The sequence below is a fragment of the Solanum verrucosum genome, unplaced genomic scaffold, assembly GCF_900185275.1.
Source record: "Solanum verrucosum unplaced genomic scaffold, falcon-dt-bn FXZP01000137.1, whole genome shotgun sequence".
Taxonomy (NCBI): Eukaryota; Viridiplantae; Streptophyta; class Magnoliopsida; order Solanales; family Solanaceae; genus Solanum; species Solanum verrucosum.
In genome coordinates, this window is record NW_026020405.1 from 589,356 (window position 1) to 824,030 (window position 234,675).

At 31.2% G+C, this 234,675-nt stretch overlaps 29 protein-coding genes, 2 long non-coding RNA genes and 2 other non-coding genes across 38 annotated transcripts; 19 read left to right on the forward strand and 14 right to left on the reverse strand.

Annotated features, from left to right (window-relative positions):
- Nucleotides 1–7,241: 7,241 nt before the first annotated feature.
- LOC125840390 (protein NRT1/ PTR FAMILY 5.7-like) lies at nucleotides 7,242–10,851 on the reverse strand. The gene is made up of 4 exons (XM_049519363.1): nucleotides 10,676–10,851; nucleotides 9,418–9,635; nucleotides 8,446–8,987; nucleotides 7,242–8,228 (listed from the first exon to the last, which is right to left on the reverse strand). The coding sequence occupies exons 1-4, from the start codon at nucleotides 10,821–10,823 to the stop codon at nucleotides 7,364–7,366; spliced, it is 1,773 nt and encodes a 590-aa protein (XP_049375320.1). The 5' UTR covers nucleotides 10,824–10,851; the 3' UTR covers nucleotides 7,242–7,363.
- A 2,332-nt stretch (nucleotides 10,852–13,183) lies between these two features.
- Nucleotides 13,184–56,832, forward strand: LOC125840458 (uncharacterized). The gene is made up of 7 exons (XM_049519452.1): nucleotides 13,184–13,192; nucleotides 53,199–53,321; nucleotides 53,822–53,900; nucleotides 54,677–54,855; nucleotides 55,492–55,552; nucleotides 56,252–56,309; nucleotides 56,612–56,832. The coding sequence occupies exons 2-6, from the start codon at nucleotides 53,202–53,204 to the stop codon at nucleotides 56,266–56,268; spliced, it is 456 nt and encodes a 151-aa protein (XP_049375409.1). The 5' UTR covers nucleotides 13,184–13,192; nucleotides 53,199–53,201; the 3' UTR covers nucleotides 56,269–56,309; nucleotides 56,612–56,832.
- LOC125840415 (putative DEAD-box ATP-dependent RNA helicase 33) lies at nucleotides 22,935–24,117 on the reverse strand. The gene has a single exon (XM_049519394.1). The coding sequence runs from the start codon at nucleotides 24,078–24,080 to the stop codon at nucleotides 23,031–23,033; it is 1,050 nt and encodes a 349-aa protein (XP_049375351.1). The 5' UTR covers nucleotides 24,081–24,117; the 3' UTR covers nucleotides 22,935–23,030.
- Nucleotides 24,934–25,004, forward strand: TRNAG-GCC (transfer RNA glycine (anticodon GCC)). Its single transcript has one exon. It is a non-coding gene; the product is annotated as a tRNA-Gly (tRNA).
- LOC125840464 (uncharacterized) lies at nucleotides 27,125–29,814 on the forward strand. The gene is made up of 5 exons (XM_049519459.1): nucleotides 27,125–27,237; nucleotides 27,377–27,497; nucleotides 28,161–28,264; nucleotides 29,278–29,409; nucleotides 29,499–29,814. Exons 1-5 carry the CDS (start codon nucleotides 27,235–27,237, stop codon nucleotides 29,523–29,525), a joined length of 387 nt encoding a protein of 128 aa, XP_049375416.1. The 5' UTR covers nucleotides 27,125–27,234; the 3' UTR covers nucleotides 29,526–29,814.
- LOC125840421 (probable proteasome inhibitor) lies at nucleotides 34,174–40,047 on the forward strand. 2 transcript variants are annotated; one of them, XM_049519400.1, is made up of 9 exons: nucleotides 34,174–34,438; nucleotides 36,534–36,708; nucleotides 36,873–37,019; nucleotides 37,102–37,188; nucleotides 38,908–38,985; nucleotides 39,110–39,144; nucleotides 39,230–39,293; nucleotides 39,366–39,443; nucleotides 39,735–40,047. In XM_049519400.1, exons 1-9 carry the CDS (start codon nucleotides 34,264–34,266, stop codon nucleotides 39,811–39,813), a joined length of 918 nt encoding a protein of 305 aa, XP_049375357.1. In that variant the 5' UTR covers nucleotides 34,174–34,263; the 3' UTR covers nucleotides 39,814–40,047. The 2 variants fall into 2 exon arrangements, with proteins under 2 accessions (XP_049375357.1, XP_049375358.1); XM_049519401.1 differs by having other exon boundaries at nucleotides 34,178–34,438; nucleotides 36,537–36,708.
- A 3,335-nt stretch (nucleotides 56,833–60,167) lies between the features above and the next one.
- TRNAP-AGG (transfer RNA proline (anticodon AGG)) lies at nucleotides 60,168–60,239 on the forward strand. Its single transcript has one exon. It is a non-coding gene; the product is annotated as a tRNA-Pro (tRNA).
- Nucleotides 60,240–60,466: 227 nt separating this feature from the next.
- LOC125840471 (rop guanine nucleotide exchange factor 7-like) lies at nucleotides 60,467–63,917 on the reverse strand. Its single transcript, XM_049519466.1, has 7 exons — nucleotides 63,215–63,917; nucleotides 62,744–62,864; nucleotides 62,480–62,633; nucleotides 62,230–62,304; nucleotides 61,858–62,148; nucleotides 61,415–61,765; nucleotides 60,467–61,277 (listed from the first exon to the last, which is right to left on the reverse strand). The coding sequence occupies exons 1-7, from the start codon at nucleotides 63,726–63,728 to the stop codon at nucleotides 60,801–60,803; spliced, it is 1,983 nt and encodes a 660-aa protein (XP_049375423.1). The 5' UTR covers nucleotides 63,729–63,917; the 3' UTR covers nucleotides 60,467–60,800.
- A 5,724-nt stretch (nucleotides 63,918–69,641) lies between these two features.
- On the reverse strand, nucleotides 69,642–70,445 carry LOC125840451 (probable glutathione S-transferase). Its single transcript, XM_049519445.1, has 2 exons — nucleotides 70,125–70,445; nucleotides 69,642–69,980 (listed from the first exon to the last, which is right to left on the reverse strand). The coding sequence occupies exons 1-2, from the start codon at nucleotides 70,431–70,433 to the stop codon at nucleotides 69,642–69,644; spliced, it is 648 nt and encodes a 215-aa protein (XP_049375402.1). The 5' UTR covers nucleotides 70,434–70,445.
- A 2,032-nt stretch (nucleotides 70,446–72,477) lies between these two features.
- On the reverse strand, nucleotides 72,478–73,931 carry LOC125840439 (probable glutathione S-transferase). The gene is made up of 2 exons (XM_049519428.1): nucleotides 73,507–73,931; nucleotides 72,478–72,846 (listed from the first exon to the last, which is right to left on the reverse strand). The coding sequence occupies exons 1-2, from the start codon at nucleotides 73,813–73,815 to the stop codon at nucleotides 72,478–72,480; spliced, it is 678 nt and encodes a 225-aa protein (XP_049375385.1). The 5' UTR covers nucleotides 73,816–73,931.
- A 588-nt stretch (nucleotides 73,932–74,519) lies between these two features.
- Nucleotides 74,520–75,362, reverse strand: LOC125840452 (probable glutathione S-transferase). The gene is made up of 2 exons (XM_049519446.1): nucleotides 75,023–75,362; nucleotides 74,520–74,873 (listed from the first exon to the last, which is right to left on the reverse strand). The coding sequence occupies exons 1-2, from the start codon at nucleotides 75,329–75,331 to the stop codon at nucleotides 74,520–74,522; spliced, it is 663 nt and encodes a 220-aa protein (XP_049375403.1). The 5' UTR covers nucleotides 75,332–75,362.
- Nucleotides 75,363–76,961: 1,599 nt separating this feature from the next.
- LOC125840440 (probable glutathione S-transferase) lies at nucleotides 76,962–78,084 on the reverse strand. The gene is made up of 2 exons (XM_049519430.1): nucleotides 77,727–78,084; nucleotides 76,962–77,541 (listed from the first exon to the last, which is right to left on the reverse strand). Exons 1-2 carry the CDS (start codon nucleotides 78,033–78,035, stop codon nucleotides 77,176–77,178), a joined length of 675 nt encoding a protein of 224 aa, XP_049375387.1. The 5' UTR covers nucleotides 78,036–78,084; the 3' UTR covers nucleotides 76,962–77,175.
- Nucleotides 78,085–81,009: 2,925 nt separating this feature from the next.
- Nucleotides 81,010–81,789, reverse strand: LOC125840438 (probable glutathione S-transferase). Its single transcript, XM_049519427.1, has 2 exons — nucleotides 81,476–81,789; nucleotides 81,010–81,378 (listed from the first exon to the last, which is right to left on the reverse strand). The coding sequence occupies exons 1-2, from the start codon at nucleotides 81,782–81,784 to the stop codon at nucleotides 81,010–81,012; spliced, it is 678 nt and encodes a 225-aa protein (XP_049375384.1). The 5' UTR covers nucleotides 81,785–81,789.
- A 5,842-nt stretch (nucleotides 81,790–87,631) lies between these two features.
- LOC125840441 (probable glutathione S-transferase) lies at nucleotides 87,632–88,458 on the reverse strand. Its single transcript, XM_049519431.1, has 2 exons — nucleotides 88,096–88,458; nucleotides 87,632–87,994 (listed from the first exon to the last, which is right to left on the reverse strand). Exons 1-2 carry the CDS (start codon nucleotides 88,402–88,404, stop codon nucleotides 87,632–87,634), a joined length of 672 nt encoding a protein of 223 aa, XP_049375388.1. The 5' UTR covers nucleotides 88,405–88,458.
- A 972-nt stretch (nucleotides 88,459–89,430) lies between these two features.
- LOC125840446 (probable glutathione S-transferase) lies at nucleotides 89,431–90,480 on the forward strand. The gene is made up of 2 exons (XM_049519439.1): nucleotides 89,431–89,742; nucleotides 89,852–90,480. The coding sequence occupies exons 1-2, from the start codon at nucleotides 89,431–89,433 to the stop codon at nucleotides 90,194–90,196; spliced, it is 657 nt and encodes a 218-aa protein (XP_049375396.1). The 3' UTR covers nucleotides 90,197–90,480.
- Nucleotides 90,481–91,732: 1,252 nt separating this feature from the next.
- LOC125840300 (probable glutathione S-transferase) lies at nucleotides 91,733–92,898 on the forward strand. Its single transcript, XM_049519264.1, has 2 exons — nucleotides 91,733–92,041; nucleotides 92,554–92,898. Exons 1-2 carry the CDS (start codon nucleotides 91,733–91,735, stop codon nucleotides 92,896–92,898), a joined length of 654 nt encoding a protein of 217 aa, XP_049375221.1.
- A 1,068-nt stretch (nucleotides 92,899–93,966) lies between these two features.
- LOC125840468 (probable glutathione S-transferase) lies at nucleotides 93,967–95,182 on the forward strand. Its single transcript, XM_049519462.1, has 2 exons — nucleotides 93,967–94,339; nucleotides 94,590–95,182. The coding sequence occupies exons 1-2, from the start codon at nucleotides 94,031–94,033 to the stop codon at nucleotides 94,767–94,769; spliced, it is 489 nt and encodes a 162-aa protein (XP_049375419.1). The 5' UTR covers nucleotides 93,967–94,030; the 3' UTR covers nucleotides 94,770–95,182.
- A 5,899-nt stretch (nucleotides 95,183–101,081) lies between these two features.
- LOC125840450 (probable glutathione S-transferase) lies at nucleotides 101,082–102,361 on the forward strand. Its single transcript, XM_049519444.1, has 2 exons — nucleotides 101,082–101,445; nucleotides 101,916–102,361. The coding sequence occupies exons 1-2, from the start codon at nucleotides 101,137–101,139 to the stop codon at nucleotides 102,258–102,260; spliced, it is 654 nt and encodes a 217-aa protein (XP_049375401.1). The 5' UTR covers nucleotides 101,082–101,136; the 3' UTR covers nucleotides 102,261–102,361.
- Nucleotides 102,362–103,127: 766 nt separating this feature from the next.
- LOC125840447 (probable glutathione S-transferase) lies at nucleotides 103,128–104,264 on the forward strand. The gene is made up of 2 exons (XM_049519440.1): nucleotides 103,128–103,502; nucleotides 103,901–104,264. Exons 1-2 carry the CDS (start codon nucleotides 103,194–103,196, stop codon nucleotides 104,243–104,245), a joined length of 654 nt encoding a protein of 217 aa, XP_049375397.1. The 5' UTR covers nucleotides 103,128–103,193; the 3' UTR covers nucleotides 104,246–104,264.
- A 1,907-nt stretch (nucleotides 104,265–106,171) lies between these two features.
- On the forward strand, nucleotides 106,172–107,477 carry LOC125840449 (probable glutathione S-transferase). Its single transcript, XM_049519443.1, has 2 exons — nucleotides 106,172–106,536; nucleotides 106,970–107,477. The coding sequence occupies exons 1-2, from the start codon at nucleotides 106,228–106,230 to the stop codon at nucleotides 107,312–107,314; spliced, it is 654 nt and encodes a 217-aa protein (XP_049375400.1). The 5' UTR covers nucleotides 106,172–106,227; the 3' UTR covers nucleotides 107,315–107,477.
- LOC125840479 (uncharacterized) lies at nucleotides 106,279–158,937 on the reverse strand. Its single transcript, XR_007443735.1, has 2 exons — nucleotides 158,878–158,937; nucleotides 106,279–106,477 (listed from the first exon to the last, which is right to left on the reverse strand). It is a non-coding gene; the product is annotated as an uncharacterized LOC125840479 (long non-coding RNA).
- On the forward strand, nucleotides 111,309–171,960 carry LOC125840442 (probable glutathione S-transferase). 5 transcript variants are annotated; one of them, XM_049519434.1, is made up of 3 exons: nucleotides 111,309–111,422; nucleotides 168,054–168,286; nucleotides 168,644–169,015. In XM_049519434.1, exons 1-3 carry the CDS (start codon nucleotides 111,347–111,349, stop codon nucleotides 168,998–169,000), a joined length of 666 nt encoding a protein of 221 aa, XP_049375391.1. In that variant the 5' UTR covers nucleotides 111,309–111,346; the 3' UTR covers nucleotides 169,001–169,015. The 5 variants fall into 5 exon arrangements, with proteins under 5 accessions (XP_049375391.1, XP_049375390.1, XP_049375393.1 ...); XM_049519433.1 differs by lacking the exon at nucleotides 111,309–111,422 and adding an exon at nucleotides 154,894–154,957 and having other exon boundaries at nucleotides 168,000–168,286; XM_049519436.1 differs by lacking the exon at nucleotides 111,309–111,422 and adding an exon at nucleotides 162,093–162,129.
- On the reverse strand, nucleotides 111,354–155,232 carry LOC125840478 (uncharacterized). Its single transcript, XR_007443734.1, has 2 exons — nucleotides 155,174–155,232; nucleotides 111,354–111,584 (listed from the first exon to the last, which is right to left on the reverse strand). It is a non-coding gene; the product is annotated as an uncharacterized LOC125840478 (long non-coding RNA).
- On the forward strand, nucleotides 158,498–159,761 carry LOC125840444 (probable glutathione S-transferase). The gene is made up of 2 exons (XM_049519438.1): nucleotides 158,498–158,936; nucleotides 159,242–159,761. Exons 1-2 carry the CDS (start codon nucleotides 158,628–158,630, stop codon nucleotides 159,587–159,589), a joined length of 657 nt encoding a protein of 218 aa, XP_049375395.1. The 5' UTR covers nucleotides 158,498–158,627; the 3' UTR covers nucleotides 159,590–159,761.
- On the forward strand, nucleotides 161,978–163,265 carry LOC125840448 (probable glutathione S-transferase). The gene is made up of 2 exons (XM_049519441.1): nucleotides 161,978–162,362; nucleotides 162,732–163,265. Exons 1-2 carry the CDS (start codon nucleotides 162,054–162,056, stop codon nucleotides 163,074–163,076), a joined length of 654 nt encoding a protein of 217 aa, XP_049375398.1. The 5' UTR covers nucleotides 161,978–162,053; the 3' UTR covers nucleotides 163,077–163,265.
- LOC125840476 (probable glutathione S-transferase) lies at nucleotides 164,481–165,303 on the forward strand. Its single transcript, XM_049519470.1, has 2 exons — nucleotides 164,481–164,815; nucleotides 164,965–165,303. Exons 1-2 carry the CDS (start codon nucleotides 164,507–164,509, stop codon nucleotides 165,301–165,303), a joined length of 648 nt encoding a protein of 215 aa, XP_049375427.1. The 5' UTR covers nucleotides 164,481–164,506.
- Nucleotides 171,961–172,761: 801 nt separating the features above from the next.
- On the forward strand, nucleotides 172,762–173,770 carry LOC125840453 (probable glutathione S-transferase). Its single transcript, XM_049519447.1, has 2 exons — nucleotides 172,762–173,070; nucleotides 173,426–173,770. Exons 1-2 carry the CDS (start codon nucleotides 172,762–172,764, stop codon nucleotides 173,768–173,770), a joined length of 654 nt encoding a protein of 217 aa, XP_049375404.1.
- Nucleotides 173,771–174,363: 593 nt separating this feature from the next.
- LOC125840443 (probable glutathione S-transferase) lies at nucleotides 174,364–175,799 on the forward strand. Its single transcript, XM_049519437.1, has 2 exons — nucleotides 174,364–174,735; nucleotides 175,397–175,799. The coding sequence occupies exons 1-2, from the start codon at nucleotides 174,427–174,429 to the stop codon at nucleotides 175,751–175,753; spliced, it is 666 nt and encodes a 221-aa protein (XP_049375394.1). The 5' UTR covers nucleotides 174,364–174,426; the 3' UTR covers nucleotides 175,754–175,799.
- A 3,089-nt stretch (nucleotides 175,800–178,888) lies between these two features.
- Nucleotides 178,889–180,636, forward strand: LOC125840435 (glutathione S-transferase U8-like). Its single transcript, XM_049519424.1, has 2 exons — nucleotides 178,889–179,248; nucleotides 180,088–180,636. The coding sequence occupies exons 1-2, from the start codon at nucleotides 178,934–178,936 to the stop codon at nucleotides 180,469–180,471; spliced, it is 699 nt and encodes a 232-aa protein (XP_049375381.1). The 5' UTR covers nucleotides 178,889–178,933; the 3' UTR covers nucleotides 180,472–180,636.
- Nucleotides 180,637–184,332: 3,696 nt separating this feature from the next.
- On the reverse strand, nucleotides 184,333–185,513 carry LOC125840301 (universal stress protein PHOS32-like). Its single transcript, XM_049519265.1, has 4 exons — nucleotides 185,360–185,513; nucleotides 184,764–184,873; nucleotides 184,551–184,669; nucleotides 184,333–184,441 (listed from the first exon to the last, which is right to left on the reverse strand). Exons 1-4 carry the CDS (start codon nucleotides 185,511–185,513, stop codon nucleotides 184,333–184,335), a joined length of 492 nt encoding a protein of 163 aa, XP_049375222.1.
- A 4,263-nt stretch (nucleotides 185,514–189,776) lies between these two features.
- LOC125840460 (universal stress protein PHOS32-like) lies at nucleotides 189,777–191,335 on the reverse strand. Its single transcript, XM_049519455.1, has 4 exons — nucleotides 191,041–191,335; nucleotides 190,461–190,570; nucleotides 190,244–190,362; nucleotides 189,777–190,022 (listed from the first exon to the last, which is right to left on the reverse strand). The coding sequence occupies exons 1-4, from the start codon at nucleotides 191,213–191,215 to the stop codon at nucleotides 189,932–189,934; spliced, it is 495 nt and encodes a 164-aa protein (XP_049375412.1). The 5' UTR covers nucleotides 191,216–191,335; the 3' UTR covers nucleotides 189,777–189,931.
- A 1,086-nt stretch (nucleotides 191,336–192,421) lies between these two features.
- On the reverse strand, nucleotides 192,422–194,022 carry LOC125840459 (universal stress protein PHOS32-like). The gene is made up of 4 exons (XM_049519454.1): nucleotides 193,724–194,022; nucleotides 193,517–193,626; nucleotides 193,288–193,406; nucleotides 192,422–192,739 (listed from the first exon to the last, which is right to left on the reverse strand). Exons 1-4 carry the CDS (start codon nucleotides 193,896–193,898, stop codon nucleotides 192,649–192,651), a joined length of 495 nt encoding a protein of 164 aa, XP_049375411.1. The 5' UTR covers nucleotides 193,899–194,022; the 3' UTR covers nucleotides 192,422–192,648.
- Nucleotides 194,023–224,199: 30,177 nt separating this feature from the next.
- LOC125840403 (uncharacterized) lies at nucleotides 224,200–226,430 on the forward strand. Its single transcript, XM_049519382.1, has 4 exons — nucleotides 224,200–224,685; nucleotides 224,794–225,144; nucleotides 225,232–225,562; nucleotides 225,701–226,430. Exons 1-4 carry the CDS (start codon nucleotides 224,386–224,388, stop codon nucleotides 225,949–225,951), a joined length of 1,233 nt encoding a protein of 410 aa, XP_049375339.1. The 5' UTR covers nucleotides 224,200–224,385; the 3' UTR covers nucleotides 225,952–226,430.
- Nucleotides 226,431–234,675: the final 8,245 nt, after the last annotated feature.

Sequence of the window (234,675 nt, forward strand, 5' to 3'; positions counted from 1 at the left end):
TGAATCTCATGTAACATATTATCGGCTTAGAACTAATTTTAGTTGTCAAGTTACTGATTTATAGGGTTAATTGTATGAGTCGGGCTACACACCTCTCGTTGCCTACTCCAGTTAGCTATCTAACTACATCGTTGAGTGAGATTAAATAGACTAATTGGCGAACATTTATATTTAATCATATTTCGTAACCAAACAAGTTGTTCGTCCGGGCGTCACTCCTGAACACTAATCACCTCAATCAAATGGGTCGACCGAGCTCTCTATATTCTATGGTCTATCTAACCCCTCCTCTCTCGATATTAGGATTAGACAATAGATTGATTTTATAGTGCGCAAGCAGAAAATACTAAAACAAGAATATAGAAGTAACTTATAATGACAACAAAAAATTAATTCATAAGGCCTTTAAATAATCAACAATCGATTCGTAGCTACAGCTTCAGAATAAGGGCGTTTAGTCACTAATCTCTAAGAAAAGAAAAAGAAGAAAATAATCCTAAAAAGTTTTAACGACTATCTACTTGATGTCATATGATTGATCTCCCTCTATAATTGATGTCCTCTAATAATTATTTCTATGGACTATTTATTAATGTAAAAAATCCTAAATAAAATAATTGAATTCAAAACAAATTGAAAAATCAAAACCAAAAAGGAATTGAATTTGTAGGCATGAACAGTAACCGCCTTGCGCTTTAACTTCCGCCTCATTCAATAGTTGGAGATGCCTTCACATGATGCCACGTGGCAAGGCAATATCAATTGGTGTTCTTTAGCTATCTGCACAATTTGTATAAATATGAATATAATATTTAATTTAATCAATTAAGCTGCTCCTTAATTTTCTTCTATAATTTTTTATTTTTAATTCGTTTTAACTCTAAATTTTTTAAACTTTACACCAGTTTATTCCTACAAATAAAATACATTATTTAACATAATCCATAAAATTAATGCTCAAAAAGGACAAATATAAATAATAAATGTGAGGTAAATAATGACAAAAATATATATTTTTAGCCTCACATCCATAGATAATCACATTAAATTCATTTAATTGATTTTAACTAAAATCAAATCAAATAAGAATCTTTGGTGTAATTTTATCAAATTCATTCGTTTTGATATTCATTTTTCACTAGATCTTTCACGTAAATTCTAAACTCTAAATCTGAAAAATGATGAATTTTAGAATTTTAGATATTTATAATAATTATTACTCATGAACTTGGTGATATGGTTTACTTCTTAAATAGTGATATCACTGTAAATATTTTTAAAGCCTATAGCGGTCTTGAATTCAATAACAATTAATTAATACAAATAAAAAGTTTTATCACTCTTTGTTACTCTCTTTGCCCGAATTTATATGACACATTTCGCTTTATGAGAGTCAAACAATTTAAGTTTGATCGATAATTTACTCATGAAATCTTCAATTTTTTAAAAATGAAATTTATATATTTGTAAACTACATAAAAAGTACTATAAGTCTCAATAATTGATAATTCAAAATATAGGAGAAATTTACGGTGAAAAATAGATTTATTTGAATCTCGAAATCCGAAATATGTCGCATAAATTGAAATAGAGGAAGTAATATATATAAAATATTTCTATTGTATATGAATACCCTTGTCCTTTTCTAAATTTATCCGTGAATAGATATATAATTTCTCTAATACATCCTATCAAATGACCGTCAATAATCTTTTCGAAACATATGAAATTATTATTTCACATGTCAAGTTACCTATTTAATACCATGAATCTTTCTTACCCCCTTCTTTAATCGTCAAACAAATGCATGAATTCAAAGTACAAAAGTCACATTATATGTTCTATTTCTTTTGACTTTATTTAAGAGAAAAAAGACGAAAATTTTTATTCTGGGCGAGGCACACATACGGTCAGTTGTGTGAGGCCTCTTTTGGCTGCCACGTGTATACTGTGGGACCCATAATGTGCTTATTTTCTTACTTTTTTCTTTCTATTTTTAATCTTTTCTATTACTTTTTCTTTCTTACCTGCATTTTCTTTTTTGCTTGTTAATTTTTAGTGTAAATTTTATTTTTTTATTTTTTGTTTTAATAAAAGAACTTTGAAACTCACCCACGGTATCTATTATATATTTTATAAATCTATTACTATTTATTTAAGGGGAAATTAAAGTTATATGTCGAAAAAAATTAAATTTATTTATTTTTGGATGAATTCAAGAAAATTGAGGATAATGAAATGAAAAAAAAATGAAATTTCTTCAATAAAGTAAAAATTCAGTAATCAACCAATTGAACTACTAAAATTCAATCGGTATTATTTATTACACTTAAATATATAATTTAATTTTACTTATTTAAATTTTAATCATTAATTTTATTTTTTGAGATTTCAATTTTAATCACTCAATTCTTAGTTATCAAATATGTTTTTTTTGTTTATGCTTAATATTAATAATAATGTATTAATGATATCAAACACTCAATTATCTTTTCTTTTCCAGATTTGTTAAATTTTCAAATTCTATGGCATGTATCCAATAAATATTGCCAATATTGATTTTGTGTTTCTCGTTAAAGATTTTCTTTATGTTTAGTATCTTAAAATGTGAAATGAAACTTTTATAGATTCATTTTTTTCTTGTGGGTTACGAAAATTAATAGAAAAAAAATCCAACCAAATGAATTTGTGAAAGCACAAAACAAATAATTGTATGAATATATATTTTTTCACTAAAGGTAGCACTACAAAAAAAAAAGGGGGTAAAAATATTGATAAAAAAAAGGGTAAAATTTGAAAAAATGGAAGTGAGAGAGAGAAAGTGTGACAATAAGAGGGACCCACACAAAACACTTGTCAAAAAAAAATGATACCCTTACACAACTATTGTTGGTTGTGCCTCAACCACCATAATTTTTTTCGAAAAAAGATATATTGATTAATAGAAATATCATGGCATGGTAATCGACATCATTCGTTCTGACATTATTACATGAGAATGGGACCTCATAGAAGCGGGCGGATTCCGGACCCGAGATGTTCACCTAAATTCCATCGATAAAAAATTATATTATATATATAAGACAATTGTTTTTAATGTTTATTCCAACACAAGAGTAATAGCTTGCTTCATAATTCATTTCGACGTTCTAAGTTTAAATATCAAGTGTTATATTTTTATTTTTCGAATCTCTTGAATAAAAATCTTAGATTCGTTATTGCCTCTTCGGACAATAAAATATTGATCATAAGTCAAGGCAACACGTTAAAATTGTGATTGGGACAGGTCTATGGATCCATAAGAAGCCCAAATGAGTGTAATAGCTGGATTGTGGCCCACAAGAAGACTAATTGTAGGCCCAAATTTGTGTTTTTCTTACTCAGCATCTATCTTGTCCTATTCCTAGGTTTGTTATATTTTTTGAATTTTCCACTACCTAACCTAACAATTGACCATCTTCAATGAACATTTACTACTATAAAGTTTTTTGTCATGCTATTGATAGATTAGTGTACTATTCTATCATATAGTTAATCACATTGAATAGACTTTGATAGATACAAGGTATGGGAAGGAGATGAGCGGGAAACATATCTCTGATAATATTGGTCTAATTTAAACTTTTATTAGATTTTTTAATTATAGATTCTGTTCCACGAAGTGTTTTAAATTAATTTATTGAAATTAAAAAAACAACAAAGAAAAGAAATATTACACAAGAGATTTATACGAGGAAAACCAAATTTTTTATTATGTATGAGGCATTGTTTGATTGACAAATGGACATGGATGGGACCCATTTGCCAAGCTAATTAATAAAGGGACATCTTTAAGTCCCTTTGTCATTTTTGGGATAAGGGTCTAAAAAATATCTCAACTTTGATTGAGTTTGCTGTTGCGATACTAAACTTTCAAGAAGACCTATTATCTCCCTAGACTATTTAATATCGTATTTTAAACATATATTTTTGCCCACGTGGACATAAAAAATAATGCAAAATTATAAATAGTAATGTGTCTACGTGAGCACATAAATACCTTTAAAATATACTATTAAATAGTTCATGGAGTAAAAAATACACTATTAAATAGTCTAGGTAGGTAATAGGTCCACATGAAAGTTTAGTATCGCAACAACAGATTTTACCAAAGTTGAGATATTTTTCAGTCCCTTATCCCGTCAGTTTTTTGGTTTTATGCCCCTTGTTCAATATATTTTGTGTTTTAATCTTTTTAATAATTTTTTCTTCTTTAAGATTAAGTTGGTCAAATCTTTTAAGAATTTTATTTGCTGATCTTATTAGTTTATGCTTTTCTTTTTTTACGTAGTGAATTTTAATTTAAATTTTACGATCATTATATAAGTTTTTAGTTTATTATTTTAATATTAGTTTTTCTATTCTATGTTATTTATTCTATTATAATAATAGTTGTTCGAAATTTATTTTTTAGTTTATAAAATCAAGATATAAGTAATTTTTTTAATCCTAACAATTATTTTTTTTGAAATTATAAATAAATTTTGTAAAATTGCAAAAATTCTATCAAGGAATAAATTATTAAAATTATTATTTATAATTATAATTTCTTAAGAAACGTATAAGAAAAGTAGATAAACAATATTTATTAAATTTCACCTTGCTTGAATTTTAAGAATAAAAATATTGTATAAATTGACGGAAATAATATGTATTTATGTTGATGTTTATGGATGTTTTTTGTTTTTGAATTTCACGACAACAGTATCAAAACTTATGCAATTGTTTGTCAAGATCATTGATGTTCTTTCCGTTATATTTACTTATTGAAGTGTTTTTGAATTATGAAATTGTTCAGAGAAAAATAAAATAACTTATTAAATTTGTACCTTCTTTGTTTTTCATATTAATAATCTACTTTTTCTTTTACAAATTTCTTAAGAAATCATAAATAGAATAATAGTTTTACTAATTTATACCTTATTTTTTTTTGGTAAATTTATAAATTTTATTTGTACTTTCAAAAATAATTAATTGTTATAATAAAATAAAAAAATTGAAATTAATTATATCTTTGTAAATAAACAAATAATTTTATATAACTATTTTTAATAATATAAATAATCAATATTGAGATAAAAAAATAATATCAAAATGTTAGAAATAGTATGAGTCCGACAAGATTTTTTGGATTTCATATTTTTCATGAATAAAGTTATTTAAGTGGAAGTATAAAATTTGGAAGAATTGTTAGAAAAGAAACTAAAGTAAAAAAAGTAAGAAAGATAAAAAGAAAACGTTAAAAGGTAGAGAGAGAAAGATGAGTTTGGCCATTTTTCTGAAATGGATCCACTTGGTGAAATACAATTTTTGTCTGCCACATCATACTTGTGCCTCATGCATGGTAAAATTTTTCGAGGAAAACCATCTAAGCTTGTTGTTGTCTATTTGGACATATATTTCGTTACACTTTAGATATTTCAACATGAAGTTCAGATGAATAGATTTTTGTTTAGAAATAACTTGTTCTTGAAATTTCAAACATATGATTTATCATTCAAATTTACTTCAAATGAGCTCAAATTTAAAACATATGTTTTATGTTAGGCCAAACACATATGCAAACCCTTAAACTTGTCCCTAAATTTCATTTTGACACTCTAACTTAACCTTGTTCCATTTTAACCCTTCAATTCTAATTTTTATGTTCCATTTTGACACTTCTAAGTGATGTGGCAGAGAGTGTGTAACACACATTCTCTAAGAGAGTAAAAGACAAAAAGAAAATATTTTTTAAAAAAATAATAAAAGATTACCCTTCAACTCTTTTTCTTTTATGTACCATTTAACACAAAATACTAACTTTATGATTTCTTTATTTCTATATATGTTACTCAACTGCAATTTTGCATTTTAAAAATCGACGATCATCTATTAATTATTGTAAAAAATTAAAACTGACGAATTATCTTTCTTTTTTATAAAAAAAGTAACAATTTCTTTTTAAATGTTTTCCTATATTTTTGCGTATAACCGACGAAAGTGCGTCGATTTTCTTTCTTAAAAAAATCAATGACAACCCAACGAAGTCTATCGAGTTTCAACATTTTTTTGTAGTGTTATTAATTAGCAATGAACATGAGTTTTTTTTTACTCGTATTTAGTTGAATGAAAAATTAGAAAGCTGATATTTGAGTTATTCCAAGTAGACTAGATATGAAAAAAAATATATGTGATGTTATTTAAATTAACTAATTATTTTAAAAAAGAAACCAACACACTTTCACCGATTATTTTTTCACACAATAATGTACAAAAACTCTAAAAAAAAAATATTTTTAAAAAAAATGATGTTCATCCATTATTTTTTAACACAATAATGGCATGTGAAGTACACACATCCCACTTTGTTGATTCTTTGGAAAGAAGTGCCAAAATGGAACATAAAAATTGGAGTTAAAGGGTTAAAATGAAACAAGATTGAGTTGAAGTGCCAAAATGAAATTTAGGGACAAACTTCAATAATCAATTTGTCAGAGTAAGAACAACTCATTTTACAAGAATGATGGTTTGCCATTGATTTCAAACTTTTCTAATAATACCACTTGATTTAGACTTACTTTTCATATTCGAAATTCAAGACTCACTTTTTAAAAATATCATACTTCAATTGTTAATTCAAGACTTACCTACATTTGCATACTAATTTTTTTTTTTTAAAAGTAAGGTACAAGTTAATTGGGGGCGACTAATTAGAATGTTTGATGAAATTTATCGCTTCGAAGTTGTATATAGATATCAAAATCCCAAGATCTAAGTCCTTTTACTTGGTCCATTCTATTGAGAAACTAGCCCATAATAAGGTGAGGGTCAATTAGAAAAATAATTGGATAAATTACATAAATATATAACCTAAAATATCATAATCTCTAAAATACTTTACCATTTCAAAAAATTACAAAAATCCCCTCTCAAATACATTTCTATCCCCTCTTAGATACATCCATATCTCCTCTCAGATATATCCCTCCCATTACTTAATGTATCATTTACAATGTATCGGACAATCAAGGAATGTATCCGAGATTTTTGTAATTGAAGAAACTTCCGGAATAGGATGAAATTGGCCCAGATGTCTGGGATTTCTGTGAGTTATATAAAGAATAATTCAGCCCATATTGTCTGGGCCTTAGCCAGAGTGAGTGAGTGGCAAATCTCAGCCTACCAAAGAGAAGTGATTTTGCTCCTAACATAACAAAATATGAGTAGAACTATATATATTAGGAACAAAAATATATCAAATATGATTACAGAGTAAATTTGCTTTTCTTAGCTTGATGACTATACTAATTCAATAATTTACTAGAGATCATTGATCAATCTTCTAAGCCATCGCTTCGCGATCATCGCCATCGTAGCAGTTAGCCACATCTGCTGTTCTTCTACTATGCACATTCTTGTAAGAATAGCTCCTTGCAACAACAACATAGATGAACAAGTTCACTGCTGTTATTGTAGCTAACAAGTAGTAGAAATAATCCAATCTGCTGCTATTTAGATCCTTTCCGAACCAACTCTTACCGCCTTTTTCTGTTACATGATCCACAATTGTGATCAATAAACTGCTTAAGAAATTTGCAGCACCGAGGACACTTAGGTAAAATGCAATGCCTAAACTTCTCATTGTATCAGGTACTTGATCATAGAAGTATTCTTGTAATCCTACTAGCGCGAATCCATCTCCAATACCAACGATAAGAAATTGAGGGGCTAGCCAGAACACACTCATTGACATTGAACCCTTAAGTAGATTTTCTTGAACAATGTTAAGTCTTTTTCTTTCAACTAATGCTGCAACAATCATAGATGCAACTGAGAGTATCATTCCAATACCGATCCTTTGAAGAATGCTAATGCCTCTCTCGTTTCCTGTTGCTCGTCTTAGGAGAGGTACAAGGATTTTGTCGTAGATAATGACAGTTGCTATCATGCCTATAGCTCCAAGGGCATACATTGAAGCCGGTGGGATCTGAAAATCATGAGTGATCTTCCTGTTAAGTGTCGCGCCTTGTTTGATGAAAAATGTTGAAGATTGTGCTATGCAAATGCCAAATGGTAAAGTGGTTAGCCAAATGGGGATCATGTTGATAAGTAACTTCAATTCTTCCACCTTTGTCACAGTTGCAAGGTTCCACGGATTCTGTTTCGCGTCTATTGCCTCATCAAAGATTGCAGCTTTATCAAGAGACCTACAAGTAGAGTTGCAAAAGATGTTTTCATTACGACAACAACAACAAATCTAGTGAAATCCCACAAATGGGGGTTTGAGAGGGTAACACAGACCTTACCCCTACCTTGTAAAGGTAGAGAGACTGTATCCTAACGACCCTCAACTCAAGTGCATCAAGTAAACATAGCAACTAATAAGGAAAGCAGTGCAGGACATTCATAAGGTCGAAATCTTACTTAAGCCCTTTGGTATGACATAGCCTCCTTCGATTAGTTTCTGACTCTTGAGTTTCATGTAGATAAGCAGGACTAGAAGGATATGCAAGATTTCTTTTCTTGATTGCAGCAACAAGAACTTGTATCATTGTTGTTAAAGGACTTTCAGTAACTTTTCGATAACGATAGAATCGTCTACCAACACAAAAAATGACTAAACTAGCAGCCATAACTAGTGTAAGAATCACATCTGCCACAGCCCAACTAACATGATCTTGTACATAAACAATCAGAGTGACACCAAGTAGTACACCAGCACAAAGTCCAAAACTCCACCAATTGAAAAAAGACATTTTCTTCCTTTTTTCTTGAGGATGATCATCATCAAATTGATCAGCTCCAAAACTCTCTAAAGAAGGCTTGTGTCCACCAGTTCCAATTGAGATTAAGTAGATAGCAAAGAAAAAGACTACCACATGAACCTTTCTAGGTTCTTGACAAAGGTCATTACCACAAGGCTTCAAGCTTGGTACCACACTAGACATTGTCAAAAGAACCAAGCCCTGTTTAACAAAATAACATATAAATGAGATTACTTTAGTTGTTTCATATAGGTAAATGATGATTTGGTTAACCAATTATTATGAAGAACTTAATGATTCTTGGATCAAAATTTGTGTCTATAGTAAAGTGATAACTTAAAATGTGTTCTTTTTGTTTCATTTTATAACTTAGTATTTGACTGAACACGAAATTTTAGAAAGAAAGACTGACATATGATAGATATCAAAAGCACCAAACACTTGTTGTCTATTTGGTGTGAACTAAGTTGCACGGACTCTTCAGTTTCGATGTTGCACCAGTGTTGGATTCACTAAAAATACACTACTTTTTTAGAATCCGATGCGCACCGATTGACTTTTTTGAAGAGTCAGAGCAACATAGTCTATGAATAGCTCAAAATGTGAATACTATAAAAACAGTGATAATTACCAGTAGGTAGACAACAGTTGAAGCAAGAACTGTGTAAAATCTGCCTAAATATGCATCAGAAACAAACCCTCCTAGCAGTGGCATCAAAGTAGTAACTCCTGTCCAATAATTAACACTTTTTGCTGCAGTTTTAAGGTCTTGATGAATGACCTTTGTTAGGTATATGATCAAACTTGTGGCTATTCCAAAGTAACTCAACCTCTCACTGAATTCAATTGCTGTTACATTCAAAATTAACACAACTCATAAGTTTCTCCAATTACATAAAATAATGCAACTTGTTTACACATGCCCATTTTATCAGATTTATAGTCACATAAATATCTATAACTTAAATTATTTTTTAGATCATAAGTTTCAAAAGTCTTTATTTCTTTCTCAAAATTTGAGTCAAGTCAAACTACATCAGATAATCAAGTCAAATCACATTTAATTGTGGTGGTAAACTTTGTCATAAAGCTATACTTAGTGGCAATTAGTTTTGCTTTTTCATTTATAAGATGTATAAGAACAAAATAGTTGCTTCTTATTTACTCCTCACTTAGGTTTTAGTCCAGTTGGGGATGGAATCTAGGACAATTACAGTGCCCAAAAAGTGATCATACAACTTTTTAGTGGTTCTCATTAAATAGTGACTTTTTTAAAAAGGGTATTATTCTTTTTATGGACAGAGGAACCACTGACTAATCAAGTCTTGGGGTGGAGGCTAATTCTTCTTATGCTAATTTTTTGTTTCGATGTATTCGAAGTGTGACTAGATTTGAATTCGCATCAGGAAGTCTCACAGTAGGGGTAAAACACTCTCTAACAAAGATGACTTTGTACCCATGGAGACTCCAACCGAAGATCTTTGGTTAAAGATGAAGATGTACTTACCACACCTTTTTATGCTAATCTTAATATAATTTAACTTAGTAGAAGTGTCAAATCAGATAAAAGGTAACTATCATAATAAGAGAAATAGTAACCTCACAAATAAGACAAAAAATGTCAAATTCCACCGTTTACATAAAAATAATCATCTATATTGTCGGTGAATACAAGATAAATCCATATATAATAAGTAACTTGATTACTTCGACTAGTATTTTCAATATTCACCAACATCAGAAAAATCATTTAGGACTTAAAAACTTTGTACAATAATAAAACAGAATTTGTATACATTTTGTTCATGATCATTGAGATTTAAAGCCAAAAAATGAAACTTTTATGTTCTAAACTTCTAATGACATTTATTAGATGAATTTTTTCTTACCAATAATCAAGAAAGAGGCCTTCCAGCCACCAGTTGAAGCTCTAAGAGGAACTCTGCCTTTGTAATCAACAGAAGAATCATACACCCATTTTTGCTCATCAATTTCTGTTGTTTTTTTCATCTTTATCTCATCCATCTCAATATTCATCTTTTCAATTTCTCTTAAGATAATATAAAAGAAGATATATTGTTGTTTGTTAAGTTGGCAGCTTTTATTCTCCTTATATAGAGAGGAGAAATCCCCTGTAGACTTTTAAGGTTAGTAGAGCCAAAAAGAATATAACAAAAAGAACAGTCAGGTGCACAAAATATTTCGTGTTAGTAGGGTTCGAGAAAGTCCGCCCTCTAATGATGTGAGATAGTCAGACTATCATATAATAGCGGTTGATTTTACTGCTCAAACTTGTGATGCATAAGTTATTAAGAGATAACTTTATTGTTGCTTCCAGACTCCTGTTATGCGAAAAGAATATATTGTTAAAGTAAAAAAATAAAATTTCTTGTCAATAATTGAGATTAAGCAAATTAAAAGTTTTAAGAAAAGGAAACAGTTCATTTCCACTAAATTAAAGTTGTATCATTAGCCTATAATATAGTAGGAATAGCATCCATATTGTTGTCAATCAATTAGATTCTCCTTTTAGGAATTCATTTCACAAAAAAATTGTCATGATAGACATTGTTCAAGCTTACTTGTTTTTTATCTGTATTGGAGTCTGATTAATTCAAATTCATGCTATGTAGAGTCTTATTCGAAGGAAAATGCTTTTCTATCAAGGATTTTTTCATATTCAAGACTCGAAATTAAACTCTCTGATTAAGGAAGGAGCAGTTGATCCAATGCACCACATCCTTTGATGGTGACATTGTTGAAACTTGATGTAGCCTATAACTATTATGACCAAATTACTAGAGATAAGTTATCAGTCTACATGCATTTTCACATATTTAATCCCCAAATTCAGAGGAACTAAAAAATCAATATTAGTTGAGTTGTAGCAATCCATCTTTCATTTGGTTGACGTAATTAATTAAGTAATAATGGGAATTAAATGCTTTACTTTGACAAAACAAGCTTCAAGATCATTTTTCACATGTTTAATTAGGTGTAGAAATTGTTTATATATAGACTTATAGTAATCGTACAAGGTGAAGAACACATTGTGAAGATAGTATTTTTAGCAATATATGTGGGATGTTTGAACAAAATTTCGTAATGAATTGAAAAAATAATAAAATTACATATAAATTATAGGTATAGTACTCTTAAACGATTAGAGGAACTGCATCACACTATATTAAAGATAATTTTAGGCTAAGCTCGTCCAACAACATGTATAAATATGACTCAATTTTACTTTTACTTATGTCAAAAGGTAGATTGAAGATGCACCCATCCAAGAAGAAGCTAACTTTGAGTTTCAAAAATCAATTGTGTCTGACACATAGTGAATCTCAAAAATTGGCATGTGAATCTGAGTAACGTCACTCAATCTAGATTGTTAGAATTAGGGTGTGTCAACAAAATCTCACATTGATAATTAATTTTATCAAAGAAATAATTAATATATATATATATAAGTTGTATAAAGTGGACCTGCATGGATATGTTTGACTTATCCTTTTTAATAAAGTGAAACATGCCTCTATATGGACAGTATTCATATGCAAGTAGGTTTACATATATTGACAAAGAGTACAATTATGGGTTGGCAACTTGAGATATATTGTCAAAGATTTTCATATAATAATTGATGATATAATTTCATTGAATCATATTTCTTCTTTGTCGTCTAAATGTACATAATTAATGCGTGTTTAATAATCACATCATCAAGGTTATGTCTCATTTTTTAATTATCCGTTATGGTAGGAGGAAGAAGAAGATGATGGATAGCAGCAGATTCAGAATTCTTATTTCAAATTTATGATTTCATAAGAATTTAAAAGGATTTGTTTAAATTATGTATTCTCTCTGTTTTAGTTTATGTGGCATTGTTTGATTAACACAAAATATATGAAATAAGGAAATTTTTTGTTATGTTTATTAAATTTATTTTATTAAATTCATCTTGATGCTTATTTATAATTGATTTTTCTTCACAATAGAATGTTAAGTGAAACCCAACAAAGGTAAAATGGAATGATGTTATTAAATAGTTGTTAAATAAGGAAATGTGACATTCTTTTTTGAATGAAAATATTCACTAAATATTTGATTATAAACTCAGTTATTATTGCATATTAATTAATTTGAAAATATTAGAGATCATAAATTTTAAATTCTTAATCCGCCGATAATAATGAATTAACGCTATTAATCAATCTTATACACCAACTAGATCACTAACATTTAATTAATCAAGAATAAATAGCCACTTCTTGAATTTGTCTACTTATTACTGGTCGTAGCAGCTACATATAATAGTGTAGTAGCTTAAATAAATAGATTAGATTTGCTTTTCAAAAGACACCACTAGCTAATTAATTACACTTGTTACCAAAAAAAAAAGAAAAAAAGAGAAGCTAATTAATTACTTCACATTTAAATAAGGTGAACTAAATATCTATTTTGTGAAGAAGAAAAAATACTCAACGTTTGTTTGTTACTGCTCAAATTTATAGCTTAAGATTTTCTTAAAAAACCAGAATTTTGATTAATCATTGTTTTATATGGTGCTAGTATATATTAAAATAAGATATCTGAAGGTCAATGCTAAGTGAAGAAATAATTAATTAATTAATTTAGTAGTTTAGCTTGCATAAGACAAGAACTCGTGTGGTCTTAATGGAGTAGATTATTACTTTTGAAGGATTGAGGTTTCATAAAAACACTTTACTAATATAATATTATGTGTCATAAAATGATAAAGATTTTCTTAATAAGATTAAAAATTTCTGATTCGAAATATAAAAATAAAATATTTCTTGATAAGAATATAAATCCTTCATTAGTAAGTTTTTTTCTCCGTAATATCATCAATTAATTGCCTAAGATCCTTTGTAATAGTCTTCAAATACATATTTATATATAATAGTAAAAGAATATCTTAAAATCGCAAATAGTTAAATTAAAGAATAAAAGTGATGAGTTGAAATCCTTTAAGACGAAAACCTCATGTACTCACAAGTACTATAATAGATTCTGAATTAGATTTTGGATAAATTTATATGCTCCATTATGTTGTTACTTGTAAATAATTTTTTTTTATCAAAAATATAATTTTAAAAAACAAATGTCATGTATGCATTATTTTTATTCCATATTTAGTACTCTCACAAATGGCCAAATTGTGCTCTCAACGGATCAAATAACAACCTTACAAATTATGTCGGTAGGTAGGGACGATGGATAATTTTTAAAAATTTACTAGCAACTTTTATTTATAAATTCAATTTATCTTTTGTTCTAAATTGAGTGTCTGAACATAAGATAAAGTATTCATATTACATAATTTATGTTCAAATCTTGTAAAAATTTTTGTGTGTAATCTCAAATGTTTATCACTTAGATAACTTGACCACTTCAAAGACATCATTAATACATAAATTGGACCTTTAACTTGGCTTCAAATTATAACTTTGACCTTTAACTTTGTGAGTGTTCAAATAGGCACTTTAACTATCCAAAACTTAAACAAAAAAACACTCGGATCCTACCTGGCAAAATGCGTGAAATACACTCAAATTAGGCGCGTCAGATGTAAAAATCGAGGGGCCCAACAGTAAAAAAAACATTGAAAGGACAATTAAACCCTCTTTCTATTTTTTTCAACAATTTTCCCCTCTTTTTTGCATTATTTGTTGTTCACTGCAAAAAGCAAGTGACATTTAATTAATTTTTTGTTATTGCGAAAAAAAATTATAATGAAGTTTTTTTTTTTGGCAAGATGGGTGAGTATACACTTTAACTATCCAACCTTTTAATAAAGGGAAAAAGGACAAATATACCTCCGAATTATCATAAATGGTATCTAAATATCCTCCGTTATACTTTTAGGACACTAATGCCCTTACTGTCTAATTTTTGGTATGTATATATCCTTTAGACTAACGGAGGGACACGTGTCTCAATCTTAAAGACCTACCCGAATTTTATTTGATTTTTACCCATAATTAAAATACCCACCCAAATAACTTGAAACCCACACTCAAATTATAATCCAAAAATATCCCCAATAATCTTCACTTCTGTTACCCATTCAATTTTCCAAATCAGACCTTATATCAAATTTCAAGAGAAATTTTAGTCTGAACGAAATTGCACAGAAAGGGCAAAAAAAATTCCGCTGTTGGCAACGGTAAAAGAGAAGAACCCCATCTGGGTATTGTAGGAAAACCCATTTCCTTGATTTAAAATGATTTGTTGTTGTTGTTGAGTGAAGTGTCTTGCTTCAACTGCCATGGAAATAGACCTAGGCAAAGATTAAAGCGTTCAAGGTGACTGAGATTTCCGACAAAATTTGAATCTGCTCATCAATCTAGACCTCAAAGTGCTCAATTTAATTTTTTATGAAGCATTTTGATCTTGGAATTTGTCTTCTAATGTAGTGATAGGTTTTAGATTTGACCTTTCTGATAAAATTTTGATATTTTCATCAATTTAGTCTTCAAAGTATTCCATTACTTCTTTAAGCATAATAGGACTTATAATTTATTGATTGAAGTAGAGAGAGTTCTTACCCCAAGATTGATTTTTTTTCCTTTGGAATTTGAAAGTTTATTTATGTTAATTTTGTTTCTGATTTGATTCTTTGATATGCTTCAGTGTGTTGCTTTTCATTTGAGATGTATGTTGTGGCCTGTGGTATCAAGATTTGAGTTCTTTTAGGAATGGAAATTATTTTTATTTTTGAAATGTGCATATGAAGATTTCGGGTTATAATTTGGGTTGGGTCTTAGTTATTTGGGTGGATTTTTGGGTTGGGTCTTAGTTCTAAAATGGACGTGTAAAGTATTTAATTAGTTGGCAGCCACTGATTGGCTCACTAATACACGTGGGAGCATTTGCATTTCACGCTCTTTGCCTCCAAAAATCGCGTGTTTATTTATTAAAAGGTTGGATAGTTAAAGTGCATGTTTGTGCACTATGAAAGTTGGAGGTCAAAGTTGAAATTTGAAGCCAAGTTTAGGGTCCAATATATGTATTATGCCTCTCCTTTAATTATACCCATCATCCTTAATTGAGATATGCTTAGGGTTTTGCGACTTATTTAAGTTAATTCATATGATTAAAAAAAGTGACATATTTTTAAATTAATTTATAAGTTCAGTGATCATTATTTGAGAACACGTGCAAAAAAAAAAACTCAAATTTGAATTGAAAATATCTAATAGGATGATCTGATCATTTTATAATGTGTTCAAATGTTTAATTAGAACTCGTAGTTCGAATGTCTAATTCCCCCATCCCACAAGTATCCATCCTTTCTTTTGCTCTTCTTTGGTTTACCTTCATGAATGCGTCAAAGTCCTATTTTAATGAGTTCATTATTCAAAAGATCACCCTGTCCTCCCTGACAAGTTTTTTTATTCTCCGATTAAGAGAAATTACCCTCCCCCTTCCTCTTTGTTTCAACTTATTTAATTTGATTCAAAATATAACGATTAAATTAACTAATATTTGGTGTAAATTCAAATATAAAATTAAGAGTGAATAAGGTTAATTAAGAGTCAAAGTTGAGGAGTGTGAATTCCCACCACAAAGGTGGCTAATACAATCTTCATCCATTGTACAAAAGTCAATAGAATGTGATTCATGAGTGCAAGAATTTGATTCCCTCTTAACAAGTGATATATCCCTAAATAGTTTACTTATATTATATCGATATCACATCCAAATATGATATGTTTTTATTATATTCCATCCATGTATCTAGCCAATAACGAATTTGTGTGAATTTATAAATTAAATTCACAAATTATTTTTAAATATTGATTGTGAAGATTAATTAGCTATAGAAATTTCAAACTTTAAATCTTGAATGTTTTCACATCTGGTTACCGTCCAAAGAAGACCTTACTAGCTAGCTACAAAACCAATAATTTCTAGTTGTGAATGCATATTCATGATAATCGATGTCAATTAATTCTCCTACATCTCCTTACTGAGCCAACAAACAATTATTTATATTCGATATTTATAAAATTAAATTTAAAAAATACCTTTAACAATTGTAAATTTAAATATAAAATTCATCACTTAAATATAGTAGTTAATAATAATTAAATGGGCATAATAAAATATTTTGTATTTATTAACTAATTTAATATAAATATTGATCACGCAAATAAATATTATTTGTCATATAAGTACATTTACATCTAGTGGACGGTGAGATTGACAGAGATAAGTTTAAGGTAATGTTCGTACAATATGTATTTTGCCAAACTAGCTACATTAAAATATATCGTGATATAAATTGTAAAAACAATTTAGATTAAGAAGATATTTGAAACATAAAAAGAATACTGAAATTGATATGTATAATTAAAGAAGATGAAATGTTTTATTAGGTTAACTTATCTACGTAATGGATATTTATAGTAGCTGAGTAAAGAATTTCATGAAGGATGTCCAAAAAATAGGGGGAAAAAATTGTTGCTAGTGAGATTCAACCACATGAGCACTTAGGGCACTTTCAGGGCATCTAAAATCACTGGGCTACAACACTTTGTTTTATGTTATTTAATCACTTCGTATATCATTTGACTTATATATACAATATTATTTTTCGATAAAATGAAGTCTTCACTATTCAGCTTTATACCCTATCTAAAGTGATATTATGCTTCAGCCAACTAACATTTTTGTTAGTTCAAATCCAGCGTTATTCTCATTGTCATTCAATGGAATCTTATCTCATAAACTTCTTGGAACAAATCCTAGGAAAAAAATAAAATTAATAACTAAACAATCAAAATAGTTTTGAAAATCTAAGGATTGAAACTCGTTGAAGTGTGAAACCATCTTATCTAAAAATTTAACACATTTCAATATGATATTAGAGCAGACAGAAATTCAGGGATGAAATCTCACTGTCATTCATATAAATTTATTTTTCACATATTTGACCCATGAAAAGACACGTAAGGAGGTGTGTTGAGAGGATTATTTAAGATTCTTTCCCTTAAGGCTTAAACTACCGACATGAGACTCCTCCACGCTTTAAAACACCCATGAAAAGACACGTAAGGAGGTGTGTTGAGAGGATTATTTAAGATTCTTTCCCTTAAGGCTTAAACTACCGACATGAGACTCCTCCACGCTTTAAAACACCATAGCATTCTATGACTACTTAATTCAGAAAGTGATTAAGGTGTGTGGTACCTAAATCATACTATCTCCGTCGACTTTTCATTGTCATAGTTTCTTTTTTTATAGTCAAACTATAAAAACTTTGACTAATATTTTATGATGTATTTTTTCATCATATTGATATGCAAAAGAATTACAATTTATAGTACATTTCGTATAGTATTTGAATATATAGATTTTTTGTTTAAAATATCAATCAGTGTAATCTAATTTAACTTTGAAAATTAGTCAAATTGACTTTTAAAAAGTGCAATATGACAAATAAAAGCGGACGGAAGAAGTATGTTCGAAAAATCGTATGGTATTTACTAAAAGTAGGCTGACAAGTGGATTTGACTAATGATTATAGTTGTTGAATGCTATTAATTATTGTATTTTAATAATTGAAAAAATTTCGAGTGCTAATGATATAAAAGTTCAAAATTAAGTAGATAATGATTTTTTCTTACCTTTCTTTACTTAAAAATATTGTATCTAGAATTCAAATTCGTGACATGGGCTTAGTTTCAACACAAAACCGGACTGTATTAAATATATATATAATTATAAGCAAAGTTCACTTTGTTTAGAAGTCATAAGAACATTGTTGTAATTTGTGGTAAGGGCTTTGAAGAACATTGATGTTGTAAAAGTTATTCTTTACTGGCAAAGTTTGATTAATTGATTTAATCAGACTTTATCAAACTGACTGCTGTTTTAATATAAAAAGCTTTTCGAAAAGATTTTTCAGCCAGAAAACTAAATCGAACATGATTGTAAGATTTCTCATCATAAAAATTAGATGTTAGGACCTGTTGTTGGTGGAAGGTGACATATATCTCCTGGAAATAATAGAGGCGCGCGAAAGCTGGTCCAAACACCACGATTATAAAAATAAATAAACTAGATGTCAATATAACTCTATAACTAATCATAGTGGATAGGAATAATTTTGTAATGTTAAATAAAAATTAAGAAGATACTAAATGCAAGTACTACACTTATAATTTTTTGTGCCTTTAAACTAGATTTTTGTGTATCATTATCACCAGCATTTTAAAATTAATGGAATCATGACTAACTTTAATTTACTAAAATTAGAAAATGTCTTAAGTTGCTTATCACCGTATAGTGGGAATATTTTAGGTTCCCCTTAATAACTTACTTTGATGAAATCCACTGCTATCACTAGATAAGAAACCCAATCTTTAATTTTTGGAAAGTTTACGAACATGTATAGTTCGATCAACTAGTTTGTTAATATGATCGAAATATATATAACATCTAACAATTGGTTGAAAACTTTATACTTCTAAAGTATACATCTTTATAACTTTGTTTTAAATAATCACAATTTTGAAGGTTAATGCGGTTGATTTGGTCGATTAACTGTTTGCTTTTTAGGTGCAAATGTTAATGACTAGTGAGCAAAAAGGATATAAATTAGATTAATTATTGAGTGGAAATCTTCAAGATCTTATTGTAAAGATGAAGCTTTCGAAAAATAAGATAATATTTTCTCATTTATCTTATGTGATAATTCAATTTGCTTGATCCACTGAAAACACTCTTCCACTTGACTAACTCAATTTAAATACACCAGATACTTCTATATGTGTGTCACTTTATTTTTGATTCATCATTGGTGATAGATGAATCAAAAAAGATCATTCAACTTATTCTTTCAATTGAAATTTGTCTTTTAAAGTAATTTAATTAAAATACTTTTAAAACATAGGTATAAAAAGAACATATTTCATTTAATTTAGCTATGATATGCTTACATAACTAGCTATTTCAATTTTCTTTGCTTTTTTATTGTTCTAAGCAAGATTCGACTTCTAGTAATCTTTCTTTGTCATATCAAGAATCAAATCGCAGTCAATCCATATTCATGTCTAGTACATGAGTTGTTTGGTAATTGATTATAAGCTAAATTATTAGCAATATATTAAATTTTGGATATGTAATATCATATTTGACTGCATTCTTTTGTTATATATATATATACTAGTTACAGTAGCCCGTGCTAGCACGGGCCCAACATATATTTTTATTTTTTATTTTAATTTATGTGACATTAATAAAATTTTAACGGTCAAACAAATTTTTTGTATGTTCTTTAAATTTTAAGTTGTTGATTATTGTGGTTAATAATACTTTATATGTAATTTTCAATATTCTCTTTGTCCCAATTTATGTGTCATTGATAGAATTTCGAAAGTCAAGCAAATTTTGTATATGTCTTTTAGATTTTGAAGTTATTTAATTATTATGAGTTATAGTACATTTTACGTATATGTTACTTTTTCTATCCCAAACTATGTGACATTAGTAGAATTTTGAGAGTTGATCAAATTTTTTGTATGTCCTTTAAATTTTGAAGTTGCTAATTATTGTGTGATTTGTAGTACGCTTCATGTTATTTCAAATAATATATGTTATTTCCTCTATCCTAATTTATATGGCACTAATAAATTTTGAGCTTCAACCAAATTTTATAGATGTCTTTATAATATTTTAGGGTTTAATTACCTCTTTTTGATTTTTAATCCATTAATATGCTTTCTTCACAATTATCAGTAGAGCTACCTTTCAGTGTTGATGACTTAGCAACATACCCTTAAAAGAACAAACCAACGAAAGCTTCCTCTTATTGCTTATTGTGAGTTAATTTAAGTAAAAAGTATTCTAATTAATTCTACTAAAGATCCAGTAATTGAATGCTGAGAGAAATTAATTAATGTGAGAAAAGTACTTAAAGAAAGACTTAATCCTACTCCATCCGTCCAATAATTATTGTCTATTATACTATTTTGGAATGTCCTACAATACTTGTCCACTTTATGAAATCAATGGATAGTTTACCCCTTATCATTAATTATAGTCATTTTTCAATTATATTTTTTAATACATTATATTTATTATATTTAAAGAATGATATAGCAATATTACTCTTTTATTTATAATTTCTTTAAAAATGTATAAAGTAAATACTGGAGAAATATTATTGGAGAGAGAATAGTTGATATCAGTCACCAAAGCAATACAACTAAGTAGTAATAAGTGGGGCCCATGTTTTCAAAAAGTTGTGCGAATTATTTGTAGTTTTAAGGGGACAAATTAGTCCAATAGATACAAAAAATGAAATGCAGCTGCACTACTCCTTTAACTAACCAATTGAATTACATTTTTCATGTGAAATTACAAAAGTAACATCTGAGGATTTTTTTGTCAATTCTCATAAACGGAAAGCTCCTCACATTCACTCTTATTAATAGTAGTAATATAATAATTTTCAAAGTTAAATTAGATTGTATTAATTTGATATTTTAAACAAAAAATTTAAATATGCAAAATCTATACAAAAAGTACTATAAATTGTAATTTTTTTGCATATGAATATGATGAAAAAACACATTGTAAAATATTAGTTAAAATTCTTATAGTTTGACTCTAAAAAGGAAATCATAACAATTAAAAGTGTATAGAGAGAGTAATAAATAGGTAATTAAATTTCAAGAAGTTTAAAATAAAAGGTTGAAAAAAAGAATAAGATAGACAACATATATTAAAAATTGAAAACATATAAATAATAAATGGGTCCAAATGAACACTTGTCATGTGGTAAGTAGTAGATATTCCCACTTATTATATATAGTAAAATATATATGAAATTCAACATACGTAATACTTTGTCTGATTTGCAATTTAGAAACTTATGTAATTAGTTTGTATAAGTTATGAGGAAATGTATATTGTTATTATACATGATAGAAGATGGAACAAATTTGGTTGGGAACAAGTTATCCTGGACAAGTATAGTTTGACACTGGACAATGAATATCCTGGGAGTACCTTTTGAGTAGTAAAAGAATATTCATTGTCCAGTGTCAACCTATACTTGAGAAAATGGTTGGAAGAATCAACTCCTGGACTGCAAAGCACCTATCCTATGCTAGAAGGTTATATCTGCTCAAGTGGTAAGCACCCTCCACCTCAAACCGAATCACCAAGGGAGGAAAAAGGTGGAAGCTTATAGGGAGGGGTTAAAGAAAAAAAACAAAGTGTGATGAACTATCAATAAGATGATACTGAAATTGATAGAAACAACGTACCTAGAGAGGTGTTGAGATATCAAGAAAGGCTTTGTTAGCATAGGGCAAAATTTGGTTGTCCCAGGATTACAAGAGGGTTCAATGTGTTGGATCCATAGACAGGCTGTTATGGAACCTATGCAGGGAGGAGGATGAACGCGAGTATAGTGGGTACATGAGTGCTATGGGAAGGAAGAGGGGCCTAATAACTGAAGCTAAAGCAATGCAAGCATCTTGGATGGTTCAGAAGATCATCAAAACAAAGATTATAATCTTTGTTTTGATGATCTTTGTTCACAGTATGTGGACGCGGAAGAAGTATGCTAAATGCAGTGCTATATTACCAGTCAACAAATCACCAATGAGTTATGCAACTCAGTATTCAGTTGGTTTTGAACTAAACAACCTCGACATTAAACAATAAAAATTGAAATAATCATTTCAGTACTCAAACAATCAAATTGAAGAACTTCCTAGTCAACAAACAACATATAAACATCAAGCAGAGAATAACATGAAGTCATCTGGAAGCAAACTGTTATATATTGCTACTGACTTAGGTCCCAAATCTCAAATCTTTATCTCTATTCCACACAGGAAAGCCTGAATGTGGGATACCATTCACTGAATGGAAGGTGCACAACAAGCTCAAATTACTGGAAATAATAGTAGAAGATATGAAAGTAGCAAATTATTATCGTCCCTCCTCACACCCTTGAGGGAGAGGCGAGGATAGTAATATTCTGCGGGCAATCATAAGCAATTGTAAGATCAAACTCATAATAAGTTGTATATCATTTTGAATCCTAAAAAAGCTTCACATCACTTCACGTATAGTTCTCAATAGTTTCCGATGTTGATTTAATCAGTAAATAGTTAAAGATGCAAAAATATACACCTATGAACAAGGATGATTTATATATTCTCTCAACCAAACCTGAGCTTGTCTACATCAGAACTCTTAATTGTCTGGTTGAAGCTCATAACTCCCATCGTTTTGCAAACTCAATTCAAACACTGGAGAATCTGAATCATCAAACATGTCTACCAGATTAAACCTTCCATGCTCTCCATCACTATCAACTGGGATATGACTCTTATTCTTTACTCTAGACATCCCAGCTTCCGCTGAATTAAATTTTTCAGCATGTACAGACAACTTGCTCTGATTTGTGCTCTTCCTGAACTTATTCTGCATGCCCGTGCGATTGTTGCCATCTCTTGACACTTTATTAGAAACTAAACCCTCATTTCCTTCTCTATTGGATCCACTTCTTAGTTTTGTTGAATTTTTCTGCTCATTTCTATTACTCTTCATTCTCACCTTCTTATCTCTTTGTACCTCTTTCTTTGCTAACTCCGCCTGTATTTGAGCATGAACTAATCTATCACTTCCACTTTCAGGATCTGAACCCAAATTTGAGGACCCATCAGAACCACGATCAGCATTCTCAACGTTTCCATAGGGTTTAATGCTATGAACAACCCCCTTAGGGAAAAATCTTGCTGAGGGTAATCCATCTTCAGGCTTGAACAATTCTGGCCCATCTTTGTCAGACCACATATCAAACCCTCCAGGCTTTTGAAAACGATCTGCCAAGACTCTCAAATGCTCATCAGCACTCACAGAGAATAAAGTAGGTGCCTTTTCAACCACTTCCCAAGGCCTCTCAAGCTCAGAGACAGCAGCTTTCAGCTCAGCCCGCTTCCTCATCTCATAAATTTGGCGTTCCCGAGCCAATCGGGCCTTAAGGAGCTGCTTAGACTTCTTAGCTTGCATACGCTTCCACTGCCACTTTGAGACACCTCCCGGATACGTTCTTGGACCACCACCCATCCTAATTATTAACTTTCTGTAAGGAACATTGGTTATTGTGGTGGTGGTGGTGGTTAGATTAAGGGAAGAGAACTTGGTGGAGAGGAAGAGTTGGGATTCCCCTGAAATTGTCTTGGACGAAGATACACTCTTATGAGGTGCTGAAACTAAGAATGATGAGCTGAGGAGAGACATTTTCTTCCTGTAAACACAAGATCCAAAACTTCATAACGGAACACAATTTAGAACGTCGATAATGATACACATTGTATCATTTGTTTAGGATTCTAAACTAATTTCTCCACCTTACTTTGGCTCAAATGAACTGGAATTCATAGTAAGCAACATTTATCTCTTTATCATTAACTTCTTCTCCCAGTAATTACATAAGTAACACATTTTTCCATCGCCAAGATCAGTTCACCCCACTTAGGATATTATCGTCAACAGGTGAACTAGCCTAAGTTGAGTAACTATCTGAGATATTATTGTAACCGGATGAACTACCCTAAGTTGATTAATCATCTGACATATTATCTCCATCTATGTATTAACATCCAACAAACAACTATAAGTTTCAATCTCAGATTATTTGCATCAGTTATGTAAATTGTACCAATTAACACAAAGCAAAAGTTTTTTTCTTTTAATCTTAATTTTGTTTTTTCTCATATCTTCATTGTTTTTTAAAACTAGGACACTAATTAAACAGGAAAAAAAGAGAAACATTCCAGATATCAAAAAGTAAACAGATTTCGACAGAGAAAAAAATCGAAAATTCACAAAGTAGCTGTCAAAGGAGCAGAGACAAAAGGGAGGACGAAGCGAATGAAGAAAGAGAGAAATAAAGCTCACCTGACCTGGAAGAAGAAGTTATGTGAACCGAATAGAGCTTCAAAGCAATCGATTCGCCGTTCAACTTGAAATTATTCCGGCGTCTTCTGTACACTCATCTATCTCTTTTCATATGGCAATATGTGCATTTTGCGAATATGCAGATTTGTATTAATATATAAAAAATGAATTAATAAGATCACATCAACAAGGAGCACCAGTGGTCTAGTGGTAGAATAGTACCCTGCCACGGTACAGACCCGGGTTCGATTCCCGGCTGGTGCAACACTCTTTTTTTCTTCTTTACTCGCATATTTTTAGTATTTGGGTAAAGTTGCGCGATATTTTTAGTATTTGGTCCAATGGGACCTTACACGGGCGATATTTTTAGTATTTGAGTCAAGTTACCTGTGGGACCTTACGCGATGCAATATTATTAGTATTTGGGTCAAGTTTCACATGCTCCTCGAGCGCTTTAGTATTTGGGTCAAGTTTTACATGCTCCTCGATCGCTTTCTCCATATGCGATGTGATATTGTGATATTTTTATATTTGGGTCAACTTTCACACGTTTTGACTAATTTAACGGAATGTTTATCATCTACTACTTGTAAAATATCAAATAACTATATCCATCAAGATTATAACAAATGTAAAGATTCACCTACTTCCCAAGTAGAGCCGTCAATAAGGGCTACACCTGTTGGGCCAGCCTAGCCTACCCCGAATTTAATAGGGTTGGGCTAAAAATTTTGGAGCCCATTTTTTAAAAAAAGATTTTTAGCCCGGCCTGAATAAGCTTGCTGATTTGTGAGGCTTGAGAAATATAGGTAGGGCCGGCCCATGGGCTAATACAGATTAATTAAAAAATATAATATAAATATTAAAATTTAAAATAAGAGAGATCCAAACTCAAAATCTATTTAAAGTTTTTTAGAAAATCACTTGTTGCTACTCGAAACTGGTTACATGGTTTTTCTCAAACTGGTAATATATTTTTGTGTACATTTAAATATTATAATTCTCAATTTAGTTATTTTTTAATATTTAACTAATTGAAACCGCATTAAATTGCATATGAAAATGAAGATGTTAAGACAACCTTCCCACAAGTTGATTCAGATATGCTTGATGAAGATGATCATGAAGTGTTAGATACGCCATATGTTTCATGAAGTGTTAAATATGCCATAAGTTTCATGATTTTTAAGTAGTTTATTTTTACATTTTTATGGTTGGAATATTGTCATATTTTTTGTGTTTTATTGTGATCATTGCAAAACAGTTAGGTTAATATTTTTATTTAGATATTTATACTTTTACTTGAAAAAAAACTTAATAAATATTATAATGATAATTTTATTTGTGGATTTGATTAACAAGTAGTAACATTAACACCATGTAATATTGTTTTGACGATATTTATGATATTATTTTTAAATTATAATTTATAATTTAATTTAATAATTATAAAAAAATATATAACTTTTAAAAAAGTGGAATAGCCCGGCAAGCATGTAGTCCACGTACTTGTGGGTTGGGCTGATCGTTTTCTAGCTCACACCAAAAATGGGCTAGCCTGGCCTAGCCCGTAAAATGTCAAAGACTGTATGGGTTAGCCCGGATGGGATGGGCTAGCCATATTGACAACTCTATTCCCAAGTAAATATCTTTAATCATAATAAATACTGAAAATATTATGAATATCAAATAAACACATAAGTAAAAATAAAAAAAGTGATTGATGATTTGAATATTTTTAAAAGGATCAAAAGTGTCCCTTGGAGCACTAATTATAGAGTCTCTTTTGTTTTTTGCTAAACTAGTATACTTTAGGTCATAGGTTCTAACAACGTCAAATCTTAACGAAATTCACAAATATATATATATATCCAATTTTTTCAAGATGTTTTTTTCCCAATCAATGAAAGTCTTTTTTTTTTCGTTCAACACCTGATCATCAATAATTTTAATCATAACTTTGTCAATAAAAAATAATTGTTATCAACGATTACTCATTATTTATCAATGAATGTCAAAGACAGCAAAAAGTGATACAAATGCTAAAAAAAAAAAGACAATTTCTTTGATACTATTATAAAGAAAAAACATAAAAGATTTGATACTTTTCTCATAAAGTTTCATGAGTAATTTGCGGATAAACATTATCAGTTATTAAGTTATAATTAAAAAATATTGTAAATTTTATTTTAGTTAAAATTGACGATTTCTTATAAAAAGTCAATACTAATAAGATCTAAACTAAAACACACATAATTAATCGAGATGACCACAATTGACATGGTACACCAAGAAATATGTCTAAAACTAAATAAGTTGTCACATTTGGAAAAAAAAATTGAAATGAAATAAATAAATAAAAAATATTGGGACATTTTTGTATTTGTGCAAAATATTCCTATTTATAGTCAAAACTTTTCCTTTAAACCCTAGCATCTTCTTCTCCTAAACCCTAAACTTCTTCTTCTCACAGTTCTCTCAAGTCGCGGCTGCCATGGTACTTTCTCTCTCTCTAATAATTTTGCTTTCGAAGTTCATACTTTTGCTTAATTTTATTGAAATTTGTCATCTTTTTGCTTGATTTTTCTGTTCTAATATACAATTAATTTTGATTGTTTTGCTTTATGTAATGGCAGGCAACAGAAACTGTGAACCCAAAAGCATACCCACTTGCTGATTCACAGCTTACAACGACTATAATGGATTTGGTTCAACAAGCTGCTAATTATAAGCAGCTTAAAAAGGGTGCTAATGAAGGTTATTGACTTTTTTACACCTTTTTATTATCATGCTGCCAATCATTTTTGTATCTACTGCTTAATTGAGATTTAGAAAACTGAGTTAGTTTCGTTTTAGCCTCAAAGATTTTTATTTTTTATTTTTTGGTGGTGGTGGTGGGGAATAAGAGCTAGAAAGATTGTTACTTGTGTTGTTTTGAAACTTTATTATATGGTCTTTTGGTGAATAAGTTACTCATGTGTAATGCTTAACTAAAGATAAAGATAGAGAAAACTGGGTTTGTTTTGTTTAAACCCCAAAATAAGCTTTTTTTCATTTTTCTTGGGGATAAGAGCCAGAAAGATTGTTACAGTAGTATTTTGAAGGGTTATTATATGATCTTTTGGTTAATACTAAGTTACTTTTATGTGTAGTGCTTAACTAAAGATACAGAAAACTGGGTTAGTTTTGTTTCACCCCCAAAGGAACTTTTTTTTTTTTTTTTTCATTTTTCATGGAGATAAGAGTCATAAAGATTGTTACAGTAGTATTTTGAACTGGGTTTGGTTTCATTTCTCCCATGGAAAAGGAAATAGGCATCAAGATTTGATTTTCCTACCCTTTAGTGATAAATCGGTAATGTGTTGCTCCTATTTGTTCTGCTTAACTGAAAGAGAAAACTGTATCTTTGTTCTGTTTCAGCTACGAAAACACTTAACAGAGGAATTTCAGAATTTGTTGTCATGGCCGCAGATACTGAGCCCCTTGAAATCCTTCTTCACCTTCCACTCCTTGCCGAAGATAAGGTGATTTATTTTTCCTTTTTCTTTTAAAAGTTATATTCTTTCACCCTTGTTGGTGTTGTTCCTTTTTTAATTGAGTAATGGACTAAACAGCTCCAAGTAGAGGTAGTGAATATTGAGAATATACATGAGGGACTCTGGCTAGGTCAAGATTAATACATGTCTCTTCTTTTTCTGGTGTAGTTATTTTCATTTTAAAGAGTTGTGTTTGTTACTCTCTTGTGTTATATTGTGTGAGGTTACATTGTTCTGATTTCAGACTATGGAATTCGGAAATCATATGTATATTATGCACTTTCCCCTCTATAAACTCTATCATTTTGAAGAGCTGTGTTAAATGAGAGTATTGTAGCTATTTGCTGTTTCATTCTATGATTTGGCATGTAATATTTCTGTTCCTCTTGAAAATACATCTAAAGCAGCAAGACCAAGCCTGACTAAGCATATTCTTCCAATGTCTTGCCATTTTCTATTAATTTTATTGCATGGTGTCAAATGTTGCGAGTTTCCAATTGTGTCAAATCCCGCTTAAAGGGAAAAATCCTACCTAGGGCTAGGAAGCGAGATCTCTAGTTAAGAGTGGAGCATCGTATACATTCTACCATAACCCTGGGTGGTAAACAAAGGAGAGATCTTGTTTGAACAATACAGTTGCAAGGATGCCATTATCAGTATAAGGGCTATACAGACCTCTTTTACTCAAAGTTGTTTATTTGCTGCTTTATTCAGTTTTTTATTATTTCGAATTGTTTCCTAGTTGCTTATGCATGGTCTTAGTTATAGTTATAATAGAATTTTGTTGTCCTTGAACAACAATGTGAGAATTCATTCATGTCTTCCAACTTTCGGTACACTTTTCTTACACCAACCTTGCTCTCTTCTGGAACTGTATCATCCTTTGTTTGGTGCTCAATTAGCGTCTACAGCCTACTGTGTTCAAATAATCTTTGAATATAACAAGGGATTTTGGTTTCAAGTAATGAGTTCTAACTATTTCCTTTCATCAATTCTTTCAGAATGTGCCCTATGTCTTTGTCCCTTCAAAGCAAGCTCTTGGCCGAGCATGTGGTGTTACCCGCCCCGTCATTGCTTGTTCAGTGACAAGCAATGAGGGAAGCCAGTTGAAATCTCAAATACAGCAACTAAAGGTAACATTCCAAATCTTATATTCTTCGTCATATCAACAACCGTTTTCCCTCATGTAAACACTCAAATTGTTGTTTCTCTTCTTGTGCAGGATGCCATTGAGAAGCTCCTCATCTAAATGTTGAGCCTTTTGCAGCATGATGGGCCTCAACTTCACTTTTGAGGCTTGGACTGAAGTAGTTGCCGTCTTGTTGGCACTTTTTTTTTAATCCTTGTTTCCTTTTTGTTCTTGGATTTTACGATTAATGTTCTAAGAGTACCGATAGAAGCATGAAAATTTAATATCAGGTTTACGTTATAGTTAATCCTGAGTTTTATTATATCGTGCATCTATGTTTAATGTAATTCTAGTTTTGCTCTTATCATTTGGTTGGTGCAATGAAGGATCCTCTTTGCTTCCTCTTCTATATAATTTGTCAGCTGGTAGCTTATAAGTTATTAGTTCAACCTATTAATCATGAATTAATCATCTAATTCTAATTTTAGGCTCCGTTCATTTCACCAAATTTTGGTATGCTTGGTCTTGGTCTCTATGATTTTCTATTCAAAAGGTGAATTATAAGATGCATTATATATGTTTCTTTTGCTCCACATTTCTAGGATCATGTGGTCTTTTGTCTCATTGCTCCCTAATTTAAAATATCATCCTGCACTGAATAGGATTTGAAGTTTACGGATTTTGAATTTTGGACCAAAAGCTATTGAATTTTGTCGAATGTGTCGATAGGTGTGCGTGCACGTGCAACTAACAAACGCATCGTGCTGGTTTTAAAAATTGCAGGATCTTCAGCTGTTCATCTCTGCTTAAAAATATATGCAATAAGTTTTATATGAAATAATGATGGTATCTTCAGTCTATTCTTTTATTAATACATAAAATGTTTCCCATTTAATGGACATCTTAGTTAGTCAAATCCATAAACAAAGGGTTTATTTCCTAGACTAAAATGTTATAAATTGTTTGTTATTATCCACACCTTAGATTTCTTTGATACACTGTTTCAACACTAACAAAACAACAATCAAATTTGTGAAATGTTTTGATAAGGGATGAATCTTCTCTTTGGAGTCTATGTTCAACAAAATTTAATAATTTAAATCTAAATTATATATTAATCTTGAGAAATTACATTCAATTAATATGTCTTGATTAATTCTGAATTCATAAATTTCAAATCTTAAATCTGCTTCTACGGCATCATATGGGATAGTAGTACATTGATAATGAGACATGAGAAATCATTAATCAATTAGATTAGATTGTCATTTGGTCCATGTTTGGATATTCGTTTAGTGTTTGCAATGTTTTTCACTAACATGATGTCTATCAATTTATGTTTTTGGTCGTGGAAATGAACAATTTGCAAATATTCTTGGATTCTTGGTTCAATTATTATTGCTACTAATGTTGGATGTTTCCATTCTTAGATTATAAGTAACTCAACTTTTGTAATTTCATATTGGAAATTTGTTGAGAAAAAAAGTTTTTAAACCTCTAAAAATTTTTCCGTATTCAAATGTTTACACTAAATTAATAGATAATCCCTATGGGCAAATCTTACTGCATTTTGCTAGATTACAACTGTCAAAATTATTAATTTTAACTATTAAACACAGCTGTTAGGACATCAATTGAAAAAACCAACTAGGGAAGGCCACATCTCCCAACAAAAGATTCAAACTTTACTTTTATTGAGGTTTGTACCTTAGCTTCCATTAAACTAATCATACCTTTGAGTAATATTTCAAAGTAAAAACACTTAGGAGTATGGTCTAATAGTCAATTAAGCATATGAAATTTAAGAAGATGATTCAAATTTCAAAAGGCAAAAAAAGGTGAAGTGATTTTTCTAATTTGTTTAAGTTTTAGCAAATAGAATTACTTGACATCTATTTTAATAGAACGAAACAAATATCAATCAAATAATTGAGACATTATCGATAGTTACGTTCTTATATTTCTTTACTGCAACATACTAATTTTTTTGTTCATCAATCGAAGAACCAATTAATTATAATAACACCTATGAAATCAACCAAGCATCATATTATAAAAATTGAATAGATTCGATCTACCGTAATTAAGCTTTCTAACATAAAAAATGTTTCAAAATAAATACATCACAAACGTTACAAAGAAACATCATGTTCCCTTTATTAATTAAATCCAGTTGGTATTTCAAATATTCTATAGGTTCCACGTGCATCTTCTTTGATTTCCCCTACTTTGCAGACAATTTCATAACAACAATTAAATTGTACTTTAAAAAATATATAATCAAAGACAAATGGAACTTTCCATCCAACCACATGCTAATTATGAGATCTCTATATATAACTCATTAACACATTAAGTCCTAATCAACATTACCTCAAAGATCAACAAGCAAAAAGATCATCAAGATTTCAAGAATATATATACACAAATATGGCTAAGTTTATTGTTATTTTCTTGATCTTAACACAATCAATTGTGTCATTAGTCTTGGCTAATGAAAATGCAATAAATTTTACAAATTCCCCTTCTTCTAGTCCATCACCTTCAATTAGAAAAATTGGAAAACACAATCAAGAAGAAGAGAAGGGTATTAATAATAATAATAATATTATTCCCAAAGAAGTGTTAATTGGTTCTCCCCATCAACAAGAGAGTATTAATGAAGTTGATCAAGCTGATCATGGTGATGAAATCATGATTAATAAACATCATCATGATTCAATTGATAAGTCAATTTATGGAGGTGGAGTTATTCTTGGAGGATTAGCAACAACTTTCTTTGTGGCAATATTTTGTTACATAAGAGTAACTAGAAGGAAGAGTAATGTGGAGCCTAGTTCCCCTAGTACCACATCATCAGCAGTATGATGGGTTCAAATTTTCGATATGAAAAAAATCTTGATAAGTAGTGTGTCCTTCTGAATGGAGCCTTACGCGGCATGAATTTGAAATTGTTGAATTTCAATGCGGATATCAGACACCGGATGGAAACTAGAAAATTATTTCAACCCCATTTTGGTAGAAAATTGTAAAGATACCATTAGTCGAATCTGATTTTTGGAATTTTTGTTGTATAAAAATTAGATAAAAATACTTATATTTTACACATAGACTATTTACTTGATGATATCAATTAGTTGAATTTTTTTAGTCATGTTAGTGTGCTATTTTGCGTCCCATAGTTTCTTATAATCTTATCGGAGATTTGTGTGTGTTTTTGGTATTTTTATTTGTATAGTGTTAGGTTGATGAGATGTACTTAAATGAAATGATCAATGATAAAAATCATATAATTAATTATGATTCGATCTGTTAGAATAAAGAAATAGTTATTACTGTTGTTTATCTCATATTTATTTAAAACCACCAAAACAAAATAGATTCTTTTTAAAAATTAGAAACAAACTTAAGACCATCAGCCTTCAACTCCTATAACTTCACCTAGACAATCACAATATTACTACTATAACTTCATCTTGACAATCACAATATTATTGTAAATGATTTAGAGTTTAAGTAACATAATGTGCAATTATTCATTGTCAAGTTTTATTTGGGATAATTTAAAGCTTGAAAGTGGTGGATTTAGGCTTGGCTGTTGGAGGCACTATCATTGGAGGTTTTGAGTATTGAAGAAGATATTAACACTATTGAAATATTAACCTTTCTTTAAAAAATTAGAAACAAATCTAACCATTTCACATCATTCAAGAATAAATTTGATCGTTTTTCCTTAAAAGAATAATTCATATATTGAAAAGTTTGCACTAATAGCAAATAAGAGAAATTTGAACTATTTCACAAAATTTAAGAGCTAAATTAAACCTTTTACTTTTTTCAAAAATGTATACATAAACCAACAAGATTAATGCTCTCGTCTTGATTTTTTTTCTTTCTTCCATAATTAAATTATAAATATTTGATGAAAAACATAAATAAAATAGTACATAATATAATAAAAAGTGTATATAATTTATCAATTGAGTTGTTTATTTCTTCAGTTTTTTTTAAAAATAAAATCAAAATCAAATTAAATAATATTAATTCTAAACATATTGATTTTTACAGTATCATTATCAGTCTTTTTTTTATGGGAAAATTATATGAAATAACAAACTATTAATTCAAATTAAATGTTATAGCCATAGTTTATTTTAATTGTAATTCACAACAAGCATCCCTTTTTTTTGCCATCTGATTCGGTAAACAATTAGCTATTTTCGGTATACAATTAGTCATTTTATACATTTCAGTATAAAATGTATAAAATACATTTTTGTTTGTATAAAGTGAGAGAAAAATGTATATACAAATACAAATACATATATTTTCGTCATATACACTTATAATTATACAAATACAGATCTTATTATACAAATTATAATGTATAAATGAATTTACACAAAACTTAACAATTTATATAAAATTGAATGTTTGTAGCGAATTATACAAATCAAAAGCTCCATAGCAAACATAAAATTTGTTAGGGAGCGCAATTATGCAAACTATAGTTATAACATACAAATATGATTTTTATGTTTGCTATATGTGAAAGTTGCTCTTTTTTTATTTCTCGGTGTCGGAAGTCGACATTAAGGTCCGACTAAATCCGGATCCCTATGCAAAATCCATTCGAAAATAGTGCTTCCGTTAAAATTTTCTCCATTTACAAGGCTCGAATTAAGAGTGAAACCCACGCGTAAAACGCCCCGTCTGCGATGTTAAAAGAAGATACGCGAACTCGGTGCGGTAAATATAGATATTGCCTTTTCTTCTTCCACAAGCAGTTCATTTTCTAGGAAGAGACCAAAAAAACACAATCAGAGTTAGTGTTCTTCTCATCATCGATTCTATAACAATGGCTACGGAGCAATCTGTTATGGCGGTGATACGGGCAGCAAGACCCACTTTCCGTAATCCCCACGACAAGGTAGCGTTTGCTGTTCACGCTGCCTTCCTTGCTTCTGGCTTTGTTCTCCATGCCACTGGCCCTGCCGCTTCCACGGACGATGCTCTTTCTTCCTCCTCAACTGGTACGTTTATTTGCCCTATTATTGACTTTGAAGTTTCCCCTTTATTATGGAGTTTTTGGGGGTAGGGGTTTACCTGAGTACTGGGTTTTTGAAATTGTTGTGATTGGTGATGATTATGTCTTTATTTTTTCTTTTGATTAGTTCAATGCAGCTCCAAAATTTTGTGTCTTGTTTTTGTTTTGGGAATTTCTTGAGTTTATAGGATCAAACTTGGAAAGCTGAGTGCTTACTGATTGTTCTTATTTAAAAAAGCTCAAGGCTTTGGTTCAATGATTAGTATTCTTAAAGAGATGTTATTTCCTGTTGCTAAAGACTGGAATCGATTACTTTTTTAATTTGTAAAGATGAATAGAGGAACTTTATAGGGAAACTAGCACCATAAGAAATCTTAAGTTGCCTTCTGTTTTAAAATGGAAAAGCTGCTTTCGGGGATGTTTTGATTGGAAGTGGTGCTGGTAATTGGAAATAGGAAGTATTGAAGCTCTTTTTTGTGCCTGGATAAGGAATGTGGAAGCTCAATTTAAGAGCTTACAAACTGAAGATCATGAGTAAGGTTGTTTATTTTGAGGGTTCTTCGATGAAATTTTCTATGAAGCTCTAAATGGTGACATAACTTTGATTTTGATCCTCTTCATCCATGTTATCATGTTTTCTGTATTGAATTTGGTCTAGTAGGTTATCTTTCTTGTGGTTTGTATTGACCCATCAAAAGGTATAGTATAGTTGGTCACCTTTCTCCTAACAAGTCCAGGAAATCCATAAAACTGATGCAGATCTAGTAGAACTGCTTTTACACCAATAATATAGATTATGAATACATCTATTCTTAATTCTTGAGATGTGATCTCTATGCCCTATGAAGCAAGCTTTGTTCTTTCCCAACCATTAGGTTGAAAATATGCACAATCGGATGGTCCTCCAAATCTGCTTCAGCTTTTTAGATACCCTTTGGGACAGCCACTCTACCAACAAACTCTTTATAGTCTGTGGTGTCGACCTAGAAATGCCGCACATATTTAAGAATAAATACCAGCATTGTCTAGATACTCCGCAAGGAGGAAAATATGATTCACTGTTTTCAGATTTCCTTCACAAAGTTAGCATCGGTTACATAACTTAAATCCTTTTTTTGGCAAATTATCTTGAGTCAAACAAGCCTCCCAAGTTGCTGTCTAACCGAAGCATGCTACCTTTACCGGAGCTTTTGTCTTTGAAATCATTTTCCTGCGCTAATTAACTTCACGGCTTGACTTCTTGGGGTTTATCATTCTTGATGAGATTATTTATTTATTATATAATCAGCTTAATTATCAATTTTTACATGCATTTTTTTTTTTTTGACGTGGGAGGTACTCTTGCTAGTTTGTTCAACGTCAAACTTGAACTGTCAACCATGAGTATTTTTCTCAAAAGCCATGTAAGTATCAGCTCCGGTGTACTTCATGGATTGCTACTCAAGTCCTTCAGCTTCTTCTATGTATTCCGAATCACAGTGGGGTTTCCTTTTGCAACCAGTTGGGGCATGACTGAATTATTTGAAAGGATTATATGTCAACTTCCTTGATCAATTAATATAACAAAGGACTAGATGTCAACCTCATCTAATTTTCCCTTTATTTATCAACTTTGTTTTGGTCATTGGTTAGCACATCTTTGATATCTAGTAAGTATCTATATTGGTGGGATTGTTATCGTATTAAGTGGTACTGTAGCCATCACCATTGGGATTGACTGACAGGTTTACTAGGTTGCTATTTTTAGTGGAATGTCATCATTTTATGTTTCTTCTTCCCATTACAAAATTTGTCTCCTAGTTTAGGTTTTTAAGTTTTAGTCTGTGCTTGTCTAGTTAAAAGAGGGAGTACCTGCCTTGATTTAAGTCTGTTCATAGTACATCTTTGTGGGTGTCAAAGATTGATGGAAGCTACATTTTCTGTTAATATCCCTATAATCGCTTTTATTTTCCTTTTCCACTTTCTTCCTCTTTGCAGTTCTGTTTTTTGAGATTTTCAGGTTATTTGAAAGAAACTTCTCTGATTGGAATGCTTAGTACACATCATATATATTTGCAATGATTGTGTGTCTTCCTTTTTAGTAGATGAGGTGGGGATTGATCATTGGAATGAATTTGAGGATTGTTATGCATTTGTGTATTCAAAGCCTGAGAAGAGCTCCAAAAAAGTGTTGGTGAAGTGCCTTGTAATGAACAATAAGCTGCTTATAGATGCATTCAGGGATGGCGATAACGAGCCTTTACATCTTGAACTAAGGCAAGTAACTTCCTTCCTTTACATCAGCAACCCTCCCGGTCTTCCCTATGCCCCCCTACAAAGGATGGAACAGAAGGCATCTTTACCCCCTTCCATTGCTAGTTGCTAGTTAATCAGGGATTACATTCTGTATGTTCTAATGAGTCCATCTTGGTAATTTGCAGTGTTGAGGACTACATTGTCGAGGATGGGGGAACTAATTACAACACCCAGTTCAAGAATTTGGGAAAGCTGGTAGGAGAACTGAACAAAGCCATCCTGACTAAATATACTGGTTCTCCTACGTCAAATTCCTCTACTCAAACTTCACGGTACATGTAATTGGTTTGTTTTTCAATTTGTATTTTAGTGATGTGACCATTAAATTCATAAATTACACTTCCTTGTATGCAGTTCTGAGAAGGGAGGACTCAACGACCAGCCTAATGTTGAACGCCAACCTGACTACCCGTATCAGCCTGCAGGTTCTTTTCCCTCGGGGTAATGCTGGATAAAAGAGTTATTGTTATTCCTATCAGTAATTATTGATATATATATTGATATGTTGCTCATTGGTTGTTCATACCTACAGGCTGTAGGTTCACAATTCTTAAGAAAACAAATTCTTTGAATTTTCACTTTCTATAAATTACATCATCATAATCTGTGCGATATGAGTGTATACTGCTCTACCTTGAAAAAGTTAAGAACTGCACGGAAGGATCCCAAGCTGTTAAAGATAAAAGATGTAAATGAAAGCAGTTAGTCTCCTCTTGAATCCCTACGACTTCTTCTTCTTCAATCCATGTGTCCTTGATTTTTATACTTCCTTTCTCTTCCCTGAGGCCTCAAAAGGGGTGAACTGATTGGTAGTAGACAACGTAGCCCCAGATGCTATTCACCTCGAAGTACACATTTAAAGGGTCCATATATATCGGCAGCCACTTGCCTTGGAGAAGACATCTGGACCCCTAGATGGCCATGCCTCTTCTTCAATTACTCCAAATAGTTGCTTCTTTAGCAATTTGAGCTACATTGATACTAGCATGCACTGTTAGGCTTCCTTGTTTATGCACTTTGTGATGTGAAAAGGCTGGACTTTTTTTACATCTCCCTGGCTTCCTTGCTACTTACTATATTTTCTGCACTATCTCGTTCTTCTTCACTTGAGTTAATGGTCTTTCGGAGAAAACCTCTCTACCTCCACAAGGTAGTGATAAGGACTGCGTACATTCTACCCTCCCCGATCCCACTTGTGGGATTTCACTGGGCATGCCATTCCTAACTTTTTATGCTCAAAATAGAAAAAAAATGACTTTGCAAATTGAAGAAATACTTCACATATAGAACTTTGTACAGCCTTATCCTGGAAAGCATGGAAAGCACAACAACCTGAAGATAGGAGATTTCTTGACCATAACCACCTAGAGGAAAGCACAACACCTAGGAATGGCAAAAGATTCTGCAAGCCAAAGAAAACCAAGTCAGAGCTAGTCTGCTCTTTGATATTTCGATGCTATTTGTGCCACTGGGATTCCAAATTTCCAATAAACTTTAACTGGTTTACCAGTAATGACCATTATAGTGTTGGAAATATGCACAATGGAAGCATTACATAATCATACTTCTTACATGAATAATAGCCAACACATATGATCACGTAGAACATACAAACATGCTTGAATATAACTTGACAAATACCTCTCGAAGAGTGAACAAATATCTTCCAGCAAGTTGAATATAACACATATGATCACGTAGAACATACAAAAATGAGTTTCTTTCCTTCTTTACCAAGAAATAAGATTTCTAATCTTTGTTAAATTTGAGATTGCTATAGAAGGCTGGAGTCCGACTTGCGAGAAGATAGTTGTTCACATCTCGAGAAGTATTGTATGTTCTACATGATCATATGTGTTGTCTATTATTCATGTAAATGATTGTGGAATGCTTCTACGGTGCATATTTTCCAACAATGTCCCACTTAGACTATTAACCATGATAATTGTTAGAATATACTATGTCTCAAAGTATGGCCAGCATTTTTATTAGTCAGCAGAAATACCAAACCCACCCACACCCACCACAAAAAAAAAAAAAAATCCCGAAGGCATTAAACTTACCCCATCAGGGATTTTTTTTCTCAATTTTCGAGTTTGATATCTTGTTTTATTAGAGGTGGTGCATAATTTTTACTTCTTAAGTTGCCTGGATTTACAGGTATGTGGTTCCTCCCATTCCTGGTATTGGAGGCAGTGATCTTTTCCCCGGGCCTGGTGCTGGAGTATACCCAACCAGGTTTGTTATCTTTTTCGTAGTTTGATATGTCATGGTGAATGGCACTTGCCAGTCCGTGTGTTCTGAATTTTATATATGCCAACTAATCTCGTCCCCCCCTAACCAACCCGATCTGTCATTGTAGAGGCGAACCAGGAGCTGGTGGGAGCATGCTTGTAGGTGTGTGACTAGCCTTGTCCAGTTCATGTATGGAATTCCAAATTGTGCCTTTTGCAAACTCAGCTATTTATGTTTTATGATGCAGGGCCTAATGACCCTCGGTTTTTTGGTGGAATGGGTGGGGATCCTCGTTTACCTGGAGGACTGCCGTAAGTCTCTTCCCCCCGTCCCCCTCTCTTCCGTTTCACAGATAGGATTGATTTTATTTCGTCTGCATACAGGGGTGTTCCACCTGGTGCCCGTTTTGATCCGTATGGTCCACCAGATGTTCCTGGCTTTGAACCAGGTCGCTTTATCAGGTAATTTGTTGAAAAAACATTTTTACCTATTAGTTTTTGGTGAAATTCTGCATTTCCCATCTAGTTTTTACTTGTTAGATGTGAACTCAAAACTGCTATAGCAAGTATAACTTGCAAGAGGAAAACCTCAAAAACTCTACTTTGGGTGCCTTTGGTGTTCCTCCTCGAAAAAGAATATACATATATGTGTGCTTCTATTTATTAGTTTACAAGACGATTACAATCTGAACACTGACAAATAATCTAGCTTGCAAGTTGCTTCTGCCTAATGTCATCTGAAATCGCATGCAGGAACCCAAGGAGGCCTGGAGGTGGAGGGAGGCCTCATCCAGATCTCCCGCATTTTGGTGGCGATTCCGACTTCATATAGAGTATTATGAAAGACAACTCAGATACACTTGTCTTGTTTTTTTCTGTTTTTGTTAGTCTTGTAAACTGCAGATCTGAGTATTTCGAGTTAGGCAACGGTGTATATAAGTTTTTCTAAACTTCAATTTTACGTCTTTGAGCATTTTCCAGTGGTTGGAACATGACAGGATAATTTGTGAAGCAACTTGTAATGTAACAACAAAATCAAAATAAACAGGAGGAGTATTTGGTGCAACTAATACACCCCAACTGCATACACCACGAGTATCTAGGAACCTACCTCCAGAATAATTAGCATACTTTGTTAATTTGGATTTAATAATAGGTACTGTCTTGTTCCTAATAATTCTTAGTGCTTTTAGGACAACAACTTATCTTCTAGACAAGCTAATTAATTGTTTTTTCTATAAAAATGTTATTCCCTCCGTCATAATTTATATGACTCATTTTTCTTTTTAGTTTATCTAAAAAACAACATATTTTTAAATTTAATAACAAATTAACTTTAAATGTCAATGAAATGATTTATAGTCACACGATTATTCATGACTTATTTCAGATCACAAATTTTAAAATTTTGTGTCAAATCAAACTATACCTTACAGATGAATAATTTAGTTGTTGTTATGTGTATTATTAGTACAAGCAATTGGATCTAGAAGGGCGGTATAATAGAGAAAAATAAGTAAAATAAACAAAAGGAAACTTCCTACACATGTTAAACAAAAAACATAGTAATTTAGTAGGTATGAAAATTGGACCTTTAAGAAACGTGTGGAGCCCTGGATTTTCTGTCTTATTATCCAAAAATCTGTCAAATCTCATCTCTAGAAGCTCAACTTTATTATGCCTTTCATGTATCTTTCAAAGTTGATTATAAAAAACAGCCAAATTTTGTAGATTTTCCATTAGTGTTCAGTATCCGTTTTGAGGCCTGATTAATTCAGTTCACACTAAAAATATTTCACTTTAAAAGGTTAAACGTTCCCTCATAGAGAACCAAGACTCAAATTCGATGTTTCCAATCAATATAAAAAATATTAATCTCGTATATATAATGTAATTTTTTGTCGAAGTCCACTTGCCTCTTATTAATGACAGAGGAGCACTAGGGTGGTCACCATTCTAGATTTAAATATGACTTTATATCTAACTTTTAAAAGAAATTAAATACTGTCACTTTCCTCTAAAGTCTTCACAAGGAACATCTAAGAACATGCATCTTGTATTATATAAATACTATTTGTCTTCTGGTTTTTATAATCATTAGCACCATATAAATAGATTGTTTTCCCCTTAGGTCTGAACCAAGATTTTTTTTTTTTTACATAACATGTCATCATTTAAGGTTCATTTTCTATTGCTATCTCTTTTGCTTATCAATTTTTCAGAATCAAGATCTGCAAGACCAATTTCTTTACAACAACATAGTACTAATAAGTTATCTTCATATTTGAAGATGTTTGAGACACTTGGAATGGTTTGCAAGTGTTGTGATGGTGTTGTGTGTAGTGCTACTTGGGATGGTTCTTGTTCTAATCTTAAGTGTTTTCCATGGAAATCTCAATGATTTTTTTTTTTCAATTTTGGTTTTTTTTGTATGAAAGGGTTTTACCCTTTTTTTTGTTGTTGTATATATAAGTATCAAGTACTAAGTAATATTTATAGAGAATATTTAGTACTACTACCCTGCCTATTCTCTCTGTTTTTTTTTTTTTTTGGTTTAACCATATTCTTTAGCTTTTAACTCACCAAGCCGATTAATTTGAATTCGCGTAATTCCACCAAAGGATTGGAGTAACCCAAACTCTTAAAGGAAGAAGTTTTTAATTTTCATGAGTTGAATTCGAAAACTTTGATGAAGGACGAAAAAATATTATCATTTCATCACATTCCTCGGCAATGACATGACCTATTCTTTTAGTTTTTCACAGTGTGGCATATGAGAATCTCTTTGAATTGCCCTATTGAAAAAAGAGTCGATATTGTAAAATGTTGAGCATATGGATTCAAATATCAATAGTAATAATAGCAAGTCGAATCGTACATTAATATTTTTTACCAAAGTAATTACAAGATGGGAATTTCAGTCATTTCCTACTTTCAGTTAGTAACTAACAAAATCTGTTAGAAGTTGTTAGGAGTAAGTTGATAGGTGGTTAGTGGAACTGTGGATGGTTTAGCATATAAACATACCTTGGGCTCGTGTTGGGTAATGTCAACATCCTGCCTATGGCATGGTCCACGAGGCACTTGCTTGGTGGACTTGGTTAAGAAATAAAGTTGTGCCGTTACTATCCATTGGCTCTTTAACCACATAGCTATGTTGTATTGCAGCCTGAAGCTGTGTTAGAAAGAAATAAAGTCCTATTGTATGGTACTGTGAATTCAGGGTACTGTTACTTTACTTACACTCTGTTTGTTTGGATGGTTGTTACATAATGTATCCTATTGTATGGTATTGTGAATACAACGTTTGGATAGATTATATCATTTTCTATTATTACGTAATGTCACAACATCAACATTTGAATGATAAACCTACAAGAAAATAGGATACATGGTAGACCTACTATGAAAAGGTAAGGTATGGTAAGGCCAAAATGAGACTTCCCATCGATATGATAGTAATAAAATTTAAGTAACAATCAAACTATATATTGCATTTAAGCTAACAATACAATAAAATACATCGGGTATATATATGTGTGTGTGCCTGAAAGATTTAACATCTTCAACAAAAGAACTACTAAAACACTCTACTTGTCCTATCTAGGTCATGGGTATTCACTTCCCAGAGGAAATAATGATGGAGATCATCAATAGGTTACCTATGTGGTCTCTTCTTCAGTTTAAATGTGTTTCAAAAATTTGGAAGGCATTGATGGTTGATCGTCACTTTAAGGTGAAACATGACATTCATACCAAGCATGACCAAAATTCCCAAAAATTTCTTATGACCCAAATATGTACTCATAAGAAAGATGATGTCACTTCTATTGTTCTTCTTTATCGAGGGTTCAAGTGGTTCACTCGATAAACACATTTTGCTATGGAACCCTTCCACAAGAGAATCAATATTACTTCCGCATCCAAAATTTCCTTTGTTATATTATCTAAACGGATTGGGGTATGATGCAACTAGTGATGACTATAAGATCCTTGCAGTTAACCTGAATGCAGGTGATGGTCACTATATTTCGTAACAATATTTCAATTGAAATTCTCGCGCTAAAAAGTGGATCCTGAAGAAGAATTGGCTATCCTACTGGTTTTGGAGATTGTGGTATGAATTATTTGGCATTTGTACATGGTGCATTTCATTGGCTTAAGTAAATGGAGCATTTCAGGAGATTATACTATCATTTCATTCAATATTTCAAATGAGATGTGTGGAAAGATATCATTGTTGCAACAAATGGTTAATAGATACTCCACCTCCCTCTTCATAGACCATAGTGTTTCAGTATTGAAAGGAATGCTTTACTTTTATTGTACATGTAATAATATTCTAGAGCCGGAGCACAAGAGCACTTTTAAATTGTGGGTAATGAAAGAGTATGATATCAAAGAATCTTGGACTTAATTGATTACAATACAAGATACTAAACTTTTTCTTTCTTGTAGGTTTATTATTCAAATTATTGATGTGTAATATTATGTAAAGACAACAATACAATCTATTCAAACAGTATATAATTTATATTTATTAAAATAATACAATATAATACAATACAATACAATATAATATAAATATATTGTGAAACAATATGTAATAACCATCCGGACATAGTGGTAGTGTGAATGATTTGAATTTAGTGGCTTTCTGTCCGTTAACTCACTCCTTTATCCTCTATTAACAGAAGTACAAAAGTAAATTAGAAGGAAAATTAACACTCTAAACAAAATTATGTATGTGTAGGGTCTTCTAGTTATATGCACGGGCGAGAGCCAGCCGGTAGTTAGGGGTTCATCTGAACTTTCTTTTAATGAAAAATTATATTATTTATATATGATTAAAATTACTTTTATATATATATAGTAGATGTTAAATTCCTTCGACTAGTTTATGTGTTTGCTTCTCCATATTTTGAGTTCCCTTAATAAAAATTCGGACTTTGTCACCGTTCATATGAACATAAGAAAGTATTGAAACGTGTGGGGTTGGCTTAACTGTCGTGTTGTACACTTTATCTCTAAGAAGTTCACATTACACTTTTCAAAGTAAAGGAAAATTGCCAAACATTCTAGATTTTAAAATGATTTTTGGCCAGAAAATTTGACCAGAATTTGATCAGAAGGGTAAAATAACATATTTCACACTATGTTATTTTACATTTTTGAATATTTTTACCTTTTTAACTTTAATATCTTTTAATTAAAAAATAAAAAACATATCAATTTATTTTTAAATAAAAAGGATATTATAGGCAATTTAAATTTCTGGCCAAATTTTCTGACCATTTAGCGTTACCCCACGTATATAAATATATCCTTCTACTTTTACAATCATTACCATATAATAGGTTGTGTTTCCCAAGAAAAAAAACACAAATGTCATCAATTAAGGTTTACTTACTCTTGCTATCTCTTATTGTTATCAATTTTTCATTCCATGAAGAATCAAGATTTGGGCTTGCACATGTTGCAAGACCAATTTATGTGCAACAACATAGTAATAAGTTATCTTCATCATCAGTAGAGCATTTGAAGATGTTTGAGACACTTGGAATGGTTTGCAAGTGTTGTGATGGTGCTAATTTTGGACAAGATTTGTGTAGTGCTACTTGGGATGGTTCTTGTTCCAATCTTAAGTGCTTTCCATGGAAATTCCAATGATTCTTTTGGATTACAATTTGGGTATGAAATATCATTCAATAGCCAAATAATTTATTCATTTGATAGGATCTCTGTTAGCTACGAGCAAATCAACGACTGAATAATTAACTAGCATGTATGTCTATGAATGCAAAATTAATTATGAAAAAGCTTTTCATTTTGTGGCCATGTACATGATATTTGACAACACGTATTAATTAGAATTGTATCAACTTATTATAAGTGGAGTACATGTTCTTTAACTACACAAGCTCAATTCCTTCTTATCAAGGTACCTTCGGAGGGCCTATGAATGTACTAAAAACTAAATATATTATTGAGGAGATACAATATCTAAAGAAACTTGCTAATATTACTGTGGAACACTATTTCAGGGAGGTTAATAGAGTCGCAGACTGTTTAGCCAAATTAGTTGTGAACAATTAGAATGAGTCCTTTTACAACTCGTATCAACAACTTCCTGTGGAGGTTAAAGGTCCATTCCAATGACAAGAGCCAAATGCTTCAATAAGGTTCAAATATGACAAGACGAAATTTTTTGTTAGTTAGTTATATATGTGTGAAGAAGGTGGACAAATTTACTTTGTCAGAAATTCAGGCCAAGGGGGAGATTTGTTGGGGTTTATTTGCCCTGATTTCTTACCATAAATAAGTTTTTCTTTTAGGAAAAGGTTTTAATATTTTGAGTAGTCCTTTTCTTGTAGGAAAGGTTTTAGGACTTTATAAATATAGGCTTGTTCCTTCCAACTTAATTAACATTCACAATGTAGTCTTTAAGGGCTTTGAGAGTTTTGGTTAAGGGGGAGAATTTGTAGGTCACAAGCTTGATACGTTATCACTTGTGTGAACCTCCCATGTATTCCGAGTGAATTGGTTGAGGTTATTTCTCTCTATATTTTGTACTCTCATGTTTATATAGTGGATTGCTCATCTCCTATGTGGACGTAGGTCGATTGACCGAACCACGTTAAATCTTTGTGTCTTTGTATATTTCTCGTTTGTCTTCTTACTCATGGTCTTTAGAGGTTTGCTTTGTTAACTTCCGCGTTACACCTGCTTATTTTGATCCTAACACCTTTTGCGAGGGTTGGATTGTCTATACGTTAGCTTCTCTTTTCCTCTTTTTGTGAAGGATGTAAGTCTTTATCCTTGTGTTATATTTGAAAGTAAGGTCAAACTTTTTTTTTATATTTAACTCATGATATATAACACCCCACCCAGATAACCTAAGATAAATTTAACCAAAAAAAATAATTAAAATGCAGTTTTACTTTCAAATAGAAATTCAGTTAAAAGGATGGTAGAGTCTCATTATAAGATATGTCCTATTTATTGCTGATGAAAGAGTATACACCACCTAAATTTAAAGTTACTCCAAGATAATAAATTAACTGATTCTTAGCTAGGAAATTTGAAAATTTCAAAATATTTTGGACTGCATCTTACTTAAATTTTGACCTATTTTAGTAAAATTCTCGATTTCACTAATACTTTACGTATATATAGTCATACATTTTTAGAACAGACATCATGTATAACATCATTTCATTATAAGATTTTTTGCTATCATTTTTTTATGTTATATTATATATAATATTGTCATAATAATAAAAAAATATTCAAACAAACAATGTTGTATATAGTTTTTCAATTTTTATTTAAATATAAATAAGTCAACAGGGAGTAACTTACAAAATTAATGGATCCGAAAAGGTCACGTAATACCTAATAATAATTGGTCCGAAATGAATATGTCATATTGAATATGTCTCCAACTAATTTCATTAAAGTTTTGGAATAAAATTCCTTCTGAATTTTGTTTTATTTCATAAAAAAAATACTCTATATCGTAAAAAGTATGCAAATTATGAAATTTATTACTTACTCCAGTCCAAAATAATTGATGTTTTAGTCTCTAAAAGTTAATCCAAATTAAAATAAATTAACGTTTCATAAAATCAAGAAGGTATTATTCATTTTTGTAAATTTTCACTTGACACATCTAATTTAATGTACAAATTTATGATGATTATGTCGACCTAAAAAGAAAAAAAAGTCATAGTACTCTTTATACTGCCTCCGTCTTATATCATTTGTTCATATTACTAAAAATATTTGCTTCAGATACTTGTCAATTTGCAAAATCAAGATAGAATTAATTAAAATTATACCATTTTATCTTTAAAATTAAATTTTAAAAAAGTATAATATTGTAAAGTTTCAAAAAAGCTCCTCTGTTATAAATAAGACAAATAAATAGTGTACTAAAAAGAATTAAAGGGGTAAATTAATAATTAAAAACATCCTATTTATTTATGATTTCCAAGGAACATATAAAAAGGAAAAATTGAAAAATAATATAGGACAAAAGGAGTAATTTTTAGGAATAAATGATTCTTTAATTTCATGCATGCAAGCCTAAATCATCAATTATTTTAGACAGGAGAAAGTAGAAAAACTCTCCAACATAATTAATTATGTATTGTAGTAGTTGTATTTTTTTATGAAATAAAGGAAAATTTCAACATGTACACTCTGTCTAGAAGCCCACATTTATACCTTGCACCCATTCAACTTCAAGAGTAATTAAAAGTTGACTTTAATCTATTTTTTTTTAAGAACTTGCATATATATACATATAAATGTGTCTTCTGCTTCTATAATCACAAAGTTTGAAAACAAGAAAAAAATATAACATGTCTACATTTAAGGTTTATATGTTCTTGTTATCTCTTATGTTTATCAATTTTTCATTTCAAGAAGAATCAAGATTTGGTTTTGCATATGCTGCAAGACCAATTTCTATACAACAACAACATAGTAATAAGTTATCTTCATCAATAGAGTACTTGAAAATGTTTGAGACACTTGGAATGGTTTGCAAGTGTTGTGATGATGTAGATTTTGGACAAGGAATAAATCAAGATTTGTGTAGTGCTACTTGGGATGGTTCTTGCTCTAATCTTCATTGTTTTCCTTGGAAATTTCAATGATTTTTTTTTATTTTGTGCATGTCAAATTGTCAATTGTACCATATTGGTAGAAGGAACGGATCGTTGTCTCCTTATATGGTCTTTGACAATCTTTTCCTTATAAATTAAATTTTGTTGTTAAATTAGGCGCAAGGCTCAAGGTTCATTACTTTACTTGTTATATTGAGTCAGAACTATTTAAAGTCTTTGTTTACTTAATTTTGGACCGAAGCTTCAAATAGCTAGGGTTTGAATACATAAGAGGTATTAAGAGTTCATATTGGCTGAGGAGATGAATTATTATTTTCTTATATGATTTTGAACCGTTCTTACTTCATAAGCTAACCTTTAAAGTTGAATTAGGTGCGAGATTCATTTTTCTTTCGAAGTGTACAAGAGGTTTTTGCTTAAGAGTATATATTAATTGGCTAAATTGACTGTTCTTTTTTGTTTTACACGAGCCTTTCTTCTTCCATTCTTCATTCTTGCAACTTATTTATGTGGAAAGAATAGTAGAACTTATGTTTATTTATTTATATAATTTGAAAATAACATAATAAGCCTAAGTTATAATTTTCGTCTGGTATACAACATTGTACAAAACTCCAAAAAAAAAATCGCAATGTTTAAAAAACTCAATATACAATAGTATATATCCATATACAAATATTATATGAAATTATAAGAGGTGTTTATACACAAATATACATTACTATACAATATTTACAAATACTAACTTCGTCTTCTTGTTTGAATTCAAACATCATATTCATCCAAAACATCTTTTAAGAAACTACATCAAATCATCCTAAATTTCAGATCTAAGCTCACCAGTACATACCCGATTTGTTGCAATAATAATTTTATATTTAATTATGTAACTTGACAAATACTTTTGAACGATCATTTTTAATAATGTTAACAACTAATATAAAATGGAGCTAGAGTGCTTATCGCACTGAGCTTTTGACCTGATTTAACTTTCTATAAACTCATTATCATACGCAAGATTAGATAGCACAAGTTTGTTTGTTTTTTCCTCAAATAAATAAGAAATTAATTACGTAATAGAGTAACAAATTGTACTGGATTTGAATTATTCTCAACTGCTACAAAGCATGAAATAGTCCTTTTCTCCATAATAAATTAATGACAACAACTTATTGTTATATAGTTATAGACCACTAATAATTTTCTTCTATACGTATTATTAATGAGGAGTTTAGTGGTTCAATTTTTTTAAAAAGACAAGTCAACAGGATGTGTCATTTTCCAAATTAATGGTTTCTAAATGTTCGATTAAAATTTCTGTTAAAGATATTTTAAACTACTTATAAGTTATTTGCTTGATTGCAAATTGTCTGATTATTAACGATAAGAGTGTATATTATACTTGGATGGTGTTTTGGATTAAAAAAAGGAAAAAATTACTTAAATACACAATACTTCTTTATCTATTCTCAATATTTCCCTACTCTTTTACTAAAATACAAAAATCCCTTATTTTCCCCCAATTCAACTTAACCGGATACTTTATTAGTTTAAGTATCCGCCCGTTATTAATTAAAGTATCCGCGCTGCTATATTATGCATCCGCCCGTTAATTAAGTATCCGTGCTGCTAACAACTTAATAATTTAAGTATCCGCCCGTTATTAATTAAAGTATCCGCTCTGCTATATTAAGTATCCACACTGCTATATTATGTATCCGAAAAACACTAAAAAAAGGGATTTTTGATAATTAATGAAAGAGTAGGGAAATGAAGTAATTTCTTTCTTATACTATGTCATTTGCCTAATTTTTACTTAAAAAAACACTTTGGGCCGGATGTATAGACTGGCCCAAGTGAGTTTAGATAATTGGGCCAGACTTGTTATGGTCCATTTAAACGAACGCAAAGACTTGGCCTTTTTCTTTGGATCTCAAAGACTTCTCGCTCGTCTCTCTTCCTAATCTCTTTCTTCGGTAGAATAATGAGAATGATTTGTTGTCGAATAGAAGAGTTCATTGGCAGTAATAATTAGAACGATTTATTATCGAATATAAAAGTTACTTGATACTTGTTGTTCATGAAAAATAATAGAAATTTCATAAAATTAATCGACGTGTACGAAAGTTGATCCAAACATCTTAGTCGATAGGGGGTGGGGGATGGTAAATTAAAAGGATAGTGATTTAACATGTGGCAAAATCTTGGACACATGTAGATCATGCGGGGATCCTTGGTTGTTGTGCTTTTATTCAATCAAAATACTATAAAATAATACAAAAACATTTTGCCAATGTAACGTAATCTTCAAATGTAGGATCCACTTTGTCATCTTCAAGCTTCTTGTCGGCTTATCCATTTAGTAGGACCCTTCATATTATCTCAAAATCTTTGACCCTTTTTCCTGTCATAAATATATAAAGAGACCATAAAAAAACACCCCTTTAGAGTAAATTATTAATTTTATTTTCTAACACTATTGATAGTCTTAAAAATATCCATCTACTTTAGATATAATTTTGATATGCAACATGACATAGCAAATAATTTCAAACTCTTGTAAGAGTATGAGGTTCTTCATAAAAATCGAAAGAATATTTAAAACACCCGTAAATTTAACGAGAATTTAGTGGTATTTCAGTTAGTAAATTTAGGAATGTTTTTGATACTTCGTATAAATAAATAAATATATAAAGGTATCATTTATTATACTTTCTATTTTGAGTACGTAAATTTTGTTTTCATTGTCAAGTTTGTATTCAAATTTGCATTCTCTACTGACTTTTGGAAGTATTTGTTTGTGTAACGTATCAAAAATCCTCATAAACAGATGAATCGTTACGTTGTCAATTTTGTTGGATGTTGGAGCGGTTATATATGTTTACCGGTAAAATGGTATAGTTAAATTTATAGAAGTGATTTAAGGAAGGATGAGCTATTTATAGAGAAAAAAAAATAAATTGGAAATAACTTGTGTTGGGGTTTGTCTCGCTATTAGTTTTTGAGAGAAGTATTGAACAGACTCATAAATTTGATGTAAATTATTAGTTTTATTCTTAAACTATTGATAGTTTTAAAGACACTTATCTATAATGGAATGTAAATACACTTTCGATCTTACAATATGAGTGAAATACATCCCTAAATTCTCATCAAGTTTAGGGGAATTCTATTAATTTTTTTATTAGGTCATTAACTCTTTAATTGCGTATTTACTCATTTTAATTTTCAGCTTTAATTACATTTTCACTAACGCCTTAATTTTACTATTAAAAAATTGGGGGAGAATAAGCACTCTCAGTCAACTCAAAATTTTATTCTCGAAAATAAGAGGAATGCTTATTTATGATAACTGGACAAAATTTCTTTAACTTTAAATTATGATTGTAATTTCAAATTTCTAAAAAATTAGAACTTGAAATTTCAATGTTGTGATTCTAATTTTTTAAAAATATATACTTTGACTCATAAGCTTATAATTTTTTTCAAAAGGAAGACTCGTAATTTTTCTTTCTAAAAAACTTATATATGCTCAATGCAAAAAAATTGTTCATATCACATTAGAAAATTTTATTAAAGAAAGTTATTATTAATGTTGATTTATTAGATCTCAGCGATCTTTTAGAAAGTTATGTGTATTTAAATATTTGTAATGACGTGTGTTGGTGTAATATATCATAAATATATTAAAATACAGTTGAAAATGAAATAAACAAAAAATGAATAAACTATCATTCAAGCTGAGACGTAGATATCTCGCTCTCTTTATCAAGATTCAAGTCCAATGCGGTATAATTTACACCAATCTGACAGTATCACTCTTGACTTGTCTCCTCCATGATACAATAACCCAACAACCTCGTACAATTCAAGTAAATCTGAATTAGTTGAAGAGTCCAAATATTTACATAAGAGCATCTTTCTTCAACATATATATAATTACTCTTTTTTATATTGTAAATTAGTTGAAGACTTAAAATATTATTATTCGTCTTAATTCTCTCTTTCACTACATTAACTTTAATATAAACACAATATAACACTTCTCATCTTTTCTTACACGCTTTCTCTTGTCTATCTCTTATGTACACAACACAAAGTAATTCACCCATTTTTTAAAATGATTTTCTCAAATTATAAAATCTTCATATTTGTTAAAAAAAATACTACCTTAAAAAATCTTAATTACATATCCACACAACTTCTAAGAAAAAAAAACAATATCCAAATCTAAGAAAAGATAATCCAATTTCAGATTTTTTTACTGTTTAAATCTAAATGGGGCAATTCTATTTTGTTTCATATATAAGTTGTACATTACATAACGACCGATCATATCAACATGCGAACAAATATGATTATATATCAATCAAATATGGTGTAGTCAATAAGATTGTTTTTATCTTAATAAAAATTTCAAGTTTGAATTTTAAATATGAAAAGATTTTTCATATAAAAGTTAAAACACGTAATAAAGTCCTGCTCGAAACATTTTGAGAGAAAAATAAAAATTAAACTGTTATATATCAAGGATTAAACCTCTGCATCTTGAGAAGAATTTACAATAAAATCAGATGAATAGACCATTGTACTTAATCTTGGAGTTTACCTCATTCACCGACAAAAAGCAAAATTGTTTTTTTTTAATCATATTTTAGAAACTCTAAGCTAGTAAGATTATCCTGAATAAGTATTAATATTTTTTTTTGGTTGTTCTTTTTAATATGATACATGTCTCACGTCTTTTTCCCACCAACTAAATAATAGAACAATCAATTAATTAAAGTCAGTCATAACTTCCATACACTGTACGTATACACAATTTTTATTTTATTTTTGTAATTTTGCTAAGAGCACAAGATGGATAATGAAGAAGAAGACTCACTTTTTGTTGCTTGGTCCGATAATATAAAATGATAAATCGAGTGTGATGATTTGTCATGCCATTTATTTAAGTACTATATTATTTCGTTTATTTTGATTTTTCTATTATTTTTAATAATTGATATTAATATTTTATTAATTATCGTATTCATATTAATTGATACATGAAGAAAAAAATTATTCATTTATTAAAATTGACAAATAAAAATGAAAATTTATTTCTAAAAATATAAACAAATAGTAATAATTAGTAAAAGAAAGTATTTGACATATATTTTATCATGTAGAGGTTTTATATAAATAATTTTTACATAATAAACAGTCATTATAATATATGTCTATAACATAAAACTCTTTCATTCTTTTATATTTCGTGTCACCCAAATTATATTACATAAATTATAATATATAGATTATTTAATTACTTTTTCTTTTCTTATTACTACAATTAAAATTTAAAATTAAAATTGCGTCACCGATCTTTTCACGTGTCTCACTCTCTCTTCCTTTATTCTTTCCCTTTTTCCTCTGTTTTTTTTTCTGGAGAAATTAAAAAGCTGTGGGCCTTTTACGTTTTATCTGATCCTTTTTTTTGTGCTTTTCCTATAAAAACTCACTTGAATCTCCTCAAATTTCAACCAAAGTTTTTTATTTTATTTTATTTTGTTGTTGATAGAAGAAAAAAAAAAATTTAAAAAATAAAATGGAAGGAACAAAAAAAACTAGCAGTTGTTCATTTACTTCTGATCTTTTTGGTTCTAAAGAAACTTCTGCTTCTTCATCTTCTTCAATTTTTGGTTCCATTTTCCCTCCTCCTTCCAAGGTATCATTCTTTTTTTTCTCATGAAATTTTATAAATTTTGTAATGAATAATGGTATTTTATGATTTTTTTTGTTCTTTTCATATATTTGTAACATTTGATTGTTGTTTAAGGAGAAAAAAAAAGGATTTTTTCCTTCAAGTTTATATTTTTCTTGATATTTTGTTGTTTTAGGTTAAAAAAATTGGGGAAAAAAATATAATAAAAAAGGTGAAAAGAGTGGGGCGTTGAGAATATTGTTTTCTTGATTCCCTTTAAGAATTGTGGAATTTTAGCTTAAATTTTGAATTTTGAGTTTTTTTTTTTTTTTGTGATAGAATCTTTTTTAGACAAGAATAGAATAGGAAAAGCAGAAGTTGCTATATTCTGTTTGGATTGTACTATTAATTTTAGTGATGATGCCTTTTTGACAAAAGGTAATGCTAAACTTAAATAGAATGTTCTTTCCTAGTATTTTGGATGTTATAATGGCTATGATCTCATAATTCTTTTCGTGTTTAAGGGACATGGATCGATGAATTCGGAGCAATTGAAGCATGATCCTGTGATTCAGGATAGAAATGCTAAAGGTGGAGACTCAGGTTAGTGAAGTTAATAGCTTTGGACCTGATAGAACGTGACTTTCTGAGATAATAACTATAAGTTGAGTGATCATATGAGTAATTAGCCTCGATCGCTTGTATATTGTAGTATGTAATGGAAATGATTAAAGTATGTATATTGAAGAAACATGACTTTCTGAGATAATAACTATTAGTTGAGTGATCATATGAGTAATTAGCCTCAATCGCTTGTATATTGTAGTATATAATGGAAATGATTAAAGTAGGTATATTTTTTCACGATTCGTAAAATATTCAGCCAGAGCTCCTCGTGTATTAAGAGTAAGGTATTGTAATGTAGCAGGGGAACCCTCATTAGGGTAATTCCTTAAGAACACAACAAAAATGTTACCAGATTTTGTATTGTGGTTAGTCTATAGTAGAATTGAAGAAGATCAACTCTTATTCCTAATCACAATCTAATAATCTATGGTGCTCGGACTCGCCAATAGTGTTGTTGCATACTCCACAAAGGCACTATTTCTGGAGTTGCCGACATGCGAAATTTTTGAAGAGTCCGAGCAAGATTAGATTTAATTTATGTAAATTGCATAAATATAAGCTTTCCACTTGTGGTGAGAGTAGTCTCTTTGAAATTATGCTTTAATGGCTAGTTCCATTTCTTTTAGTGAAGGATATATACAATGAATTCCTCTGAATATCAACATATTTGTTTATTTGACATTTTTCTTGTATATTTCATACCGATAAAAACGTGAATTTCAACCTGCTTTATTTCCACTTCCGTTTTGCAGGAAGTACTCCTACTAGCAATGAAGCTTCCAGCCAGCAGGCTGGACAAAACAAGCAGCCGAGTTCATTTTATCAGAACGAAAAAGTACAGCCATGCCATCTTAGCTCATCGTTATACTACGGGGGCCAAGATGTCTATTCATTTCCCCAAAATAATAATCAGAGCTCTACATACACAACTGTGAGTACATATTCTCGCGTATTAAAAGTAAAAGACAAAATTGCATGGTATTGAGATCTATTGGTGCAACGCTTCTATGTTTACTAATGGTTCCTTTGTTAATGATCTTTTGCTCCTTGCAAGATGATGTAGTTTTTATTAGAACATTTAAGTGTTTGTATATTGTTAAATTGCATGGTAGAAGTATCTGAATTCGGAATTTAGAGTCGTGGGTTCATAGTGATTATGTTAAATTATGTACATGTATATGTACTACATATTCACTATCTTTAATTTTGTATATATGCACGAACACATGGTTCAAACCAAAAGAACGTCAAGGAGGCCTGGATTTTAGTTTGTTTGATCTGCCAGTGGAAGTATTTGAGACAGATATTGATTGGATTATTTTTTCAAGAACGTCGAGGAAGCCTGGATTTTAGATGCGGAAGCTGTCATTGAAGAAATAGATGATCGGTTTTTGCTCCCTACCGATATGAGGGAGACTTGTAATTCATTGTTTATATCCCATTTTAATTAGAGTTATAAGGCAGAGTCAATTAGGCAAGGGTTAGAACCATCACCTGTGTTCTTATGGTCATTTGCTTATTCTTATGTTTCTAATTTTCTTCTTCTTTGATTTCGAATTGAGCGCAGTTCAACAAAGATAATGGAGAAGATGATTCTGGCAGTGCGTCTCGAGGAAACTGGTGGCAAGGTGTGTAGTTTTGATTCTTCTTTTTTTATAACAGAGAAATTTCAAAGGGTGTTTTGACGCACAGTTCGAAACTCAATGGATAATAGGCGCGTTTGTCGGCCTTTTTTCACTCAAACATAACTTTTGTCCGTGTAGAGTTAGAACTCATGACGCACGCCTAATGTTCTTATCCGCGTATGATGAATCTTGTAAAGATGGATCTTGGGCCTAACTCAACCTCAAATTTTTTACTCAAACATAACTTTTGTCCGTGTAGAGTTCGAACTCATGACGCACGCCTAATGTTCTTATCCGCGTATGATGAATCTTGTAAAGATGGATCTTGGGCTTAACTCAACCTCAAAAGCTAGCTTATGAAGGGAGGATTGTCCAAGTCCATATAAGGAGACCAAATTTCCATCCCTTTTTCGATGTGGGAATTCTTAACACTCCCCGCACGCCCAGACCTTGTTAACTGGAACATGGACACTATAATATGGGGGCCAACATCGGTGAACAAAGAAATTAGGATGGGCCTGGCTCTGATACCATGTAAAGATGGATTTTGGGCCTAACTCAACCTCAAAAGCTAGCTTATGAAGGGAGGATTGTCCAAGTCCATATAAGAAGACAAAATTCTCATCCCTTTTCCGATGCGGGAATTCTTAACAAATCTCATTCTTATTATTTATTAACAATACATGGTTTTTTATTTTGCAGGGTCTCTTTACTACTAGAGCTCACCACCAATGACATGGATGTTACATATTCTCAAAAGGTATAATACAAAAGACTTGGTTATGTTTATCTTATTCTTGATAAAAGTTCCTTTGGTTTTTGCTATCTCTGGTTAATAAAAGACCAGTCTGGTGCACAAAGTATCTGCGTTCGCAATTGCTTACCTAATTTTTATGTCTTGTAGGCATTTGCTTGTTGATTCTAATCTTACCTTAAATTCCATGCAACTTTTATTTTATTTATGCTTGAAACATACTACTAATATTGATTTATCTTCTTTTCATTTTGCACCTATTATGTTATATGTTCTTTTGGTTGAATTTTTTCTGTGTCTTGTGGCAGGAAGTTAAATATATAGAGAAGCAGTTATCTACCTCAATATTAAAGATGGATGATTACTAGTAATTAGCCAAAGAGACCAGTAGTTGGTTGAACACTACAGATTATAATTATAATAATATTAGTATATGTAATTGGTAGTTAATTAGTCTTTTTCTGTTACATGTAAAGGATTATAGACCTTATGCACTTCGCTTTATAATGTAAAGACAATGTTTAGGAACTAGCTTACAACTTTTGTGCCTATGGACTTTTTTTGTTTGGGTAAAAGAGTTTCTTTACTCCTTTAAATTTGCCTCAAGGTTAATTGCAAACAACAACAATATGTTCAGTGTAATTTCACAAGTGAAATTTAGGTGTAATTGACTTGGAGCGCATCGATGTATCTTCACTTGTATGGCTGTATTGTCTCACCCCGTTTCCCTTATCTTGTCCACAATGGAGGTTGTCACCTTCATGTCCTAAGTAGCTTCATTCTTAACCCTAACACTTTTAGTATGCCTACATAATCATCTCATTCTTAATTTTGTTACTCTTTATCTTCTAGACGTGTACGTAGTTCTTGAACATACGTGGTTTGATCACAATTTATAAAATTCACCTTTAAGGTTTGGTGGCACATTCTTAAGACACAAGACACTAACTTGAAGTTTTTATTTCAACCACTCATTTTACGCCGTACAATAGCATCATTAATCTCCACCACTCACTTTACGCCGTACAATAGCATCATTAATCTCCACCACTCATTTTATGCCGTACAAAAGCATCATTAATCTCCACCACTCATTTTACGTCGTACAATAGCATCATTAATCTCCACCACTCATTTTACGCCGTACAATAGCATCATTAATCTCCATCACTCATTTTACGCCGTATAATAGCATCATTAATTTCCTCATTTTCTTGAATTATTGACCCCACATATTTATAGTTTTCTTTTTAAGATGACTTGTGTATCATCCTTATGTCAACATTTGTCACGTGAGTTACATCACTGAACTTGCACTCCATGTATTCTATCTTAATCTAACTCAATTTGTACCCTTTAGACTCAAAGGTCTGTTTCCAAGTTTTTAGCATATCATTAACTCTGTTGTGTCTCATCTCAAAACTATTTGATGCACCTCAATACAATTAAAAATAGGCTAAGAGTGATTTCTAATACAACCCTATCATTACTGAAAAGTGACCAGAATCTTCTTCCACTGTCCTCACTAAGATCTTGACTAATGACGAGGAATACTTCCTACCCGAACAAGTTTTGTGGGGACAATGAGAGGGAGTGTTTGAATTCATTCCAAGGACTTGAATCAGATAGCTTTTGCCAAAAATGGAGAGGTATATTGTACTTTTTCATGATATTCGCTTTCGTTAAAGACGACTTCATTTTCAAGGCTTGAAACAGAGACTTCTATTTAAAAATGAATGTACACTTATCATCAAGAACAATATTTGTAGTGACGATAAAAAAGACTGTTCCTTACTAAAAACGACTTCATTATCAGAAATGAAAATTGAGATTCATAAATATAATACTTATCATCCCATTATTACTATTTAAAAAAGACACATTATTAACCAAAGACAATTTCTTTTCCTGAATTTAAAGACCTCTTATATGAATATAAAAGAATATTACAATGAAAATGACTTGGTTAATTAGAACATTTGGATGTAACTATTTGTCCTCCTTCTATGGTTATTATTCAAGTCAACATTATCTCTAGATATTTTATTCTAGAAGTTGTCTTTTGATAATACCAATGTTTATTTCTTTTTTTTGGTTCATTGTCCAATCAAAACTTAAACTAGTTGTGTAGATAAAGAACTCTTGGTTGTCAAATACACACAATTAATATTTCTGTTGGAATCATATGCTTTCAATAATTTTCTTATCCATTTTATTTTTGTCCACCGACTAACCGTCTAGAACTGACTTATCTTTAAATAACTTTGACTGAATTGTTCCATATCCCAACTATTTTTATTTTGTTTTTGGACAAAGACAGGTTAATATGAGGATGAAAATGAAGTTCAATCAATGCTACTTATTATAATTGATAAAAATATATGTATATGTGTCGATATACTAACATACTACCTCCGTCCACAATTGTTTGGCAGGTATACTAAAAATAGATGTCCAAAATTAATTGTCAATTTAAACAATCAAGAAATAATTAGTCACTTTTTTCCAATTCTGTCCTTAATGATTGTGTAGTTCAATTGAAAAGTTATGTGGACTTTTGATATTCTTGATATAGTAGGGTTATATTAGTCAAATTACACTTTGTATTAAATTTTCCTTGAGGGATGTGCATGACCGTACCCTGACAAATAATTGTGGACGGAGGGAATAGTAACATGTCTTTTTTTTTTTATTGTGATATGATATAATAATTTTTTATACTTTTTTTTTTCAAAGACAGGTTAATATGAGGATGAAAATGAAGTTCAATCATGCTACTTATTATAATTGATAAAGATATATGTATATGTGTCGATATACTAACATAGTAACATGTCTCTTTTTTTTTTTTATTGTGATAAGATATAATAATTTTTATTTTATTTTTTTGGACAAAGACAGGTTAATATGAGGATGAAAATGAAGTTCTATCAATGGTACTTATTATAATTGATAAAAATATATGTATATGTGTCGATATACTAACATAGTAACATGTCTCTTTTTTTTTTTATTGTGATGTGATATAATAATTTTTTATACTTTTTTTTTCTTTTTATAAGAGATTTTTATTTTTACAGATAAAAATCTGAAAAAGGTCATTTGATTCAATATCGATAAAATGACAAAAATAAATATGCCGTTTCCGGGGATCAAACTCTAAAATGAAAAAAATAAATATGTCGTTGCCGGGGATCAAACCCGGGTCACCCGGGTGACAGGCGGGAATACTTAATACTGTACTACAACGATTTATTGGTTTAATGGCTCCGTGATTTGAGTATATAATAACAATTAAAGAACACGAACATAAAATCACACTCGAGCACCTTAAAGATTCAGCGCTTCAAGTTATAAAAATCAAATCTTTAAAGAAAGAAAATCAGAAACAGTCTCTTTATCTTTTTAAAATAATGATAAAATTGCGTACACATTAATCTTTGCAGATCCCAAATACAAAATTATACAGGTATATTGTTGTTGTTAAATCTAAGTACAGCTAAAAGGACTAATGCCATTGCGTTTTGAAGCCGTTGGGTGAGAAAAAAACATCTTATTTCCAAATTCCTAGCACATGCAACAGCCAAGGCCAAGATGAACGTTTTTTTTAGTGTAAGTACTCCGGTCGTTTCATATTACTTAACTCATGTTGACTTGACACATCTGTTAAGAAAATTTTAATTAAAGGTGTACTTACTAAACTAACTTTATTAATTATGTTTTGAAAGTATAAATTTAACTATTACTACTTTATGTAGTTATTTCATACTAAGGGTATAATGAAAAAAAATATATACTAAAATTCTATCGATTTCATAAATTAGACAATTAAACATAATACTAAATTTAGTTTATAACCAAACTGGGCATTTGGTCTAGTGGTATGATTCTCGCTTAGGGTGCGAGAGGTCCCGAGTTCAATTCTCGGAATGCCCCAACTAATAATTTGTAGCATTTTTTTTGCTTCACAGCAAACTATTCATTTAGGTAGCACACTAATAATTTGTAACACACACAATGTGTCATGCTAGCAAAAAATGACACAGCGGAACATGACATGAGGTGTCTAAAATGAACATCGGTTGGCTAAGTGAAACTTGATGCCAACTTTAGGAGGCCACCGATTGGTTTGACCAACTTTTTTTGTACAAAATGCTGAAACAGAAGCAATCTTTAGTACTAGCATTACTGGAAATAAAAATACATTTAGGTAGCAGTAGCACTGGCTGATAAATATACATGGTAACGAGGACGATCAATATAGTTTTATACATTGTAATGTTCATCACTGCCATCACATTTTAAGCCTGTAAGAAAGATAACAAAACTGCACAACAGAAGAAATGTTGCCAGGATAGAGAATATGTTGAATCATAAAGAAATCGCTCAATGAACGTTTTAAATAATGTAATATTGAACCTATATCACACTAGAGGTACCCTTTCCTATATCATCAGTGACAATATGTTCGAAGGAGCTAACTTTATCCATAAAAACTTATGCTTCTCTGAGTAAATCATGTGTGGATGGACTTACAATTTCTCTTGAACATTCAGAGGAGGAGCCTACCGATGCTGTTGCTGAATCTGATCTCTTAAGCTTATTGCTGATGTCCTTCCCATTCGAATCAACGCTCCAATAATCAGTTAACATCCTTTTCACGCCAAAACCAAACTGAGAAGTCTTGTTGTTGTCAAGGAATTGTGATCTGTCTCCTTTTGCTGGACTAATATGCTGGGAAGATGAGATTGGTGTCGTGAAAGGAGCTTTGATCTGACTACCCGAGACGTGTACTGAGATTGGAGTTCCAATGGTTTTATGAGAAATGATGCCTACTTTGGAGATTGGAACAAATTGGTCTGAGAGCTTTGTTAAGTTATCCACGTAAATAAGATCATCGATACGAGCAACAATATTGAATGCCAGGCTCTCAAGAACTCTTGAGTAGCTCTCCAGGATTGATTTTCCAACATCCTAAGAACATCATTGAACAACAGTTGTCAAACTTGAGTTTGCTAAACAAGACAATAGTAGTAGTACTGATGTATTATAACGATAATTGGTCGAGAGAGAAAAATGACAGTAAACGTTGAGTTGATTCAAGTGAAAACCTTGTTATGTTGGATCTTGCTCATGTCTAAGGTGGTCTGAGGAAGACCAGGAAACCGTTGTCTTAAGCAAAGCAAAAGGCTTTCAGCTCTATCTGCAAGCAGGTCCCTCTTATCAACATCAATCATTAAATCTTTAACCATTTCCCATGAGGACTTTGAATTGGATCGGAGGAGACTGGATTTTGCCTGAGTTCTTCTGCGCCACACGTAAATTGAGGCCTCTACTCGGTTTGCTATTTCTAATGCTTGATGCTCAGACGACAAATCAAGGCAGTCGAGCAAACATTCAGGTGAAAATTGATCTGTGGTGATATATCGGTGGATAAGATCACCTAAGCTAGCTTTTCCGTTCTGCAGGGGGATAAAATCCAATGCCAAATCAGCAACAATCTGATGGTTTTAGTTGCATAAGCATAAGAGTCAATATCTCAAGGAAATGGTACCTTAGGAAGATTCTCAACATATGATTCAGGCACATCCATATCAGCTAAGGTGTTGCTGTTAATTGCCATTACAGCTTTCAAGATTTGGTTAGTGCAGTCGCGTTTGTGGTGCAACTGCTTTTTTGCATTTTCGCTAAGACCATCGATGGGAACTCTAGGAACAGGAAGCCACCACTTCTCCTCTTGACGAGGGAGAGGATTCCGAAATGAGGACGATCCATCAGCTTCTTCAGCTAAGTGCCCCTGATCGACATACCAGAATTCTGTTTTACTAAAACTGTCCAAAATCTCCTGTAAAAGAGGCAGAATATTCAGCTTATATCATTCAGCAGTTACGATTGAAATCTCGAGGAAAATGGACGTGTATCTTACAAGAAGCATATTATCTAGTTTTCGCAGTGCTGGAAGGTTGGCATAAAGATCCAACCGCGGCCTAGAAGTCATTACCTATAACAAAACATAGAAAGAACAAATGAACACAAATGTAACATTGAAAGAATTGTCACTCATACCTAAATATATACACAGGCTTTCTCAGCTTTTACCTTAATGCCCAAATCACATTTACTCGCAACAAATCAAGTGTTTTTCCAAGTTCCAAATGTTCGATAAACATATTTACCTCAAGCTTAGTGCCATCAGGAAATGTCTGCCAAGAGGGTGTCAATTCTACAATGTAATCACTAACACAAAGAAGCCACTCCATTTCTCTCCTCCACATTAACCTCTTCTCTGTAGGTAAAGGTTCCAATCTCCAAATTTGTCCAAAAGTGTAGCTAAGGGCATAAAAGAAAAAAATAGGAGACACAAAGCACATCTTTACAATTAGTAAAACAAAAACACCAAAACAAACCAACCCCATCAATCATCAAATAACTAGCAAAACATACCACATAAATTAGTTATAGCATTTGAAATTACAAGTGCTGTGCAAACCCCATTTCCACAACCAGACATGTCTTCACCTAGCAGCAACTTTGAAAATCTTTCCTTCATCATCTCAACCTCTACAGAAACCGCAAAAGTTCAAACCAAACAATCTAATTTTCCAACGATAGAACAACAACAACATACACAGTCTAGTCCCACAAAGTGGTATCTGAGGAGGATAGAACGTACGCAGAACTTACCTTTACCTCAAAGATAGAGAGACTGTTTTCAATAAACCTTTGGCTCAAGGAGAAACAGTCCAAGAAGTACACGAAATACAATAAACAACATATAGTAGCAGAACAGTATTACAACGAATAATACTGTAGTCAAAGTACACGAAACAACAGATAGTAACATAAATCGAAGGACAAGTAATACTGTGACTACTAATGTGGATGAACAGCAATACAATTCTGCAACATACCTGATAAACAAGACCCTTGTTTCTCCAACTTCCTTTTATCCACATGGGGTTTCTCCACTCCTTCAGAACTGGCATTCTTCTGAACATGCCAAACAATTGAAGGGGGTGAATATGAATCCTCAGAGCTACTATGTTCTTCATCATTCACAGTTCCTTCAGAAACCAAGAAATCAGAACTTAAACTACTCTCTATACCCTCCTCCTCATACACAAAAGACTCAATTTTTATGTCATTCTCCTCACAAAACTCAACTTTCCCTTCTGCCCCATCACTCTTCTCAGTCAAAACCTCCATTTTATCATCAAGAAAAGCTGAGTTTTCCACTACAACCCCATCAAAATCAAATCTTTTACTACCAAACCCTTTTGATTTTTGATACAGATTCTTGATAGAGTTGCAGACCTGGAATTTGAATACAGAAAAAAAGGTACAATTCTTGGAATTTGTACAAGTGTTTATAGGAATAAAATGCTTGAGCTGTGGCTGAAATTGTAAAGGAACCCCTTTTTCCATAAGATTTCAATTTGAAACATTCTTAAAATTGAAAAAAATTCATACAAAAAATCAAGAAAAAATTATAACAATGATGCAAATTATATAAGAGGCGCCTCTGTCACACTCGGTAGGCGTTTGCTTAAACAAGAGCTCTTAAATAATTATTGCTTACTACATTGGTGTAATACAAAAATACATTCAATATTTTGAGCTCCTTTTATGTGACATTATTAAAGGGATTGTTGGAATCGTGTACTTGACGGATCAATTTATAATTTGTACGATATGTTTTTTTTTTCTTTATAATTTTTTTTATATATATGATAAAGAATAAGTTGATTTTAAATATAAGAGAAAGGAATAACTTTTACTAAGATTCGAACTTATTTTGTTTTGGTAGATATTAAGATGATTTTTTGTGTGTGTTAAAGTTACAATTGTTTTAATAGGAGTAATTGTATTAGATAGGTTGTCTCTATGTGTCGAAATGAGAGAACTTAAATAATCGGTAAAGAAAGAGTTTCAGTTAAGATTCTGACTTGTTTGAAAATTAGATTTTTTGTTTCTGCATGCAGACGTTAAGATACGTATTTTTTTTAGATTATTTACGTCTTCAAATGGAAAGGAAATAGCTTACATAAGAGATATATTTGTTTAAGTGGGAGCATTGGTATTGAAAAGACGGTCTCTCTGTATCAAAATGAGAGAACTTAAATAGCGAGTAAAGGAAGAACTTTTGCTAAGATTGTGACTAATTTGAAAACTAAATTTATTGCTTCTGAACACGTTTAAATAATTTCATAGACTATTTATATCTTCAAGTGCAAAAGAAATAATTTGCGTAAGAACTACAATTGTTTCAGTGGGAGCATTTATATTGCAAAGGTCACCTCTATGTCTCAAAATAGGAGAACTTAAATAGTTGGTAAAGTAAAAGCTTCTGTTAAGATTAACTTATTTGAGAACTAGATATGTTGCTCCTAAGACGTGAAGATTAGATTTTAAAACTATTTTGATATCTTAAAGTACAAAAGAAATAGCTTAGGTAAGACTATAATTGTTTCACGGAGAGCATTGATATTGAAAAGATTATCTCTATATATCAAAGTAAGATAACTTAAATAGCTTACAAGGGAAAAGTGTTTGCCAAAATTTCGACTTATTTGAAAATTAGATTTCATATTTTTGCATGCAAGCATTTAGTTAATTCATTTCACCGGTATATAAATTTGATATATTTTTCAAATTCATTTCACCTATTTATGTAAATAGTTTAAATTATATATGTTAGTGTTTGATTACGCAAGGATTAATTATTATTATTTTGAAAATGACATATTTTTTAAGATTAAACATCTTCATCAACAACTATAGTTGACTATTAATATGGATCATTTTAATATATTATAAATCCTTCAGCTGCTTTTAGCTAATTCAAAATCTTATTTGGGCAGTTTCGTTTTATATTAAATAAAAAGATTAAAGTGTAATTTTGTCATTATTATATAGTATTTTTTTGGTTAATAAGGTTTAAACTTGGCTTACACTGAATCTACTAATGTCATTCTTTTTTTCACTTTTCTTTTAATTTTTGTTACAAATTAAAGGTCTGTCAGTGATGGATATTATTTAGAATCTATGTACCTGTATTTTGTTTTTTTCTGCAGGTAGGACAAAAATATTGAAACTGACAGATTATGTCATATACAGTAATAGTACTAGTTTGTATTCAATACAAAAGAAATTTAAAGTTGTAATCTAAAATTAAAATATACCTAAAATTTGGATCCACCATTTACAACTTGTTTGGATGGTTGTTACCTATTTTGTTGTTAATTTAAATATATTATTTACATAAATTTATTGTAATATCATTAAATCATTGCTATATAACGATGAAAAGTTTCATTTTTATGTAGCGATCCATTTAGTATGATTGTGTTGTCATATTTAGTATTATTTTCTCATTTTGTCTTTACTTATTATCTAATAATTCTATGTTATCCTTTACCTTACCCCTTTTATAGTAGTTCGACTCTGAATCCTATTTTTCTTGTAAAATTATCCTTCAAATTATGTGACAACAAAAAATGATACAACATATTCAAACGTTATATTCATCAAAACAATATAATATGATACAATACAAACAATAAAATATACCAATATGTAACGACCATCCATTAAGCAAATAACTAATTGTTTAGAGTTAATTGCTTTGAGATTTACTATACAATACATGGTGATTAATGAAATGGTTAGTTACTAATAAATTTTATATAAATTCAACCAAGTACATAAACTTCGTGAAATTATTGAAATAAAAAGAATTTTTTTTTTGATAATCTCTTTTGCCTCTATTAGATTAGGTTTAAAACTTGATTTAAACTTAACATAAATCAAGCTATAATTTCCCTTTAAAAAAGCTCCTTTTTTCATAATTCTTTGTAAGAACATTTCATTGTCGTCCTCGTCATTAAATAACAAGGGAAAAATTAATTATAAGATACAATTTTGTTTGTTTATTAATCCATATGCCCGTATTTTGCTTGTTTTAGATGGTAGGGCAAAAACTTTGAAGTTGAAAGCTATTATTACTCTTTTCATTTTATTTTATTTGATTGAACACTTCGTTTTAAGAAATATATATTTTTAGCACAATAATTAAAATTAAATTACTTCAGATATTTTTTAACAAGTAAAAAAGAGTGTAATAAAATAAAATAAGAAACATACCATGTTAATAAGAAACAAATATTTTTGTCTTTCACAAAAAAATATAACTGAAATTAGCTACGGAACTTCATTGCTAATTTATTACTGAATCACTCGTAGCTAATAATTTATCGCTAAACATGATTAGCGACAGATTTTTTTTTTAGGTAAACTAATTTGTCCATAGCTAATTTCTATTTTTTAGAATTGTTTATTTACTGTTTAATTGGTTCTTTTAAAAAAAAATAAAGTACTTCTCTCATTTTTAGAAGAGTTTATTTACAATTTAATTGGTTCTTTTAAAAAATAAACAATTTAAGTACTTATCTTTAGACTCCATAATAAATAAGATAAATAAGTACTTTATTAGGATTTGGTAAGGTAAGACTTAGCCCTCCTTCCTTGTACTTATCCGTGAGTTTTTATTTTTTATTTTAAATAAAATGCCACAAGACACTGTTTAGTGGTATAAATTTGCGGAAAAAAAAGAAAGAAAAAGGAATCAACTATTCCCTAATAGCATATGGTTAGAGTTAGAATTATTACCTTTTCACCAATGTGTTATTTTGGAAAAAATAATTATATCTAAATTTGAGACCATCATTCAAGATCTATATAGATGCCAATTTAAATTATTGAGGTTAATAAAATACAACTACAGATGCCATTATTGAAAATGATGCAATTTACGATTTGGGCCACATATAATCATAGTATATAAGAAATATATATTTCTTAACATCATATATCTAATTTTTCCATTTAATTTGTATTTAGTTTTTGCATAACTTTATTTTGTAGCTTTACTTGTAAGGATTTAAAGTTCTCCATGCCAATGAATACTTATTTGATGATAGTGCTAGTTGTTCCAACAGAAAATAACAAAAGATTAAGTTATATAAAAAAGAATAATCGATCTACTCGTCTTTATTAGAGAACGTTTTATCCTATCAATATAGGATTTTCTGGCATGAATTCAAATTTAATCGGATCATAATATGAATATCGAACCACAAGCAAAAATCAATACTCCTCTCAACGGCTATAGATATACATGGTATATCATTATATTGTTTGTTATTCATATGAATGGAAAAGTTGATAGTTGAATTTGAACTACTACAATTCATACTTCTGACCGTTAAGTAAAGTTATGACCTACCATAGGTTAAAGACAATTTATTTTATGTAAAGGTAAAGATACTCATCACTTTATAACGTACCTTTGTATTCGAATAGGATCCCTCCAAAATTTTACCAATGTAGAATGTAATAAATATGCACTTCTTTTTTCTTGTAGAACATTCAAAATTCAAATCATTTAATTTTTTTTTCTACAAAAATACTTGGTAAAACATTTGGCATAGATATATGTTTTTGTTGGAAAACTAACATTTGCGTTCACACTCAATAGCAAGTGTAATTATTCCATCCAAGTGAAGATTTAGATAAAAATAGTTTATTATTAGTACTTTTTATTAGACTTAAATGTGACTAAACATCAAATTGAATCTAGAATGAATTTTAAGTCAATAGCATTAAAGATTTGACATTATGTAACTTGGACCACATAGGTCAATTTGGGCTTTGTCCATTTAGAACTCTTAACAAGATAAGAGGCCCAACTGAAATCTATTGCAAGTCTAGCTAATCCTCAAGTGAAAGATTCTCTCTCATGACTTGCACAATTTCATTTATCCATGTATAGCTTGTATGTCATGCATATGTCAATGTATATAATTGACATACATATGATGTGGAGTCGTATACATTGATATACACGAAAGATACACACAATATATACTAATATACATAATTGTATGTTGTTGTATGTATACACATGTGATGTATATGTCACTATATGTATAGTGCAATATATAAGACATATATGTATTTGCAGCACAAGTTGCATAGTCCGTCCTACAACCATAAGCTTGGAATGTTATATTAACTAGAAAATACATTATAGTCGGTACTCAGTACTATATATCCTTAATACTCCCTCCGTTTCATATTAAACTAATTTTTGAGGCATTTCTCATTTTTTAAATTAACTTAATTGTTCAGTTTTCAAGACTACTTTTAGAGTGTTCTTCCAATTTTATCCTTCATTCGTTAGTATTGGAATTAATGATTAATTAATATTTAGTTATTTTAATCATAAATTTGACAATAATTAATAAGGGTAAAAATAGAAAACTAGGTTCAATTTAAGTTTTAATCTACTTTTCTTAAATGGTGTGAAACACCTTAAAAATTAACTTAATATGGAATGGAGGGAGTACACTCTTTCAAACGAATCCCAAAGTACTCCTTCTGTCCCTATTTAATTGTCTATTTTTCTTTTTTTAGTTGTCCCTAATTACTTATTTATTTTGACAAATCAAGAAATGACAACAAAAATTTCTCTATTATACCCTCAATTTATTACTTTGAAAAATGTAAAACTTTTTGAAAAACTTAAGTTTTTAATTCATCCACTTCATAATTTATAGGGGTAAAATGGTAAATTTACTATATCAATTTTTTTTTTTAATAGGTCTGCCACCTCAAAAGTGATGGACAAGTAATTACGTACGGAGGGAGTAATATATAGTCAAATTACTGTTTCCTGCTTTCATCCATCTTTGTCAGATCATTTATTGGAATTTATGAGATTATTTAATTTCCAACCATGTAAGTAAGCACTTGGCTATCTTTAATACTAGTCAAAGTAGAAAAGTAGACAAACTTGATTAATGGCATAATACCCTTTAAATGTACACAAACAAGAACTTAAAAACTTGTTTAAAGTTGAACAATTATACACAACGTCTTATATCTTATAATACAGGTAGAACGTCACATAGAATGTGCATAATGTGTTAATTGCCATGCAGGACGTCGAAGTAGAATGTGTGTGCCTACTTGTTAAACTCTATACAAGATCATGTGTCTACTTGTGTACACACAAAATTAGAGGACATAAATATCAAATAAGGCCAAATGAAAAAACATATTTGTATTACACATTCATTAATAAAGGCTTACCAATAGATATGCAATATTTGATAGTTTAAATATATATATAGTTCTATATAGTAACAATGAATGCAATTTAATCTTGAGAACAATAAGATACTTAGTGATATATCATTCGTTACAAAAGTGACACATATGCTTATAAATTTATTCCGTTACATAATTCGAGACTTCATAAGATGAATGAGGACGTGTTTATGTTTTAGAAGCATGAGCTTGTATAAAAGCAAGCAAATCATTTCTTAGAGGCATATATTCCTTGACTTGACTGCAATTAACATACCCATCTCTCCAAGCACAAAAATTTGGAAAATTTTCACTTGTTACTAATTCAACTCCAGAGGCTTCTTGAAAAACTCCTAGCCAATATCCCACAAAATTTGCAGCAATATCAGCATAACCAAATTTGTCACCCACAAAGAACTTTTTATCCTTTAACTCATTATCAAGAATTTTCAACATCTCACAAACTTCCTCTTTACCTTTCTCTTGCTCCACTCCTTTGTGGAGAAAAGTATTCACCACTGCTCCCATCTACAACAATCATGATAAATACTACGTGTCAATTTCAAGCAAGTCAGAATCGACCATATATATATTATTCAAGTAAATATATTATAACATGCATGACAAAATTATGCAAATAAGTGTGTATATATAGCATGAAGACGAAGTTACCTTATCATCAAGGAACTTATCCCAAAAACGAGCTAAAGCTCGATCATAAGGGTCTTTAGGTAAGATGGAAGGGCCTTCAAATGTCTCATCAATGTATTCAACAATCACACTTGACTCACAAATGGGCTTGCCATTGTGAATGAGAACAGGAATTTTTTTGTGAACAGGATTGAATTCAAGAAGTAGAGGGCTCTTGTTTTGTAGATTTTCTCCTATAAATTCATACTTCACTCCCTTTAATTTGAGAGCCCACTCAACTTTGTGACTAGCAGGGCTATACCATAGACCAAGCAACTTTACATCTACCATCGCTCAACTTTCCTAATTGAGGGAATTTTATGTGGTTGTTCTCTCTTGAAGTCTAATCTTCTTTTATAGATGAAGTTTCTTAGTAATACACCAAATACATTAATGTTTCTTGTTTGACTATTTTGTTTTGTAATTTAAAATGGAAAAATCCTTTTGGCCAGATAATTTGGCCAGAATGGTAAACTAACATATTTCACACTATTTTATTTTATTTTTTTGAACATTTTTACCCTTTTAACTTTAATATATTTTAATTTAAAAAAGAAAAAAAGATCAATTTATTTTAAAATAAAAAGGATAGTATAGACTTTTTAATTTTCTGACCATTTAGCATAACCCATTTAAAATAATGAAAAATCTTTTGGCCAGAAAATTTTGGCCATAATTTGGTCAGAATGGTAAAAGGATCTATCCACACTACAAACTAGTTTCTTTTTAAACATTTTTACCCTTTTAACTTAAAAATTGAGAATATATTCTTGGGAACTCTATATTCTTCCATCATGTTTTCAATATATTGAAAATAAGTAATGACATTAATTATTGATGATTTTGTAGTCAATTATGAAAAAAGACTACAAATTCCACCAAAGAGAGCATTAAGTGAAAAAAATTGTGACATCAGTAGTAAATATTTTTTTTAACTTTAATTATATACATCTTGGTGTTGTTTAGCCATAAATATTCCCAAATATATTTGACAAAAAAGTAGAAAATAGTGTTTGACCAGGTCTAATATGTTTTGAGTTATTATTTTTTAAATGTTTCTACAAATTATGTCATATAGTTTGAATTCAATACAAATTATATAAAAGAAATTAAAAGCTGTAATTTATAATTAAAATATACCTAAATTAGTACCAACGATTTACGTTTGTTCACATCTGTTATCTTTCAATTTTGATTGCTATACTAATTGAGGGAATTTTCTGTGGTTATTCTCCCTTGTGGTCTAGTCTTCTTTTATAGAGGGAAAAAACAGGGAAGTTTCTTAGCAATAATATACCAAATACATTATTGTTTCTTGTTTGACTATTTAGTTTTGTAAATACTATTGGTACTCCCACTCCTATCATAACAAGTGGTGTTTTTCTTTCTTTCGAAATAAGTGGTGCTTCACAGAATAAGATAAATAGTTGAGAGAGTGTACACTATGGTAATTTAGGTATAAAACTAGCTCATTGAAAAATCTTTAGATGTGTTTTTGATCATTATAATTTATATATCTCTATTTCATTATTTCATTAAATTACTTGGATTACTCTTTTTTTTTCAATACAATTGTCAGGATCGAAATAACACGATATTGCGCGAAACTAACAATTGCAAGTCATGAAGATGATATAAAAAAGGCATAATATATAAATATACTATTTAACTTGACTTCAACTGACATCTATGCACTCTAACTTTGAATATGTATAAGTAGACACTCAAACTTTTATTAGGCACAAAATGCAGAATCCTAGAATCACTAATTCTAAAAAAAATGAATATGCCATTAAATAGTGTAACAACTCTAATATCATAATAGAAACGTTCAAATATTATAATTACTAAACTCGAAGTTACAGCGGAAAATTGAATTAACAAAGAGAACTATTGTAGAAGATAACTAGAAGGGAGATGAGAAGCATAGACTCAACAAAAGGGATGAGAAGACTAGGCATTTTTATCAACAATTTGCATAAATCGCTTTCTCATCCGTCATCCTTTTAATTAGTTGTTAATTGGGCCTGGATCCCAAATCAGGCTTTCCAGTTTTGTTACTTTTTCTTGGTCGAATAACTAATTGTGTGACATTCCTATGGATATTGACATTGGACAAGGCTAGTTCATAACAAGTAGTGTGCTTATTAGTAGCAATTTTTTTATTAATTGTAATAAATAAAATCCTCATTGGTGAGAAGCACAAATAAGTAGGACAATATTTTAATTATTCTTTCGCATACAAATACATAATTGAATCTATTGAATTCGTTCTAGATTCGCAATTTTATTTCGATACATAATTCGAAACTTCATAAGATGAATACGAATATGTTTATTTTTGAGTAGAAGAAGAAGTTGTAGCATGAGCGCGAGCACAATCTTGGAAAAAAGCAAGCAACTCATCATGTCTTGGAGGTAGATATTCCTTAACTTGACTGCAATTGATATATTCATCTCTCCAAGCACAAAAATTTGGAAATTTTTCACTTGTTACTAGTTCAACTCCAGAGGCTTCTTGACAAATTCCTAGCCAATATCCCACCAAATTTGCAGCAATATCAGCAAATCCAAATTTGTCACCCACAAAAAACTTCTTGTCTTTGAGCTCATTATCAAGAACTTTCAACATCTCACAAGCTTCCTCTTTACCTTTCTCTTGCTCCTCTCCTTTACGTATGAAAGTACTTACCACCGCTCCCACCTACAAAGTACAGTTACTACGTCTCAATCTCCAGCAAGTCAGAATCGATTATTTATATATTCTTCAATTTATTCATATTTCACTCCCTTAATTAATCTTTAAAGCCGCCCACTCTAACTTTGAGACTAAATGGGCTATACTAATAACCTAGCAACTTCACTTGTGCCATATTACAACTTTGGTTATAATTGTTTGCTAATTTACTATGTTAAAGGATATTTTAGTGGTGACAAATTAAAGTACTAAATGAGAGAGTAGTTGAAGGTACCTAATTTTTTATAATTTTTTTATTTTTAAAATTCTTCTTGTAGTTTATTTGCCTTTACATGGGACCAAATGTTGCGCAAGTCTTGATAAGGCAAATGCTTATTAAATTTGTTCAAATGCATTAAATGACATACGTAAGCACTTAGCTAACTCTATTTTGAGACACAAAACCCAAGGATTTAAATAGTACTCTTTAACATATTAAAAATGATTCAAGAACACTCTCAACTGGATCGATCATATTTTCATGAGCTAATTTTATCATCACTAACCTCCTACATAGATCTTGTTTTTCACTATATATGTCATATAGTGACATCGAAAATTACATTAGTCTCAAAAAGGTTTACTAAATTATGGAGATAGCAATATATAACATGAAGACGAATTTACCTTATCATCAAGGAATTTAGCCCAAAAACGAGCTAAAGCACGATCGTAAGGATCTTTAGGCAAGATGGAAGGGCCTTCAAATGTCTCATCGATGTATTCAACAATGACCATAGACTCACAAATGGACTTGCCATTGTGAATTAACACTGGGATTTTCTTGTGTATTGGATTAGATTGAAGAAGTAAAGGGCTCTTATTTTGTAAATCTTCTTCTATAAATGCATATTTGACTCCCTTAATCTTTAGAGCCCATTCAACTCTATGACTAAAAAAGCTATACCATAGACCAAGCAACTTAACATCTGCCATCTCTCAACTTTTCTTAACTTTTTTTTGCTTTACTAATTGAGGGAATTTTATTTGGTTGTTGATTCTCTCTTGAGGTCTAGTCTTCTTTTATATAGAGAAAAAACATTAATGTTTCTCGTTTTACTATTTAGTTTTGTAATTTAATAATGCTTTCAGTTTGGCCGATGACTTGAAATAAATACTATATATTGGTACTTGACAAGTGGCGTTTTTATATTTTTTATTTTGGTTAAAAATAAGCGGTGTTTCACGAAATAAGATAAAGAGTTGAGAGTGTACACTATGGAACATCAAATGCTAGTTGAGATGTGTTTTGATAAATAGTTAGTGATATTTCAGATAGAATATACAAACATAAGATAATTCAGATATAAACTCACAAATAATGACACTTTAGATATGTTTTGAACCATTAACTATCCATTTCTTTATATTGATAGTAAATAAAATTTAATCCCGAGAATAATAAGATGACTTTTATATGTCACTCCCTAATTCATCAAATAATTATATGGCTTACTTCTCTTGTTCTTTTTTTTTACAATACAATTGTTGGGATCAAAATAATATAATATGAGGAAGCTAATATTTTAATTCTTTTCTTTTGCATACAAATACATAATTGGATCTATTAAAATCGTTATAGATTCACTATTTTATTTAGACATATAATTTGAAATTTCAAAAGATAACTCATGATGTATTTATTTTAGAGTAGAAGCAGAAGCTGCAGCATAAGTGCGAACTTGACCTTGAAAAAAAGCAAGTAACTCATCATTTCTTGGAGGTAAATATTCCTTGACTTGACTGCAATTAACATACTCATCTCTCCAAGCACAAAAATTTGAAAATTTTTCACTTGTTACTAATACAATTCCAGAGGCTTCTTGAAAAATTCCTAGCCAAAGTCCCACAAAATTTGCAGCCATATCAGCAAACCCAAATTTGTCACCAACAAACAACTTCTTATCCTTGAGCTCATTATCAAGAACTTTCAACATCTCACAAACTTCCTTTTCCTCTCCTTTGCGTAAGAAAGTATTCACCATTGTTACCACCTACAACAATCACGATAATACTACGACTCAATTTCAAGCAAGTCAGAATCAACACTCCCTATATTTTTTTGTATAATAAGATCTAAAGTAAATGTACTAACATGACTAAATTATGCAAATAGGTATATATAGCATGAAGATAAATTTACCTTATCGTCAAGGAACTTAGCCCAAAAACGAGCTAAAGCTCGATCATAAGGGTCTTTAGGTAAGATGGAAGGGCCTTCAAATGTCTCGTCAATGTATTCAACAATCACCATAGATTCACAAATTGGCTTCCCATTGTGAATTAGCACTGGAATTTTCTTGTGAATTGGATTGGATTGAAGAAGCAAAGAGCTTTTGTTATTTCGATCTTCTTCAATATATTCATATTTTACACCCTTAATCTTTAGAGCCCACTCAACTCTATGACTAAATGGGCTATACCAAAAACCTAGCAACTTCACTTGTTCCATATCACAACTTTGGCTATAATTGTTTGCTAATTTACTATATTAAATGAAAATTTAGTGGTGGTTATAATTAATCTCTTTTGAATTATGGTCTTCTTTTATAGAAAGAAAATTTGAGGGAGTGGTTGAAGGTTCTTATAATATTTTATTATTTACCTGACATCTATGTAAGCACTTAGCCAACAAACATAAAGACGTGTATGCATTCATCACGTTCATGAGGTAAATTTATTCAAAAAGGAATAATTTTACTTTTGAAGTTGTAATTCAAATTTGGAAAACTGATTTAAATTTAACTCACTTTCATTTTTAAAGTCGTATTAATTAAGTACATTTTCACTTTTATATTCTTGTATTACGTAAATATCTTTATTTGTGATATCATCATATTTAGATAATATATTTTAAGTTTTGTAATAATTATAGAATACCTTTTTCAAGTTTTTATTTTCTTCATGCTTGTTAATTAGTAAAGATTTGTTACCTCATTAAGATTAGTAAGATAAGATCTAGCCCTCTCTCTATTTGAGGTTTCCGTTTCTATTTATTAATTTTAAAAAATTAACCATAGGCACCTTAAATAAAGGATTAGTTTTTTTTTTTTGCAAAAAGTACAATCAAACATAACTCCATCTTGAACTTTAACTCTATAAATTTTAAATAAAATAAAAAATATTTGAAATATATGGCCCAAATGTCTACTTAGTTGCTCATATTAATTTCAAATAAAATTGTCGGGTGAAACCATCGTAATTTTGGGGGATTTTCCTCACTGATTTACGAAAGCCATGGGATGATCTTACTTTTCTGCATTCCTCCCTTGCGAGTAGAACACTAGAGATGCCCAACGTAATGAGTTACGGGATCGATCAGTACGTATAATCTCACAATGATTCACGTTATTTTTGGGCATTTAGGAGCCATATTATTGGAATGAGGCGATTTTTTCAATTTTTCGTGTGTGTTAGTCTATGAATATTTGGTAAAATAACATACGATCGATTTTTTCGAAAAACATTATCAGACCTTCCGTAATAAGTTGGGGGAGCAATACACATAGCCTCACCATGATCTATGGAATTTTTACGCATTTAGAAGCCATTTTATAGGAATTAGGCGATATTTCAATTTTTCGTGTGAGTTAGCCCATGAATAGTTGGTGAAATGACTTCTAGTCGATTTTTAATTATTTTTTTTTACAAGATGCACTGTAAGAAATTGTGGGAGAAGTAAGTATAGCCTCATCATGATCCACTATATGTTTAGACATTTAAGCGCCATTTTACAAGAATTATGTGTGCCACTAAATAGTATGCCCAGTGGCAATTTTTTTAATAAGTACTTCCTTCATTCCATATTAATTGAATTTTTGAGGTGTTTCACACTCTTTAAGAAAAGTAGATTAAGACATAAATTGAACATAGTTTTCCATTTTTACCCTTATTCATTATTATCAAATTTATTGAAGTCATCACATTGAAAACTCAAATGAAGGGTAAAATTGGAAGAACAGTCTAAAAGTAGTCTTGAAAACTGAACAATTAAGTTAATTTGAAAAAATGAAAAATGTCTTAAAAATTCAATTAATATGGAATGAAAGGAGTTATAAATCTAGATCCACACCGGTGAGAAGTACAAGCAAGTGGGGCAATATTTTATTTTTTTCTTTTGCATACCAATACATAATTGAATCTATTGAAATCAATGGAGATTCACAATTTTATTCAGACACATAATTTGGAATTTCAAAAGATGAACACTTACAAGGAAGTGGGGGCAACATTAATGAAGTACAAATATGTTTAAAACACATAATTTGAAACTTTAAAAGATGAATCGGAATGTATTTATTTTTGAGTAGAAGCAGAAGCTGCAGCTTGAGCACGAACGAAAACTTGAAAAAACGCAAGCAAATCATTTCTCGAAGGTAGATATTCCTTGACTTGACTGCAATTAACGTACTCATCTCTCCAACCACAAAAATTTGGAAATTTTTCACTTGTTACTAATTCAATTCCAGAGCCTTCTTGAAATAATCCAAGCCAAAGTCCAACCAAATTTGCAACAATATCAGCATATCCAAATTTGTTAGCCACAAAGAAAGTTTTGTCTTTGAGCTCATTATCAAGAATTTTCAACATCTCACAAACTTCCTCTTTAGCTTTCTCTTGCTCCTCTCCTTTGCCTAAGAATGCATTTACCACCGTTACCACCTACACAAAGTACAATGATACTAGGCCTCAATCTCAAATAAGTCAGAGTCGACTATCTATATAAATTCTCATTAACAATGTTATTTTATATACAAAATTATGAAAAGTGTGTAAAGCTTTCTATATTTTCTATATAATAAGATCTAAAGTAAATGTACTAATATATTGAATGAAGACGAATTTACCTTATCATCAAGGAACTTAGCCCAAAAACGAGCTAAAGCACGGTCATGAGAGTCTTTAGGTAAGATGGAAGGGCCTTCAAATATCTCGTCGATGTACTCAAGAATGACCATAGAATCACAAATGGGCTTGCCATTGTGAATGAGCACTGGGACTTTCTTGTAAATAGGGTTGGATTCAAGAAGTAAAGGGCTCTTGTTATATCGATCTTCTTCTATATATTCATATTTAATGCCTTTAAGCTTTAGAGCCCACTCAACCCTATGAGTAAATGGACTATACCAAAAACCTAGCAACTTCACTTGTGCCATATCACAACTTTGGTTATTATGCTAATTTACTATGTCAAAGGATATTTTAGTGGTGGTTATGTCTTGAATCATGATCTTCTTTCTTCTTTTATAGAAGGGAAAATTGAGGGAGTGGTTGAAGGTTCCTATTTTATTTATTTTAAAAAAATAATCTTGTAATATTTTATTCTTTACCTAGAACCAAACGTTGTGTAAGACTTGGAAAGACAAATAATTATTAAATTAGTCCATGTTTGTTTAAAGACATGGAAAGACCAACGTAAGCGCTTAGCTAACAAACAAAAAGTCGTATTATTATTGATAATATAATTAAATAATAAAAGTGTGTTCTCTCTAATAGCTTAAACTTTTAAATAAGATGGTCATACACTTTAACATAATATCAGAGCAGGCAAAGGTATCGATCGCCGCCCATATTTAAAAAATAGTGCTGAATTAAAAAAAAATAAAAAATTCATGTAGGTCAAAACAAACTACTTTTAATTTATAGTACATATTGTATTAGGGAGTATATGTCTTGTGGTACAAGATAATTTCGTCACTGCAAACGATTACTGAATTTTTAGTCACTAGAAAAATTAAGTCACAAAGCTACTGTTTTTTAACATATTAAAGTAATTAGATTTTTTTTTTTCTAAAATAGAAATGATTGAAAACTCAAACCTATGAAACCAGGATAATCATTTTCTCTTTAAATTTTTGTTGATTGATGTCTTTTATTTATAAAATGTGGGTAGTCAAAATATTAAAAGAATTGATTCTCTTTTTACTTTATTTTTTGCCAATTATTTGAAGGGTTCATTGAATTTTCCAATTGACACACTTGTGAGTTGTGACTTATTGGTAGGCCAGTGGCGGATCCAGGATTTTTGTTGAGGGGGTGCGAAGTATAAAGAAGTAAACACGTAAAAATTACAAGATGAAAAACCGAATGACATGGGAGGAAAATATTAATTTTAATCCGCTAAATTTAACTTATATTGTCATGTTGTGTTTAGGTTCTTCCTACTTTTACCCTAGTCCATTGAGCTTTTCCTTTTATTTTGCAGTATTCTACTTTATAGAATTTTTAAAAAAATTTAGAATTAGTGCACATTCAATCATATGTTAGTTTAAAAACCATCAAGATTTTTTAGAAAGATGTAAAGTTCGAGTAACTAATATTATAGTGCATATTCAAAAGATAAATAAATGATCGTCGACTTTTTTAGTTAATTTAATTCAATTTACTAGGTTAATTATTTGTTAAAAAAACAAATTATGAACCAATCAAATAAGTTTAGTTTAGTTTTAATCTCTTTAGAACCGACTTGAAAATGGTAAGAAAGAGATACAATAAAATTAAGAAAAAAAATTCAATTAAATAGATCTTATTAAAAAAATATTCCCAAGTTTTAAATTGTTTCATTCGTTTAATCTTAATTTACTTTATTTTATATAATAGTTTTCTAATTCAATTTTAAATTTAATAACAATTCATCATTTTCTCAAAGAGTTTTTTTAAGTTAGTACATGAGAAGAGAGTTATGTAGAAATAAAATGAGCAATATAAATAAGAAGAATTAAAGACAAAAATATAAAAAATGTGGCTAATAAATTTAAACAAAGATAAATTAAGAAAAAGATATAACATAAAAAGAAAAATAATATAGTTTTAGATTGAATCCAAAAATAATGAAGCCTTTTATTGAGTATTCTAAGCCCAAAACCTGAGCCCATCTCAACCTTTTCAAAGCAGGAAAAAAGTATAAACCTGTTGCACTCAATGAGAATCGAACCTGGAACTTGCAGCTCAACAATGAACCCCCTTGCCAGTGAGCCACGCTCCTCTTTTGGTTGTTGAAGGGGTTCATTTTACTATATATACGCTTAACATCAAAAGTTTACCTTATATATACAGTGTAATTTTTCGATGAGAGGGTTCGGATGAACCCCTAAGGGACACGTAGGTCCGCCCCTGGGTAGGCCCTTAATAACTCTACTTAGCCTCCATATATATTTTTTCAATTGTATTATCTACACCCAGGTTTAGATTTCAAATTGTTTAAATTTAACATAGTTAAATAATTTAATAAAATTTTATTATTTAGCCTTTCATATTCAAAATAATTTATTTTTTAAATAAATCAATAGAAATTTATTATTTTTATAATGTTATATTCATCATTAAATAACTCTATAAGATATTAATAGAATTATTTATATTTTTAAAGCATAATTAAAAATAATAATTTAATAAAATAAACTCGTTATAAATAATTTATTAAGAAAAATATCAAATTAATATAAATCAACTAAAAATAACCTAAAAATATATTCATTGACTCTACGTAGGCATTCAAATAAGATTTTACATTTATGATGAGTAAATACAATTTACCAAGATATATCATTTTTTTTTTTTAATTTTTATTATATTGGACTCGTATTAATACGGACCATTTCCCCGAACTTGTACTACAATTATATGAGTTATATTTATATTTTTATAGAGGCTTACACATATAAGTCATGATTTGATCGTTTAAATATTTCTTTACATATGCCACGCACTGTCTATTTCATCAAACAGTTCTTACTTTTTTTGTAATTATAATTAATCGTATCTTACTTTTTTTGCTTTTTTCTATTTCTTTTCCAATTGATATGATTTTTTTTATAAAAAGCGCTCTGCTTAGTGGTAAATTTTGCTTAAAAAGAGAATAAGATACGATTAATTATTGTAGAATCACTGACCAATCAACATATTAAGAACAGTAACACAACACAGTTAATTATTGGTTTGTTACTAGTTGGCAAAGCTAGCTTTTTCTAACAAATAATTTTATTAGGACTTTCTTTATCTTATACAAACACTCATTTTAATTCTTTTCTTTATTTGCACACTTATTATACATAATTGAAATCTACGAGATTCGTACTAGAATCACAATCTTATTCCAATACATAATCCAAAACTTATATGAGTATTCATTTATTTTTGAGGAGTAGCAGAAGTTGGAGCTTGAGCGCGAACACGATCTTGATAAAAAGCAAGCAACTCATCAAATCTTGAAGGTAGATATTCCTTGACTTGACTGCAATTAATATACGCATCTTTCCAAGCACAAAAATTTGGAAATTTTTCATTTGTTGCTAATACAATTCCAGATGCTTCTTCGAAAAATCCCATCCAAAGTCCCACCAAATTTGCAGCCATATCAGCATAACCAAATTTGTTAGCCACAAAGAGCTTCTTGTCCTTGAGCTCATTATCAAGAATTTTCAACATCTCACAAATTTCCTCTTTAGCTTTCTCATGCTCTTCTCCCTTGCGTAAGAATGCATTTACCACCGCGGCCACCTACAAAATATAATAATACTACGCCTCAATCTCAAGTAAGTCAGATCGAGTCGGCTATTTATGCAAATAAGAATATATTGAATGAAGATGAATTTACCTTGTCATCAAGGAACTTAGCCCAAAAACGAGCTAAAGCTTGATCATAAGGGTCTTTAGGCAAGATGGAAGGGCCTTCAAATATCTCGTCGATATACTCAAGAATGACCATAGAATCACAAATGGGCTTGCCATTGTGAATGAGCACTGGGACTTTCTTGTAAATAGGGTTCGATTCAAGAAGTAAAGGGCTCTTGTTATATCGATCTTCTTCTATATATTCATATTCGATGCCCTTAATCTTTAGAGCCCACTCAACCCTGTGAGTAAATGGGCTATACCAAAAGCCTAGCAACTTAATTTGTGCCATATCACAACTTTACAATGTTAAAGGAAATTTTAGTGGTGGTTATGTCTTGTATCATGATCTTCTTTTATACAAGGAAAAATTGAGGGAGTGGTTGAAGGTTCAAACGTTGTACAAGACTTGGAAAGAGAAATAATGCTTATTAATATTAATTGTTCAAAGGCATTGATATGACCTACGTAAGCACTTAGCTAACAAATTAAAATTGTTCATAGTGTAATTGGAGTATATGTTTTGTGGTACAAGATAAGTCGTCACTCCAAACGATTACTAAGTTTTATTCACTAGAAAAATTAAGTCACAAAGCTATTGTTTTTTAACTAGATCTGAACTAAATCAAATAAAAAATCGCCTTAAATCGTGAATCGAGAAAAAAATATTTGATTAGTGATTTGATTTAGTATTGGAAAAGGATCCGACTATAACTGGGATGCTTTCACACCCCAAATCCGGATGTGATGGCACGTGTCCATTTCCCACCGGACACGTCAGCCTAACCCAACCACAACGATAGAGAAGTAGAAATACGAGAATAAAAGATAATAAATAAGCGGAAGACTTTAATTAAGACTCAACACTACCCAGAATTTGGTTGTCACATGTACAAACCTCTAAATACAGAATTCGAATAAAAATATACAAGTCTCAGAGTATAGTTCTCGAATAGAACAAAGCTGAAAGTAAAGATAACTCAAGGGCACGTCTGGAATGAACCGCTACCTCTCGAGTATGTCCCGAAGCTCAATCTGCTAAAGAAAATACTAAGCCGAATCTAAGAGAGCTGTCAACCTACACAATTGTGTAGAAGCAAGGGTGAGTACCGAAAACCACAGGTACTCGCAAGTAACTCTAAACTAAGCAAAACTAGCAGCTACAAACAACTCCTTTCAATCCCAACCGAACCACCGAAACTTCAATCTAGCAGCAAACCAACCAACCTATACTAAACAGACCATATTCAACAGCCAGAACCAACAGTATATCCTCATCAACCTCAGATCAACAAATAAGAGCAAGTAGATCAAATTCCACATAAGAAGGGTAAAGCGATACAATCCACACATCACAGACAAAGATAAGGCAAATGCGATGCAAAATGCAATAATGATGTCATGTAGTCGTGATGCATGTTTGTCCTACGATACACATCTGTTGACGTAATCAGTCCGCGCTTAATACTCAAATCAGAACCCATGGGGGCCACACATGGGCCATGTATCACAGTCGGAACCAGATCCCATCGGCATCCAAATTGCTAGCCGGAGCTAGTCCATCTCATATAGCTCTAGCCGGAGCTAGGCTCAACTGTGTCTCATATCCATCCATCCTCATATCAGTGTCTCAGAACTCATGCAACAGATAGTTCACACATGAGATGAATAATGAATATGCACATGTCATCAATCACAATCATATCACGATCACATCATAGTATTACACATCATCTGTCTCAATCACAACCATATCACGACCACATCATAGTATTACACATCACCTGTTTCAATCACAATCAGATCACGACCACATCATAGTATTACACATCACTTGTCTCAATCACAACCATATCACGACCACATCATAGTATTACACATCACCTGTTTCAATCACAATCAGATCACGACCACATCATAGTATTACACATCACTTGTCTCAATCACAACCATATCACGACCACATCATAGTATTACACATCACATGTCTCAATCACAACCATATCACGACCACATCATAGTATTACACATCACCTGTCTCAATCACAACCATGTCACGACCACATCATAGTATTACACATCATCTGTCTCAACATCAATGTCTGTATCAATCATAGCCTACTCATGCTCTTCTATCCCCTCAATATTAGTTATCACATGACTTATTCAACAAATTCAAGTCACGTATAACACATTTAGCTCGTTTTATTCCCCATCTTTCATTTACAACAATTTCAATCAACAAATAAAACTCATCCTCAATCCCCATTACTCCCCAACACAATTAGGAAAGTAGTCATGCGTAGTCTAAGAGTTTTACAAAGTTTGGAAGCCACTTGCCTTAAAACGAACTCCAAAAATTACTTGACTTGAGCCTTTCCTTTTCGAGTATAATCCGAATCACGATAATCTATTCAAACAATTTCACAATCACAATTCGAGTCCAATGACACCAAAATCAAGAAATTTAGGGAAAAGGGGCAAAACGGTCCAAAAGTCTCATACCGGAAAACGATACCCAAATCTGGAAATTTTTGATGTAAAATGATCCTTAAAGTATTTGGAAGCTAATGGTGAAAACCAATTTGAAAACGGAGTTGAAATCAATTCACAAACTCAATTTGAAGGAAAATCCATGTTCTTGAAGAAGCCTAAAATATTCGGATCCAAAACCCCGACTCGAAAATGAGATATCTCTTGAAAAACATCTTACCCATGCTTAGATAAGTTCAGATATGAAATTTCATCAGAAACAGAGTTAAGATCGACCTTGAAATTCTCAATTTATCAAACTTTAACTTTACCAGGAAAGTCCAAATTGTACGCGGCTAATATGATGAAAATAATCGATGAATCAATAGTTTTATGTTAAAATTAGTTTACCCATAACATAAGGATCGTAAATATACCTTTTTCATCAAAAAGGGAGTCCAAATCGATAAAACCCTAATTTTTCCCAAGAGGTTTACGGATAGGGAAAAAAAAACCAGATAAAGAAATTATGAGAAAATGTCGAATTGAAGATTGAATACTAACCCTCATATTAATTCAAGAAGAAACCCGTAAGAATCACTCCATTCCGATCTCTAGAACTCCCGATATGCTCAAAATACCAAATGAACACAGTCTGAGATTTTTATAACAATACATGGCTGTTATGCACCAGAAAAACAACAGTTAATCTTTCACTAAAAAGGCCGTAGTTTCCTCATACGATAGTGAAATGACCCGATTCTTTTTTGTAAATGTCTTAAATAATGATACGGACCTGCTCGTTCAATCGGAGCTCAATTTCATGCTCGTTTGCCCAGTCAAATATCATTTCTACTGGGTAAACAATTATTTCTTATTTGCGATAAAAGTCCAATCTCGGGTTAGTGTAAATGCACCAAAATTTGCAGATAAGTCCTATAATTAATGCTTAAAATTTCAGAACCTTCGAAAAAAAATTTCGACCTTTTAAAACTAATAATGAACCCTTTAGTTGTCATAATTTGCTGAAATAGTGTTAATGCATCCAAGAAGCTTAAAAGCTCACCCAAAACTCATTTGGCACTTCCCGAACACAAACCAAATATGCTACTAGCTTGAAAATGACATTTCGCACTCAATGAAATCGTCGGAATTTGAATTCGAGGTCTCCTTGACCCAATATCCGATAAGGCGTCAAGAAACTAACTTTAGACTCAAAAACTCGAAACGCACTCGGGGACTCTAAAAATTTAACCAAGACTTATTCTAGACTTAGAATCACCCCTGAATCCAACGGTAACCTCGGAATTCCATTTCGAACACCGGAACCTCGTTTGTTGACCAAAGTCAACTCTTGATCAAAATTTCACAATTTTAGCAACTTAGGACCTCAAATCTTTGTTTTAACTCCAAATTCGACTCCGTAAATTCTCATAGACCCGTTTCGACATTCTAAAACTTCTGGAATCGACGAAAATCCGATTCGAGTCTCGAAACTCCAAATGACTCGAAGTAGCACTTTTAACCAAACTTTAACTCTTAAAAACTCAACTTTCCAAAAATTCAACTTTTCATCAATTTTCCTTCAAACCAACTTCGAAAATCCAACAATTAGGACTCGGGGCAATTATCGAGAGGGGTAAAACGGTCATTTTATGAAAATTTTCAAAAATGACCTTTTGATTCATTACAAATGCTTTGATTTTAACTTTAAGACTATCGTCTCCAATCCACCTCTATTATACTCTCCATTCTCTATATTTGGAGAGTAAAATAGAGAATGGGCTCTCCATAATGATTCTTTAGGTGGATCTAGGTTTGGATTGAGATTTAATTAGTTTAGGTTAACTCTAGAACACAACAATAAAATCGTGTCACGCAATAAATGATACATTTAATAATATTTTAAAATGTGGCTGTCAAAAATAAGGACATTTCAGGGCCAGTACGTTGACGTCAAGGGTATTTTAGAGCCGAAAGGTGGACGAAGGGTATTTTTGTACTAAATTCGATAGTTCAAGGGTATTTTAGGCCATTTTTCGATTTAAAATAACTTAAAATAAATTTAAAATAACTTAATTATGACTCTCCCTACTTTTTATTTTTTTGACTTAAAAGTCTATTAAGAGCCCGTTTGGATTGACTTAAAAAAAGTAACTTTTAAAAAGTAACTTTTTAAAGTGCTGGAACTTATTTTTAAAATAAGTAGTTATGTGTTTGGATAAAAGTGTTGCAGTTGAAAAAAAAGTTGTTGATGTGTTTGGCAAATAAGTGCTAGTAAACACTTTTTTTTATCAAAATGTCTGAAATACCCTTTAAGCTGTTAACATGATAAAAAGTTGATTAATTTAAGGTTTTTATACTTAAAAAAAAATTAAAACAAAATTAATTTATGTTTTACATCCATAAGTAATAATATTTTTCTATCATTCACATATTTCTTTACCACCTTATAAGAGGAATATAAATTCATATTTCAGAAATAATAATAATAATAATAATAATAATAATAAAATAATAAAAAAATAATAATAATAATAATAAAATAATAAAATAATAATAATAATAATAATAATAAAATAATAATAATAATAGTAATAGTAATAGTAAAAATAATAATAAAATAATAATAATAATAGTAATAGTAATAGTAAAAATAATAATAATAATATAATAATAATAGTATAATAATAATAATAATAATAGTAATAATAATAATAATAATAATAATAATAATAATAATAATAATAATAATAATAATAGTAATAGTAATAATAATAATTATAATAATAATACACATAATAATAATATAATAATAATAATAATAATTATAATTATTATTATTATAATAATAATAAACATAATAATAATAATAATAATAATTTAATAATAATAAAAATAATAATAGTAATAGTAATAATAATAATAATAATAGTAATAGTAATAGTAATAGTAAAAGTAATAATAATAATAATAATAATAATAGTAATAGTAATAATAATAAGAATATAATAATAATAATAATAATATAATAATAATAATAATAATAGTAATAGTAATAATAATAATAATAATAATTATTATTATAATTAATTATAATTATAATAATTATAATAATAATAATAAGAATATAATAATAATAATAAAATAATAATAATAATAATAATAATAATATTTCAATATGGGCAATTTGGAAATTGTATAAAAGAATTAAGGGCAAAAAGGTAATATACTTGGTCAACATAAAAGTGCTTTTAAGTTAAAAAAAAAAAAGCTCCCCCCCCCCCTAGCTTTTAGCTTTTGGCTTAAAATAAGTCATTTTTGACTTAAAATAAGTCATTTTGATAATTGCCAAACACTCTAATAAGTCAAAAACTGGCTTTTAAGCCAGTTTGACCAGCTTAAAATCCCATCCAAACAGGCTCTAAGTTTAACCAAAACTACTTTTTTTTTAAGTCAATCCCAAATTTGTCACCCACAAACAATTCTTGGTATGTTACTAGTTGGCTAAACTAGCTTTTTCTAACAAATAATTTTATTAGGAATTTCTTAATCTTATACAAACACACATTTTAATTCTTTTCTTCATTTGCACACTTATACATAATTGAATCTACGAGATTCTTCCTAGAATCACAATCTTATTCCAATGCATATGAGTATTCATTTATTTTTGAGGAGTAGGAGCTTGAGCACGAACACGATCTTGATAAAAAGCAAGCAACTCATCAATTCTTGAAGGTAGATATTCCTTGACTTGACTGCGATTAATATATTCATCTCTCCAACCACAAAAAATTGGAAATTTTTCATTTGTTGCTAATACAACTCCAGATGCTTCTTGGAAAACTCCCATCCAAAGTCCCACCAAATTTGCAGCCATATCAGCATAACCAAATTTGTCACCAACAAAGTACTTTTTATTATCCTTGAACTCATTATCAAGAACTTTCAACATCTCACAAACTTCCTCTTTACCTTTCTCTTGCTCCTCTCCTTTGCGTAAAAAAGTATTTACCACCGCTCCAACCTACAAAGTACACACTCAAAACTTAACAACAATATACTACGTCTCAATTTCAAGCAAGTCAGAATCGACTACTTATATAAATTATGTGAATAGGAATATACCTTATTATCAAGGAACTTAGCCCAAAAACGAGCTAAAGCTCGGTCATAAGGGTCTTTAGGCAAGATGGAAGGGCCTTCAAATGTCTCGTCGATGTATTCAAGAATGATCATTGACTCACAAATGGTCTTGCCATTGTGAATTAGCACTGGGACTTTCTTGTGAATAGGGTTGGATTGAAGAAGTAAAAGACTTTTGTTATCTCGATCTTCTTCAATATATTCATATTTTACACCCTTAATCTTTAAAGCCCATTCAACTCTATGACTAAATGGACTATACCAAAAACCTAACAACTTTACTTGTGTCATATCACAACTTTGGTTATAATGCTAATTTACTATGTTAAAGAATATTTTAGTGGTGGTTGTCTCTTGAATTATGATCTTCTTTTATAAAAGGAAAAAATCGAGGTAGCTAGTCCTAAATTTCTTATTTTTTATTCAAGAAAATCTTCCTATATTTTATCTGCCTTTAATTTACATGGGACCAAACGTTGCGTAAGAATTAAACAAATGCTCATTTAATTAATTCATGTTTGTGGAAGATATTGAATGGCATACGTAAGCACTTAGCTAACAATTTACCAAATACTTTACTCATATATTTGCTTAGTTCTTACTAACAAGATCAATGGCCCTCCTCTTTTTGCAAAGTTAATGAGCATATATTTGCTCCCTTCCCCTTGTTTTACAATGAATAAAGTTCAATAATTACACCGGACATTAATCCTTCTTTACTCTATCTTGACCTTAATAGCCTGTTTGGATTGATTTGAAAGTTGGTTAAATTTATTTTTAAGTTTCTTTTAGCTTTTTGGGAGTGTGGAAAATTTAAAAATAACTTAATTACAACTCTCCCTACTTTTTATTTTTTTGACTTAAAAGTCAATTAAGTTTAACAAAAACAACTTTTTTTTACCAAAACAGACAAAAAATAAACTAAAAGTCATGAGTTAAAATTTCGAACTTATAACTTTTTGGACTATAATAAACAACCCCAAGTGGAAAGAAAGAAATATATAAGCATACACTTAAGCGTTACTTTTTGACTCGTCATTCACTCAAAGATGTCTTATGCGTGATGCCTACTTTAGAAACTTCCTTATATTTATACCAAAAATAAATATGACTTTTGACTTCCACATATATTGTAGTACACAAACACAAAGTTGCAAATGCAAAATCAACTACCAAATGTAATGAAATTAAAGAAGAAAAAATGCATATGCTTGGCCAACAAGAAATTTTCAAAATTTCTCAAGACTATAAGAAAAAGAACAAATCAGAAGACTAAACCAAACCATCATTAAAAAAAATATTCTTCAATACAAGAATATGGTAGATCAAGTTAAGTTGATTGGTGTTAGTGGTAGTTCTTATAGTCGTAGAGTTGAATGGGCTTTGAGAGTTAAAGGAGTGAAATATGAATTTATAGAAGAAGATCTACAAAACAAGAGTTCTCTACTTCTTGAATCAAATCCCGTCCTTAAGAAAATCCCAGTACTAATTCACAATGGAAAGCCCATTTGTGAGTCTATAGTAATTGTTGAATACATTGATGAGACATTTGAAGGTCCTTCTATCTTGCCTAAAGACCCTTATGATCGAGCTATCGCACGTTTTTGGGCTAAGTTCCTTGATGGAATGGTGAGTTGTTATACGTAGTAATCATACGTAGTAATTATTAGTATTACAAAGCATATGCTAGTTCAGTAATCATACGTGAAATTAATTAACGTTTCTTTGTGGTTTTAAGTGCTTGGATGCAGTGAGGAAAGCTCTATGGAGCAAAAGAGAGGAACAAGAGAAAAACATACAAGAAGAAGCTTATGAGATGCTGAAAATTGTTGACAATGAACTTAAGGACAAGAAGTTTTTTAGTGGAGATAAAATTGGATTTGTTGATGTTGCTGCAAATTACATCCCATTTTGGGTTGAAATTGTTGAAGAAGCTACTGGAAATGTGTTGATTACAAGTGAAAAGTTTCCTAATTTGTGTGCTTGGATAGATGAGTATCTTAAGTGTAGTGAAGTTCAAGAAAATCTTCCTGATAGAGACATGATGCTTAGTTTTTTCAAAGCTAAAGCACTAGCTAAATGAAGATTTGTCTAATTGATTGCGTAAAATTTTAAAATATCTTGTGTTTGGGATAAAACTCTTAAGTCAGAGGAACCTAGCTAGCTTAATTTTCTCAATTTAAGTGATTTTTTGTTTTATGTGTTTGAGCCAAGGAGACCTTATGTTTTCTAGCTTGTTTGTAATTGTTTACTAGAAAAAATGATATAGTTGAATTTGTTACGAGATTAAAGACATGTGTATCGATTTAACTCATTAATTAGTGTATTAGCAATTAAATTTATTAATAAATGAGCTTAATAAGAAAAGTAATGAAGCAAAGAAAAATAAATGAAATAATGGAGCTTGGTTGCTTGATGTTTCAGCCAAATAATTGTCTAGAATTCAATCCTTTACAACTGAATAAAAACTGCTATTTATAGATAAGGAGTATCAGTCAATAGAAAAACTCTACTCAGACCCTAAAGTATTATGTCCAGTAGAAACGCTCCACCTGAAAATATCGTTGCTTGTACTAGTGCCAGCTAATATTCCTTCGTAAGTTGCAAAATGTCGTCTAAATATATTTATGACTTATCTATCCTTTTTTCCCTTTATCCCGTCTTTGGGACATAGGTCCTTTTGTTGATTTCAAACTATGAGTTCCCATCTATCCTCGGTGCCACACCATCATTGAACCTCTGTGCCACACCATCATACAACCAAGCGCCTACCCAGTGTCGGCTCAATGCTTATAAAAATTAGGCATATGTAAATTGGGGGACTCTAATTTTTACCACAATAAATTATGTGTTAATTATTTTTATAGTAAAAATTTATTATCTAAAACAAATGTATTTTTCTTTTAAAAATATATATTATTTTATTCTCCTTAACCTCAATCAAATAGAAGAAATCAAGAAAAATGTTGTTTTGTCTTCTTACATTCTCCTCACTAACTCTCGCGTTGTAATTTTCTAGACCCCTTTTATACTATATGTAAGTTAGAGCTCTATTAAAAATATGAATCAATAGTAAAAATCATGTTTTGGATAAAGTGAATTACAAGCATGTATAAATTGACTTATTTCATGTGTTTTTAAACAAAAAAAAAGGTTTATAAACAGTTTTGTCAACTTCTTACTTATACAATAATGTTAACAATTTATATAATAGTTGCCTTAGTTAAAAGATTTTAGAGGCCTCCAAGTACGTTGAACCGCCCCTGCGCCTACCCTGTGCTTTTCTTAGCTTCCGGGCTTGAACGCGCCTTCAAGAAAGGAGCACTTCGACAACTTATATATATCATTGCATCCACATATTTGAGTGTGGTAGAACTTTATTAGTCGAATAGAACCTTCTACTCAAAATTTTACCAACAATACTTATTAGAAGTGAAACAATCAATATGGAAAATTGACTTGTCAAAGAAGAAAAGTACCATTTGCTTGGATACCAAGACACTTTTTTTTTTTTTTTTACCTTCTATAAAAAGAAGAACAAAATTTCATAAAATCAAAACCACAATATAAAATTCCTAAACATAGTAAAGCAAAAAAAACAGAGAACTAAAGTTGTGAGATGGCAAATGTTAAGTTGGTTGGTCTATGGTATAGCCCTTTTAGTCACAGAGTTGAATGGGCTCTCAAGATTAAGGGCGTCAAATATGAATTTATAGAAGAAGATCTACAAAACAAGAGCCCTCTGCTTCTTGAATTGAACCCTGTTTACAAGAAAATACCTGTTCTCATTCACAACGGCAAGTCCATTTGTGAGTCAATCGTAATTGTTGAATACATCGACGAGACATTTGAAGGCCCTTCCATCTTGCCTAAAGACCCTTATGATCGAGCTATAGCTCGTTTTTGGGCTAAGTTTTTTGCTGAAAAGGTATATTTTAGTCGTATTAGTATGTTTATACCTATGTTCTTTTTTTTTAAGGTAAAATTCTTGTGTTTTTTATTGAGAAAATGCATAAATAGCCCCAACCTATGCTAAAAATTCCAGAGACACACTTATGCTATACTAAGGTCCCATTACCTCTGAACTTACTTTATAAATAAGTTTCTACTCCTTTTCGGCCTACGTGGCACTGTCAATGAAAAAATTGTCAACACGCGCTAGGCCCAGAAAATAGTGCCACGTAGGCCCAAAAAGGGTAGAAAATTATTTATAAAATAAGTTTGGGGTAATAGAACCTTAGTATAATATAAGTGTGTCTGTGAGATTTCGAGCATAGATTGGGGCTACTTATACATTTTTCCTTTTTTATTTGTATAGTATTGGACTTAGAGTTTGACATGAGCATATAACTGATTCCAACTTGCTTAAACTTAATTCCGATATACAGAAATAAGTTAAATTGTTATTGATACTTAACTTTTGAGTGTTTTAATTAGTAGGGGCCAGCAGTGGGGAGAAGTTTCTTTCTCAAAGGAGAGGAGCAAGAGAAAGCTAAAGAGGAGGTTTATAAGATGTTGAAAGTTCTTGATAATGAGCTCAAGGACAATAAGAAGTACTTTGTTGGTGACAAATTTGGGTTTGCTGATATTGCTGCAAATGCTGCAGCACTTTGGCTTGGAGTTCTTGAAGAAGCATCTGGAGTTGTTTTAGTCACAAGTGAAAAATTTCCAAATTTTTGTGCTTGGAGAGATGAATACATTAATTGCAGCGAAAACAAGGAATATTTACCTTCAAGAGATGAGTTGCTTGCCAAATTGAAAGCTCGCTTTCAAGTTGCCGAATAAATTTAGGAGTTTAATTGAATTACTATACTGGTTCGAACTACGTATACAATAACAATAACATATATGTATTATCCCACGTTCGAACTATGTATATATTAAGATATATGTAGTTATAAAGCCAATCTTGTTTGAATGGTTGTTACTTATTGTATTCTATTGTATTATTAGTTTAAATTATTGTTTTGCTACTATTAGGGGTCATTTGTTACGCGAGATAAGAAAAATATTTCAGGATTAAGTTTGAGACTAATAATTTGTTTTATTGAAGATATAAATTTATGCAGGATGAGTTTATATCTTCAGTGATAAGTTTATATCATCATCCAGCCTTAATCCTGAATATTCCGTCATATTTTATCAAACATGGTAATTTTAAATTGTATTTTGTATCAATAAAATCATTCAACTTAACTCTAAAGTTTAATAACTTTGCTAGTTAAATTTTCATAATTCACCTTTTGAGATATTAACTCATATATCACTTCTTGTTGTTTTTATTTCCCGTTTTGAATAAAATTACTTGTCAAATGAAGCTAGCTTAGCCATCTGTTCACGCCTAACTGTTATGCTATATCACTGCAACAAAATATACTTTTAACTGTTATGTATATATATGGAGTAACTAATTCAACGATTGACTATAGTCCTCTCGACGTATGTATAACAATTGAGACACATTCGGTTAAATATTTATCCTTAATAAAATAATTTATGACCACACTAATATTTAATACTAATTATTTTAGATTATAAGTTTCAAAAGTTTTTTTTTTTAAACATCGTGTCAAATCAAACACAGCCTTCAGGCTTCAACTACTACGTGTCTAACCAAATCACTACAATTTATGCATTTATGAACTTATGCCTATATATCCACTTGCACCCATATCTACGTAAACATAACCTTCAGGCTTCAACCACTACCACTTATTTTTAGACTTAAAAGTCTTCGGTCAATATACATCATTAAATTAGAAAATTGACTTTGTCAAAATAAGAAAATTTGTCTTTGCATTGTTATTAAGAAACTTGTTCATTTTTCCCTCTATAAAAGAAGACCAAATCATTAGAACCAACATATAAAATTCATCAACATATTAAAAAAAATATATAGTAGAACAATAATTGTGTGATGGAAGAAGTGAAGTTGCTTGGTCTATGGTATAGTCCTTTTTGTCACAGAGTTGAGTGGGCTTTAAAAATTAAGGGTGTGAAATGTGAATTTATTGAAGAAAATTTACAAAATAAGAGTCCCCTACTTCTTGAATCAAACCCAATTCACAAGAAAATTCCAGTGTTAATTCACAATGGAAAGTCCATTTGTGAGTCAATGGTGATTGTTGAATACATTGATGAGACATTTGAAGGCCCTTCTATCTTGCCTAAAGACCCTTATGATCGTGCTATAGCTCGTTTTTGGGTTAAGTTTTTCGAAGATAAGGTATATTCTTTTTACTTCATCCATCCATCTTTACTTGTTCAGTGTACTATTTTAGAATGTCCAATAATATTTGTTCAGTTTATAAAATCAATGAATATTTTATCATGTTGTGTTTATTTTACCTTTATTGTATTTATTTTTAATGTTTAGATGACTTATATTTAATAAGGGTGCTACTTCTTAATTCATTTGCCAAGTCAATAATAGATAACTATCGTTAAACAGAGGAGTATTGAGTATTATTTTGCAGGGGTCAGCAGTGGGGACAAGTTTCTTTCACAAATCAGAGAAAGCTAAAGAGGAAGTTTGTGAGATGTTGAAAATTCTTGATAATGAGTTAAAGGATAAGAAGTTTTTTGTTGGTGACAAATTTGGATATGCTGATATTGCTGCTAATTTTCTTGCACTTTGGATGGGAATTCTTGAATAAGCAACTGGAATTATTTTGGTAACAAAAGAAAAATACCCAAATTTTTATGCTTGGAGAGATGAATACATTAATGGGAACAAAGAATATTTACCTTCAAGAGATGAGTTGCTTGCTTTTTTCAAAGCTCGCTTTCAAGCTGCTGCAACACCTCCTTATTCGAATTGATTTCTCGTATGATCACTTGATTAATCGTTATAACAAAGAAAGTTATTTTGCTTTATCCAAGAACATTGATTTTCTGGAATAATAACTAGTTAGTTAAGTATTTGAGAAATCAATCCTATTTATTCATCTTTGAAAATTCAAAATTTTGTGTGGCAATAAAAGTTGGGGTGAATTTAGAGAGTGTTTTGTGGGTTCAAATAGATTATAAGTATTAGTTCGAACTATGCATAAAAAAAAAAATCAAACTATTTGCATATCGATTTTATAATTTTAAACTCTATTACTCTAAATTTGACTAAAATTTACTTTGTCAAAAAAGGGCATCTTAGCTATTCACATTGTACCAGGAATTAGGATGAATATGATACGATAGATATTGGATAATATATTAATATTTGGAATTTTTTATATCACGACTTTGATATTATTGTATTTAGTAGACATTTTAAAAAAAATTGGTATTTGGTAGGGTGTTTGATATTATTTATAAAAGAAATTATCAAAATACTAAATATCATATCAAAGTGTATAATTATGTATATATATAATTCATATGTGTTATTATAATACTTCCTCCATTTCATAATAATTAAATTGTTGGGTGTTTTATACCCTTTTAAAAAAAGATTAAGACATAAATTAGACATTACTTTCCATTTTTGCTCTTATTAATTCTTGTCAAATTAATCTTTAGAATAATTTAAAAAACAATTAAAGTTTCCTGAACTTATCACATAGAATATTCAAATGAAATAATTAAATTAATTTAAAATATAAAAGATGTCTCAACAATTCATATTTTAAAACGAAAGCAATACTAAACAAATATATATTTAATACAAAATTTATTGTTTGGACATTTGAAAATTTGACTATTCTATTTCTATTCGAAAGTTTCAACTCTTTTACCGGTGGGTCAGTAATTGCATATTAATTAATCATAGCAAGCCACGAGATTTGACCAAAAAGTGGGTGACATTAGCACATAAGTCATCTTTGTTAGTATTGTATTGCTCACTCCTAAAAGAACTAGTGATAAAAAAAAAAGTTCAACCTAAGAACAACATGAAACACATGAAATGACGGATTTAAGATTTTCACTAATGGGTTTGAAAATCTGAACCCATCAATCATTAAGTTAGTCTCTAATCTTTTGTTTCAGGAGGTTCATATTCTACATATATATATATAACAAATTAAAGAATAACTTATTTATATATTGTATATATTTTTATGAAGTTCGAGTGAACCCCTCGCTACCCTCTAGATCCACCCCGAGAACATCATCAACACATTTCCACGTAATAAGGCACTTGTCACGCCCCGAGCCTACACCCTGGGCGGGACTGGCACCCGGAGACCATTTCTGTCCCCAAGCGAACCCTTGGCTTGGCTTTCTTAACTCAGAAACCTAACCCAACAGAATAACTTCATGCAATGCAATATTACGAAACAACTTAACTTATAAAATATGGCCATAAAGGCAACTCGAATCTCAAAATAGAATATTTACATATATACATAGATGAGAGACTCAAAACTAACTGACTGACTGTCTGTCTATGAAGCCTCTAAAATACTGAGATGGATGTTGGGACAGACCCCGCAACATCCTAATAAAACAAAAACTAAGAACATAAAATAATTAAGTCCTCCAGAATGCAAAGAGGCTCACCACTGACTCTGGAGTGCTCAGCTGGATCAACGACGTGTAGGATGCTGATCCGGGGTACCTGTATCTGCATCATAAGACGATGCAGGCCAACTGACATCAGTACATGGAATGTACGAGTATGCGAGCTGGAAAACTAAGCAACATAGGCTAGAAGGAAATTTGGACGAAACTAAAAAGTTTACCTTGCTCAATTCAACTCCACCTGACTGACTTCTTTTAATATAAGGCAATTTAAAACAAGTGCGATATAAAGAAAGACTGTTTAAAACATGCTATAAACTCTGTGTGTATATAAGGATACAACAAGCCTGAGATATATATAGAAATACAATTGAACTGATGTATATAAAATACAATACTTTCTGTGTATAAAAATACAATAACTGTTGTGGGAGTTTCTCTAATCGACAACCATCACATAAGAGCTATAGTGATGATACAACGATCGACCTCACGCTGCCAGAGCATCTTATACCCGGCTAAAGGTATAAGACCTGAACTGCCTAATGGATCCACTAGTCTAATATGAAAAAGATTCATCTAAAAAGTATGATTCTTTTCTACCCATGGTGCTGCCAGAGCATGTTATACCCGGCCAAAGGTATAAGACCTGAACTGCCTAATGGATCCACTAGTCTAATATGAAAAGGATTCATCTAAAAAGTATGATTTTTTTCTATCCATGGTGGCTAACATGGTTCTATGGGGGCTGTGGGTTCTTTGAACGCTCTCCCAATTCGGTGCTCGATACTACTCCCAAAAATGTACTGGCTCTTATGTTTTTAAAACATATGTCTTCCTGCTGATTGAGATAATTACTCAAAAAAAAACTATCCCGAAGGCTCTTTGGAAATCTCAGTTTCCAACCTTGTTTAAATGTAAAGACATTTCTTTAAAACTTCTTTGGGAATACATAGTTCCCTAATAACTTTGAGAAATGAACTCAACTTTAAACTCTTTACTTTACTTGAACTCTTGGCTTGATGTGAAACTCTTTAACTTAACATGAAACTCTTAACTTTTGACTTGACTTGAAACTCGAGTCTTAAGAAATGAAGCTAAAACATTCACTAAAGACTTTTGAACAACTTTGAAAACTTGCTTTGACTTACTTCATTTCTAAGCTTAACTCTTAACTTCACCTGACTTCTAACTTTACTTGACTTGGAACTAACTCTCCTTGAATTAGATTATGAATTCAAGGGTAATGATTTGTGTTTGGAAGGACCCCATGATGATTAGGAATAATTTAGGATAGCTAAACTTAAGAAGAATTTCAAAATTAAATTCTGAAAATAGAGCAGATATTGTTCACAGAGGGAACACAGCCGCGACGCAGACTTGTTTCCTGAAAGCAGCCTGACTTCTCTCCTTCATGTTGCCAACTCTAACCCTCTTAACTTCAAAGGTTCTTTTCCCAAACACTTGGGGTCATAAACCCCTCAACATACAATGGATTTCACTCAAAAACACAACCAAATCCTGTCCCAAATCAACAAGAACTTCAACAACTTCAACAACCAAAATAAATCTTTTCTTGGAATTAAAAACGAGTTGGTGTGTGGGGGTATGAACCAACCAACACTAAGGATCATAAAATCCCTCAACATACAAGAGATTCAACTCAAAAACACAACCAAATCATGTTCCAAATCAACAAGGGACTTCAACAACACAATTAACAATATCAACAACACAACCAACAACTCCAAACAACACAACCAATATTTTCTCAATAATAAAACGAGTTTGATGTGTGGGGGAAAGAATCAACCCATCACTATGAAGTCACATACCTATTAGGGATCACCCCCGACGATTTCCACGACGATCTTTGACGGAAACTCCTTGATCTCTTCTTCTTCTCTTCTTTCTCTCTTCTTCACTCAAGAACCCTAACTCTTACTTTTTTAAAATGGAACAAAAATGATCCACAATCAGCCTAACACAACAATATATCCTCAAAAGAAATGATTTGTGAATAGACCAAAATGCCCGTAAATTTCCGGACGGACTCCCTGCCAACTGTCCAACTTTCAAAGGGCATAACTCGCTCATACGAACTCAGAATCGATCAAACTCGGTGGCGTTGGAAAGATCGTTCCAAGGGCTTTCCAAAAATAATTGGAACTACTCCTGGCTCATTCTGAGCTAGGAGTTATGACTGCTCAAACTTGGCCAAAAACTCACTGATTTCCACACTTGGCCAAATTTCCAGATTTTGAATTTAGCCAAATTTCCAGATTCTGAACTTAGCCAAATTTCCAAAAATGACTACTTCCAATTTCAAGCTTCTTCATATTCATTTTAAATTGTCGGATGTTACAATATCTCCCCCTTGGGAACATTCGTCCTCGAATGAGGTTACTCTTACAAAACTAAGGGTGTAACATCAATTCAAACACCCAACAAGAAATCATGCAAATACAACAACAACAACATGCCCATTAAAATTTTAAAGAGCACTAAGAAGGAAATTAATACCTCAATCTGCATTTCCTCCGGATTCAAAGAGATGTGGATATTTTTTCTTCATGTCCTCTTCGGCTTCCCAAGTTGCTTTCTCAACAAATTGGTTCCTCCATAGGACCTTGACTGAGGCTACATCTTTCGTTCTCAACCTACGAACTTGACGATCCAAAATTTGAATAGGAACCTCCTCATAAGATAAGTTATCCTTGATCTTAATACTTGCAGTCGGTAGGATCAATGAAGGATCGCCTATGCACTTCTTCAACATGGAGATGTGAAATACCGGATGAACCGCTGCTAGTTCCTATGGTAACTCCAACTCATAAGCAACATTGCCAATCCTCTTGGCTATGCGGTAAGGTCCAATATACCGGGGACTAAGTTTCCCCTTCTTACCAAACCTCATAACGCCTTTCATGGGTGAAACCTTCAAATATACCCAATCGTTTATTTCAAATTCTAACGCCCTTCTCCTAACATTGGTGTAGGATTTCTGACGACTCTGTGCCGTTTTCAACCTCTCTTGAATCACTTTCACCTTCTCCATAGCTTGGTGAACTAAATCTAGTCCTATCAACTGTGCTTCACCAACTTCAAACCATCCAATAGGAGATCTACATCTTCTCCCATAAAGAGCTTCATATGGAGCCATCTGGATGCTAGCGTGATAACTATTGTTGTAGGCAAACTCAATGAGAGGTAGGTGATCATCCCAACTCCCTTTGAAATCGATTACACAAGCCCTCAACATATCCTCTAAGGTCTGAATAGTGCGCTCTGCTTGCCCATCAGTCTGAGGGTGAAATGCAGTACTTAAGTTCACCTTTGAACCCAAGCCTCTCTGAAAAGATTTCCAGAACTGTGCAATAAACTGTGCACCTCTATTTGAAATAATAGAGATTAGGACTCCATGAAGTCTCACTATCTCTTGAACATACAACTTGGCATAATCTTCTGCTGTATTGGTAGTCTTTACTGGTAGAAAATGCGCTGACTTTGTCATTCGGTCGACAATTACCCAAATAGAATCATGCTGCCTACGAAACCTTGGCAACCCTGTGATGAAGTTCGAGTGAACCCCTCGCTACCCTCTAGATCCACCTCGAGAACATCATCAACACATTTCCACGTAATAAGGCACTATAGACATCATTATACACAAAAAGCAACACACTACAATGTTCTTGAACCCCATAAACCATTATCTCCATCCAACACCCAAAAAAGAAAAGAAAAAAGTTTGCTTATGGTATTTTTTTACTTTACAGCCCAATGTTCTTCATTTCTTTTTTAAAATAAGAAATAAGCAGTGTGTTTATTAACTTATCTTAATTAATCTTTTAAGAAAGAATTAGCTTTTTAATAATTTTTTAGTTATATAAAACCTTATAACAATAATAACAACATATTTAGTCTACATAATTCTATAAAGTAATATCTGAAAGATAGGATGTACACGTACCTTTTCTTTACTTATAAGTTATATACGTATTAGAGTAAACAAATTGTTTCTAATAGACCATCGACTTAAAAAAAAAAATCAAACCAGATTGAATTTTTCTATATATAAAACTCTTATTTTTTCTAAATAAGAACAAAATTGAAAGAAGAAAATGTCTTCTTCATTGTGTGAAAGACCATATTAAACTAAAAACACAGTTGTAGATTATTTTTCTTAAAATTTAGTTTACTAACAAAAAAAGTAAATATGCACTATTGCATTAGATAACGAGAATATATATATATGCACCATTTGTTAAACGGATAGAATAAATATGATTACTCTTTTAACAAGTGGCATGCCATTCTAAATCGCAAGATTAAAGAGATATATTCTCTCTTTTTCTTCTTAATTTATTTCAAGTGCCATGAATGTGAAAGCATAATTAGATTACTAAACAAAATAGTCAAAAAGGAAACATTAATTTATTTGGTAGATTGCTAAGAACTTCCCTGTTTTTCCCTCTATAAAAGAATTTACCTCAAGGGAGAAGAAAACAACATAAAAATTCCTTCAATTAGTAAAGCAAAAGCATAGTTAACTAAAGTTGAGAGATGGCAGATGTTAAGTTGCTTGGTTTATGGTATAGCCCTTTTAGTCATAGAGTTGAATGGGCTCTAAAGATTAAGGGAGTGAAATATGAATTTATAGAAGAAGATTTACAAAATAAGAGTCCTCTACTTCTTGAATCCAATCCAATTCACAAGAAAATTCCTGTGCTTATTCATAATGGCAAGCCCATTTGTGAGTCAATTGTCATTCTTGAATACATTGATGAGGCATTTGAAGGTCCTTCCATCTTGCCTAAAGACCCTTATGATCGAGCTTTAGCTCGATTTTGGGTAAAGTTTTTTGAAGATAAGGTATATTTTTTTCTCATGGTATATAAGTCTATTAATTGGAAATACTTTTGAGTCACATAAGTGGAGACATTTACTTTAGGTATTAACTCGTCTTAATTGTGTCAATTGGATAGTACTCCAACCTATAATATGATCATCTAGATACCTTTAAAAATTATGTGTCAACGAGACATATTAGTGGGGAAGAGTTGGAGTGTTTAACTATCAGTTGAGACTAAATTAATATGTCTTGAGACTAAATTAAATAATTAATATGTCTGGATATATATTTTTCAAAGTTAAAGTGCTTACTTACCAGTCGAAACTAAATTTGAATGTTTTGTTTATGTATTATGCCCTATTATAAAATTGAACTAAATGAAGTAATATAACTTCATTTAGTCAACAACAACTAATGTACTTTTATTGTTATTGACTATTGTATATATTCCTATTTTTAAAATTGAGTGTACATTATTATTGTTATGTAGGGTCCAACAATGAGGAAAAGTATTTTTCTCAAAGGAGAGGAGCAAGAGAAAGCTAAAGAGGAAGTTTTTGAGATGTTGAGAATTCTTGATAATGAGCTCAAAGACAAGAAGTACTTTGTTGGTGACAAATTTGGATTTGTTGATATTGTTGCAAATGTTGGGGCACTTTGGCTGGGAGTTCTTGAAGAAGTATCTGGAGTTGTTTTAGTGACAAGTGAAAAATTTCCAAATTTTTGTGCTTGGAGAGATGAATATTGCACACAAAACAAGGAATATTTACCTTCAAGAGATGAATTACTTGTTCGTTACCAAGCCTATATTCAGCCTGTTATTGCTTCAAAATGAGTACAACTCAAGTGAATTTCAAGATTTTGTGTGACAATAAAAGTTAGATATGGATTTATGATCAGCTTTTGTTAATTTAATTGAAGGTTGATTTTGAATTGAACTAGTGGCATTTAACAAAAAAATGCATGTTATAAGATTTATCTTTATTTCATTTAATTAGTTAATTTAAATCTTGGATTCACTTATGAATAAAAGTATTTGTTTAAGTAAGTTAGCAAGAAATTTAAAAGAGTAAAATGTCAGCATCTAGACCCTATCCCAAATGTCAGCCTCGAATTTCCACGAAACACTACAGTCTACAAGGATGCAAGTTTGAAGTGTTTAGTTGTTTGTTAATACCAAGTTAAGATGTTTAGATATGCATTGTTAAAATTGAAGAATTTACTTGCCAGCTATGACCAAGTTTGAGTGTACATTTAAGTATCATCTCAACTGAAAAAATAATAATAATCTCAATCATAAAATGAATTTGGATCGTCGGGAGAGATTAAAATTAAAGATGGATAAGATATTTTTTTAAAACCACGTAGCATTTTTGAGATTAAACAAAATAGTTTTAGATTACTTTTTTGAAATTAAGTTTGTTAAGAAAAAATTCAATATGCATGATTTGTTAGATGACAAGGATATATATATATACACTATTTATTTATTGCGGAGGATTATGTGCTCACTAAATCGCAAGGTTAAAAAATATATTTGTCATTTTCCCCTTTTATTTAAGTGTCCATGTGGAGGTTGGAGGAATAATTAGATTACAAAATTAAATAGTCAAACAAGAAACATTAATGCATTTAATTTGGTGAATTGCTAAGAAACTTCCCTCTATAAAAGAAGACTACACCTCAAGCCTCAAGGAAGATCACATCCACATAAAATTAATTCCATCAATTTTAGTAAAGCAAAAACACAATTAACCAAAGTTGAGATATGGCAGATGTTAAGTTGCTTGGTTTATGGTATAGCCCTTTTAGTAAAAGAGTTGAATGGGCTCTAAAGATTAAGGGAATAGAATATGAATATATGGAAGATGATCTACAAAATAAGAGCCTTTTACTTCTTCAATCCAATCCAATTCACAAGAAAGTTCCTGTGCTCATTCATAATGACAAGTCCATTTGTGAGTCAAGTGTGATTGTTGAATACATTGATGAGACATTTGAAGGCCCTTCCATCTTGCCTAAAGACCCTTATGATCGAGCTTTAGCTCGTTTTTGGGCTAAATTCTTCGAAGATAAGGTATATTGCCTTCAACTTGTAAATAAGCACTTCAACTAAATATAGACACCTTAACTCGTCTCTATTATGTTAATTGAACTTGCTAACTTATAATATGATCATGATTAGACACCTTCAAAATTTATGTGTCATGTCAGTATAGGGTATAAGAGACGCATTAATGGGGAAGAGTTGAAGTATTTAGTTGTCTATACATTTCAAAGTTAAAGTGCTTATTATCAGATACAATAAAGTTTGAATGTATGTTTATGTATTACTTTTTAAAATCGGACTAAGATGAACATAAATTAAGTAATAAAATATCATATAGTCAACTAATGTACTTCTATTGTTGTATATTCCTATCTTTAATTATACAAAAAAATTTTGTTGAAATTTAAGTTCCAATTGTTATGTAGGGGCCATCAATGATGAAAAGTTTATTTCTCAAAGGAGAGGAGCAAGAGAAAGCTAAAGAGGAAGTTTATGAGATGTTGAAAATTCTTGATAATGAGTTAAAGGACAAGAAGTTCTTTGTTGGTGACAAATTTGGATTTGTTGATATTGTTGCAAATGCTGCAGCACTTTGGTTTGGAGTTCTTGAAGAAGTAACTGGGGTTGTTTTGGTGACAAAAGAAAAATTCCCAAATTTTTGTGCTTGGAGAGATGAATACTACATTCAAAACAAGGAATATTTACCTCCAAGAGATGAATTGTTTGCCCATTACCAAGCTTACATTCAACGTGTTGCTGCTTCAAAATAAGGGTCTTTACAAAATTTAAAAAATATAAAGAAGAATTTTGAATTTTATAATTAAAGCCGTCAGAAAGGACTTGACCTTTGAAGCCTGCCCAATTAAATATGAGAAAATTAAAAATTTTAGTGCACTCATTTGTAAAAAAAAAATAAAAAAATTACTTATGCAGTTTTTGAATATTCTTTGTGAAATTTTTGACTCCGCTACTGCACTTCTCCCCTGATCTTCCTCTTGTTTTCAATTATTAATTCTATATTCATGACACCATGTGATGTTTCTCTGGGTAGCCATATAAATAAAGATATTGAAAATCATGTTGTTTCTCTCTGGTCTATTTACTCTTCTTGTCTACTTTATTGTATTTCATATTGTTAATTTTTGGCTTCATTTTATAGCATACTATTAGCACGAAACTTTAAATTATATCGAGTTAAATTAATTTTGCTTATCCACGTAAAAGACAAGATATGTAATCGGCATGTACAATTATGTTTTAGTTAGGCATAATACATAAATATTTTCTTTAATTTGACCTCATTTTATATTGGCATAATACATAAATTGACCCTTCAACTAGGCTTCATCTGTCATATATGCCTTCAAACTTTGAATGTGCACAAGTAGACACTTAAACTTGTATAAAATTGAACAAATAGACATATTAGTTTAACGTGGTGTCCTACATGGCAATTTTGTCTTTTACGTGGTGTCCTACGTTTATTATGTTATGTAGAACGCATGTGTTTGCTTGTTCAATTTTATACAAGTTTAAGTGTCTACTTATACACACCCAAAGTTGGAGGATATTGATGCCAACTGAAATTAAGTTAAATGACATATTTATGTATTATACCTTTTATATTTATGTCCTTTTATTTTGGGTGCGTACAACGTGTAGGTTATCAAATCTGGCATGCTTAGTTTTACTTTTCAAATTGAAATTTGATATTAGAATTTAATTCAGGAAGAATTTTGGAGGTTCAACTAAATTATTTGTATTGGTTCGAAATTTACTTACTTTAAAATTTGAATTTCCGTTCGAATAAAATTATTTGTCAGAGAAAAGTATTTTAGCTATTCACATGCTAAGAAGTTTCACCTTTGGTGGGTCAGTGACTGTATATTATTTAATTAATATATATCAATTTTCTCATTAAATTGAAAATGAAAGCTAAAATTAATAGGTGACTCGGAATATTAAAAACTCCCTTCATTTTAATTTATTGTCATTTTTGGCTTATCCAAAATCTCACCATTTAAAAAGTTTTAAATTTTTGTGTTTTTTTAAAAATTAAAAATATGTCAAATATATTAAAATATATCCTTTAACTTTATACTAAAAAAACATGTCAAGTGAATATATGAACTAAAAAATTATCAAAAATACAAAGAAATATCTTTTTTAAAATAAATTAAAAATAAAAATAGGACAAATAAATTAAAATACAAGTATCATTGATTTTTCTAGCCACCAGATTTGACCAAAAGGTGGGTGACATGAGCACATCAGTCATCTTTAATATTTTAAATATTACTCACTCCTAAAAAATAGGGAAGATGTTGCTTTCCTCTTTTCTGTCCATTTTTTTTTTTATCCTTAATTACTTGTTTATTTTGATAAATAAAAAAAGAATAATTTTTTTCTCTATTATATCCTCAATTTATTATTTTAAAAATTTTAAAATTTTAATTCATTCACTTCATAATTAATAGAGGTAAAATAGTAAACTCGTTATATCAATTATTGTTTTCTTAATTGGTGTGCCACTTCAAAAGTGAATAAATAATTAGGGATAGATGGAATAGTAGTTTATTCAAACAAGTGTCTAGTTAGTCAAGTATAATTTTTAATATTAGAAAAATTGAATAGTCAAACAAGAAACTTTAATGTATCCTTATTTTTTCCTCTATAAAAAAAAGACTAGACACCAAGGGAGACCAACCACACATAATTAAGCAAAAAAAAAATTGAGAACCAAAGTTGTAAGATGGCAGAAGTGAAGTTGCTTGGTCTAAGGTATAGTCCTTTTAGCCATAGAGTTGAATGGGCTCTAAAAATTAAGGGAGTGAAATATGAATTTATAGAAGAAGATTTACAAAATAAGAGCCCTTTACTTCTTCAATCAAATCCAATTCACAAGAAAATTCCAGTGTTAATTCACAATGGCAAGTGCATTTGTGAGTCTATGGTCATTCTTGAATACATTGATGAGGCATTTGAAGGCCCTTCCATTTTGCCTAAAGACCCTTACGATCGCGCTTTAGCGCGATTTTGGGCTAAATACGTCGAAGATAAGGTATATTGCTTTTAAGTTATTTCGATCGATTGAAAATTTTGTTTTAGTTACATTATTACATATACTTTAGGTCTTATGCTTTTTAATAATCTTTTATAAAATTCGACTAAGACGAACTTCTCATATAGTCAACAATACTAGCATATTTGGGATTGACTAATGTACATGGGGTCGTCTAGTAGTTGGTTAGGAAACAAGTTACGTGGGTATTAAATTCTGGATAAGTAATGAATACCATATTTGATAGCTGATTTGGAGGTAAATTATTCATGTATAAAATTAATATGATATTTGATTTGCAATAACTAATACATAACTATTTTATATACATAGATTCCATCATAACTAATTGATATATTATTAATATATGTATAACTCTAACCAACTATCGAAACGAGTCAACGACCCTTATTAAGTTTTGTTTGTTGGGCAGGGGGCAGCAGTGTGGAAAAGTTTCTTTTCGAAAGGAGAGGAACAAGAGAAAGCTAAAGAGGAAGCTTATGAGATGTTGAAAATTCTTGATAATGAGTTCAAGGACAAGAAGTTTTTTGTTGGTGACAAATATGGATTTGCTGATATTGTTGCAAATGGTGCAGCACTTTATTTGGGAATTCTTGAAGAAGTATCTGGAGTTGTTTTGGTAACAAGTGAAAAATTTCCAAATTTTTGTGCTTGGAGAGATGAATATTGCACACAAAACAAGGAATATTTTCCTTTAAGAGATGAATTGCTTGTTCGTTACCGAGCCTACATTCAGCCTGTTGCTGCTTCAAAATGAGTACATCTCGAGTGAATTTCAAGATATTGTGTGGGAATAAAAACTGAGTTTTTGTGTGTTCAATTGAAATATATTAAAGTTGCATGTAATAAGATTTATCTTTATTTCACTAGTTAATATAAATTTTGGATTCACGTATGAGTAAAAAAATTGTCAAGAGAAAGTAAGCTTAATGCGCTATTTTGTCTGATTTAAATTATTTATCTTTATTTTAACTTCACACAAAAATTTGAAAAGATAATAATTTAATTTTATAATTAAAACCGTCGAAAAAAAAGACTAGATCCTTGAGGCTCTATCCACACCATTAATTGAGTAGAATTCGATCAAGATTTACCCAATCTATGATTATAAGCCCAGTCTTAGTTAACCTGCCACCCTTGTGGCTTGTGTGAGACTGGGTCGAGGCCGGCCGTGGGCCAAAAGAATTTAAAATGAGGGAAATTAAGTAAGTACTCAATAAAAAATAAAAAAATAAAAAAATAAAAAAATAAAAAAATAAAAAATCCATATATAGTGTGTGTATAATACAGGGATATATATATATATATATATATATGCATTAATTTTATGAAATGATAAATATTAAGAAGCTCATCTATTTTTAATAACAACGGCATATAAATAGGAATGACGGGAGTAATAAATAATGCATATTTATCATTTTCATCAAAAAACTGAATTAATAAAACTAATCTAAATTAATGATTACTTCATGTTTATTGGTCAATTAAATCAATCAAAATAAATTAATTTATGTTCATTTATTAAAAAATTGACTATAAGAGAACACTAAATAAGAATACATAATAAACTTAATTTCTTAAGAGATGTGAAAATTAAAATGGTGACATACAAATAACAACGGTGAGAGTAGATGACGAGTATTGTGTAAAATGGTGACTTATATATGTGCCATTTGTTAAACAAAACATATATATAAGTGTCAAAACAAAATACTTTGGAAACATCAATGCATTTGCTGGATTTTGCTAAGAAACTTCCTTGTTTCTTCCCTATATAAAAGAAGGCACTAGACCTCAAGGGGAGATCACAACCACATACAAATTCACTCAATTAGTAAAGCAAAAACATAGTTAGCCAAATTTGAGAGATGGCTAATGGCAAGCCCCTTTGTGAGTCAAGTGTGATTCTCGAATACATCGATGAGACATTTGAAGGCCCTTCCATCTTACCTAAAGACCCTTATGATCGAGCTTTAGCTCATTTCTAGGCTAAATTCTTCGAAGATAAGGTATATTGCCTTCATGATATATTAACTTTATTAGGTCTTGTATATGCTTTTTATAATTATATGTAACTAAACAGAGTACACACATCTAGACATCTTATCTCGTCTTTGTGTCAATTATATTGAACATTCCAACTTATAATATGATCATTTTGACAACTTCAAAATTTTGTGTGGCAATAAAAATTAGAGATGGATTTAGGGTGAGTTTTTGTTTAATTCAATTGAAAATGGTTTTCGGCTGAACAAGGGATAAGAAAAATAAAATGCATGTTATAATTAGATCTGTCTTTAATTATTTCGGTTAATATAAATAAATCTTGGGTTCACGTATGAATAAAAGTAGGGAAAATTACGCGGTTAAGCAAACTTATACTACTTAATTACTCATCATAGCTATAGTTTGTTATAATTACCACTCGCTACTAACATTATACATTAATTACGTGGGCTGACTTCGAGTTTTATAATTAGCCACGATTGTATACGTATAATTCGCTAGAATATACAAATACATATGTATTATATACAATTATCTAACCGATATACATACAATTCACCTATCTCCCACTCTTTGCCCTCTCTCGCTCGCCTCTCTCCTTTCTCTCCCAGTCAAGCTCGCCTCTCTTCTTCCTATGACATGTAGCTACGAATTGTAATTATCAAATTATAGATATGGAGAGTAATTAGGTTATTTTTAAGTGATTATGTGAAAGTTCCTCAAAAAAGTGTTGTTAGAAAATTTAGTAAGGTCATGAATTGTCTTTTATTGCTGATTTTTAAAAAAAAAAGAAAAAAATTGGAATAGGAATTAGAAAGTACGATAGAACCGTTACTAATAATATAAAATTTTAAATAGTTAATCAATTAAGCTAGTATTAAGATTTTTAATTCAATTTGGGTGGTTGGTACAGTAATTGTACAACAATTAATTAATTTTCTCATCGATTTGGAAAGAACAAGAACTGACTTGTGACTCATAATGGCTAATGTGAAAGCATTTTTATATTGGCCTTCTATATTTTTAGGTAGTTGAATATAATCATATATTACTTTGTCTTATTTTCATTTGATATAAGAATTTTAAAAGTAAAATATTTTTAAAAAAAATTGCAATTTTAAATTAAATTAAAAATATATCATCTATATCATAATATTTTAATTTTATAGACTTAAATATATTATGTAAAATTAGAATTAAAAAGTCCCCACAGGGGCATCGGCTAAAAAATTAGAACTAAAAAATTATTTTTTTTTAAAAAAAAGATAATTTTTTCTCGACGAATATTTTTAAAAATAAAAAATAAGTTGAAATGGAGTAAGACATTTTGAAGAAGAAGAAGGGGTGACCAGAGGTGAAGCGAGGATTAAGAGTTTGTGGGTTCTAAATTTCGTCAATCAACTTTGTTAGGGGTTCACAAATTAATATACATAAATATTTAATTAATTTTCTAGTACAAATATAGGATCTACAAAAAAGCTACTGGCTTCGTCTGAACCCATGAACCCCTACCTAGCTCCGCCTCTGGAGTGATGTGAGCACATATGTCACCTAGAGAAAAAGTAGATAATATTGATGTGGAGCAAACCAACATGAAGAAAAAGTTGAGGCAAAACTTAGAATCAAATTCAAGATTTAAATTATATAAATTTTTAATAATCTTAAATTTAAAATGAAAAACATTTTTATATTTATTCAAAAAAATCAAACTCCGATATAAAAAGACAACTAAGCAAAAATATATACTTGAGCTAAATGATGATTAAAATCATCCATTTTAATAAAAGACTATTTCGAGAGTTAAAAAGACACATTGGACCTTTTTCCTATATTAGAAATATTCCTCCACGGAAAAAGATATCCAAGAAATCAATAATTGAACCCCAAAATTTAATCCAAACTGACTATGGCACCAATTTAATGAATAGAACTTTAAATTACAACCTCATAAGTATTTAATATTTCCTCACCCTAGTAAATATCATATTCATTACGAAATTAATAAATATAATATCTATATTTTATTACATAATTTTTGAAAACACACTACTAACAAGATGAGTAGTTAGAAAAAACATAGAAGTAATAATTTTATGTCTTGAATGCTAAGATGACGTTTATTTCGAGATAATATTTTTTTTTTCCAAAGATATAGTAGCACTTATCTTCACATAGAGGAAATACCAATAATAATTTTCTAAGTCTTTAGTCAACATGGAAACATTACTAAATTACAAAACTAAGCTGTCAAAGAAAAATCAACATTATTACATTTGGTGTATTGCTAGAAATTCCCCGTTATCAACAGGGGTTTGTGGAGTTGTGGTGCAGTGATGGAACTGTTTCATCCTTAATCAAAAGTTTTGGGTTTGAGTTCTGGGTATGAAAAAAATTCTGAAATGGGTCTTGCACAGGGGCGGAGGCAGAATGTACGAACCCCCTCGGTGGAAAATATTACTATTTATATATGGTTAAAATTAATTTTTAGGTATGTAAAATAGATGTCGAACCCCCTTCCACTAGTTTGTGTGTTTACTTCTCAGATTTTGAACCCCCTTATTAGAAATCTTCGCTCCGCCACTGATTCTGCAGAGCTCAATCCAAATTTAGTCGGAGCTCCAATGTGGACTCCGGACACCGAGTGAAAAAAAAAAAAAAAAAAAAACTTCCCTGCTTTTACCTCTATAAAACAAGGATACACCTCAAGAGAGAACAACCACATAACAATTCCCTCAAATATTATAGTAAAGATAAAAAAAAAGTTAACCAAAGTTGAGAGATGGTAGATGTTAAGTTACTTGGTCTATGGTATAGCCCTTTTAGTCATAGAGTTGAATGGGCTCTCAAGATTAAGGGTGTGGAATATGAATATATAGAAGATGATCTACATAATAAGAGCTCTCTACTTCTTGAATCCAATCCAATTCACAAAAAAGTTCCAGTACTAATTCACAATGGCAAGCCACTTTGTGAGTCAATGGTAATTGTTGAATATATTGATGAGACATTTGAAGGCCCTTCCATCTTGCCTAAAGACCCTTATGATCGAGCTATTGCTCGTTTTTGGGTTAAGTTCCTTGAAGATCAGGTATGTTTACTTTATTTACGTGTCATATTTTACAAGAATACTTTTATCTTATCGTAAATGTGTATGCCAATAAAAAATATTGAGAATTACTAGTACTTTCAAGCATAAATATTTATATAACAGAGATTCATATAGTCGATCCTACTTTGTTGAACAGGTTGCAGCCGCGGGGAAAAGTATCTTTCTGAAAGGAGAGGAACAAGAGAAAGAAAAAAAGGAAGCTTGTGAGATGTTGAAAATTCTTGAAAATGAGCTCAAGGACAAGAAGTACTTTGTTGGTGACAAATTTGGATTTGCTGATATTGCTGCAAATGTATTGGCAATTTGGCTTGGAGTTTTTGAAGAAGCCTCTGGAGTGCCATTGGTTACAAGTGAAAATTTTCCAAATTTATATGCTTGGAGAAATGAATATTGCGATCAAAATAAGGAATATTTACCTTTCAGAGATGAATTGCTTGCCCATTACCAAGCTCTATTTCCAGCTAAAGCAAAATGAATACCTTTATAGTGAATTTCAAGATTAGTGTGGCAATAAAAATGTGAGATGGATTGAATAAAAGTGAGTTCAATTGGTATGGTGTAAAAAAATAATGTTGAATATGATGTGTTAATAATTTGATATTAGTAATGATGGTATTAGTGATGTTTGTGTTAGTTATATTAGGATTATGTTTTATCCAATGTTTGATTTGGTGTATTAAAAATAATATAAATTGCATAATTTTTAAAAATATTATTTGTTTACAAAAATAGCCTCCACAAATACAATGGAAAAGATGCAGAATAGGTTTTGATAAACAATTTTGTCTTTAATTAGCATGCATTACCTTTGTTAATACCATAATTCTCCATGTATTAATAAAGTGTGTGTATGTATATGTAGAGAGAAAGCGCACTAGAGAGAAAGAGAGAGATTGAAAAAGTGTACCAAATAGAATATTATTAATATATAAAGCTAATTCATGCATTATTTTTTCTAATATGTCCAATCAAACAATTCGAAGTGTCTTTTATTAGAGTAAACAACTCAAATTTCACTACTTTGGGAACTATTTACTTCCCTTCACGTTAGTTTTCAATACTATGTTTCTTACCATATTTCGTGGGTTGGATACATGTATCTAGCTCTTCGAGATACATAATTACGTGTATATAAATATGGAATGTAACTGAAACACATTAATTTTGGAGTAATTCATCCATTTTCCCCTGAAATTTCTTTTCAAAAATTACAAATTTCTCCTCCTCTCCCCTTTGTCTCTCTCTTCCTCCGCTAGAGACCGTCGTCTTCGATGAAAATTCCACCAAATATTGTCTATCCAACTTCAATTGGCCTCGTCATAGCCGCACATTCATTTTTGTTCGACTATGAGCACTATTCAAGTTTTCGGTATTGATCAAACCGATACTCAAATTTGCACAAGAGTAGCCACATTCAACACAAACAAGAGGTGGCAAAATTTTTCGGAAGGGTAAAAAATCATGTACAACTAAAAACACGGAGCCATAAGCTCAAACCTTCCACAAAAAGTAGTGTATAACACAAATTTAGCTCAAAGCCCAAATATATGAACAAAACAAGAATTACGAATGTCACACAAAAGGTGGGCCTCACCCCACCACAAATAAAAGCATTTGTCCTCAAATTGAAACAAGATTATCCAAAAGTCCACATGAAAGTAAGATCGAGAGGGAGGTAAATAGGGATCATGTCTACTTAGTCGCTCTGTCTGTCTGGGCATCAGTGCACGGGGTTACCTCATAAAGAATAGACCCACCAGGAGCTGCCACAGGTGTATCTGCCAAAAAGGTCTGCACAACTGCATAGAATCCCCGATCTCATGAAGGAATAGAGAGGCCTCTGGGGGTGGTCTTACTGTAAGGATTGAGCTTCTTGCCCTTACCTTTGTCTCCAGGTAGAGGTTTTTATATGTCCTTCTTGGGAGGATTTGACCTTCCTTCATTTATTTTGAAATTCCATGCTCTTATCTGTCGGAGTGGCATTTTTCTTCCAGCAACTTTTGTCCTAGCCATGTCTGCAAAATATTGAGAAGAAGTTAGAAAATATTCAAACAAAAACACAAAATATCAGTTGGAGACAGACCTGCAAACCGATCGGCGAGTCACCCAATCGCGTTGGCGAGCAAGGGTCAGATCGCCGAAAGTTATAGTGCACAAAGGGTTCAGGGGTGCATACAAAAGGCGATCGAGAAGTTCATCGTTGAGTCATCGAGCTCCTTCGGTGACCTCAGGCTTCAAGCCGAAAGTTACAAGACCCAACAACTCATAAAGCATGAAATTAAAGGCGAGATGGGGATATTAGGCGAACCGCCGAGTGGTTCGGTGAGCTTGACCCAACTCACCAAACGACCCAACGTGCCTATTTTCAACCCAACTTCTCGAATTCAACCCCGCAACTGCCGAAAACAAAATCAAACCATGCACAACTCACATTCAAACAAGACCCATAACATACAAGCATAACCTCACAATGTTTAATCTATTTCACTGCACCAAATTATGAGATTTCAACATTCAAAACAATACGAGCAAGATTTTTAAATTGAAATAGACATTCAAACATTTTAATCCTATCAGAGAAGCCCAACACATGACAACACGATAAAATCATTTGCATAAGAGTTCAAAATGTAAAAAATAAACTCGGGGTTTGGGAGACCAAATTTTGATGCTAATTACGATAAGATTGAATCACTAGGCGATAATGTAATCCAAATTTTGAGCACAGATCAACGACTAAAACACTTGGATAAAGCAACAATATATAGAATAACGTGCAGGTGCGAGTTTGTGAAGCTTTAAAGAGAGGGAAAGTGAAGGAATTTGAAAAGTATAACCTTTTGGCCTTAACAATCATCCAGTTTTCGCCCATTCGGCGACATTAGTCATGCTAGCCGAACCACTCGGTGACACGTCGAGTGGTCACTTATCTCACTGAGTTTTACAGGACCTCCAGTTATGGTGGGGGTCCAAACGGCGGAATAGATTGGGATCACCGACCTGGTTGGCGATTCGACAATAATTTCCTGGGCTTACCGAGTTTTACAGACTCTTATTTGAATTTGTCTTGAGTCCAACAGTGGTCTACATCGGGGATGCGCAGACTAGCCTTTTTCTCACCAATTTCCCTCTTTCTGAACACTTTCCACATGTTAACCTGCACAACCAACACACCATTATTCCAAACAAAGAAATAAAATAAATAAGAAGACTTGCGTTGCCTCCCAAGCACCGCCTTAGTTAATGTCGCGGCATGACGTAAGTCCACCTTCAAATCTGATTTTTAGGGTTAGCCATAATATCACTAGGCAAACCTCCCCTGCTGTCTCGGGCTGAGATGAGATGATATATGACCCATTTGGGTCTTCAACTGCTTGATCGACATTGAATGAGAGGTGACGGTCTGGCTAAGGGTAGACACATCTTCTTTCATTTCTTTTAAAATCTTGTCTGATCCTTCAACTTTGTTGAGGATATGAGAGAGCATATTCTCAGACCTACCACTTTCCGAATCCTTTGGCTTTTGGTGCTCGTAGGGAGACACATACCTATCCTTCTCCCCATCCTCCCAATTTGGATTACGGTCCCTCCATTCACGATCTCGATCCTTCCAACCTTTATCCCTACTCCAACCTTGGTTACCACCCTGCCTCGCGTAGTTTGAACGATAACCACCACCTTGGTTGGCTAGGAAATTTACCTCTTCATTATACAATGCCTCAAACTTTGACTCATCCGGATTAGCACACGACACCCACGACATTGACACTTCGAACACCAGCTCCCATGATATTTTTAGATAAAATGTTAAGTTGTGTCATTATTTTGTCCATGTTCTGGTCCCTCTCTTGGTCCTTCTCCATCTGTTCCTTAGTCAACTTGAACGTGAGAGGGGAGACCTGGTCTTCACGGGTATACCACGGCCTATTTATGGTGGTAATGACATCCAAGGGCTGAGCCGCTATTACATAAAGTTGCTGCATCAAACCTCCCGGAGAAAGTTGGTCATCAACACCCTTATTTACCGAGTCAAGACTTCGGTAAAAAATATTGCAGCAACACGTTATCAGGTAAGCCATGGGTTGGGCATTGAAGCACCAACTTTTTGAATCGCTACCAAGTTTCATGAATTGGCTCACCTACAAGACGCTTGAAGCTCTGAATGTTGTCCCGAAGAGTTATCATCTTCGAGGGAGGGAAAAACCGCACTTGAAATATGGTAACCAACTTCTCCCACAAAGTGATTGAATCACGTGGTAATTGAGCCAGCCACTTGCACGCTTCTCCCATCAAAGAGAACGGGAACAACCTCAACCAGACCAACTCTTGGGATATGTTTCGGAAGGAGAACGATCCATGTACATCTATGAAATTTCTAATATGCTCATGAGGATCCTCCTAAGCCAAACCACTAAAAAGTCCCTTTAGTTGCAAGAGTTGCAACATAGTACTCGTGATGTGAAACACCGCATTTCCTTCGGCCGGAGGCAAGCGAATGACACCAATACCGCCATGAGATGGGAGTCATTAGCATGAGGCTTGTTGATATCATTGTGGTTTCCGATGTCATCTTGATGGCCTACTTGGCTTCCATTCACGCTTATACTTCATGTTTTCAACACAAACAAGCAAAACAAAACTAAAAATTAAGTAAGTAGAACTATGACTAACAAGAACAAAATTTAACTTAACTAAAATTCTCAACTAACACCACTCCTCGGCAGCGGCGCCATTTTGATTTCACTTATTAGGACACTACTTCCAGTTCAAGTGCCAACGATCGTGAGTAGTAATATAACCCAACTAGTGAGTTAGGGTCGAGTCCCAATGGAGCGGTTCGTAATTGAGAATCAATAGACAAGTGTAAATGTGTTCAAGTTAATTATAGCTATAAACATTTACGAAGAAAAACATGATAAATTAAAGGGTGACACAAGTGTCAAGTATAAAATGGGGTTTGTAATCAATTATCAACTAAAAGAACAATTAATACGAAATACGAATATGGAGCGGGATTCTTGGGATTATGGGCTAAACTAAACAATCGGGTAAATGCTTTTGATAGTAAATCGCTATAAATTGGTAATTAAGCTAGACTTTAGTGGGGATAAATTTTCTCTCGAACAATTTATCCTGAATCAAATCGGTTTCTCTCGAACACCGATAAGCGGCAATGAAGCACAACATTCGACTTAGTTTATTCAGTCTCTCAAGCTGAATGTGTGGGAGAGGGTTTAGGATTCACTCCCTCTAGCTGAATCCAGGACAATCCAATAACCACAGACCATCGATTCAATGGTTTTGGTTTTACGACCTCTCTCTCGAGAAAGTCGAAAACACGAAGTTTAAATTGTATTTGCAACTACAACCCCATTGAATTTAAACACAACCACTGAATCAAATCACCTTTAAACAACTAATAAACAATCAATTAGCAATTCCCAGCAGTAAATTCACCCATATTCACATAATCACGCCCCAAGAATTGGGATTTTAGCTAGACATAGTAAACAAATATAAGTCGATACCGAAAAGTGTTTCCATCAAGTGGGTACGAATGATATTGTCATTAAACACGTCTAAGATGAAGAATCTTCAATACCCACTTCCAATTGCTTAGAAATGGAAATCTTCAAAGCTAAGGAACAGTGTCTCCAAAACGCTAAGTTCTAAAAACTGAAAATATTATGATTCCCTACAAATTCTGATACTAAGCTAAAAATTTAAACAAGTATTTATAGTTGTCAAAAAGTATTTAGTGATTCTTGATACCATTTATATTATTCATTTGGTTGGTGATCTTAAAGTAATGAGTTATTGTCAAGAGAGGTATAGAAAATTGGATATGTTTAGGTTTATTGGTATTTGATTGGTATTAATGCCAATTTGTATTTGATTGATGAACCTTCGAAAGAAAATTGAAATTTGATTTACATATGAAGGCTCTTTACTTGGATATACCTTATCTATTACTTGTAGAAAAGAGAAAATTATACTTGGGTTGTCTTTTCCTTAGAGTTCACAAATATCAAGTTATAAAAACAATCCTTTCATGGTAGTCACTGATGTCCATAAAGAGTAAGAAATGAAGATTACATGCTTGTTGCCTTAGGTTCATTGAAGAGCTAGCCGGTGCATGCAATATAAGAATGTTGTCTTAGATAAATATCCCAGTCCATATTATTCATGTAAAAATACTTTGTGACCTTCAAAAACTTACAAGTACATATTTTCTAAAAGAAAAAGGAATAATATATATGGACTTCATAATCATGGTGTGTTCTCGAAATCTAGATAGACTTTTGTGTGATGATAGTTGCAATTATAACCAATCATAGTTGTAATATTTCATTTCCCTTGAATAGATCCTTTTGAGAGTTTTCTACTTTGCAATGAAAATTCCTTTGTATTTTCTCCCCTTTCTTAATACAACAAGCAAGTCAACATCTTTTGAATATTTGAGACTTACAAGCTTAGGTGTCTTTGGTGTCCTCGTGAAGGTAATATGTCTACTGTATTTTCAGACATATTGCATTCACGAGGGCACCAATGACACCTAAGCTTGTAAGCCTCAAATATACGAAAGGTGTTGGTGTTGACTTGTTGTATTAAGAAAGGAGTACAAATACAAAGGAATATATTCTGCAAAGTAGAAAACTATCAAAGAGATTTATTCAAGGGAAACCAAATATCACAACTATGATGGATCACAGTTATGCTTAGCATCACACAAAAGTCTATCCAGGAGAACACATCATTGATTATTTGGTTTTTTTTTTTTTTATGAAAGATAACTGAGTAGTGTTTCAAGGTTACAAAGCATTTTTCATGAATAATATGGGGTTGGGATATAGTTATTTAAGACAACATTCTTGTGCTGCGTTAGTCAGCGCTTTAATGAACATAAGGCCACAAACATGTAATCTTCATTTCTTCCTCTTTATGGACATCAGTGACTGTCAAGGATGAACAGTCACTATTACTTGACAGTTGTAAATTCTGAGGAAAAGAAAACCCAAGTGTATAATTTTCATTTTTCTACAAGTAATGGATAAGATAAATCCAAGTACTATATCTTCATATCTAAATCAGATTCCAGTTCTCCTCAAAAGATTTATCAAACAAATGCAGAGTGCAATTCGCAAACCCAATCAAAGATCAAAACTTTGACAATCATCCACAATATATAAACATTAATCAAAACCATTAAATACCTCAAACAATGAATGCAAAATAGATATCGTTTCAAACCCAAAAGAGTAAAAGAAAATTAAATGCAAATCAAAACAATTTACAACGTCATATACTTGAAATTGCAGGAACAATTGGAGAAGAAGCGTGGAAAGTTAATGTGAAAAGAAAGCATTGAGAGAGTTCCTTTACACTAATGGCGTTAAAGCAATTTTGCTGCCTGCAATACAACGTATAAATGGGTGGGGGCAAGCTTTCAGAAAAAATTCTCGTCACCTGCACATTAGTGTACAATAAACGTGTTTATCAAATTTGTCTGAACTTCATAGCACGAGAATAAAAAATGAGAGGCATGGAATACCTTCTCATAGCCCCCAGTTGTGTTGTAGTTAGATTATAAAAACTTCTTTGTGCATTTCCTGATTGATTTGCATTTGAGAGAGGAATAAAATCTACAATTATAATGGAATACTTCTCAAAATACATGTAGACATGTAGTGATAGTATCAAATGAGTGCCTCAATAAGGAGGTCAATTCCTGGAAAAGTTCCCTCTTCAGGAAAAGGAAAACAAAGGCAATAAGTAATGATACTCAACCCTTATTGACTTTGTTTTCCTTTTTTCCAGAAGAGGGAACTTTTCCAAGAATTGGCTCCCTTATTATGGCACTCGTTTGGTACTATCACTGCATTCATACGGGTATTTTGAGAAGTGTTTCAGTATTATTCTAGAGTTTATTCGTCTCTCATATGCACATGATTACTAAGATATCACTCACCACTGCAATTCCAGTATTTCTTATGTCTGTTCAAACACACATTTCTTCAATGATTACTGATTACCCTTGCTTCACACTGCACCATTAAAAGCTAGGAATATAAGGAAGCATTTCTACCTTTTACGGCAAAGCCATTAAGGAAACATCTTAATGACGTATCAATTAGGGTTACTAAGGAATTCAAATGGTTAAAATTGAAAATGTCCTTTAGAGTCCTAATTTTATTCCGTTTCATCTTATAGAGTCTTAGGATGATATTTACGAGAAATTCAACAAATGTTGATATAAGAATAACTGATTTTAATAAGCAAAAACAACACAATGCAAAGTGTAAAAAGCAAAAACAAGGCAGTAGTACAAAGACCAAATAAACAAAGCGGAAATTGAGACAGCATAACTAAGAAAAGCCATAAAAGAGAGGAAAAGATAATGTAATAGCTCATATACCAAATCTCATAAAGAGGTGTGCACAACATTGTGTTGATTTTCCTTTCACAAAGCAGTTGCAGCTACTGTGTACATATAGGTATATATCTCTATATCTCTTGATTGTTATAGAAAATTGAAGAAATACCATGAGTGAAAAAAAAGAACTGGGTGGATAGATCCCTACATATTACAATAGAACTTAACAGTGCTAGTATGACCAAAAAAGAAAAGAGGAATTGAAGCCATGATCTTTTTTAATGCATGCAAAGGAAATATTGATTAATGAAGATGAGGGTTGAGAGAGAGAGAACACAACAATATCGCAAATCAACTTTTGTTACCCTACGATAGAAAAACAGGGATCAACGACATTTATTTAGAGATGAGTATTAGGAAAAGATGTAAAAAATTCCAAGGCCTTCTTGTCAATTCCCGTTAACGGGAAGATTTAGAGATGAGTATGCAATAAAAAATTCCAAGGGCCTTCCTGTCAATTCTCATTAACGAAAAGTTCCTCAAATTTCTTCTTATTCATAGTTATGTCGAGAGTAAAGTAATGTAATAAGTTTCACAAAAATATCACACAAATCAAGTCAAATTATGACATTCAAGAAGAAGTTCCAAAAATATTACAGTGCAAAACGGATATCTATAAGGAGCTATATCAAAATTTAAAATATTAACAACCAACATAAAATGTGTCATCATTAGCTAATATGAGAGATAAAAGTTACTTAGTATAAAACATTCAGTTGGTTTTAATTAATATTGTGTAGTAGTAAATTTAATATGCAATTATCCATCACATTGTTTCTTTTTTAGGAATAACTCACATTTTCGGTCCAAATTAACAACGTGTTAAAATTTATAAGAATGCATGAAAGAATTATCACAGACAAAGACTGTGAGAATATTTGTTAAATGGACAACATGCCTAAATTTCACATTTCTTTCAATCCCATTCAATATGAATTTTGATTTAAGTTTTCTTCTTACTGCTAGAAGGTCCTTTTTAGTGAGTCGATTTTGTTGGTTTCTTCCTTTTGAGCGAGATGTTGGTATCATCACTATAACATATATTGATGCTACTTCAACAGAAAGCCTAAATAAATCGAACTCTCTAATAGTCTCCTTCTACTATTCTTAATTTACCCATTAAGGAATTGAGCTCTACAATAATTTTATGACAACAAGAACAAAGATGATGAAGTGAAAATGACAAAATGAACTCATATATCCACCCAACAAAAGACTATCGGTACAAGATTTAGAATTGCCTTAACATGATATGACAACAAAGTAATAAAACTATTATTTTAGGTATATCATCTTCTCAGTGTTACCCCCTTATTTGATTTTAGTTGTAGCAAATTGATTTACATATTCACACATAAAACTAAAAAATAAAAAAATAAAAAAAAGATTAATTTTAGAAATTTAAATCAGTCCACGTCAACATCAGAAACCGAGATTGAGTTTCACAAAAAAAAGAAAAAAAATCAACTATCTTCTTTTTACCCCTTTGGTCACTCCAATTTGCAAACCCAATCAAAGATCGAAACTTTGAAAATCATCCACAACTCTATATATAAATCTTAATCAAAAGCTTTAAATACCGAAAAGGGTAAAAGAAAAAACTGAATGCAAATCAAAACAATTAACCAACATATATATGCCCGAATATTGCCGGAACAATTGAAGACGAAGCTTCGAAAGTTAGAGTGATAATTAAAGTTACACACCTTGTCTAAATAATTGCTCCTTTCCGAATACTTCCTCACCCCCTCTGATTTTGAGTCAAGATTCTTGGGACATGGAAGAATGAGAATGGAGAAATGGAAAGACCTAGAAGAGAGCAGAAAGAAAAAAGTAGTCAAGGACATGTGATTTAGTCGAGGACATGTGATTTGATGAAAACAAGAAATAGTGTACACATGAAAGACCTAGAAGATTTTAGAATGAAAAAAAGTAGTCAAGGACAGGTGATTTAGTCGAGGACAAGTGATTTGCTGAAAACAAGAAAGAGTGTACACATGTTGTGTGTTTTTAGAAACGTATTTTTTACTTGCAGCAGAACTTTTTTGAATAACATTTTTATTTTTTTTCTATTCTATATGTAAGTAGAAAAAAATCTAAAAATATATGTACATATATTTAACACAAAATGAGAAAAATATAAAAATAAATTATGAGCAGAGAGTTCGATGAGGTGGAGTAGATTTTTATTTTATTAAACCTTCATGATTTAATTCATTTGATTGATCTCTAGATTACCCCCTTAAATGCTAGAATCACTCTTATTCTTTATCAACATTTAATGGATAATTATATAATGATATTACATGTGCCATTTCACAAAAATAATTTATGACTCATGTGATTTACGAATCAGCTATATACACTACTAATATATCATTACACTTGAAGAATAATGCAAAGATTATAATATAATAAAATAATGACTAGTTTAAATTACCATACCTTTCCTTTGATTTCTCACATTTATATGCAAAGATGAGCCAACAATAATTGCATTTCTAATATAATCTCATAAGCTAGATTTGAGAAGAATAATAGGTAAATTTACTCTTATCATATTAAGATAGAGAGATTATTCCTATTAAATCTTCAACTCAAATAAAACATTTCAAAATAAAATGAAAAAGAAACATAGTAATTAAAAAAAAGAATCATAATGTCAATAATAGTCCAATTGAATAACCGAATATTATTATGCAAGACGTGATATTTAAAATTAAAACAATCATATTTATTAGTAACTAATATAAATTTGAGAGCCATCATAACATCAAGGACTTCATTAAACCGGGAAAATGGACACAATAAATTTAGTCATATTTCTAGAATTTATTGCCAATAAAATGAGAATCAGTTCACATTCATGTTGGATGACCGACTACAAAAGTCATCCATCTTGTCATAAGACAGGTAGAGAAATATTAGCAAAGAACAGGGACTTACATATGGTGTGCATTGACCTTGAAAACAATTACAACAAAGTCTTGATGGGAACTATAAAGATGCTTGAAGGCTAGAGGTGTACCTATCACTTACATTAGGGAGATAAATGACATGTATGATGGATCCAAACCTCGATTAGAACAATGGGAGGAGACTCAAATCACTTCATAGTTGAGATAAGGTTGAACAAGGGGTCGGTTCCTAGTCCATTCTTGTTTTCAATGGTGATTGATGAATTGACATTGCATATTTAAGACAAGATCTCTCGATGTATTTTATTTGTGGATGACATAATACTAATTAATGAGACACACAAGAAGAATCAATGCTAGGCTGGAGGTGTGGAGAAAAACTCTAGAGTACAAAGAGTTCAAGTTGAGTATGACTAAACCTCTTGGAGTGCAAATTCAGTGATGCAATGAATGAGAAAGGTGTGGAAGTGAGGATTGACCGATGAGCCTATCCCAATAACGATAATTTCAAGTATCTCATCTTTGTAATCTAGGGAATTGAGGAAGTCGACAATGATATTACACATCGTATTGGTGCGACGTGGACAAAGTGGAAGCTTTCCTTTTGAATTTTATATGATAAAATAGTATCACCAAAACTTAAAGATGAGTTCTATGGAGTGGTAATTAGACCGACGTTGTTGTATAGTAGGAGTGCAGACCAATCAAGAACTTCCATATTCATAAAATGCATATTGCGGTAAATGGTAATGATGATGATGAGATGGATGTGTGGGTATAGTTGGAGCGATAAAATTAGGTTTGTTAGTGTATGTCGTTGTACAAGTTGTTTTGTTGTAGTTTTTGCTATTGATATCAATCATAATCTATTTATTATGTTTAAGTTACCGCACTATTTTGTTGTGGTTTTTATTCCTTTCTTGTAGGCTCTGCAATGCTTCTATTATTAGTTGTTTTGTTTTGTTCTTCTTTACACCTTATACCTCAACTTGCTGTAGATGAGCGTCAAAGACCTTTCGAAAACAACCTCTTTGCCTCCACAAAATAGTGGTATGGCCTACGTACACTCTACCCTCTCCAAACAACATTTGTGAAATTTCACTTGGTATGTTGTTGTTGTTGTTATTTAATAACGAGGATCCATAACAGGAAGGCTTCAATCGCGTAATTCGAATTCAGTCGAGGCCCTAATATGGATACTGAACAAGTGGAAACCAAAAAAGAGAAAGCCTTACTAAAGGTCCAATAATATTCTTAATTTTTTAATAATAATCTTCATTGAAATTCATATAATGCACTTCATAAATAAATATGAGTGCACAAATGCATTCCAAAATATGCACCTTAAATACTCCAAGAAAAGTTCTTAAGCATGTATGTATAATAAGGAGTCATTAGAGACAATGTAAGAAGGAACTAGTAGCTGCGATGTATGGAAGATTAATTTACTATACCTGGCAGGCAAGGAATTGAAAGCAAATTCATATAAATACAGATTTCACCATCACACAAATATACAACACTACTATTCAAGTTCCAAGATGAGGCGAATCAGTACCTGGAGGAAAACGGCTGACCTAGGGTTTCTGTGCAGCTCTCATGGCTGCTACAGCCACTGGACGGCCTCCTTTCGAGGCTGTCCAGCTCGCCCCATCACCCCAAACCACCACATACGCCACCCTTTTCAATTTCAATACTATAAAACCTAAACAATCTACCCTAATTAACTAAAAACCAATCGCAAAATCAATCGAAATAATTCATGGAGAACTTACTATCACATTTTCAATGGAGGAAAGGCAAGACTTTATGATTGAAGAGGGATTGCATCAAGAAGTGGTGTTTAAATTATCCCATAGTGCACCTGATTTGAAGGTATTAAGGTCAATTTTACCGAAACAAGGGCAATTGTTTAATTGGCTTACTCGCTCCAAGATAAATTTTGTTGAGATTTGATCAATATGAAGATTATGTACTAGCTTTATCTCGCTCAGTTAATTATCTTCTCTACAATGGAGAGGAGCACCAATGTAGGGTTTTTCCATGGTCCATTGGATATAATCCTAAGGTGGAAACGACGTTAGCTATGGTTTGAATTTCTTTACCGAACTTATCCCCAGATTTGTTTGCAAAGAAGTCTCTACTGTCTATAGCATCGGCAGTTGGGAAACCAATAGCTATAGATAAAGCTACTCAAATCAAGTCAAGAGCTAGCACAACTAGGGTCAAGGTTATACTTGATCTAATGGAAAAGCTTCCAAATCGTATAAGATTGCAGTTTGTGGATGGAAAATCTGGTAAGTTGATCGAGGTTTTTTAGGAGATTGTATATGATAATCTACCTTTGTATTGCAATTATTGTAAGCACCAAGGTCATGATGAAGATAGTTGTTGTTTGATCTCGAAAAGAAATCAAAATAACAAACAAATTGATGATACCATTGAAGTTTCTTCAAAAGGTACTATCAATGGTGAAAAGTATCAAGGTGATGCGAGAGAAATACTAAATGAAAAAAGAAAGGTTATAGATGTCGATCAAAGTAAAGTTACTTCTTTAGATCGACAATTTGTTGCTGTCACTTCTGAGAAAAATCATGCACACTCAATGGATGTTGTTACAAGTAATATTGGTGTTCAAACAACTACCAAAAACAAAGGGGGAACACCAAGAGTTGTGGTTGATGCGCCCCAAGTTGGTTCAGGCCAAAAAATATTGGATTCAGGACACAAACTAATGGTTACATCTGATGTTGAAGATGCTGAAAATTCTGGGCAGAATGTTTTGCAAGTTGAAACCAAGAATGCAACTAAAAATTGGACACTGGTTGCACACAAAAATTCAACTAGTAATCGGAGTCTTTCCCCGATTAGTCAAAATAATTCTACATGTAGTGAAAAGGGTGCGGCTTGAAATTTCATGACAGTGAGAAGAGGCAAGTTATTAGTAATGCCTCAAGAGACCTATTATGCTCGAATAACTTTGATGCTTTATCGAAGATTACTTGAAAGCAAGTAAAGTTAACAGAGAATGACAGTTATTTGATCCGAGAAAAGAAGGTCTCACCATCTACTTTGAATAGCAAATTAAGTCCAGAAGCTCCCGTATTTGTGCCTAAATGTGTGATTGAAAAGAAGAATGAGTCAAGGGCCTTATTGTGAAATACAATTGATTTGGGTGAGGATTTTCTTGATGAAGATGAGGAAGACAATATGCTTGATTTGGGCGAGGATTCTCTTGATGAAGATGAGGAAGATATGCTTTGATAGAGTGTCTAGAGAGGGAGATTTATCACCTAGGCAACAAAGAAGTGGAAGCAACAAAAGCAAAAAGAAGACACATGGAAGGCAACATAGTTGGGACGGTAAAATGACTGAGGAGTTCGTTCCAAGGCACCTACCAATGCGCCAGGCAAAGCAGAACCATTTGACAGTATCATTAGGTTCAGCAAGATCCAATAAATCCATAAAGAAAGTATGAATTATCAAGTGTTGTTGGATAGGTTTGAAGAAGAAGACAAGATAAAATATTTCAAGTTGCTTTTGATGGGCAATCAATCTTTTTTAATTCATGTGTTTGTAATAGAATGTTTGAGGCTGAAACTCAACTTTCTTCTTGATTGACATATTTTTACATTATTTAAGCATCCTCATTTATAATATCATCATGGAGTGTATTACAAACTTTGTGGTGATCATAAAATACTTAGTTTTCTCTATCTCTTATTTTCTTCATGCTTGGTGATATTACATTTACCATTTCACAATGGATAATTATCAACATTTAATGGATAATTATATAATGATATTACATGTGCCATTTCACAAAAATAATTTATGACTTGTGTGATTTACGAATTAACTATATAAACTACTAATATATCATTACACTTGAAGAATAATGCAAGGATTATAATATAATAAAATAATGACAAGTTGAAGTTACCATACTTTTCATTTGCTTTCTCACTTTTCTATGCTAATAATTCCATATCTAATATAATCTCATTAGCCAGATTTGAGAAGAATCATGTGTAGGTAAATTTACTCTTACCTTATGAAGCTAAGAGATTATTCCTACTAAATCTTCGACTTAAATAAAACATTTCAAAATAAAATGAAAAAGAAACATAGTAATTAAAAAAATTAATGTCAAGAATAGTCCAATTGAATAACTGAATATTATTATGCAAGATGTGATATTTAAAATTTAAATAAATAGTTATATTTATTAGTAACTAATATAAATTTGAGCCATCATAACATGAAGGACTTCATTAAACCGGGAAATGGACACAATAAATTCAGTCATCTTTCTAGGATTTGTGAAATTTCTGTCTAGGGGGTGTGAGCTAGTCCAACATTGGCCCATGGGTTGCAAGTTGATTCCTATCACGCCCCGAGCCTACACCCTGAACGTGGCCGGCACTCGAAGACCATTTCTGGCCCCCAAGCGAACCCTTGGCCTGACTTTCTTAACTCAGCGGAATAACTCAATGCAATGCAAGGTTATAAAACAACCTAACTGATAAAATCTGTCCAAAAAGGCAACTCGAGTCTCAAAATAGAATATTTACATATATACATAGATGAGAGACTCCAAACTAACTGACTGACTGTCTAAGAAGCCTCTAAAATACTGAGATGGATGTTGAGACAGACCCCACAACATCCTAATAAAACAAAACTTAAGAGAACAAAATAACCGAGTCCTCCGGAATGCAAAGAGGCTCACCACTGAATCTGAAGTACTCAACTGGATCAACGTCGAACCGGATGCTGGCCCTGGGTACCTGTGTCTGCATCATAATAAGATGCAGGCCAACTAGCATCAGTACATTGAATGTACGAGTATGCGAGCTGGAAAGCTAAACCACAACTTAAGCTTGGAAGGAGTACAAATGAACTCTTACCTTGGCTATGTTCAACTCTTGAATAAATGAACTCAATATATAAAGCAATAAGACACATGCAATATATAAAGCTTGTAAAATAGTGTAAACAACTTAGTTCGTTAAGGATAAAACGATAACAAACTCAACTTTACTTATATAAAAGTAATATAACTTTTGTGGGAGATTCTTTAACCGACAACCACCACTATGAGCCCTAGTGATGATACAACGTTTTACCTCACGTTGCCCAAGGACCATCCTATACCTTACCGTGATATAGGAAGCTAACTTTACTAAGTGGATCCACTAGCTTAACTTGCGTGATCATCTAAAAAGTATGACCCGATAAATCCCATGTTGGCGTATGGTTCTTATGGAGAGTTAAGTTTATATGAACTTGTGTCCCCACTCGGTGCTCAAGCCTACTCCCAAAAATATACTTTAGCTCATAAGTATTTTAAACACATCTTTCTTTAGTTGAGATAATTACTCAAAACTTAGCCCAAAGGCTTTCTTGGAATCATAGTTCCTTTCTTACTCAAATGTAAAAACATTTAGTAATTCTTTGGGAATACATAGTTCCCTAATAACTTTTGAGAAATGAACTTAACTCTATACTCTTTACTCAACTTGAAAATCTTGACTCCTTCCTCTTTACTTGACTTGAAACTCTTGAGCCTTAAAATGAAGTTAAAACATTCAATAAGGACTCTTGAACAACTTTAAAGACTTACCTTGACTCAATTCTTTAACTTCTAGACTCAACTCTTAACTTCACTTGACTTGGAAACTAACTCTCCTTGAATTGGAATCACGGATTCAAGGTGTTTGATCACATGTTATTGACGAGTTCTTGACGTTTAAACGTACCTTGGAGTGTTGGAAACAACTATGAAACATAGGTACAATACCTAGGAACATATATGAAAAAGTGGGGAAGAAATGGGAAAACTTGGCGTCCTTGGCGCTCTGAGAGGCGCGGAGCGCCAGACCTCAAAGGTCAGAAGGGTCTGGTTGGGGCTCTGCTAGGGGCGCCTCCCCAAGGGCTGGACCTCAGAGTCCCATTTGGGGCGCGCTGGCTGGCGCGACGCCCCAGCCCTTTTCCCCGAAAACTTGACTTTTCTCCTTCATTTTTCCAACTCTAAACCTCCCTTACCTTCAATGGTTTCAACCCCAAACACTAAGGATCATAAAATCCCTCAACATGCAATAGATTCAACTCAAAAACTCCACCGGAAACATACACCAAACCAACAAGAACTTCAACACAACACAACCACAACTTCAACAAACATCACCACAAGATTTCAACAACCACAACTAAATCTTTTCTCGAAATTAAACGAGTTTGGTGTGTGGGGGAAAGAACCAACCCAACACTATGAACTCACATACCTAATAGGGATCACCCCCGACGATATCCACAACGATCTATGACGAAACCTTGCTTGATCTTCTCTTTTTCCTCTTCTTCTCCTCTTCACTCTTAAACCTTTACTTTCACTCTTTAAAAATGAGAAAAGCTGATCAAAATCAGTCTAACACACTCATATATTTCCAAAAGAAAAGGCTAGGGAAAAGACCAAAATACCCTTACAGATTTCCAGACAGACTTCCCTGCCGACTGCCCAACTTCCGAAGGGCATAACTCACTCATACGAACTCGAAATCGAGCAAAATCGCCGGCGTTGGAAAGACCATTCCACAAAATTTGCAAACATAACTGGAACTACACCTAAATAATCCTGAGCTAGGATTTATAGCTGTTCAAAGTTGGTCAAAAACTCACTTTTTCCCATAACCAAATTTCCAGATTTTTAATTCCTTCCAAAAATGACTATTTCCGATTTCCAGCTTCTCTATAGTTATTTCAAACTGTCGGATGTTACAATTCCCTTGTTGAAATTTGTACTCACCTCATTGTAAGTCTATTTTTTCAATAATGGAAACTAGACAATTTTTTTCATTTCATTGTATATCAAAGGCCAAAAGAAAAATGGAATAAAAAGATTTGGGGTGGAAAGAATATAAAGGGGAAGTCTTAAAATAGAATCATGATGTGCTTTTCTATAGTAGGGGTGTGTAGATTAAACAAATAGAAGCAAAACCCCACTTCGAGGAGACATTAACCCCCCACGCCCCCCCCCCCTCTCCCAAAAAAAAATCACCACTAAGAGAACAAACTATTATGTCATTCAAATCTAATTTCAAATTAATTATTTTTTTGCCTTGGTCCAACTTAGATGGTAAATAGAAGCTACTATAAAAAAGTGGTTGTATGCTTTATCAAAACCAAGGTTATTGGTTCTTTTGAAAGAACTCTTTCTATAATGCATGATAGAATTACCAGAGACAAAGACTGCGAGAATATTTGTTAAGAAGACAACAGGCGTAAATTTTACGTTCCTTTCAATCCCATTTAATAGAAATTTTGTTTGAAGTTTTCTTCTTACTGCCAGAAGGTCCTTTTTAGTGAGTCAATTTTGCAGGTTTCTTCCTTCTGTGCCAGATGTTGGTATGATCATTGTAACATATATTGGCGCTAATTCAACAGAAGGACTAAATAAATTGAACTCTCTAATAGTCTCCTTCTTCACATTCTTCTATTGTCATACTACTATTCTTGATTTACCCATTAAGAAATCGAGCTCTTCAATAATTTTATCGCAAAAAGAACACAAATCAAAATCATCAGCAAGAACAAATATAATGAAATGAAAATGACAAAATGAACTCATATATCCACCCAACTAAAAGATTCTCTCCCTACAAGATTTAGAATTGCCTTAACATGGTATGCCAACAAAGTAATAAATTAATAATTCGGGTTTATCATCTTCTCAGTAGTACCCCTGTAACACCTCGCAAATTGAAATAACTAGGAAGGAGTTAAAAGTTGGAGAAAGAATCATTTTTGGATAGTATATGAAAATCTGGAAAATTGTGAAGTATGTTAGTTGGGTTTCTGGCGACTTCAAACGGACATAACTCCTAGCTCAGGATGAGTTAGGTGTATTTCCAGGTATGGTTGGAAATATCTTGGAATAATATTTCCAACGCTGCCAAGTTTTTCCGATTCCGAGTTTGTATGAGTGAGATATGCCCTTTGGAAGTTGGGTTGTTCAAATAAGGAAATGTCCAATCCGGATTTTTAAAGGGTGTTTTGGTCTTTTCCATACCTTATCTTTTTAATTGGTTTTTGGTGAATTAATTAAGGGTCAAAACTGAATTGGTTCGTCGATTTCTTGGAGATTTTCGTGTGGATTTAGTCAAGGGGTGATCCCTACAAGGTATGTGAATCTTTCATAGCGTTGGGTTTGTTCACCCACATGCCAAGCATGTTTATTTCAGTGAAGTTTGTTCTAGAAAGTTGAAAGTTGATGAATCTTGAATGGTGTTCTTTAAATTGGCATTCATTCTTGAGTTAGGTTGAGATTGAGGAGTTCCTTGAGGTTAAAATGTTGTTTCCTTGAGTTGTTTGAGTTAGATTCTTGTGTATACATACTGGGTACCTGAATCTAAAGGGAATTTGAGAAAAAGAACCGAGATTAGGCGAATTGGGGTTAGAAAACGAAGAAGGAACAAGTCGGGCAGAAACTCGGTACCACGCGGACCTGTTCCTCAGAAGTGAAATTTTTCCCTTCGCGTCGTGGCGAGGACACAGACCTCTCTGCCTCAAAAATTATTTTCGCGACCAAAATTTTAATACACCTCCGCGTCGCGGACCCATCCTCAGACAGTGATTTTTTTTTTATCTTTTCTCATGTTTAGCTATCTAAAATCATTCCTAAACATCATGAGATCTTTCCTATCACAAAACACAATCCTTGAATCCATAATTCAATTCAAGGAAATTTAAGAGTCAATTCAAGAGAAGTTAAGATTCAAGTCAAGAGAAGTTAAGAGTCAAGTCAAGAGAAGTTAAGAGTCAAGTCAAGAGAAGTCAAGAGTCAAGTTAAGAGAAGTTCATAAAGTTTTCCAAAAGTTTTTTATAAATATTTTAACTTTGTTTTAAGACTTGAGTTTTGAGTTGTGTAAAGAGTAAAGTTTGAAGTGCATTTTCTTCAAAAGAGTATATCGGGACTATGTATTCCAAAGAGTAAATGTTTTCACATTTAAACAAGAAAGGAAACTAAGATTTCCAAAAGAGCCTTTGAGCTAGTTTTCAGTAAAGAGTCAGAGTAAAGTTCATTCTTCAAAGATTATTCGGGAGCTAAGTATTCCCAAGAGTTAAAATGTTTTCACATTTCAGCAAGAAAGGAAACTGAGATTTCCAAGAGAGCTTTTAAGCTATGTTTTTGAGTAATTAACTCAAACCAAAGAAAGAATTTTGTTTTTACAAACATATGAGCTAAAGTATATTTTGGAAGTAGTACTGAGCACTGATATGGGGACGAGCTTGAGTTCAGATAACTCACGTCTTCATAAACCATGTAGCCATCATGGGTAGTAAAGGATCATACTTTTTAGATGACTCCTTAAGATGCTTTTAGCATAAGCTAGTGGATCCACTAAGTTAAGCGTTCTATATGACGGCAAAGTATAGGACAGTTCTGGCAGCGTGGGCAAGATGTTGTATCACCACTTAGGCTCATAATGGTGGTTGTTGGTTAGAGAAACTCCCACAGAAACTATATTACTTTGTTATATGAGTAAAGTTGAGTTTGTCATTGCATTTTCTGTAACGAACTAAGTTGCTTTTACAGTTTTATAAAGCTTTTCATATATTGCATCTGCTTTATTGCTTTATTATGAGTTGAGTTATTTAGGAGTTGAGTAAAGCCAAGGTAAGTGTTTCTTTCAGATTCTTTTCAAGCTTATGTTATGTTTAGCATTCCAACTCGCATACTCGTACATTCAATATACTGATGCCAGTTAGCCTGCATCTTATTATGATGCAGACACAGGTAACAAGGATCAACATCCAGCGCCTCGTTGATCAGGTTTAGCATTCTGAGTTAGTTGGTGAGCCTCCTTGCTTTTCAGAGGGCTCCTTTTTGTCTTTTGCTTACTAATTTTCATTTATTAGGACTTGAGTTGCCATTTTGGCCAAGTTAAATGTTTGACTTTTAAACATTCTTAAGTTATCTTATTATTCAAGCGAGTATAGTAATTGATCATTATAAATATGCATATAGTCTTCCGCTGAGTAAGTAAGCCAGACCAAGGGTTCGCTTGGGGCCAGCAATGGTTCTCGAGTGCCGGCCACGTCTAGGATGTAGGCTCGGGGTGTGACAACCCCCTTATTTGATTTCAATGGTGCGTTAGCAGATTGATTTACATATCCACACATAAAACTAAAAAATAAAAGAAAATATTGATTTTAGAAATTTAAGTCAGTCCACTTTAACATCAAAAACCCAAAATCGGGTTTCACAAAGAAAGGGAAAAATCAACTATCTTCTTTGACCCCTCTGGTCACTGCAATTTGCAAATCCAATCAAAGATCAAAACTTTGACAATCATCCACAATATATAAGCCTTAATCAAAAGCTTTAAATACCTCAAATAATAAATGCAAAATAATATCGTTTCAAACCCAAAAGGGTAAAAGAAAATTGAATGCAAATCAAAACAATTAACCAAAATATACCTGAAAATTGCAGGAACAATCGGAGAAGAAGCATGGAAAGTTAATCTGGAAAGAAAGCATTGAGAGAGATCTTTTAGACTAATGGCGTTAAAAAAAAAAAATTTGGTCGAAACAATCAAATTGTATTGATACCAAAAAAGTGTAATTACAAAACCAAGTAGATGCTGACCATCTACTTCTCAAAAATCTTACCACAAAAAAACTTCCTAGCCTAAAAAAGACTACTAATATAACTAATTATTCACTTAAACAAAAAAACATGGAAAGAATCTAAAAAGAAAGACTCATGGCATATGATCTATCTTCTTCAATGCCTCCTTCCACTTCTTCAAGTCTTATCCTCTAATATGAGTGTATAAGCCAATCTCTTTGCACACTCTATCACATTGATATGGTGTATCATGAAATCTGGTAGTATTCCTTTCTCTCCATATGACATAGACCACCATTGCAAAAACACTACTGATTATAGCTCCATTTCCACTACTCTTTGCTGCCCATCCATTTTCCCATGTAAGCTCCTACTGCCAGCTACCTATATGCCTGTTTATGCCCATCCATTTCAGTAATCTAACCCATAAGGCTCTGTTTATAGGACACTCGAAGTAGAGATGATCAAATGTTTCTATGGCATCATCATAATAGTTGTATTCCAGGGGCACAGTTATGCAAAACTTCTGTAGCCTTTCTGCTGTAGCTAGTGAAGGAGAGAAAGAGAAGACAAATATGATAATTGAAAGATAATCTAGAGAAAGGGAGCAGATCTTTTCATTCAGCAAAAGCTTACACATATATAGATACATAAGGTGGTGAAAAATCCCTTAAATCCTGGAAACTTGACTCCCTATTTTGTGCTTAAATCAAGCTCCACCACATGTTACAATATCTTCTACATTCTAGAACTTTGTATTAAAATTAATTCAAAAGTTATACCAAAAATATCAAGACAAAAGTACTAACATGACAACACTTAGCATCACATACAAAAACAACCTTCATCACTCTTCCTTGATGCAAGTGCTGCTGGATACTCCAAGCTTAGCTCTAAGAAGCTCAAATCTTTGTTTCTGCAACGCCTTGGTAAAAATATCAGCTAGTTGATCTTCACCACAACAATACAAAATATGAACTTCATTTTCCCTTTCAGCTTCTCGAATGGAATGGTATTTGATTTTAATGTGTTTAGTCTTTCCATGAAAAACTGGATTCTTTACCATGGAAGCAACAAATTTGTTATCACAAAGGACTTCAGTTGCTTTGCTTGGATGAAACCCGAAGTCAATCAAGATTTTTCTCAACCATAAAGCTTGATTAACAGCACTGGAGGCAGCAACGTACTCTGCTTCAGCTGTTGATTGAGCCACGGACCCTCGCTTCTTTGTGCACCAGCAAATGACACCTGATCTGAGAGTGAAACAATATCCTGAAGTGCTTTTCATGTCGTCTTGTGACCCAGCCCAGTCACTATCAGTAAACCCCAACAATTTCATAGATGTGGTTCTTTTATAAAACACACCATAATCAATGGTGCCTCGAATGTACCTCAAAATTCTTTTGGCTGCTCTGAGGTGAGTTTCAGTTGGTAAATGCATAAACCTTGATAGCACACTTGTTGCGTACATAATATTAGGCCTCGTGGCTGATAAATACAACAGGGAACCAATCAAACTTCTATAAATTGAACCATCAACCAAACCAGACTCATCCTCCTTCATCAGTTTCTCTCCTTGAACTGCAGGCGTACTTACTAGTTTGCATTTGTCAAGACAAAACTTCTTCAATATTTCGGTAGCATATTTCTTCTGAGAAACAAAGATTCCTTGAGAAGATTGATTAACCTCCATTCTCAAGAAATAAGTCATTTTTCCCAGATCATTCATTTTAAAGACCTTCTTCATTTTCTCCCTGAAGTCTGTGATAGACTGTGTGCTGCTGCCAGTCACCAAGAGATCATCAACATAGAGAGAAACTAGGAGAAAATCATCATTTTGAAGTCTAATGTACAGGGTTGCTTCATTGCAACTTCTCTTAAACACAAAATTCAGTAAGTAGCTATCGATCCGTGCATGCCCTAGGTGCCTGTTTCAAGCCATAAAGAGCTTTTCTTAACAAATATACCTGGTCTCCTGCTCCTCTAAAACCTTCAGGCTGCTTTACATAAATTTTCTCTTCAAGGTACCCATTAAGGAAGGCTGACTTAACATCCAATTGAAATACTTGCCAACCTTGGTGTGCTGCAACTGCAAGTAGCAATCTAATGGTATCAAACCTTGCAACTGGTGCAAAGGTTTCATCAAAATCAATTCCATGTTGTTTCGCATACCCCTTTATAACCAGCCTTGCTTTGTACTTGTTGAGTGTGCCATCTGAATTCAGCTTAATCTTGAACACCCATTTAGTTCCAAGATCTTGCTTGTTAGGAGGTCTAGGTACAAGTACCCATGTATTATTCTTGTTAATCATATTGAGCTCCTCCTTCATGACAGCCCTCAATTTAGGAATTTGCAATGCATTGTCTACACTTGTTGGCTCCAACATAGCGACATTGCATCTGCTATATATATCTCCAATGGATTTGGTACCTCTTACTGCAAAATCATCGGAGTCCTCCTCTTCCTCTGGAATCAGCTCTTCTTCTTTGGCACTTTGTTCTTGATTAGTGATCTGGAAAGAAGAAACAACCATCTTCTTCCAGTCTCACGCAGCATCCTCATCAAATTTAACACTTCTACTTACATGGATTTGTTGTGAAATATGATTTAAAATCCTATATCCTTTAGAAGTGCTGCTGTATCCCACAAATATTCCAACTTCAGCTCTTTGATCAAGTTTATCCCTTTTAACGCCAGGAATATAAGAGTAACAGATACAACCAAATACTTTAAGATGAGAAACTGATGGCTTGGTTCCAATCCATGCTTCATATGGAGTCTTTCCTTCAACTGCTCTCGTCGGCAATCTATTTTGTAGATAGACAACGGTATTTACAGCTTCAGCCTATAGCACGTTAGGCAGACCTTTCTCAAACAAAAGACACCGAGCCATATTCATAATGGACCTATTTTTTCTTTCACTTACACCGTTTTGTTATGGTGTGTAAGTGACTGTAAGTTGATGATGAATTTCTGCTTTCTGAAGAAAATCCTTGAATTGATTAGAAGTAAACTCGGTCCCATTATTAGACCTTAAGATTTTTATCAAAGAGCCACATTGGTTTTCAACAGTTGTTTTAAACCTTTGAAACACAACAAATACTTCAGATTTATGTTTCAAAAAGTAACCCCAACAAAACCTCGTAAGGTCATCAATGAATAAAATAAAATATTTGCTACCGTTATAAGAAGGAGTGCTCATAGGTCCACAGACATCAATATGTATTAGTTGGAGATTTTCAGTAGCTCTCCAGGCTTGATTAATTGGAAATGGTGATTGACTTAGCTTCCCAATTTGACAAACCCCACATACATTAGAGGTTTCATTTATGGAAGGCATATCTGCCACAAGATCCTTATTTTGCATCAATTTTAAAGATTTAAAATTGATGTGACCAAGCCTCTTATGCCAGACATAAGTTTCATCTTGAATGCTGACATAAGCTCCAATGTCGGTATGTTTCCAATCAAGAGGGAAGCTTCTGTTGTTAATTTTTGATTGAGAGCAATTTTATACCAGTTGGATCCATGATTTCACATGTTTTATCTTTAAACAACAGGGCATAATTTTTATCAAGCAATTGGCCAACACTGAGAAGACTTTGGCTAATTTCAGGAACAAATAATAGATCAGATATAATCTTCATACCTGAGGGAGTTTGAACAGCAACTGCTCCTTTGCCCGTTGCATCTACAAGTCTGCCATCTCCAAGTCTGACTTTGGAGAAATAATTTTTGTCCAGCCATTCAAAAATGTTCAAGTTAGCTGTCATGTGATGCGTGCATCCACTATCAACAAGCCAAACATCATGATCTTGAGCTGTTACATTGCATTCTCCAGCAATAGAAGCAGCAAACAACTTCTCTTCAGGATCTTCAACATTTTCAGTAACTTGAGTTGGCTGGGCTTGAGCTTGAGCTGGCTGGTATTGATTTATTTTGCACACCTTATCCACATGACCAAACTGTTTGCACAACTTGCATTGAACTCCAGGTCTGTACCAACAAAACTTGTCTGTCTGATTCATTTTTTTACAATAGGGACAAGGTGGATACTTGGATCTTCTATATCTCCCTCGGTTGTTAGATTGCTCCTTCTTCTCCTTACCATATCTTCCATTTTGTTCCCTTTTTAGTTCACCATCCAACTGAGCTTTAGATCTTTAAGCAGCCACAAGAGCGATTTCACTTGTACTCTCTTCCTCTCTAAAAGCTTTCCTTTTTTCCACTGCTAGAAGAGCGTTGGATAGTTCATTCAATGTGACACGAGACATATCCCAAGTATCTTCAATTGAGGAAATTTTTGCTTCAAACTTTTCTGGAAGTGTCACCATCCCCTTCTCAACAATCCTCTGCTCTTCTACTTTTTCCCCTAACAATCTGATCTGATTGACGATTTTCATGATTCTATCAATATAATCTTTCACCTTTTCGGTCTCTTTCATTCTTAACATCTCAAATTCTTTTCTTAGATTCAATATTTGCATTTGCCTCGTCCTATCACTCCCTTGGAATTCTTGCTTCAGCATATCCCAAGCTTCTTTGGCAGATTCACATGTCATGATCCTGGTAAAAATTGAATCTGAGACAGCTGCGTGAATGAAAGACAGGGCTTTTGGACCTTTTGCGATCTCTTCTTCATGACTTCTGATCTGTTGAAGAGTTGGGTTTGCTCTCAAAGGTTCTGGAGCGTTGTCTTCCTCAACATACTTCCATAATCCAAGGCCCTTCAAGTATGTTTTCATCTTCACTGCCCAAACTTGGTAGTTCTCGCCATTAAAGATAGGAGGTGAAAGGGGAGAGCTGTTACAGGCCATGTGAAAGGAAACTGAACAAAAAAAAACTTGGACAAGTTAAACTTGGTAGGTGATCTTGCTATGTTTTTCTCTCTCAAAACAGTCCCTAAAAGATCAATTTAGCTCTGATGCCAATTGAAGGAGAGAAAGAGAAGACAAATATGATAGTTGAAAGATAATCTAGAGAAAGGGAGCAGATCTTTTCATTCAGCAAAATCTTACACATATATAGATACATAAGGTGGTGACAAATCCCTTAAATCCTGGAAACTTGACTCCCTATTTTGTGCTTAAATCAAGCTCCACCACATGTTACAATATCTTCTACATTCTAGAACTTTGTATTAAAATTAATACAAAAGTTATACCAAAAATATCAAGACAAAAGTACTAACATGACAACACTTAGCATCACATACAAAAACAACCTTCATCAGCTAGTCTTCTCCATACTGCTAACCAAAGTATAAACTGATGTCTAGGATGGACTGTTGGCTGCAAAACAATGCTCTTCCAACTTACTTTAGGATGTTGTGGTGTTAGTTTGATGTACATTTGATGGATGGAGAATTTATTAGCCTTTACCACTCCCTTCAACTTTGATCCTAAATCACTTGGATTCAATATAAGCCTGAGTATCTTCCTAGTCTCCAAGATCTTCCGTATCACCCATGTGGCACTTTTTGGTATAGGGCAGTGTTCCACCTCCTTACCCTTTATATAACATGTATGTACCCATTTGATCGAAAGACAATCCTTTTTCTCATGCACTGCCCATAACAACTTCAGGATGGCAGCAATATTCCAAACTTGTAAGTTAACTAGATTTTGACCCCTAGCTGATTTTGAAAGACAAAGCTTCTCCCATGAAACCAGTGCTTTCCTAGAACTTAGAGTTGAACCTGTCCATAGATAGGTTCTGCAGACCCCTTTAATTAATTTCATTATTCTTTTTGGCAATACAAAAATTTGTGCCCAATAAGTTTGCATCCCAAACACTATTGACTTCAATAACTGGATCCTTCCTGCATAAGAGAGTAATCTCACTATCCAACATCTTATTCTTTCAGTTATCTTCTCCACCAATGGCATACATTGAGCTACCGTGAGTTTCTTAGAGGATATAGGCACCCCTATATATTTGAAAGGCATCTCACTTTCAACATAGCCCAAAGTAGCTAATATTTTTTGCTTCAGATTAGGTTTCACTCCAGTAACATATATGGAACTTTTCTCTGTATTTGCCTGTAAACCAGAGACCACAAAAAATCTTTGGAAAGCATCTTGCATCAGTTGTATAGAATCAATATCTACCTTGCAAAACATCAAGAGATCATTTGCAAAACAGATATGCATTAGTCCAAACTGCTTACACCTAGGATGAAACTTGAATTGAGGAATCTTCTTTAGCACATTCAATTCTCTTTGAAGGTACTCCATTACTAGAATAAATAAGTAGGGTGACACTGGATCTCCTTGCCTGATCCCCCTTATTCCTTGGAATAGTGATGTTAACCCTCCATTGATGATTAGTGAGTATGAAACTGTAGATATGCACTCCATTACCCAATTCACAAACTTGAAAGGAAAACCCAGTCCAACAAGCAGCTTTGCTAAGAATTCCCATTCAATAGAATCATAAGCCTTTCTTAAGTCAACTTTCATAGTACACTTAGGAGATAAACCTTTCCTAGTGTACCACTTCAGCAATTCATGACTAAACAAAATATTATCAGTAATACTCCTTCCTTCTATAAAGGCAGTCTGAGAATGACTTACTAGTGTACCAATCACTGGTGTAATTCTGTTAGTGAGCACCTTTGTAATAAGTTTATATATGGTGGAACAACATGCAATAGGTCTAAAATCGTTTACCTGATTAGGTGTATTCACTTTAGGGATTAAAGTAATAGCTGTACAACTAACTTCCTTAAGCAGTTTAATAGTATTAAAGAACTCCATTATAGCACCCACTACATCCTCTTTGACAATCTCCCAATGCTTTTCAAAAAACTCCATTGGAAACTCATCTATTCCAGGTCTTTTATCCTTTGCCATTCCCCTTAGTGCATCACTTATTTCTTGCTCAGTTATTGGAGCAATTAAGCTGCACTTCTGGTCATATGTTAAACAAGGGTCTTTTCTAATAAGCTCTATCTATGGGCATGGTAACTTTTCTGTTGCTGTCCCAATAAGTTTAGTAAAGAAAGATATAAACTCATTTTCCACCAATGCAGGGCTTTGGACTCTGTTTCCTTGTGCATCCTGGATTGAAGTAATGGCATTTCTTCTTCTTCTCAGCTGCATATGCGCATGAAAATATTTCGTATTTGCATCACCATGTGTTATCCAGTTAACTTTAGACTTCTGTTTCTGTCATGCCCCAAGCCTACACTCTAGGCGGGACTGGCACTCGAAGACCATTGCTGGCCCCAAGCGAACCCTTGGCCTGATTTACTAACTCAGGAAGACTTAACTCATCGCATAAACATTTATGAAGAAACTAAAATGTTATAAAGGAACATTCAACTGACAATTTAGACAAACTCAAGTCTTTAACATAAGAAATGAAAAGTAAAGACAACTGAAATAACTAATTGACTGTATGTCTATGAAGCCTCTAAAACAACTGAGATGGATGTTAGGACAAACCCCACAACATCTTAATGAACTAAACTAGAAAGTAGTGAAAATAGATTCTTCGGAATGCAAGAAGGCTCACCGACTAACTCTGAACTGCTCACTGGATCAACGGTGCACTGAAATGCCGATCCTAATTACCTGTGTTAGCATCATAAGACGATGCAGGCGAACTGACATCAGTACATTGAATGTATGAGTATGCGAGTTGGAATGCTAAAACAACATAAACTTGGAAAGGAATCTGAAAGAAACTGAAGAACTTACCTGGCTCAACTCAACTCAACTCAACATAACTGAACTCATTTCAATATAAAGCAATTTAAAACAAGTGCAATATAAAGAAAAGATGTTTAAAAACACGATGTCAACTCTGTGTGTATGCAAAGAAACATATAACTCTGAGATGTATGTAAAAATACAATAAACTGATGTATATAAAAATACAATAACTTTTGTGGGAGATTCTCTAGCCAACAACTATCACATAAGAGCTATAGTGATGATACATCAATCTACCTCACGCTGCCAGCGCATTCTATACCCGGCCAAAGGTATAGGACCTGAACTACCTAATGTATCCACTAGTCTATTTCGAAAAGGATTCATCTAAAAAGTATGACCCTTTTCTACCCATGGTGGCTACATGGTTTTATGGTGATGTAAGTTTTCTGAACTCATGCTCGTCCCCAATTCGGTGCTCAATACTACTCCCAAAATATACTAGCTCTTATGTTTAAAAAAAACATACTTCTTCTGTGATTTGAGATTAGTGCTCAAAAACTTAGCTCAAATGTTATCTTGGAAATCTCAGTTTCCCTGCTTGCTTCATTTAGGAAGCTATTACTCTTTTCTGAAAACTAGCCCGTAGGCCCTTTGGAAATCTCAGTTTCCGCTCTTGTTTAAATGTGTAAAACATTTTAAATCTCTTTGGAAAATACTTAGTCTCCATATGTTTTTTTTGAAGAAAAGAACTTCAACATTACTCTTTACTGAGCTCAAAACTTAAGTCTTAAAACAAAGTTAAAACGTTTGTAAAAGACTTATGAAAACTTGAAATGAACTTCTCTTACTTGACTCTTGACTGCTCTGGACTTTGATCTTAACTGCTCTTGACTTGACTCTTAACTGAACCTTGAATTGAATTATGGATTCAAGGATTAAGATTTGTGATTGGAAAAGATCTCATGTTGTTTAGGAATGATTTTAGATCGCTAAACATGAGAAAAAACCGAAACTCAAGATTTGAAGGTGGGTCTGCGACGCGGAGGCATAATTACATTTTGGTTTTGAAAACATCTTTTGAGGCAGAACACCTCGTGTCAGCTCTACGATGCGAATCTGAAATGTTCAAATCTGGGCACTAGGCGTGCGACGCGCGGTCACCCCTTTATTTCGTCCGAAGAAATTTCTTCTTCGTTTTCCAACCCCAAAATCACCCAAACTTGGTTCCTTTTTTCTAGATTACTTTTAGATACAAATACCCAGTAAATGTACCTAAGAACCTAACTCGAAACGACCCTATAATGCGACGTAACGAGCTCAGAAACTTTCCAACTCAGTCAAATTCAAGAACAATATATGAATTCAAGAATAGGTATCAAGATCATCAATATTCATATGCTTTTAGGACGAATCCAAACTGAAATAAATATGCTTGGCACATGGGAGAACGATCCCAACATTATGAGAGCCTCACATACCTGATAGAAGCAAATCCTTGGCGAAACACCAACATCCTTGATCGATCTTGATGAATTTTCCCTTTTCACCTTCTTCTTTTCTCTTCTCCTTTCTCCTTAGCCCTAGCGTGAAATCCCAAATTCTAAAACTTACTAAAATCTAATTTGACCCATATTAAACTGCTAAAAACGGATTAAAATAATAGGGTAAATGAAAAGACTAAAATACCCTTTAAAATTCTGGATTGGACATTTCCTTAATCCAACAACCCAACTTCCAAAGAGCATAACTCACTCATACGAACTCGGAATCATGCAAACTTGGTGGCATTGGAAAGATTGTTCCAAGAGAATTCCAACCATATCTGGAACTATATCTAACTCATCCTGATCTAGGAGTTATGACCGATTGAATTTGACCAAAAACTAAATTTTAACTCTCTTGCAATTTTCCAGATTTCCTTGTACTTTCCAAAATAACTATTTTCAGATTTTAAACTCCCTTCTAGTTCTTTCTAGTTGCGGGATGTTACAGTTTCAATACTTGTTCCTCAACTTCACTCCACTTCCTGATTTCTGCTAGTTTATGTTGTTCCTCAGCTACTAGCACATGGTCAAGAGGCTGAAAGACCATTTGTCTCTGCACTATATCTAGATATTATCTGGCCTTTTGTAGCTTTTGACTATAGGTGGACATATAAGCATTCAGTCCCCTTGATCCACTTCTCATAGCCTTTAGTTTAGCCCATAATTGTTGCATTCTTGTTCCTTTAAATCTCCTTCCCCACATTTTTGTCACTATGCTCTCAAATTCAGGATGATTCATAACAATATGGAAAAGTTTGAATGGCCTTTGTCTAGTTGGTGGTCGAGGACAAACCTTAATAAGAATTGGAGAATGATTAGACACCCCTGGATTCTCATATATTGCCTCCACATGTCCATAGTCCTGAATCCATTTAATGTTGCCAAATTCCCTGTCAATTTTGGAGTAAACTCGGCTACTATCTTGATGCTTATTACAGAAAGTATATTTCCACCCTGCTTGTTTTAATGCACTTAGCTGTAGCCCATCTAAACAGTCCCTGGAATGCTGAGTCTTTTCTAATAAAACTGGGGAACGAATTTTGTCATCCGAGTCAAGCACATTATTCTCCTTTACTCTAGTTTCAAGTACTCCCATAATATCTACCTTATGTTTTTGCAAAAAGAGTCTCAACTCCTTTTGTTTTAGGGGATGATTCATCCCCCTAATATTCCAAATATAAATAATCATTGTATGGGGATACCCCCAGGGTCATCATTTTGTGCCTCTACAGCTTCATGAAAAGCACTATATTTATTGTGTACCTGAATGCTTGGTCCTGCTACATCATCCTGATTCTGGTCTTGAATCCCCTGTGGCTCCTATTGACCATCTATTCGTTTGCCCACTTCATGTAGTTTCAATACTCCTTTTGCCTTCCAGTCCATCCTTGGTTGCTTAGGTTTCATGTTCCTTCTCCTTTTGCACTTGAATGCTTGAAACATAGGGGCTGCACATCTTCCTTATCTTCTTCTTATTTGGCCCAACATTTCTCAACATTATGCCTAAACTTCATACAATCGGTGCAGAAACTAGGTCGCCATTCATACTCAACCGGCTGCTGGAATGTCCCTGAAGGAGTTACAATTTCTATAGAGTCAATCAGTGGTTGAGACACATCAGTTTCCACAAGGATTCTAGCATAAGATATTCTCTCAATAGATGCCGTGAAATTATCAGTGTATAATGGCTTCCCTATAGCAGTCGCCATTTTACTTAAAGCTTCCCCCGACCAGTAACCCACAGGTAGCCCTGTAGTGTTACCCACAATAGAATTATTGTGAGGTAGTTAGGATCAAAGTCAAAATCTATGTCCCATTTATGCAGTATCAGAGGTTTATTAAAGAACGTATAAGGCGCTGTTTGTAGTACACAATCTCCGTCTTCCTCCAATTCAAACCTAAAAATAAAATACCCGTCATCATGCATTAGGATTTGGGGCATTTTGACGAATCGCCAAGCACCTCATACAAAGCTCTCCAATGTTTTGACATACGGTAAATCCCCAATAGCATATCCTATTAGCGAATTTTTCCAGTATTTCTGTTGTTCCAGCAGCTCTTCCTTCTCTATGTTTACAATGATCTTCCCATCTTTTGAGCTCGGCGGAATGTACGCTAGTGGTTTGCCCATCTTCGCCTCTCGATTTCCTGCATACTCAGCTTGCTTCTGTGGATTTGGATGTTTTGACGATTCTGCATCAGAGAAATGGAGTCGTCAAGCTACAGTATCTTCTACCCCAAATGGTTTCAGCTTTGAGCTAGCAGCCATTTCTCTTCCTTTCACAGTTGGGCGTAATTGATTCGGATCAAAGCTGCCAAACTGAATAGCTCGCACTCGCCAGTTAATTCCGTCCTCGGCGTGTCCACCGGTATCTCTGTTGCCTTAATCTTCTCCGATCGATGTCGTTGGTGCATAGTAGAAATAACTACCTGTGTACTTTAGCAGTCCTTGCTAATGTGCACCGAGAGCATTCCTATAACAAATGCCTCCAATACCATGTATAAATGGCTGGTGGCTTTCAAAAAAAATATTTGTCACCTGCACATTAGTGTACAATAAACGTGTTTATCAAATTTATCTGAACTTCATATCATGAGAATAAAGAATGAGAGGAATGGAATACCTTTCCATAGCCCCCAGGCGTGTTGTAATTTAATTCAAAAACTTCTTTGTGCACTTCCTGATTGATTTTCATTTGAGAGAGGAATAAAATCTACAATTATAATGGAATACTTCTCAAAATACCTCTAGGCATGCAACGATAGAACCAAATGAGTTCCACAATAAAAGGGTCAAATCCTGGAAAAGTTCCCTCTTCTGGAAAAGAAAAACATAGGCAATAAGTAATGATACTCAACCCTTATTGACTTTGTTTTCCTTTTATCCAAAAGAGGGAACTTTTCCAGGAATTGGCTCCCTTATTATGACACTCATTTTGTACTATCGCTGCATTCGTACATGTATTTTGAGAAGTGGTTCAGTATTATTCTAGAGTTTATTTGTCTCTCAGATGTAAATGATTGCTAAGGTACCACTCCACACTGTAATTCCAGTATATCTTATGTCTGTTCAAACACACATTTCTTCGGTGATTACTGATTACCCTTGCTTCACACTGCACCATTAAAAACTAGGAATATAAGGAAACATTTCTACCTTTTACGACAAAACTATTAAGGAAACATCTTAATTGCATATCAATTAGGGTTACTAAGGAATTCAAATGGTTAAAATTGAAAATGTCCTGTAGAGTCCTAGATTTTTTCCGTTTCATCTTGTAGAGTCTTAGGATGATATTTACGAGAAATTCAACAAATGCTGATGAAAGAATAACTGATTTTAATAAGCAAAAACAACACAATGCAAAATGTAAAAAGCAAAAACAATGCAGTGCTAATTTTAATTAGTAGAAACAATACAATACTAATTTTAGTAAGCATAAACAATACAGTAGTACAAAGACCCAAAAAACAAAGAAGAAATTGAGACGGCATAACTAAGAAAAACCATAAAAGAGAGGAAAAGACAATGTAATAGCTCATATACCAAATCTCATAAAGAGGAAATTGTGTTGATTTTCTTTTCACAAAAGCAGTTGTAGTTATCGTGTACATATAGGTATATATCTCTTGATTGTTATAGAAAATTGAAGAAATACCATGAGTGAAAAAAAAAACTGCGCGGATAGAGCCCTATAGATTACAATAGAACTTAACAGTTCTAGTATGACCAAAAAAGAAAAGAGGAATAACCATAATCTTTTTTAATGCATGCAAATCAAATATTGATTAATGAGGATGAGAGTTGAGAAAGAGAACACAACAATATCGCAAATCAACTTTAGTTACCCTACGACAGAAAAACAAAGAGCGACAAGTATGCCAAAAAAAAATTCCAAGGGACTTCCTGTCAATTCTCATTAATGGAAAACTCCTCAAATTTCTTCTTATTCATAGCTGTGTCGAGTGTAATGTAATGTAATACGATTTACAAAAATATCACACAAATCAAGTCAAATTATGACATTCAAGAAGAAGTTCCAACAGTGTTACATTGCAAAACAGGTATATATAAGGAGCTATATCAAATGTAAAACATTAACAACCAACATAAAATGTGTCATCATTAGCTAATATGAGATATAAAAGTTACCTAGTGTAAAATATTCAATTGGTTTTAATTAATATTGTGTAGTAGTAAATTTAATATGCAATTGTCCATCACATTGTTTCTTTTTTAGGAATAACTCACATTTTCGGTCCAAATTAACAATGTATTAAAATTTATAAGAATGCATGAAAGAATTATCACACACAAAGACTGTGAGAATATTTGTTAAAATGACAACATGCCCAAATTTCACATTCTCTTCAATCCCATTTGATAGGAATTTTGATTTAAGTTTTCTTCATACTGCAAGAAGGTCCTTTTTAGTGAGTCATTTTGTTGGTTTCTTCCTTCTGAGCGAGATGTTGGTATCATCAGTATAACATATATTGACGTTGTTTCAACAGAAAGCCTAAATAAATCGACTCTCTAATAGTCTCCTTCTACTATTATTAATTTACCCATTAAGGAATCGAGCTCTTCAATAATTTTATGACAACAAGAACAAAGATGAAGTGAAAATGACAAAATGAACTCATATATCCACCCAACAAAAAGACTGTCGGTACAAGATTTAGAATTGCCTTAACATGATATGACAACAAAGTAATAAAATTAATGTTTTAGGTATATCATCTTCTCAGTGTTACCCCCTTATTTGATTTTAGTTGTAGCAGATTGATTTACATATTTACTCATAAAACTAAAAAATAAAAAAATAAAAAAAAGATTGATTTTAGAAATTTATATCAGTCCACTTCAACATCAAAAACCGAGAACGAGTTTCAAAAAAAAGGAAAAAAAATCAACTATCTTCTTTTTACCCCTTTGGTCATTGCAATTCGCAAACCCAATCAAAGATCAAAACTTTGAAAATCATCCACAACTCTATATATAAATCTTAATCAAAAGCTTTAAATATAGAAAGGGGTAAAAGAAAAAATTGACTGCAAATCAAAACAATTAACCAACATATATATGCCCGGAAATTGCAGGAACAATTGGAGAAGAAGCTTTGAAAGTTAGAGTGAGAATTAAAGTTACACACCTCGTCTAAAGAATTGCTCCTTTCCGAATACTTCCTCACCTCCTCTGATTTTAGTGAAGATTACTGGGACATGGAAGAATGAGAATGGAGAAATAGAAAGACCTAGAAGAGAATGGAAAGAAAAAAAGTAGTCAAGGACATGTGATTTAGTCGATGACATGTGATTTGCTGAAAAAAAGAAATAGTGTACACATGAAAGATCTAGAAGAGAGTAGAAAGAAAAAAAGTAGTCAAGGACAAGTGATTTAGTCGAGGACAGTTGATTTGTTGAAGATAAGAAATAGTGTACACATGTTGTGCATTTTTAAAAAAGTATTTTTTACTTGCAGCAAAACTTTTTTAAATAACATTTTTATTTCTTTTATATTCTCTACGCAAGTAGAAAAATATTCTAAAAATATATGTGCATATTTAACACAAAATAAGAAAAATATAAAAAAACAATTATGAGCATAGAGTTAGATGAGGTGGAGTAGATTTTTATTTTATTTTATTAAACCTTCATGATTTAATTCATTTGATTGATCACTAGATTACAACCTTAAATGCTAGATTCACTCTTCTTCTTTATCAACATTTAATGGATAATTATATAATGATATTACATGTGCCATTTCACAAAAATAATTTATGACTCGTGTGATTTATGAATCAACTATATAAACTACTAATATATCATTACATTTGAAGAATAATGCAATGATTATAATATAATATAATAAAATAATGACAGGTTGAAATTACCATACCTTTCCTTTGATTTCTCACATTTATATGTGAAGATGATCCAACAATAATTGCATATCTAATATAATCTCATAAGCTAGATTTGAGAAAAAGCGTAGGTAAATTTACTCTTATCTTATTAAGCTAGAGATTATTCCTATTAAATCTTCAACTCAAATAAAACATTTCAAAATAAAATGAAAAAGAAACATAGTAATTTAAAAAAAGAATCATAATGTCAATAATAGTCCAATTGAATAACTGAATATTATTATGCAAGATGTGATATTTAAAATTTAAAAAAATCATATTTATTAGTAATTAATATAAATTTGAGAGTCATCATTGTTGGGAAAGACAAGACACTAACAAGAATGTCAGACATGATAGCAGCGGAATAATACCCAAATCTAAACTTTCCTTTTCAATTTGAACCAAGAGAAGACAAACCAAATCAAGCAATATGAAGAATTGACAGCAAGTATATCAATCAAAATAAAGCAACAAGCTAAGAATAACCCAATCACACAAGACACAACGATTTACGTGGAAAACCCTTCGATGTGAAGAGTAAAAATCCACAGGACCAAAAGCTCCACTATAAACACCAAGATTTACAAAATTGTTCTCCAAAATTGGCCACAAAACAAGTGCCAAACAACGAGCAACAACTAATCAAGATTGCACCAAAACTAGAGAATTAAAGAAGAGATTTCACCCAAAAACGCGCTACTGTTCACGCCCCAAAATCAGAAGCTACAAACCTCCCAATCCGATCTTCACCGTTGAATTGAAGGAACCAGATTCTTAGAACTCCCAGTTCAAATTTGAGCACGATCCAACGGTTAACGAAGCGCAAAACTCTGTCTGAAGCGAACTGCCTGAGTAGAAAATTTGCAGAAGCAAAAACGGGATTTTTCTCTCTTGTGTTTCTGAAAATAAGACCAAATAAGCCTTATATATGCCACATAATATTTTGGGTTATGGGCTAAAGTGGGCTAGTCCTAATAAGACTTTTATTTATCCACATAGGAAGGGAAAAAAAGATCCTAAACCCAACAATTCTCCCCCTCACAACTATGTGGAGGAGACCGCCATCCCGGCGATCATACAACAATCCTCAAACTTCCCTCTTGGCAAAGCTTTAGTCATCATATCGGAACCATTATCATTGGTATGGATCTTTTCAAGTTCAAGCAACTTAGAATCCAACACATCTCGAATCCAATGATACCTCACATCAATGTGTTTAGACCGACCATGAAATGTAGAATTCTTGCCAAGATGAATAGCACTTTGACTGTCGCAATAAAGCACACACCTTTCTTGAGCACAACCAAGTTCCCCCAAAAATCTCTTCATCCAGATCAACTCTTTGCAAGCTTCAACAGCAGCAATAAACTCAGCCTCTGTAGTAGATAAAGCAACACATTTTTGCAAACTAGATTGCCAAGACACAGCTCCCCCTGCAAAAGTAATCAAGTAGCCTAAAGTAGACTTACGAGTATCAACATCACCAGCCATGTCTGAATCAGTGTAGCCACAAAGAATGGGATTCCCTGTACCAAAACACAAACTCAAACTAAAAGTGCCACAAAGATATCTCATAATCCACTTAACAGCATTCCAATGTTGTCACGCCCCGAGCCTACACCCTGGGCGGGACCGGCACCCGGAGACCATTTCTGGCCCCAAGCGAACCCTTGGCCTGGCTTTCTTAACTCAGCGGAAACCTAACCCAACAGAATAACTCAATGCAATGCAAGGTTAGAAAACAACTTAACTTATAAAGTCTGGCCACAAAGGCAACTCGAATCTTAAAATAGAATAATTACATATATACATAGATGAGAGACTCAAAACTAACTGACTGACTGTCTGTCTATGAAGCCTCTAAAATACTGAGATAGATGTTGGGACAGACCCCGCAACATCCTAATAAAACAAAAACTAAGAACACAAAATAATTGAGTCCTCTGGAATGCAAGGAGGCTCACCACTGACTCTGGAGTGCTCAGCTGGATCAACGATGTGCAGGATGCTGATTCGGGGTACCTGAATCTGCATCATCAAACGATGCAGGCCAATTGGCATCAGTACATGGAATGTACGAGTATGCGAGCTGGAAAACTAAGCAACAAAGGCTAGAAGGAAATCTGGAAGAAACTGAATAGCTTACCTGGCTCAACTCAACTCAACCTGACTGACTTCTTTCAATATAAGGCAATTTAAAACAAGTGCGATATAAAGAAAGACTGTTTAAAACATACTATAAACTCTGTGTGTATACAAAGATACAATAAGCCTGAAATGTATATAGAAATACAATGAACTGATGTATATAAAAATACAATAATCTCAGTGTATGAAAATACAATAACTGCTGTGGGAGTTTCTCTAACCGACAACCATCACATAAGAGCTATAGTGATGATACAGTGATCGACCTCACGCTGCCAGAGCATCTTATACCCGGCCAAAGGTATAAGACCTGAACTGCCTAATGGATCCACTAGCCTAATCTGAAAAGGATTCATCTAAAAAGTATGATCATTTTCTACCCATGATGGCTAACATGGTTCTATGGGGGCTGTGGGTTCTTTGAACGCTCCCCCAATTTGGTGCTCGATACTACTCCCAAAAATGTACTGGCTCTTATGTTTTTCAAAACATATTTATTCCTGCTGATATGAGATAATTACTCAAAAACTAGCCCGAAGGCTCTTTGGAAATCTCAGTTTCCAACCTTGTTTAGATGTAAAGACATTTCTTTAAAACTTCTTTGGGAATACATAGTTCCCTAATAACTTTGAGAAATGAACTCAACTTTAAACTCTTGACTCTTTACTCTTTACTTGACTTGCAACTTGAGCCTTAGAATGAAGTTAAAACGTTCAATAAAGACTCTTGAAAAGCTTAGAGGACTTGCTTGAACTAACTTCTTAACTTCTAAGCTTGACTTCTAATTTCACTTGACTTCTAACTCGACTTGACTTGGAAACTAACTTCACTTGAATTGGAAACTAACTTCACTTGAATTGGAAACTAACTTCACTTGACTTGGATTATGAATTCAAGGGTAATGATTTGTGTTTGGAAAGACCCCATGATGATTAGGAATAATTTAGGACAGCTAGACTTAAGAAAAATTTTGAAATTTAATTCTGAAAACAGATCAGATTCTGTTCACAGAGGGAACCCAGCTGTAACGCAGACTTGTTTCCCTGAAAGCAGCCTTCCTTTTCTCCTTCATGATGCCAACTCTAACCCTCTTAACTTCAAAGGTTCTTTTCCCAAACACTTGGGGTCATAAACCCCTCAACCTACAGTGGATTCCACTCAAAAACACAACTAAATCCTGTCCAAATCAGCAAGAACTTCCACAACACAACCAACAACTTCAACAACCAAAATAAATTTTTTCTTGGAATTAAAAACGAGTTGGTGTGTGGGGTATGAACCAACCAACACTAAGGATCATAAAATCCCTCAATATACAATAGATTTCAGCTCAAGAACACAACCAAATCATGTCCCACAACCAACAATAACTTCCACAACACAACTAACAACATCAACAACAACTAACAACTTCAACAACTTCAACAATAATTCCAATCTTTCCTCAAATCATAAAAATGAGCTTGGTGTGTGGGGGGGAAAGGATCAACCCACACTAAAGACTCACATACCTTGATAGGGATCACCCCCGACGAAAATCCACGATGATCTTGACGAATCTCCTTGATCTCCTCTTCTTCTTCTCTTCTTTCTCTCTTCTTCTCTTCTTCACTCAAGAACCCTAACTCTTACTCTCTTTTAAAATGGAACAAAAATGATCCACAAACAGCCTAACACAACAATATAACCTCAAAAGAAATGATTTGTGAAAAGACCAAAATGCCCTTAAATTTTCGGACTGACTCTCTGCCAACTGCCCCAACTTTCAAAGGGCATAACTCGCTCATACGAACTCGGAATCGAGCAAACTCGGTAGAGTTGGAAAGATCGTTCCACAAGCTTCACAACCATAACTGGAACTACTCCTAACTCATTCTGAGCTAGGAGTTACGACTACTCAAAGTTGGCCAAAAACTCACTGATTTCCACACTTAGCCAAATTTTCCAGATTCTGAATTTTTTCCTAAAATGACTACTTCCAATTTCAAGCTTCTTCAAAGCCACTTCAAATTGTCGGATGTTACAAATGCTCTCTTCCCGGATTAGAAAGAAAACGACTAACAATACTAACAGCATGAGCAATATCTGGTCTTGTACACACCATTGCATACATCAAACTACCAATAGCTGAAACATAAGGAACTTTCTTCATATCTTCCTTCTCACCATCACTGGAAGGACAATGTCTAGTACTCAATTTGAAGTGCATAGATAAAGGTGTATTGACAACCTTAGCTTTGTCCATGTTGAATCTACGAAGTACTTTCTGAATATACTTCTCTTGTGACAACCACAACTTCTTGGCATATCTATCACGGACAATCTACATGCCAAGAATCTGTCTTGCTGGTCCCAAGTCTTTCATAGCAAAAGACTTATTCAACTCTTGCTTCAACTCTTTAATCCTGCAATCATTATGACCAACAACAAGCATGTCATCAACATAAAGCAAAACGATAATTGTCACGACCCGAGAGCACCCCCAAGTCGTAACATGCGTATTCGACCCAACTAATTAAGTACTTTATTAAAAAAAATTCATTGAAGGAAAGAGCAAGAAATGACTTGTGACTCACAATTTGATTATATTGGTCTTTTATATTTGTGGGGACTAAAATAATATACGAGTTTGACTAAAAGGTGGTTGACATAAGCACATAGATCATATCTTTTTAATTTCTAGCTAGTTTAGATCGAAATGAAATCTCTCAAATATCGTAGGATGATTTTTAATTTTAGGTTAATGGAATTCCCCAAGTTTCAAACTTACTATATTCATATAAATTATGTCTCATATATTTAGAAATATCACATTCGTAAAATTCACTAAAATAAATTATATAATTGATAAAATAACAAGCAATGAAATCACAATTTTTTTAGTCTAAATACAAATAAAATAAATAGCTTCAAAGATAAATTTTTCAACAGAGATGAATTCTCTCCCACTTATATTATTCATGCTCAATAGAGAAAGCTAGTTTAGCCTAACTTCGTCTTGTGTAGTTTTTTTTTTTTTTTTTCTATTTGATATTCGATATTTACATTCAAATTTAATTAAATCAGAATTCGCATAAAAAAAATTCAACATTATCTCATGTAAATGTGTTACTATTTTGTTGCTTGGTTAGTGCTAGTTACAATAAAGAATCTATGAATTTTCCCATTGAATTGTGTGAAAGTACTTTTATATTTTAGGTAGCAGAAACACATTAATCAAGCTCAAGAATTTGAATATTAAGAAAATATCGTTCTAGAATGTACAGAGCAAATTGAAGTTAAGAGGGTTTTTGTCAAGGGTGATTTAAAGACAATATCTTATTATTTATATCTATCGCGTTTTTTTCTTTTTGGGAGTTGATGAAGATATATCGTGTAACTTGAATATGATATATCTTCCTTTAATTTGTTTGTTGTATTGACAGTAAATTTTATAAAAATGAATTTAATGATTTAGTAAAAAAAAAAAGAGTGGGTTACATAAGCACATAAGTCATCTTATTGTTCTCACCACCTATTAAGATATAGTCAAAACTATGGCGGTTTTTTATGAAGCATAACATGCACGGTTGATACATTTCTAAGCATAAAAAGTCTCACATTGGGGGATAATTTGATCCCTCAACATGGATAACTTCGTATTCAGCATACTTAAATCGAAAACTTCTAATTAAAGATATACATATCATTCTATCATGGCCTTCTATATTATTATATAATGAATATAACCTTCAACAACACATATTTATTGAATTATATGTAATTGAGACTAATTCGTCGGTCAGCATGGAAAACATAAAAATATTAGACAACTAAATTGTTGATCAAGTAACATTGTACTACTTTCTTGGTTGTATTTAATTTAATTATAAAATAAACATATATTATATTTTAAACAATTTCCCCATCTATAAAAGAAGACAAGAAATCAAGAACAAAAAATCCAACTCATACATAGAGGAAATATTAGTAAAAGCCAAAGAAACTTAATTAAGTTGTGAGATGGTAGGAGTGAAGTTGCTAGGTGTTTCATTGATCCCTTTTAGTCGTAGAGTTGAATGGGCTCTCAAGATTAAAGGTGTTGAATATGAATTTGTTGAAGAAGATTTACATAACAAAAGTCTTCTTCTTCTTGAATATAATCCAATTCACAAGAAAATCCCAGTGCTAATTCACAATGGCAAGCCAATTTGTGAGTCTATGGTGATTGTTGAATACATTGATGAAACATTTGAAGGACCTTCCATCTTGCCTAAAGACCCTTATGATCGAGCTATAGCTCGTTTTTGGGCTAAGTTCTTGAGCTATAGAAAGAAGAAGGCTTATTATGAGCCAATGATGCAAAGGATTGGAGCCAAGATGCATTCTTGGTAAGGAAAATTGCTATCTTATGGAGGGAGAGCCATTCTAATCAAGCATGTGCTTCAGAGTACACCGATTCATTGCTTATCGGTTATGAATCCTCCACACAATGTGCTAAATCAAGTCCAGAAAATGATGGCGCAATTTTTTTGGAGCAACTGCATTGGAGGAAGAGGAAGACACTGGACAAAGTGGAGTAACCTATGCCTACCGGAGAAGGAAGGGGGATTAGGATTTCGATTAATGCATGACCTATCAATAGCCTATTTTGTAACCTATGGTGGAACTTTCGGACCAAACCTTCTATATGGAGTGAATACATGAGAAATAAGTATTGCAAGAACACTCATGCTAATGTAATTATGTGGAAAGTTGGGGGAGGTGGATCACAAGTATGGAAAAAATGTTTCAAGAAAAGGACCTCATTGAGCATCAAATCTTATGGCGAATGAAGAAACGATCAGCCTCTGTATGGCATGATAATTGGACAGGATTGGGAGATCTGTATACCATCACGGGAGAAGATTTTGAATGGGATGATAGTTATACAAAGGTTGAAGAGCTGACTAATCAGGGAGAATGGAATGTCGAGGTGTTGCAGGATATTCTCTCTCTAGAGTTAGCAGAATACATTATACAACATATCCACCCTCCTACGGGTAAAGAGGAAAAAGACACACCCTGCTGGATGTTGGATTCAGGGGGATCTTTTACTGTTAAGGCAGCATGGGCAGTATATAAGGCACAAAGAGGAACCCAACAAAATCTATAAGTGGATTTGGACAAAAGGGGTTCCTTTTAAGGTGGCCTTCATGATGTGGAGATTTTGGAAATCCAAAATTCCTGTTGATGATAGACTGAGAAGATGGGGATTGGAAGGACCTTCTAAATGTTGGTGCTGTGAAAGACCTGATCAAGAAACACTAACTCATGTGTTTCTTCGATCCTTTACTGCTAACAGGACCTGGTCCTATTTTTGCTCTTTTGCAGGTCTAAGTATATTAGGACTCCAATTAAGAGAAGTTATAATGGTATAGTGGGGAGCAAATACAAAAAAGCATTGAGGCCTCTTTATAGGGCTCTACCTAGCTTTGTCATCTGGGAGCTCTGGAGAAGGAGAAATAGGATGAAACACGAGGGGAAGAAAACATCAGTGTCACGAATCATATATAATGTCACTAGGAACATGTACATGTTGTTACAGTTGAGACATCCAAGGAGGAAAGGACCTAGTAATTGGCCAGGTATGCTAAGCGAGTAGGAAAACTACAGGCCTAGGATGAAGGTAATAAAGGTATTGTGGGAATACCCACCAGAAGGTTGGCTAAAGTACAACACCGATGGAGCTTCACGTGGAAACCCAGGCCTAAGTTCCTATGCATTTTGCCTAAGAAATGATAGAGGAGACATCAAGTATGCAGAGGGAGGAAGTATGGAGAATACTAGTAACACAGTGGCGGAAGCGAAAGCTATCCTAGAAGCATGTAAACATTGCAAACAGTCACAGTATAATCAAATCATCATTCAGACTGACTCAATGCTTATGTGCAAGGTACTTAAAGAACAGTGGTTAGTCCCATGGATAATAGCAGATATGGTGGAGGAAATTAAAGCATGCATGAAAGATAAACAACATATTTTCCAACACACTCTCAGAGAAGGAAATAAGTTAGCAGACTACTTAGCCAATAGAGCTATCGATAAAGGAAATTGCAGATTTTCAGATTTCAATAGCATGGAAGTAACAAGAAAGGAGATTATCAACAGTGACAAATTAAAATGCCCCTATTTGAGGATAGTACCGGTAAGGAGATAAAGGGGTGGGGAAGGCTACAACATAAAAATAAAATAAAAAATGCACAAGCATCATATTTACACAAGCCTCGAGGGCAGCAAAAATAGTGAAATGCTACTTAGACTATTCTATTCCAGCCAGCAAAAAAGGACTCAGAGATCAGGAGTTATTGTTGAACTTTTAAACCTGGATGAAGCTTGTTACACTCGATGTATGAGGCTGATTGGAGCTCCCATACACTCCATACCATGACCACAATGACCCAAATAAGGAAGAAGCTGAGGCAATGGTTACTCCAAGGTTGAAGCATTTCTTCAGGAAAAAGAGGAGACAAGCAGACGAAGATAAAGCGATTTGATTTAGGATTCTAACACCCGGATAGGAATGGGTTGGGCCTTTGTCTAGATTGATTAGGATTCTAGCTTATTAGTAGTTTGTTTTTTAGTATTTGGGATTGGGTTTTTGCCCAAGGAGGTGTAAGGTGGTGTTTGTCCTTTGATGGACTGAGATTATTAATAAAATTCTCTAATTATTTTTTTAAAAAAAAAGGAAGAATTTTGTAGGTTCAACTTTGATCCTAGCTCGATTTGTATTGGTTCTATCTATATCAGAAAATAATACAAAATATTTGAATATTATTAGACGCTTCGACTATTTACTTGCTTTAAAATTTGAATTTTCGTTCGAATAAAATTATTTGTCAGAGAAAAGTCGTTTAGCTATTCACATGCTAGGAAGTTTCACCTGTGGTGGATCAGTGATTGTATATTATTTAATATATATCAATTTTTCTCATCAAATTGAAAATGAAAGATAATATTAATATTAAAAACTCCATTCATTTTAATTTATTGTCATGTTTTGACTTGATCCAAAATCTAACAATTTAATTTTTTTAAATATTTATTAATTAAAAATATGTCAAATATATTAAATAATATTTAAAATTTATACTAAAAAACATGTCACATGTATAATATATATTAATATATATATGCATTAATTTTATAAAATGATAAATATTAAGAAAGCTCGTCTATTTTTAATAACAACGTAACGGCATATAAATAGGAACGAGGGGAGTAATAAATAATGCATATTTATCATTTTCATCAACAAACTGAATTAATAAAACTAATCTAAATTAAATGATTACTTCATGTTTATTGGTCAATTTAATCAATCAAAATAAATTAATTTATGTTCATTTATTAAAAAATTAACTATAAAAGAATACTAAATAAGGATACATAATAAACTTACTTAATTTCTTAAGAGATGTGAAAACTAAAATGGTGACATACAAATAACAACGGTGAGAGTAGATGACAAGTATTGTGTAAAATAGTGACTTATATATGTGCCATTTGTTAAACAAAACATATATTTGAGTGTCAAAACAAAATACTTTGGAAACATCAATGCATTTGCTGGATTTTGCTATGAAACTTCCTTGTTTCTTCCCTATATAAAAGAAGGCACTAGACCTCAAGGGGTCAATTAGTAAAGCAAAAACATAGTTAGCCAAAGTTGAGAGATGGCTAATGTTAAGTTGATTGGTTTATGGTATAGCCCTTTTAGTAAAAGAGTTGAATGGGCTCTAAAGATTAAGGGAGTAGAATATGAATATATAGAAGATGATCTACAAAATAAGAGCTCTTTACTGCTTCAATCTAATCCAATTCACAAGGCAGTTCCTGTGCTCATTCACAATGGCAAGCCCCTTTGTGAGTCAAGTGTGATTCTCGAATACATCGATGAGACATTTGAAGGCCCTTCCATCTTACCTAAAGACCCTTATGATCGAGCTTTAGCTCGTTTTTGGGCTAAATTCTTCGAAGATAAGGTATATTGCCTTCATGATATATTAACTTTATTAGGTCTTATATATGCTTTTTTATAATTACATGTAACTAAACAGAGTACACACATCTAGATATCTTATCTCGTCTTTGTGTCAATTATATTGAACATTTCAACTTATAATATGATCATTTTGACCACTCCAAAATCTATTGATATGTGGATGAGTTGTAGTGTTTAATTGTCAGTTGAGATCAAATTGAATTGTCTAGATATGCACTTTTCAAAGTTAAATTGCTTACTTACCGATTGAGGCAGAATTTTAATGTTTGTTTATGTATTTTGTAGGGGCTAGCAATAAGGAAAAGTATATTTTTCAAAGGAGAGGAGCAAGAGAAAGGTAAAGAGGAAGTTAATGAGATGTTGAAAGTTCTTGATAATGAGCTAAAGGATAATAAAAAGTACTTTGTTGGTGACAAATTTGGATTTGTTGATATTGTTGCAAATGCTGCAGCACTTTGGCTAGGAGTTCTTGAAGAAGTATCTGGAGTTGTTTTGGTGACAAAAGAAAAATACCCAAATTTTTGTGGTTGGAGAGATGAATATTGCACACAAAACAAGGAATATTTACCTCCCAGAGATGAATTGCTTGCCCATTATCAAGTTTACATTCAACGTGTTGTTGCTTCAAAGTGAGAGAAAAAATTAGAGATGGATTTAGGATGAGTTTTTGTTTAATTCAATTGAAATTGATTTTCGGTTGAACTAGGGATTAGAAAAATAAAATGCATGTTATAATTAGATTTGTCTTTATTTCGGTTAATATAGGGTTCACGTATGAATAAAAAGTGTTGTAAGAAAATTTAGTAAGGTCATGAATTATCTTTTGTTGCTGATTCTTTTTTTAAAAAAAATTGGGTATAGGAATTAGGAAGTACGATCCAACCGTTACTAATAATAAAAAATTTAAATAGTTAATCAATTAGCTAGTATTAAGATTTTTAATTCAATTTGGGTGGTTGGTACAGTAATTGTACAACAAATAATTAATATTCTCATCGATTTGGAAAGAACAAGAACTGACTTGTGAGTTGTGACTCATAATGACTAATGTGAAAGCATTTTCATATTGGCCTTCTATATTTTTAGGGAGTTGAATATAATCATATATTACTTTGTCTTATTATCATTTGATATAAGAATTTTAAAAGTAAAATATTTTTAAAAAAAATTGCAAATTAAATTTAAATTAAAAATATATCATAATATTTTAATTTTATAGACTTAAATATATTATGTAAAATTAGAATTAAAAAGTCCCCACAGGGGCATCGGATAAAAAATTAGAACTAAAAATTCTTTTTTTTTAAAAAAAGATAACAATTTTTCTCGACGAATATTTTTAAAAATAAAAAATAAGTTGAAATGGAGTAAGACATTTTGAAGAAGAAGAAGGGGTGACCAGAGGCGAAGTGAGGATTAAGAGTTTGTGGGTTCTAAATTCCGTCAATCAATTTTGTTAGGGGTTCACAAATTAATATACATAAATATTTAATTAATTTTTTAGTACAAATATAGGATCTACAAAAAAGTTATTGGCTTCGTTCGAACCCATGAACCCCCACCTAGCTCCGCCTCTGGGGTGACGTAAGCACATATGTCACCTAGAGAAAAAGGAGATAATATTGATGTGGAACAAACCAACATGAAGAAAATGTTGAGGCAAAACTTAGAGTCAAATTCAAGATTTAAATTATATAAAATTTTAATAATCGTAAATTTAAAATGAAAACCATTTTTATATTTATTCAAAAAAATCAAACTCCGATATAGAAAGGCAACTAAGCAAAAATATATACTTGAGCTAAGTGATGATTAAAATCATCCATTTTAATAAAAGACTATTTCCAGAGTTAAAAAGACACATTGGACCTTTTTTCCTATATTAGAAATATTCCTCCACGGAAAAAGATATCCAAAAAATCAATAATTGAACCCCAAAATTTAATCCAAACTGACTATGGCACCAATTTAATGTATAGAACTTTAAATTACAACCTCCTAGGTATTTAATATTTCCTCACCCTAGTAAATATCATACTCCCTATGTCCCTAATTACTTATTCACTTTTTTTTTTATAGTTGTCCCTAATTACTTGTCCATTTTGACAAATTAAGAAATGACAAATTTTTTTTACCTGTTCTATCCTCAATTAAATGACTAATTACTTTGAAAAATGTAGAACTTTTCATCCACTTCATAATTAATAGGGGTAAAATGATAAACTCATTATGTCATTAATTATTTTCTTAATAGATGTGTCAATTCAAAACTGGACAAGTAACTAGAAACAGAGGAAGTATTCATTAAGAAATTAATAAATATAATATCCATAGTTTATTAAATAACTTTTGAAAACACAGTACTAACAAGATGAGTAGTTAAAAAAAACATAGTAGTAATAATTTTATGTCTTGAATCCTAAGATGACGTTTATTTTGAGATAATATTTTTTTTTGCAAAGATATAGCACTTATCTTCACATAGAGGAAATACCAATAAAAAATTTCTTAGTCTTTAGTCAACATGGAAACATTACTAAATTACAAAACTAAGCTATCAAAGAAAAATCAACATTATTGCATTTGGTGTATTGCTAGAAACTTCCCCGTTATCAACAGGGGTTTGATAACGTGGGTTGTGGTGCAGTGGTGGAATTGTTTTACCCTTAATCAAAGGTTTTGAGTTTGAGCTCTGGGTATGAAAAAAAATTTAAAATGGGTCTTGCACAGGGGCGGAGGCAGAATATATGAACCCCTTTGGTGAAAAATATTACTCCTATTTATATATGGTTAAAATTAATTTTTAGGTATGTAAAATAGATGTCGAACCCCCTTCCACTAGTTCGTGTGTTTACTTCTCAGATTTTGAATCCCCTTATTAGAAATCCTCGCTCTACCACTGATTCTGCAGAGTGCAATCCAAATTTAATCGGAGCTCCAATGTAGACTCCGGACACTGAGTGAGAAATAAAAAATAAAAAACTTCCCTGCTTTTACCTCTATAAAACAAGGATACACCTCAAGGGAGAACAACCACATAACAATTCCCTCAAATATTATAGTAAAGATAAAAAAAAAAGTTAACCAAAGTTGAGAAATGGTAGATGTTAAGTTACTTGGTTTATGGTATAGCCCTTTTAGTCATAGAGTTGAATGGGCTCTCAAGATTAAGGGTGTGGAATATGAATATATAGAAGATGATCTACATAATAAGAGCTCTCTACTTCTTGAATCCAATCCAATTCACAAAAAAGTTCCAGTACTAATTCACAATGGCAAGCCTATTTGTGAGTCCATGGTAATTGTTGAATACATTGATGAGACTTTTGAAGGCCCTTCCATCTTGCCTAAAGACCCTTATGATCGAGCTATTGCTCGTTTTTGGGCTAAGTTCCTTGATGATAAGGTATATTCGTTTTAGTACTTCCTTCGTTTCAATTTATTAGTGGCCATTACTATTAAGACGGTCAAAAAAAAAAATTCTCTCATTTTTTTTTATGTAGTTTCTGAATATATAATTTTTTTCAAGTCAAATAAACTGAAACAGATAATATGTTTCTTAATTTTTTTTTTATCCTGACATAGGTTTATATAAGAGTAGAAAATATAGACAAATTTTATAACTTTTATAGTAATATTAGACTGAGACAAGCTTAATTAAAGTATTGCAATCACTCAATCAGCAAAAATTCATATATTTAATTACAATATATTTAAGACTGATGCGTAGTTATTGTTATTATTTTATACAAATTAAATTTCGATTATTGTCCAGATGGCACCAGTAGGGAAAAGTTTCTTTTTGAAAGGAGAGGAACAAGAGAAGGCTAAAGAGGAAGCTTATGAGATATTGAAAATTCTTGATAATGAGTTAAAGGACAAGAAGTTGTTTGTTGGTGACAAATTTGGATTTGCTGATATTGCTGCTAATTTTATGGGAATTTGGGTTGGAGTTTTTGAAGAAGCCTCTGGAGTTGTTTTGGTTACAAGTGAAAAATTCCCAAATTTATGTGCTTGGAGAGATGAATACATTAATTGTAGCGAAAATAAAGAATATTTACCTCCAAGAAATGAATTACTTGCTCATTTCCAAGCTCGCTTTCAAGCTGCTCCGAAATGAACACTTCTACGTAGAATAATTAATAAATAGAATAATAATTTTACTGAAACATTTTATATTTGTAAGGAAGTAGAAACTATTACATTCTCGTATTTTGTTATATGACTGTACTAGATATATTATATATTATTGTTATGTCGCTTTCTTTTCTTCCTTTTTAAATAGAAGTGGTGTTATTATTGCTGGTTAGTCAAGCATTATACAATAATTATTTAGGTGATTTTTTTTTTTCATCGGATTGACTAAAGAAAAGAAGAATTGTTGGCTGGTTAGTCAAGAATTATACAATATATTTAGGAAAAAGAAAAAATTAATAGAAAAAGCAAACAGCAACATTTGACGAAAATGTGGGTGACATGAGCACATAAGTCATCTAATTGGGAGGCTTCTCATGTTAAGCATGGCCCCAAGCATCATCACTCTTTATTATTCAAATTATTTCCTTATTTTTTTACTTTTTCAAATTAATGAATGAATACCAGACAGAATTTTTAAATGAAAGAGAATGTACATTTATCATCAGAAATTAATCGAGATGGTTTGCTAATTATTGTGTGATACTCCTGGTATAGATAGAAAACTCACATTCTTAATAGTTCAAATTAGGGGTGGATATAAATACAGAAATATCAAAACTGGATTAAACCAAACTAATTCGGTTTTTCGATTTCGATTCTTTGGTATTTCAGTTTTGGTTCTTCGGTTGGTTTTTCGGTTCGATTTCGATGTTATTTTTTCAAAAGTTCAGTTCGAACCGAAGAACCAATCTTTTATTAAAAAAATTATATATATATATATATATATTTGCATTTCCTTAACCAAGAACAAAAGTTTAACTAGCAATTAAACCATTCATAAACAAATCAAAGCTTTTACGTATCACTTAACATGATTTTAAGTTTTTAAGTATTTTATACTTTGATTTGATCCTTATTTTGTTTTTTCATTTGCATCGAAAAATCATTTTAAAAACACCGAACCAAATCAAATCGAAGTTGAAAAATTCAAACCGAACCAAACTAATTTGATTCAACGTCCCGTGCCTATTTTTTCAAAACAGAACGCCTACCCCTTGTTCAAATATGAAACTCAATAACCTAAAATCATTTAATGTATTTTTTACTCTTTTTAACTCTAAATTTTATCTTAACACTCTTTTAAATAACTCTCAAAAGTTCTGTGATAATGTTAACAATATAAAATACAAACAATGACAACATTATTGGATGCATTCAATAAAGTTAATTTTCAACTATATATATCTGGTCAATGTAGAAACATTCTTAAATTACAAAAACTAAATTGTCAAAGAAGAAACCTTTATTACATTTTCTTGATTGCATCCTCTATAAAAGAAGACTAGACATCAAGGGTCATGAACAACACATAAAAATTAGTAAATATAACAAATAGTTAACCAAAGTTGAGAGATGGCAGATGTTAAGTTTCTTGGTCTATGGTATAGCCCTTTTAGTCATAGAGTTGAATGGGCTCTCAAGATTAAGGGTGTCCAATATGAATTTATAGAACAAGATTTACAAAATAAGAGCCCTTTGCTTCTTGAATCCAATCCAATTCACAAAAAAATCCCAGTGTTAATTCACAATGGCAAGTCCATTTGTGAGTCTATGGTAATTGTTGAATACATTGATGAGACATTTGAAGGCCCTTCCATCTTGCCTAAAGACCCTTATGACCGAGCTTTAGCTCGTTTTTGGGTTAAGTTCCTTGAAGATCAGGTATGTTTACTTTATTTATGTGTCATGTTATACAAGAATCCTTTTTATCTTATTGTAGATGTATATGCCAATAACAACACGATCAGTGAAGATTCATGTAGTTGATCTTAATAGAATTGCGAAATATAAATTTTTCGAGTGTTGAGCAGGTGGCAGCAGTGGGGAAAAGTAACTTTCTGAAAGGAGAGGAACAAGAGAAAGCAAAAAAGGAAGCTTGTGAGATGTTGAAAATTCTTGAAAATGAACTCAAGGACAAGAAGTACTTTGTTGGTGACAAATTTGGATTTGCTGATATTGCTGCTAATGTATTGGCAATTTGGCTTGGAGTTTTTGAAGAAGCCTCTGGAGTGCCATTGGTTACAAGTGAAAATTATCCAAATTTATATGCTTGGAGAAATGAATATTGCAATCAAAATAAGGAATATTTACCTTCCAGAGATGAATTGCTTGCCCATTTCCAAGCTCTATTTCCAGCTAAAGCAAAATGAATACCTTTATAGTGAATTTCAAGAATTGTGTGGCAATAAAAATGTGAGATGGATTGAAAGTGAGTTCAATTGGTATGGTGTAAAAAAATAATGTTGAATATGATGTGTTAATAATTTGATATTAGTAATGATGGTATTAGTGATGTTTGCGTTAGTTATATTAGGATGATGTTTTATCCAATGTTTGATTTGGTGTATTAAAAATAATATACATTGCATAATTTTTAAAATATTATTTGTTTACAAAAATAGCCTCAACAAATACAGTGGAAAAGATGTGGAAAAGGTTTTGATGAACAATTTTGTCTTTAATTAGCATGCATTACCTTTGTTAATACCATAATTCTCCATGTATTAATTATACGTAACATGATACCAAATAAAGTGTGTGTATGTCTATGTAGAGAGAAAGCGCGCGAGAGAGAAAGAGAGAGATTGAAAAAGTCTACCAAATAGAATATTATTAATATATAAAGCTAATTCATGCATTATTTTTTCTAATATGTCCAATCAAACAATTCGAAGTGTCTTTTATTAGAGTAAACAACACAAATTTCACTACTTTGGGAACTATTTACTTCCCTTCACGTTAGTTTTCAATACTATGTTTCTTACCATATTTCGTGGGTTGGATACATGTATCTAGCTCTTCGAGATACATAATTACGTGTATATAAATATGGAATATTGTAACTGAAATATATCAATTTTGGAGTAATTCATCCATTTTCCCCTGAAATTTCTTTTCAAAAATTACAAATTTCTCCTCCTCTCCCCTTTGTCTCTCTCTTCCTCCGCTAGAGACCGTCGTCTTCGATGAAAATTCCACCAAATATAAATATGGATGTATCTATCGATAATGATGTTCTTTCTCCCAGCCATGCATCTGTTGGCCATGGCGTTTTGGAGTTGATTATATATCAAATGTGAGAGGAGAGATAGTGAGCCTATTTGGAGTGAAAAGTAAATTCACAAGACGATTAAGTGGTTAAGACTCTATTTTAAATTTGATACATAATTAATAAATAAAGAGATTATAGATAATTATTTGAAAGTATAAATTGAATTAATTGATATGAGATGAATATATGCTTAATTAGGTATTTTACCCTTTTATTACTGTTTGGTTGGTTGGTTAGTGATTGTACACCAACTAATTAAGTACTTTATTATTTTTTTTCATTGAAGGAAAGAGCAAGAAATGACTTAGTGACTCACAATTTGATTATATTGGTCTTTTATATTTGTGGGGACTAAAATAATATACGAGTTTGACTAAAAGGTGGTTGACATAAGCACATAGATCATATTTTTTTTAATTTCTAACTAGTTTAGATCGAAATGAAATCCCTCAAATATCGTAGGATGATTTTTAATTTTATGGCTAGTGGTTAATGGAATTCCCCAAGTTTCAAACTTACTATATTCATATAAATTATGTCTCATATATTTATAAATATCAAATTCGTAAAATTCACTAAAATAAATTATATAATTGATTAAATAGCAAGCAATGAAATCACAATTTTTTAGTCTAAATACAAATAAAATATATAGCTTCAAAGATAAATTTTTCAACAGAGATGAATTCTCTCCCACTTATATTATTCATGCTCAATAGAGAAAGCTAGTTTAGCCTAACTTCGTCTTGTTTATTTATTTTTATTTTTATTTTCTATTTGATATTCGATATTTACATTCAAATTTAATTAAATCAGATTTCGCATAAAAAAAATTCCACATTATCTCATGAAAATGTGTTACTATTTTGTAGCTTGGTCAGTAATAGTTACAATAAAGAATCTTTGGATTTTCCCATTGAATTGCGTGAAAGTACTTTTATATTTTAGGTAGTAGAAACACATTAACCAAGCTCAAGAATTTGAATATTAAGAAAATATCGTTCTAGAATGTACAGAGCAAATTGAAGTTAAAGAGAGTTTTTGTCGAGGGTGGTTTAAAGACAATATCTTATTATTTATATTTATTGCATTTTTTCTTTTTAGGAGTTGATAAAGATATGTCGTGACATTTGAATACGATATATATCTTTCTTTAATTAGTTTGTTGTATTGACAATAACTTTTTTTTAAATGAATTTAATGATTTAGTTTTAAAAATAAAAAGAAAGTGGGTGGCATAAGCACATAAGTCATCTTATTGTTCTCACCACCTATTAAGATATAGTCAAAACTATGGGTTTTTTTATGAAGCATAACATGCATGGTTGATACATTTCTAAGCATAAAAAGTCTCACATCGAGGGATAATCTGATCCCTCAACATGAATAACTTCGTATCCAGCATACTCAAACCGAAAACTCCTAATTAAAGATATATATATATATATATATATATATCATTCTACCACGATCTTCTATATTATTATATAATGAATATAACCTTCAACAACTCATATTTATTGAATTATATGTAATTGAGACTAATTCGTCGGTCAGCATGGAAAACATAAAAATATTAGACAACTAAATTGTTGATCAAGAAACATTGTATTACTTTCTTGGTTGTATTTAATTTAATTATAAAATAAACATATATTATATTTTAAACAATTTCCCCATCTATAAAAGAAGACAAGAAACCAAGAACAAAAAATCCAACTTACTCATACATAGGAAATATTAGTTAAAGCCAAAGAAAATTAAGTTGTGAGATGGTAGGAGTGAAGTTGCTAGGTGTTTCATTGAGCCCTTTTAGTCGTAGAGTTGAATGGGCTCTCAAGATTAAAGGTGTTGAATATGAATTTGTTGAAGAAGATTTACAAAACAAAAGTCCTCTTCTTCTTGAATATAATCCAATTCACAAGAAAATCCCAGTGCTAATTCACAATGGCAAGCCAATTTGTGAGTCTATGGTGATTGTTGAATACATTGATGAAACATTTGAAGGACCTTCCATCTTGCCTAAAGACCCTTATGATCGAGCTATAGCTCGTTTTTGGGCTAAGTTCTTTGATGATAAGGTAAATTCTTTTCGTTTTGAGTTTATATATACTCTAAAACCTAAATAGTACTCCATCTGTTTCAATTTATATGACATAAATTTGATTTCATTTTTACCGCGATTATTCATATGCATCTTCAATATTTTAAATTGCTAATTCTTGTGATTCACTAAATATGTATGTTATTTTTCGCAAACCTTAAAAGATAACATGTCTTGAATGTAACTTTCGAAATTTAAACTATGTCATACAAATTGAAATAGTGGGAGTACATTTTAAATACTCCCTCCATCCCAAATTGACTGCGCGAATTTTTTTATGTATTTTAAATTATTAATTATTATGACTTACAATAATTTTTACCTAATTTTGCAGTGCATGCCAGTAGTGGGGAAAGCTATATTTGGCAGTGGAGAGGAGTCAGACAAAGCTAAAGAGGAATTGGGTGATTTAATAAAGATTCTTGAAAATGAGCTAAAAGACAAGAATTTTTTTGTTGGTGACAAATTTGGATTTGCTGATATTGCTGGAAATTTGATGGCATATTGGATGGGAATTATTGAAGAAGCATCTGGTAATATTTTTGTGACAAATGAAAAGTTTCCAATTTTTTGTAATTGGAGAAATGAGTACATTAATTGTAGCACAATCAAAGAATATTTACCTCCAGGAGATGCAACACTTGCACATTTCAAAGCTCATTTTGAAGCTGCAGCAGCTGCCCAAAAATAAAATCTTTCTACTTAGTGAATTTTTTGAGTTTTTATTTTGTGTGGCAATAAAACTACCTTATGTTAGTAGGTAGTATGTTGTTGTTTTTTGAAAGTTTGTAAGTGAGTGCATGTGAGTCATCTTATTGTATTTACCTTTCCCAAGTAGTTGAGTTTGGAAACAAAAGATGGTTGAGTGGACTCCTAATTAATGAAGTATTAATCCGTTATCTTTGCATTAATTATATTAAAATTATTTTTTGTGCAATATATATTTGATTTAATATATTAAAAATAATATTGTTGACATAAGCACATAGATCATATCTTTTTTAATTTCTAGCTAGTTTAGATCGAAATGAAATCTCTCAAATATCGTAGGATGATTTTTAATTTTATGGCTAGTGGTTAATGGAATTCCTCAAGTTTCAAACTTACTATATTCATATAAATTATGTCTCATATATTTATAAATATCACATTCGTAAAATTCACTAAAATAAATTATATAATTGATAAAATAACAACAAATGAAATCACAATTTTTTAGTCTAAATACAAATAAAATATATAGCTTCAAAGATAAATTTTTCAAAAGAGATGAATTCTCTCCCACTTATATTATTCATGCTCAATAGAGAAAGCTAGTTTAGCCTAACTTCGTCTTGTGTAGTTTTTTTTTTTATTTTCTATTTGATATTCGATATTTACATTGAAATTCAATTAAATTAGAATTCGCATAAAAAAAATTCCACATTATCTCGTGTAATTATGTTACTATTTTGTTGCTTGGTCAGTGATAGTTATAATAAAGAATCTTTGAATTTTCCCATTGAATTGTGTGGAAGTACTTTTATATTTTAGGTAGCAGAAACACATTAATCAAGCTCAAGAATTTGAATATTAAGAAAATATCGTTCTAAAAAGTACAGAGCAAATTGAAGTTAAGAGGGCTTTTGTCAAGGGTGGTTTAAAGACAATATCTTATTATTTATATCTATTACATTTTTTTCTTTTTTGGAGTTGGATAAAGATATGTCATGCATGCACTTGAATATGATATATCTTCCTTTAATTAGATTGTTGTATTGACAATATTTTTTTATAAAATGAAAGTAAAAGAAAAAAAGAAGGGATGACATAAGCACATAAGTCATCTTATTTTTCTCACCACCAATTAAGATATAGTCAAAACTATGGGATTTTTTATCAAGCATAACATAGTTGATACATTTCTAAGCATAAAAAGTCTCACATTGGGGATAATCTGGTCCCAGCGACTTCGTATCAGCATACTCAAATCGAAAACTTCTAATTAAAGATATACATATCATTCTATCACGACCTTCTATATTATTATATCATGAATATAACCTTCAACAACTCATATTTATTGAATTATATTTAATTGAGACTAAGTCGTCGGTCAGCATGGAAAATATAAAAATATTAGACAACTGAATTGTTGATCAAGAAACATTATAGTACTTTCTTGGTTGTATTTAATTTAATTATAAAATAAACATATATTATATTTTAAACAATTTCCCCATCTATAAAAGAAGACAAGAAATCAAGAACAAAAAATCCAACTCATACATAGAGGAAATATTAGTAAAAGCCAAAGAAAATTAATTAAATTGTGAGATGGTAGGAGTGAAGTTGCTAGGTGTTTCATTGAGCCCTTTTAGTCGTAGAGTTGAATGGGCTCTCAAGACTAAAGGTGTTGACTATGAATTTGTTGAAGAAGATTTACAAAACAAAAGTCCTCTTCTTCTTGAATATAATCCAATTCACAAGAAAATCCCAGTGCTAATTCACAATGGCAAGCCAATTTGTGAGTCTATGGTGATTGTTGAATACATTGATGAGACATTTGAAGGACCTTCCATCTTGCCTAAAGACCCTTATGATCGAGCTATAGCTCGTTTTTGGGCTAAGTTCTTTGATGATAAGGTAAATTATTTTTGATCTAAGTTATATATACTCCAAAACTTAAATACTCTATATGTCTCAATTTATATGACATACAATTTATATGACATACATCTGGTTTCATTTTTATCACGATTATTCTATACCTCTTCAATATATTTAAATTGCTAATTTTTGTGATTTACTAAATATGCATGTTATTTTTTACAAACGTGAATACACAATCAAAATAAAAAAGTTTGACTCTCGAAATTTAAACTATGTCATACAAATTGAGACAATGGGAGTACATTTTAAATACTCTTTCCATCCCAAATTGACTACGCGGTCTTTTTATGTCTTTTAAATATTTTAAATTATTAATTATTGTGACTTACAGTAATTTGTAACTAATTGTGCAGTGTATGCCAGTAATGGGGAAAGCTATATTTGGCAGTGGAGAGGAGTCAGACAAAGCTAAAGAGGAATTGGTTGATTTAATAAAGATTCTTGAAAATGAGCTAAAAGACAAGAAGTACTTTGTTGGTGACAAATTTGGATTTGCTGATATGGCTGGAAATTTGATGGCATATTGGATGGGAATTGTTGAAGAAGCATCTGGTAATATTTTTGTGACAAATGAAAAGTTTCCAATTTTTTGTAATTGGAGAAATGAGTACATTAATTGTAGCACAATCAAAGAATATTTACCTCCAAGAGATGAAATACTTGCACATTTCAAAGCTCGTTTTGAGGCTGCAGCAGCTGCCCAAAAATAAAAACTATCTACTTAGTGAATTTTTTGAGTTTTTATTTTGTGTGGCAATAAAACTACCTTATGTTAGTAGGTAGTATGTTGTTGTTTTTTGAAAGTTTGTAAGTGAGTGCTTGTGAGTCATCTTATTGTATTTACCTTTCCCAAGTAGTTGAGTTTGGAAACAAAAGATGGTTGAGTGGACTCCTAATTAATGGAGTATTAATCCGTTATCTTTGCATTAATTATATTAAAATTATTTTTTGTGCAATATATATTTGATTTAATATATTAAAAATAATATTGTTGGGAAAGGTTTGAAGGGCAACTATGTCTTTGATTATGCTATTAGTTATATATACTTTAATACCATGAAAGAAATATTGAAAAAACACTCCTAAACTTGACGCTAATTATTAATTTCGTCCCTAAACTATTAACACCTAAAAAACACTAACTAAACTTAGATATACCCCTAATCTGCCACATGACATAGTAAGTGGTTTCAAACTCTTATAGGAGTATGTAGCTCTTAATAAAAAGTCGAATGGAGTGTTGGAAACACTTATAAACTTGGAGAGAATTTAGAGGCGTATTTCACTCATATTGCAAGATTAGAGATGTATTTAAGTTCGATTAGTTAATTAAATGGGTGTTTTTAATAGTCCATGGATGAAAGTAAAAATTTGTGTTGAGTTTAAATGTGTTTTCAATACTTCTCTCTAATATTAAATAAAGTATATAACTAATAAAAGCATTAATTATACATAAATTGAAAAACAATACAAAATAAAATATTAGTAATACATGAAACTACTACGTATACATTAGTTTTTCTAATACATCTGACCTAACAACCCGAAAAAAAAAATTGAAGATAAGTCGCCCGTCAAAATGGAAGAGTCAAAAAGTTGGACAATCCATTTGTTTGAATCCATTTATGAAAAGAAGACAATGAAATCTCACCACACATACATAAATTTCATCAACATAGAAAAGTAATCAAAAATAAATAAATTGGTTTCCATCTATAAAAGATACAATGAATTCAAGAATGAAAACTCTGCTCACATACATAATTTCATCATCATACACATAATTAAATAGTTTCGTTTATGACACAAGTGAAATTGATTGGCGTTACACTGAGCCCTTTTAGTCGAAGAGTTGAGTGGGCTCTGAAATTTAAGGGAGTTGAATATGAATTTATAGAAGAAAATCTACAAAACAAGAGCCCTTTGCTTCTTGAATCCAATCCAATTCACAAAAAAATCCCAGTGCTAATTCACAATGGAAAGCCCATTTGTGAGTCTATGGTAATTCTTGAATATATCGACGAAACATTTGAAGGTCCTTCCATCTTACCTAAAGACCCTTATGATCGTGCAATAGCTCGTTTTTGGGCTAAGTTTATTGATGATACGGTAAATTCGTTTGATTTACCTTATATATAATATTCGTTTGATTATTAATTATTTTTATGGATTTGCAAATTACTAGTGTTTAGCATTAAAATTTATTACTCCTTTTGTTTTAATTTACGTGGCATTTTCGAATTTCAAAATTCAAACAAGTCTAGTTTTGATCAGGATTTTTTCATTTATCTTTTAAATTTTTCAAGTATCAATTATTGTGATTTATACTACGTTTTACATAGTTTTCAAATATATACATTTCATTTCTAAAATTTGACTATTACATGGCCAAATTTACGGTTAAACTTGAGCTATTTAACTTTCGAAATTCGAACAGTGCCACATTGATGAAGTGATTTTGCAGTGTATACCACTATTGGGGAAAGTATTGTTTGGCAAAGGTGAGGAGGCAGAAAAATCCAAAGAAGAATTTGGTGGACTATTGAAGATTCTTGATAATGAGTTAAAGGATAAGAAGTTTTTTGTGGGTGACAATTTTGGATTTGCTGATGTTGCTGCTAATTTTATGGCATTTTGGTTTGGAATTCTTGAAGAAGCCTCTGGAGTTGTTTTAGTAACAAGTGAAAAATTTCCAAATTTTTGTGGTTGGAGAGATGAGTATATTAATCGCAATCAAGTCAAGGAATATTTACCTTCAAGAGATGTGTTACTTGCCCATTTCCAATCTCGTTTCCAATCTCCCAAATGAAAATTATCAAGATTGGTTGTGGCAATAAAACTACCTTATGTTAAACAAAAGTATGTATATTTGAATAATATACACTTATTAGTATGGTTGGCAGTCAATATTGTATGAGAGTGTAATTTCTTCCATCTATAAAATCATTTATTATAGGAATCTTTTTTTTTTTTTCGTTTTCATATTGAAAAGGTGCCAAGTCTTATATCATTTTGGGATTGAGGTATTTTTTCGCAGGACCTCGTCATAGTATCGGCATCATAGTAGACTTAATTATAGATCATCTTCTGAAGTCATATAGGACCAGATTCTTATTGATATGTATATTTGAATACCTTAATTAACCAATAATCAAATTTAAAAAATAACTTTCTCATAATATCATATCTATTTAGATTTGAATATCTTAATCTAATAAAAATAAATATTTTATTCTCAAAATGGATCAACCAATCTTAAATGGACACAACCTTTAACCACTACCTCACATTTATTTAGACTTATAATAATAAAATATAATTGATGAAAAGTCGTTGGTCATTGTAGAAGCATTAAATTAGACAACTTAATTATGTAAGAAGTTCATTGGAATTACTTGATTGCAAACACAATTTTTTTTTTCTCTCACTCTCTAAAAATAGGGCAAAAATAACCAAAGTTGTGGTATGGAAAAAATAAAGTTGCTTGGTGTTTCACTTAGTCCATTTACTCATAGAGTTGAATGGGCTCTCAAAATTAAGGGAGTGGATTATGAACTTATAGTAGAAGATCCACAAAATAAGAGTCCTCTTCTTCTTGAATCTAATCCAATTCATAAGAAAATTCCAGTGCTAATTCACAATGGAAAGCCAATTAGTGAGTCAATGGTAATTGTTGAATACATTGATGAGACATTTGAAGGCCCTTCCATCTTGCCTAAAGACCCTTATGATCGTGCTATAGCTCGTTTTTGGGCTAAGTTCCTTGATGATAAGGTAAATTTACCTGAATTTAAGTTACATACATACATATTTTGTGTAAGAAATTTTCATATTAGTAGTATTGATCAATTTGTTAGCAAATTAGTTGTTGTTTTTGTCAGGTTATGTATTATACTTCCTCTATTTGAATTTGTTCGGCTTGATTCAAAATAGGAGGAGATCAAACTAACTGATGTTCGATTTGAAATAAACTTTACATAGATAGAATAAATAAAAAGTAATATAAGTCACAATAATTAATAATTCAAAATATTTAGAAAGTACATTAAAAAATTATGATCAAAGAAAATGTCCTCTAACTGTCTAGATAGTAACTTACGTTATTTCGAAATTACAAATCTCACATTTCATGAAAAGTTATGTGTAGATATTCATTTGGACAATCTAATTGTGTAAAATAATTCTGACAACATGATATATATAAGTTAAACTCATGCTTATAATATGAATTTACTTTTAATGATCTTACGACCCTTCTATTTAGATCGGTAATTCCGTTCGGCTGAGCCAGCTATCAAAAAGTCTTGCGAGCAACATACACTAAGCTAAGCTAGCTAGAAGCTAAAGTGAATTTTTTTTGGCATCGTTTTCTTTTCTTTGACCGCGACTTTGTTGGTAAATGATATGATTGTGTAAATATTTGAGTGTTTTGTAGTGTTTGCCAGCAATGGGAAAGGCTCTATTAGGCAATGAAGAGGAGCAAGAGAAAGCTAAAGAGCAGTGTAGTGAGCTGTTGAAAATTCTTGATAATGAGCTCAAGGATAATAACAAGTTTTTTGTTGAAGACAAAATTGGATTTGTTGATATTGCTGCAAATGTATTGGCATTTTGGATGGGAATAATTGAAGAAGCCTCTGGTGTTATTTTGGTGACAAATGAGAAATTTCCCAACTATTATGCTTGGAGAGATAATTACATTAACTGCAGCCAAGTCAAAGAATATTTACCTTCAAGAGATGAATTATTTTCACATTTCCAATCTAGATTTCACTCTGCATCAACTACTAAATGAACAACCTCTCTTGTGAAATATCAAGATTTTGTGTGGTTGCAACAAAGTACTACTTGTGTATGCTAATTAATAAGAGTTATGTTGTTATCTTCCCTTTTTCCAAAATAGTGCAGTGCTCTTTCAGAGCACTTTAATTGTCGTTCTTACTGAAAATAAAATATTTGGAGCATGTTTGAATTGACTTATTACTTTTGGTTTATACGTCATAAAGTAGGATTTCTAACTTATGATTTTTGACTTATTTTTGTTAGGTAGAATGACCTGGAAATCCCCTGTACTTGATTTCATTTGTCAGTTGAACCCTTCTATTCATCACTTTGCCAAATGAACCCTTAACTCAATGAAACTCTATTTTTTAAACCCCGCTGACCATTGACCGAGCTTATATGGCACTGAAATGACTTAATTGGACAAATATATGACCCTATGCGTTTTAAAGCAAGTGAATACAATATTTTTATTTTAAAATTATCAAAATAATAAGACAAAACAATAATAATAATAATAATAATAATAATAATAATAATAAGAGGAAGAAGAAGAATTTTTTAAAAAAAATACTGAAAACATCCTTCTTCTACACTCCACCCCTTCCCCTTTTCTCATTCTTCTTCAGTCCCATCCCACCCCACCCTTTTTCTCTTCTTCTTCTTCAACCTCAGCCCCCATCCCCCACACTCCCCTGCCCCTACTCCTTTTCTCCTCTTCTTCTTTGGCATACACATTATCACAGTAAAATCATCAAATAAAAAATTAAAAAAAGTTTTTGCAAGAAAATATACCATTCACCATTTTTATAAACTTAATTCTTTTAAGATCCATTACTTGAATTTACATATAAACATTCTTTTTCTAATTTGAAGTTTTCTTAATATCTCTTTTTATCAAATCAAAATAAATAAAACCCTAAAACATGTGCAAGAACTAATTCTAATTTATCACATTTTGTGATTGAAAAAAGATGAAAATGGTAGAAGGTGGGAACAAAGAAGATGAAGTGGGAAGGGGTGAAATGAGTACACTGAGAGAGAGAAAAAAAATTGCATTTTTTAAATATTAATAAATATTTGATTTATGATGTGTCATTAGAAAAATAATAATAATAATGATGTGCCATTAAAAAATGACGTGGTATTTCATGTGTAAAATGAGTGTACTACACGCACGCACATCTGATGAGAAAGGGATCTAAAAATATTGTGTTTGAATGAGTTTAAGGGTTTAGTTGACAAAGTCGTAAGTACAGGGATCCAACTTATAAATTGAGTCAAGTACAAGGGTCTCAGGCCATTCCGCATTTTTATTATTTTGACTTAAAAATAAGTGGTTATAATTACTTTTTAATTTTATTCAAACACTTCAAAAGTGATTAAAAGCTATTTTAACTTAAAAACACCTAAAATAAATCCAACTAGCAAAAAAACACTTGAAAGTAATGCACATTTACTAATTAGCATAGAAATGTTGAGCACATACATATACTTTAATATTTAAATTACTTAGATTAACTTTCTTTTTACTAATCGAGGAGAGATGATAGAGATGATATTTATTGAAGAAAAAAAATTAGATTTTAAAATGATTAATGATAATAAATAAATATATAATAGTCAAAATATACAATTTTTTAAGTAATGTATAAACTAAAAATATAAGAAGTGGAGTGATACGAAGAAAGTAAATTTTATCATACGATTTTTCATCCAATTGGTAATATAGTATCACTATTATTTATATTTCAAAAGGAACATAATCAGGATTGGGATTTGGGTGTCTAACAAAAATATTCAACGATCGGCTGTATAATTTAATATTCAAGCAAATCGCAAGATACGAAAAATATGCAGAAAAAATGGTCGAGCACATGATCATGTGTGAATAAATATGCCGCGAATTTAAGATTTTAAATTTATGAATTTTCATAATAACATTAAGTTAATATTATAATAACAAAATTTATTACTTAAAGTTAATTCATATTTATACATTGTTAAAACATTAATTTTACATTTTTATATTTAATAAAATTATCATATAAATCAATACTAAGTGATACACTTTAATTAATATATATTATTAATTATCTGATGCACTCGTCCTCTTCTAATTCTGAATTCGCCTTGCTCGAAGCTTTGTTATGTTTATGTATCTTCACCTTTCCAAACTAGTGGAGTATATTTTATCATATAAATTCTCATTCAATTGGAAATAAATGTTTGTGTCTTAATACATTTCAAACTCAACAGATTCAAGATTGGCTGCCTAACAAAAATTCTACGCTATATAATTGTAATATTCAAACAAAAAAAAAATTATAATATAATATATATATATATATATATTTCTATTTCAATTTATATGACTTATTTTTGTATTAACGATACATTAAATATATATATTTTTAAAAAATTGGTTATATTACTAGAAATTTTTGGATGACCGACAGAATTTCTAAAATACAAGTGTCTCATGCCAAATGTAGCTTAATGTCTTTTCTTACCTACGCAACAACAAAATTTAATATTTTTTAATTAATTGTTTCCCAACAATTACTGTATCACTTTAAAATTTTATAATTATTTTCAATCATATTTTTTAATATTAAAATAGTTTTTAATACTACTCAGATATTAAGAAATATCTAACAATCAAAACCAACTTAATAAATTATATCTTATATTTTTTAATAATAACCATGAAAAAAGCTAAAATAACAATTAAAATAAAACGGACAGCTAAAAGTATTTTTTAAAAGTAGAAAAGAAAACTTAGAACAATTATAATAGGACAGTTAAAAGTAGTTTTAAAATAAAATAAAAAAGTTACTTTTTTTGTCGTATTTTATGTGTAATCGTTTTTAATTTGATAAATTTTAAGAAGAAAGATTTTTAAAAAATTATATCTAAAATAACTATAAGATAGTTGTATAGCTATAAATTATTTTATTAAAAATTAAATTAAATGATTTTTAATTATAATAATATGACTTTTTTTTAGAACCAACTAAAAAGAAAAGGTTGTCGTGAAAAGGGTAGAATAATTTTTTAAACACGTGTAAGATAGAGATGTAATGAAAAGCCAACTAACTCCAAATACATTTTTTTTTTCCCTATAAGAAGGACAAAAGTCTAAAATGAAAGTATTGCAAAACTTTGAGCAATTAAGAAGTTGAAAAAAGAAATGGAAGAAGTAAAATTGTTAGGTTTTTGGGTAAGTCCTTTTAGTATAAGAGTTGAAATGGCCTTAAAACTGAAGGGTATTGATTATGAGTACATTGAAGCACAACTTCCAATAAAAAAGTGTCCTAATATTGTCAAGTATAATCCTATTTACAAAAAAGTTCCTGTATTTTTGCACAATGGAAAGCCAATTCCTGAGTCTCTAGTGATTCTTGAATATATTGATGAAAATTGGAAAGATGGCACATCTCTTCTACCAAAAGATCCTTATCAAAGAGCCATGGCACGTTTTTGGGCTAAGTTTATGGATGAAAAGGTATGTTTTCGAGTTCATTCGATTAAAAATGCATCTGAACTATTACTTTTTCACAAGTTTCATATCTTAGTCGTGAGTTTTATCTTCATGTATCAATTGCTCCCCTTTACTACTAGAATTATAGGCAAGACATGTCTAGTTGAGTAGTACTCTTTCTGTTTCATATTAGTTGATTATTTGTTTTTACAAATAAGATAAATGAAGTCAAGATCTATGTGTTTGTTGTGAAAAAAGATATTTTTGCAGAAAGTAAAGTCATTTTCCAGTAACCAAATATCTAAGTATTTTCCATTAAAAGGGTAATTGACTTCTGAATTGTAGTGGTGTTGGATACAAAGACAAAGTTATTACCAAATATACCCTTTCTTGAAATAAATAAATAAAAAATGTTGTGTACTCTTTTTGATGGAAAATTTTCCTATAAAAAAATATTTTCTTATAATAATTTTATTTGTGGAAAATATTTTCCTCTCTACCAAATGAGGCTGGACCTTGAAATGTTTTCTTCCTTTAGATTTAATTTATTTGTCTTATTTTTCTCTTTAGTCAATTTTCCGATTTCAACTTTTTATGTAGCATCTTATGGTGTCTTGAGACCATAAGATTAAAAAACATTTTGTACATTCTAACTAGTCTTAATTTAAGATTATAAGATTAAAAAGTCAAAACATTTTGTACATTTTAGCTAGTCTTAATTTAAGATTATAAGATTAAAAAGTCTTTTTAGACTTTGTGTAAGATTAAAATCAGATAAATAAATTGAATCTGAATGAATAATAATGATAATGATCATTTTCAAGTGGAGTAATAGTTAACAAGTGTTCATTGTCCAATTTCAGTGCTTGCCAGAGGTGGTAAAACTTTGTTATGACAGCAATTATGAAGTAAAGGTGAAAGCCATGGGAGAACTTCAAGAGCTACTTAAACTTCTTGAGAATGAATTGATCAAAGATAATAATAACATTTTCTTTGGAGGAGAAAATAAAGTTGGATATATGGAAATTGTTTCCATTTTGATAACTTATTGGCTTGGAGTTATGCAAGAAGTATTGGAAGTAGACATATTGAACAAAAAGGAATTTCCAAATTTATGTGGATGGGCTGATAAGGTGATAAGTTGTAGCTTTATGAAGGAAAATTTGCCACCTAGAGAAAAATTACTTGCAATTTACAAAGAATATGCCCAACCACTTGTGCTACCAAATAATGAACTTTCTCAATAAACAAATCACACACACAAATAATTGTATTGAAATCCTCAAGGAAAAGTTGTGTTTGATTAGAGTATGATTATGTGTGTGTTTTTGTTTGTGTAATTGTTCATCTTGTAATGGTGAAATGGTTCAAACATGAAATGAAATAAACTAAATGTTGCATTTTTATGGTCATATTGTGTTTCTTAAAATTAGGGATGTGCACCAATCGAACTGATTTATAAATCGAAGTGAAAAAAATGTTATTGGATTATTGTTATAAGGTTATTGAATTAACAGGTTTTTAATAATTTTATTGATGCAACATAACTAGACTCTACACGTCTACATACTTCAAACTTCATGGTATTTCTACTCCACATCATCAATATCATATTATGTTTTGGCTGTAACATGTAATTGTAGCTTTCGTATTACATCTGTTTTTATTGATGCAATTTCTCATTAATTATCTTTCTTGTTTCATTATATCAAAAAAATTACAGCTGATGAAATTGAACCGTTAATGATTAAAAATTGATAAAAAAAAATATCTTATAGATTTATTGTTAATTTAGCATATTTTAAAAATCAAAAATTGATAAATTAAATTAATAATACATAAAATTGAACTAAACCGATCGATACACACCTTACTTAAAATAAAGATGTGTTAACAAGATTTGTCAAGAAGAATGGTCCTTGAATTATGGGAAAATTGTACATAATGACAAATTATTAATTCAAATTAAATGGTATAACCACACTTTGATTTAATTGTGTCCTGTAGCAAACTGTTTGTCAATTGCCTCTCTCCCTCAAACTCTCGCTCGCCACTCTCCCTCTCTCGCTCGCTCCCTTTGTGCTCGCCTCTCTCGCTTTATACAACAAAATTGTATAAATTGTGTTTTTGTTTGTATAAAGTGAGAGAAAATTGTATATACACATGCAAATACATATATATTCGACCTATACACTTATAATTATACAATAAAAATATTCCACTGCTCAATCTCTTTTGCCTTTCTCTCTTTCTCGCTTTATACAACAGAATTGTATAAATTACGTTTCTGTTTGTATAAAGCGCGAGAAAATTGTATATACAAATGCAAATACATATATATTCGTCCTATACACTTATAATTATACAATAAAAATATTCCCCTGCCCAGTTTTATGTTTGTATAATGTATAATTTATGTTTGTATAAAACGAAAGAGAGAGCGATTTTTGATATACAAATATTTTTATCAACAATTTATACAAACGAGAGGCTAACAACAATTTATACAAATGGGCTGTCAGCGAAATTATACAAATCTGAAGAGGAGCCAACGAATTATACAATTGTTTCTTTTTGTATATATGTATAGCGAAATAGACATAACTTTCAATTGTATATGTATAATGAATTATACATATATATGTTTGCTATAGAGTGCAATTATGCAAACTTTGTTATAATATACAAATATAATTCTTTTGTTTGCTATATGTGAAAGTTGCTCTTGAATTATTGAGGGGATGGGCCTAAAGCCTATGGATTGAGATAATATGGGGGACAGTCGTTTATGGTCAATCATCCACATGATCAGATCAGGGGCGAACCCACCTTATACCAAAGGGGTCACCCGATACCGCATCGTTGAAATTTTTTAGTATATATATAAAAGTACAACTATTATTATTGACACTCTTTGAACAAGACAGCTCATTGGCTTGCTGATTTGCACAGCGAGTGCGTCAGCTGTTCCAATAAGAGAAACTTTCACATATAGCAAACAAAAAAATCATATTTGTATGTTATAACAAAGTTTGCATAATTGCGCTCTATAGCAAACATATATATGTATAATTCGCTATACATATATACAAAAAGAAGCAATTGTATAATTCGTTGGCTCCTCTTCAAAATTGTATAATTTCGCTGGCAGACCATTTATATAAATTGTTGTTAGTCTCTCGTTTGTATAAATCGTTGACAAACATAAATTATACATTATACAAGCATAAAACTGGGCAGGGGAATATTTTTATTGTATAATTATAAGTGTATAGGACGAATATATATGTATTTGCATGTGTATATACAATTTTCTCGCGCTTTATACAAACAGAAACACAATTTATACAATTCTGTTATACAAAACGAGAAAGAGAGAAAGACAAAAGAGAACTGGGCAGGGGAATATTTTTATTGTATAATTATAAGTGTATAGGACGAATATATATGTATTTGCATGTGTATATACAATTTTCTCTCGCTTTATACAAACAGAAATGCAATTTATACACTTTTGTGTATAACGCGAGAGAGGCGAGCACAGAGAGAGTGAGCGAGAGAGGAGAGTGGCGAGCGAGAGTTTGAGGGAGAGAGGCGCTGACAAACAGTTTGCTATAGGACACAATTAAATCAAAGTGTGGTTATACCATTTAATTTGAATTAATAGTTTGCCATTATGTACAATTTTCCCTTCCAATAATGCGACTTATTTTTATTTTTGGAGCGATTTTAGAAAAGTTTATCAAAATGATTCGAACCTCCAACCTCACAATTTCTATTTAAATTTGCCTAAAATAAACCAATTAAACTAGAATACAACTTATTACCTATTATAGAAATTTTGTTACTTGGTCAAATTGGAATTGGACACAATAATAAGTTATAAAGTAAAATCTAAGTTGACAAGAAACCTCCAATTTTGCAAATTGCAAGTGTTGCTATGTTGAAAGTTTGATGCTACTGCGGTTTCGCTTAATTGTAAGTTCATGTTTCTATTTATCTCCCATCTTTATAGTTTTAGTTGAATTTTCTTGAATATTTATCAACATATTATAGATTTGATTTCTTGAAATTGTTTAGAGTTATGTAATTTATTTAAATTTGTAATTCAGATCAATTCAATGGAGAGATATTATTCTAAAGTATCTTCGAAGCTTTCAAAATCAAGACTGATTTACGAAACCGAAGGGATGATGATCTTTTGAGTAGTTGTTTGGTGCCTTAGATAGAGAAAGAAATATTTAGTTACTATCTCCAATGAGACAATTATGAATACATTTCAAAATATGAAAACTCGTCGAGGAGAATTGTAAAAGTTTACTTGATTTATGTTTTATTAGTACATTTTAAATACTAATTTTTATATTAATATAATATTTTTATATCAATTATTTATTATTTATTAAATATCGACACCATTTAAAAAAAATCTCGGATACGCTGCTACTGCACATGACATGTTGAATCTTGATCTTACCTAGAACTTGTCAAAGAGTTAAAAATTGTTTATGCGATCTTAGGAATTTTAATTAAGAAGAGTGAAACAACTTTCTTTTTCTAAAAGTAAAAGGTCAAAAATGTACATTGACAAAATGAAACCATCTTGTCCAAAAAAGCATCTAGGGTCAAAAACGCCTTTCATTTTCACCTCATCTTTTGACCCTTTAAACTTTTGAAGTGGGTAAAAAAAATATTTGTACCTAATGTTTATTCCAAATTATATTGTTTTATCAATGATTGAGTTAAAAAAATAAAATTAGAATGTATAGTAGGGTGTGAGTGAGTTTTCATGCTCTAAATGATCGTGTCTCAGCCATATACCTTGATTAATCCATGAGATATTTGTCATCTTGTAATGGTAGGATAAAAATAATAATTATATCTAAACAATGGTATAATTCTTCCCTACAAAAGCGGAAATAACATAAATTAAGGACGAATATAAGAAGCACAAGGGTTCGATAGCATAGAAAATCATCAACCTAATTCTCATCAGTAATCGGTACCAGAAACAGGATCTGTCTTATTTAGCATTAGAAGTATGGAAATTATCATCATAAGAGAAATTACATGTAAAATCCTTCATCTTATTCGAAAATGTCTTAACTTCATATCTTAACCAAACAACAGCGCTTGGAAAAAGCTGGATCCTTAATAATAGTCACATGGCAGCTGGCATTATTCATTACATAATTGGTCACACTTCCCAAGAATATCCTGTTTTTATCAGGAGATAAAAATCCAAATGTTAAATGACAGTATACTCGAATATAAAGATATGATCCTTGAATCTAACTTTGGACAAATCTCCGTTAAAAAGAATTACCTTTGGAGGCCACTGAGGCCTCTGCTACCCATAACAAACGAATTCAACTGCAGGTCATGAACACCTTGACACAGTTTCACCTTAGCATCTCCCCAATATAATTTAATAACAACATTTATCTATACAAAGATCAAATGAATAAAAAAATAATTAAAATTATCAAACAAAAAATAAAATAAAATGAAAAGGGTAGATGAGTTATTGAAAATTAACCTGTTTTTGCCTAGTAGCAGTATCAAGCATATCAAGAAGTTCAATATCAGTCTCCACATCATAGTAGTGTAACACCCCAGCCTCCCTAAACTCCACCAATGGAATCAAAGCTTATCCAAACAAAACAAAATTAAACTATTAACATCTTATTAATGGATTTAAAATAGGAAAAAATAAATATATAAAAAAATCAGTTCAGCTAAAAAATAACTATACATAACAAGTACGTGTTAATTCAAACATGGGCAGACAGAGACAAAGGGATTTCTCGATTTTGAAACTCTTTAATGAAAATTCTAAACAACAAATTCAAATCCATAAAAATTAAAAGAAGTATTTTCTTTGTTCCAATTTATATGACTTACTTTCTTTTTTAGACAGTTCCAAAAAGAATGATATATTTCTATATTAAATAACAATTTAACTACTCACAAAATATCTATTTTACCCTTAATGAAATGATTTACAGTCACACAAATTTCTATCATTCATTTTGGATCAAAAGTTTTGAAAGTTTTCCATTTTTTTCTTAAATTTCGTATCGAGTCAAATTACCTCACATAAAATGAGACGGAGGGAGTAAGATTTAGACTTACGAGAGCCAGATTGATGTCTAGAGTCATGATTCTTGACGTGGATGATGTAAAAGGTGTCACCTTTATTAGCCAAGTTATTAATTGCCCATTTCAAAGCTGCTTTGCTGCTCCTTGAGAAATCCATTCCAATACCAATTCTCTTGTTTTCCGCCATTTTAGCTTTCTTGATTTTTCTTCTCCTTTTTTTGTGTGTGAAAACTTAAAAGCTTTATTGTATGAGGTGTTACACTACTTTTTCAAATGATGTGATACGGTTTGGATAAGGAGAATCAAATATATTCAACTTCCACTATAAATTCAAATATGGAATCTTTAAATTGGTCATAGATTATATTTTATTGTGAAAATTAAAAATGAAAAAAATTAATTATCGAAGTGAGAAATAATATCTAGAAGTTGAAGTTTTATTTTTCATGAAATCAATTAGAGTCATTTTTAATTTTTTGTGAGTAATTTAAAACTTAAAAAACAAGTGATTTTTATAAAATTTTATTTTAGAAATTACAAAAAAATATTGAAAAAAGAAATTAAAATTTTATGACTAGACATATTTTCTGCAGTTAACTCTAAAAATGATCTTTTTAAAAAAAAAAAAGAAGTTAAATACCCTCTTAAATTTTTAGAAATTATATTCACATATTTTAAAACTATATAAAGTATAAAAATGTATTGTTTAAAACATTTAAACTATATAAAAGCTTATTCAAAATCTTTGAAAATAGCATATAAATTAAAACGAATAGAATATATAAAGCAGGATTGATTTGGGCCAAGATAAAATAAGATATTGTTTTTTTAGTGCCACTTTGTCTTCTACCCAAAAGTTTATGGATGGACAAATTATTGCCCCTGTTATTGAAAGTTATTTATTCCCATAGCTGTTTTTTTTGGACCTAAGTGGGGGCAAATATACCCCGTATTATAGGAAATAGTTTGACAGATAAAGGGTATATTCGACCCAAAATATAATAAGAGGGGCATATTTGGTCCAAAAATATAACGAAGGGTATCTTATCTTTCAAAATCGATAAGATAGGTTCACGATTACGATCGATTATGAAAAAATGCTTCTTAAATATAAATTTTATCAGTTTGACTTTTAGGTTCTTAATATGAACCATTAAATTTAAAAAATTATAGGTCCAAAATATATAATACTTCTAGTTTTAAATTTTAATATACACATTTGATTTAATTATATAAAAAAAAAATTACAGTGCTAAATTTTGTAGAAATTTTCAATGTAACACACTTGAAAATTTTAAGAAAAAAAACAAAAGAAAAATTAGTTGAAGCACCAAAAATGTAACCGATAACCACTTGGAGAGGTGTTACTCAAAACAAAAGATAGATATAACATTTAAATTTTTATTCACTTAGAGAGGTGCACCCGATCATAATCATATTATTATATGATACTTTGAACGTGGATTCAAACATCTATATTTAAATAGTTTTACAAAAATATAACATTGTTATATATGATCTAGAAAGGGGAGCATGGGTTCACGTGAACCCGCGGCACCCCTCTAGATACGCCCCTGCTAACGTACACCAATACTATGCTAGTACCGGACAATTATAATGAAAAAGAGCTTTGTAGTTTTTTCAACATCATGAAGAGCAAGAATTTTTTTTTAAAAAACGTCATCCATTTGATGAGAAGATCGAAAAAATTGAATGGTTAAAGCTAAAGTCGCTAATTTTGAAGTAACAGTCAAAGAAATGACGACCATGTAGGAGAATCAAAATCAAAAAAAGAATTCAAAACTTAACATGAGACTTTCATCTCACACGATTACGAGAAAGAATGAAAGATAAGGCAGATCAAACAAATGAGAACAAATCGTCAATTTTTAGTAGTTATTGAAATCAGAAACAACAGAAAAATAAAAATATTTTGCAGTTTTCATCTTATTTAATTTAATCCAGAATTGTTGATAAGTGCTTGTGGAAATCAAGATCCTTGACAACAGTGACAGGGCAGGTCGCATGAGATATTACATAGTTGGTCACACTTCTCATCTTCGAATCTTCCGTCTACTAGGTAGAGTTACCACCATGATAACTTGTCTTAAGCCTTAAATCCATTTCCCTTGATGATATTTCAACTACCTCTCTAGTTAAGCATTTTATAAGTGGATCCAATACATTATTTTTTTATTTGTGTAGTTAATTATAATAATTATACTAGTGAATAGTTATTTAACAATATTATGTCTTCATCATATAAGACAAAATATATATATATATAATATTTATACAATATAAATACATTACAAAAAGATATTTGAGTCATTAGCTGAAAAAGAATGTGTTGGGTGACACATTTATGTAAGTATCCTGAGGATATTTGCATTTAATGATTTGACTGATCACTTATCGAATTTTAAATATACTAATTCGTTATCCAACTAATCAAATATCAGTAGATTGGTATAAGTTTAGTGGTTAGAGGTTGGTTTGTCGGGTTAACCAACAAAGTTGCATTTATGCACAATGATATATTTCTTCTTTGTGATTTGACCAAAGAAGAAATATATATATATGTGTATGTTGGGTTTTTTTTTTTTCCCCTTGTAATTGTTGATCTTGCAATGGTGAAATGAGAATAATCTAGATGGGCCTAAAGCCCATGGATTGAGAATACTTGCTACATTTTGCACCATTTGGTGTGATGCAGTATTTTATAAGATTGAGCTTCTTTTGTTCTTGATGATTTCATAGCTTTAAGGTGATTTATGTCCAGATAGATTTGATAAAATTATCTACCTGAGCATAAATGAGTGGACGCCTTTTATAAAATATTTGGATCATCGTTCTAAAACATTCATGAGATTTAAGGTGTGTATATGATTATTAAAGTACTTTGTTAATATATTGCGGAATTTGAATAATATTAAGGATATGATTTGTGTTGTGGTGATGTCAACGTGTATCCATATAGTTCAGTGTATTTCATTTTGTGAATATTTATTATTTTCTTATTTTACTAGGTGTCAATTCAAAATAGAAGATATTGATCATTAAGTACATATTTCATTCTTGTCTAGATATTATAACTATTCTTTTGTATTTGTATTTAAGGGGTTTGTTGGTATTTTTGTTAAGGGATGGTGATGCAAATTAAATATTCATTCTCCTGAATTAATTAGGTTCATTTTTTGAAAATTTAATTTGGAATTTAGTCAAGGTTCATGCCCATATTTAATTAGATTATTTTCTAAAATTAAGGTTTGTCAAGTTTTTTTTTTTCTGCTATCTAAGAATCTGCATCCTTGTCAGATCGAAATTGCTTACACAATATTTGTTACAATTTATGTAACTATTTTTACTTTTGATTCAATATTATTATTATACTCTCTCATTTGTTTTTATTTGTTATATTTAAACTTGACATATTCATTAAAAAAAAAAAAATTTGAGATGACTATTTCTCATACTGTTTTTATTATATGATATTTAATATTAAATCCTATAAATAGAAAAATAAATAATTAATGCTAAGAATAAAACATGAAAAATAATTATTATTTTTTCTTCATATATTAAAAATGACTATAGTTTTTATGCTGTGCTCCAATATAAAAAAAATGGAAACTCACCCTAAATCAGAAAGGTAATTCCTTCATCAATTATTTTTACCTACCATCATCATTTCCATTGTACATGAGACATACCATGTGATCATTCTAACAACTTTCCCAATTGTTGATATATTTATATCCAACCATTAACATAGAAAGAAATAAGTTATCATGTGTAATAATAAATACAGAAGACATGTTAATTAAGATCTGTGATTTTCATAATGTTAATTAAAAACTGATCATATGTAACAGCTAGCCATGTGGGGTAGCTATATCATCAACTTGGTACATTAATTCTAACAAGTTGGTGTAGATTGGATCTTGACTCATAAATATTCTTTTTCTAGTACTATATAATAAAAATTAAAGATTAAAAAATTGAATCGTCCACATGACATATTGAATCTTGATCTTACCTAGAATTTATCAAAGAGTTGAAAATTGGTTATGTGAACTTAGGAATTCTAACCAAGAAGTGTAAAATGACATTTTTTTTTCTAAAAATAAAAGGTCAAAAATGTCCATTGACAAAATAAAACCATCTTGTCCAAAAAGCATCTAGGGTCAAATTTGTTCAACTTTGTAAATGGTCTAATGGATGATAAAATTGTTTGATTTCTCATACAAAGGGCCATCTTTTGAGTTTTGACCCTTAAAACTTTTAAGATGGATAAATAATTATTTCTGATTTTAAAACATGTGTCATATATTACATAGTTTTATTACTAATCGATATAAATTAAATACGAAATGTGAGTTAGTTTTTATGTTCTAAATGTTCGTATACCTCAACTAATTCACGAGATATTTGTCACCTCTCAACAATATAAATATAAAAGATAATTCTATCCAAAAGGGATCCGTCTCATTTGGTATTTGAAAGTAAAGAAATTGTCATCATAGGAGAAATTACATGTAAAATCCTTAATCTTATTCGAAAATGGTATCATAATAAGTTCATATTTAACCAAACGAAACCTGATCACTTCTTGTGAAAATCTGGATCCTTAACAACAGTCACAGGGCAGGTCGCAACAGATAATACATAATTTGTCACACTTCCCAAGAATATCCTGTTTTATCAAGAGATAAATATCCAAATGTTAATGACAATACACATTAATATTTTGTAATGACCCAAACAAAATTGAACCTAGATTTGAAATCAGGAAAAGATATGACACGTAGAACAAAATTGTCCAGGTTTATATAAATAAATCGTCAGTATATCCCTAACCAATGCAAAATTCTAACTCGCTCCGATAATAGAAAGATGTCCATTGAATAGAATTACCTTTGGATGGTACTGAGTCCTCTGCTACCCATAACCAAAGAATTCAACTTCAGATCTTCAACAGCTTCACATAGTTTCTCCCTAGCATCTCCCCAATATAGTTTGATAACAATTTTTATCTATACAAAATTCAAACCAAAAGAATTCAGAAAATTAATAATTATCAACAAAAATAAATAAATAAATGAAAATGGTAGATAATTGATTGAAAATTAACCTCTTTCTGCCTAGAAGCAGTATCGAGCAAATCAAGAAGTTCAATATCAGTCTCCACATCATATTTATGCAACACCTCAGCCTCCCTAAACTCCACCAATGGAATTAAAGCTAATCCAAACAAAACAAAATCAAACCATTGACATCTCGATCCGATCTAGTGGTGAAGCCATGATTTTCATGAACGAATTAAAAAAAAAAAACATACAAAGAAATCGAAAAGGTTTAACGTGGAAGGTTAACGTGGTTTGAATCAGAATGATCATACGTACACCAGAGAGCAGTGTTCTGTTTATTAACAAAGAAAGGGAAGAGATCTCAAATACATCTAAGAGAATTGCTCTACTAATTCTCTGCTCTTCTAATATATTTTGCTATGAGTTTAGAATAATTTCAACTATGAAGAATGATTATCCTTTTAGGTGGTCTTCCACAAGTTTTAGCTTGATCTCCAAATTTAATTCCTAACCAAGAAAATTGACACATAAAATTTTCTTGGAATTTGATCCCACAGGGACCAAACCAACTCTTTCATATAATTTTCTATAGAAGAGATTCAAATAAAAAAGATTTATACTTACGTGAACCAGATTGAGCCCATAACTTATTACGTGACTCATCAGAAGAATGAGTCTTGATGTGAATGATATAAAAAGTATCATCTTTATCAGCCAAGTTATCAATTGCCCATTTCAAAGCTGTTTTGCTGCTCTTTGAAAAATCCATTGCAACACCAATTGTCCTGTCTTTCACCATTTTTGCTTCTTGATTTTTCTTCTTCTTCTTCTCTGTTTTTGTAGAAGGAGTAAAAAGAGATACAGAGCACCTTATTGTGTGAGACAACTAAAAGCAGACAAGTATAAGATACGCGTTAACGCAAAAAGGATAATCCCACTTCTTTAAATTTATGTAACACGGTTTGAATTTTTAGAGTCACACATATAGCATATTTTACTTTATCAATCAATAGATTCCGACATAAAATCTTTAATTATAACATTTGACTATATTTATTATAAAAATAGAAAAAATGGGAGTAGTTTTTATTTAATATATATATATATATATATATATATTCAATATTATATTTAATTTACGGTTCAAAATATTTTAGTGTCGCGTACCCAAAAGTTTATGGATGGACAAATTATTGTCCTTGTTGTTGAAAGATATTTATTCCTATAGCTGTTTGGACCTAAGTGGGGGGCAAGGTGGTAAAAAACAAAAAGTTTATGGATTTTTATAGTTATTTTAAATTAATAGATATGTATTATAATAACTATGTTTATTATTAAATATTTAGAATTAATTAGAAATTTTGTAACCGTATATGTATAGAATTTGAGCAATATTCCGTTAACTATTTAATTAACAATTTATATAGGTTTATTCAAATCGATGAATTTTTGACACAAAGCATGTGCTATAAAGCTTATTCTTCAAGTAAATATAATATATCTGGATTCCATTAAATTAAATAAGTTGTGATAAAATATTGGTTCGAACTTGTGAACTTCAAATTTTAAATCCGTCTCTAATATCAAATCACATTAGTTAAACATTGTTAAGTAATATATTGATGTTAAATATAAATTAATTTTGATTAAGTAATAAGAGTGTCGGTCTATTTATTTAAATTTTAAAAAAATTAGTGTAAACAAGTGTGTATAAGTTTTAATGTTCGAGTTATAAATGTTTCCTTAATGAATAATGTTTGTTATTTTGTTAATCCTGATAATATTTTTTTATAGCCAAGTAAAGAAGTTTTAAGCTATAGTGTATGAGTCACCTAACATGCATCTTGATCATTTTATTTAATATCACGTAAATCAATACTACGTTAGTATCGGAGAATTAGATTGAAAAAGAGCCTTTATAGTTTCTTCTTGTAGATTTTTCAACATCGTACTAAAAAGAGCAATAATAATTTTTTTTTAAAATGTCATCCGTTTGATGAGAATATCGAAAAAAATTGAATGGTTAAAGTTGAAGTTGCCACTTTTGAAGAGAATTCAAAACTCAATATGAGACTTTTATCTCACACGACTACAAACAAGATAGAACGAAAGATAAGATAGATCAAACAAATAAGAACAAATCATCAATTTTCCATTAGTTATTGAAATCAGAACATTAGATAAATAAAAACATATTACTGTTATCATCTTTATTTAATCCAGAACTCTTAATCAGTGCTTGTGGAAATCAGGATCCTTGACTACAGTGACAGGGCAGGTCGCATGAGACATTACATAGTTGGTCACACTTCCCATAAATATCCTGTTTTAACCAAGAAATTAAAATATTAATGGAAGTCATATTCAGTTGAATGAGGAAACATACAAAAGTCCAAATTTTACCAAGTAACCATACCAACAAACTCAGTGTAATCATATAAATAAATTTTACCTTATTAAAGATAAATTTACGCGGTTCACATGAATTCAAGATCTCTTCGATAAATTAAATATTTTATATACATATTTTCTAGATTAATCTAATATTATCTACCAACATCCATGCTACAAAAGTCCTGAATGGTGTGCTTGATTGAATTTCTACTTATTTATCTTAAGGAAATACATATTTTTCTTAATTGCTAAAGAAATATATATAAATTCTCACTTAATACATTTTTTTTCAACTTTTATTAGTAGTGCATCCACCTATATTTACCCCTTCATAGGGTTTGATGGATTGTTTCTGATTGATTTTCGATAATCCTCCTTTTTTTATTTAGATTTGAAACCAATAGTATGTTTTACCAAGTAAATTTTAATTTAAAAAAAGTGTAAATTATGAACAGAGTAATTAATTAAAGAAGGTACCTTTGGAGAGTAGTAAGGCCTCTACTACCCATAACCAAACAATTCAACTTCAGATCTTCAACAGCTTCACACAATTTCTCCCTTGCATCTCCCCAATATAGTTTGGTCACAACTTTTATCTATACAATAATCAATAAAAAATAATTAAACAAAACTAAAATTATTTAAAAAAAAAATTGAAAAAATATAAATAAATTGAAAAGGGGTGGATGATAAGATGTATAATAACCTCTTTCTGCCTAGAAGCAGTATCAAGCATATCAAGAAGTTCAATATCAATCTCCACACCATATTTCTCCAATACTTCTGGCTCCCTAAACTCCGCCAATGGAATCAAAGCTAATAGACAAAACCAATTAATTGTTACAGACTGACTCTCAGTGTATATAAGTTAAATTTGTTTTTTTAAAAAAAAAAGGTTGAATGTGCAACTTACGTGAACCAGATTGAGCCCATAACTTATTACGTGACTCATCAGAAGAATGAGTCTTGATGTGAATGATGTAAAAATTATCATCTTTATCAGCCAAGTTATCAATTGCCCATTTCAAAGCTGTTTTGCTACTCATTGAGAAATCCATTGCCACACCAATTGTCCTATCTTTCACCATTTTTTTGTTTTTTGTTTAGTGATGATTTTCTCTATATTGTTGTTATAAAAGAGATGCAAATTAAATACTTTGTTCTTGCGTGTGCAAAATGAAAGCAAAAAAGGCACAAAAAAAGGGGGAAAAGGTATAAAAAGATGGTTTGGTTTGGACAGCTATTTAAGGTTACCTAAGTCTTCTTTCGTTTTCAAAAAATGTGCTAACGATTTACATGTGGACAAATATTATTATACCCCACTTGTACATTATAGACTTACAATAATTGACTAATATATATATATATATGTATATGTATACACGAGATATTTGTAATCGGTATTCGATGACTCGATTAATTAAGCGTAGGTCATGTAGCTAGGAAGTAACTTCCGAATTAATTAAGCAATGAAAGTGAATTCTTCATTAAAGGTATTTATTTCTTTTGTTTTAGCTTGAAGGATTCATTAACTCAAAAAGAAAAACTAGAAATAAACACAAAATCATTCAATTCTTTTATATTTATTCAAATAAAATACTAAATCAATTTAATGTGTCTAATTATGCTTTCTTAAAAGGAACATCACAATTTTTGTGCCTTAACGAGCAATTATGTTGCGTTATTACTTATTAATGAGATTATTATTATTATAATCAATTTTGGTAATAAAGTAAAGGTAAAAGTTCACGTACCTTCCCTAAAATATGTGGTTCATGACTAAAAGTTCATTCTTCCATTACTTATTGAGACAAAAATTATTAGTCTAATCTTAAATGGATAAGTATGGCAACGAAATTCTTCTTTATTTTATGTGCCAATTGATCTTACTTTGATATATATTATTTTAGAGAAAATGGGAAAAAAAAACATTATACATTTAGAATAGGTTCAAAGTAGTCTCTTAAATAAATTTCTGAATAATTTTAGTTTTTTAAATTTATCAAAGTTACTATCATGTAACTAGTAGGTCACATATTCAAATCGAAAAATAAAATTACGTGACTTTTATAATACGATTCTTTGAATCTGAACATAGCGAAAGCTTGATACACTAAAACGACGAATACCCTTCAAAATTCTTCCAAGTGGACATAGTGTTTGGTAGGTAGGTAATGTCAACAAAGAATTGGATAGCAGACACCAAGTGGATTTATCCAATAATAAAAGTGAATAAAGAAATAGAAAGAACATGTTGTATGTACAGAGCATCAATTATAGTATACGTTGAATATCATGGAGGTATTAGGTTGTAATCCACTGGTTTTATCCATTAATACCGCCTCCACTTGTCCTTAAATATTTTTTTAGTTTAACGTAAAAGTTTAGTTTCATGAACTAATATTGTCAATTGGTGTGTAATTGTTGATCAAATCAACCTTTTAAAAGTTAATTACATATAAACTTAGGGTCCTTTACATCGTAAAACTTTAGTCCAAAACACAATACCCTTATTTTCAGTAATATTTAAAAATTTAATATACAATATTCTACATTTAATATATAAACATCATACAAAATTATAAAGATATTTACGCACTCATATACAATATTATACAAAAATCTATCATATTATATCACTATATTGTATGCCTTAATAAGTATACTTGCAACCCTACTTGTAGAGCTGTAAAAACGGGTCAGTCCAGTTCCATCCGGCCCAAACCTAGCGGGTCAAGGAAATTTGATGGGCTAGGTTCGGCCGGCCCTACATTTAGAAGGGCCTGAAAATGTTCAACCTAACCCAATCCTAGAAGGATTGTGGGTTAGGGTGGGCTAACCCGTCTTTTTTTTCTTTTTCAACTTAAATTTCTATGACACTAAGAAAATGAGAAAATGAGAAAATCAAATATGAAAAACAAGGGAAAATGCATAAGTACCCCCCTAGCCTATGCCCGAAATCCCTGAGACACACCTAACCTTTACTAAGGTCCTATTACCCCACCCCCCCACCCCGAACTTATTTTTTAATTAATTTTCTACCCCTTTTCGGCCTACGTGGCACTATCCTGGGCCCACAAGATAGTGTCACGAAGGCCGAAAAGGGGTAGAAAATTATATATAAAATAAGTTTTTTTTTTTGGGGGGGGGGGGGTAATAGGACCTTAGTAAAGGTTAGGTGTGTCTCAGGGATTTTGGGCATAGGCTGGGGGGTACTTATGCATTTTGCATTTTCCCGAAAAACAATGGTGTTGTTTCAATAACACTAGCAAAAAAATTAGTGTGATTAACATGTATCTAGGATACTAGATATACGACATACATGTATCTAGTGTGATGCATCTCAGATATGCGAGTGAAATAAGAGAGTAGCGAGGGAGATGGGAGGGAGACGAGGATGCGAAATTTGTCCATGTATCCTAGATACATGCAAATCCACTTGCATAGAGTGTATCAAGAATAAATTACACCTAATTTTGAGTCTATGTATCCTGAGATACATGTATCTTGACATACCAAAATCTGGTAAGATTCGTAATATTACAACATAGAATGAATCTAAGTAATTAGCTCATACACTAGTGAGATTTCTGTAAGTTACCCATAAATATATAGTTTTGGTCCTTGAGCCGACCCCGGCCTGGCCCCTGATCAAGCCTTAAGGGACAAGGGCTTATATGAGTCGGACTTATAAGACCTAGTTTTAAATGGATTTGAAAAAATATATCTCAACCCTACAGCAATAACAGGTTGGCTTGGACCGGTCCCATGGGCTAAGCCCATTTTGACGGCTCTACCTGCTTGTAGGGGTGTGTGCTATTTGAATTAAACTGAAAAACCAAATCAAATCGAACCGAATTTTAATTTGGATTGACTTTTTGGTTTGATTTTAAATTAATAATTTACTTTGTTTGGTTTTTTGGTTTGGTTTCGGACTTAGAAAAATAAAACTGAAGAATCGAAAAAAAATCGAATAATATATATATATATATATATTCAAATTGCAAATATAACTGTGATTATGTTTCTAATTATTGTATAACCGAATAATCAAATCGAAAAAAACAAACCAAAAAGAGAAAAATCAAATCGAACCAAATTTATTTTTGTTCGGATTTAGGTTACACTTCTTCAAAATCAAAAATAAAAAAGCTAAACCGAATCGTACAAAATCAAACCGAAAAACTGAATGCACACACCTACTTGCTTGTATTAATTAGTCAATGAGGACTGTCATTTTTATAAAAAAAAAAAAAAAAAGTTGAACACCAAAATATCTAAATTATCTAAACGATGGAACAAATATATTAATTGTAACCTATAATGTTTTTTCGTCTTTCTGGGGAGGATGGGTTTCTCCGGCGGCAAAAAGCTTTGTTTTGATTAAAAGGATTTGTATTATTCTCAGGTCAAATTCATTATCGTGGGGAGGTATATAAAGTTGACATCATCTTTTACTTATTTTAACTAAGATTTATATCATTTAAACACTTAGAATTGAGCGAGGTTGTACCATTTTGACATTTTTTCCCTATCTGGGTTAAATATATAAAGAGTATACAACACACTTGTTGATGACATGTCAGAATGATCGAATAAAAATGATAATACATGGTATTTGCGTTCATACAATAGTTAAATGAATTATGAAAAAAAAAGGACAAAAATATACGATTAAATTATCTACTTTAAGTAATCAAAATTTTGGATCCATACGATATATAACTTAAACTCGTTATTAAATCCCTCTATGTCAACTCTGCTATCATTTTTTAAAGAAATATATTAATATATATAACTTAAACTCGTTATTAAATCCCTTTGATGGCAACTTTGCTATCATTTTTTTTAAGGAAATATATCTTATGGAGTATTGGCTTAGAGATGAGGATCTAAAAGTATGAGAAATATGTGTAGGACAAGAAATGAAGCTTCTTATATATTTCTCTGGACTTACTATTTTGATTAGCAATAAAACACATTAGACAGTCAAATTAGTTGTTAATCTCAAATTTTACTAAGTAGTGTTGCATGTGATTAGCAATAAACCACACCATAAACATTGGATCCGTAGGCCCAATTAACCATAGTTGGGCTTTCGTTCTGTCCAATTTGAATAATGGGCTGAATAATTGGCATAATGAACCAACTAAGACACTAAGGGCTCGTTTGGTGTGAGGGATTAGAAATAATAGTGATGGGATAAGGAAATAGTGATGGGATAAAAAAAAAATTATGTTGTTTGGTTGGCAAGTCCGGGATAACTTATCCCGGGATTAATAATTAGTACCGGGATAAGTTATCCCTCCCCATGGGTGGTATAGTAATCCCGGGATAACTTATCCCGAGATAGAATAGGTAAATGACAAATATGTCCCTTTAAATCCTTTTTATATATCATTTTTTACATTTATGTATATTTACATTTTTTTTAATACCATGTATAATAATATTTACTACTCCTTATTTTTATGATAATTATACATATTTTTCTATTAAAAAATTATACTATATAAATATAATTTTTATTTATGAATTTATTTGACTAATTCTTATGTTTATTTTATTTTGATTTCTCATAAATTTTCTTCTCTTTAATAAACTTAAGAGGAAAGTTCTATTTTTAAGCTAAATAAGAAAAAAGTTATATTTTTAAATACACATGGTACTTATCATGGGAATACATAAACAAAAATATTTAAGTTAAAAAAAATAAAAGTTTTATTTTAAAAAATGAATAACTAAAGCTCACAAAGAAAAATTTAAAAAGTTTAAATAAAGTGAAGGGTAATTTTGTAAACAAACAACTTGTTCTTAAAATTTATCAATATATATTATTTTGAATATAACAAACCAAACACTCAATAAGAAATAATCCCAGGACAACTTATCCCATCATAACTAATCCCAACATAACTTATCCCAACATAACTTATCCCATCATAACTCATATTCAAACCAAACGACCCCTAAGGGGTCGTTTGGTGTGAGGGATAATACCAAATAGTTCCGGGATTAAATTATAGTACCGCTTATTTTGTTGTTTGGTTGGCAAGTTCGGGATAACTTATCCCGGGATTAATAATTAGTACCGAGATAAGTTATCCCTCTCTTTGGGTGGTATAGTAATCCCGGGATAAAATAGGTAAATGACAAAAATGTCTCTTTCAACCCTTTTGTTAAATTACTTTTTACATTAATGAAGGGCATTTTTGTAAACAAATAAATTATTCTTAAAATTTATTATTTTGAATACAACAAACCAAACACTCAATAAAAAATAATCCCAACACAACTTATCCCATCATAACTAATCCCAACATAACTTATCCCAACATAACTTATCCCATCATAACTCATTTTCAAACCAAACGACCCCTAAATTATTATAGAGCAACTTTCACATATAGCAAACACAAAATTCATATTTGTATGCTATAGCAAACTTTGCATAATTGCGCTCCATAGTAAACATAAATATGTATATTTCGCTATACATATACAAAAGAAAGCAGTTGTATAATTTGCTTTGGTATACATATACAAAAAGATAAATTGTATAAAGTGAGAGAGACGAGTGAGCGAGCGAGATCTGGGAGAGTGGCGAGTGAGATCTGGGAGAGTGGTGAGTGAGATCTGGGAGAGGGGAGAGAGGAGAACGAAAATATGTGTATATATACAATTTTCATGCATTTTATACATTTGCGTTTTTGTATAAAGTGAGAGAGGGAAGTGAGAGAGCGAGATCTGGGAGAGTGGCGAGCGAGATATAGGAGAGGGGAGAGAGAGGAACGAAAATATATGTATATATACAATTTTCTCTCGCTTTATACAAACACAAACGCATTTTATACAATTTGCGGTTTTTGTATAAAGTGAGAGAGGCGAGTGAGAGAGCGAGATCTGGGAGAGTGGCAAGCGAGATCTGGAGAGGGGAAAGAGGGGAACGAAAATATATGTATATATACAATTTTCTCTCGCTTTATACAAACACAAACACACTTTATACACTTGCGTTTGTATAAAAAACGAGAGAGGGGAGGAAGAGAACGAGAGTGGCGAGCGAGATTCACCAGGAGAGAGGTTAAATAGCAATAGTTTGCTATGGGGTACAATTAAATCAAACTATATTTATAGCATTTAATTTGAATTAATATTTTGCTATTATATACAATTTTCCCATTATTATATATTAGCCACATTTTAATAAGTTGACATAAAATGATTATTTATCACCTTTTCGACTAACTGATTTTTTTCAATTTTTTCTCTATTTTATTTCTTTCCTAAAGTTTCTCCATTAGGACCATGAGTCTCTCGAAAAATAGATGCATTCAAATCACTAACAATATCTTTTGTATATCAAGTTTCAATATATGTGTATATACATAAAAATATTATTTTGTTGATTTTGTTTTACAACAATTGGAATTTGTATACATATAATGTATACACTTGTATGTATGTTGTTATTAAATTCTGCATACACGTCTTGTATACATCTATTGATTGATTTTTTTTACTGTAGTTAAAATCTGTATACATATATTATATTACCCTTTGACGTTTTGTTGTTGGATTTTGCACATACATCTTGTATACAAGACATATGCTAATGCACTTTTTTGAGAAAATTATACTCATTCATAATTTGCATATACACCGTTTATACCAACAAATAAAGAGAGGGGGATTTTAACTCCACAATTCAGTCATATATTTAGCCATAAACATAAATAGAATTTTTTCATTATCACTTCAGATAACCTCGTATTAAATTGTATATTTTACACAAATGTCAGTGTTAAGAACTAATTACATCTTATGCCTACTTTATTCCAAATTTAAAAAATCTCTAAAATTTAAGAATTTTGAATACATCACTCAACATCCCGATACATCGCGTTTCGATTTCAAATACATCACTCAACGTCCTGATACATCGCATCCCGATGCATTATCTTTGTTGATACATGACACACCTATCCCAATACATCGCGCTCCGATACATTACTTTTGTTGATACAAGACACACATGTCCCGAGATGTAAGTGAGAATAGGAGAGAGTAGAAATTTTTGAATTTTTTCAAATGATAATTTTTTTTAGAAAATATGATAAAATAAGTTGTGTATTGAGATAATTTTTCATATTATACTAAATATTGCAAAACTATATATATGCCCAACATATTTTGAATTGACATGATTTAAGAAAAAATATATTTTTCCCCACATGATACAGGATAAGCTATACAATGTCAATATTTTTAAATTTGTTTTTGCTAAATATATTTTGGACAAAAAAGAAACATCAACTTTATATAGGACTTGTACTTGCATACCAATTTTTCGTCGAATTTTCCCAAAAGAAATTGGATGACAGCTTTTGATGCGAAGACATTTGACAATCGTATCAAACATTGAGGCCCGCAACAAATGGGCCCTCTTGACATCCACTAGAGTGGATTAGGCCCATCAAATGCGTGCCTGTCATGGACTACATCCTCTATGATAAAAGATTTTTTTCTATTTTTCTTCGAATATATTTGCTCATTAATATAATGTTATGTCACTACACAAATATTTCTATCATATTTATTGATTCTCCATATAGTTTGAAATAATTATATTTTATCTCACTAATTAATAATCTCATTTCAGATTTCAAGCAAGATATAGCTAGATACATGTTTTTGCTACTTGATACACTGAAATTGGGAGAGAGACAAGTGAGAATAGGAGGGAGGCAAGCGGGATTTTCCAAATATATGTGAATTACACTAGATACATGTATCTGGGATACCAGGTACGCAAGCAAGATAGAAGAGTGGCGAGCCAGATGAGAGGGAGGCGGGCGAGATTTGTCTATGTCTTCCAGATACATAGACTAATGAGTTTTTATAAGTTATCGGGTAGCTATTAAAATCAATTACGCTTTGTTATTTGACTTTTTCAGGCATAAACTTTATCTATTAATCGCAATTAGGGGTGAAAAAATCAAACCCAACCCCCTCAATTCGTCCAACCCGTTTAAGTTTGGGCGTGTTGTTTGACCCTCTCATTCATTACTTCAACCCATTTCAATTCAACTCACTAAAAATTAAGTTGATATGTAACCCGAATTGGCTCATGAGAAATCTTGTTAAATCTTTTTTTTTCATTTGATATGTTATATATAGTCATAATAAAGAAGAAAAAAAAGTTATTAGGTACTGAAATAGTTTAAAAGAACAAATTAAACAATTAAGCTTTAGTAAAAATTGGGTTGAATTGGGTTTTGACTCGTTATATAACCTATTACCTAACCTGTTTTGTCCCAATTCGTTTTAACTCAAGAAAAATTGGGTTGGTTGAATTGGATTTTGACCCGATTATTATCTTAACTCATTATGACCCAACCAACTCAATTATCACCCCTGATCACAATAAATATTCCAATTACTTTTTAAAGAAAAACTTTGGGGAAGATCAAGTAGACTGAAAATTATGTATCGAACACAAGTTGAAGTCGAGTTTTGTTAAGTAAATTAAGGAACTTCACGCTATTGATGAAAATATTGAGGGCGTAACTCAATTAATAAAGATAGGTCACAAATAATGATTACTCAAGAGTAGCGATTGCGGTTTTCTTGTCATCAAAAAAAATAATGATTACTCAAGATTATATAATATTAAATATTAATATCTCTCCTGATGTGAAACAATTTACAAATATATAAATATTTAATGTTGATAATGTATAGAATATGTATAGTATACAAAAATGAAAAATATACACAGAAAGACTACTAGTATTATTTTAGAAGGTGACTAAAATTTATAAAATAAATTGAAACGACCACAATAATTTACATGAACAAGAGCAACATTTTCTTATTCACAAAGACTATGGTGAAGTGGTAAGTATTCCTTCATCCATAATCACATGTTTCGAGTTTGAGTCCAATGGGGTACGAAGTCGTCAGAGCGTTTTAACTTCCGAAACTTCTTAAAGTCAATCTAAATTTAGTCAGACTCTAATATTGATATTGAACACAAAATGAAAAATCAAAAAATAAGTAATGAGCTTTTCCTAGTTACGACTTACGAGGCCTGATCTACATTTACTCACTGTACATGAAAATTACCTCGTACTGTAACATTTTTTTTAATACAAAGTCAATATAGTAGATGAATAAATAAGGTGCTAGCTTTACTGTCTACAAACATTTAATTAAATTTAATAGAAGCATAATGTCTACTGAGTACTTTTGGAACATTTATTGGTGTGATATGTGTCTGTGTGACTATTATTGATGGTTCATATAAATAGGGTACCTGTTTATCAAAATAATAATGACTGTAATAATTGACCTTACATAGGTTGTTTTGAATCATTATTTTCAACCTACCCCATAATTATTATGCCTATATCATACACTTTAAGGCAATTAATAAAGTTTTTAATTTTCTTTGACGAAAAAAAAATAGTTTGAGTAACTTTTTTAAAATTTATTACTTCCTCCGTTTGTTTTAGTTGTCATGTATATTAAAAAATTTTGTTTCAAAACTGTTAATTTAAACAATCAAGAAAGAATTAATTATTATTTTTCAATATTGCACCTTAACATTAAGCATTTATACAAATAAAGATTAAAAAATTAATAAGGGAAATATTGATTAAACAACACTCTTTATAACATTATCATGACAAGTTGACGACTAAAAAAATGGAGAAGGTAACAAAAACAATTAATTGATTTTTTAAAAGCAAAAGGATAAGATATAAGAACCCTTTGAATTACGTTAAAATTGTCAGTTTATATGAGGTTCTATTATCCTTCTGAATTTAATTTTTTCATATTAATTATAATCCACTAAACTATGTGAGAGTTCTATTTTTAAAAACATAATAAAACCCTCGCATAACTTAAGTGTATAACTGATAAATTCATCATAATTCAAAACATTCTTATACCTTTAACCCTAAAAAAAAAAGAAGAGAATGCCATCTACTAAACTCTTTTTTATGTCTTCAATTTTGTGGACAACTTTTCATTTTTATTTTAATATGTCTAGAAAAAATATATTGTTCGATATCTGAAAATTCTTTAGCTTTAGTTTTTTTATTTATCTGTTTAATGACTTGCTTGTGTACCACCAAATATCATTCTTCGTCTCAAAATAGTTATCATGTTTATCTTTGAAATTGAAATATTGAATTGAATAAGATTAACTTAATATTTTAAAATTAAAATTTAATTATTTAAAAACTAATATTATAATGTTATAAGTTTCTCATATTAATATAGTTTTAAAAATTGTGAAATAAAGTTACAATTTTTTTCATTTTTTTGTTAAAAATATAGATGGAATTTTTAACATCCCCCAAATTATGCAAACTTTAAGAAAATGGGAGACGGATGGTCAAAATATAAAATTGTTTTGTATATACAGCTAAAAACCCATTTAGGGAACTCGCCGTCGCTAAAACGACAACGTTTGGGCAACCTCTTGCGTTAATCAAGGCGACATGTCTCCTCGTAGTGCACACTTCTAATTAAAATTCTTAATTACGTTTCATTTTAATTGATCTCTACAATTGAAAAAAATTGATTTTTTTATTTTATTAGTTCAGGAGAATTTTTTTATTCTTTTTTTATACTTATCTTTGGTAAAAAACTCCCTTCGTTCACTTTTCATTATTCGTTTTAGATTTGACACATTTTTTTATATAAAAAAAATACTGTAATTAATATTAAGTATTTTATCACATTATCTATATTAAATAATATATAGTTATTTATTTATTTATATATTTAAAATGACAAATAAAAATAAAAAATTATTTCTAAAATACTGAATGGACAAGTAAAAGTAAACAATGTAATTAGCACGTTGACATAATAACTAGTGTAATTATAGTGAGGAGAAGGCATTAATTATGCAGACAACTCAATGATTAAAAGAGCACTATAATAATTTTGTCTTGGTTGAAATTTGCAGATAATCAAGAATTTAATTAGGGGTAGTTAATTATAGATTGGTTGGTCAACTTTTAAAGTGTCTTCTTTTTCTTCCCTAAGAAAATAAGGTCACCAGCTATTCAACAACTAATCCTTTTGAAGGACTATCCTAATTTCATCTTCTAATTACTAGTAATATTTTTTGTTTACATATCCCTTAAAGAAATTATGCAGACAACTCAATGATTAAAAGAGCACTATAATAATTTTTTACCCTTTTAACTTTAATATAATTTAACTAAAAAATAGAAAAAACATCAGTTTATTTTAAAATAAAAAAATATTATAGTATTTTTAATTTTCTAGCCATTTAGCACTTCTCTTTGACCATGGAAAAATCATTTTGGCCAGAAAATTTGGCCAGAATGATATTTTATCTATGTTATTTTACCTTTTTAAACATTTTTACTCTTTTAACTTTAATACATTTTAACTAAAAAATGGAAAAAAACCATCAGTTTATTTTAAAATAAAAAAATATATTATAATATTTTTAATTTTCTGGTCAAATTTTCTGGCCATTTAGCACTTCCCTTTGACCATTATATTCTTATTTATGAATATCTTTGATTATTTGAAATATTAATTCCTCTTTAATATATATCTTTTTAATAAATAAAAATAGAATTAATCTAAGAAACTATAATATTGGAGTTTATGTATTTGCTATTCACTTAGGGGTCGTTTGGTAGGATGTATTAGGAGAAATAATCCATGTATTATGTATGGAGTATTATTTAGTACTATGTTTGGTAGAATTTTTGGGCCTAAGTTTAGTTATACACCCTACATGGTATTATAGGAGGTATTACTAATACCTTCTATGTAATGGTATTAGTAATACATTGGATTTAATACCATGGGATTATCTATGTAAAGACAAAAATATCCCTCAAATTATTTTATTTATTTTCTTTATTTTATGTTTTATATTTGTACTAGTAAATTTATTTAAATAAATTAGCTTACAAATTTTATTCTTTAGAGAGAGTTGTTTGTTAATAAATAAATACAATACAATACATATAATACAATATTTAAAATGTGAGTTGTTTAACATTTACTAATTGGAAAGGCAAATATATCACCACATGACGTTTGTGATCTTAATTGAATATTTTATTTGCTGGTTTATATGTGGTTTCTAATTGTTTGTATTTTGAACAATTTATAAATTGCATACATATTAAAACTACACCTTGCAATTTTTATATGTAAATATAGATGATTTATTTGATTTTACTATTTTTATCGTCTTTTCGATTTTAAAGTAGATGGCCTATTTATTTTAAATTGAAAATTAACGTTTTAAGTGATTAATTTATTAAGATAACAATTGTTTACCCTCAAATAATGACAACAAAATTGTTCTTCTCCTAGCTAGTTAGAAGGCCAAAAAAATATAATATTGTCCGGCAATTATCTACCTTGACCGATTACATAAAATAAAAAATCTCATAATAATGCAAGGGTATAATTGGAAAGAAGTTTTTTGTAGAATTTTAATCCAAACACACGATGAGGTTAGAAGCAATGAACCAAACACTTGATAAAAAATACACTATGTACTACTAATCTCTACACTACTAATTCATGCATTACTAATCCCTGCATTATTTATTTTTCTACCAAACGACCCCTTAAGTTTTTAATGTTAATTAGTCAATGTTTATTATTTTCAAGAATAATATTACTAAAGAAAGATGAAAAGAATGTATTTGATTATATCCTGATTTTTTAATATAACAAATTTTATTTTGAACCATCTATTTTGTATAAGTACGATATGTAAAATGATCCAAAAGGAATAGTATTTGAGTCACCTAAGACTGAGGTAGAAATGTGAGTGTTTTTTTTTTAATCTTTAAACAAAGATTTTAAGTTTGAATTGAAAAAGAAATTCTCCTGAAGAATAATCCTTTTATTTCACACCCCTTTCCCACCCACCACCCACCCAGTTCAAAAAATTTCTATTGCCCGAATCTTTGATTAGTCGAATTAATAAATTTTGGATACAAATTGCCTAAAGAAAAAAGGATTTTTATTTTATCCTGAAAATATTTTTTAAAATGTCAAATACAAGTCTAAATAAGTTGATTCGTATCTAAGGGTGGAGCCAAGTGGGAGCAAAAATCCATTGTTTTTTATGTATATAAATAATATAAAACATACTAAATGTTTTTGACTTCTTCATATTTTCATATTTTAAATATTTTAAGTAAAAATTCTGACTGTATCACTGTCCTGTCTAGAGAGGCAACAATTCTTTTTAATTTTGTTTTTGTTAATTATTATTTGCAACTTTTTTTTATTCAAAAAAACAAAGGATGGTGATTGGCCATAGAAACAAAAGTCTAATTAAGAAAGAGATCTAGATCTACAAGAAAGAAAATATAGTGGATAAAAGTACTCTAACACCATGTGCACTATCTTGTCATTGTAACCTAACAAATAGACACTTGTTCTTCCAAAATCATTCAACTACAATGTTCCAACGTGGGATCGACTAATATGAGTATTTGCTAAGTTTTATATCTATATTTGTCTATAGATCTTGGACCTTTTATGATCATCTAACACCATGTCAATTACTTTATGTTCATAGTCTTTGTAAGTATGCACCCTCCCCTCATATATAAATACATTAGAAGTTCGAAAAACGAAACATGACAAGTAAAAAAGAATAATGGTAGTATCTTCCACGTTAAAAAAAATTATTGTCCTTTGAGTTCATGCACAATTCTCTTTTAAGATGGTATCTTGAAATTTTAAATACAAGAGAGTATAATGAATACAATACTCAGATCAAGTTTCTTTGATTTGTGATTTTTTTTCGAAAAAAATTCTTTTAGATATTTTGAATTACTAATTATCCTGACTAGAGTAGTGCTTTTCATTTAAATTTTCAAGTATGCATATTTTTTAAAAAACAATTATGTCTGAATTTATATAGAAAATATGATGGAAGTCTTAAAATATGTGTAGATCTTACACCATGTCAATTACTTTATGTTTATTCCTTTATCTTTAATATAAGAAAAAATATTGTCCTTGAGTTCATGCACAATTCTCTTTTAAGAGGACAGATCTATAATTTTCATTGGGAATCTTGAATTGTAAATACACGAGAGAGTATAATTGATAGTTTATTTATGAATTTTACGTGACACTGTTGTTACTATTTAAAAAGTCATATTATTTTCTTAGTATAACTTTCTCAAACGTTATAAATTTTTTTGAATAACTATGCTAATTAGTAGTACTTTTCACGTAATTCTCAAATGTATAAGTTATTATTTTAGTCCCATATTATTTGTCCGTATTACTATAAATATTTGTTTCAAATTACTCAATTTATGAAATCAAGTTATAATTAATGATTTTTTTCTTTTTATGTTGTTAAAATTAAGTTTTTTGTACGTGTATGTATATGTATAATATTTGTTAGATTTAGAAATTGCAATAATAACAACATTACATATTCAAGATAGTTTCAAAAGTGACATCTGAAGAGAATATATATATGCATACTTTACCTCTACCATGTGAAGCAAAAAGATCTAGAAATTGCGACATAATAACTAAATGATAGAGAAAGTTTACATCTATGGAATCTCTTATTCTTTGACTTGTCTAGAATAGTCGTCTAAGTTCACAAGACTTGTCCTAATTAAAGCATGAAGAGTATATGACAAAATTCACTTTGTCCCCAACCAAAGAAACAAATAGAGGATATTGTGCATAGAGATTCTATTCTGAATCACCTAAAATTGGCGTGAATGACTTGAATTTGAACAAATCAAGGAGGGAATTTAATAAATTGAAGATACTTTAATCTTAAATTAGCAAAAGAAATTTGTTTATTAGTCTCGTGAAACACTAGTGCCAATTACATGCATATACAAATTGATATGCCTAATAATCTTGGCTTCATGTTGGACATACACTAGAGCAAAAGTGACATTTAGTTGCAATAGATTTACTTAAATATTATCGTAAAAATATTTAACAATTGACAAAAGTTTTTTTGTTTTTGCTTTCTCATCTAGTGTCTGATATCTATATTGAAGTCTGATTAAATTCGAATTTGCACCGAAAAGTCTCACATTTGGGGTGTAAAGCGCTCTCTAACAAAAACTACTCGAACTCGAGAACTTTGATTAAGAATGAAAGAGTACTTACCGCTCTATCACAACCCTCGTCGATGAAAAAAGATTAATGGTGGATGATTTGATGGAAATTGTCTTCATTTCCAAGACTAGAAAATAAAATGCCCCAAAAAGAACTTTAGGCATGTGAGTCAATGGTCCCTACAAATTACTATATTCCTAGTATTAAGTTGGACTAAACAAAGTGCTAATTAAACTTAAGAGAAGAAGAAAAATATACCCTATAGAAGAAATCACAAAAAGAAAACACTTAATAATTTGATTCTAAATCAATCTTTATCTTAGCCCACAACACTTATTATTCATTTTGTGGGTCAAAAAGAACTAATGTAATCATATAAATCTCTGTGACCTAATGACCTACAACCTTAAGTATAAAGTATTCTATTTTACAGCATACAAGAATTTGGGACTTCAAAAAAAAAAAAAAACCTTCGAGCAAACATTTCTATGAAAATGACTTTATTCTTTTGAAAATATAAAAAATATTATATATTGTTGAAAATGTCGGCAATTGAAGGAAAAGAAGATCTCTTCATTTCTTACGGCATTAAATCACTTAATCATGATAAATCAATATAATTTAGCGTAAACAAACATATTCAAATAATTTTTTACCGAGAATTTTAAAATAAGCATATATACCTAAATAGTAAATTCCTTCCTCCTAATTAATCCCTATTAATTAAGAGTAAATATTATTTATTACTCACTTAATTTTGTTAATTTAATTATCAAAAAGGGAAAAAAAAATTATCTTTATGTTGGGACCAAAGGAAGAGGGAAACTTTAGATCCGACTCAAAAGCACCCACAAACTTTAGATTACTAGGTTATATCATGTTAGAGTAATTTACAAGGAATAATCGTAAAATATCCGTTAAAAGGATCTCTGATGAACAATTACAACTTAACTATTAAAAAATGACTTTTTCAAGTGATATAGAATTCAAACATTTAGAGAGTCGTAAGAAAAATAACTTTCGTCTAGGAATGAACTAATTTCTCCTTTTTGATGGAAAATATTTTTGTACCAAACGCAAAGTGCCGCTTGGTCATGGATGATTTTTACCTTTTTCTGAATTGTTTGGACATAAAATTATTACAATTTTATGGAATTCAATTCAAGAATTTAAAAGATTCAAATCATAATTTACACTTCAAGTCACTCTCAAAAATTGAAAAATGATTATAATTTGTATTTACGTACAACCAATACCATTTTTAACTTGAAAACAAATTTATTTTTTTTAATTTACAAATTTCACAATTTTTATGTTCATACTTGTACAAAGTCTTTCGACTTCGCTTACTCTAGAATCTTAAATAAAACTCTCCTGTATTTTTCAAGAATATCAACTTAGGAGTACTCGAAAAGTAAAAGAATCTTAAATGTGTGAAATGGTCCTATTGCTTAACAATAACATAAAATAACCAAACAAGAGTACTACTTCTGAATTATTAAATATGTGAATGTTGACCTACTTTAATTTCTTGTTCCTCTACAAATCAAGCACAAAAAAGTGGGGAAAAAAAAGAAATTGAAAACAAAAAGAAGATATAAGAAAGGGAAATTGAAGTGAAGCATGATGCAAAACTTACATAACACTCAAAAAAATCTCCTATATTATTAGGGTTCACATTCACAACTACACTAGTACACAATCAAGAAAATTAAATTTGATAATCAACAAAAGTGCAAAACGAACAAAATTTCTCTACTTTTAATCAAAGATTTCGAGTTCAAACATTTGAATACAAATAAGTTTTAGTAGAGAGAAAATTTGGATTAGTTGGTCTTCAATACAAGAACGGTGGAAAAAGTGATAAAAGAAAAAATCCCACTCACTTTAACCCCACCACTCATGGTTTTTTGCTTTTCCCTTCTAATCTTTTCCACCAAACTCCTACATAATCATTAATTAACGTGAATGTCTTTATCAGACACTCTAATTTTTCTGATTAATTTGTCATACTGTTAACTAGGGTCCTCACTTAAATCTCTGCCCACTACTACAAGTTCACTTAATTAAGGTTGTATTAATATTTTATCATGAAATCTCACCTAGCTTTAACTTTAAGCCAAATTTAGTGAGACAAAGTTATATTATTGGTTACTAGTTGATTGCTAGTATGTCTTGTCCAGAAGCAGTAAAAGAATGTGTCACGATGAACAGAAATACAATTTCTTTGAAAGCACACTAGATTATTTTTTTTAAAAAAGAACGAAATTAAATCGCACAGTAGATGTAGATTCAAAATTTTAAGTCGATAAATATAAAGTGTCACTAGTATATCCACTAAAGTGTTACTTTAGTTGGGAAAAATATGATCACCACTAAAAGTTTGATTTATTTAGAGTGTGGATTGTCAATAGAATCAGACCTGTTTGTCCATAAATTTTGTAAGCATTTTTGGGGATTTTTATGGGGAAAATCTATAGGCCATAAAATTTCTTTAGTTTTTGGAAAATTTTGAAAACAAATTCTCAAAATCGACTAAAAACTTGTTTTGGAGTAAGAATATAACCTTTGATTTCTTTTTAAATTTTAAAACTTGCTCAAATTTTGATATTTTATATAAAAATCCAAAATTTGTTATAAATAAGGCAATAAATGATCACCCTCCGGACATTATGAAAACATCAAAACTCTGGATTCGATTTTGCCAACCTCAAATGTTGACTTTGGTCAAAGTTTCTTAGTTCCAAACTTTTTTGAAACGTATCTAATCACCTCAAGAATCGTGACACTCATCTCTATAAGTCATAATAAACATCATTTCAAAGCTATGCAGAGAACCAGATAAAATTAAGAAAATGAAAATTACAAAACAACCTTGAGAGTCATTACGTCAACAAGTTTTTCATCAATTCATGCACTTTCAGGAGCATTTTTAGCCAAAAAAATTAATTTTCATATCCATTTTTATGACTTCACTACTGTTAAGAAGTTGGACTTTACTATGAAATTTTTTACTTTACCACTGATAATAATTAACAAAGTGTGTGAAAAGAAATTCCGTGCATGTTTAGGGGTGCCATTAATTGTATGGTTTTAGAGTGTGAATTGGTTGGTTTTACACCTAAAAATTAATGTGCAAACATATATGCCTGAAAATGGGTAATGATACAAATTAAAGAAAGGAACAAGTGTGCAAAAATATTTCCACAAAGGAGTTTGCATGCGTTATACGACTTTATGCACAATAACCCACAATTGCCTTGTTCACACAATATTTCAATTTATGCGATACATTTCGAATTTTGAAGTTTAAATAAGTTTATTTTTTATCATAAATTTTTCATATCATTTAAATATTTTGGATTGTTAGTTATTGTGACTTATAATACTTTTTACATAGTTTATAAATATAAAAAAATCATTTCATTTCAAAAGAATTTGAAGATTTAATGCGCAAATTTCTGATCAAATTTAAAATCTTTGATTCTCAAAAAATAAAATATATCACATAAATTGAAACAGAGGAGTGTGAAATTTAAGACTTGGACATATTTTCTTTGTTTAGTAAAAGTATCTTTTGCGGGGTCAACTTAGGAAAGCAAGTTTATAAGTTGGCACTACTATTATATATATTATATACACTAATATATAAGGAGAAAAGCAAATGGTGACTAAGATTATCATTTAGCACTGTGTTAATTCAAAATAGAGGTTTAAGTTTTGTATATAGGACACAATATGTTTGTCATTTCGCGTAATTTTTTCAAAAAATATTAGTGTTAATTAATTAACGTCAATAGCTTAATTGTCTTTTAGCGACATTTAACACTTTTTGTAAATGTCTCTAAAATTCATAGTAATACTGGATCCAATGTCAATTAATTAATGTCAATAAATGTTTTATCACTCTTTGTTAATATATGTATATTTATTTACTGCTAAAGTTATTTTTGTTATAATGTTTTTAAGTGGTGTTTAAACATGTATTAGATCGTTGTTTATATACTTAAAAACACTTCTATTTTATCTTTATTTTCAATCGATCATACTACATAGACTATAGTAGTAATTGAAAACTGAAAAGTGTATGTGAAATGATATTTAAAGCTTATGGTGTGAATATTAAATAACTGATGATAGAATCTATGCACTTAGGTAGAGAATTGAGTAGACATAAAGGCCATAAAAGAGCATAGGGTGGGACATGGATGTATATAGGAAAAATGGTGGGATATATTATAACGCATGTTTAATTGACTTAAATGTTTTCTTTAAAATGTAATTTTTTCTAATATATGAAAGTCATTTTCTAAAACTCTCTCAAAATCATGTATCTAATTTATGATTTCCACTTGAACATAAAATTTATATATAATCAATAAATATGTACATATTTATTGATCTGATATAAATATTGAATAAGATCGATTTGTTTATTTATTCAAGTAGCCGCAAAGAATATGTAATGATGATTGAATCGACAACTTAACCAAATCCCATTTGCAAATTGCATAAAGAGATTTGTTTTTGATAAGGGGAAAGACATTAATTAATGTGTTTATTTTATACTTGATATGAAAATGACGTTTTGGGTTACAATTAAGGGAGGCATTAGAGCACTCCTTAATAATCTCTTTCTTTCGGCGCCAATACAAGTTTCAATATTAATATATCAATAATAACAACAAATTCAATGTAATAATTTTACAAATAGAGTATGAAAAGCGAAGAATATATACATACTTTATTTATATTTTTGTGACGAAGAAAGATAATTTTTGATAGAACCTCAATCAACAACAGAACCATGAATGACCAAGGAAGTTTGGAGGCCAGAAAAATCATATCGTTAACACCTAGTTATTTTTTATGTACATAGAGTGGTTATTGGAGTCCATTCGATTTCTTCGTGTGTTATTTAATTCTTTATATTTTAAATTTTTTTAATGAAAATTTTAATTCTGACACTGTTCTCTACTCAATATTGTTGGATAGAAATGACATTTACTTTAAAATAATAATAATAATAATGATAATAAAGTAATATTTGATGCTTTAGACTACAACAAATTAAAGGCTACATGGAAAGTCATTTTCCCATTCTCTTTCACTTTAATTTAGATGAGAATTGAGGGAAATTTTATAAAGTTCTTACCCGGCATGCCGACCCACTTTGTTTCTATTAGAAGGTAATGCACTAATAATATTCTTTGAATTAATTAACTAGGAATAGTTATGTGCGGGGGCGAGCCAAGTGGAATTAAGGGGTTTATTTAAATTTTCTTCGATAGAAAATTATATTACATATTTTAAATTAAAGCTATATGTATATATATATTTTGATATATATTGAATATTCTTGACTTTTTTTTTTTATATTTACTTCTTTATATTTTAAACATCGTTATTCTAATTTTAATGCGGGTTTTTACTACCCTCCAAAACAACTATCAAAGAGAAATAAATTTTGACATTTGGCATTAGAATGTGTTGAAATTAGAGCTAAACCAAATGTTACACATGCAATTTACAATTTTGTTGTGATTATCCAATTGGATCCCTTATCAAATTGACTAGGTTTATATATGATTGTGATAGGTTGATAATCAACGTAAAATTAATTAATTAATGATGGATTTTCATAATATTGTTTATTAAAAAAATATTACAGTTGAATTTGTTGTGAGATTTAGAACATATATATCAATTTAATTCGTTGTTTAATGTATTTATAATTACATATGTTTACAAATAAATCTAATAAATATATTATTTTTATGTATTGTTCATAATCCAGTTTAATTTGTTGCAAGTATGTCAATATACTACTTATAGGATATAAAGGAAATACATTAAACAATATGAAAGTTTCACTCGAACCCTAGAGTACTATGTCCATGTCCAATACGAACGCTCTACGTAGAAATATTGTTATGTGCATGCTAACAAAATATTCCTCTATAATTTGCGGAATATCGTTTTGAAAATAAAATCACCTCCCTTCAATAAAAAGTTGCCTTCCTTCCTAACAACTATCTTTGCATCAATCGATAGTTATAAATTTAGAGGCTTCGTCTCATTTGACACACTGAAAAATGAAATCTTCTGCTTCTTTAAGCACACATAATTCGATTATTTCTCCTCTTCTTCTTTGCATAAATTTTTTCAAGGAAAACAAGTAAGTATCGTGTGATATTGTGTTTGTTGAAGTTTTGCAATTTCGATTGCCAATATTATAGATTAGCATCCCATTTTATCTCGAAAAAGAATTAATTCAAATCTTGAGCAAATGTAAAGGGATTAAATTCTTTAAGAGAACACAATTTTCTGTGGGTTTAGAACGATAATTTTTTCTTTCAATATTTTTGTGGGTTTAGAACTATAAGTTATAGGTACAAGAATATATTAATGTTGCTTCACTCCTATTTTTGTGTTTTTAGTACCAAAAGTACTTGATCAAAATGGGCAGAAAAATCAATTAACAAATTAGTTTTAAATTTGAAAAAAAATAAAACAAAAAGTATAAACTTCATTATCAACACTGTATACGAACAATGTCACCTCTTTGTCGACAGGTGTTCATGGTTAGGTTAAAACTTTGAAAAAAATTGAAGATAAATTTTAAGATTTTAATTCCAAATTTATAATCAAACGCTAGCTAAATTATTCATAGTAATTTATTTTTGAATATTAACCATACTTTTTTTATATATATTAAGAAAAACTTATTCTTTTTAATATTAAGTATATAAACAATTATCAACTCTAATCTTGAATTCATAATTATTTTGAGTAATACTAGATTTATTTATTAAATTAAAAAAAAAAAAAAAGGAAGGCGGGAAATGTGACAGAGCTGTGACAATGACGGGGACGTGACTATAGCGTGGGACACGGCCGGCCGTCAATTCAAACGGCAAATTGATTTATTTACCCGCGAAAATTTATACCTTTTACCCGCAAAAATTGATGGAAAAAACTATATAAATGGGTCATAAAACTCAAATTGATTACACGTTCATACCTTAATTCAAAGTAATTTAAGAAATACTTATTCTTTTAAATTACAGTCCATACCCCCATCATTAAGGTTGGTAATTTTAGCTTGACTTGAAATAAAATCAATATCATATATTATATTGGTATCATTAAGGTTGATAATTTCGCTTAATTGACACTAAATCAGTATCATATAGTACATTGATATCATTAAGGCTGATATTTCGCTTAACTGATACTAAATCGGTATATATATACTGTATTGACATCATTATTAATTGTTTCTTGTTCAGAAATTATTCATTAGTCAATGAGACTATAAAGGCGCGTTTGATGTGAGTGGTAAGAATAAATAGTCCTGGCATAAAAAAAATAGTCATGGGATAGAAAATTGGTGTCTTGTTTGGTTGTCATGTTTGGGATAACTTATTCCATAATTTATATTATAGTGATGGGATACATTATCTCAGAAACATGTGGGATAAGTTATCCCAGGATAATTTGTTTCCAACCAAACGACTCCTAAGAGTATATGTATATTGTTATAGATTTTGAAAATTCTAATCTTTTTAAGTTATTGGGTTCTTATAAGTTAAAATGGAAAAGGGCCTAAAATACTCTCGAAGTATTGAAAATGGTACAAAACTACCCTCCATCCACCTATTGGCTCCAAAATGCCCTTCTCATCCACCTATTGGCTCCAAAATACCCTTGTTATCCACCTTTGGGTTCAAAATTCACCACTTATTTAACGGTTTTCAATTTAAACAGTTTAAATATATTTTTTAAATACTTGGCGCTCAACTATTGGCTATAATTTAATTTATTAATATCATTTATAAATCAACCCACTACCCACCCATTACTAATTAAACCCCACCCAATTAATAAACCAATTCTAATATCAAAATTGCCCTAAACACTACTAAAACACGATGAAATTACAAATTCCTGAAAATGACATCCAAAATTATTATAGTCCGAATTGAAGCCCCAATTAAATTTAGGTTGAGCTGCTTATTTAGGAGGACACTTTCAATAGGATTATCTTTGAAGCTTGAATTCGAAATTTATGATTAAAGGTAAAGAAGTAGTACATCCCGAATTAATTCATGCACTTTTTTTTAATATAATTTTATAAATATTTATGATTTGTTTTAAATATTAAAACTTTAATATATTATTTTTTAAAAAAGTTATCTATTAAGTAACATCACATAATTGAGACGAAGGAATAATTAAGATGAGCATAGTCAAACTTTTAAGTTTAATGGTAATTTTTATTTAGACACTTGAATTATAATATGTTTTGATAGAGGACTTGAATGTATTATAATGTACTTCTATAGACATTTTCGCCTCAAAATTTTAAAAACACTCATTGGCAGTAGCTTTCCTGTTGTTGCATTAGTAATGGGGCGGGTTTATTAATTGGGTGGGGTTTAATTAGTAATGGGTGGGTAGTGGATTGGTTTATAAATTATATTAATAAGTTAAATTATAACAAATAGTTGAGCGCCACGTATTCAAAAAAATATTTAAATAGTTTAAATTTAAAATCGTTAAGTAAGTGGTCAATTTTGAACCCAAAGGTGGATGAGAAGGGTATTTTGGAGCCAATAGGTAGATGGAGGGTAGTTTTGTACCATTTCTAATATTTCAAGGGTATTTTAGGCCCTTTTCCGAAGTTAATAATATATACATATTCAATGACTTTTTTAAATAAATACAAAATTTAAACCAAAACTATAAAGTTCGGCCAAATTCATAACCGGTTCAACTAGGGAGTAAGTTGTACACACTAATAACACAACAAATGTGTTGTACTTAAATATTTAAATTTTGAAATTTGTTTGATGAACATCATGTGAGAATGGATGTGAACAAAATAGAGAAATTCCAATTGCATCTTCACTTAGATTGTAGAAAATGACAGTTTTATAGTTTGTTCACTCCTTTTAGTGCAAGTTGACTACAATGGGAAACAACAAAAATCAGCAGTGATTGTTGGTACATTTATAAACCAAGTGAGGCTAATTAAGACAAAAATTGACAGCCAACTTGATGGATGGTCTACATAACATTATTCATTTGGAAGTTTTCATAGGTATATTATGTTATAATTTTTTTTTATTAAAATCTTGTTTCTTGTGTTTGAAGTTGTTTTGACTTAGAAAACAAGTGAAGTCATAGACAAACACTTACACACCACATGCTTTTGGTCCATTTGACAAAAAGTTATTACTAGCTAATATGTTAAAGATTTAATATTCTACCTTAAAAATGTCGTTAACCGATTTAAAATGATTCAAAAATGTCCTTTTGTTAAAGGTGGAAGAAGGACATTTTTAAATAATATCTAATAGGTTAAGGGCATTTTTGAGTCTTTATCTATATATCATTTCTTTAGACTATTACTTTAATTTGTTTGTGTATACAAACCTTTGATATTTATGCCATTCTAAGTTCTACATATATGTGGATTCAAATTTTCATTTCATACTATTATAGAAAGTGATAATTCAGAATTTCGTTAAGGATCTTGTTTGGAAAGCGACATGATAATTAGAATTGGTAATTACTACATATATATGTGTGTGAATTGCCATATAAACGTTAAGTAGGATATGATGTCTACTTGTTCAACTTTGTATAAGTTTAAATATCTACTTTGTACATACCTAAGGACTAAGGTTGAAAGGCATAAATGACACATAAAACCAAACTAGAAAATATATTTATATATTATACTTAAAAATATATGTTACTTGTGATCGACACCCGAGAACCATTAAATCAATTTTTATCACCTCTTATTCAATTAATAAGTAACAAAGTAAACTGAAACGGGAATTTAAAATATAACAAACACAATAGGGTAATAAACCCAAAACTAATACAATTTGATTATATACTATAAAATAGGTTGATAATTTAAAGTGTAATATACGTATTTGGTCAGTTGAGACCTTAATAGAATTTTCTACTATCATATTTTAGCTTTTAATAATTTCCTAATTGAGTAAGCAGATAGTACTTAGTAGTAATAAATAATTGTATTTGCCACTGAGAATTAAGTATGTATTTTTGTTTTCCTTATAATTATTTCCTAATGTGTCATAACCTGCTACGCTATTTTTAATTTTAAAATTTAAATTTTGAAAGTGAGAAACTTCAAACTTACATAAAAGTCTATCTGTTTGATGGGTTTTGGTCAACTAATAATTATTGCCTCTTTCTCAACTTTGGTGATGTTATATAACTGCCCCATAGAGTTTTAAGAATGGAAGATTTCAAAAATTAAATTATAAATATTTGTGTGATGGTAAATGAATTAGTTAAGAATAAAAAAAAATTAAAAATTAAATTAATTATTAAATATAAATAAGTATCCTTTTTTTTGGATTGACACAAAAATAAACAATATCACATGTATTGGAACATTTGTACAACTCTATCAGTTATAATTTATGATTTTTTTTAACGTTTATGTTAAATATTTGTATCGGGATCTGATTAATTTCAAATCACGCCAAAAATCCCACTTGGGAAGAGCGGGGGTAAAATACTCCACGTTAAAAGTGACTCTATTATGAGGATTTGAATTGATCGAAATTCTTTAATTAATGATGAAAAAATATACTTATTACTTTATCACAAATTTTTTCAATTATACGACACTATTTGAGTGGATAGACGATTTTTTTTGGGGGTGGGGTTCGAACAAAATAGTTATATTAATTAAGTAGATGTTTGGTCATAATTTTAAATATTTTTTAAATTTATTTGGAATTTATAGTAAAATTGTGTTTGATTATACATTTATCAAATTTGGAATCCAACTCTCAAGTCCCGTCTCGACGTGGTTTAAAATCATGTTAGTTAGGAGTTGAAATTTTGTTTGAACATCTAATTTTGATTTCTTAAGATAAGCATTAAAACTCCTGATTTATTAAAATAATCAAAATTTCAGCAACTCTTACATAAGTTTACTAAATAAGCAAATCATAGTTCAGAGACTAGGTATGAGAATATACTAAGGAGCCGAAGTAAAAAATATATATCTATGTGTACGTTTGATAAATAAATATTTTTGATTACGTGTTATTATAAACTTTCAAATACATAATTTACAAAGATTTACAAATTTAATATATCACAATAGTAGTAAACCAACAATTTTTTTATGAAATGCTCACACCGTCACACGTGGTACGAATAATTTCTTCATGTTATACACGAGTCTTCTTCTGTATTTTGAAAATTATGATTCTTTTGTGAAATATAAACTTATGGATTAAATTTTATATTTTTAAAAAAAAATGTAATCACAATTTAAATTTCAAAACCTACTCTTTTAAAAAAAAAAAGAATTTGAAATGATCATTGATATTAAAGTTGAAGTTGAAATTTGGGCAGATTTTAAAAATAAACATATATTTGAAATTAAAACTTGAAATCAAACTCCCAAATATTATGTCTAAATGCCTACTTAAGTTGAACTGAAAATTTTATAACAAAACACTCTCGTAGCAAAACAGCTCAAGTAGCACTACTACTTGATTGGTGAATTATTGTACAAGTAATAATTGAAAATTTAAAGAAAAACAACAGTTAAAAAGACGATTTTGAAGGTACTAAGATTTATAACAATAAAGTGTAAACTTTATTTGTTAGTAAATGAATTTGAAATCTTAAATATTTCAGTCTTTCAACACTACTCCATTTCAAAATTAAAAAAAAACACGTCACATATATGATATAATAATTATTACAAATGAAATATTATTGCTAATTAGGTACGGCTACTAATGAGGTCTAGCCTAAATAATTGTATGATTATTCACAAAATGTTGAATTCAAAATCCAATTAATCGTATAATAAGTAACTATTAATGTGAACAATTTATACTTTGCAAGTTCTTTTTATTGATGGTATTGATTACTTGTTTTGTGATTATAGTATCATCGGTAATTTCACAAATAATGAGTAATTTATAACATCATATTCTAAACAAAAATATTATAATAAAAAAACAGAAATATAATGTCATACTCTCTGCACATGCTTATTTAAAATGTAAAAGGTTTTGATATTTTATTTTCCATTTAATTCTTTGGAAACCAAACTTAGGGAACGAGAGGTGAATGAGGATAAGGTGTGGTTCATATCAGCATAATCAACCATGTAAGCTATTTATTTCGTGATGAGATTGGTGAAACGGAATAGGGAGAGCAAAGAGATTTTGTATATGATGTTTATTGGCTTGTAGAAAACATATGATAAATTCCTAATGTGGTTCTACAAAGATATTTGGAACCTAGAGAATTCATATGACTACATTAAGATGATTAAGGACATATATAAGGGAGTACTCGAGATCCTAGCGATAACAATACAAAGAGACTCATAACACTTTTCAGTCGTGATGGAGTTGCATCATTGATCAAATCTTAGTTTTAGTTTGTCTTGAAGTTGGTGGATCCAACACAACATATCCGATGAGAGTCATGGTGTATGCTATTTACAGACGACGTAGTATTTATTGCTGAGACTTGCGATGAAGTTAGCTAAAAGTTAGAGGTTTAGAGACAAACCCTAAAGCCTAATTAAAGGGGTCAGAATGAAATTGGAGTGTAGATTTAATGATGTAACTCACAAAGAAAATATAGAAATCATCTCAGAGAGAAAATTCAAGTGGACAACTATATGCATTAGTTTTTGTTGCTTTATCGTATGCCTTGTTGATCACATGTATCTATATCACCTTTTGTTAAGTATATTAGGGGATTGTATAGGTTTCATTTATTATGTAATTGGTATTTAAAACATGTATTTCAGATTGATAAATTGAGTCGTCATATTAATTCAGTGTATTTATGTCATCAAAAATTATTATGCTCAGTACTTATAATAAATTAATAATCATAATTAGAAAACAAAAACATGAAAAATTGATTAAAACAAAGAAACATAAACAAACTTTTCTATGAATCTCCAAATCCATGGCACATTATCATAAAATTCATTCCATTCACACAACAATTAACTTGCAAAATACGTGAGTATGTATATAGTATATAATAGTATAATGTAATATGTATAACATGTTGAATTACTATTGAGCCAGATACATTTGCCACTTTATTAAATACTTGATAGCTATTTAAATAAGAAGAATTTGGTCACAAAGATTGTGTATTCAATATTAGGTAAAAAGAGAAAATATTTAATAAGTGAGAAAACATAAAGAGAACCATTTATATGAAGAAAAAGAAAAAGAAAAGGGGAAAGGGAGACTCATTTTGAAGTAAAATACTTTAGCACGTTATTTAATTATCCGATTAAGTTAATTTGCACTAATTTTCCTAGATTAATTACTTATGTCAAGCATAGATATATTCAACTAAAATTGTGTCTTTGAAGAGAGAAACTCTTTCCCTTCATTGAAGTAAGATGTATCTAATAACAATAATAATAAATGATATAATAATCTCTATGAACGACAATAATATATTAATTTAAAATAAATTAGAGTCGACTACATAAATTTTCACAGTTTTAAGTGTTATACATAATAATATGATAATCTCAATTGGCAACAGTAACATCTGAATCCTAACTAACTTGAGGTCAATTAAATGAATTCTTACAATTTCAAACGATACAATAATCTCAATCAACAAGAACAAAATTGTAGTCCTAAACAAATTAAAAATGATTACTTAAATTCTCTTGATTTTAAATATTCAGTTTCAAATGATACGACGACCTTAATCTATTAATCCATAACAATATCGTTATCTTAAATGAATTGAGATTCGATTACCGGATATGATAATTTTAATCAACTACAACAATTATTTTACTCGATATAACTTAGAAATCGATTAGGTGAATTCACACAAATCATATTATATTATTTAAGCTCATTCATACATTTCAAAAAATAAAAATAAAAATTGGAGAAACTTACCAAACACATTTCAAAATCAAGCGCAATCTTAATTTGACTGTATTAATATTTTTTTATTATTAAATAAATTATTAAATTTCAAAGAAAAAAGGAGAAGAAAATTAAAAAAAGTAAAGTAAAATGGACCCAATATCTATTAGTTGCTTACATGCAAAGCATGAAGTGCCACATGGGAGTGGATGAGGGACAATTGTCATCATCCACCACCCACATTAACCAATCACAAAAGGCGCCAACACGTTCTCATTACGGTTTTTCTCTACTAATCATAATTAATTAACTCTAATTTAATTATATTTCTAATAACCACTACTCCTTCTTTCCGATCCATTTTTGCATGTTCAATATTAACTTGACACCTCAAAATTTCGTTAAAAATGTTCAAGATTTAATATATATATGTGTGTAATATATACATCATATAATTAGGAGACTATATGTGATTATGCCATTGGATAACTGGTTTTAGAGTAAGTTATACATGTATTAAATCATGTAAAACTAATATCGTGTGGTAATTCGTTAGGATGTAAACTATTCATATATATAATTAGGGATAAGGGTCTGAAAAATACCCTAACTTTGGTCGAATTTGCTATTGCGATACTAAACTTTCATGAGGACCTATTACCTCCCTAGACTATTTAATACCATATTTTAAACATATATATATGTCCACGTGGACATAAAAAATAATGCAAAATTATAAATAGTAATGTGTCCACGTGGACACATATATACCTTTAAAATATACTATTAAAAAGTTCAGGGGGTAAAAAATACGGTACTAAATATTCTAGGGAGGTAATAGGTCTCCGTGAAAGTTTAGTATCGCAACAGCAAATTCGACCAAAGTTGAGATATTTTTCATACCCTTATCCCTATATAATTAATACGTTGTTTGGTTTGTAATTTAAAAATTAGCATAACTAATACATATATAAACTATAAGGATCTTTATATACGTGTTCTTACGTTACTAATACCTGCATTACTAATGAAGTATATTGAACGAGTAAAAATAGGCGCAGAATGTATTTTTTACTAGGTGGGGCCAGCACCGGCTCACATGCATGCCGTGCAACTACTGTCATATATACGGACCCACTCCACTAGTCGACGGAGCCCACTTTCGGTCCACTCCTCTTACCTGGCTACAACTCTGCGCGTGACGAACACGAACAGAAAGGCGAGTGGATGAAAAAACTGCTCCCCAGTACCTAGGGTTCGAAATTTTGGTTATAAAAGAGTCGCTGCCTCCATTTCTCTCTCTCCTACTAGCATCTCTTATCATTCTCTCTGTATCACTGTTTTCAACCTTTCTTCTTCCATTTTTCTCTTATACTTCTACTTTGGACCTTATTAAAGGGGACCTTTAATTATTATACCTTCAAGAACCAGTAACCTTTTTCTTTTCTCTTCATTTATATTTAGTTTGTGTTGTGGCGTGGTGGATTTGAAGATGGAGAAAGATTTGGATGATTGTGAGTTTTGGTTACCTTCACAGTTTCTTACTGATGATGATCTTTTGATGGATTTTAAGATGATTTCTCGGGGGAGTGATGGGAGTAAGTTGTTTGGAGGGGAGTTTGGGTATGGGTTGAGCCAGTTTGGGTCGAACTCGGATCTGAGTTCGCCGGTTGAGTCTGTAGTTGGTTCAACGGAGAACGAGAGTGATGAGGATGATTATATCACTGGGTTAACTAGGAAAATGGCTCATTCTACTCTGCAGGAGGCTGGTTTAGGCTATGAAAATGGCAAGGTACTGTTTGATGCTGTTTTCAAGTTTGTGTTTGTGTTTGTGTTTGTGTTTGGGGTTTGATTTGTTTGGATTTTGCTTAATTTTTTCTGGGTTTTTGTTTTTCTACAGGGTTTGAGTTTGTCTGGTTCGCCACAATCGACGTTGTTTGGTGTTCTCGGAGCTTGTAAGCAGGGGTCGAGCCGTGGAAGTCCAACTTGTCCATCTCAGGCTTCTTCTCCGACGCCGATGAACAGGCCGGATGTGTCGTTGGATCTGCTTTATGCGGCTGCTGGAGAAGTGGCGAGGATTAGAATGATGGAAGAGTCAGCCGGACTGTACCATAACAAAGGTGGAATATGGTCTGCTCCTCCAAGGAAGACAAGTCCAGTACCTGTTGGCCCCAAAAACCCCAAACAGAGTCTTGGTCCATTCAACACAAATCAGCCACAACTCTCTTATCAGCAGTTGCAAGTAGCTCAAGTAAGTTTTGCATCCCCTGTTTTCTTATTTTCTTCTCAGAATATATTTTATTTTGGGCGTTTGTTGATTTTTGTTGTGGAAATGCAGTTTCAGCGTTTGAAGCAACAGCAGATGATTAAGCAAGTGCAGGGGCAAGGCGTGTTGGGTAATGGAAAAGGTGGATTTAGGCAGTTTCCATTGAACCAAAGTCACCAGCAAATGACTGAAAACAGAGCTAGAAATGGAGTACAAGGGACTTTGAATTTGCCAAACTCTGCTTGGCCTACTCTGCAACAATCTCAACAGCAACAACCCAACTCTAGCTCTGGCATGCGTGCTGTTTTCCTTGGAAATCCTGGCCCTAAACGGGAATGTGCTGGAACTGGCGTCTTTTTGCCTAGAAGAGTTGGTACACAAACTGAAACCCGAAAGAAACCAGGTACCTTTCTTCATCCCAGATATCATTTTTTAAAACTTTTTTGTTAATTTGACTAAATTTTGTAGCTATTTATGCTTTGGGGTTCATTTGCTCTGTTATTCTAATACCATTTCTGATTTATTTGATGTGTTAATTCAGGTTGTCCAGTTATCTTGCCAGACAGAGTGGTCCAGGCTCTGAATTTGAATCTAGAAGCCATGGATGCGGCGGCTTCTAGACCCCAACCTCAAGTTCAAACCAGAAGTCACAATGAGAACATCGTGTTCACCCCAGCTCCAGAATACCGTAACTACATGTCGGCTGCAGCTCAACAGAGAAAAAACCAGAGACCACAGCCATCGCCGGCAATGCCTCAAGAATTTCAACTCCCTCAGGAATGGACTTACTGACTGAGATATAATACTAGTTTTTTTCATTGAAGCAGGAAAAAGGCATTTGTTTGTTTGTTTGTTGGTTTTTTGGGTAGTGATGATTTGCAGAAATATAGGGTTTTAGATAGAAGAAGATGAAGTTGTTTTAGCAAAAGGTAAACAAATGGGGTTTTTTTTTTTTGGGTGTTAGTATATTAGGGAAGAAGAAGAATAAGATTAATGGAGAAGAAAGAAGGTTCAAGATTCAAGAAAAAGTAATGGAGATTTTTCTTAGGGTTTAATATTAGTATGAAAAAAAATAAGATATAGTTTTTATATTTCAAGTTTTAAAAGGGTTGAACTCATGTTTTGGTTGGAAGAGTTGCAGCTCTTTTTCATCTCATAATATTTTATTATCAAGTGTAATGTTGTATCTGTCCATAACATATTATGGTCAGGTATAATTAATTAATCAATAATTATATACCATTATTTATTGCAAGAATTAAATTGGTGTTTAAATTTTGAATTTTTTTTGTTTGTTCTTTTAATTTAGTTGTGGTGATGGTCAAAGTTTATAAAGAAGGGTTGTAACATGCCTAAAAAGGGATTTTGATCTAATTTCAACGTTGCGGCACATGCATTGGCACTCTGTCATTTTGACTATAATGGTTCTCCACTAAGTTCCCTTTCTTTTCCTATTTCTTGTCGCTATCGATGTAAAACTTCTTTTAATAAAAATTCGTGGACAAGTAAATAGGAACGGAACGTGTAATTTTAAATTAATTTTATGTGCTTATTTAATATTTGTATATGGAATGTTGTTGCTTGTAGTGCGAAGCAGGAAATATGGAGAAATGTGCAATGCTTCGTTGAATGTTGTCTGATCAATTCAGACTTCTTTTTCCAGATGAGAAGTTTGTACCTTTCACTTCACCCGATGTGTATACATTTTTTTTTTTGAAAAATAATTAAAATTCAAATTCTTTTTTTAATTATTTCATCCATTCATTTTTATTTCTTTATTATGTTTGAGTTACCCTTACTCCTCCTATTGTGTAGTAACTTGTAAATGGACGTGAATTGCATTAGGTAAGTATCAAGCGACAAACTCAATTTAGAAGACATTAATAGAGAATCGATATAAAGGGGATTATGCACCCATCATGAATCAAGCCTCGATGACATAAAATATAACTTAATCTAATTTATATGATTTAATTTTCTTTTTACTTTCTATATTGAATAAAATTTAATCTCCATTTTTATTTGTCTGATATAATTTAACTAGACATTAAGTTTTAAAAAATATGTGATTTAAAATAAGTCATAATTATTTATGTGACTGTAACTCCTTTCATTAGGACTTAGGAGTAAAATAAAAAAAATTTAAGTTAAATTTTTATTTTATTATTTAAGATTCATAATTAATTTTACTACATTACTCTTATTAATTATGCACATAACAACACCCCTTTTGTACACTAGCAAATATTTTGGTTGGAGGGAAAGAAGTTTGAGTTTTAGGGGTGTATTGTGAGCTGTCAAAAAGGAGAAAAAAGGGAAAATAAAAAAACGAAAAAAAGCGCGTTAATTGAATTTAATTTAAGAAGATATTTTTATTTTTATCATGTGGCCCCCTTGGCCCATAAACAGTTTACAAAGTGACCCCCATATTATACATTTATTATGTCTCACGCGTTTTATTTGAAAAAACTTTAATGAAATCTACAATTGAATTGGCCCCTCTAAGATTTTAAATGTTCATAAAGTTAAGGATCGAATTTGAGGAATTGGCGGGGTATGATGGTCCACAAAAAACATCACACATTACTTCACTTAGACACTTTCATGATAATGCCCTCACACAATTTCTATTTTTTTTTCCACATTGGTCCCATTGCTTTTATGCCTTTTATTTCTTTTAAGATAAGGTTCGTAAATGATCGCTTAGTAATAAATGATATATTCATGAAGAGACAATTCGAAGATCAATTTGCCTTAGTAATTAGTTTTGAAAGAGTATGTAATCGTTTATTGATCGAGTTTTGTGTTAAAGATAGTTGAGATTATGTGATTTAATAATAGAGTTGAGTTTGTTGATTATGGATGAATACGAAGGAACTTCAATATTTTTGGCCTTTCCTACGTAATTTAAGGGGAACATGTAAGGAGTACTATTGATCTAAATATAAAATAATGTTTCATAATGTCATAATCCAAATTATATGATGCCAAAATAAGTAGAGATGTTGTTTAATGTTTCGCCATTTGGATGATTAAAAATTTCTATAGGTTAGGGGCAAATTTAGATTTTTATGAATTTTTGGATTCTAAAATAGTGACATTAAGAGAAGACTAATGGAACATAACATATTGCAGATTATATAATAGTATCATTGATTTATTTTTTAAGCTGAGAACTCATTGGAATAATATATATATTCTTAAAAAATAAAAAAACATTGGCAGGGGAAGAGTATATAAGGTAAAAGAATTGAATTCTTACCAATAATGAAAGTTTAGGTAGTTAATCAACTGAGTTACTAAGACACTCAATCTACATATCTTCTCCAAATTATTTTATGTGAGTATATCGAGTATGTTGATGTTGTTACTCCTAATGTGGGACAAAGTGAAAGTTCATGTAACCAACTAACTATATATCTACTAAGGTTCTTCAAATCTACATAAAATTTATCTTCTTTAGATCCCATTCTATGTAACTATAGCGAGTTTGTTGTTGTAATAATTTACTTCTAATATGGGACAAGGTGAAAGTTTAGTAACCAACCAACTGAACTATTAAGGTTCATCAAATATGCACATACTCTATCTTCTTCAGATCCCATTTTATGTAATTATACCGAGTATGTTGTTGTATTAATTTACTCTTAATGTTGGACAAGTTACAAGTTCAGGTAACCAACCAAGGGAACTACTAAAATTTCTCACATCTGCATACACTCAATCTTCTTAAGATTCTATTTCATATAAAACTATCGAGTATGTTGTATAAATTTACTTCTAATGTGGGACAAAATAACAGTTCAGATAACCAATCAACTGAGCTGATAAAATTTCTCAAATCTGTATACACTCGATCTTCTTTAGATCCCATTTTATGTAATTATACAGAGTATATTGTTGTTGTCTTAATTTACTCCTAATGTGGAATACTGTGAAAGTTCAAATTGTTGGGCTATTGCCCGTGTTCCAGCCAAAGGCCAATGGCCTAATCCTACTTGAAAACGGATTGGAATTATTCTCTTTATTTGGTTTCCAATTCTATTAGGAAAAGGATTGGAATAATAATCCTATTTGGAGTTGGTTTTGGCTTTGTAAGGAAAAGCACAACTCTATAAATAGAGGATGGTCTTGAGAGAATAATTTAGATTGCTCATTAATATTGTCTTTGAAAGACATTAGGACATAAGAGAGGTTTTTGAGAGAGCTTTCAACAAGAGATAAGAGAGAAGAAAAAGGGTTCTTTTGCTGCAGTCCTTTATTCCGACCAGCAACCTTCAGATCGTGTTTTCCGATTAACTAACCGTTGGATCGGGCTGAAATTTGTACTGAGAGTTCCTGACATATTGGTGGTTGATTTGAACGGTGGAGATCGGATTAGGAAGTCAGCAAGATCCTGTTTTAGGTCCCGAACAGCAGCTGGGTTTGGGTGGTGTTTCTTTCTATTTATCTTTTGTTGGTGTAGCTAGTGTTTATTCTCTTTTGGCACTTGTTGTGTAGCCATTAGAAGAATAATTGTAACTCTCTTATTGTTATAGTGAAGCAATTCGGATCTTGTTGATCCCGTGGTGGTTACCTTCGTTTTGAAGGATTTTTCCACGTTAAACTTGGTGTTCTTTATTTTAGATTTTCGTTTTTCATCTTTTTCGTCACAACAAGTGGTATCAGAGCGAGGTTCTCTATATGGAGGGGAATATGAGCAAGATGATATGTCTAAACGGAAGAAACTACAACATATGGAAAAGGAAGATGAAAGATCTATTGTTCGTGAAGAAGATGCATCTTCCCGTTTTTGCTGCTCATAAACCTGAGACTGTGACCGATGAAAATTGGGATTTCGAGCACCAACAGGTATGTGGATATATAAGACAATGGGTTGAAGATGATGTTCGCAACCATATTGTGAATGAGACACATGCTAGAACATTGTGGGAAAAGTTGGAGACGCTTTACGCTTCAAAAACTGGCAATAACAAGTTGTTCTTGCTAAAGCAATTGATGACCTTTAAATACAAGGAGGGCAGTCCTATTCTTGATCACATAAATGATTTTCAAGGTGTTCTTGATCAACTATCAGGAATGGGTGTTAATTTTGATGATGAAATACAAGGACTTTGGCTTCTTAATACTCTACCAGATTCTTGGGAAACTCTTCGTGTCTCTTTAACAAATTCTGCTCCTGGTGGTAAGGTGACTATGGAATATGAAAAAAGTGGTGTGTTGAATGAAGAAGTTAGAAGAAAATCTCAAGGCACATCCTCACATTCAGATGTTTTGTACACAGAAGATCGAGGGAGAGATAAGACAAGAGATTCGAAGAGTAGAGGTAAAAGTAGAAGCAAGTCAAGATTCAGGAATCCAAATATTATATGTCATCATTGTGGAAAGAAAGGACATATTAGAAGATTTTGCAAACAATTGAAACAAGATCTTAAAGAAGGGAAAAAGGAAGAAAATAATGGAAACAATGTTGTTGCTATTGTTCGAGATGACCTTCTTTTTGCTTGTGATAAAGACGTCATAAATTTTGTATCTCAAGATACAAGTTGGATAGTAGATTCTGGAGCTACATCACATGTCACACCGAGAAAAGACTTCTTTTCATCTTATACTTTTGTTAACTCTGAGGTGTTAAAGATGGGTAATGCTGGTGAGGTTAAGCTGTTTGGAGTTGGCACTATTTGTTTGAAAACCAATACTGGTTCAACGTTAGTCCTTCAGAATGTCAACATGCTCCAGACATTCCCCTGAATTTGATCTCTGTAGGACAACTAGATGATGATGGCTATCATAATGAATTGTTCAATGGCCAATGGAAGCTCACCAAAGGCTCATTGATTGTAGCTCGAGGAAGAAAACATTCAAATTTATACGTGACATAAGGATCGATCCTTGGAGACTCTATAAATTTGGTGGAAAGTGAGACTTTATCAGAATTGTGGCACAAGAGGCTTAGTCATATGAGCGAAAGGGGGATTACCTGTTTGGCTAAGAAGAATTTGCTTGCTGGTGTGAAACAAGCAAAGGTAAAAAGATGTGTTCATTGCTTAGATAGGAAACAGAAAAGAGTTTCTTTTCACAGTCATCCTCCTTCAAGAAAGTCTGAGCTACTGGAGCTAGTACACTCTGATTTGTGTGGTCCTTTTAAAGTGAAGTCAAAAAGTGGTGCGCTTTACTTTGCAACTTTCATTGATGATCATTCGCGCAAGATTTGGGTATATCCTTTACAATCCAAAGATCAAGTACTTAATGTGTTTAAGGATTTTTAAGACTTATCTGAGAGACAAACGGGAATGAAATTAAAATGTATTCGCACTGATAATGGTGGTGAGTATATTGGTCCCTTTGATAACTACTGCAAATCGCAAGGAATTCGTCATCAGAAGACTCCTCCAAAGACTCCTCAATTAAATGGCCTGGCAGAAAGGATGAATAGAACTTTAGTTGAGAGAGTTAGATGCGTACTTTCAGAGGCTAAACTTCCAAATTCATTTTGGGCTGAAGCACTTAACACTGTTGCTTATGTTATCAATTTGTCTCCTGATGTTGCTTTGGATGGTGATGTTCCAAATAGAGTTTGGTTTGGTAAGGATGTTTCTTATGAGCACTTGAAAGTGTTTGGTTGTAAAGCTTGTGTGCATGTTCCAAAAGATGAGAGGTCAAAATTGGATGTTAAAACTAAGCAGTGCATCTTCATTGGTTATGGTCAAGATGAGTTTGGATATCGCTTTTATGATCCAATTGATAAGAAACTCATTAGAAGTCGTGATGTTGTGTTCTTTGAAGATCAAACTATTAAAGATATTGACATGGTTGAGAAACCAGATTCTCAGATTGATGAGAGCTTAGTTGATGTTGATCCAGTCCCTATTATTGATACATCTTTTGCAGATGAAGGAACCCAAGATAATGATCTAGATAATGATCAGGGTGAAGAACCTATAGATGTTCCTATTGGTGATGTTGTGGTTGATCATCAACCAACTAATGTTGAGATGACAAATTTGGATGCTCCAGAAACCTCTTGTAGAAGATCCACTAGAGAGAAGCGAAGCTCAACACGTTATTCTCCTAATGAGTATATCCTTTTGACTGATATGGGAGAACCTGAAGGTTATGATGAAGTCATGCTAGATACTCATAGAGATAGGTGGGTAGAAGCCATGGAAGACGAGATGAAGTCACTTCACGAGAATGGCACATATGAGCTAGTGGAGTTACTGAAAGGTAAGAAAGCTTTAACAAATAAATGGATCTTCAGATTAAAGCAAGAGCAACATACATCTGCACCTAGATACAAGGCTAGGTTAGTTGTCAAAGGTTTTGGTCAAAGAAAGGGAATTGACTTTGATGAAATTTTCTCTCCTGTTGTGAAAATGTCCTCTATTCGTATGGTTCTAGCCTTAGCCGCAAGTCTAGATTTAGAGATTGAGCAGATGGATGTCAAGACTGCCTTTCTTCATGGTGATTTAGAAGAAGAGATCTACATGGAGCAAACTGAAGGCTTCATCGTTAAAGGAAAAGAAAACCATGTTTGCAAATTGAGAAAGAGCTTGTATGGATTGAAACAAGCTCCAAGGCAGTGGTACTTGAAGTTTGAATCTGTAATTGAAAATCAGGGATACAAGAAAACTTCTTCAGATCATTGTGTATTCTTTCAGAAGTTCTCTGATGATGATTTTATTATCTTACTACTTTATGTGGATGATATGTTGATTGTTGACAAAAATAAATCTAGAATTGTAGTCCTTAAGAAAGAGTTAAGCAAATCGTATGTGATGAAGGACTTGGGGCCAGCAAAGAAGATCTTAGGCATACAAATTCATCGAGATAGACACAAGAAGGAGTTATCACTATTCCAAAATGAGTATATTGAGAAAGTACTCAAGAGGTTCAACATAACAGAGGCAAAAGTGGTTAGTACACCTCTTGCTAAACACTTTAAGTTGAGTACGACCCAAAGTCCATCTACTAATGAAGAGAAGAATGAGATGTCAAGTATTTCATACTCTTCCGCGGTTGGTAGTTTGATGTATGTTATGATTTGCACTAGACCAGATATTGCACATGTTGTTGGTACCGTTAGCAGATTTCTTTCCAATCCTGGAAAAGAACATTGGGCTGCAGTGAAATGGATACTAAGATATTTGAAGAGTACTTCAGATATGGAGTTGTGCTTTGGTAGTGGCAAGTCTGAACTTGTATGCTACACAGCCTCTGATTTGGGAGGAAATCTTGATAATTCAAAATCCACTTCTGGTTATTTGATCACTTTTGGAGGGGGAGCTATTTCTTGGCAATCAAGACTTCAGAAGTGCATAGCTCTATCTACCACAGAAGCTGAATATATTGCTATCACTGAAGGTGCCAAATAATTGCTTTGGATGAAGGAGTTTATCAAAGATCTTGATTTTGAACAATCAAGGTTTGTCTTATTTTGTGATAATCAAAGTGCTATTTATCTCACCAAGCACTCTACCTTTCATTCTAAGTCCAAGCATATTAGCAGAAAATATCATTGGATTAGAATGGCCCTGGAGGAGAAATTATTTGAGGTTGAGAAGATACACACTGATGACAATCCTTCAGATATGCTTACAAAAGTGGTGATCATAGACAAACATGAGTTTTGTAGAAGTGCGGCAGGCATGAAGCCTGTCAAGAGTTCCTCCACTTGAAGTCTATTTGGCCCCTTGGCTGGAGGGGGAGTTTGTTGGGCTATTGCTCGTGTTCCAGCCAAAGGCCCATGGCCTAATCCTACTTGAAAAAAGATTGGAATTATTCTCTTTATTTGGTTTCCAATTCTATTAGGAAAATGATTGGAATAGTAATCCTATTTGGAGTTGGTTTTGGCTTTGTAAGGAAAAGCACAACTCTATAAATAGAGGATGGTCTTGAGAGAATAATTTAGATTGCTTATTAATATTGTCTTTGAAAGACATTAGGACATAAGAGAGGTTTTTGAGAGAGCTTTCAAAAAGAGATAAGAGAGAAGAAAAAGGGTTCTTTTGCTGCAGTCCTTTATTCCGACCAGCAACCTTCAGATCGTGTTTTCCAATAACTAACCGTTGGATCGGGCTGAAATTTGTACTGAGAGTTCCTAAAATCTTGGTGGTTGATTTGAACGGTGGAGATCGGATTCAGAAGTCAGAAAGATCCTGTTATAGGTCCCGAACAGCAGCTGGGTTTGGGTGGTGTTTCTTTCTATTTATTTTTTGTTGGTGTAGCTAGTGTTTGTTCTCTTTTGGCACTTGTTGTGTAGCCATTAGAAGAATAATTGTAACTCTCTTATTGTTATAGTGAAGCAATTCGGATCTTGTTGATCCCGTGGTGGTTACCTTCGTTTTGAAGGATTTTTCCACGTTAAACTTGGTGTTCTTTATTTTAGATTTTCGTTTTTCATCTTTTTCGTCACAACACAAATAACCAACAAACTGAGCTAATCAAATTTCTCAATTCTGCATACACTCAATCTTTTTCTGATCCCATTTTATATATATAATTATACTGAGTATA

Coding starts and splice junctions, on each gene's coding strand:
- LOC125840390 (XM_049519363.1), bottom strand. CDS start 10,823: ATGAATATTGAGATGGATGAGATAAAGATGAAAAAAACAACAGAAATT. Junction 9,636..10,675: donor GGCCTCTTTCTTGATTATTG/GTAAGAAAAAAT, acceptor TGAATGTAACAG/CAATTGAATTCAGTGAGAGG. Junction 8,988..9,417: donor CAACTGTTGTCTACCTACTG/GTAATTATCACT, acceptor TTTGTTAAACAG/GGCTTGGTTCTTTTGACAAT.
- LOC125840415 (XM_049519394.1), bottom strand. CDS start 24,080: ATGTCTCTCCTCAGCTCATCATTCTTAGTTTCAGCACCTCATAAGAGT.
- LOC125840464 (XM_049519459.1), top strand. Junction 27,498..28,160: donor TAAAAAGGGTGCTAATGAAG/GTTATTGACTTT, acceptor GTTCTGTTTCAG/CTACGAAAACACTTAACAGA. Junction 29,410..29,498: donor CTCAAATACAGCAACTAAAG/GTAACATTCCAA, acceptor CTTCTTGTGCAG/GATGCCATTGAGAAGCTCCT.
- LOC125840421 (XM_049519400.1), top strand. CDS start 34,264: ATGGCTACGGAGCAATCTGTTATGGCGGTGATACGGGCAGCAAGACCC. Junction 34,439..36,533: donor TCTTTCTTCCTCCTCAACTG/GTACGTTTATTT, acceptor CTTCCTTTTTAG/TAGATGAGGTGGGGATTGAT. Junction 39,145..39,229: donor TGGTGGGAGCATGCTTGTAG/GTGTGTGACTAG, acceptor TTTATGATGCAG/GGCCTAATGACCCTCGGTTT.
- LOC125840458 (XM_049519452.1), top strand. CDS start 53,202: ATGGAAGGAACAAAAAAAACTAGCAGTTGTTCATTTACTTCTGATCTT. Junction 53,322..53,821: donor TTTTCCCTCCTCCTTCCAAG/GTATCATTCTTT, acceptor TTCGTGTTTAAG/GGACATGGATCGATGAATTC. Junction 53,901..54,676: donor TGCTAAAGGTGGAGACTCAG/GTTAGTGAAGTT, acceptor TCCGTTTTGCAG/GAAGTACTCCTACTAGCAAT.
- LOC125840471 (XM_049519466.1), bottom strand. CDS start 63,728: ATGGAAAAAGGGGTTCCTTTACAATTTCAGCCACAGCTCAAGCATTTT. Junction 62,305..62,479: donor CTGATGGCACTAAGCTTGAG/GTAAATATGTTT, acceptor GTTTTGTTATAG/GTAATGACTTCTAGGCCGCG. Junction 61,766..61,857: donor ATGTTGAGAATCTTCCTAAG/GTACCATTTCCT, acceptor ATCCCCCTGCAG/AACGGAAAAGCTAGCTTAGG.
- LOC125840451 (XM_049519445.1), bottom strand. CDS start 70,433: ATGGTAGATGTAAAGTTGCTTGGTCTATGGTATAGCCCTGCTAGTCAC. Junction 69,981..70,124: donor ATAAGTTCCTTGATGATAAG/GTAACTTCGTCT, acceptor TGATTGTTGTAG/ATGGGAGCAGTGGTGAATAC.
- LOC125840439 (XM_049519428.1), bottom strand. CDS start 73,815: ATGGCAGATGTTAAGTTGCTTGGTCTATGGTATAGCTTTTTTAGTCAT. Junction 72,847..73,506: donor CTAAATTCCTTGATGATAAG/GTAAATTCGTCT, acceptor TGTACTTTGTAG/GTGGGAGCGGTGGTAAGTAC.
- LOC125840452 (XM_049519446.1), bottom strand. CDS start 75,331: ATGGAACAAGTGAAGTTGCTAGGTTTTTGGTATAGCCCATTTAGTCAT. Junction 74,874..75,022: donor CTAAGTTCCTTGACGATAAG/GTAAATTTATCT, acceptor TGATTGTTGTAG/GTGGTAACAATGGTGAATAC.
- LOC125840440 (XM_049519430.1), bottom strand. CDS start 78,035: ATGGCACAAGTGAAGTTGCTAGGTTTTTGGTATAGTCCATTTACTCAT. Junction 77,542..77,726: donor CTAAGTTCCTTGATGATAAG/GTAAATTCGTCT, acceptor TACTTTGTGTAG/GTGGTAACGGTGGTAAATGC.
- LOC125840438 (XM_049519427.1), bottom strand. CDS start 81,784: ATGGCACAAATTAAGTTGCTAGGCTTTTGGTATAGCCCATTTACTCAC. Junction 81,379..81,475: donor CTAAGTTCCTTGATGACAAG/GTAAATTCATCT, acceptor TATATTTTGTAG/GTGGCCGCGGTGGTAAATGC.
- LOC125840441 (XM_049519431.1), bottom strand. CDS start 88,404: ATGACACAAGTAAAGTTGTTAGGTTTTTGGTATAGTCCATTTAGTCAT. Junction 87,995..88,095: donor CTAAGTTCCTTGATAATAAG/GTATATTCCTAT, acceptor TGTACTTTGTAG/GTTGGAGCGGTGGTAAATAC.
- LOC125840446 (XM_049519439.1), top strand. CDS start 89,431: ATGGTAGATCAAGTTAAGTTGATTGGTGTTAGTGGTAGTTCTTATAGT. Junction 89,743..89,851: donor CTAAGTTCCTTGATGGAATG/GTGAGTTGTTAT, acceptor TGTGGTTTTAAG/TGCTTGGATGCAGTGAGGAA.
- LOC125840300 (XM_049519264.1), top strand. CDS start 91,733: ATGGCAAATGTTAAGTTGGTTGGTCTATGGTATAGCCCTTTTAGTCAC. Junction 92,042..92,553: donor CTAAGTTTTTTGCTGAAAAG/GTATATTTTAGT, acceptor TTTAATTAGTAG/GGGCCAGCAGTGGGGAGAAG.
- LOC125840468 (XM_049519462.1), top strand. CDS start 94,031: ATGGAAGAAGTGAAGTTGCTTGGTCTATGGTATAGTCCTTTTTGTCAC. Junction 94,340..94,589: donor TTAAGTTTTTCGAAGATAAG/GTATATTCTTTT, acceptor ATTATTTTGCAG/GGGTCAGCAGTGGGGACAAG.
- LOC125840450 (XM_049519444.1), top strand. CDS start 101,137: ATGGCAGATGTTAAGTTGCTTGGTTTATGGTATAGCCCTTTTAGTCAT. Junction 101,446..101,915: donor TAAAGTTTTTTGAAGATAAG/GTATATTTTTTT, acceptor ATTGTTATGTAG/GGTCCAACAATGAGGAAAAG.
- LOC125840447 (XM_049519440.1), top strand. CDS start 103,194: ATGGCAGATGTTAAGTTGCTTGGTTTATGGTATAGCCCTTTTAGTAAA. Junction 103,503..103,900: donor CTAAATTCTTCGAAGATAAG/GTATATTGCCTT, acceptor ATTGTTATGTAG/GGGCCATCAATGATGAAAAG.
- LOC125840449 (XM_049519443.1), top strand. CDS start 106,228: ATGGCAGAAGTGAAGTTGCTTGGTCTAAGGTATAGTCCTTTTAGCCAT. Junction 106,537..106,969: donor CTAAATACGTCGAAGATAAG/GTATATTGCTTT, acceptor TTTGTTGGGCAG/GGGGCAGCAGTGTGGAAAAG.
- LOC125840442 (XM_049519434.1), top strand. CDS start 111,347: ATGGTAGATGTTAAGTTACTTGGTCTATGGTATAGCCCTTTTAGTCAT. Junction 111,423..168,053: donor ATGGGCTCTCAAGATTAAGG/GTGTGGAATATG, acceptor TCAAGATTAAAG/GTGTTGAATATGAATTTGTT. Junction 168,287..168,643: donor CTAAGTTCTTTGATGATAAG/GTAAATTCTTTT, acceptor CTAATTTTGCAG/TGCATGCCAGTAGTGGGGAA.
- LOC125840444 (XM_049519438.1), top strand. CDS start 158,628: ATGGCTAATGTTAAGTTGATTGGTTTATGGTATAGCCCTTTTAGTAAA. Junction 158,937..159,241: donor CTAAATTCTTCGAAGATAAG/GTATATTGCCTT, acceptor TGTATTTTGTAG/GGGCTAGCAATAAGGAAAAG.
- LOC125840448 (XM_049519441.1), top strand. CDS start 162,054: ATGGTAGATGTTAAGTTACTTGGTTTATGGTATAGCCCTTTTAGTCAT. Junction 162,363..162,731: donor CTAAGTTCCTTGATGATAAG/GTATATTCGTTT, acceptor ATTATTGTCCAG/ATGGCACCAGTAGGGAAAAG.
- LOC125840476 (XM_049519470.1), top strand. CDS start 164,507: ATGGCAGATGTTAAGTTTCTTGGTCTATGGTATAGCCCTTTTAGTCAT. Junction 164,816..164,964: donor TTAAGTTCCTTGAAGATCAG/GTATGTTTACTT, acceptor AGTGTTGAGCAG/GTGGCAGCAGTGGGGAAAAG.
- LOC125840453 (XM_049519447.1), top strand. CDS start 172,762: ATGACACAAGTGAAATTGATTGGCGTTACACTGAGCCCTTTTAGTCGA. Junction 173,071..173,425: donor CTAAGTTTATTGATGATACG/GTAAATTCGTTT, acceptor GTGATTTTGCAG/TGTATACCACTATTGGGGAA.
- LOC125840443 (XM_049519437.1), top strand. CDS start 174,427: ATGGAAAAAATAAAGTTGCTTGGTGTTTCACTTAGTCCATTTACTCAT. Junction 174,736..175,396: donor CTAAGTTCCTTGATGATAAG/GTAAATTTACCT, acceptor AGTGTTTTGTAG/TGTTTGCCAGCAATGGGAAA.
- LOC125840435 (XM_049519424.1), top strand. CDS start 178,934: ATGGAAGAAGTAAAATTGTTAGGTTTTTGGGTAAGTCCTTTTAGTATA. Junction 179,249..180,087: donor CTAAGTTTATGGATGAAAAG/GTATGTTTTCGA, acceptor GTCCAATTTCAG/TGCTTGCCAGAGGTGGTAAA.
- LOC125840301 (XM_049519265.1), bottom strand. CDS start 185,513: ATGGCGGAAAACAAGAGAATTGGTATTGGAATGGATTTCTCAAGGAGC. Junction 184,874..185,359: donor TAGACATCAATCTGGCTCTC/GTAAGTCTAAAT, acceptor TGTTTGGATAAG/CTTTGATTCCATTGGTGGAG. Junction 184,670..184,763: donor CTGCTACTAGGCAAAAACAG/GTTAATTTTCAA, acceptor ATCTTTGTATAG/ATAAATGTTGTTATTAAATT.
- LOC125840460 (XM_049519455.1), bottom strand. CDS start 191,215: ATGGTGAAAGACAGGACAATTGGTGTTGCAATGGATTTTTCAAAGAGC. Junction 190,571..191,040: donor ATGGGCTCAATCTGGTTCAC/GTAAGTATAAAT, acceptor TGTTTGGATTAG/CTTTAATTCCATTGGTGGAG. Junction 190,023..190,243: donor GGACTCAGTACCATCCAAAG/GTAATTCTATTC, acceptor TTGATAAAACAG/GATATTCTTGGGAAGTGTGA.
- LOC125840459 (XM_049519454.1), bottom strand. CDS start 193,898: ATGGTGAAAGATAGGACAATTGGTGTGGCAATGGATTTCTCAATGAGT. Junction 193,627..193,723: donor ATGGGCTCAATCTGGTTCAC/GTAAGTTGCACA, acceptor TTTGTCTATTAG/CTTTGATTCCATTGGCGGAG. Junction 192,740..193,287: donor GGCCTTACTACTCTCCAAAG/GTACCTTCTTTA, acceptor TGGTTAAAACAG/GATATTTATGGGAAGTGTGA.
- LOC125840403 (XM_049519382.1), top strand. CDS start 224,386: ATGGAGAAAGATTTGGATGATTGTGAGTTTTGGTTACCTTCACAGTTT. Junction 224,686..224,793: donor TAGGCTATGAAAATGGCAAG/GTACTGTTTGAT, acceptor GTTTTTCTACAG/GGTTTGAGTTTGTCTGGTTC. Junction 225,145..225,231: donor AGCAGTTGCAAGTAGCTCAA/GTAAGTTTTGCA, acceptor GTGGAAATGCAG/TTTCAGCGTTTGAAGCAACA.